The sequence below is a fragment of the Ovis aries genome, chromosome 16, assembly GCF_016772045.2.
Source record: "Ovis aries strain OAR_USU_Benz2616 breed Rambouillet chromosome 16, ARS-UI_Ramb_v3.0, whole genome shotgun sequence".
NCBI lineage: Eukaryota > Metazoa > Chordata > Mammalia > Artiodactyla > Bovidae > Ovis > Ovis aries.
The window spans coordinates 58,462,620-58,720,338 of NC_056069.1; the positions used below are offsets into that span (position 1 = coordinate 58,462,620).

Genomic DNA, 257,719 nt, shown 5'->3' on the forward strand with positions numbered 1-257,719 from the left:
GAGGCGCCAGGAATCTAACCAGGGTCTCCTGCTTGCAAATGGTTTTTGTTCCTTCTGAGCCACCAGGGAAGACCATTCAGTTCAGTTCAGTTCAGTTGTTCAGTCATGTCCAAGACCATAATGTCATATAAATATTATCATATTGACTCTAGCTTCTTTTGGTCCTAATAATGCACTTGAGATTCATCTATCTTGTTGCATGCATCAGTGGTTTATGGTTTTATTGCTCAGTAGCATTCCACATATGGGTATATCACAGTTTATTTATCCACTCACCAGCTGATGGCCGCTTGGGTGTTTTGCAGTTGTTGGTAATTATGAGTAAAGGCTGCTACAAAGATTCATTAGCAGGTCTTTTTCTGGACATACACTTTCATTTCTCTTGGGTAAATACCTAGAAAGGAGTTGTTTGATATGTGTATGTTTATTAGAAACTCTCAAACTGCTTTCCCAAGCAGCTGGTTATACCATTTTGGATTCCCACCAGTGGTGTATGAGAGTCCAACCTGCTCTGACTCCTCACCAGCACCTGGTGACATTCGGTGTTTTTTGCTTGTTTCCTTGTTTTTAATTTTATCCATTCTTATAGGTACTTAATGGTTTGAATGTGTATTTCTCTAGTGACTAGTGAAGCTGACAATATTTCCATGTGTTTGTTTGCCACCTTGACATCTTCTTTAATGAGGCAGATTTTCACATTTTTACCCATTGCTTAATTGGGTTAAATGGATTTCTATTATTGTGTTTTGAAAGTATGTGTGTGTGTGTATATATACATATATGATTCTGGATACAAGCCCTTTATCAGATATATATTTTGTCAATATTTTTCCCAGTCTGTGGCTAGTATTAATTTTCTTAACCATACTTTCAAAGAGAAGTTTTGAATTCTGAAGTCCAATTCAGGACACTTTTGCATATGGTTTGTGCTTCTGATGTGTATCTTGGCCTAACCTAAGGTCACAGAGATTTTCTCTCATGTTTTTATTTAGAACTATTGCATAGATAGTTATCAGAGATCAAGTTGCCAACATTCTTAAAGCATGGAGAAAGTAAGTCTTTGGAGCATGAGAATGCAAAGGAGTTCCAGAAAAAGATCTACTTCTACTTCACTTACTACGCTAAAGCCTTTGACTGTGTGGATCACAACAAACTGTGGAAAATTCTTAAAGAGATGGGAGTATCAGACCACCTTACCTGTCTCCTGAGAAACCTGTATGCAAGATAAGCAACAGTTAGAACCTTACATGAAACAACTGACTGGTTCATAACTGGGAAAGGAATATGACAAGGCTATATATTGTCACCCTGATTGATTATTTAACTTCTATGCAGAGTACACCATGAGAAATGTCAGGCTGGATGAATCATAGGCTAGAATCAAGATCACTGGGAGAAATATCAACAACCTCAAATATACAGATGATACCACTCTAATGGCAGAAAGCGAAGAGGAACTAAAAAGCCTTTTGGTGTGGGTGAAAGAGGAGGGTGAAAAGGTTGGCATAAAACTCAACAGTCAAAAAACTAACATTATGGCATCTGGTCCCGTCACTTCATGGCAAATGAAAGGGAGAAAAGTGGAAGCAGTGACTGATTTTATTTTGGGGGGCTTTGAAATCACTGTGGATGGTAATGGCAGCCATGAAATTAAAAGACATTTGCTCCTTGGAAGAAAAGCTATGACAAACCTGGACAGTGTATTAAAAAGCAGAGATATCACTTTGCCAACGAAGCTATGATTTTTCCAGTTTGGATGTGAGAGTTGGACCATAAAGAAGGCTGAGCACCCAAGAATTGATGGTTTCGAATTGTGGTGCTGGAGAAAACTCTTGAGTACTTTGGACAGCAAGGAGATCAAACCAGTCAATCCTAAAGGAAATCCACTCTGAATATTCATTGGAAGGACAAATGCTGGAGCTGAAGCTCCAATACTTTGGCCACCTGATGTGAAAAGCAGACTCACTGGAAAAGACCCTGATGCTGGGAAAGACTGAAGGCGAGAGGAGAAGAGGGTGGCAGAGGATGAGATGGTTAGATAACATTACTGACTCAATGGACATGAATTTGAGCAAATTCCTCTGCAAGACAGAGGAGCCTGGCATGCTACAGTCCATAGAGTTGTGAAGAGTTGGACACAACTTAGCAGCTAAACAACAATTATAGAAAAATAAAAATAAAATGCATAAGGCATACATCTGTGCTCTGATTAAATCTGTCTCAAAACCTCTTCTCAGAATAAAAGAAAAATAAACAAGAAAAAAACAGGCATGAGAATTTTATCTCTGCTGTCCATATTGTCTTCTTTTGATTTAAATTTGTTTCAACATGTAAGACATAAATGTTTCCAAAGCCAAAATTTGATAAGTTACATTCAGAGAAATTCTTCCTCCTTCCCTTACTTTTTTCCTTATAAATAAACATTTGAAAATTTTTTGTTTATATTTCCAATGTGTCTTTTCACAAATATAAGCAAGTATACACAGGTACACACAGCCATATTCATTTATCTCTCCTTTTTTATCCCCCAGTAGCAAACCATTTGAGATTGGCACCTTGCTTTTTTTCACTTATTAAAATAGTCTGCAGGGACGTCCCTGGTGGCACAGCGCATAAGAACCCACCTGCCAACGCAGGAGACACAGATTCGATCTCTGCTCCAGAAGATACCACACGCCTCAGAGGAACAAAGCCGTGTGCCACAACTACTGAAGAACACTCATACCAGGACTGCACACCGCAACTGCTGAGCCCATGTGCTGCAGCTAAGGAAGCTCGCTTGCCAAGAGCTTGTGCTCCGCAACGAGAGAAGGGACTGCAGAAAGAAGGCCGCACACTGCCCCTGCTTACCACAACAGAGAAAGCCCACCGCAGCAATGAAGACCCAGTGCAAGCAAAAATAAAAGATAAAATTAATTAATTTTAAAAAAGAGTCTGAAGATCACTTTCTATTCAGTTCAGTTCAATCGCTCAGTCCTGTTCGACTATTTGCGACCCCACGGACTGCAGCATGCCAGGCTTCCCTGTCCACCACCAACTCAGGAGCTTACTCAAACTCATGTCCGTTGAGTCGGTGATGTCATCCAACCACCTCATTCTCTGTCATATTATTTTATGACTGTATATTAGTACATAGAAATCTTCACTCATCTTTACAGCACTTTTTGAAGCATCTGTGTGGTCCCTTTAAAAATATTATTAAAGAAGTTATTAAAAGTGAGAACTATAACTTTAAAAAAATTTTATTGAAGTATAATTGATTTATAATGTTGTGTTTAATTTTGGCTGTACAGCAAAGTGACTCAGTTATACATATATATTCTTTTTCACATTCCTTTCCATTATGGTTTATCACAGGTATTAGTTATAGTTTCCTGTGCTATACAGTAGGCCTTTGTTTTTCATCCATTCTGTATATAACAGTTTGCATCTGCTAACCCCAACTTCCTGATCCATCCCCCCCCCCCCCCCCAACCCCCCACCCCCACCGGTGGCAATCACAAGTCTGGAGAACTGTAACTCATGACAAAATTAAACTAGCAAATTCCAGCTTATCCACAGCAAAAACTCAATTTCAGGATAACTTACCTATGCCACCCACCTCCTACCTCTAATTGTGGGGATATGCTGAGAGCTAAAACTGGCTTTGAAAATTAAGCCAAGCAAATTATACGCAGGCTTTGGGCTGGAAGATCACAGAGGTGGTGAAAGTAAAACTTGAAGTTTGGGGCAGAACTTTCTGCTCTCTGGAAGCTTGGATGTGGGCAGAAACCATGACATCATGAAAGAGGTCAATATTTACATAAGCACAATTACATAATCTAGAATCAGAAGCCCCTTCCCCCCCCCCCCCCCCGCCACCCCCACCCCCTGGCTCATTCACAGTGAGCCATGTAGTAACACTGCACCAGGCCCAGATGTAGGACCATAAAGCTGCAATTTATATCTAGTCTGCTCAATTTGGGAGGGCTTACTGACCACTTCAAAACTGGACACCGACATCTGGGTCTAAATCTTCCATCAAAACTGTCTGTTAGGGCTTCCCTGGTGGAACAGTGGGTAAGAATCCACCTGCTAATGCAGAAGACACTGGTTCAATCCCTTGTCTGGGAAGATTCCACATGCCCAGGAAAATGGAAGTCCTTGAACCGCAACTACCTAGCCTGTTCACCTAGGGCCTGTGCCCTGCCACAAGAGAAGCTGCTGCAGTGAGAAGCTCTCGCACTGCAACTAGAGAATAGTCCCACTCACCCCAACTAGAGGAAGCCCCCAAGCAGCAAGGAAGACCCAGTGAAACCAAAAAATAAAAATTAAATTAATTAATTAAAATCCTTCCTCACTACTTTATCAGAAAAAGTTGGTTATACTAAATGCATGATATTGGATAATTCTGTGTGACCCATGTATTAATATTCTCAAGTGGCTCAGGGGTAAAGAATCCATCTTCAAATGCAAGAGATGCAGAAGATAGGAGCCCGATTTTGGGTTGGGAAGATCCCCTGGAGTAGGAAATGGCAATCCACTCCAGTATTCATGCCTGGAAAATTCCATGGACAGAGGATCCCGGTGGGCTACAATCCGTGGGACTGTAAAGAGTCAGACATGACTAAGCAAAAGAGCACACACACAGTGTATTAATAGGCAATTCTTTGAAGTCAATCTTACACAAAGATTTATGACAACTGTTGCCAGATGAAGTCCATTGCTGTCTTTCCAACTGGATGCCATTGGGCTCCTCAAATCAAGGAACTGAACAGTAGAGTCCTAGAACTGTATGATCTTAAACACGATCTTTTATTCTGCCCTTTGCAGCAGATGTTCCTTGAGGGTGTGTGTGTGCTCAGTTGCTTTAGTCGTGTCCGACTCACTGTGACCCTATGGACTGTAGCCCACCAAAGACGCTCTGTCCATGGGGTTTTCCAGGCGAGAATACTGGAGTAGGTAGGCATTCCCTCCTCCAGGGAATCTTCCTGACCTAGGGACTGAACTTAGTGTCTCTTGAGTCTTCCACATTGCAGACAGGTTATTTACCCCTAGCACTCACCTGGGAAGCCCATCCTTGAGGGTAGTTTGAACATATTCATTTATGATCAGTAGCAGAAAACAGCAAACCAGGCATGTATGTAACTTTTAGTTTCCTTTTTTGCACTCAGTTCAGTTCAGTCGCTCAGTCATGTCCTACTCTCTGCGACCCCATGAATTGCAGCACACCAGGCCTCCCTGTCCATCACCAACTCCTGGAGTTCACCCAAACTCATGTGCATAGAATCGCTGATGCCATCCAACCATCTCATCCTCTGTTGTCCCCTTCTCCTCCTGCCCCCAACCCCTCCCAGCATCAAGGTCTTTTCAAATGAGTCAACTCTTCTCATTAGGTGGCCAAAGTATTGGAGTTTCAGCCTCAGCATCATTCCTTCCAACGAACATCCAGGACCGCTCTCCTTTGGGATAGACTGGTTGGATCTCCTTGCAGTTCAAGGGACTCTCAAGTCTTCTCCAACACCACAGTTCAAAAGCATCAATTCTTTGGCACTCAGCTTTCTTCACAGTCCAACACTCACATCCATACGTGACCACTGGAAAAACCATAGCCTTGACTAGTCGGACCTTTGTTGGCAAAGTAATATCTCTGCTTTTGAATATGCTATCTAGGTTGGTCATAACTTTCCTTCCAAGGAGTAAGCATCTTAATTTCATGGCTGCAATCACCATCTGCAGTGATTTTGATATTAGAGCCTTCAAAACTGGGTATTAATTATTTCAGGCATTAAAATCATAGTATATTGCTGGTCTTTTATGAAATTGTTTTGGGAAGAGTAAATTTTTCCATGCTTTGAAATCAGTGCTAACTTGTACTTCTAAAGAAGTTTCATAAATATTTTTTAGAACTCATTTTCTTTTTATGAACTTATATATGCCCATTGTGTTTAATACTGAAAAGTATAAAAGGAAATAACACTATGCAGCTATAACTAACCGCTGTTAATATTGTGTTTGTTTTTTTCCAGCACTGTTTCCTGAAGGTACACAATTTTTTCTTACACTATTGGATATAGGGTCTGTCGATCTTGTAACGATGTTTGTTGTTGTTTTTCAGTCGCCAAGTCGCATCCAACTCTTCTCGACACCATGGATGGCAGCATGCCAGGCTTCCTGGTTCCTCACCATCTCTTGGAGTTTGCAAAAGTTCATGTCCATTGAATTGGTGATGCCATCCAACCATCTCATCCTCTGTCACCCTCTTCTTCCGCCTCAGTCTTTCCCAGCATCAGAGTCTTTTCCAATAAGTCACCTGTTAGCATCTGGTAGAAGGCAATGGCACCCCACTCCAGTACTCTTGCCTAGAAAAATCCCATGAACAGAGGAGCCTGGTAGGCTGCAGTACCGGGTCGCTAAGAATCAGATGCGACTGGGCAACTTCACTTTCAATTTTCACTTTCACGCACTGCAGAAGGAAATGGGAACCCACTCCAGTGTTCTTGCCTGGAGAATCCCAGGGACGGGGGAGCCTGGTGGGCTGCCCTCTATGGGGTTGCACAGAGTCAAAAACGACTGAAGCCACTTAGCAGCAGCAGCAGCAGCAGCAGCAGCAGCAGCAGCAGCAGCAGCAGCAGCAGCATCTAGTAATGATCATTAGCCAAAAGCAATCAACTCTAAACTAAAAACTTTATACATTGAAAGTAAAGCTGTACCCTCTGAAAAGTAATACTCTGAATCTAATTCAAATGATTTTGTGACCTCTTCTTGGCTTCTGAGTAGTTTAGAAAAACTTCCTATTCATTACTATCACCAGTATTCTGGAGTTATGCTTTCAAACTACTGCTAGGTTAAAAAAAGGAAGACAGAGAGAGAAAGGCCAAAAACTCCCTATGAAATCTGATTTTGAATCTTTGACAGAAAAAACAAAAGTAACAGTTCCATTCAATTTCACATTGTCATAGTGTGACTGAAATGGAAAGCCAGATGACACAATTAAATCATTTACTTTAAAAAAAAAAAAAAGCACACTTAGAATACTCAAACAAGGATGATGACCTGTCATTGATTCACTGGAACTTTCTCACTGTTCCTTCCTAAGACCAAAGCTGTGTGTTTGCAGCAGCAACAGCCATGTGGTTGGTCCTTGTCCAGGGACCAACCAAGGCAAATTGAACTTGCTGAGGATTGATTGAGAACCTTATCAACCCTGGATTCTAGACAAAGGTCGGTGTAATAGACTGCTTTAAGTAAAATTGCTAGTCGACAGAATGGATAAACCGTGAGGTAATATTTGCTTAAGAAAAAAACTCCTTCCCTGAATATCCTTTAAATAATAGGCTCTTTTGATCCACTTAAAACAAGATCCCACGACAGTAAAACATACCTTTGAGGAACTTCCTATTGAAGAGAGTCTTGTACACAAGAACTTCCTGTTTTGCTGGAAAATCTCTTAAATAATACTATTTGACATATATAACACAACAAATAATTACCAGAATTTTAATTTTAATTATAGGGCATGTAATATGATGTTACATCAGAGCTGCAAGGTGAATGAGCTTCCTATTTCTCAAGGCCTTGTTCTGCTTGGAATTTTAAAAGGTCTTTTAAAATTGAAAAAAAAGAAAAGAAAATGGAAATATTTCATGGAAGTAAGGAAAACATCTAATATTTTCAAATAATTGTGAAATATCTGAACCCAGGAGGTGGAGATGGCAAGCTTACTATGAACGCAAGCTTAACAACCCTAAATGGGAGGTAACAGGCTTGTGCCTGGGTGTAGGGGCGGGAGTGCAAAACAATATGAGAAACACAGGCTGAAATACATGCAGACATACCAACCCCTCATTCAAAAATTACGAATTTCCGGAGGCAGAGCATTTAACAGGGTACAGCTCCAAGTGCAGGGCCTTTGCGAGCACACAGGTTACACGCCTATGAATCTAGACGTGCACACGAGGCCTTCTGTGTCCTCCTTTAAGGCACAGTGATTTCCACGCACCATCTCCCTTCATGAGGGCCTGGGCTCTCCGGTCACAGCGCGCCAGTGCAGAGAGCCATGCTGGATGCCGGCGTCTGCTGCCTGGCACACAGTTTTGAATTTTTAGGTAAAACATTCAGCACAGCTCTTACTTATCCCGAAATCACTGGGGCAAGTGTCATAAAACAGATTTTTCTTTCCTTCTCCTTCTATATGAAAAAGAGACACACTTTTCGAGTTTTGCTTTGTTGTTTACAACCGTGACGTCTGCAGAGGAACCTCAGCTCACAGTTGGCAAAGTCGGCTGGGAACCAGCCTGGGCCCCCCAAAAGCCGGCGCGCCCAGCCTGGGCGCCTTTGGGCACGATGCCCGCGGCCCTGCGCGCATTCCACGCCCTCCCCGCCCACGCCCCGGGATGCGGGTCCCCGTTGCCCCTGGACACTCTGAGAGAGAGATGCTCGTTTTCTGGGTGTCTCCCGCCCGCCCAGAGCGAAGCCTCCATCTCTCCCGGGCCCCCAGCTGTCCTGGTGGGCCCCAAGCAGGTCCCCGCTCCACTCTAGGCTGCCACCCGGGGATGGGACTGGCGGGGCGCCCGCTGTGGGAGGTGGGGTCCTCCCAAACCGGCTCCCTCCCGGCCCCTGCGCGCCCCATCCCTTCCCGAGCATCCGCGCTCCAGCCGCCCATTTCCCACACGTTCCGGCTTTTCCCGGGACAGCGCGGGGAGCCCAGCACCCCCGGCCCCGCGGGGCTCGGGCGTCAGGGCCCGGCCAGGGAGCCGGGGCGGCGCCGGAGCCTCCAGATCGCTGGGTGCGCTCTCCTCCTCAGGCGTCCCCCGGGCGGCGCCCTCGGGTGCAGGCCGCGCGCTCGCCCGACGCCCCCAGCCCGCTTCCCCCGCAGCCCCGCGCCGCCGCCCCCTCGGCGCGTCCCGGGCACGGCGCGTCCCGGGCGGCGGAGGCGGCGGCCCCGCGGCCCGTGCGTGCGCAGCGCCCCCCGCGGCTGAGCGGAGCGCAGACGGCGGCGCCGGGAAGGAGGGCGCCGCCCGCCCGGCCCGCCCGGCCCGCCCCGGCCCGGCCCGGCCCCTTCCCCAGTTCGCCGCCCGCCCCCAGCCCCCGGGGCCGCGGGCCGAGTCCGCGCCTCCGCGCCCGCCCCTGATTTCCTCCGCGCGGCGGCGGCGGCGGCGGCGCCTCGTGCGCGCGGTTATTTATTTCCGGGCCCACAGCGCTTATAATGGAGCCGCTGTCAGCAGAGCCTCCCGCCGCCGCCGCCGCCGCCGCCGCCGCCGCCGCTGCTGCTGCTGCTGTCCCTCCTCTTTTTTTTCCCGGCAGATCTTTGTTGTGTGGGAGGGCAGCAGGGATGGACTTGAGCTTGAGGATCTCCTGCTAGAGCAGCCGCGCTTGGAGAGAGGGCGCCGCAGCCGCGAGGAGGAGCCGCCGCCGCCCCGAGGCCCCTCCGGACCCGGCCTCCGCGTCCTCCCGCGCCCCCGCCCGGCCCGCGCCTCCCGGCACAGTCCCCTCGCGGCGGCAGATGTGTGTGGGGTCAGCCCACGGCGGGGACTATGGTGAAATTCCCGGCGCTCACGCACTACTGGCCCCTGATCCGGTTCCTGGTGCCCCTGGGTATCACCAACATAGCCATCGACTTCGGGGAGCAGGTAAGCCCCGGTCACCACCACCCTCCCCCCACCGGACAGCGACGCCCCACACTGCGCCCCGCGCCCAGCTCCTTGCTCCCTCTCTGCCTTGGCCTCAGATGCCCGGGCATTTAGTGGATGGGGACAGAGGCGAGTCACCTGCTCCACGAGACTCTTTTTAAAATCCTAGAACATTTCGTGGGGTTGACAGCTTGTCAAAGATGACTTTCTGGCATTCCATTCCTCCTCCGCCTCCCCCCCAATTATTCAGCAGACTTTTCCAGCTCTCCCTGGAAAACGTGAAAAAGCTGGAGGGCTTGGAGCTTCACCTATAGAAAGGTTTTTCGTGCGAGGAAGGAGTATTATGTAATTTGTGATTATGTAAACCTCTGGTTTGTGAGTAAAATGTAGTTTCTAATAGCTTGAGTGCCGGCGGTTTTATTTATCCCGAGTTTGTGGTGATGGTGATGATGGGGGGAATTTTGCATTAGAATGTGTTCAAGTTGATTTCCCAGGTACTACTACTTTTTTTTTTTTTTTTTTTAAGCTCATGTATGGATTAGAGGTGTCCCAGATGTGTTCTGATAAGCCAGCCACTGGCCATCTCTAGTTTGGGGTTTCTTTTTTTTTCCCCCCTTCTTGAAAGAAGGGGCGCACATTTTTGTTTGTTGCCTTCTCATCCTTGTTTCTTTTTCTTGTTTTCCCCCATTTCTCTCCATGTGGCGTCATTGCAAATCGAGCGCTGCAGACTCCAGCAGCGGGGCTTTGGTGCTTGGCACTCCCCACTCCGCCGGTGGGGACCGTTTTCGCAGGCCTCCTGCGGGATGCGGTTGCATTTTACGGCTGGGAAGAGTGTTGGGGGGAGGGGGCAGCACCTGTCACCTTGATGGGCAGGTGTCCGAATAGCCCGGGGAGTGACTGAGCAGCACCTGCCATTGTCCTATCATATTTCTTTTCCTTTAAGTCAAGAGACTTGAAAGGATGTTTGTATAGAAAAATCATCACTTTAGATGCACCTTTAGTTAAAAAAAAAAATTAAAACAAATAGTTTTTCAAAAGGGGATACATTTGACTCCTTTTGGTGAGTATCTGCTTGCCTTTGTCTCTCTGCGCTCAGAACTTTTGACTGAATGCAACTGTTTAGCTACCGAATGCTTAGCCCACCTTAAAAGCTACTTTTTTACTTGAAATTTTATTGCGGACAAGTGTTCACAATGTAGCAAAGCCTCTGGAGACCTCTGTCTAGCTAGGAAGCCAGCCTAGTTCTTTTGATGAAATATTATGTCTTTTCTGCTGCCACTTTGCTCTGCCAGCACCTCGCTAGGGTCCCCAAGGGCTCCACCTTTCCCCCTCCCCTCCCCTTCTTGCATAATTAAGTGGTGACTTTGGGCATTTCCTCTAAAATCTGGAAAGGATTTTAGGCCTGAACTTATTACATTGCACATTTTAGGTAAGTTAAGTTCAATGTGTTCACCTTAACCTTTTACTATTTTCTTATCTTCTCGGAGCTGCCCTAAAGGCTCTGAGGTTGCTCAACTGATCCCTTCTTCCTGCACTCTAGTGCCTGTGTGTGTGTGTGTGTGTGTGTGTGTGTGTGTGTGTGTGTGTGTCTATGTGTGTGTTATAGGGATAACTGGGAGAAATGAGTATTCTTTGCCATAATTAAACCGCCTGAAACATACCACAGTGTTGCCTCATATTTGCCTTGATTTAATGCAAGGTGATATAACTAAGAATTTTATTTTAGTGTAAAGAAAGGATTCTCCCTGAAATCATAAAAGGGAGGCTAGACATAAAAGAAGCCATACAAGCGGTCTATCCTGGTGGGTCTAATTGAAACTCATCCTTGAGACGCTAAGCTCCTCCCTGTAGGTGACATAAGCAAAGTGCTGAAAGAGTCATCTTGTTTCACAGAAGCAAGTTTTATCAACAAGTGTTTTGTTTTTTTTTTGAGGCCCTTATCCCTTAAGTGCCAGTGTATTTATGAGGTTACAGGCTGCCTGGTGGTGGAGATAGTTTACAGAGTTGAGGGTAGAGAGATGGAGGGAAGAAATTGATATGTTTCCAAAACCTTGCTTTGCCTTCCGGCCTCAGATGATAATTTGACAAAACAGGGTAGGGTGCAAAGAACAAAACTGACTTTTTCTTACTGTAAAACTGAAGGGGAAGAATAACAGCGTGAGCTAAAGAGTGACCGTGTCTTAGGTGGGTTGTGAATAAAAGAACATTTTAGTCCAGCTGCTTTGAGGCACAATAAAGAAGAGGAAAAATGATCCTATTATATGCAAATATGAGTCTACTTTAGACTTCTGAAAGTATGCAGCTCTTGACACGGAGTCTTATCTAGTTCTCTAGACAGATGGACATATGTAGGTTTCTACCTTCTTCCCAAGCAGGCAGGTGTGTTACACCTAGAGAGATGGAGGGAAGAAATTGATATGTTTCCAAAACCTTGCTTTGCCTTCCGGCCTCAGATGATAATTTGACAAAACAGGGTAGGGTGCAAAGAACAAAACTGACTTTTTCTTACTGTAAAACTGAAGGGGAAGAATAACAGCGTGAGCTAAAGAGTGACCGTGTCTTAGGTGGGTTGTGAATAAAAGAACATTTTAGTCCAGCTGCTTTGAGGCACAATAAAGAAGAGGAAAAATGATCCTATTATATGCAAATATGAGTCTACTTTAGACTTCTGAAAGTATGCAGCTCTTGACACGGAGTCTTATCTAGTTCTCTAGACAGATGGACATATGTAGGTTTCTACCTTCTTCCCAAGCAGGCAGGTGTGTTACACCTTGCTCTGGGCAAACAATGATTCACATTTCAGTAATTAACTAATCCTCAAGTAGGCAGGTGACATGGGTGTCCAAAGGTCAGAACAGCCCCTGGTTCCCAAGCTTTCGAGAGGATGAAGAAACCCAAAATTAAAAAATAAAGCATCTCACTCACTTTGAAGTCTCAAGAACGAAAGGATACTGAAATCATTTAAAATGTTTCTTAGGTGAAGGTTTTTCTGCTCGTAAACATCTTTGTTTGTGGTTTCTGTAGAAAATGTGGACAGAACTTTTAAAATGAAAATCCAGCTATACGCACAGTTCCACTGAAATTCGAATAAGCTGCCCATGTGACCATGTGAAGTTATCACAGTCATCTCAGAGCTGTTAGTGCTGGGGGGAGGGCGCTGCGAAAAAGCCTGTGACAGTCCATCCAGGGCCTCCTGATGGTTTTCCAGGAACATTATCTGTTTTGTATAGCTTTCCCTGAAATGTTAAGGTCAGCCAAGGAAGAAACCCGAATATTATGGAATATTTATTCTAACAAGATCTTTCATCACACTTTTCTGTTTTGATGGTGGCAGTAATTTGGAGGTCGGGGCACGTGTTGAATTCTACACTAGGGGAAAAAAAAAAAAAGCTATATGGAATAGAATGACCTGCTTTTTAATATTAAGCATAGGCATCACAGAAAAAAATGGACTTCCCTGATGGTCCAGTGGTTAAGACTCTGAGATTACAATGCAGGGAGCAAGGGTTTGACCCCTAGTCAGGGAACTAAGATCCCACATGCCCTGCAGTGCACCAAAAGGAAGAAGAAGAAAGAAAAAAAAAAGAACACATCCCTTATTGCAGAAACTAGAATAATGTTTGGAGAACCCTTTAGGTGTGTCGAATGCTTTATGAAAATTGTACTATATGTGAAATTATCATTTAATCTCTATTTTTACAGATTAAGAATCAAAAGGATTCATTGCTTCCATTCATCGAGCACTTCGTTTGTATTTGTAACATCTCAGCACATGTTATATATGGGGAAAGAATAAGAGGCCTAGGCGTGTTAAGGCATAAGTTCACACAGACAGTGCAGGGCAGAGTCAGGGTTCAAACCACATCTCCCTGGCCCTTAGCCATTCTGGTCTCTGCTTATGCACTGAGAGCCACCCCAGGAGTTTTCTTAGAAATTTAGAAGCAACTTCTGAATTTTCTAAGTCCCAGCCTTGGTTTAGATGTAATCTAAGCTGTCATATTTTGAATTTTAAAAGACTCAACAGATGTAGGATGGTCATAACAAGGTCTTTCAGGAAAGGGAGATTGTGACCAAGAGGGTCACATAAGAAGGGCCCAATTATCTAGATCATTAATTAAATCAATGCCGTGTCTTACTTTGACGAGGTTGGTATAGCCTTTGGTTAAAAGTGAGGGGAAAAGGGAAGAAACAAGTGATATTGCCCCAAATTGTGTAGAAATCACTTAGTCTTTATCATCTGAGCAATACAGATTGCTAAGGAAAGATGGAAGATGCAGAGAGAAGTTTTGAATGATGTATTTCTTCAGAAGTATCTGCAAATGTCCATTTGATGTCACCGTATTCAGAGGGCTATAATTTCTGTTTAAAATCAAAGTTGATACAAAGTCCCTGAATTCCTTAAAAGCCCAGTTCACCAAATTATGTAGACTAAATCAGTAATTTATTTTTTAGGGTATCTATTGACACTTAAAGGTGGCACTATTGGTAAAGAACCCTCCTGCTAATGCTAGAGACCTAAGAGACACGGGTTTGATTCCTGGGTGGGGAAGAGCCCCTGGAGGAGGGTACGCCACTCACTCCTGTATTCTTGCCTGGAAAATCCCATGGACAGAAGAACCTGGAGGGCTACAGTCCATGACGTTGCAAAGACGTGACCGAAGTGACTTAGCACACGCACGTGCCAGGACACTTAAAATGTTAAGGACGGCTTTGCTGGGGAGATTTGAAAGAGAAAAAAGATGACGTTGTTCTCACTGAGGAAGAAACATGTTCTGCTCCGTGCCAGGCAGTTTGACACCCAAGTGATTACTTGTTACTGCAGGTTATTTCAGATAACCCTGAGTGAATCAGTCAGTTTGGTTGGGTCCAGTATGGCACAGGAAAGACCCAAGTTATCTGTGAGCAAAGAGTTTTGCATATGAATTGTTAATGACTAGAGTAAGATGTGTGACAGGAATGTTTCACGTTTCCCCAGCCCTCTTTCTTACTTGTGAAACCTTTAGTTCGGTTTCCATGTTTGTAATCGGGTTTCAAATGACTAACATGACAAAATGGGGGGGGGCGGGGGGTGGAAAGAGAGAGAGAAGCCCCAGAAAAGTAGCTTAATAAATATTCCCCTTGTCTACTAGTAGAGAAATGAGCTCCAGCCCACCCCAGTTTTAAAAAGGTCTCCAGGAGGTATGGGAGTGTTTTTAAGTGAATGTTGTACATGGTACTGGCCACTTCATCCAAGGTCACTAAGTGATGGAAGAGCTCCCCGGGCAGAGCTTGCCCTCAGTAATAACAAAAGTGTCCATTGCTTGTTTCATTTTCCAAAGTACTGACAGAAAAGGAGATCCCAGAATGAGTTTCTAAGTAACTGTAGGTGAGAGACGTTTTTCCTCCTTCAGTCTATTCTGTACTCTTGGACTAACTCTCAAAACAGCATTTATGTTTTTGAATTAGTAAAGTAACATATGCCATTTAAAGTTTGGTTTGCTTGTGGGCTCAGCCAGGTTCCACTCTTTGCAAACCCATGGACTCTAGCCCACCAGGCTCCTCTGTCCATGGGATTTTCCAGGGAAGAATACTGTAATGGGTTGCCATTTCTTTCTCCAGATGATCTTCCTGACCCAAGGACTGAACCAAACTCTTGCATTTCCTGCATTGGTAGGTGGATTCTTTACCACTGTGCCACCTGGGAAGCCCCCAAAGTTTGGTTACGTATTTTTAAAAATGGGGGAAAATGTAAATTACCTCTTATGCTACTGTGAAGAAAAACCCCTATAATATTTTAGATATCTCCTGCCTTTTTTTTTTTTACATAATTAAGATATATATACATATATGTATGTATGTATGTTTCACAGAACTCACAGGTATTTTCCCCTTGTCACTTAAAGTATTTAACTGTGGTTTGAAATTGCAGCATAAATTTGTTATTGTGTGAATATGCATAATTTCCTTTGCTGTATATTCTCCTATTGTTTAAATGTTGAGGTTTTTTTTGTTTGCTTTTTCCAATGTAAACTTAGTGGACATCTTTGTGTAATAGGTAGATAATGTGTTTTCTCTGATTGCCTTGGGCTTTATGCCTGGCATAAGTTGATGCCTATTTCAGTTTCTCATTCATACATAGAAAATGAGGTCACTGGCAGTCTGTATTTAGTCAAGGACACTGTGGCCCTCCTTAGTTCAATTGACAGTTACTTCTCCACTGTTTTCCCAGTTTCCTTTAGATATACTGATGTATTTGCATTTAAAGTACCTCGCTTTCATTGCACTTAGGTAAGTAGATTATTTCTAGAACCTCAAAGATATAATCTTGTGGTTCTTTTCTTTACTCATTTATTTATTGGGGTGGTTTGATGAGCAACCTAACTACTACTTTGTCAGAACACTTCTTCCTTCAGAAGGTAATCTAATACTTCATGCGTCAAGACAATATCTAAGTCTTTTTCTAGTAATACATCAAATTCTTTAAAAGCAGTTTTAAAAGTATACCAAATAATAATAGTAATAGATAATAAATAATAATAATAATATTTATGGTACCATTTCACTTTTTTGATGTGACAAGCCCAGTTTCATATTTGTGGCCAGTAACTGATTTCCATGTCTTTTTGCTCTCCCTTGTCTGATCTGGGGCAATGGGGTAGATTATGTTAGGATGAGAGGCAAGAGGTCATATGTGGAAAGTCATCCTTTAAGGTCCTGTGTAAGTCAGAATAAACTCATTAAACTTATACCAGAGTGACTTGGGTCATGTCTGCATTTAAAAAAATCAATTCGGTAATTTTTTTTAGCACCTGTGACTTAATTAGTCGATGAGGGGATGCCACAATGCTGCATTTTCTGGATATGAGCTACCTCTCTGTGAGTGCATTTTCTTGATAATTGAAGCTTATCCCTTAAAATGCAGATCGCTGGTTTTCTTTCTTTTCAATGAGATTGTTATTGCTGGAAAGCTATATTGCACGTTTTTCTACCATATTAAATACTGTGTGCAAAGCACAAAGAACATCTTTCTGGTGGCTTGTGAATGTGGTGCAAGGCAATCAGCTGACAAGATATCCACTGACAAGTGATATTCAAAATACTTAACGAGTTTGGCACTGACTGATAAAATAAAAATAATAAGATAATAATGAATGAAAATAGCAAATACATGTTGAATACTTGCTTTTTCATTTTCTGCTTTGGATCTACCCTGGACCCCAGAAACTAAAATCCATTAGAAGTCCATGAAAAAAAAATGAAGACTATATAATTTTGGAGGCCTCCCTTGGGCGGGGGGGGAAATATATATATATATATATATATATATACTTTGTAACACTAGCCCTCCTGCCCTGGCCTAATTTTGTTTCTCTTCTAAAGAGATTCTAGAGTCCCTGTCAGGTAGGTGACATTTGAATAAGGGAAGCATTTGACACAGGCCCTGCTCTTAAATCAGGTCACATCAGTTGAGAAAACATACAGGAAACACTTTTGCAGTCAGAGCATCACAGAGCAAGATGCCTCATTGTACACTGCAGTTTGTGATAACGTGAAGCAAGGTATTCAGCTCTCTAAGTAGCACACAGTGAGTGTGTGGTCTTGGCGATGAAATAGTAAGCCGTGAAGAGGTAGTTCTCACGGCTTGTCTCCCCTGCCTCCTTCTCTCTAAACTCTCCTGTCCCCAAAGTGGATACCACTCATCTGTAGAGATGAGAATCCCATGGACAGAGGAGCCTGGCCGGCTACAAGAGTCGGACACGACTTAGCGAGTAAACCACCATAGAGATGAGAATAGAAGTCACAGGAAGGGGAATTAGTGGACTTCATATCAAGCCACATAAACCCGAGGTTTTGTTCCTGTGTTTTGTTTCGTTTTGTTTTTTAATACATGTTTTTGGTCATGCCTTGTGGCATATGGATCTTAATTTCCTGCATGTATCTGTCCGTGATTTGTGTCCAACTCTTTGCAACCCCATGTAGCCCGCCAGGCTCCTCTGTCCATGGAATTTTCTGGGCAAGAATAGTGGAGTAGATTGCATGCTCCAAGAGATCCTCCTGACCTGGGGATCAAACCCACATCTCATGTGTCTTCTGCTTTGGCGGGTGGGTTCTTTACCACTTGCACCACCTGGAAAACCCCTTAGTTCCCTAACCAGGGATCAAACCTATGTCCCTTTCACTGGAAGATCGGAGTTTAACCACTGGACCATCAAGCAAGTCCCTCTGTTTTATTTTTGCTGTTTCCATGGTTTTGGGGTCATTCAGCTGCAATGCCAACAACCAAGTACTACTCATAATGCTGAGAACAAATGAGCTTATAATGACCAAGGCTGCAATTATCTCAAGTCAGCTGACAATTTCTGCATCACAACTTTCTGGTTCTGTATAGTTGCTTCTCCATGCCAAAAATGTTTTCCAAGTCCATCTTGGGGAGGGAAATAACTTACTTATTTGTCAGGGAAAAGGTGGTATTTATTCCACTAGATAATGAGCGTGTACATTTGGTCCAGGAAATGCCGTATGGTCCCAAGGGCAGATGGACCAGCTTCATTTATACTGGTCTGAGTTACAGCTCACAGGGTCTAGCCAGCTTTTACATTTTCCATGGGGTTTTGACGTCACAAGATTGGCGAGACTTTCCATGAGACTGACGCCTGGTGCTGTTGCAAGGTTGTTTTCCTGTAGATGAGTTTGTCAGTATGAACGGACAGTCCTCTTACCAAAATGAGTCCACATCTCTGTCCCCAACCTTGGGGTGGGTGAGGGGCTGGGTGGATGGCTCCTTCTTCTCCAGTATAAGGAGGTGAGAGGCACCTCCTTGCCTACATTCTCAGCACATGTCCTGAGCCTCCTCTGTCTGGCTGCAGTGCACCTGTTTTCATCCCGCCTGGATGGGGACTGCGGCTGGCCCTGGGGGACCTATGACTCCAGGCTGGGAGGAAGTGAACAGCAAAAGTAGGACTCTGGCTGAGAACTTTCAAGGATGACTGGAAACGTGAGGCTGAGACTCCTCAGGGCATGCAACTGGAACTAAATGGTTGGAACGCAGAATGTTTACCAGCAGATTAAAGGAGCAAACTAAGCCAGAATGAGAGGGACAGGAGCTGGCTCTGTGGCCGTGATCTTCCCAGGATATCAGAAGTAAAGGTGACTTACCTTGTAAGGCGCACAGGAAGGGTTGGTTTGGGTGGGAGAACTTTCAGGATCGTGATCCAGCATAAGTATTTACATGGTGAGAGCTGGTCACTCCTGATTTTCTTAACTAAAGAATAATGCATGTTTGCTAAGTCAATTCAGGCATGCCCAACTCTTTGCAACCCTGTGGACTGTAACCCGCCAGGCTCCTCTGTCCACGGGATTCTCCAGGCAAATACTGAAGTGGGTAGCCATTTCCACCTCCAAGGGATCTTCCTGACCCATGGATTGAACTCACACCTCTTGCAGCGTCTGTATTACAGGTAGATTCTTTACCACTGAGAGGCCCAGTTCAGTTCAGTCGCTCAGTCGTGTCCGACTCTCTGCGACCCCATGAATCGCAGCACGCCAGGCTTCCCTGTCCATCACCAACTCCAGGAGTTCACTCAGACCCACGTCCATCGAGTCAGTGATGCCATCCAGCCATCTCACCCTCCGTCATCCCCTTCTCCTCCTGCCCCCAATCCCTCCCAGCATCAGAGTCTTTTCCAATGAGTCAGCTCTTAACATGAAGTGGCCAAAGTACTGGAGTTTCAGCTTTAGCTTCATTCCTTCCAAAGAAATCCCAGGGCTGATCTCCTTCAGGATGGATTGGTTGGATCTCCTTGCAGTCCAAGGGACTCTCAAAAGAGTTTTCTCCAACACCACAGTTCAAAAGCATCAATTCTTCGGCACTCAGCCTTCTTCACAGTCCAACTCTTATATCCATACGTGACCAAAGGTAAAACCATAGCCTTGACTAGCCAGACCTTAGTTGGCAAAGTAATGTCTCTGCTTTTGAATATGCTATCTAGGTTGGTCATAACTTTTCTTCCAAGGAGCTGCCCAGGGGAAGCCAAATAATAATGAGGCCACATCAATAAGCTTGTCAGCATCCCTGCTCAGTTTTTTGTCTTTTTTTTTTTTTTTTTAAGAAATATACCATTAAGTCTAGGGAAGTTTCTGAGTCTCGGACTACCATTTTTTTCATTTGCCAATTGGCATAGGTGTGGCTGTTTAGTGTTTTCAGAGCTGTCTTTAGGATACTAAGAAGTATGTATACTATTGACTGCTGCTTCATAAACAACCCCAAGATCTGTTGGCCACTGGGTCATGCATTTTAACACAGGGCAATGGTGATGTGGAGAATCTAAAATAGCAGATTACAAAAAAAGAGAAAAAAAGTCATCTGACTCCTTTAAATGGCTTGGCAGGAAATTCACCGTGGCTGGGACACAGCTGCCTCCCACAATGTGTGGCCTAAACTTGACATTTCATAACGACAGACAGCGCAGAGGAGAGTAACAAATAATGATGCTTCATAAGAGGGTGGTAGCTGTTACCTCTTCAGGATCCTAGCCAAATCCAATGCAGAAACAACTGAAAAGACCCCTGGCTACCCGCTTGATCCAAAACGGGGAGTCAGAGGTCTCTGCTCTGCTTTAGACTCGCATTCAGTTCTGTTTCCCTGGAGCTCTCCCGGGGAGCTTGTTTTTTCTTGGGACGGTTATGGTTCCACTCCCTCCCATTTCTTTTGTAGCGTTGCATCACCTGGAGTCCCATGTGAGGTCAGGGTGGACCTCCCGGCCTCCCACACTGAGCCTCACATCTTTCCGTGTCAACACCACCTGCATCTCACACCTCTTGGGCTGCTTACCAAACCCAGTGAGGCTCCCTGGTGCCATTGGCAGTTTAGTCCAAGTGTTTACCAGGCTTCCCTGGAAGAGCCACTGTTTTAGGAGCCTGGACTTAGTTCCAAAGATCCACTGTAGGGCCCCGAGCGACTGGTGGCTGAGATGCAGAACCACTTTTGTTTTCCTAAAATTCATGATTCATTGCTTTTAGGCTTCATATGTCCTCTTTCAGGGGAGGAGGCTGTTTTTCTTTCCTTTTTCCATTTATATGCAGTGAAGTGTACAGATCTTACGTGAACAGGTCCATGAGTTTTGACCGATGACAAATGTATACCCATATGTAACCCACACCCTGATGGCTCAGTGGGTATAGAGTCTACCTGCAATGCAGGAGACCCAGGAGATGTGAGTTCGGCCCCTGGATCAGGAAGATCCCCCAGAAGAGAATATGGCAACCTGCTCCAGTATTCTTGCCTGAAAAATCCCATGGACAGAGGAACCTGTTGGGCTTCAGTCCAAAGGGTCGCAAAGAGTTGTGCACAACTGAGCAACTAAACACACACACACCAGTCAAGAGAGGGAGTGTTTCCATCAGCCCAGAAGGTTTCTAGTACCCCCTCTCCCAGGGGCCAGCTGCTATTCCAAGCGCTGTGGGAGCCTTTTTGATTGCTCGGACAAAGCAACACGGATGCCTTCAGTCCCAGATAACTGAGTTTGAGGCTGCTTGTTGTTATTACAGTCCATAGCCCTGTGACTCTTTCCTGCTGCAAAAAAAAAAAAAGGCTCATTCTTGTGTATTTTAGTGGGTTTAAGGCAGGTGGACAATTTGACTCTCTGTGTAAAGTAACTTTTCTCCTTATTTTATACTATTTGGTGTTTTTAATTCTTCAATGAATGTACATCCATCAATTATATGATCATTTTGATTTTCAGATATGCTTAAAAATTAAAGTCTGGTTAGAAAGCTGGCATCATAAAATGAAATGTGGTACGTACATACAATGGATGCTTTCCAGCCCTATGATAGAAGTGAAATCACGATGTATGCGACAGCATGGATGAATTTTACTGTTGCTGCTGCTACGTCAGTTCAGTCATGTCCGACTCTGTGTGATCCCATAGACAGCAGGCAGCCCACCAGGCGCCCCCATCCCTGGGATTCTCCAGGCAAGAATACTGGAGTGGGTTGCCATTTCCTTCTCCAATGCATGAAAGTAAAAAGTGAAAGTGAAGTCGCTCAGTCGTGTCCGACTCTTAGCAATCCCATGGACTGTAGCCCACCAGGCTCCACCATCCTTGGGATTTTCCAGGCAAGAGTACTGGATTGGGGTGCCATTGCCTTCTCCAATGTTATGCTCTATGAAATAAGCCAGACACAAAAGGACATGCTTTTGTGTGTGTAGATGCCTCCACCTATATGCAGTACCTCAAATAGTCACGTCGTAGAGGCAGAGGGTGGACTAGCAGTTACTAGGGTTTCAGGGAGGGAGGAATATAAGCTATTGTTTCTGGGTGCAGAGTTTCAGTTTGGGATAACAAAGTTCTGAAGATGGATGGTGGTGATGGTTAGACAATACTGTGAATGCAGTTAATTCCACTGAACTGCACACTTTAAATCAGGGATCCTCAGCCTCCGAGATCATAATGCCTGATGATCTGAGGTGGAGCTGATGTAAGAATAATAGAAATAAAGTGACAATAAATATAATGCACTTGAGTCATTCCCCAACCATCTTCCCCCACCGCACCCCATCTGTGGAAAAAATTGTCTTCCACAAAACCAGTCCCTGGTGCCAGAGAAGTTGGGGACTGCTGCTTTAAATGGTGAACATGATAAATTTTATGTTACGTATATTTTTTCAAAATTTTAAGATTTTCATGAACTGCCTAAGCTGCTCAGAAAGCCAGTGGGTTTTGAAGAGGGCTTCTCTTTTTTTTTTAAAAAAAAAAAAGTGTATTAATTTTATTCTAGTTATGCTGCTGCTGCTGCTGCTAAGTCGCTTCAGTCGTGTCTGACTCTGTGCGACCCCATAGACGGCAGCCCACTAGGCTCCCCTGTCCCTGGGATTCTCCAAGGGAGAGCACTGGAGTGGGTTGCCATTTCCTTCTCCAATGCATGAAAGTGAAAAGGGAAAGGGAAGTCGCTCAGTCGTGTCCGATTCTTAGTGACCCCATGGACTGCAGCCAACCAGGCTCCTCCATGAATTTTCCACGCAAGAGTACTGGAGTGGATTGCCATGGCCTTCTCCATATTCTAATTATAGTCATTGTATAAAGGAGGAAAATAAAAGTATAGGAAAGAAAGGGCTTCCCTGATAGCTCAGATGGTAAAGAATCTGCCTATAATGCAGGAGACCCCGGTTCAATCCTTGGGTGGGGAAGATCCCCTGGAGGAGGAAATGGCAACCCACTCCAGGAGTCTTGCCTGGAAAATCCCATAGACGTAGGAGCCCCGGGGGGCTACAGTCCATGGGGTCGCAAAGAGTTAGACGTGACTGAGCAACTAACACTTTCACTTTTCTTCATAGAGAAGAAAATAAAAATATATAACGTAATCTCTAGACACCCCCCCACCAGAACTAGTGCTGTTTATTATTTTAGTGCTTGTCCTTCTCATCTCCTTTCTATCTATCTATATGTCTATATATATCTATCTATATATTCTAAAACAAAATTGTAACCTCTTTCCATTTCACCTCAGAGGCAAGTTTCCCTTGATTTTTCAGTACTCATCTCAGATGGCATTCTTTCACAAGGATACACCTTTCCCAGATTAACTGATCCTCTGTGGCTAGATTTCTGTTTCATTCTATTATGAACAAGTGCTCTGAAGCGTGTTTATTCAGGAATCTGCGTTTCTGATTATCTCTTTGGATTAACACTAGAAATGCTTGCGGGCTTGTGCTGCTTTTCAAAGGCTTCCCCTGCGTGTGACACCACACGGCTGTCCCAGTTGTCCCAGTTTCCCCTGCAGGCGCCCACTGGATGTGGCCCCATCCCGAGCAGGCCTTCCCACCCTCGTTGCTAGATCTGGCATTCTAGTTCTCTCAAACCTATGTGACTTCTTATTTCAAAAGCATGTTTTAAATGCCAAGAGATCAATTCAGTGTTTCATCATATAATACTTTGAAACTCTTTCAGGCCATACATTCTTTCCAGGAAGCACGTGTCGATATGTTCACTGCCCAGAGTGAAAGAGTTCGTCGCTTAGTCGTGTCCAACTCTTTGCCACGCCAGGGACTGTAGCCCGCCAGGCTCCTCTATCCATGGAATTCTCCAGGCAGGAATACTGGAGAGGGTTGCCATTTCCTTCTCTACAGAATCTTCCTGACCTAGAGATTGAACCTGGGTCTCCCACATTTCAGGCAGATTCTTTACTGTCTGAGCCACCAGGGAAGTTCAGCCATGCCCCCGCTTGGGGCTGGACATGAGCTCAGGAAGGAAGAGGAGTGAGTTAGTTTTACTCTCGTACATCTGGGAAGATACCTGTCCCTGTAGGTTTCAAGGCAGAGAAAAGTGCCTTTTTTAATTTTTGATGAATTCAGTGATGCTCAAGAAGTGTGCTTCCCAAACTTCGTGTGTGAGTTCGTGGGAGGGGGAAGAAAAATTAACCCATCTTCCAAGGTGTCAGGTCCTGCCTGAGGCACCTGGTGTCCCCACCCCCACTTTAAAGATGGACAGGTTGAATAGCTGTGCCAGTCATTCAGCCTCTGCAGAGCCGCCAGGCTCCTCTGACCGGTGGCTCATGCCTAGAGTCTCAGAGGAGAATGTTTGGAGTTGCCTGTGTTCTAAGGAAGGGCAAAGCTAGTAATATTTAGGGGAAAGGGAAGATAAAAGATCCTCCTCTCTTTTCTGCTCTCCTTGACTGTGACTTCTTCCTTTAACCCAATCACCTTGCTATTTAGAGTACACTTTGGAGAAAAGGGACAGCGTGGACCAAGGGAGATGGTTCAGGCTGATTGAGAGATGCACTGGATTCCTGCGGCTTCTCCTCTCTAGTTTCTAGCAGTGCTGCAAGCTGACCTCAGCGTGGCTGAGAGAAAGAACTTCCACTTCTGCCAGGCCCCCTGGACATGACCTCCTTTGTCTGTGCACTGCCCCCCCAGCTCTGTGACCTTGAGCAAAGGCCTTGACTTCTGAGGCCTTCAGTTTTCCCAGCTGTTAAATGGGTGTAAAGGGTTTCCATCCCTTCTTTTGAAAGTAAAGACCACACAGACACTGGACACAAAAGAGCTTTGAAAGATATGAAGAGCTTTTAAAAATATGTAAAGCAATATGCTAGGGCTTTACTCCAGGCAGGCTGCTGCTACGCCTGTTTATTTTCACCCATCCTTGACTAGAGCTGACCTTTCTTCCCTTGTATTGAATTTGTGCCTCGCATTACGGGGACTTGTTAAACTAGGCCCAGTTAGGGGCAAGCAGAAGTATGCTAGAGGACAGATGCTGGAAATACTTGGCTTTTACAACATGTATATCAGCAATACTTCTGCTGGGTTCCCCCACTTTGGGGGAAAGACGTTTACAACTGGATCTACTCAGTAGTACTTTTTTTGTTTGTTTGTTTGTTTGTTTTAGTTGAGTTACTAAGGCTTAGGTAGTGTACTTTTTGACATGACAGGTTAAATTTCCATTTGCTCTTAATCATAGGTGGCTGTTTGGCACAGATTTGGGGGAGGGTGGCTACAGGGACTACTGACTGCTTCTCTAATCTACATACAAACAGGACCAAGCCTTTTTCAAAAGGCTTCCCTGGTAGCTCAGATGGAAAAGAATCCACCTGCAATGCAGGAGACCCTGGTTTGATTCCTGGGTCAGGAAGCTCCCCTGGAGAAGGAAACGGCTACCCACTCCAATATTCCAGCCTGGAGACTCCCAAAGGCTATATATAGTCCATGGGGTCACAAAGAGTCAAACACCACTGAGCAAATTTCACTTTCTGGCAGTAACACATCAAGATTGAAACTAAGTAGGGGGGCTGCTTAATGAGCACCTCTTTCTTAGGTGCTTAGTATATAATTTTGGAGTGTTTTCACTATTAAATGGAGAATCGTTGTGCTATTAATAGATAATATGGAACACAGTGGGCAAGGGGGTCGTCATGAATATGTTCCTTCAACAGGCGTTTCTTGAACACCTGCAATGTGGCAGGTCTGGTGCTAGTCACTGAAGATGAAATAGGAAAAAGGACTGACTCAGCCCTTGCTGGTGCAGTAATTAATCCAGAAAGGCAAGCAGACAGGCAGGCAGCTATCAGAGAATGTGATCAAGTCTGAGATAGAAGAAGAATAGGGTGTTTACCCCAGGACCCTAAGTGTCAGGTCAAGCTGAGACCAGAGATCTAGAGACAGTGACATGTCCTGTCTTCTGGAAAGCAAGAGAATTCCAGGTGCAAAATGGTAGATGCTTGGTATGACTGGGACACGGGACAAGCCAGGAGCAGGCAGGAGGGCAGGTGGCAAGGTGAACAGAACCCAGACCAGGGAGGACCCACTCAGTCAGGGTAAGAAGTTCTGTCTTGATCATTAGGGCAGTGGCGAATTTTGAAGAGTTCTCAGTGGAGGTGTGGTTTGCTTGGATTTGCCTATTTGAAAAGGTGACTCTGGTTCCAGTGTGGGTAATGAATGAGACAGAGGTGAGAAAAGAAGTGGGGAAACTGATTGAGATGCTCTTGTGGCCACCACTAGAGAGACAGAGGCGGATGACCTGGAGAAGGGCTGGGGCAGGGAGGGAGGGCTACGAGAGACATGATGTCTGGAGTCAAACGGCCTTGGCCGCCGATCGGGTGGGCTGGGAGCAGATGAAGCCGGTGGTGATGAGACCCAACTTAAAAAGAGCTGGTGGTGAGTTCCACCTCAGTCGTGTTAAAAGAGCTGGTGGTGAGTTCCATCTCAGTCATGTTAATTCACTGACAGCTGGATTTAGTGACATGTTTCAAACTGCCTGCCTGAGAGAGAAGACAAGTTATGCATAACGGCGGGAACAGCGATAAATAGTATCCGGATCACGTTGCTGCTGTTTGTTGCTCTCTCTCCTGCCTATCCTCTCGAAGGGGCAACTCCATTACATTATCCATAAATGAGAGCTTTTTGCCTAAATGCAAATACTATGAATATTCATTTTTTCCTTCACAATGTAAAAATGCTTTATTGTAATACAGTCATTTCTCAGCCATTTGCCTTAAGGAAACAGTGATTGGAAAATTCAAAAACACTTCTGAATATTTGGCTTTGGAATACATCTAGGACTTTGGGGGAAGCGTGTTTATCTGCTTCATCATCGCACTGTGCTAAGGATACTATTACAGTTAGACTTGGTGCCTGGTGACAGCAGAGAGGTGCCATCTGGAATTAAATTTGATGAGGCTCCATGATTTTGCTCCATCTCTCGATATAGTAAATGTTTACTGTGTAAACAGCAGAGAGGGGACCAATCTTAGAGGGGTTCTTTTTATGGTTTTATATTCGTTTGTGTGTTTGTGTTTGGTATTGTCTGCAGCTTACAGCCTGGTTGTAATTCATAAACCTTATTGAGAATACACTTTGCTCCAAAAATAATATGATAAATTGTGGGTAGATTTCCAGGCCACTCGACCAAAGTTACATAACCCCTAATGTTGTTAAAATATTATCTATTTGCACCAAAGAGTAGTAGAAAATCATGCTATTAGAATAGTAGTCATTGGTGAAAGCAGTGATGCTGAAAAATATTATTTATCTTAATTAACTTTACAAACAGGTGGCTTCGTAAAATGTAGGGAAGGTGCTGGCAGTTGGGAGGGAAAGAGATGGGCCCCCGGGCCTTTGAGACTGGGTGAATTTAAAATCAGAATGTCTTCTCCATCCGCGTGCCTCATTAGCTGTGATCATGGTCATTTGAGAACTCATAAACGGGAGTGTCAGACAGTCCTTGGAGGATGACTTGACAAGACTTGGAAGAGAGATGTGAAACGGATTTCCTGGAGTGGAATTAACAGGAGGGACTGGGCAGATTCTCCTGGATGGACTGTGGGAGAAACGGAGAGTGTGAGGCTGGACGCCCCTGTAGACTGCTGTGGGACCCCTACTTCCTGCTGGTACTGGGGACCCAGGGCAGCCAGGGTGGGGGTGGGGGTGGTGATGAGGATAAGATGAAGGTCACATGCCTTCAGCCACTTCTGTGGAAAACCACTGCCTGTAACCTGGAGGCATCTGAAGTCTGCAGTGGTGAGCCTCCCCTGCTAGTGGGACGGGGAAGGCAATTTTAAATGTTTTCATATGGAAAATAATGCTTATTTCTTTATGGCTAGAGAAATGCTTGCTCTGCTCATCACAGTCAGTAGCTCCCTGGACTTCAGAATTCATCCTCCCTGCTCTCTAATTTATTGTGACCTAACCATGGACGGAGGAGCCTGGTGGGCTGCAGTCCACGGGGTCAGTAGGAATCAGATACAACTGAGTGACTTCACTTTCACTTTTCACTTTCATGCATTGGAGAAGGAAATGGCAACCCACTCCAGTGTTCTTGCCTGGAGAATCCCAGGGACGGGGGAGCCTGGTGGGCTGCCGTCTCTGGGGTTGCACAGAGTCGGACACGACTGAAGTGATTTAGCAGCAGCAGCAGCTACTCCAGTATTCTTACCAGGATAATCCAATGGACACAGGAGCCCGTCAGGCTACAGTCCATGTGGTCGTAAAAGAGTCGGACACAACTGAGAGGCTGAGCACGCCCGCAATCGTCTTAGGTGCCTGGCTAATTTTCAAGGGCCCTGCCCCTCCTGTATCGTGGTTCCTTTTCTGTAATTAGTCTGTAAGTGGCATTCAAATTCTAATTAAGTGTGTGGCCACTAAGTTTTCTAGTGAGAATAGAATTTTAAAACAACTATGATATATATCTATTGAGGTGGGCTTACCTGTGCCTTCATTGCAATTGATATCCTCTTGAAAAATAGTCAAAAAGCAGCACTTAATAGTAAGAAACCAATAAGCTACTAGAAAGTGCAGAACTGAGATGAGACTTTGGGGGAAGTGAAAATATTTTCTATAATTGGACTATATCCATATTGTAAAAGAAATACTTCTAATGTGTGTGTGTGTGTGTGTGTGTGTGTGTGTGTGTGTGTGTGTGTGGTGGTTTGATTGTGTCCAAGTCTTGCAACTCCATGGATTGGGAACCTACCAGGCTCCTCTTTCCATGGGATTCTCCAGGCAAGAATACTAGAGTGGGTAGTAGTTCCCTTCTCCAGGGGATCTTCCTGACCCAGGAATCAAACCCGGGTCTCCTGCATTGCAGGCAGATTCTTTACCAACTGAGCTACAAGGGAAGCCCGTGTGTGTGTGTGTGTGTGTGTGTATATGTGTATGTATGTGTTAGTAGCTCAGTTGTGCCTGACTCTTTGTGCCCCCCTGGACTACAGCCCCCCAGGCTCCTCTGTCCATGGAATTCTCCAGGCAAGAATACTGGAGTGGGTCGCCATTCCCTTCTCCAGGGGATCTTCCCCACCCAGGAATCGAACCCAGGTCTCCTGCATTGCAGATTCTTTACTGTCTAAGCCATGACGGAAGCCCTGTGTGTGTACATATATATACATATCCAAATACATTTGTTTCTTTCTTTTTCTAAGAGTCAGCCAGTGTTATTATAAACACCTTAAATTAAAAGGGGGGTGTAAAACAAATATTTAACCCAGGTTTTTTTTAAGTTCAGCAGAAATGGATAGTCTTTTCTCAGGATGCTGTAAATGAGAAAGGACTGGTGTGCCTGCAGCACAGAAAGCCGAACTCTGAGAGCAAGTGTTTGCAGCAAAGTTAGGGTTTATTGCAGGGCGTCAGGCAAGGGAGCGGGAGACAGCCTCAGATGCACCGACGCTTGGTCTTTGAGCTGGGGCTGTTTTTAAAGGGGAAGAACCAGGAAGCTGGGGTTAATCGTCTTCTTGGGACATCTCCTGCCATTGCTTCACTGCAGTTGTAGGGGTTCTGGATGTTCCCCGCCCCCTTGCCTTCTCTGGCCAGGCCTTCCATGCCTCGGGGGATCTGTTAGCTTATCTTGCTCTGGAGAAGCCACCTGAGTCCGTCTGTTAATGATTATATCTACAATAGCGATTATAGTCTGTTAACAGCAGCAATTTTAGTCTTCTGACTGGTCGATGAATGTTCAGTTAGCTCAGGATTAAGGTCGGAGGGGACAAGAAAGGGGTTGAGGTCAGAGGGGACAAGGAAGGGAATAAAGTTTTGGATAGAGAGATTAAACATCAGCTTGGCAAGGGAACTCAGATTGAGGGGGACTCGTTTTTTTCTTTTTGTTGGTTTTTTTTTTTTTTCATGATCCAGTTGGATTTATTCCAGGATTATGAGGGTGGTTTATCACTTGCACATCAACCAATGTGGTACACGACATCAACAGAAGAAAGGATGAAAATCACATGATCAGCTCTCTTTCTTTTAACACCAAAAACATATTCTATGGGGGTGTAGCCAGTTGACCATGTTGTGATAGCTCCAGGTGAACTGTGAAGGGACTCAACCATACATATACATGTATCCATTCTCCCCCAAACTTAGTCGGGGGGTCCTCAATGTTCATGCAACAAAATGAACATCACTCTTTCCCTTGCCTGGCATACACTTCACATTTGGAGAGCACTTCCCAGTTTATAAAATATATTCTCCCATGGGCACATTGAGTGACCCCTTTTGGGAGCATGTGAAGCCATCAGCAGGGGATGGCTGTGGAAGATGAGCCTGGACCTGAGAACCCAGTGGTCCCCAGCCCTCACTGCCCCCCCTCTCCGAGGGGAGCCCCGTCTTCCTTCTGTGCCCTGGATGGTGCTTCTTCACAAGGGTACCCTTGAGCACAGAGGAGTACGGAGTCCAGTCTTGGCATTACAGAAATCGGCATGAGCTGTAGGGGGCTCCTGGGAGTCGGGGATCTATGCTTGGGTCAGCAGACCACGGCTAGAGGACCGCCTTCCTTCCCTGTGCGTCTCTCTGGACCGAGCCTCCTCTTCTTCCTGTTTGAGGGTCTGCTCTGTCCTTAGGAAGAGGATGCATGCTTCCCCTCCAGCACTGAAGTGGGGTCACAGCCCAGGCTTAGCAGCTCCACCCTGTTTATTCACTGCTCTGTCCTTCAGCATCCCTGCCTGCAGCTCTACCTTCCCCACACGCAGAGTCTCCTCCTGCCCCGCCCTCTCTCCTCTGAACATGAGTGCCTCCTGGTCCTTTCCCTCACCTATGCTGCAGAGTATCGCTGTCTTCAAATCTAATCAAGTGAAGAAAAAAAAAACCACTCCATGTGGGCTTCCTGGGCTCTCATTGGCTGTACCTTCTAGAAGACTTTGCAGTTTCCTTGCTTTTCAGCACCTTTTCATAAATCATGTCTCCCTCTCTTAAGATTTTTTTTCTTTCCAAGCATTCATTAATTTCAGATTAGTTTCCCCAGCTGAGTTTCTTGCCTTTTCAGGGCAGCCATCTCCAGAAGCTAGCAGCCTTTGTTCTACCCTTCCTGGGGCCTCCAGGCTCTGCTGCCCTCTGCACTTGGTCCATCTCCACCATCCACAGCATCTCCATGGTTACATGTCTGTGTCCCCATCCCCCCCATGAACCCCCGGGGGCAAGTGACGCCACCTACCTACTTTATCTGCTCTGGGCTCCCCTTCCTACAGCTTTCAGGAGCCTCAGAAGGGCACAAGTGAGATAACTCGGTGCAGTGAACCCCCTTCCTGAAAACATAAGCCATGTGACACATGAGATTTGCTCAGGGTTGATGGAGCTGGCGTCTCAGTGTGCAACCAGGGTGGCCTGCCTCCTCTCTCAGCCAGGAAGCGGCTGAAACAGTGATGAATCTGGAGGGGATTACTAGCAGCACAGACTTGATATTTGGGCTTGTCAGCGGTCTGAAGTAGATGCGAGGAAGATTGCGTACCTTGAAAAAGAGTTATTCTTGTGTTTGGGTGAGAAATCCTTTTCTGGTGAAATAAAACATACAGAATGATGCCTTATCGGGGAGGTGATTTCAGCCCGAGGGGAAGGGGGTGATTTGTGACCACTGGGGTGCCCCCCTGATGCGGAGACAGTCTTAACCATACAAGGCGCATCATCCCAGGGAGGTGGGGAAGGGTTCCCGGGGGACCCTGGGTCCACTTCCAACCCTCAACCCTGAGAGTCCACAAAGGCCAGCTTCTCATTAGCAATGCACAGGAAGGTGACATTAAAGCAGTATCTCAGTGCACGGGGATCTTGTTTGATTGACAGCTCTCTTCATCCAGGGCAGAGGAACCCTGAACAATCATGGCAAGAATTAGACTGAGAAGATCCAGAGGTGAAGAACCGCCTTATTATTTTAGCTATTGTCTCCTAAGAAAGAGCATTCTGCACTTTTTGGGTCATCAGAGTGGGTTGTGGCCAATCCAAAACACTCTGAATATGCCATATTATATGTCACGCAATGGCAATATTACATGTTTTAACATGGGATCGGAACAGAATAAAACTAGAGTAATAGTCATCTGATAGCTACCAAACACTGTTGCTATTAAGCTCGCCTTCCCTACCTCTATCTTTCCAACATTTAGCCTTCAGTTCAGTTCAGTCGCTCAGTCATGTCTGACTCTTTGTGACCCCATGGACTGCAGCACACCAGGCCTCCCTGTCCATCGCCAACTCCCAGAGTTTACCCACACTCATGACCATTGAGTCAGTGATGCCACCCAACCATCTGATCCTCTGTCGTCCCCTTCTTCTCCTGCCTTCAATCTTTCCCAACATTTAGCCCCATAACCTGCAAAAACTTCTGCACAAATAAAGTTTAGTAATCATAGTTTATAAACTCTCTTTCTCTATTTAATGCTGTAGGAGGGAAAAGTCCCTTGTTATGTGTGCTCATTCTTGTCCAACTCTTTGCAACCCCATGGACTATAGCCCACCAGGCTCCTCTGTCCATGGAATTCTCCAGGCAAGAATACTGGAGGGGGTTGCTATTTCCTGCTCAGAAGGGATTCTGATTTTGTTACATCATGATTTTGTTACATCACTTACTATTACACAGAGGGAGAAAAAGTGATCAGAAATAGAACTTGAATGCTTTCCTCCCAAAAATCTAAATGAGATGGCAAGAGACAAAATGCATTTGGGACTTAACCACTGCATCAAGTTTATAAAGAAGAAATCTGATCTCCAGTATATGCAGTTCCTTAGCAACTGAGGTTGAGGTGTAAGTCCAAAGGGAAAACCGTGGAAACAAGAGTGGTATGTTTTTAAAACACAGCACTGTTTGGTAAACTAAACTCTGTTCTCTTTTACCCGTGATATGACATGTACTTGTTTGCATTTATTTCCCTTTTGAGGTTATTAAATCATCGAGTACATAACCTCGGCAACATTCTATTCGTTTTCTGTCATTTGAGGTTTCCCGTAGCCTGATGTAAAATATTTACAGGTTGTTAGAAATAAGCTAGATTTTCTTTTTAATGGGATGGAGCTAATTTTAAAAAAGGAAAGAAACAACACAGAACAGAAACCTTAGAAAACAACGCATGGATTTGCCATAAAGCTGATGGTAGGACTTCAAAAACAAAGCGTGCAGCCCAGACTGGATGAGAACAGTACAATTAATCCCTTAGGGACCGCCCGCTCCACTAGTCTGCATGTCAGTGTGGTCTCCCAAAATATAAAGATACTGCTTCATGCGTGTACTGCTGTCCCTTTTAAGGGTGGACAGCTCCTAAGCTTGGAAGCATTTTTTCTTCTTTTATCTCCTCTGAGATGTGTTTGCATTTTGTAGTTTTTCTGTTTGTTTTTAGTGGGGAGGGGAGTGAGATGTTGGGGAGGGTAGAGGGAGATGAAACACTCTTTTCCTTTCAGTAGATCATGAAAAGTAATTTATCCCTTATTTTTCCTCATAATGAGATGTCATCTGCTTCCTAACAATCACTCTCGCTTTATCACAGAAAGGTGCAATCGTGACATTGAAGTTTCTCATCATCAAAGAACAGAGTGTCCCATTAAAAAAAAAAAACAAAAAAAGCAAACTGAGCATCCTTACTGAATTTTTCCATTGTAGTTTTTCATGGGATCGCCTAACGAGCTGTGGTTATTTAGAAACACACGGTCCTCCCTTGCTCTCCATCCTCAGCTTGTCAGAGAGGCTGGGTCCCTGTCTGCAGGCACAGGACAAACAGCACCTGTCCCTCCGCCAACCCCTGTGCTCGGTCAGCCTGAGCAGTAAGATTGTCCTTGGCTGCTGTCGCCCTGGCAGTTGTTGGGGACCCAGAGGACAGCTAAAGTGACAGCATCAGCCCCTGGTAGGGCTGCTCCCCGGGATCACAGATGAAGCCCTGGATAGACACCATCCTTCTTGATGACGACCCTTTTGTTCACTTAGCAGCGCTGGGAGCTGGCTGCTTCTCTTGGCTGAAGCCTCAGGTCCTGCAGGAAGACAGGGTACCTTCCTTTCTTCTGCCGTCTGGGCCTCCTTATACACAGCTGTTATCCAGAGCACCACGGCGCAGCTTCTGCAGCAAAGACTGCATTTCAAGACTAGGAACAACTCATTTTCCCCTCAGTCACCTCCGTCTTCTTAACTGGTCATGTCATCACTCATTTTGGGGTGCCTACTTTGACCGCTCTTTCTCCCCGCCCCCGCCGCCCCCTGCAAGTATCAATGGAAATAATAAAGGTTTAGCTCTTGTCAACTAACACTGTGCCTTTCGTGATTTATCGGCCGCTTCCTCTCCTGAGAACAACACGCTGATTTTGAGGAGAAGCCCCTCATTTTACAGGACAATCTGCAAGTTTGAAAAGCGCTGAACTTGAAGTTTATTCTTAGATCATTTCGTAGTGTGTCGGGTATGCGTGTTTTCTCTCAGACGAGTGGTGCTGGATGAAGCAGACTCGGTCTCTCATAGAAACAGCCCAGGAAACAATAATCAGTTGCTTAGCCATGACTTTTCATTTCCTCTTGAACTCCCATTCCGTTGCCCACATAGGAAATAACTGCCAAAGAAATCCCCTGGAAGGCTGAATGACTAAAAAGCACTTGGAAGTGGTTATTAAATAAATCTTACCCGCTTCATATCAGAGTCCAAACTCCACAGACGGTTACACTGAATCCATGTAAATGATAGGAATGCCTTCTTAAACCCTTGACTCATGGAAATAGTGTTCTTGGACACCTTGGTAACAGTCTGTAAACTTTAAGAGTCATAGCCATTTCCTGGCAGTTTGACATGGTGCTAAGAGCATGATTTACCAAAAGATACTCAAAGGTTGGGCTTCCCTTGGGTCAGGCAGTTAAGAACCAGCCTGCCAGGGCAGGAGATGCAGGTTCTATCCCTGGGTTGGGAAGATCCCCTGGATGAGGGCATGGCAACCCACTCCAGTACTCTTGCCTGGAGAATCGCATGGACAGAGAAGCCTGGCGGGCTACAGTCCATGGGGTCATGAAAGAGTCAGACATGACTCAGTGACTCAGCAACAACTCACAAGGTTAGAATTTGTTTTACTGGGCTCTTAGATGGTGAAAAGCCCACAAGGAGGTTTTCCTGTGTCCAGTGTGTGGCACCAGGATTAATGTTACCTGTGGTCCCCTTGCACCTTTGGCCATTGGACATTAAAGGGACCCCCAAAGAGCCCGGTGTGGGGAGAGTCCAGTTAGGCTCTGTCTGGTTCCCTTGGTGGACTGGAATCCCAAGGGAACTTGGGCAACCCTGTGTTGCTTCTCCTAGGGTCAGAACAAAGGAAAAATTCCTCTCAAGTCATTGTCAACCCAGCTGTTTGTGTAGGAGGGTTCAGAAGACCCTGTAAGCTTGTGGTGTGTGTGCATGCGTGCGTGGGGGTGCCAGGTTGCTTTAGTCGTGTCCGACTCTTTGCGGCCCCATGGACTGTAGCCCATCACGCTCCTCTGTCTGTGGGATTCTCCAGACAAGAATACTGGAGCTGGTTGACATGCCCTTATTCAGGGGATCTCTCCTTCCCAGGGAAGGGATCGAACCTGAATCTTCTGCAGCTCCTGCTTTGCAGGTTTTTTTTTTCTTTTTACCACTGAGCCACCAGGGAAGCTCCTAAGTGTGTGGCCCTATGTGATAAAAGCAGCAGGTGCTCAAGTCTTATGAGGAACTCCTGGACTCTGGCACCTAAACACACACACACACACACACACACACACACACACACACATTTTGTTTGATCACTTGATATTGCCTTCTTGTCCTTTCTTAATGAAACCAGAAAATGTAAAAAGAACCAAAGCCATCCTGTTTCTTCTACCAGCAGCAAAACCTTTAAACCAGGGGTCCCCAACCTCTGGGATCTAATGACTGGTGATCTGAGGTGGAGTTGCTATAACAGTAATAGAAATAAAGTTCACAGGGCATGTCGTGTGCTTGAATTATCCCCAAATCTTCTCCTCCCAACCCCCACCATCCATGGAGAATTGTCTTCCAGGAAACTGGTCCCAGGTGCCAAAAAGGTTTGGGGACCGCTGCTTTAAACCTCAGGATAGTGGCTTCAGGTGCAGGATAGAGGGTAGATAGACAGCGCTGGGCTCGTTTATCCACCCAAACTAGACTCTCACCAGATTCACTAATTACATGAACAGGTAAAACGATACTACATTTTTGTTCTTTGCCAAAATAAACTAAATGGAAGATTTATTGGAAGGCACGTTTCTGTCAGCACCATTCATCTGAATGGTAAATGATCAGGTATCTTATTAAAGTCCTCCCTGAAAGTTCAGTTGTAGAGAAAGGTTTGTGTTCCCCTCGCACGCTGAGCTAAACAGGAATAGAAGAGCAGGAAGAGGTTGATAATATGATAGGTTGCTAAGTCATTTCTCTCCCGAGGGAAGCATTTTGAAGTAGAAAATTGATACCAAGCCAGTGGCTCCAGTCCTCCCTGGAAGACAGTCCTACAAGCACCAGAATTCTCGGACCCAGACAAAGAGCTTGTTATACACAAAGGAAGACTCGGGGCCGGGCGCCAAGAAAGGCAGAAATAACTCTCACATTCAAAGCACACGTGAAAAATCCTTAATGTTTGGAGACTGTGCCGATGAACAAGTCCTAATCTGCCTGCTCTTCAAGCTGGACCATGGCGAAGCAGAACGTTACATGGTGGATTGCGCACATCTGAGTCCGGGTGGCCTGGCAAATATAAAGTCATCTCTGACTTCCTCTGTGTCCCCAGATCTCTGAGTTATAGCTACAACCCCTTGGGTATGGTGTGTCCCTGCTAAGCTGCTTCAGTCATATCCAACTCTGTGACCCTGTGGACTGTAGCCCGCCAGGCTCCTCTGTCCATGGGATTCTCCAGGCAAGGATACTGGAGTGGCTTGCCATGCCCTCCTCCAGGGGATCTTCCCAACCCAGGGATCAAACCCACATCTCCTAGGGCTCCTGCACTGCAGGTGGGTTCTTTGCCACTGAGCCACCAAGGAAGCTACCCTTTAACAGAATTTAAACAGCCAGAGTGAAAACTCACCAAAGTGAGGACAAGCCTGGAGAGTTAGAAGCTACACGGGAAGGCCTTGGAAGCTACAGTCGAGATCAAAATAGCTTTCATGTCTTTTTTTTCTTAAGTTTTTTTTTTTTTTCATATGGGCCATTTTTAAAGTCTTTATTGATTTTGTTACAACATTGCTTCTGTTTTATGTTCTGGTTTTTTTGGCCCCGAGGCATGTGGGATCCTAGCTTCCCAACCAGGGATCGAACACACACACCCCTACACTGGAAAGTGAAGTCTTAACCTCTGGACCACCAGGGAAGTCCCAGCATTCAGGTCTCCCTTTAGGTTGAGGACCTCTTCTAAATTCAAGTTTGACAGCTGCTTTTGAGCTGATCGTCAGGAAGGTTGGCAAAAACGCTGAAATAGTACATGTAGCTAGAAACAGGAGAAGGCAAGGGCACCCCATTCCAGTACTCTTACCTGAAGAATCCCATGGATGGAGGAGCCTGGTAGGCTGCAGTCCATGGGGTCGTGAAGAGTCGGACACGACTGAGCGACTTCACTTTCACTTTTCACTTTCATGCATTGGAGAAGGAAATGGCAACTCACTCCAGTGTTCTTGCCTGGAGAATCCCAGGGATGGGGGAGCCTGGTGGGCTCCCATCTATGGTGTCGCACAGAGTCAGACATGACTGAAGTGACTTAGCAGCAGCAGCAGCAGCAGCAGCAGCCGCAGCAGCAGCTAGAAACAACGTTGGGCCCAAAGTAAGGTCAGGGAAACCTGGAAAGTGAAACACAATTGGGCATTTAGGAAGTAAGCGAGCCTGTTGTGAGGAGAAAGAATGGACTACAGAGAGAAACATAAGACATTAGAGTTGTCCCAAGACTGCCAACCTTGGGGATATTAAAAAATTCCAAAAGGCTTTAGGTTATACTTGAATTCAGGATAAGAAAGGCGTGAGGCAGAGGAAGACAGACCCAAGGCCTGGCTACTGACGTTGCTCTGCTCTGTGGCCAGGGGCTTGTTTGCTCTGTGGTGAGTGTGAACTTGACTGCAGCTCAGAATGGCAGGGCTGATGCAAGAACATCCTGTTCTTTCCCCTTCATCCCCCACTCTGTGGATTCACAGAGGGAGAGAAAAGCATTGTGCCCATTACAAAAAGGTCACATTCAGTTCAGTTCAGTCACTCAGTGGTCTCCAACTCTTTGCAACCCCGTGGACTGCAGCACAGCAGGCCTCCCTATCCATCACCAACTCCCTGAGTTTACTCACACTCATGTCCAATGAGTCGGTGATGCCATCCAACCATCTCATCCTCTGTAGTCCCCTTCTCCTCCCGCCTTCAATAATTCCCAGCATCAGGGTCTTTTCAAATGAGTCAGTTCTTCGCATCAGGTGGCCAAAGTACTGGAGTTTCAGCTTCAGCATCAGTCCTTCCAATGAATATTCAGGACTGATTTCCTTTAGGATGGACTGGTTGGATCTCCTTGCAGTCCAAGGGACTCTCAAGAATCTCCTTCAACACCACAGTTCAAAAGCATCAATTCTTCAGGTCTCAGCTTTCTTTATAGTCCAACTCTCACATCCATACATGACGACTGGAAAAACCAGTAGACATTCAGGTGTCTAAAATAGATCCCAGGTATGTTTACTTACCTGTGTGTGCACAATGCATGCTCGCTGTGTGTGAGTGGTGCTGCCTGGAGGTCAGTTTGGAAAGTTGGGATTTCATTAACCCTGGAAGATTCTTAAGGCTTCTCTTGCATCATCTTCTTTTGTCAAAGACCCATATCCTCCGCCACCCAGAGCTTACATTACAGCACAAACCAGGACACATCCAGGAGAGAGAAGAACCCGCCTTCCACCTGAGTTTCCTGCCTCCCATCCGCTGCCTCTTCAGCTCACGCAGGCCTGGTCCTGGCAGCCCGCTCTTGCTTGAGGGTTGTCTGGTTGACCTCTTCTGCTCCTAGGAGGTGGGCTCTTTTATTTTCCTTTTGGCCAACCCCTATACTCATCAGCAGAGGCTCCCATCTGTTGGGGTCAAAATCAACTCTGAATATTCATTGGAAAAATAGGTCCTGAAACTGAAGCTCCAGTCCTTTGGCCACCTGATGCGAAGAGCTGACTCATAGGAAAAGACCCTGATGCTGGGAAAGATTGAAGGTGGGAGAAGAAGATGACAGAGGATGAGATGGTTGGATGGCATCATGGACTCGATGGACATGAGTTTGAGTAAACTCCAGGAGTTGGTGATGGACAGGGAGGCCTGGCGTGCTGCAGTCTATGGGGTCACAAAGAGTCGGACATGACTTAGGGACTGAACAAGAGTGTTTAGAGAAATGAGAATCAAAGGACATGGGTAGGGAGCTGAATGGCCCAGGAGATGAGCTTCCACCACCTCAGGGCTGGGTAGGAAACCCCACTCCCAGCCTCAAAGGGGTCTCAGGTGAGATCAGTATTACAAAGAACCCCCACTCCCAACTCTTTTTTACCAAATCTACCTTAAAAAGAGCAGACACTGTAAATTCCCTCACAATACATAGCCTTCTATGCTTCTGTTACCTAGGAATTTATCTGATTTTATCTAGTTATCTAGATAAAACCGTTGATCTAGTTAGCCTTTTACTACCTCCTGGGGGTAGAAATTGCTCAACGCTTATTATTTTTTTTGTAAAGCACTAGTCCATTTAATTTTTCTAAGAATAAAACCAAAAGCAAACAAACAAATAAACAAAACTTACCTCCTTAGAACTTCAGAACTGATACCCAATTCTAGAACTCTGGGATTTGGGGAAAACAGTGCCCACGTATTGTTGAACCTTGATGACATCACTCAAACTGAAGCCAATCTCAAAAAATCAAATACTGTATGATTCCACTCATGAGGTACCTAGAGGGGCAAAATCAGAGACAGAAAGAGAATGCGGGTTGCCAGGGCAGGGTGGGGCGGGGGGAGGGAAGTTAGTGTTTGATGAGTACGGAGTGTCAGGTCTGCAAGGCGAAGAACATTCTGAAAATGCATGGCGGTAATGCTTGTACAATAATGTGAATGCACTTCATGCCACTGAACTTCCCACTTTAAAAAAGTGGTTAAAATGGTAAAGTTTATGTTTATTTTTACCGCAATTAAAAATAAATTAAAAAAATATTTTATGCTTTAATTATTTTCCCTTGGACCTCTTTCAGGCATTTGAAAGCACTTGAAATATTTGTCCAGATTGAAGAGGCCCTGTTTTCTCTTTAAAAACCTTGTGTGTTAGCTCTTCGTCCCTCTAAACATTTTGTTTGCTCATTTCTCTCTAATGGGGCTTTCCAGGCGGCGCTAGTTGTAAAGAACCTGACTTCCAATGCAGGAGACCTAAGAGACGCAGGTTAGATCCCCCCCAGGGAAGATTCCCTGGAGGAGGGCATATCAACCCACTCCAGTATTCTTGCCTGGAGAATCCCATGGACAGAGGAGCCTGGTGGGCTACAGTCCATGGGGTCGCATAGAGTCAGACATGATTGAAGCAACTTAGCACACAATAAAACACTTCTCCCTAAAGAATGTAAAGGCAGTGGTTTGACAGTTAGTCCCCTTATGCATATCAGTCATATACAATCCCCCTCAAAACTTTTAGGACAATTCCAGACCTGTGCTGTAGGGTGAAGGAAAAAAATCATAATTAAGTATTAGCCTGTCAAAAGTGAAAAAGTGTTAGTCAGTCATATCCAACTCTCTGCGACCCCTTGGACTGTCCATGCCAGGCTCCTCTATCCTTGGAATTCTCAGGCAAGAATACTGGAGTGTGTTGCCATGCCCTTCTCCAGGGATTGAACCTGAATCTCTTGTGCTGTAGGGTGAAGGGAAAAATCACAATGAAGTATTAGCCTGTCAAAAGGCACACTGATCTGGAGGAGCTGTGGGTTTTCTTACTGAGCCTTCTCTCAGTGGGAACTTCCCTGTTGTCCGTTCATCTTCTGTTTCATAGATGCCCTTGGCGTTACCTTCTGGGATGCACCTTGGCTGTCTCGGTGCCCAAACCTTCTCCTTTGGGACAGACTCTGAGGCTGCCTGAGGAATCATTAGTGAATCAGAGAGAGCTCTGACAAGTCAGTGGTATTTGAAAGCAAATCTGAAAATTCAGTACTTACTAAATCAGCTCATTTGTCATTGCCAGAAGCCGTCTTATACAGCAAATTCAAAAGCCTTTGCCTTTGCTTAAAGCTAGCAACTAAATCATTAGAGTAATTGTCACACTGTGGTTAATAATACTGCATTGTATGTTGGAGAGTTGCTAAGAACGTGCATGCATGCTCAGTTGCATCTGACTCTTTATCACCCCAAGGACTGTAGTCCGACAGGCTCCTCTGTCCATGGGACTCTCCAGACAAGAATACTGGAGTGGATTGCCATTTCTTCTTCTAGGGGATCTTCCCGACCCAGGGATTAAACCTGTCTCCTGAATCTCCTGCTTTGACAGGTGGATTCTTTACTACTTAGCCACCTGGGAAGCTCTGTCACCAAGAGAGTAGATCTTAAAAGTTCTTATCACAAGATAAAAGGTGATAACGATGTGTGGTGATGGATATCAACTAAACTTACTGCGGTGATCATTTAGCAATATGTAAGTATAAATCATTATAGTTTACACTTGGGCTTCCCTGGTGGCTCAGTGGTAAAAGAATCTGTCTGCAATGCAGGAGACATGGGTTCTATCCCCTGGGTCAGGAAGATCTCCTGGAGAAGGAAATGGCAACCTGCTACAGTATTCTTGCCTGGAGAATCCCATGGACAGAGGAGCTTAGTGGGCTACAGTCATCCATGGGGTTGCAAAAGGGTCAAATACCTTAATGCTATGCTAAAGGTTATTTAGCAACTAAATAACAAAAAACAAAATCAGTTCTGTTCAATTCAGTCACTCAGTCATGTCCAACTCTTTGTGACCCCATGAATCGCAGCACGCCAGGTCTCCCTGTCCATCACCATCTCCCGGAGTTCACACAGACTCGCGTCCATCGAGTCCGTGATGCCATCCAGCCATCTCATCCTCGGTCGTCCCCTTCTCCTCCTGCCCCCAATCCCTCCCAGCATCAGAGTCTTTTCTAATGAGTCAATTCTTTGCATGAGGTGGCCAAAGTACTGGAGTTTCAGCTTTAGCATCATTCCTTCCAAAGAAATCTCAGGGCTGATCTCCTTCAGAATGGACTGGTTGGATCTCCTTGCTAGTTTATACCTAAAACGAATATGATGTTGTATGTCAATTATATGTCAAAAGTGGGATCAAGCGTTTGAATTATTTTGATAGTGGTGATGGCTTCCCTGGCATATGTGTATGTCAGAATATCAAAGTGAACACATTAATGCACCTACTAAATATACCACAATAAAAAGATGTTTAAAAAAATTTTTTAAAGGAGATATGTAATGAAAAAAAGTAACTGTCACAAATCAGTAAAAGGCACAGATCAATTAAGCTCATAAATAGATTATTCAATTTCAAATTTAATGTGAATGAAAGTTTTAAAAAAATCAAAATTTGGTTGCGCTCTGAATCCAGAAAAGAAAGATCCATGTTCGTGATTTTTTCAGGTTTCACAGCCCCCTCCTTCCTAGAAAATTGTAGCAGAAACAACTTTCTTAATGTGATTCTTAACATGTTTGTCCTAGCATAAAATAGAAAATGGTGGACACAAATACTTCGCTTGAATAATCTTCCTTCTTTAAAATCGCTGAACCATAACTTGGATGAATGAAACAGAAAGAGGAAAGCCAAGCTATTATTAAAAAGTATAAGGGGAATTCCTGGCTTTGGCCAAATGCTCCACCGGTTGAGAATTGAAAAGAGTATTGGGCTCTCTCCATGAACAGACAGTTTATAGGAGATGTGAGGTATGGTCAGGATGAAAACCAAATGATATCATCCATTGCTGTGTGGCAAAAACCCCCTCCCCTTTTAAGACATGAAGAATGTCACGTATATTCTCTTGCTTACTCTCAGAAGGTTTCTGGGACAGTCACAGAGGGGCATGGCTATGTGTCTTGGATGAGGCCAGCCCAGACATTTATTATGTTAGATTACAAAAAAGTCAGACATTGGTCATTTTCACTGGTTCGATGTGTGATTGGTTACATGGTACTTGACAGAAGTACATGACATGGTACTTGACATGACCTTGACACAGTCAAGGTGAAATTCCTACGTCTGATGGGGAACATTCTGTCTTACATTCCTTCACAGGTCAAGATAAATGCTGGGTCCCACAGACATCTGGGGCTTCCCTTGTGGCTCAGATGGTAGAGAATCCGCCTGCAATGTGGGAGACCTGGGTTTGATCCCGGGCTGGGAAGATCCCCTGGAGAAGGGAACAGCTACCCACTCCAGTATTCTGGCCTGGAAAATTCCATGAACTGTATAGTCCATGGGGTCGCAAAGAGTCGGACACGACTGAGAGACTTTTACTTTCACCTCACGGACATCTGTGACTTGTGTAAAGTGTCTTATTTACGGTGCAAAGTTAGAATATTGAGCATGACCGGCTAAAGTCAGCCGCCCTTATGACTTTTCATTCTGTGGTCCAGTGTCTGGTAGTTCCTTCTAGGAAAAGAAGAATTTAGGGCTGGGCTTTTTCTCGTCTTGATTTCAGCCTGACGGTAATAGGAGTTTGGAGACTGATCAAAATCTAACCAGTCTTGAAAGCAGAACCAAACAAAAGCCTGTTCTTAAAACTAAAGATAAAAAAAAAGAAGAAGAAGGACTCTGTCTGGTTTTTGTTCTTAACTGATGAAACTCTAAGAATTGAGGCTACATGCTTAAACTTGACAGAATATGCTGGTACAGTATTCTTTAAAAGGACCAAGTCAGACAGTAAGACAAAACCGTGTGTGTGTGTGGGAGTGTGTATGCACGTGCAAGCCCGCCCTTTCAAATTATGAAGTTTTATTTCTTGTGTTAGCATTCTTTTTACAGTGGTGAAGACAGTAATGAAGCATTCTGTCTAAGTTTAAACTTAAGGATATAGGTCAGAAAGTAAAAATGTTGGATGCTGTGGTCACTATGGAGCTTCCCAAGTGGCATCAGTGATAAAGAGCCCACCGGCCAGTGCAGGAGACATAAGAGACACGGGTTTGGTCCCTGGGTTGGGAAGATCCCCTGGAGGAGGGCATGGCAACCTACTCCAGCATTCTTGCCTGGAGAATCCCATGGACAGAGGAGCTAGTGGGTTACAGTCCAAAAGGTTGCAGAGTCAGCCCCGACTGAGCAACTTAGCACGCATGTGGTCACTATGGCAACTCACTCATACATCTCTTGCTGTATTTTCTAGACCTTTCCCCTTAAAGTAGCATGAGGCTAGGCTCGGTTTGCTAAACTGAAGTAAAGACCCATTGGGATGATCAGATCAAAACCACTTTACGAGACTTTGCTGAGAAGTTCACAAACAACTTGCTGGTTGCCTTATTGGTCAAAGAGATTCTCATGCTATTTACAGACACCGGAATCCCCAGTGCTCAGGCCCTTCAAATTCTTTGTCTTCTTGTGGATAATGACCATGGCCAACACAGGCACACCTTAGCGGCTGGGAGGGATTGGGTTGGGTTTTTACCTGGGCACACCTGCAGTTTGCCTACCTTGGCAGAAAAATTTCATGCCATGGAGTATTTTTGTTGTGCTCATTAAGTAATTTATTGAAAAAAAAAAAAAAAACAAAAACTGTTTCTAAGCTTCCCTTTATCAGAAAGTGTGCAAAGAAGCATCTGCCAAATAACACAATCCCAGTGGAATTAAGCAAACAGTCCTTCGGGGGCCAGTTGTTGGTGTTGGAGCTTTTCCCCTCCTGTCTCCTCTCCTTCTGACACCCAGGCAGGGGATTGGCCCCTCTGGGCTTGCATGGAGGAAGAGCAGGGCTCTGGAGTAAAATGTATTTGTGGTTTTCTAAAGGGAGAGGGGATTACCCCCTGAATGTGATCCTGTCGGGAGACAGACGGTGCCTGGTTAAGCAGAAAGGCAAACAGGAAATGGAATTTGCAGTCAGCAGGAGCATCTGCTAGAATCTCACAAGCCCCAAACCCATAGTAACACAGCACGGGTGTTTCTGGACCTTCCTGTGGCTTGAAATTAAATGATGAGGGAGCAGGATGAGGTGGACGCCTCAAAGGGTGAGTGTGCAACACACCTCCTGTAAGAAGGACTGGTGGCCTGATGGTAGTTTTGTTTTTCAATGTCAGAGAAATATTTCAGCCACACAGAGCGAGCCGTGGGCACAGACTGTCAGGTTTTCCTTTTGCAACGGGACAGGCTCTTCTAAGACACAAACTGTTTGAATGATTACCTAGAGGCACACATTCATGTCTTTTAGCAACATGTCTTGGTCTCAACAGAATTAAAAAATATTTATGGAAGCACTTTAGGAGAAGGCGATGGCACCCCACTCCAGTACCCTTGCCTGGAAAATCCCATGGACGGAGGAGCCTGGTGGGCTGCAGTCCATGGGGTCGCTGAGGGTCGGACACGACTGAGCTACTTCCCTTTCACTTTTCACTTTCACGCACTGGAGAAGGAAATGGCAACACACTCCAGTGTTCTTGCCTGGAGAATCCCAGGGACGGGGGAGCCTGGTGGGCTGCCGTCTGTGGGGTCACACGGAGTCGGACACGACTAAAGCAACTTAGCAGCAGCATGGAAACACTTTACAATTTTACCATCTCTGTCCAAATCCAGAATTATAACTCCAAAAAAAAAAATCTCGAAAGGATATCGCCATAAAAATTCGTTGTACTAGTATTAAAAGACGCTTGCTCCTTGGAAGAAAAGCTGTGACCAACCTAGACAGAATATTAAAAAGCAGAGACATTACCAATAAAGGTCCGTCTAGTCAAGGCTATGGTTTTTCCAGTAGTCATGTGTGGATGTGAGAGTTGGGCTATAAAGAAAGCTGAGCGCAGAATTAATGCTTTTAAACTGTGGTGTTGGAGAAGACTCTTGAGAGTTCCTTGATCTGCAAGGAGATCAAACCAATCAATCTTAAAGGAAATCTGTCCTGAATATTCATTGGAAGGATTGATGCTGAAGCTGAAACTCCAATACTTTGGCCACCTGATGTGAAGAACTGACTCACTGAAAAACACCCTGATGTTGGGAAAGATTGAAGGCAGGTGGAGAAAAGGAAGAGATGGTTGGTTGGCATCACTGACTCGATGGACATGAGTTTGAGCAAGCTCTGGGAAATGGTGATGGACAGGGAAGCCTGGTGTGCTGCAGTCTATGGAGTCACAAAGTTGGACACGATTGAGCAACTGAACTGAACTGAATTGAATGGAGTATTATGAGTTATGATTAAACCTGCTTAATTTGTAAATGTTAGTGAAATAAACAACCTTTTCTTCTCTCCCAGGGCTGACTTATTTAAGGACAGTGCTTTGCTTTGTCTTAACGGTGGTAATCATTACAAAAGGTTAAATTGCCCTGACTCAGTTCCGGGTAATGGCTCTAAGTGCTTTTTGTGTATTAATCCATTCATCTGCTGAATAACCTGACCACACCGTGATTGTTGGAATCCTCTTTCTCCAAAGGAGGAAATAAGGCACATAGACCATAAGTGACTTGTCCAAGGCCACACAGTAGATCTTAACATTTTTTTTAGGAGTCTCAGGGAATTTCAGTCATCAGTATACGAGGGTTTTCTCCCTATCACTGCTCTTTGCTCCCTTTTTTTAAGCATGCTTGCCTTGACTGTAATTAGCAACCAGACAAGAATGCTGGAGTGGGTTACCATTCCCTCCTCCAGGGGATCTTCCTGACCCAGGGATCACACTCACATCTCTTACACCTCCTACATCTCCTGCATTGGCAGGTGGGTTCTTTACTACTCCCGCGAACTCCAATGAACATCTCCACAATGGAGCACTTGTTACTCTAAACCAGTCAACGACTGAGTATTTTAAATGGATGTTTCCCACTGCTGTGCCTCCTGGGATTATCTCTGTCTTACAGACAGGGAAACTGGAGTTAAAGTTGGCAGACAACTCGTCCAGAGTCAGACAGCAGTGTTCTCCTCTGTGCCTGCACAGCAACCCAGAGCTCTTGTTCTTTACCCCATCCTCAGTTCTTCTTTCCTTGTACTTCAGGATGGTATGTAAAATCACCGTAGTCCTCTCCATGCTTTAAAGATGCTGGTGAATTTTGAGGAAGGGGAACCACCCTCTGAGTTGAAGCCAGATCAGCGTGGAATGCCTGTGTGTCATCGTGAATCGTGCTCTAGCCCCTCGAGGGTGCTGTTTGCTTTCCTAATTCCTTCCTGCTGCCAAGACTGAGCTTGTTGGTTACTGAGAAGTGTTTTAACCCAGGGGAGAGAAGGGAGTGCATTATGAAGGATGGCAGAATCCCAAACAGTCCCTTTGAACTTACATATTTCTGTTCTGTGAACACAGGAATGACCCACTAGGGGGCTGTGACTATGCACCAGGTCATTCTCTTCTTAGAGAATCTGATGCCCTGGGCAGGGCCTTAGGTCAGCCTGGCTATCTCCCTTGGGCACAGCATAGGCCAGTCCATGAAGGGTAGCATCTTGGCTATTTTCAAAGGTCTCTGGCGAACATCATCACTTGCTTTTAAGCTTGTGCAGCAGCTTTTTCAGTCCTGAATGTCTAATGTGACCCTCACCTCCTCATTTTTTTATGTTTATTTTTTAACTCCTATAGCCTTGGAAATCAACTCTAAAACCCTATACCCCGTCCCAGGGAAGAGCAAGCTCCAGGGGTTACAAGGATGGGTCCAGGTATCCATCTAAGTGGGTACCCCACTTTTTGAAAGTTCGCTTTGGGCCACTTCGATTTTATGAAAGACCTCCATTAGTACCTTTCTGCTAACTGAAAGAGATCTGAACAAAATTTTCATATTTAGGGGAAAAGTCAAAAAGCAAAAGAGCATTCAGTATTAGTTTCTCCATGAGCCGTTGTAGAGCAGCTCACATGTAGGGCAGGGAGCACAGCACCTCCAAGCTCCTTCACTGAGACCCACGCTAGGCAACTCAGCATCCAGCCACTGTAGCTTTGAACGTGTCTGTGAGCATCCATGCTTCATCTCGATTTATTCTGTGCATCCATTAGCAAGATGTGTCTTAAAGGTAATTGCATCTTCACTTTGCATCATTTTGGCTTCAGAAAGATTTCACTGGCATGCTGTGCTTTCAAATAGCGGGGGGAAACCTGTATTGCAAACAGCCCAATATGCTATACAGGTGCCAACTAAGGAATGTCACTCACCATCCAGCTCTACAAGAATTAGGTCATCAATCACTGTAGCCGCTGACTTCCAACACACCCCAAAAGGAATTCAGGGTGGAGATCAAGAACGAGACACTGTGCTCTGGGAAAAACTGGCAGAACAGGCCTTCAGGGAGTTACAGTTTCTGAAGAATTTGATGAACCAAATTTCTTGCATCATCTCATATCTCGAAAAGCACTAAAGTCGTGAATGGAGACATCTTGCTCCTCGTGACTAGCAGAAAGCTTCTATGGAGATGTAGGCTTGACTGCACGTACCCCTTTGTCAAGATCGTATGTATACTAACCTCCCCGCCCATCTCTTCAGGACAATTCCTCAGAGACGTCTGAAAGACATCTCCCAGGCTATCGTCCTCAGTGGGTTTCCAAGGTGGCTCAGCAGTAAAGAATCTGCCTGTGATGCAGAAACCGCAGGAGACGTGGTTCTTTCATGGGTCGGGAAGATCCCCTAGAGGAGGGCATGGCAGCCCGCCCCAGTATTCTTGCTTAAAGAAATCCATGGGCAGAGGAGCCTGGTGCAGAGGAGTCCGTGGGGTCGCAGAGAGTAGGACATGACTGAAGCAAGTTAGCTCCCACAAATAGTCCTCAATTAGACACCAAATAAACTCAACTCGTAGCTTTTATGTCATGTGGGTTTTGTTTTTAGTTCGTGAGAGCTTTGGCCAGTCTCTCACCAATTACTATGAATAGCTTACTCCCTCACCAGCAAATGGACCCCCGCTACGTTCCCACCCCAAGACCTGAGCTCTGCAGAGAAGGGAGTAACAGGATATCAAGACAGATACCTCATTTTCCATGAGTATGCAAAGTCAATTCTTGCTTCCAGTCTTTTCTGGTGGAACTTCCGAAATGTATGCTACACTGTGATTTAAGAATGGAATAAGTCTTCACCCACTTTGAGACTTATGATCTATCAAGAGCCTTAAGATGAGTGGAGGGAAGCCACTGACCTCATGGTGGTTCTGTTTGCTGCCCAGCGGTTCTCTGTCTGAGACACAGGAATAAGAACCAAGTTGGCTGAGCTTGGGGCTCACGGAAGCGACTGCGTGATTATATCAAAGAACTGAAAACATGTTAAGCACCAGAAATGGTCTCTTTTGTAGCTAGATATATTTTAATCGTCCAGTGGAAGGTCGCTGGAAGTAATTTCTGTAAATGAGTCAGATTTCTCCTGTTCAGCAAGGTTAGGTGTTGATGCATTTCCTAAGATCTCAATAGTCATATTCTTCCCTACTTTCTCATTGCTTTCACAGTGCAACAAATCCCTTTTTAAAAGATTTTATTTATTTGGCCGCACCAGGTCTTAGATGCAGCATGTGGGATCTAGTTCCCTGACCGGGGATCGAACCAGGGCCCCCTGCATTGAGAGCTGGAAGCCTTAGCCACTTGACAAAGGGAAATCCTCAGGACAGATGTCCTTGCTCCCATTTTAGAACTAGAAAACTAGAGTATGAAGAGTAACTGGAACTTACTTCAACCTTGTTGGAAACTTACCTTCTCTGTTTCCTCTGGAAGCAAGTTTCAATCAATCCATAAGAGTTTGTTTTTTTTATTCTCATGCTGTGTTTTTAGATGACTTGAACCGGTCTATAAATCTGCTTATTTTCTAAATGTAACCTGTTTATTTTGACTTTTTTCTCTGTGTATAACCCCTAGAACTATTAACTAGCAATTGGATCATTGGCTTTGGTTATTAAATTTTTTGGCAAGGATACTGCTTGCTTGTTGTTGGGAAATATTTTTTCTGTCATTGAAACTATTTAGGGATCTTATAACAAAGCACAGTAGTGGGAATGATATTTATTTACATGTGGAAAACTGTCAGAATTTCCACCAAGACAATAAAATTTATGTCCATGACAGTAACCTTTTAATAACTTTAAAATACTTTATGCTGTGTTTTAGTTTTTGAATTGCATTCTATTTTGGAAAGGTAACTGCTTAAAGACTACTTTTGTCATGATTTTCAGACCAGAAAATATTTTTAAAACCTTGTATTTGGAGCTTATTGATCTAAAAATTGCTTTTTTTGTAGGAGGCTACCAGGAAGTTTCACTGTGATTTTGAGTAGAGCTGTGCAGTGTTGGTATTAAGAGCTCTTGAGAAATACAAGGGCAGCATTGGGTATTTCACTGGCAAGTACTCCCCACCCCCTCAAAATTTAGGTTAAGTTTTAAAAGCAGAACATTTTTCATAAGTGATTAATCTTTGTTCTTTAAAATTTGTCTTCCTTATTTTCTAAATTCAACTTGGTGATGGAAAAGATTATGGGAAATAATCTATGATTTGGTACCTGCTTTTCCTCAACTAGCAAGATTAATATGCTAGCTGTAGAAAAAGTACCTCTTGTTTTCAGTTCTGTGAATCCCTTAGTTGAGCAAATTGCCCAGAACACGCTGCTGGACAGTTTACCTTTGGTGCACATCGGACCCTATGTTTGGGCAACGTTGGGTTGACTAGAGTAAAATCGTTTTCAAAGATTTTTTTTCTTGAAACCTGACCTTTGCAAATGATTAGCATATATTTAAACACCTATTGAAAGAAATAGGGTTCTATGACTTTTTCAAAATCAGCAGATCAACAACAAAAGCCAGCAGCCTGCCGCTTTGTGTCCAGAGTTCCAAAGCAGTAAATCGACTGAAAGGATGCAAGGCAGGCAACATGGGGTCACATGGGACCCTGGGAGTGCCTGCTAAGTCACTTCAGTTGTGTATAACTCTCTGCAACCCTATGGACTGTGGCCCTCCAGGCTCCTCTGTCCATGGGACTCTCCAGGCCAGAATACTGGAGTGGGTTGCTGTACCCTCCAGGACACTGTAGGAGCAATCCAATGCCTGATGAAGCAGCCCCCAGGGGGGTTGCTGCAGCCCAGGGCCAAATCATGGTCGTGGCAGAATGAAGAAACCCTCCAGCCCTTCCTTGGCAGCATCCTTCCTTGAGTCCTCAGCCTTTTCCTGTGCACTCTGCCTTCAGAGTGTGAGTGCAGCAAGCTAGTGGGGGAGGCTGACATTTCAGAAAGGACAGTGGAGAGGGATGAGGTCAGGTATCAGTGAGGGGAGCCTGGAGATCTGAAAGAAACCCGGGGTTCCATTTGTTCCTGCCCCTCCTCCCACAGGGGCGGAGTTCCACAGGGGAAGCTGCAGCCAGGCTTAGGGGCTTCTGGAGGTGATAAAAGTTGTAGAATATTGCTTTTTAATTTTTTAAATATTTATTTACTTATTTGGCTGTGTTAGGTCTTAGTGGCGCCACGTGGGCTCCTCCTTGCATTGTGCAGCCTCATTGTGGCGCTCTGGCTCATGTCCGACTCTGTGCGACCCCATAAACGGCAGCCCACCAGGCTCCTGCGTCCCTGGGATTCTCCAGGCAAGAACACTGGAGTGGGTTGCTGTTTCCTTCTCCAATGCATGAAAGTGAAAAGTGAAAGTGAAGTCGTTCAGTCGTGTCCGACCCTCAGCGACCCCATGGACTGCAGCCCACCAGGCTCCTCCATCCATGGGATTTTCCAGGCAGGAGTACTGGAGTGGGGTGCCATTGCCTTCTCTGAGTAGTTGTGGCACACGGGCTTAGTTGCTCCATGGCATGTGGGATCTTCCTGGACTAGGGATCAAACCCACCTCCCCTGCACTGCAAAATGGCTTCTTAACCACTGGACAGCCAGGGAAATCCCATAGAATATTGCTTTTAAATGCACCAGCAGTGGTATACAAATAGTATCTCTTAATGTAAAAAAAAAAAAAAAAGAATACATGAGAGATTGCCTTGTATAACTTTTAAAAAAGCTTTAAATGCATTTCGATGTGTCACTTTATATGAGATACAGCTTTGGGAATATTCAGAATTACAGTTTCCCTTGAATTCTGTTGATCAAAAAAGTCCCTTCATCTAAAACTATATCCTTAAAAAGGTGGGGGTAGAGGGGAAGGATAGTTGAACCACCTCTCCATGAAGGCTTCCTGAGAGCATGGGATACCTTTACAGTGACCTACTGGCCCAGTCTCCCCAGATTGAGGGGTTTCCAGGCATCTAAGACTCTCAGTTCTAAAGCTCAGCAGCACCCAGGCAAACCCACTGAATGCCAGGCACCAGGCTAGATGTAGCAGAAAGTAGATATCAAGGTCGCTGCTCCACTGGCAGGACCAGCCTTTCTGGGTAGGGCTTGGGAGGCTGGCCATGGGAAGGCACTCTGGGAAAACAGACTCATGACTTGGGTGCGTAAACAGCCCTTTGCTAAGATGTTTGTGTTTGCTGTTGCTGTAGTCTTTCACTTATGCCCAAATGATTTTCCTAAGTTAGAGACATGGCTTTTTACCCCCAAAGCTGCAATCTCACCTCCCCAGCCCTCTAAACACACACACACACACACACACACACACACACACACACACACACACACACACACACACACACACACTCATATACACTCACCCTCCCCAGCCTGCAACGTGGAAATCGCCCAAGCCCTCAGGAGTGTCTTGCCTCCCACTTATCTCCTGCTCTCCCCTCCCCCAGACCCTGGGGGGTATTTGATTTGGCCTCTTTACTGAGCACAAGGACAGCTCCTACCCCTGCCATCCCCACCGTCCAGTGTTGCAGTGTGGGTGTGTGCAAGCAGCAAGGTAGTGCCAGCATCGGGGTCTGGCCACAAGCAGTGTGTTCTCCGCATGATCGGGTGCTGCGTTAGGAAAACACACTTGTCCCATGAGCCCAGGCACAAAAGAGGATTGTTTTGAGGGGCAGCCTCAAATCTCCAAGAAGACTTCTGCCTAACAATCTTGCTTACTATGCCCATTAAAAACAAAACAAAACGAAACACCTGCTTAATGGTTATCTTTAAGTATCTATTCAGTCTGTCGTGGTGACTTCAGTGTATCATTTAAAGAACTGCTTTTCAACTTAAAACACTGTACTCTCCTGACATTAATTCATCCCTCCATGCATCTCACAGGTAAAGAATAGATGGACGGCTTCCTCCCCACATCTAAACACTGCAAAACCAGGATCAGAAATCCTGCTTTAATAATTCCCCATCTGATAGATCATGGATGATTTTAGAGGCTAGGCTGATATGTTCTTGGCTGAAATTATTAGTCGGTTAGGAGAGAATTGACAAACGTTGATGAAGACACATAACTTACTCATGTATTACATGTTTTATAGATCTTGAGAATGGGGAAAACAGCTTATATTTGTCTCAGGTCCCTTTCCCAAAACACAAGACTTTGAACTGTACTTTGATTTTTTTTTTTTTTTTTTTTTGAGGGGAGGCAGTTTCAAAGACTGATGTGTAATGGTTGGGCAGCGCTGGCTGAAGTGAATTCTAGATCCTGTGTTGGACATTTCTGTTGATTCGCTGCACAAAGACAGGCAACGTGTCCAAATGCATTTTTCTTAAGCATTTGGTCGTTTATTTATAAAGTGGGAATTTGACACTTTTCTTTCTATATCTCAGAGAGAGAGGCTGTGTTATTTGTAGAACTCTGGTATTCTCCAGTAGAAACTGGCTCCTGACTGTACTGTATGTTCAGCTTTTAATGGTTTGATTGGATTATTTCTAGAAGTCTGACCACCAAAATAAGGAGGGAGAACAGAGAGCATGTGCCTATCAAAATAAGTGTTTCTGGTTGGACACAGTATGGTAGTGATTGAAAAGACCGTTGAATTCACCTGAGTTCAAGTGCAGGCTTTGCAACTCACTCATGGTGTGACCTTGATTAAGTCGTTTAACTTGTCTCAACCTGCTTTGTCATCTGTACAGGGCTGGTGAAAAGATAATAGAAAATATGTTTCATAGGGTGATAGTGAATGTTTGACTAGTTCTTCTGGATTCTATTATCCCTCTTCATTATAATATACAACAAAAGTCGTCCGTTAACTAAAACTGTGGTAGAGGTTCATGCTTTGAAATTGCTTCTTCTGAGTCATTGCCCCATAAGCAAATCCCTTGAGTAATTCAGACCTTAAAAATAGGGACATTTGACTTGGGCAAAGTCATTTGCTAGCTTGTTCTTCTACCTCTGATTGGGAGTCAATGCCATATTGTGGTAAGCTGATCTTTTCCTGGAGCATGGCTAGAGTCTAGGTCATGAAACATTTTCACAGGTAAATTTTCCATATAATGAGATCCTCACTAGAGAGCATATTACCGATGGTTTTTATTCTGTGGTAGGGGCTCAGAGAATCGCATTCCAGTAAAGACAAACCTGTTTTTATGATAGAAGTTATCAGTGGGTGATAGACAAGGTGACCTGCTGTGAACAGCTTCACTGTGTGGTGGGATTACTGTGGTTCCTTTTTCTAACAAGATCCTTTTATTAGGAGTCCCAGGAAGCAAAAGGAATGACAAGGTACCCACTTAATGCAGGAAGTGGGGTGGGCTATGAAAGGTTGCTTTGGGAGTCCTTTACTGATAACAAGCTGCCTTCTCAACTGTGCCTGGACCCTATATAACACCCAGGTGAATAATCCTAAAGGTGTGTGTGTAATGTGGTACATTTGTACTTAAAAGACAATATATTCTAGTGGTTGAGAATACCAACTCCAGATCTAGACTATAGTTTGCACCCTAGTTCATCAGCTTACACTGGCCAGATACCTTAGGTAGTTATTGAACTCTTTGTGTTCATTTGCCTGGTCTCATAGGAAACATTTTTCTTGTCTACTCTCCTCATAGGATTGTTGAGAGAATTATAAGCGTTCTTGTGTGAAAGCCCTTAGCACAGTGTTTGACACATGGTGAAAGAATTAGCTGTTACTGTTACTAGATTATAATCATGCCTCCACGAGGGAAAAGCAATGGATTAGAGTCTGATAATACCCTGAGCAAAAAAAAAAAAAAAAAAAAAAAAAAAATACAGACATCTGTCACTTAGCCTGTTGAAAGTTTCTTTCTTGTGGGTGCCACAGCCCTTGTCAATGAGGTGGCTGTGCTCTATGAGGACATCCGGGAATCTAGGTCCCTTGTATGTCATAGTTCATATTCTAGGGCATATTCTGGGCATATTTTGAGTTCACTGGTCTTCAGCATCCAACTGGCAGATAAGGAAAGAGGTTTGTTTGCTCAGGAGTTCTTAGAGACTGGAGCTTCTCCCATACTCCCCCATTCACGGGCTTCATTACTTTGCCCACATCCTGTTGACTTGATTTCACATTTGGTACTTCTCCCACTTTTCCTTGGTGAAAACTAGTCACATGGCCCCACATACCTGCAGAGGAGACTGAGAAATGTAGTTTAGCTATGCACCCAGCAGGCAGAGACGAATGTGAATATTGGTCAGAACTTGGATAAACCAATAGCAGATAGATGATTCTGACTTTGGTGTATGGTTTCACTATGAAGCATAAGCATTTTTCAGGTTAATTTTGAACATTAGTGGGAAAATCTACTCCCTTGTTTGATGCACAATGCTCAAATTCTAATGTTCAGGTGGAACTTCAACTCCACTATCATTTCTGAGTAAAGCAATAATGGAAGCTAACATTTATGGAGCATTTACTGTATACCATCATACTAAGTGATTTACATGCTTATTTTATCTTATTTGATAAGATGAAATTAATTTATTCAGTCTCCATCACAGCCCTTACGGTGTAATACCAGAGTTGTCTGAATTTGATGAAGAAAGTGAATTATGGAGAAGTTGTTAATCCAAATGAAAAAATATATATTCATATATATATAGATGAATTGATGAAGAATTACAGGATTAACAGAAATTAACAAAATTAACTAGAGAGCAAATTTAAAAGTCCTCAACTCTTTTCTTCTTAGGAAACCAAGTCTAGCTATACACCAGAAGCAGCTAAATCCAGGATAGGGTTCACTCTACCTGATACAGCACTCATCAATTTGTCATAAGCTGGCTTGTTTGTCGGGGAAATCTGACACACATGTGCATGGAAAAACACACATTGGTGTGGACTTTATCCTTCGGTTTATTTTAGTTTATTTGCTTAGCTAAATATGCTGTGTTTATCACCATGTTAACCATGCATACTCTGCACTTCTCTGAAAAAGTAGCTTTTCTGTCTTAACCTGGTATCTGTTTAGATATTCCTTGAAAAATCAGTTTCCTTACTTGCATTGGATCTCACCATTTTAATCACAGAGGTTAAATAATCTAATGTCACTGGTATGTGTGCTTTTGTCTTTTGAGTATATAGCATCCTACAGAAAAAAGATAAAACCACAATTCCATGAGCCCCTCTAGGTGGACAGCATCAAGACTGATCTTTGAGTCATGAGCTTATTAAGAGATTCTGCACGATCAGTTAAAATGAGTCAGCTCCTTGCCATCTTTATCAGTTCCATAGACTGCAGTTCCATAGACTCCATGGAACTAAGAGAAGCTTGTAAAAGCAGTGAAAAAGCTGAGATTTAAACAGATGTCAGAAGGAAGCAGCAGATGTGTGATAGTACAAAGGGTTTTGATAGGCCATGGAATAGCTGAGTAATTAGAACTCCTGTGTGCTGGGGAACCTACACTGTTGGCCAAGCCTCAAGACGGTTGGACGTGTGCCCAGCTGTGCATGGCCTCATCTGCCTTCCGAAAAGTCTCAGTGTGGCAGCTAAACAAGGAGAATATCTACCTCAGAACATTCAGCTTTAGGGCCACGGCCTCGTTTTATAAAATCAAGAGGGGCTTCCCTGATGGCTCAGTGGGAAAGAATCTGCCTGCCAGTGCAGGAAACAGGGGTTCGATACCCGGTCCAGGAAGATCCCACATGCCGTGGAGCAGCTAAGCCCAGGCACCACAACTGTTGAGCCTGTGCTTCGAGACAAGAGAAGCCATTGTTGTGAGAAGCCAGCACACCCCACCTGGAGAGTAGCCCTCGCTCACCACAACTAGAGCAAAGCCCATGCGGCAACGAAGACCCAGCACAGCCAAAAATAAATAAATAAATCTTTTTAAAAAAGAGGAGAATTTAGACTAACCATCAGAGCTATCTATTACTGATGTCACTACTAGACTCAGAGTATCTTCCACTACATGAAGTTATAATTTTCCTTATCATATTTTTTCTTAAGCCTTTGACTGTGTGGATCACAGTAAACTGTGGGAAATTCTGAAAGAGATGGGAATACCAGACCACCTAACCTGCCTCTTGAGAAATCTGTATGCAGGTCAGGAAGCAACAGTTAGAACAGGACATGGAACAACAGACTGGTTCCAAATAGGAAAAGGAATGCGTCAAGGCTGTATATTGTCACCCTGCTTATTTAACTTCTATGCAGAGTACATCATGAGAAACGCTGGGATGGAAGAAGCACAAGCTGGAATCAAGATTGCCGGGAGAAATATCAATAACCTCAGATATGCAGATGACACCAGCCTTATGGCAGAGAGTGAAGAGGAACTAAAAGCCTCTTGATGAAAGTGAAAGAGGAGAGTGAAAAAGTTGGCTTAAAGCTCAACATGCAGAAAACAAAGATCATGGCATCCGGTCCCATCACTTCATGGGAAATAGATGGGTAAACAGTAGAAACAGTGTCAGACTTTATTTTGGGGAGCTTCAAAATCACTACAGATGGTGACTGCAGCCATGAAATTAAAAGACGCTTACTCCTTGGAAGAAAAGTTATGACCAACCTAGATAGTATATTCAAAAGCAGAGACATTACTTTGCTGACTAAGGTCCATCTAGTCAAGGCTATGGTTTTTCCTGTGGTCATGTATGTATGTGAGAGTTGGACTGTGAAGAAGGCTGAGCGCCAAAGAATTGATGCGTTTGAACTGCGGTGTTGGAGAAGACTCTTGAGAGTCCTTTGGACTGCCAAGGAGATCCAACCAAGCCATCCTGAAGGAGATCAGCCCTGGGATTTCTTTGGAAGGAATGATGCTAAAGCTGAAACTCCAGTACTTTGGCCACTTCATGCGAAGAGTTGACTCATTGGAAAAGATTCTGATGCTGGGAGGGATTGGGGGCAGGAGGAGAAGGGGATGACAGAGGATGAGATGGCTGGATGGCATCATGGACTCGAAGGACGTGAGTCTGAGTGAACTCCGGCAGATGGTGATGGACAGGGAGGCCTGGCGTGCTGTGATTCATAGGGTCACAAAGAGTCGGACACAACTGAGCGACTGAACTGAACTGAACTCATTGAATTGAGAAGGTGACATTGCTTGCCTTGAGGATGTGTAACCAGAGCCATGGGGTACTGAGGTGAGCTCCAAGGCCAAGCTCAAGGCAAAGGCCAGACAGGAAATGCAAGTATCCAGGGCCAACTTCTTGGACTGTTGGCATTGGTAATATATTGGGTTGGCCAAAAAGTTCATTAGGGTTTTTCCATACCATCTTATGAACTTCTTGGCCAACCCAATAGTGACTTGGGACCTGGGACCTCATTCTTGAGAGCTGGGGATCCTCTTAACATATCAGGAACCAGGAACAAGTGATTACCTATATCAGCTGGGTAACTGCACAAACGGCAGGACTTTTCTCTGTGTAGATTATTTGGCACTGTTTAGAAATGACTAGTTTCTTAAATATTACAATATATTTTGCTATATGTTTCCTACAAGCAGGAATGCTTTAGGTAAGATTTTTCTTAAGAAACAAGAAAATTTTTTTGAAATTAAAAACAAACAAAAACTTCATAAATCCCTCTATATCCTTTGATTTTAACTTAGTAGCAAATAACAACTCTGAAAATCCATCATGCAAGAAAATATATACCTTATAATCAGGGATTCAAAATTATGACCATTCAGTATCTGTGTCTCTTCTCTAAGAATTATCAGCAAACATAATTTTATGTTAAAGTGAGAAATGACTGCTTATTTTTGTGATGCGTAACCCAATATGGTTGTTCTCATTCCACGAGTTAAATTGAGGGTGTTTTTGGTTCTTATGGCACATGGGGCTGCTGTGTTTTCGATTTCATGACCACAGACATGCATTTCAGCCCTTGTCTAATTCAAACTCAGCTCAATTTTAACACTAGGCTTTTAAAGAAACCTCTTTTCTCTGTCTGTGCTTTAGAACAAATTGCTGTCATTATTCCCCTTCAGGCTTCTAGTCCAGTTTGGATTTGGATTTCTAAACAAGAGTAGGGTGCCTGCAACAGACACATAGTTTCTAGGCTAGGTCTACACAGCTGTAACCCCCCTGCCATGCTCCTTAGAGATCTGGGGGGAATGAGGATAGATATCTGTTTTCCATCACTTTTTAATTTTTTCCTATTAACATTTCATCAGAATGCATTCTTTCTTCCCGCTTTCAAGGAAGGATGGTCCTCCTGGAGCTCAATCATTTCAGCCTTCATATTTTGTGGAGAAAAAAATATTACAGCGATGGTGCTTGTCTTCAGTCCGAAGGTTCTGCAGACTCTTCATCAGTATAAGCTATTCCTGCTACCACCTACTTGTTCAGCGGGTTTCTTTCTGCTGCCTGTTTTTCTAGGCAACGGCACCACAGGAAGAAAGGAAAGTTTAAATGTGGAAATGACTTCTTATGCGTCAGAGGCTGTGAACTTGAAAGTCATTTTGCTCCCCAGTCTGCTCGAAAATAATCCGCTTTTCCTCTCTCAGTCTTTCAATTATTGAATTATTTGTAAGAGGATCCCCTACTCGTACTCTACCCTATGATGGCTTTCTTGCCATCAAATGTTGTAAATTGTTCATTTCCATAGTCAGTTGTAGATTTCATACCCTAGGTCTCTCCTTATTTATAAATTATTTTTATTTTTTTAATTACTGCTACAGTTAGTCCTGATATTCCGGGAAATAGGCACACTGACATTTAAATGAATCACAGTTCAGAGCACTTGGGACCAATCAATTACATGAACTAAAGTTATTTTTTTTTCTATTATAGGCATAAAATCATATGGATTCAGTTTTCCAATGGCCTAAGCAACTGTTAGCGGTAGCCTCTGAAGTTCATACTTTGCCCTTTGCAACAAACAGAGTCAGTGTCAGAGGTATAGTTGAAAGTTTGATTTCATTTAGTGTTGTAAAATTTCATAATGGTGTTCTTAATTTCTCCAAGCCCAGATAACCACAAATGAGTACAGTATGTATTAGTGGTATTTAATGATAGGTACTTAGGGTGCAAGAAAGGGCAGAGTGGTTTTCATGTATTTCTCAGATTTACAGTTTTTGTGGTCATGAAATATCTGTTGTTTATCAGCAGGGTTTTTATTAATACTATTGCTGTTTGCATTGCTTCCGAATGCGTTCTGTATATCATGAGAAAGACCACTATCTTTAAATATACATCCGAAAGATTATGTAACAGAGTTAAATCAGTAACTGAACAGATGGGCCCATTGTAGGGTCATTATGTGATTCTGCTGGTGTGCTATTTCTGAAGTGTGAACTATTCATTCTGTTCAGATGGCTGGGAAAGCAGCCTCCCCCCAAAGATCTAGACCGATGCAACACTGTCCAACACTAATATCATGTGAACTGCAGATATAATTCAAAATTTTCTAGTAGACCCATTTAAAAAGGTGAAAGAAAACTGCTACAGTTCCTTTAACTTAATATATCAAATACTATCCTTTCAACATGTAATCAAACTGAAACTATTAAGGAGACATTTATTTTTCTGTACCAAGACTCTGATAGTCAGTGTGCATTTTACTCTTGGAGCACATCTCAGATCAGACTGATCACATTTCAGATGCCCTGTAAGCCACACATGGCCAGTGGTTGCCGCACTGAACAGCGCAGGTCTAATGTTTTCACAAAGGAAGTCCATTAATGGCTTGATGGCAGCTTCAGATAGGAAGAAGAAAGAATCATATGAATATCTGCTCATTTACAGAAAAAGAAGTGTCGGTTCAGCTGCCATCCTGTCCAATCAATATGTTGACAGGACTTTCTGGAAAATAGAGCTTTAATTTTTTTAATTGTTAATTTATACAGGTCAAATGCTGCTCCATAGAAGGATTGACTTTATTTTTATGGAAAAGCAAACAAACACTGATTTAATGTTTGTCATTGCTTAAAGGAAATTAAAAAGCAACATGTGAGAACCTTAATGTAAAGGATTCCTTTTTTTCACTCCTTTATCTGGGTCTGCTATTGCCATAGCTACAGGGAAGCGATCCAGTAGAAATTAAAGACTTCAGTTATAGTTCCAAAACTTCTTTAGTTATCGTATTCCTTTTCAGCAAACAGTTGTTTTTATCGTATTGGGCTTTTCCCCACTGAAAATGTGCAAGTTTTGACTAATGAAGGCATATGTTCTTATTTAGTATGGTCAGTGGGGCATTAATGCCATTTCGAATGCTTTGAAGCCCTTGCTTACAGCAAGTATGAGCCATAATTAACAAAAACTCCTAGCCAACACCTGTCGTGGAATCTTTGTGATGATTTTCCTCCCTCAGCGTTTCCTCTAGAATATGGGCTATTTTATGTCATTCTATTTTGGGAGTCCAAGAGTTTTTACTGTAATTCTAAGTAAGGTGATAACAGACTCTGTCTTTGTGACCAATTAAGAGTTGTTGCCAACCAGATGACCCTCACTGGGAAGAAGCTAAGACCTTTAGCTTAATACTGTTGCTTGGAGATGGAGGTCTTGCTAGGTTATTACCCTCACGGGACAACTGATAGTGACATGTGCTTGGAATTATCTTGGAATGTCTCTGCAAACCCACAAATGTATCATCCTTGAGATGTCAGGCTCTCATAAAGTCTTTGCATCTTTTTGAAGATTAATAACTTAAACATAGGGGGCTTCCCAGGTGGCTTGGTGGTAAAGAATCCACCTGCCAATGCAGGAGATGCAGGTTCCATCCCTGGGTCAGGAAGATCCCCTGGAGGAGGAAAAGTCAACTTGCTCCAGTATTCTTGCCTGGAGAATCCCACAGCCAGAGGAGCCTGGCGGGCTACAGTCGATGGGGTTGCAAAGAGTTTGACATGAATGAGCAACTGAGCATCCACGCAACTCACACTTACGGTGTGTGCATTCTAAGTCGCTTCAGTCACATCTGACTCTTGGAGACCCTGTGGACTGTAGCTATACTAAAAACTAAAAAAAGAATAACTTTCCCCCAACAAGATAATGAGTTGCATAGGAATCCCATGTATTAAAACTTTGGGTTAATTTTATTGTATAATGAATGGTACACTGCTACTGCTACTGCTAAGTCACTTCAGTCGTGTCTGACTCTGTGTGACCCCATAGACGGCAGCCCACCAGGCTCCCCCGTCCCTGGGATTCTCCAGGCAAGAACACTGGAGTGGGTTGCCATTTCCTTCTCCAATGCATGAAAGTGAAAAGTGAAAGTGAAGTCACCCAGTCGTATCTGACTCTTGGCGACCCCATGGACTGTAGCCCACCAGGCTCCTCCATCCATGGGATTTTCCAGGCAAGAGTACTGGAGTGGGGTGCCATTGCCTTCTCCAGTAATGGTACACAGTAAGTTCTTATTTCATTCCATAAAAGCAGTACTTTAGCTAAAGTCAAGCCTATGGTTAGAACTGAAGTTCATACTTATTTAGCAAGTACACTCATCTATTACCCTTATTTTATGTAGACACTTTATTATACTTACCACCAACGTGTGGGCTTCCCGGGTGGCTCAGCGGTAAGAATCCACCTGCGATGCAGGAGCCGCAGGAGCCACGAGTTCAATTCCTGGGTCAGGAAGATCCCTTGGAGGAGGGCACAGCAACCCACTCCAGTGTTCTTGCTTGGAGAATCCCATGGACAGAGGAGCCTGCTGGGCTACAGTCCATAGGGTTGAAAAGAGTCGGGCACTACTGAAGCGACTTTAGCACACATACATGCGCCACCAATGTGTAAAAACTGGCCTAAAACTATAAAAATCTTATTTATAAAATATGAGATTTCCATAGTCTTAACTGTTTCTGCAGGAGTAAGGTGTTTTCAGTTTACAGCACAGTGTTTGCCTCCAAACATGTGGGCAGGTGTATCTCCCAGTGATGTTCTCTGCTGTTGCTGCTGCTGCAAAGTCGCTTCAGTTGTATCTGACTCTGTGAGACCCCATAGACAGCAGCCCACCAGGCTTCTCTGTCCCTGGGATTCTCCAGGCAAGAATACTAGAGTGGGTTGCCATTTCCTTCTCTACTGAGCTGCAAACTTAATTCAACATCAGGCTTAATTTGTTTTAAACTACTTGCAGGAAGTCCATAGGAGGTGGCTTGGAAAGTGGCTCTCTCAATGGATACTAAAATGAAGATGAGCAAGCATTCCATTTAACCTTTGAACAGTTTTTTAACTGCAGAGAGAACCTTGTATACATGCCAGGCTCATCAGGAAGGCTTATTTCTTCGGACAGCCCTGACCCACGTGGCCCACCTTCCTGACTGCCTAACACCAGAATTGTCCTAGATTAAGATATGGGTGTGCAGGCTTGTCTATCAGTCTGTTTCCCGCCAGAATGTCTTCCTTCAAGGTTTAGTTATTTTAAAAGTTATGCAAAAGAGAGAAAGACAGCAGAATAATATGTAGTTTCAGTATTTCTTTTTTCTGAAGATAATTGTGGAAACTTCCCAGAGAGTCGCCTTCCACAACTGGACCAGCTCTTTCTGGACACCAGCGGTGTCCTTCTGTAACTGACTAGGGCTTGTTCATGCCAACAGCCTGATCATTCATTCCCTGTTCAGAGTTGAGTCTTAGAGTGAAACTACTTTTCAATCTCCGTGTTAAAACCTCAACAAATTTCTGTTTGTTTTTATTAGATTGACCGAAAACTTCATTCAGGTCTGTCTTTACTATCTTACAGAAAATAGAATAAGATATTTCATGATTTTTTAAAAAAGCTAGCTCTTTTCAAAAATGACTCTGCCGAAGCAATGAAATAAAAGTTTTTTGTTGGGGCTTTTGCTAAAGGATCATGTATTGAATGTGTAGTATATACACATATCAACAGGCTATAGACCAGAATGATAGTAATTCAGTGACACTTTTTATTTCTTTATGAAAGAAGCCAGGGCAGAATCACATATTCACATCTGAAAAATGACGGCCTTGTGACTGGGGGTAGCGTGGAGGCCAGTTTGCACTTACTCACCTGCTTATGATCCTTTTATTCTGCCTCATTAAAAAATTTTCTTTTTATAAAGCTGGATAGTTCAAGGAGAGGTAGACGATGGTGGGTGGGAGCCAGCTTTCTCCCCTCGCTGGTCCTGCTGGAGAGCAGAAAGGACTTGGAGATGGAGTTTGGGCAAAGCCTGGACTTCAACGTGGAGTAAAGTAGGTGAGAGGACAAAGCTAAAGCCTTCATCAGGACACGTCATGAATCATAACTGTGATGGGCAGACTAATTTGATAGATGTTGGTCTTAAAATCGTGCCCTTTCTGCATCTGCTCTTAAATTTTAAATTTGAATGCTATTATTATAACGAGCTCTTTATCTTTCACAATGCACGTGTAGATGACCCCTCTCTCCAGGTGAAATCTCTTTCTACTGGATGCTGGTGGTACAGGTTGGGTAGCCAGGTCTGGGGCACAGCCATCTTCTGGGAATGATTCTCTAGACAAATGCCCTGAAGAAATAAGCAATCTTTTGATTCTTCACATTGTGAATTTCTACAAAGTGGTGGTGAGTGTCAAGAGACTGACCTCTTGACTCTTTTTGTATAAGATAAATACAGAAGGAGGGCAGAGGAATAAGAAGGAAGCTGGTTGGACAATCTCTGGTGGATGCAGAGTATTTAACAGGTGGAGGATGAATTCAACAGAACAATTGTATTTCATCTCATGATAGTTAAGAAAGAATCTCTGTTCTTTCTGGCATCCTCGTGAGCTCTTCTTTTTTTTTCCTTTCGTTCCCTTTTGGCTCTTCCTAGTTCCATCCTTGCATCTCACTCATTTCCACTCGTGTTTTCTTGACACACACAGAATCCTACCACCGTCACCCAGCATGCAGAGTCAGACAAGCTCTGACACATGTACCCCAAGGCTGCCAAAGTGCGCCACGGAAAGCCAAACAGAATTCGTAAGCTTTGATTCATCATTTCTACCCCACGGTGTCCAATCCGAGGCTCTTACACGATACATCCTTTCCATCTGTCTATTTGGCAAAAACAACAGAAAGAGGAGAGCCCATGTCTAAAGGCATTGGTGCATTTTATCCAGTGAAATGTTCGAATTTAGAAAATAACATGCCATGGAATCATCAAAGCCGATTTTATATTATTTTTTAATTAAAAAAATTAACCCAACATTAACACACGGCAATACGTGTAGGAGAGCCAAGATCCATAAAATTAGGTAAAAGCTCATGTGCCTGGTCCCTGACCCTGTCTTGCCTCACATCCCAAGTGAGTGTTTTTCTTTTCCCTGTGGGAGAGTTTGTTTTGCCATCACGTTGCATAGTGTCCAAAGCCCGTGGCTTGTCGTGTTGACTGCCCTGCCTCTTGGTCGGGTGAATTTTTGAGAAGCTTTTCTTGGTTCCAGACCAGCCTATTACAGAGGCTCCACTGAGAAACAGTCAGATATACTCGGCATTCCTGTTCCAAGGAAGACGGCTGAAACTCCTGGCCTCATGAAAACACTGACACCCGAATAAAAACCTTTTGTGAGAGAGGAGATCCAGAGAACAAGTCATCAACAAGCCTTCTACATCCTTTGTGAGGCAGTCATGATTTATTCCTTCTTTTAAACTTGACCGTTTCTAATCTGAACCTTTCTCTTCTTTCTCTTGCTAGATCCTGTTCCTTTCTTATGCTCCAGATCACTCTGGGTGCTAAATTAGATCATTTGGCAGTGAAAGCACAGTCAGGGAAAAACAAAAAAAATCACCCATCCAGTTATTTGAGGTTTAGAAGAAGCTAAACTTAGGTTCATTTAAAGTAGCTCCTCTGTCTTTTCTTGGAGCTTCTAAAACAGCCCTCTTTTATTTTGTACGTAAGGAAACTGAGTCCCCAAGAGGTTCCTTGTTGAAAGTAACACGCTCAGATATGGCAGGTCCAAAAGTGGAGTATCCTGTCCTAAGACAACCACCTCCTTCCTTCAACTGCTTTAGGTCAACAAAGCAAACCTGCTTTTAGGTTGGAAAAAGGAAACTTCAGCATAATAGGTCTCCACATTAGAATAACAACACGGGAGGTGCATTTTTAGGTCAGGAATACTTTCTCACCATCTTATCTTCAGTGTGTTGTCAACTGATACACCAACAATACCTCTAGCAGAATTGAACAGTCCAGTGGATGGGACCTGCAAACCAAAAAATGTAGGGACCGGATTTCAGACTTAGCCATGTTATTGGTTAGCCAAAAAGTTCGTTTGGGGTTTTTCATAAGATCTTACAGAAAACCCTAACAAACTTTTTGGCCAACCCAATGTAAGAATAACCCACCCACCTTGGGATATGACTAGCTTATTGACTGGAACCCTTGATCTTTACATTGAAAGTCTGAGCAAGCTGACTTTTAGAATAACTAGACTCAACAGGATTCCATGTGGAATCCTTTGCAACTTGTTCTCAGCAGTGGCTGGTCTCTGGATTTGGTGCCTCTGCACTCGCTGACCCTCTGGCCACTGTCTCTGTCTGCCTTGTTGCCCCTGTCTCTGAATGGACCCCCAGTGTTCCTTGCTCTATTTGTCTAGAAGTGGCCAAGCTGTGGTTATATTATCTTATAAGTAAAGAATACTCCTTGCTGCTAAGTCGCTTCAGTTGTGTACGACTCTGTGTGACCCCATAGACGGCAGCCCACCAGGCTCTGCCGTCCCTGGGATTCTCCAGGCAAGAACACTGGAGTGGGTTGCCATTTCCTTCTCCTAAAGAATACTCCTTAGCAGGAGCTAATAAAGACTCTACCGTTCATGAGAACTGACTTTGGCCAAAGAATTAGAATATCTCCAGGGAAATGTAGAACCCATGGGGTTCTCTGGAAATCATATGGATTCAGAATCATGGAAAATCAAGATCTCTGATGTTTTGATAATAATCCATGGGAGGAAGTACATGGTGAAATAGCTAAGATTACAGATAATGAGCACGGCTGTTGATGAGAATTGTGAAGGCTGTGGCTTTGTCCTGTTATAACACATGCACTTGCACACACATACCCATTCACGCATGTGCTCATTGTTAACTAGTGAATTTATGGGGAGGGCATCCCTCTGATTACAGCAGAATGAGCATCACTTGTTAAATCTTCACCTGGGGTGCAACCCAGGAGACTTGTTTATCTCTCTTGAACACATCAGCCCAGAGGTCCTGCCAGAGATGTAGATATTTCATTAGGTGGAAGGGATTGAAAATGAAACGGAAAAAGTTCCCCTTATTTTTCTAAGTAGCCGCAGACCTTATGTTCTGAGCATGGTTTGTCTGGTATAATTACAGAATTGCCAGAAAGGACGAAATGACATGTTGAAAAGGACAGAGATAAGATGCTGACATATTAGAACATACTTCAGAGGTCAGGACTCTTTAGACTAGAAAGGTGAAAACTCTAGTAAATATTCCAGTTCTGTTTCCAAGTAGGGAGTGGCCTTGTTTAAGAAATATTGGTGTTCTGGACTTAAGACTCAGTTTCCCTCACCACTCCCCAAGAAATTTGAAGGAACTATATTTTTAGTTAGAGAGGAGAGGAAGGAAGATAAAGAATTGGATTGGGTGACTTTTGGTAAACTTAATGACCCAGGAGATGCTGTAGGTTGAAAGTATGAGCTGTTCAGATATATTCTTAAATAGATTGACCCAGAGTATATCCTTGAGTTGGAGTCAAAAAAAGCTATAAAATATGCCTTCGTATCAGAAACAGACTACATGTTGAGCTTTAAAAAAAAAGATCTGACTTAATCCACCTACTTTGGGACTCATTTATTATATTTACATTTTTAGATACTTGATATTTGCCAGAAGCTGGTACATTGATCTCTCTCTCACTCTCTCTGTCTCTTTCCTTCTCTCTGTCTCTCTGTCTCTCTCTCTCTCACACACACACACAGAGCCTTCTGCATTTATTATATTTACATTTTTAGATACTTGATATTTGCCAGAAGCTGGTACATTGATCTCTCTCTCACTCTCTCTGTCTCTCTCTGTCTCTCTCCTTCTCATACACACACACACACACACACACACACACACACACACACAGAGTCTTCTGCACTCATATGATTTATGATCTAGTGGAGCAGGCAAACGTATAAGTAACTAACTTTATAAAGCTATATATAAATGAAATAAATGCCATGTAAAGATTGACAATTGTCTGTGGAAATGATATTGAGGGAAGGAATGATTGACTCTGATGTGAGAGGCAGAAATGCTGTCTCAAGACCTTGGCACCTGAGCTGCATGTTGAAGGATAAGGGGGAATTAGGAGAGAGGTGTGCGTGGCCTGAGGAATCAATCCAAGCAAAGCAGGAGGGAAGTGATGCTCAGGACCTGGGCAGGATGCAGAGAAAGGCAGGCAGAAGAAGCAGCTGGAAAAGGACCTAACACAAGTCAGACACAGGTAAAGGTTTAGACTTGTGGTTGTAGGCAGTGGGAGTCCTTACTGGGTTTTGAAGATGGAAGTGGCATCATTTTGTCCATATTTTAAGAAGCTGTTTCTGGAGCAGTATAGGGAAGCAAGTAGGGAGCCAAGAAATATGGATTGGAGCTGCTGAGCCGTGGCAGATTCACTGATTGGTGACCAAGTGCCTGTAAAGCTTAGCTGAGGGTTGCCCCACCCAGGGGTCCACGCCATGAGGCTCCAGGCATTGACATAAGCATCCATCCTTTTCACGTCGGGAGAGGAGCGATCCTTTTCACATCAGGAGTTTCCAACATGACATGAAACTTTGTGACCACCTTAGCACTACAAAGCTGAGGCAACTGCTACACATTTTGATTCCATTTAATTCACCTTTCTTCTTGTGACTCTTCTGTATTTATATTTTGGCCAAAATCACTCAGTCATCTGAACTTACTATTCCCCGAGGGAATTCAGGCTTCACTTGTGTTTTTGCTGAAATGCATACCCTTGAGGGTATCTGTGAGCCAATTTTAACACCTCCTTATAACACCCTAAAACCTTTACATGCACTGAAAAATGGGTAACGCTCATAAGAACCTATTCAACCATATATAAAAATGGCAAGGATGATTACACAAAATAAAATTAAAATGCAGCCCTTTGCTTGTAGTGTTAACCATCCATAGCGCTCAATGCATGCTGCCTTGTATTCATGTTGCTGTACCTCAGGTCTCTTTCCACATCTAGACAGTCAGTTGCTTGAGGACGTTTATACTTCATTCATCTTTTGATTGTCCCTCAGGTTAAGGGGAAAATTAGTCTGGTATTTGTTAAAATGATAAGGAAGATTTGATTCAGGACTATTGCACTAGAGGGAAAAGGCAGCGGCACCCCACTCCAGTGCTCTTGCCTGGAAAATCCCATGGACGGAGGAGCCTGATAGGCTACAGCCCATGGGGTCACAAAGAGTCGGACCCAACTAAGCGACTTCACTTTCACTTTCTTTATTGCACTAGAGAACGGGGCGACAGAGGATGAGATGGTTGGATGGCATTACTGACTCAATGGACGTGAGTTTAAGCAAACTCAGGGAGATAGTGAAGGACAGGGAAGCCTTGTGTGCTGCAGTTCATGGGGTCACAGAGTTGGACACAACTTAGCAACTGAACAACAGCAGTCTTGCACTAGGGGGTCAACACTATTGTAACAGGGGCAAGAGATCAAGCTCAACGATGAGTCCAGCAGGACAAGTGGAAATTTATAGCTGATGAGCTGAGGAGGGGGCCCAGGGATGGAAAATTACAAAGAGGAGACATCAAGGATGGGCGGATCCTTGGGACTTCCGTAGCGGTCCTGTGGTTAATACTCCACTCTCTTAAGACAGGATATATGGGTTTGGTCCCTGGTCGGGGAACCAGATCTCATGGTGCAGCCTATAAAACAAACAAAAAATGAAACAAATAAAATCAAAAGGATGGGGGATCCTTGCTAACCTGACCTCACAGGCCTTGCTCAAGGCAGGCCAAGTGAGGCGGATAAGGCATGTAATCAGATATTGAGGGTAATCAGATATCAAGGGTAGGAGAGTTCTTGATAAACTGACATGGCAGGATTCTCACTGCAAATGACTCAACAGGCCAAGGTCAATGAGACATAGTGGAAAAGAGGGCTCAAAGGAGTCTGACTGATGTTGGGTTGATGAGAGAGTCTTGTCAGCTACAAGGCTGAGTATTGCTTGTTCAGTGTTTGAGAGAGAGGGAAAGAATGTGTGTGTGTGTGTGTGTGTGTGTGTGTGTGTGTGTGTGTGTGTGTGTGTGTCCTGTAATGCCCCATACAGTTTGCTTCTGGACCGAGAGACAGCATTAGAGATTTGTGTAACAGTCAAGGGAACTCTAGGGGGAGGAATTGGCCAGTATATTAACGAGGGCAGAGGGAAGGGGCTATTGAGAACATGGTTCAAATCAGAAACATTTACCCAGTTTACTTACATTTTGGTAGAAAATGACTTCTTGGTTTGGATTTTAATTTGAGGAAACATTAACTTTTAAAGAAAAATCAGTTTTCCCTTAGTAGTTTTCATGATTCTTGATGCCCTGTTGGTATATTTTTTAAAATAAATATTGCTAATAGTAAAAAACTATCTTCAGCATCAAATGATTTAAAGTAGCCTATCAAGATACTAAGGGCTTCCCTGGTGGCTCAGCAGGGAAAGAATCAGTCTACCAGTACAGGAGACGTGGGTTTGATCCTTGGGTCGGGAAGATCCCCTGAAGGAGGAAATGGCAACTCACTCCAGTATTCTTGCCTAGGAAATCCCATGGACAGAGAAGCCTGGCAGGCTACAGTCCATGGGGTCACAAAAGAGTCCAACACAACTTGGCGACCAAACCACCACCACCACCACCAAGATACTAAATATAGAATGTCTGTTTTACTTTTTATAATTAGGTATATGTCTTTTGAGATGTCTTTGTTAAATATGTCTTCTTTCAGAAAAAAAATTTAGTATCCTATCAGGAATTTTATAGAAGGGAAAAAAGAATGAAAAGGCTCTGATGGAACCATGAACTGAAATAGAACAGTGCATTATTTTCTATGTTCATTCTTTAAAAAAAGACTTCTAATGAGCAACATGTATAATACATATAATGTGCCATGTATTTTCCTGTTAGTCTTAGGACCTTGAAGAATTAAGGAGAAATTGAATAAAGATGGATAATATCAAGCATGACTCTTTATAAAAAAGTGGATGAGATAGTCCAGCTCTAGGACCTTGTTGCCATGCAGATGTGAATTGTTTAACTTGGAAAAGTGTTCATAGCGGTCAAAATTTTGTTCAGCAGAAAACAGGAACTTAACAGAAAGTGCTCAGAGTTTCTCTTTGTGTTAGACCCTAGGACTCCAAAGAAAGGGGTTGCCTCTGAAACAGAAATGTGTTCAAATGTTAATAAGCTAAAAACTCAGTGATTGAAGATAGAAGTTTCAATATACTTTTTATTCTTGTGGTATCACACAAGGTTAATTGTTGGCTTGCTTTGGGGGACAATGGGTAAGGTCATCAGACTGCTATTTTGCTGTTAGTTCCAACAGTTTACACCCACAAGGCAACTCAAAGGTCTCTACAGTATACTGGGGGTTTTATGAGCTGAAACCAGCAACCCTGCCTCCCACTGACTTTTCACAGTTGTGCATGAGGACTTTTTCATCTGGAAAAGAATAATGTGTCTAGTCTAGGTGGAGTCGTCAGGGAAGAAAGAGTCCAGGCGCCCAGACTACTGGTTTCTCCTCTTCCACCTCCCCCTGTCTCTGGGCTGTGGAGCTTGGTCAGCCCTTTCTTTCTCTTCTGTGTGAGTCAGGTCATAAAGTGGCTGAGCTTGTTTCATTGGCAGTGTTGAGATTTTTGCCAGCCGAGTAACTGTTTCGTTACAACCAACATAGAGCATTGGGGATGCAAGATGCTGCTGGGGGGTGGGGGGCAGGGGGTCCCCTCCTTCGGGAGGCTTTGTGGGCTTGTGCTGGGGGAATCATGAGCTGTACATGCAGGAACACAATTTATCTTTTGCTTTTAATAGTCCATTTATTTCCCTCCAACCTTCTTCACCCCACGGTGCCCCGCTGAAATCATAATTCTCTGTCAAGTGACATTTTGTCACCATGGAAATGAGAGCATTGAATCTGGAATCTTATGAATGCACTGTACCATCCAGTGGTCTCAGTGTAGAAGAGGTAAAAAAAAAAAAAAAATGACCTTGACAGTGATTCACAAGGTTTAATCTCATACTAAATCTTTTGTTCTTTTGCTGACTTTTTAATTTAGAAAGAAAAAGTCCACCATGGAATAATAAGTCAGGGAGCCAAAGACACGTAATGCTTCCTGAGGGCATGGAAAGTGGATGTTAAACATACGCTTGTCCCTTTAGTCTCTTACGGTTGCAAGAGATTCCTGAAAACTTAAAATATGGGAATAAATGGCCAGGCACCAAATTCATGGTTAATGTAACTGGTCTTGTCACTTGGGTGCTTTAAACACAAAATCAATGAACGTTTATCTTAGACAGACTTAGTATAACCAGGTACAAACATGCTCAACATTATTCTACTTTGCATCTTAAAAGTTAATGATTTGTCTTTCACGAGTGTTATTCTCCTCTTCCACGCAACTCAGATTTGTGTCTTGCACCTTCCCTTTCTTGGGTGGAGTTCAGAAACTGTTCGTGGTACATAGCCTCTGAAAAGTCAGAATAATGGGCAACAGTGGCAGCAGAGACTGAAAACAGTCAGTGTCTGTGGCTACAGTTCAACTGGCATCACAACCTAACTTCCTGTTTAGGCTCCTTTGTGAGCAAAAGCTTGGTTTCAGATCTTAATACTGTTTTGGCTTCAGGAGCCCGGTGCCCACTCCAGGGTCACATTGAGACCAACTGGGCTGACTCAGAGGAAGGAGCCATCCTGTTGAGTCATCCACTCCACTTCCTGTGGGTCCAGAGTTTTCTTTGGAGGCTCCTCATCTAAGTGGTCCCTGGCCTTAGCCTGAAAAGTCTGGGAAACTCAGAAGGTTGAGATTTGAACATCTGCAGGACAAGCTTCTGCCCTGCATCTCTATAGAAAGGCATGATTTCATCCCAGGAACAGTTGATTTCAAGGAGAAATAGAAAACAAGGTGGGAGGGGGCAGGGGAATCAGAGCTTTCTGTTATGATAGAGACACATAACTGAAGCACTTAAATACTCCCATTACCTGTGCCATTTTGCTGCCATATAGACTTACTGTAGGGGACACAGTGGGCTTCCCAGGTGGCTCGGGGGGTAAAGAATCTGTCTGCAGTACCAGAGACACAGGAGATGTGGGTTTGATTCCTGGGTCAGGAAGATCCCCTAGAGAAGGGATAGGCTACCCTCGCCAGTATTCTTGAGCTTCTCTGGTGGCTCAGGTGTTAAAGAATCCGCCTGCAATGCAGGAGGCCTGGGTTCAATCCCTGGATCGGGAAGATCCCCTAGAGGAGGGCATGGCAGCCTACTCCAGTATACTTGCCTGGAGAATCCCATGGACAGAGAAGCCTGGCCGGCGACAGTCTAAAGGTTCGCAAAGAGTCAGACAGGACTGAAGTGACTTGGTATGCACTCAGAGGACATGCCAGTCAGGGGTCTGATTTTTAAAGATTTATAATTTAAATAAAGATTTATAATTTAAATAAAGATTTATAACCAGTGAAGGTCCACGTAAAGATGTATATACAAAAATGCAAAATATTTGAATAGGCTTGCCTTTCTCACCACTGGTACAGGTTGAGGAAATTGGTACCTAAACAACGGAGAAGTGCTCATCCCATAGTGCTCATGAACTCAGTGTGTTGACATTGATGATGCAGGAAGGGATTCCATCCGTGTAGCTGTGACTCTGTGGTGGTGGGTTTAAGACTGGGCTAGGGAGGAAGAAAGTGCAAGAAAATTTTCATCTTTATCACAAGGAAGTTTATTTAAAAAAAACAAAGAATTTTTTTTTTTAAGGTAGAACCATATCCTCTGAATTCACAACAACCAATGTTGTGATTTCGTACCTAAAATAATGCTGCAGTGCAAAGTTACTGCATGTTTACACTCTCTCTGCTTTGTTACTTCCTCAGATTTTAAGTTCCGGGATTCACTGTCTTTCCCACATTTCTTTCCTGTACTACGCACACGAGGTCACAAGAGGATGGTTAGCACCGTCTGGAGGATGGATCCCATCTGATGGAAGAGCCGCTTCAGCTCATTCCCATTAGAAGGGCCTCCAAGATCAACACACACAGGAACTGGCCCTGCTGGCTCCTGATGCTCGCAGTCATCCCTGCCCTCCTAGCAGGAGGGTGACCTCTTGCCATAGCCACAGCAAGCGTCCCTCCCCTGACTTCCTGAGAAAAGGGTTCCTAGTGCCCGGTGATCAAATAGCAAATGCTCCCCAGACACTGCCAAAGGGGAGTGCTCTGGTGGAGACTGAGATCATCACTACTGGTAATTATTAAAAATTGAGATGAATGGTGCATTTAAAATATTGAAGCCCCTTGTTTTAAACCATGTTCAAGCAGTCGGCTTACATAGACTGTCTCTGCCCTCGCAAATAAATTTTATGATGGGATGTTTAGAGTTTCGTTGGTTTTTTGGGGGGGCGGGGGGGGCAGGGAGGTACCCCAGGGAGCAGGTAGCGAGTGGGGAGAGGTGACACACAGAGAATAATTCTCTTTAATTGATTAATAGTTTTATTTTATTCAATAACTACTGAATTAAGCAGCTTGTACCTTTAGTGGTTTTGACCCAGATGCACTGAGATGGCAGAAGCGTAGAAAAATTGAAAGTTATGGTTACAAAATTGCACCCACGTTGCATGTAACTGTATGTCTACTTGTATAAGTTGTATAAGTTTTATAAGTTTATCTTTTCTCCCCACCTAGATTGTGAATGAGTCAGAAATTACCTATTAATTTTATATATACCTTCTCAAAACGTCTCTGCTAATCAAAAGAGTTAAGAGCATAGACCACTGAAACTGAAGATTTTCCATACTGTCTGTTGACTGATACCTGGTTAGACTGCAAGCTCGGTTTACCTGGGGGACAGCTAGCAGCACGTGCTAGCCAGTGACAGTGTGGTCTTAACTTCGTCTGGGAAGGCAAAGTGAATATTTCTGCAGTCGAATAAAACCATCTACCAAGTTCTATGTGCATCTAGCCTCAATAACATTTGGCAACTAGTCCATGTGAATTACTGTCTAGACTAGGCTGGTAGATACTAACAAGGTAATTAAGAATCAGGAGGCAGATTCCATGCAAACTAGATGTTGTTGTTGTTTAGTTGCTAGGTTGTGTCCAACTCTTTGTGACCCCATGGACTGCAGCATGCCAGGGTCCTCTGTCTTCCACTATTTCCTGGAGTTTGCTCAAATTCGTGTCCATTGATTCAGTGATGCCATCAAATCATCTCATCCTCTGTCTCCCCTTTCTCCTCCTGCCCTCAATCTTTCCCAGCATCAGGGTCTTTTCCAACGAGTTGGCTCTTCGTATCAAGTGGCCAAAGGACTGGAGTTTCAACTTCAGCATCAGTCCTTCCAATGAATACTCAGTACTGACTTCCTTTAGGATTGACTGGTTGGATCTTCTTGGAGTCCAAGGGACTCTCAAGACTCTTCTCCAACACCATAATTTGAAAGCATCTGTTCTTCAGTGTGCAGCCTTCTTTATAAGTCCAGCTCTCACATCTCACATGAGTATTGGAAAAACCATAGATCTGACTATTCTTGCCTCAAGAACCCTTCAGTGTCCAACGCTTTGTGACCCTGTGGACTGTAGCCCACCAGGCTCCTCCGTCCATGGCATTTTCCAACTGGAGTGGGTTGCCATTTCCTTCTGCAGGGGATCTTTCCAACCCGGGGATTGAACCCAGGTCTCCCGCATCGTAAGCAGACGCTTTACGGTCTGAGCCACCAGGGAAGTCAGAAAACCTCAGAGGCCATGCAAATCATGCCAGATGAGCGGGTGACTTCTCCAGACCCCAAAGCCACTCGTGCCAGAGCAGGAACCAGATCCAAGGGAGCTCCTAACCGTGTCACCCTGTTTGATCATCAGTGAACACTGATGACACGTCTTTATTCTCCTGTTCAAAAAATTACCCTACCCTCAGTATTGATTTCCTCAGCTGTGCATGCACACCTAGCAAGAGCATATCCTGTTTAGAAAAGTCAGCAGTGTGACACGTGCTTCAAAAACAGGATTCTGTAGGCAGAATCACCTGGGAAACTCTCTGATACCATTGTCCCCTTAGAGGTTTATAACACAGATTGGCATATAAAAGCTTTGAGAAGTTCTAAAATTAAAAAAAATGTTCGACTTTGTGTCCTAAAGTTATTTGCCTGCCTTGTGCTTTTTTATATTTAGCACATTAACATCCAGGAAACTGTGTTCCTGGAACACACTTTCAGAAATTTCGAGTGTGCTTGTCAGCTTCCAAACCTAGAGTGATGTCGGTAATCGCCAGGTCAAACGTTAGGGACAGAGTGGAAGCAATGGAGTTTGTTTCCAGGGAATTGAGCAAACGCTGGGAGATAGTGAAGGACAGGGAAGGCCAGTGTGCTGCAGTCCATGGGGTCGCAAAGAGTCGGACACAACTGAGAGACTGAACTGAACTGAAGGGAAACAGCCTGGAAAAAAGAAACCTTTTTGTCCAGGGATTCTATTAAACCTTCTAAGATATATACATCAAAATGAGACCCAAAGAGCACAGATACAAACTTCTCTGTAAGAAATATCACATGAAAAAGAATTTTTTTTTGGCAGTGATTCACTTGACAATCTGAAAGGAAAATATGTCCAATATAATTTTAACTCTACTAGGCTCCAAGGAACAAAATAGTAATAAGGTGTTATTACGTTGCGAGAGGAGTAATTAACCAGCCTCACAGTCTCTGGGCTCATCTGACTATATTTGCCTCTGTATATTTTGTGCTACAATCTGCTTTTGCAATATGTCTTGTGAGTTCTCATTTAAAAAGGGTGAGGGCTCACTTCAAGAATCTAGCACTTTCCTTCCTCATTTTCTCCTATGCTCCTTAGCCAATTTCACATGATTTGGGACTTACTTTCACTTAAAGTGAGCTTAAGAACCACAAAATATTGTTAAGAGAATTCTCTAGTTTAGAAGAAAAAGCTGTCTCTTTCTTTTTTTCAAATGCAAAAAAAAAAATGCCTGATCAAATAGCAAACAACAATATTTAGTAGATCACAACTGAATTTTATTCTCCTTTAAGGTCAATTTTTTCACCCTCTTCTTGCTTGATTTTGATGTTTGGTGATAGGGGCTCCAAGTTCAGTTCAGTTGCTCAATCGTGTCCTGCTCTTTTCGATTCCATGGACTGCAGCACACCAGGCTTCCCTGTCCATCACCAACTCCCAGAGCTTGCTCAAACTCATGTCCATCAAGTCAGTGATGCCATCCAACCATCTCATCGTCTGTCATCCCTTTCTCCTCCTGCTTTCAATCTTTCCTAGCATCAGCACCTTTTCCAAGGAGTCAGTTCTTCACATCAGGTGGTTAAAGGATTGGCGTTTCAGGGGCTCCAAACCAGTGACCAAGTTGTGTGTTGTCATTAAACTGCCGCAGAGAAAATAGCAAATGTTTCTGTGCATGAATGTGAAAACTTCAGCTTCTGAAAAGAGGTCCTGTTTGCAGCAGCATGTGAGGGGTGAGATGCAGTGGATAAGCTTTGGACCACACCTGGGTCCGGGCATTTGAGGTCCCTCAGCCAAGTAGCAGAGTACACATGATTTCCGTGCCTTCTAGTTCCACTGCCTCCGGAAACATACAGCCCAGCAAAGGGAAACACAAGGGCATGCCTCCCAAAGCACAAAAGCAGTTCTATTTCCATTGCTTCAGCTGGTGCTGACGCGAACACAGTATGGGTTTCTTCGAAGTTTTAGGACAAGGTAGTGCTAAGTGCAACCTCAGTCCAATTCCAAGAAAAGAAGTCTGGTCCGTTCCAGATCCTAAGGCTGTATCTGTTAAAAAGCACACTTGCTGTATGATTTGTAGCCAGCTCTGTCATTTGTGTGTTAGGTTTATCACCTCCGTGGGAAAAAAAATTCAGCAGCACCTTAGGAAGTGATCTGTCTGTGGGGGTCAGCTTTTAACCGCAGCGCTTTTACAAATTGCAGCCATTAGTAAACCTGGGGTGATTTATCTTTAAACCGATCTAACAGCAAGCAAAAGGATTTTCTGTGAAAGGAAAATTAATTCAGTAATTAGGGTTACAATGAAGAAAGGAGAGAGAGAGCAAAGGAGGATTTAGTTAGAACATCCTCAGGGCTCCGGGGCCGCATCAGCTGCCTTCAGGTCAAGGGTTTTCTCAGCCACCCCACGTCTGCCTGTCTTGGCTTTGTAGTCAATGCCAGGGCGGGGCTGGGCACTCAGGAAGCTGCACGTTACACTTCCAGCTTGAGTAATTCACCTTTTTCCAGGCCTCCACTGTAGCTAAAATAAGCCTCCTTTGCACATGGGTTTTGCTGCCCCAGAACAGCTGGCGTTCCCAGCATTTCCTGACAGTGCTTCCCTGCTCGAAAACGTGAGGTCCTCCCGGGGCACAGACACCATGGTGCCCTTTGCTGGAGAGAAGAGGGCAGCTGCACGGACTCCAGCTGCATCTCACGGGACCTGGTTCTCCCCAGGGTTAACAGATCCCTGGCGATATTGCTGTTTATCCCAATAGAAGTTTGCCATCAGATAAGCGTTCGCTTTGTAAACACGTTAGCTTTGCAGACTCAAATGCATCCTCCATAAGCACCACTTCTAACACTTGGAGAGACACATTTTTCCCCCCGTGGGTGCTCACCCCATTCATCAATCAACAAAGAAAAGCAGTGATGGCAGAGGAAGAGGACTTACTGCCCCACGAGAGAGCAAACAGGGCAAGAAAAGGGTCCTGCCAGGACCTTGCCAGCTGCCCTGCCAGAAGACACCAAGGGCTCCCAGCCGGCTAGCTGGTTAGCCAGCTGGGGCCACGTAGTGTCCCCTGCAGATGTCCAGGGCAGACTCCCTTGGGATAAGGGAGTCTCATGTGCAGAGCAGAGGCAGTAAAGCTGAGCAGCATCAGGGTCCCTTCTAGCCTGTCACTTTCCTGCCATCTTACTCTGTGTCCCCGGTCTCGTAAATCTTTCGCTCCTGGCCACCTGGCCCTTGGATGATGTTTTCTGCCTCTCAGTAACCTCTGCATCTCTTCCCATTTAGCCTGAGTGTACAAACTAACCTCAGCAGTAGTGGTCTCACTGGCCTCCATCCCTCTGGGATTCACCAGGCTTCCAGCCCTCTGAGCTGGCACAACCCCTCCGGGCTGCAGAAAATTCCCAGGAGCTGCTGAACAAAGCTGCCAGAGGTGGGGGCACTGAGGATGAGGGCCATGGCCACGCATGCTCCAGAGATAAACGAGGTCTCATGAGCAGTCGCTGCACACGGTGCAGAATCTGTTGAGGCTGCAGTAACTCATGGTATCCGTGTGGGCATTTTTCTTTTTTTTTTTTACTTAAAATTTTTTTATGTTCATATATAGATAAAGCTCAATGAAATATTTCAGTGGGGAGAGCCCCTAGACTAAATAGAAAAAATCACGTTTCTTTTTAATTAGAGGATAATTGCTTTACAATGGTCTGTTAGTTTCCACTGTACAACAACGTGAATCAGCCATATGTATACACCCATCCCCGCCCTCGTGGCTTCCCTCCCACCCCACCCCACTGTGGGCATTTTTTCAAGTCCAGGATCCTAAGATGTCAAGGTCAAGGCTGCCTGGCCCCGGTCAAACATCCTTACCTAAAGATTGTTGTTATTTAGTCGCTAAGTCGTGTCTGACTCTTTGTGACCCCAGGGACTGTAGCCCACCAGTGTTCTGTCCATGGGATTCTCCAGGCAAAAATATAACTTCGTAAGAATGTCCATCTTTCTCTCTCTCTCTTTTCTTTTAAGGCTCTGCTGTAACTATTGTTTTATTTTTTGGTTTACATAACTTGGAGAATGGTTAGTCCCAGGCGTTGTTTCCAGCCTGTGTGCTCCAGGTGCCCAGTTTCAGGCAGTTCCCACCCCACCCCCGCCCCGCTGCACCTCAGCTAGAAATCCTGACCTGTTCTTTCGTTTCATCAGGGTTGATTGACAACCTGGATAAGGTCCCGCCCTCAGGGAGACTGACCCAAGAGAGGGGTGCTCAAGGCACACGAGAAGCAGATCTCACTTGTTGCATCAAAATGAATGTTGGCCCTTGGGTCCTGGACTGAATACCTGTTCCCTGGTGTGTTGTGATAAGAGGTGGTTTTCTGGCTCATTCCTTCTCACGATAGCCTATTACACACATTCCTACCAGATCAACCTTCAAAACTCTACGCTCACAAGCTCTCAGTTGCCAATCACATCCACTCTAAACGCCCCAACCCCACCCGACCTCTCATCCCTCCACCCCCCAGGCCCAGCCTTTTCTCTGTGAGCCCAGAGCAGGCTCTACTCCATCACTCCAAACCGCCCCCAGAGCCCTCCCCGCTTCTCCTTGCCACCGCAGAACCCTTCCCGTCTTCTCCAGCACACATGGGGCCTGTCGCTGATCAAATGTCTCACTGCCAGTCCTTATCTTACCACCGTTTAGCATTTTAATCACCTTTTGCATGCGTGCTAAGTCACTTCAGCCATGTCCAACTCTTTGCAACCCCTTGGACTGTTGCCAGCCAGGCTCCTCTCTCCCTAGGATTTCCCAGGCAAGGATACCAGAGTGGGTTGTCATGCCCTCCTCCAGGGGATCTTTCTGAGCCAGGGATCAAACCCGAATGTCTTCCATCTCCTGCACTGGCAGGCGGGTTCTTACCACTAGCACCACCTGGGAAGTCCCAGTCTCTCTTTACTGGTTCTGTGCTTTCTAACCTCCTGGGAGGCAGAGACCTCGTCTCCAGTCTCTTTTGTATGCTCCACAGCCCTGGGCACGTGATAGCTACTGAACCGTCTTCCTAACCAAGCGATTGCCAACAGGCCAGGTCCACACGGCACCTGCCTGGCCAAGATTTACCAGGTGACAGTCAGAGCTGGGAGGGCCCGAGGTAGACGCCTGGGTAGATGTCTGACTTAATGAGCTATTGCTGAAAGCTGATTTTGAGCATGTGAAACCCATGCTGCGTGACAGGCACTGCGTGTTTTCTTCTGAAGCTGACAGATTAATGAGAATGTATATTGAGTAATGGGGAGTTTTCTTGGTTTTGCTTTGCTACTGCTGCTTGTGACTGCATGGCTGAATTTATTCAGAACTCGTGTCCACTTATCTTTTAAGCAAGGGAAACGTGTATAAATAATGAGAGGCAGGAAGGGGTTATTAAGGCTGAAGGAGCCTGGTTAGGCAGCACTTGGTGGAGAAGGCACTTTGGGAATTCCTACATTGAATCTGTATCTTTGCATTTTTATGGAAATCACAAAGCACCTACCAATGTTGCCTTCCTGCTGCCCCTCACCTGCTCACTGATGGAGAACCTGAAGTTTCATACAGTTTGAGTCATCACAGTCACTTCTGGAGGACTGAGCTTGTCATCACCCAGAAATAGAGTCCTTCACCAACCCCCTTGAGATCACACTGCAGGCCCTGTGGGTGTAACCCAGTGCATCCGGAAAAAATTCGGAGCCTGAATCTCTCCACAGGCTGCGGCTCCTCTGAAAAGCAAGTTAATCCCAGACCTGCCCCAGGTCTTCAGGAATAATTTCCAGTATGCCCTGAGCTAAAATTGCATCCTGGGACTCCCCTGCTGTCTGGTGGTTGAGACTCGGTGCTTCCAATGAAGGGGGCACAGGTTCGATCCCTGGTTGGGGAACTAAGATCAGACATGCTGCACAGTGTGGCCAAAAATAAGTAAATGCATATAAAAACGGCTTTAAAAATAAAACATTTTTAAAATAAAAAAATTAATTAAGAATAATGACATAAATAGAATAGAATAAGGGCTTTGCAGTTGGCACTAGTGGTAAAGAATCCGCCTGCCAGTGCAGGAGACATGAGAGACACAGGTTTGATCGCTGGTTCAGGAAGATCCCCTAGAGGGAGAAATGGCACCCCACTCCAGTATTCTTGCATGAAGAACCCTATGGACAGAGGAGCCTGGCAGGCTACAGTCCATGCGTTGCAGAGAGTCAGACACGACCGAGCATCTGAGCACTGACTGAGAGAATAAAACACAATGGCATCCTGAGGGCCCATGGGAGCCTTGAAAGCCCCTGATGTGCCCTGGTTAGGTCAGGGCAGATGTCCACAGCAGCATATCTCCAGAGTTTTTATCTGGGGGAGGGAAAAAGCGTTGGTGATTTGCCTCCTTTGGTACTAAGCACTTTAATGGACATAATTTCAGTTAATCCTAAAATCTGTCCTACAGGAGACCCACTGGGGCAAGCATTCCCATTTTACTAAGCACTGTGCATCTCAGAGAGGCAAGGTCGTATGCCCAAAAGAACACAGCTAGGACAAGGGGGAGTTCAGATCTCAGTGATGGCCCACATGCTCCCCGGCTCACTCTGCTGGATTTCCAGGCCAAAGTCCCAGCTCTGCCACAAATAGCTTTCTGACTTGGAAAAAATTATATTTTCCCTATGAGTTTCAGTCTCTCCATCTCTCACAAGAGCTAAGACTCCCTACTTCACTGGGTTTTCAAAAGAATTAAATAAACTGTGAGAACTTATGAGAAGATGGCTTACACACACGCCTATACACACTTACGACAGCTCTTGAAAACAGAACTTCATATCATAGTGCTAATCTCTACAGGGATGAATATGTAAGTTTAGATTTCTCCTTAGCAGTTCCTTTAAAATATATTTTCCAAAAGAAAAGAACCAGTGAAAAGGGGATTTGGGTCTCATTCCAGATATATTTTAAGGTTCTAGTCCCTTCCAAAATTTACAGCCAGTGTCAACAAATACTTGGTTTGTCTAATCTCTTTGTGGTTTGCCGAGAAGGTGGATTCAGTGTTTTTCAAAGTTGGGACTTCCTGTTTTTCCCTGATCAGTGTTTTTCTCTTTGAATTCTTCACTTTTTTGCATCAGCCAGGAACACATGTGGTGCAGTCATATGGAACTGTGTTTGAGAGGGTTAGAAATTAGGTGATATAATACTTGGTCATTTTTTATCTATTCGGTGGACTTTCATCTTCACATAGCAGTAAGTGACTATAGAGAAAAAGCTTTTATTCTGTAGAAATGGTCTTTTAGCAGGACCAAAGGGGAAATTTTAATCATTTTACTTGTGAAGAAACATCATATTCTGTATTGAATAATTGAAAGGAATCTTAAGGCTTTAAAACAGATTAAAATGTACTGTCAAAGTTATACAATGAGAAAATCTACTTACTACTCAAAGTCCAGAGCTCTCATTGGTTTTATCTTAATGTGCAATTAAAAAAAGAAATCTGCAGTTTGCCATTTAGAAACTTAACAGACAGCCTGTATTTTTTTTTTTTTTTTAACAGACAGCCTTTAGAAATTCCCTTTTACTATCAGTGAAATAGGACGAAAGGTTTACTTAGGTTTATTCCCAAGCGTTAAGCAGAGGTTATCAAGCCAAAATCTTGAGCACTTCAAAGAATTTCTAGCAAAGGAACTTAGCATCTTAGTCATCAGCACTCTGAGACACATGAGTTTAAAGTACTTGAAGTGGACCTAAATGTATAGTGGGGGTATTAAAGTTGGTTCAAAAACAAGTGTTTAAGCCATAAGGAAACTGAAGGTTCAGGCTTGGTAAAACAGTTCTAACGTTGAGGTTGGAATGATTCTTAAATTCTTCTATAAATGCTGTTATATGTAATGCCAAATGAGTTTAGATGTAGTTATACCCAAAGAGTATAGTTTTTGTGCATTTCTTTTTGCACACCTATTTAGGTCTCATTCCGTATACTTTTATTCTAAAGCTCTTTTCCACTCATTCTGACCACCTAGAATTGTCATCCTGTCTCTATGGCTTGTAGAGGTGTGCTGCTGTGTTTCTATCTTAGTGCTGGTTGCATCAATAATCCTTCTGTGTGTTTCTCTCTTCACGTTTGTGTTCTCTCTCCCTCTCCCCCACTGCTTTTCCCATCTTCAGCTCCTTGAGTCTGCCCCTCTCCTTGTCATACAAAACCTCCCTAAACCCCAGGACTTTCACTGACGAACGGTTCATTTTTGTTCGTTTGCAAAAAATTCGTGTCCAACTCCTGCAACCCCCATGGACTGCAGCCTGCCAGGTTCAAGCCCCTAATTCAAAGGTTTGTGGGGAATATAAAGAAATATTCAAATACACTTAGTGTGTACAGCTTATTTGCCTGGCCCCATGCTCTCTGCTGATCAGGGTACATGACATAAAGAAAGTGAAAGTCGCTCAGTCATGTCCTGTATAGTCCATGGAATTCTCCATTCCAGAGTACTGGAGTGGGTAGCCTTTCCCTTTTTATAATTAATAAATAATGTAATAATAAATATTGTATTTTATTATATATTTTATAAATGTGTACAAAGGTGAAAGGGAAAGTCACTCAGTCGTGTCTGACTCTTTGAGACCCCATGGATTATAACTCACCAGGCTCCTGTGTCCATGGGGTTCTCCAGGCAAGAATACTGGAGTGGGTAGCCAGTCCCTCCTCCAGGGGATCTTCCCAACCCAGGGATCGAACCCGGGTCTCCTGCATTGCAGGCAGATTCTTTACTGTCTGAGCCACCAGGGAAGCCCTTGTGGGAGGTAGAAGTAGGTAACAAAGAGCTTGAACATGCGGTAGCAGGGGGGTCAGTTAAACAAGAGCAGATCTTTTCTCATGCTCAGAGGTCTAGATTTTGGAAACTTGCAGCTGTCTTTGGACAGCACACAGCTTCTAGAATTCAGCCTCGTGTTTAAGCTGTCAGAAATCAGGGTGTCTTTCAAGTGAGATGAACAAGGGGAACCCCTCCAAGAGGCATGCTGATAATTTATCAAAAGGGACTTCCCTGGTGTCCAGTGGTTAGGACTCTACCCTTCCATTGCAGGGGTCACAGGTTCAATCCCTGATCAGGGAACTAAGATCCTGCATGCCACAGTGTGACCAAAAAAAAAAACTTTGCTCTGTGCAGTGGTTCCCTGGCTTTGCCTCCTAAGAATTAGATATTTCATCTATCTTCTGTGTATTCATTTTTCATTTTAAACCATTGAAGTAACATATGTTCTTTGTCACAAGGAAAGCTATACAGATATGAGTGTCAAGCTGATTATCTTCCTCTTCCTGACTCCCTTCATCCCATTGCTCCTAAAATAAACAGTATTAAGAGTTTGGTATATGTCACTCTCCAACTTTCTCTCTGCTCATTCCCATGTATTTACCTATTTTTGAGGATCTTTTTAAAAAAACAAGCTCTGTGATTGCTGGTCAGCATGCCCCTGTGTGCATGGACCATATACGCAGAAAATAATAATCATAATTACTTAGCTTTTCCCATGTTGGCAGACAGATTGTTGGCAACTGTCTGCCATTGCAAAGAATGCTTTAATGAACGCCTTTGTTTGAGAGGCATCCTGTACTTGGGCTTTATTTTGTTTGGATAGATTCTAACAGGACATTACTGGATTAAAGAGATGGTATGCTCTAAATGGTAATACCTTTTGACATCTTCCTTTGCCAAGGATTAGAGTTGACACTCCAGCCAGTACTATATGAAATTTCCTTTTGTGCTGTATCTTCACGGGAGGCATGGAAGGAGCGCATGATATGCCCAGTAGGTCTGTCTGGAGCCACAAGGGGCCCCAGCTGCTGTCCCATTGTCAGCAGGGACATCAGGGTCTTCACGTTCGGAATCACTGGGATCTTGAATGGGGCTGTGCTGTTGGGTAGGTCAAAAAGTTCATTTGGGTTTTTCCATGTGTGTGTGCGTGCTAAGTCGCTCAGTCATGTCCAACTCTTTGCAGCCCCATGGACTGTAACCACCAGGCAACTCTTGCCCATGGGATTCTCCAGGCAAGAATACTGGAGTGGGTTGCCATACCTTCCTCCAGGGGATCGAACCCACGTCTCTACATCTCCTGCACTGGGCAGCAGGTTCTTTACCCCTAGCACAACTTGGGAAGCCCATAAGATGTTACAGAAACAAACATTTTGGCCAACCCAATACTTTAACTGACTCCCTTCTCAGGTGCTTACTGGAAGCTTCTGTGCAGGGAGCTTTCTGAGGCACTCATCCTGCAGAACTTCTCTGCCAGACTGGTCAAGGCTGACCAGGCTACAGGTCAAGGCCACACTCACCCATCTATGCCAGCATCACCTGAAGCCAGGAGCCCACCCTAGACTCCTTTCAAAGGGAAAGACCTCAAGGGAGTCTTCACTCAGCCTAATCTACCTAAGGCTCTCAGATTCTTTTCAAACTACACTGCCATCAGAAAAAAGTAATGATTTCCTTTAGGAATATTTGCTTCTAGTATTTAACCATCTGGATGGGCATTGCAGGGGGATGTTTATCCCACCTGCCCCCACCCCTCCACCTGCCATCCTCAGTCTAGTGTTGAAGGAGGAAAGAGTGCCATACTCTCGATCACCCTGGCTTCTGGTTTGGGCCAAACCTTGGGCAAGTGACATAATCCCTTTGAGCCCCTTTTCTATAAAATAGGAATTTTCCATGCTTGCCGTTTCTGTAGCATTGTTATATACAGCCAATAAGATAATGTGTGAAGGTCCATTCAAGATTCTGCCACACTGCCTATGTAAGAGGTTGGTATTCTCCATGTGATCCATAAGTCACGTTTCTGGAATAAATTATTGAACACTCAGCAAATATACTTCTGTGGCTGCAGCATCCTCAGGGTTCTGAGGGCCAAGTGGACAGGGCCCACACGCCTTTCACTGGGTCCTTTCATCCCTTCATTCATGTTGGCAAAAGGGCTGGAGCAAGACAGCACTTCAGTCTACTCTGAATTCCCAAGATCCCAAAGCTGAATTATAGTGAATCTGGATTTACAGAAGGAAGCTCAGCATGTGCATTTCCTGGCTCATTATTATATACGTGAAATAACAAGTACAAAAATGAACTCATTCTCTCTTTAGACACTTTCAAAGCAGTTCAGTTTTACCCACACGATTCTATAGCTTATTCCTTTATCATATCACTTTTCTGGTGTAAAATATTCATCACAAAACATGGTTATAGTTGTAAAAGCAAGCAAGAGAGCAAGTGAATCGCTCAGCCGTGTCCAACTCTCTGCAACCTCATGGACGGTAGCCTACCAGGCTCTTCTATCCACGGGATTTTTCTAGGCAAGAATATTGGAGTGGGTTGCCATTCCCTTCTCCAGGGGCTCTTCCTGACCCAGGGATCAAACCTGTGTCTCCCGCATTGCCTGCAGACACTTTACCATCTGAGCCACCAGGGAAGCCCCCAAACACTGGGCTCGTCCAGGATATGAACCCAAAGACAGCATAAATTCAGAATATGTAGTTCTTGAGCCCTTGCTACAACTACTGACACCCTTTGTCTCTTGCCTGGTTTGCTTTCTCTTGGTCCTTCCTTGTTTTGTGTTCTTAAACAGTTTACTCAGTGAGATGATTATCATTTTAGTCGCTCAGTCGTGTCCAACTCTTTGCGACCCCATGAATCTCTGCACGCCAGGACTCCCTGTCCATCACCAACTCCCAGGGTTCACTCAGACTCACGCCCATTGAGTCAGTGATGCCATCCAGCCATCTCATCCTCTGTTGTCCCCTTCTCCTCCTGCCCCCAATCCCTCCCAGCATCAGAGTCTTTTCCAGTGAGCCAACTCTTCACATGAAGTGGCCAAAGTACTGGAGTTTCAGCTTTAGCATCATTCCTTCCAAAGAAATCCCAGGGCTGATCTCCTTCAGAATGGACTGGTGGATCTCCTTGCAGTCCAAGGGACTCTCAAGAGTCTTCTCCAACACCACAGTGCAAAAGCATGAATTCTTTGGCGCTCAGCCTTCTTCACAGTCCAACTCTCACATCCATACATGACCACACGAAAAACCATAGCCTTGACTAGACGGACCTTAGTCGGCAAAGTAATGTCTCTGCTTTTGAATATGCTATCTAGGTTGGTCATAACTTTTCTTTTAAGGAGTAAGCGTCTTTTAATTTCATGGCTGCAGTCACCATCTGCAGTGATTTTGGAGCCCCCCAAAATAAAGTCTGACACTGTTTCTACTGTTTCCCCATCTATTTCCCATGAAATGATGGGACTGGATGCCATGATCTTCGTTTTCTGAATGTTGAGCTTTAAGCCAACTTTTTCACTCTCCACTTTCACTTTCATCAAGAGGCTTTTTAGCCCCTCTTCACTTTCTGCCATAAGGGTGGTGTCATCTGCATATCTGAGGTTATTGATATTTCTCCCGGCAATCTTGATTCCAGCTTGTGTTTCTTCCAGTCCAGCATTCCTTATGATGTACTCTGCATATAAGCTAAATGAGCAGGGTGGCAATATATAGCCTTGACATACTCCTTTTCCTATCTGAAACCAGTCTGTTGTTCCATGTCCAGTTCTAACTGTTGCTTCCTGACCTGCATACAGATTTCTCAAGATGATTATACTTTACCAATAATCTCAAAATCAGGTCAATAATTTAGACCAATAATAGCAGTGGAGGCAGGGGGAGGTCATGACAAGCTTATTCACACACAGCAAAGAAAACGGTAGCGTGGCTTTATACCATTGTATATCACCTACCTGAATTGTTGGGATTCCTTTCTCAGTGTGTGTGTGTGAATCTGTGTAGCCGTGCACCAGTGTGTGCATCCATGGGCTGGAAGGACTAACCTGTTTAATGACTAATTTTAAATCTCACAGTCACCTCCAAAAATCAGTCAGTTCAAAAGCCCCAGACCTTTAGAGATCTTTCACAAAACTTGGTGTGTGCTAGTTACATAAATACCAGCAGCGAGTGATAGCTGAACCCTGAGCAGCAATAAATGAATCCCACAGTTGAGAATCCAGTAGAAATTCTGCACAAGCTAAAGATTCTAGGATGATGCATTATCCCAAGCATAAAGGAAGATCAGAGACGTTCTCAAGTGGTGTCTTTCGAAGGCTGGAGAGCCTCTTAGCATTTCTACCACTCTAGTGATGGAACTGGCACATAAGCTCGGGGAGACAGCCCATGTGGTCTGTGTGCCCGGGTTTCGTCCGTACCCTTTGTTGTACGGTGCTCATGCCAGAGTGTTAGTGACCTGATTTCTCTTAGCCTCATTTTCTTAGCACGGCTCAGATATACGATGACTTCAGCATCACTCCTTTCATCTTCCACTTTTACCCTTGTAGTGCTTGCAACACATCACAGTTTAAAAAATAATCTTGCTTCCATGTCTTTGGAATTTTCCATAAAAATCAGTCTTCATCCCAAAGTTCTTTGTGTTCTGCTCAGCTAATCCTCTCTGTTTAAAGTAAGCATTTGGCCCTGACTGTGAAGTCTATTTCAAAGTGAAAGGAGGGGTTGGTTCAGGATAATAGAATGATGGTTAAGATCTTAAGCCCAGAGGTCAAGATGTTCTGGCTTCTTCTCCCAGCTCTGTGCCTCCTAGACAAAGTGGTTTAGCCTCTCCAAGCACCAGTGTTCTCGCCAGTAAGCTGGGAAATAACAGTACATCCCTGACGGAGTGGACAGGAGAAGTGAAGCTCTTAGAACAGTGTCCATTGCAGCACAAGACCCAGGAAATGTTAGCTTCCAAGACATTTCCATCATCGTTACTATAGTGGTCTTTGGATTTCATAAGCGCCACAGGCAAATCAGCATTTGCTTTTTCTTCTCTTAGAATAAATACATTTGTAAATGTCAGTAGAAGCGCATTGATGACATTTCAGAATGTTGCAGTTGAGTCAGGAAAAGGAATGGAGCTTCAGAGCTGCTTTGCTTAGAGGTCTACAGCCTAATTTAAGATGCTAGAGGAATCAAGAAAAAAAAATCTATTCCTAATCATGAAGACAGTATTAAGTGAGCAGAATACAGAAGTATGTGCTCAGTTGTGTCTGACTCTTTGTGATATCACAAACTGTAGCCTGCCAGGCTCCTCCATCTGTGGAGTTTTCCAGGTGAGAATACTGGAGTGGGTTTCTATTTCCTTCTCTAGGGGATCTTCCCCATCCCAGGGATCGAACCCACATTTCCTGTGTCTTCCGCACTGGCAGGCAGATTCTTTACAGCTGCGCCACCTGGTATGTAGGCAGCAAGAAAGCATAGAAGGTTAGTAAGAAGAATCCCCAGATCCCAGGGTCAGTCTGTTTAAGGAGTTGTTGTTGTGTTAGTTGTTATTTTGTCCTTTGAATATAAAAGCATTTAAAACTTGGTTTTAAAGTGGGATGGATATAATCTTGATATATTACCCTAGAATTAGCATCATTTGGGGACCATATAACTTTATAAGTATTAAAAACTAGTAGGAAATATGGAATGAATTTTAATAGTAAAGATGTGCGATCAAGGTGAGGAATACATAAGGGCTCTTAACTAGCATAGAAAGTGTTGGTTTTTTAAAGTACACTAGAATTTTCATAGTAATATTCTTGAATTAAAGTTAAGTTTAGATAAATAGTGTTAGTCACTCAGTCGTGTCTGACTCTTTGCGACCCCATGAACTGTAGCCCACCAGGCTTCTCTGTCCATGGAATTCTCCAGGCAAGAATACTGGAGTGGGTTGCCATTCCCTTCTTCAGGGTATCTCCCTGCCCCAGGAATCGAACCCAGGTCTCCTGCATTGCAGGCAGATTCTTTGCCATCTGAGCCGCCAGGGAAGCCCTGAGCTTCATGTTCAAATGAAAGATCAAGAGGATTTGAGGAGGGTCCTGTGACACTAAAATTCATCCTTGAGTGAACTAACATCTTTCTGGAGTAAAAGATCAAAAGTAAAATGCTTTTTGTTTTCCCTGAAGTATTGAAGAAACCAACAGTAGAAAATTGAGTTGCCAAATTTGGTACCTGTTTGGTAATTTGATCTTTATAGAAACTCCTCTCCAGGTGTGAGAAATGACAGAGAAAAGCAGTGTTATATTTTGGACTTGCCCTGTGTTGTCTCCCAGTCTTCAGGAAGCACTAAGTACGGGTGGTGCTGCCCGGAGCAATGACTCTGATGACCAAAGCGACCAGGTTTCATTTAACCACCACTCCCTTTAACCACAACCTCATGTGTGGGTGTCGAGCTCTTGGCCAGAGCTCCATAGACAGAGCGAGGCTGTCTCCTTTAGGGGGGTATAGATCCTTGAGAAAATAAAACATGGCTGGAAAACTACCGGGAAGATAAATGATCTAATTTAACCCAAACCACTGTTTAAAATACAGACAAACAGAACAATAAGAGTGGAAAACTACAGGAACCCAGACTCTTTCAGAGGACTGAAATCCAAGGTGCTGATTATCCATGTCACTGGAAGATGCTGTTCCCATAGGTAGCTCTGCTACACATGTACTTCTGAATTTTCCACTTTCCCACGAATGCAAATTTCCTGAGGACCTTAAGTTTGAGAAAAAAATTTTAATGATATTTCTTTTGCCACAGTAATACTGAGTTTGCTCCATGTCCATGTCATAGAACATGTAATGGGATGGTTGAAGCTATAGACAGAGGAGTAGTCTTATCAAAGAGATTAAATGACAATCTAGCCAGACAGAACATTACTCATCCCTTGTCCCACTGGTTTTTCTAATCCAGGGTGAGGCAAGTAAAGAAAGTATTAATCTTACTAGAAGTAAAGTAAAAGGACCTGCAGCATTTTATGTAATAATCTGGTATTTTAGGAAACAAAACCAGTGTCCAACCCAACACCTTTTTCTGACAGGTATATATATATTTTTTTGAAGTATAGTGCTTTACAATGTTGTGTGAATTTCTGCTGTACAGCCAAGTGATTCAGTTTTACCTATATACACTTTCTTTTTTATATTCTTTTCCATTATGATTTATCACAGGATATTGAATCTAGTTCCCTGTACTATACAGTAGGACCTTGTTGTTTATCCATTTTATATGTCATAGTTTGCATCTGCTAACCCTAAACTCGGGATTCCCAGGCGGCTCAGATGGTAAAGCATCTGCCTGCAATGCGGGAGACCAGGGTTCAATCCCTGGGTCGGGAAGATCCCGTGGAGAAGGAAATGGACCCACTCTAATACTCTTGTCTGGAAAATTCCATGGACGGGGGAGCCTGGTAGGCTACAGTCCGTGGGGTCACAAGTGTCGTTCACAACCCTAAACTCACAGTCCATCCCTCCTGCCCTTCCTCCCCCACCTTGGCAACCACAAATCTGTTCTCTACATCTGTGAGTCTGTTTCTGTTTTGTAGATAAATTCATTTGTGTCAACTCAGCACCTTGTTGTGGAAAAATTTGAAGAGCCATTTCTATATGAGCAACATGATCATTTTCTTAGCATGTGACCATAAATGTCAATTACAAGATTGGCATCCAACTGTCCTTGGCACTGATAAACTGGGTGTCCCTCTCTCCCCAAGCCTGCTTACCCTTACAAGCACCCATCTTTCTGAATTTGGAGATTATCACCCTGCTTACCTGTCAGGGCACACTTAGCTCTTCGCGGGGTTTTCTCAGCTTCTCCGAGAAGGTTCTCCTTTGAATCTAAACTTCTGATTTTCTTTTCATGGCAGCTGACTTCTGTTATAGGATTTGACTTCACAGGGGGACAGCTTGACATCCAAAGGACATAGGGGGAAAAGGAGCTGGAAAAAATCTTTGCTTAAGCTGTACACTTGAGTCTAATCATGCGGCCCAGTGTTAAATCCTATTTATGTCCATGTGTCTACAGTTAAGGAGTCACCTTATCCAGTACTTACTGGGTGCCCCTGTGACAGGGTAGAAATAGCAGGGGCAATGCTTGTCTATCTCCTGAGAAAATATCAGAGCTACAGGAAGGTGCACAGTGCCACTGCCATCTTTTTGCATATTCCAAATACATCAGTTCTACCAAAAATAGGTTTATTTACCCGGAAAAACCAAACCTGCTGTTGGAGGATTTTATGAAGGACAAGATACATCCGCTGGATGTTAGTTAACACATTTTCTTGGTTCACATACTGAATTTTGGCTATGTGGCATGCATTGTACTAGGTAGACATAGGAAGACTGGTAAGCAGTAGTAGTCTGGTGAGAGGAGCAGTTGAGTAACCAGGCAACCACAGTGCAGTGCAGTGAGCATGGGAATGGGACCTGGGTTAGGGTACCAAGGAGCACAGGGTGGGGGTTGGGGGGGGGAGGCACCTTCCAAAATGTGATTCCTGAACTGATTATGAGTTTACTGGGCAAGTGAGGTCGGGCAAAGGTAAAGGTGATGCTGTGTAGAGAAAAGAACTTGAGCAAAGAACTTTAGCTGAAATAGAACATGGCATATTCAGAAAACCACTAATAGTTCAAGTGTACTTCCTCAGTGGCTCAGCAGTAAAGAATCCACCTGCAACGCTGAAGAACCAACTTCCATCCCTGAGTCAGGAAGATTCCCCTGGAGGAGGAAATGGCAACTCAGTCCAGTCTTCTTGTTGGGAGAACCCCATGGACAGAGGCGCCTGGCGGACTACTCTCCAGGGGGTCTCAAAAAGTCGGACATGACTGAAGCAACTGAGCACGCACTCATAAAACACAAGGCCAGGCAAGCATAGAGAGCTGAGATCAGGCAGATAAGCAAGGTCAGGTCACGAGTGGCCTTTATGAGAGGTCACTCGGTGCACAAATATTTATTTATATTTATATACATTATATATAATTTATATTATTATAGATTATTATTTATAGATTTTATAGATGTCATGTATGCATGAGCCAGATACTGTCCCAGACCCTGAGGACAACCTTTATGGAGCCCATGGTCTGTGAACAGGATGCAGCCTTGAAACACCTCGATGCCCTTGTAGGAATTTGGATTGTGTAATCTGACCATCATGTGGAGGGAAGAAGAGCTTGGAGACGAGAAGACCACCAGTGACTTTGCCCAAGGCACAGTGGTGGGGCTGGAGAGAACTAGACAGATTCAAGAGTGACTAAGGAGAAGTATGGATAGAACCAAGCAATCAGTGGGTGTGAGGGCTGAAAGGCATCCAGGGAGATTCTCAGGCTTCTGAGCTTAAACCTTGGATGCATTCATTCGAAGGGTACCCAAGAGGAAGGCCAAGACTGTGGGAACCCAGGTAGCCTAGTAGATGGTGAAGTTTTCGAAACGTAGAGTGTGAGGAACCAAGGGGCGTTCAGATGGAGATGAGTGGATCTGAAACATAAGAGACGCCTGGGAAATCTGGAGAGATGGCCCGGAGACTCTTGAGCGGACAGGGAGTGATTGAAGTTGTGGCGAAGGGTAGGGGTGGGCGGCAGAGATTGCTGAGTCAGAGTAGAGAGCACCAGGAGGCGAGCGGAACCCTGGGAACACCAGTATTTAAGAGACAAAGAAGAGGCATCCAAGAGAAAGAACTGGAGCAGAAGAGCTAGGGGGAGAACCTAGAATCTTTTGTCACCGAAGCCAGGGAGGAAAAAGTGTTTGAGAAAGAAGGGGTGGCCCAGAGGGCGGATCTGCTGAGAGATCAGAGCCGAGGACCAGAAGTGCGCATTTAGTTCAGCGGGAAAAGCTTCTGTCGGGAAGGAGGAGCCGGAACCGGAACCCAGTGGCTGCACTCGCCGCAGCGTTCTGTGCTGCCTCCTGTGGTGTGCCCAAAGCCGGCTAGAGCTGTAGGTCTGGGTTCCGGCACCTCTGAGGCAGCTGTTCTAACAGGCTGAGGAATACATGGTTTGAAAAACAAAAGTGGAAATAAGAAGCACAGGTAGCATGTCATAGAAGTCTTCTGTGAAAGGAAGGTGAGAAAGAAGGTGGGACTGAGAGAGAGAGGAGTCAAGAGACGCTTTATTTTTCAGAGGGAAATCACTTAAGCATGTGTGACTAAGGACGGGAGAGGGCCAGTGGAAAGGTGAAAAGTGTTAGTCGTTCAGTCATATCTGACTGCGATCCGGTGGACTGTAGCCCGCCAGGCTCCTCTGTCCATGGGATTGTCCAGGCAAGAATACTGGAGTAGGTAGTCATTCCCTTCTCCAAGGAAAGAGCCAGACAAGTAGCAAAGATCAGATGAGCTGGAGGGGAAGATAGTGGTTCCTGCCCAGGTCCGAGAAACAGAAATGCAGAGAGAGACCTACATTTACGGAGATGTGGATGGACCTAGATTCTGTCATACAAAGTGAAGTCAGTCAGAAAGAGAAACACGTATCATACATTAATGGATATATGTGGAATCTAGAGAAATTTGTGTTGACGATCTTATTTACAAGGCAGAAATAGAGAGACGGGTGTAGAGAACGGTGGTAAGGACACCTAGGGGGAATGAGGAGGATGGGATGAATTGGGAGATTGGGATTAACATATATATACAGTACTATGTATAAAATAGTTAACTAATGAGAAGCTGTTCTACAAACAGGAAACTCTACTCAATGCTCTGTTGGTGGCCTAAATGGGAAGGAAATCCAAAAAAGAAAGAAATATATATATATATATATATATATATATATATATATATCTGATTCGCTTTGCTGTACAGCAGAAAATAGCATAACATTGTAAAGCCATATACTCCAATAAAGTTTTTTTTTTTTTCTTTAATAAAGGCAATGTGAAAAAAAGAGAAAGAAATGTGAAAACCCAGGAAGCTAGCCCTGGTCAGACAGGCCCTTCCATTGTAACACCAAGAAGAGGTGGAGAAGGGTTTGGTATACATGTGTTTTGTTGAGCATTGTTTTACAGAGAGAAGCAACGAGAAATTTAGTTCCAACCTGATGGATTCCCTATTGCAGATGAAGTAAAAGTGAGGTTATCTGCCAAGGAAGAGGGAACAAGGCAGCTGAGAAATTCGGAGAGCAGGGATGGGAAGAATGGAAGGATAACTGAGCAGTGAACAGCCCGGTTGAGGATGGAGACCAGTGAGCCTGGCAGCAGCCTGTTTGTCACGTTTTATTCCAGCCACTCTCAGAGCCCTTCTAGATGAGAGTGGAATGGGCAAATAATTAGATGACTCCAAGGTTAGAGATTGCAGACAGTGAATTGTAGTTATTGACAGTGGTGTAGTTAAAGTGATAACCATGACAAGGAGGGTAGAATAAGGCAGGACAGAAAGAAGGAGCCAAGGGAGGAGATGGGCGAGATGAGAGACCGACAAGTTTAGTGGAGTTCAGAATAGACAGAAGGGGAACGACAGGAAGAGCCTCAGATCTCCCGGACAGGAGGTCAGCCGTGGTGGCCTCCAGGCCTACTCTTAGGGACAAGGTGTCAGCTCTTAGACCTGTTCCCGGGGTGGGGGTAGGGGGAACAGCTCTACACAGCACCCAGCTAGCGAGGAATGCCTACTGTTCACAGTGGTGTGAAATAATGGGCGGGGTTGGGGTGAGGCGGTGACTCTTAGTTTGAAGACATTCAGTCTGCAGTGTCAAGATGTTTCTGGTCTCTAGAGCCCAAGTTTAAAATGTCAGGATCTCTTTTAGGGTTTAACAATCTAAGACGGTTCATACCAGAGAGATCACATGGGATTTGTTAGCCATTTCCCTGGAGGTTGTGGATTTTCTTAAGTTTTTCTGGTTTTTTTTCCCCCCCACTTTTTAATATCCTGTCATTTTGCTAACTTTTGGGAGGAAAAAATTTAAACCCTAGAACACCATGAACCTGGCAGATACTGGGAGATAAGAAGGCAGGTAGGTCCCAAGGAAAGCCTTCTGGAGCCAGATAAGTTTTGAAGTCAGACATTGCACACTGCTGAGGACCCGCAGCACAAAGAATGCTGATCTGAAGTGTGATGAGGGCCGTGTGCCAGCCTTCTGGGCCCAGAACCACGCTGGGTTGAAGGGCAGTTTGTATTTATAGTGGTTGGAGTCCTGGTAGATGTGGCCCTAAAGTGTCTTTACTCTGGAAAACTTGTGAGTCCTTAGACACCTGATTTGAACAGCAGGTGAACTGCTGTACTTAACACGCTCTAGGGACAAAATTGTGACTCCAGGTCTAATTCTTTCCAAAGACATCTCAGACACCTCCTTAGCTGAATTTCAAGACCACAGTGCTTGCTCTTTCCCCGCCTCAGCCACCGTTCTTCCTGGTCTTGGCTAGAGATGCAGCCGTGTTCACTAGTGACCTGGCCAGGATGCTGCTAGCTAACTGATGGATGCTGAACCACAGCATCATTACAACCCCAAGGTAACAGGGAAGATTTGTTTACATGTATTTCTAGAAAGATACAAGGTTGAATCTTAGACTCCTTTCCGTCTGTACCCAGGCCAGATGATCTTATTTCGTTTCCTGCCTTTAAATACTATCTATATGCTGACGGTCTCCAAATGTCCACAGCCCAGACGTCCCCCTGTACTCCAGGCTCACATGGCCAACTGTCTTCCCTGATTTCTGTGTGTGGAATCCTACCGGTGTCTCACACCCAATAGGGGACTCCCCAATGGAAACCTTGTGTTTTCCTTCCCAATCTTCCCTCCGAAATTGCCCTCACTCAGTAAGTAGTAACACCATTTAACCAGTGACTCAAGCCAAAAAAACTAAACAGTTCTCCCTTTTCCTCACACCCACCATGTAGTCCATCATTAGTTTCATTTATTTTACCTCCCAAAAGCTCTCAAGTCAGGACAGTAGGGGGATGAATTGGGAGATTGGGATTGACATATATACACTATCGATACATATACTCACTATTGATAACTAAAGAGAACCTACGGATATAGTACAGGGAACTCTACTCAATGCTTTGTGTGGCCTAAATGGGAAGGAAATCCAAAAAAAGAGGGGATATGTGTATGTATAACTGATTCGCTTTGCTGTACAACAGAAACTAACACAACATTGTAAGGCAACTATAATTTAATAAAAATTAAATTTAAAAAAATAAACAAAAGGCTCTCTAGTCCATTGACTTCTCTCCGTCTCCCCATACACCCTCTTCCAAGCCATCGCCTTCTCTTCTCTGGACCACCATGTGATCCAGAGTTCACCAGTGAACTCTTGACTTCCTGCTCTGTCTGACCCTCTCCAGGCCACATCTGTACCTGCAGCCAGGAGGATGGACATTCCCACCTGGGCTCAGACCCTTTGACGGCTTCCCACTGCTCTTAGATCAAAGCCCCATGTTCTTTACTATGACCTGCGATGACCTTAGCACTACCTACTCTTCAGAATTCACCTTATATCCCCTCTACTCTTATTGGATGCCCTCCTGCAGGTCCGGGTCTTCCTCCAGCTCTTCCTGCAGCGGGTTCATTCTTGTTCTTCAACTCTCAGCTCAAATGTCACCTCTTTGAAGGAGTTTCCTTGTCTGGTTCATCTGAATAGGCTCCTCCCAGGAATCTCCAGCTCAGTAATTGCATTTCTATAGCGTCCATCATGGGAAATATTTATACAATTTGTGTATATTTCACTTCATGCCTTCAAACCCTCATCACTCACCTATCATGTGATCCCCTGTTACGTTTAGGACTGGGTATGTGGTGTGAACCAAAGTTCTCTGTGACTCCTAGAGCTTACATCCAATGGAGAAGGTAGACAGGAAGACAAATGACAAGTAAATAGACAATATAACGTCTGGCCACCTGAAGCGAAGAGCTGACTCATTTGAAAAGACCCTGATGTTGGGAAAGATTGGGGGCAGGAGGACAAGGGGACAACAGAGGATGAGATGGTGGGTTGGCATCACCGACTCGATGGACACGGGTTTGGGTGGACTCCGGGAGTTGATGATGGACAGGGAGGCCTGGCGTGCTGCGGTTCATGGGGTCACAAAGAGTCAGACACGACTGAGCAACTGAACTGAACTGAATGAACATTCTATGAAGAAAAACAGAGTAAGCAAGTTGAAACGACAGATAAAGCAAACCGCAGGTGACAGAAGGGTGCCTGAGAACTAATGGCTGATCAGAAAACATCACAAATATATAGGCAATAGGTGCTTTATTCAAACTAATTTTGAAGAAGCAAATTATTATAAGAAAATTAATTTCAAGCCATACCTCACAGTGTAAGTTCCAGGAGGAGTAGAAAGTTAAATGTGCACATGAAACTATAAGCTAAACAAAATTGCCTTAGCTAAGGATAAGTAAGAATGACAAAGTTCAGAAGTATGGAGAGAAACTCCATGAAATGAAGGATTGACTGCATAATAACTTCATATTTCTGGTATCAAAAGAAAATCATGAAATTAGGAAGTGAACAAACTGAGGGAAGTACTACAAATGGCAATAATAAAAAGGCTCATTATATCAGCCTAGCAAATCTCCTCAATTCTAAAGCTCTTTTTGCCTTGCGTCTTAATGCTTCTTAAAGTCAGGATTTGTTTTCTCATCACAGCATACATTTAGTATGGCCAATAAAAATATTAAAATATTAGCTCTTACAGACAATAACATCTTCATCTTACAATCAAAATGTGATTTTTTTCCCCAAGTGTACACAAATTAGTATCAACATTGAAATTCCTAGTAGAAAATACCTAATTCATTCATTCATCAAACAAATTCTTGAGTGTTTATAATGTAGCAAGGGGGCCTTCGCAGGTGGCACAGTGGTAAAGAATCTGCCTACCAAAGCAGGAGACAAGGGACTCAAGAGACGCAGGTTCGATCCCTGGGTGGGGAAGATCCCCTGGAGTAGGAAATGGCAACCCGATCCAGTATTCTTGCCTGGAAAATCCCACAGGTGGAGGAGCCTGATGGGCTAGAGTCCATAGGGTCACAAAGAGTCGGACACGATTGAGAGGCTGAGTATACACTCACACACAGTGTAGCAAGGTGGTAAGTGTATGGTGGTAAACAATATGGGCATAAATCCTTGCTTTCAAGTGCCTTTTCTAGGCCAGTTGTGCGTGGTGCCCTGTATGCTACTTATAGACGATCTAAGATCTGTTATTTCAGCGAGAATAAGAACTGTGATAGAAGCAGATCCAATCAAGTCAGCATGGCTCTAAACCCTGTGCTTTTTCCTCAAATTACCATAATTGTTGAGCTTAGCGGAGTGTTCACACCCAGTCTTGCTGACAGAGCTGTCATTCCTTATGTAATTTGATTTTCTTTCCTGCCTCAGCACTGGGTTTAGGACCCTGTCAAGGAACAGTTGGTGGAAATAGCATTACTGTGGATGCCCCAGCCAGACTGATTCCTTTTTAGCAAAGAATAAAGTTTTGCCAGCAAGACACCTAAAAAGATGAATCCTATGTTATTTTAAAACTTGTGCTAATATGTAATATATCATTATATATTAATTATATCATTAATTATATATTTAAGTGCATGCTAAGTCACTTCAGTCATTTTGGATTCTTTTCGACCCCATGGACTGTAATCTGCCAGGCTCCTCTGTCCATGGGATTCTCCAGGCAAGAATTCTGGAGTGGGTTGCCATTTCCTACTCCAGGGGATCTTCCCAACCCAGGGATCAAACCTACATCTCTTAAATCTCCTGCATTGGCAGATGGGTTCCTTACCGCTAGTGCCACCTGGGAAGCCCTAAATTATATATACTGTATATTTAAATTTGAACACAATTTTAGCAATGAAAAGCAAGCAGTTTACAGTCAGAGTGGAGAAGGATGAGAAGGAAAGAGAACAAACCATACACTGTTCTCTATGACTGAGAGAAATGTAATTAGAAGCTGTATTGAGCTGGGGTCCCTGGAAACAGCCTGCCTTGGGAAATTTTCATGTGACTTTTTTATTGAGTGAGTGCTCTCAGGAGAAGGGGAGCAGGAAGCAGTGGGTGGTGGGGAAAATTTAAAAAGGATGTGGTCTCCACTGGAGACTACCTCCCACCTGCTCCCACAGGGAGTTCTGGAGCATGAATTGTACCAGCGTTGATCCCACAGGGAGGCAGGGGAGGTGATCTTGTATATCCCTGTGTTCGCCCTTCACTGTCTGGGTGCTGCCTGGGGGCGGTCAGAAGTGGCCTAACCAACCCAAAGTGGCTGGGAGCAGTGTTTCCTGAGAAGGAGGCAGCTGTGAGCCTTGAGTGGCCAAGTCCCAGGACCTGGGGATGGATGTGCTAGCCAATAAGGGGCCTCTGGGTGGGAAATCAGCCACATCTCCTGCAGAGGTCCGAAAGGAGATTAATCTGGGAATATTATTGAGCGATGGATCTTGACACATAGCAGGAGTCCTCTGACACCATACACCTTTTGAACACAGGATTTATTGTCAATGAGCTTGTTGGTTTTTAGTTTGCTTCAGGCTGATAAGATATTAGATCAGCTTTGGTAAAGGAAATTTGTTCCTAAGGAGGACATCATGTCAGGTATGAAGGTTCTAATGGAAAATTTTAAGTTATTACTGGAAAAAAAAGGAAAAGAGAATGAAAGATATAATTGGAAGCAGTTATCAAAAACTACCTTATATAATCACACAAATGTTATTGACTCGGCAGGTAAGGAATCTGTCTGCAATGCAGGAGACACAGGAGATGCAGGTTTGATCCCTAGGTTGGGAAGATCCTCTGGAGGAGGAATGTCAACCCACTCTAGTATTCTTGCCTGGGAAATCCATAGCCTGGTGGGCTATGGTCCATGGGGTCACAAAGAGTCAGACATGACTGAGTACATAGCATATGGCACCTTATATAACACCACCTGTCAGCAGAATGACACTGAATTTCTACAAGTATCATATACTTTTATTATAGATTTTTCTAAAATAACCTTACACATTGGTATTTTCTACAATAAATACATTTTTGGCTAACAGTGCTTTGCATAGATTGTTCAACTATATAATGGTAGGTAAACGTCAGGGACACTTGTCAGAATCCCTGGAATGGACAGCATGAACCCCAGTATCAGCAGTAGACTCTGAGTGATAATGACATGTCAGTGTAGGTTCATGGATTGTAGTCAGTGTAGTTTTCTATGGGGATGCTGTGTGTGCTTGGGGAAGAGGGAATGTAGCAGCTCTCCATACTTTCTGCTCCACTTTACTGCGAACCTAAAACTAATCCAAGAAATTAAGTCTATTTTAAAAGTGTATATGCAATGGAATATTAGTCATAAAGAAGAATGAAATAATGCCCTTTGCAGCCACATGGATAGAGCTAGAGATTATCATAGTAACTATGAGAAACTATGAGTAACTATGAGAGAAAAAGATCAAAACATATGATATCGCTTCTATGTGGAATCTAAAAAAATTATACAAATGAACTTATTTATGAAACAGAAACAAACTCACAGACAGAAAACAAACATGGTTCCCAAAGAGGAAAGAGGGTGGGAGAGGGATAAATTAGGAGTTCGGGATTAACAGATACACACTGCTATATATAAAATAGATAACCAACAAGGATTAACTGTACAGCACAGGGAACTATATTCAGTATCTTGTAATAAACAATAATTGGAAAGAATCTGGAAAAGAATATGTTTAACTGAATCACTTAATTACACACCAGAATCTAACCCAGCATTATAAATGACCTATACTGCAATAAAAACTAAATTTAAAAAAATGAGAAGTATATACAGAAAGCTGATCTGCCCAGGCAGTTGCCTGTTCCTAAAGACAGAGGGTGATATTCTGGTGACATTTTTATTTATTTATTTATTTTTGTAGTCAGAAAAAATTATTTATTTATTTATTTTAATAGGAGGCTAATTGCTTTACAATATTGTAGTGGTTTTTGCCATACATTGACATGAATCAGCCACAGGTGTACATGTGTCCCCCATCCTGAACACCCCCCCCATCCCCATCCCTCAGGGTCATCCCAGGGCACCAGCCCTGAGCACCCTGTCTCATGCATCAGACCTGGAGTGGCGATCTGTTTCATATATGATATTATACATGTTTCAGTGCTATTCTCTCAAATCATCCCACCCTCGCCTTCTCCCACAGAGTCCAACAGACTGTTCTTACATCTGTGTCTCCTTTGCTGTCTCTTATATAGAGTCATCATTACCATCTTTCTAAATTCCATATATATACCTTAGTATACTATATGGGTGTTTTTCTTTCTGATTTACTTCATTGTGTATAATAGGCTCCAGTTTCACCCACCTCATTAGAACTGATTTAAATGCATTCTTTTTAATGACTGAGTAATATTCCATTGTGTATATGTACCACAGCTTTCTTATCCATTCGTTTACCAGTGGATATCTAGGTTACTTCCATGTCCTGGCTATTGTAAACAGTGTTGCGATGAACATTGGGGTACACGTGTCTCTTTCAGTTCTGGTTTCCTTTATGTGTATGCCCAGCAGTGGGATTGCTGAGTCGTATGGCAGTTCTATTTCCAGTGTTTTAAGGAATCTCCACACTGTTCTCCATAGTGGCTGTACTAGTTTGCATTCCCACCAACAGTGTAAGAGGGTTCCCTTTTCTCCACACCCTCTCCAGCATTTATTGTTTATAGACTTTTTGATAGCAGCCATCTGGTGACATTTTAAAAACAAAGTTCTTATACTTAGACATCCATTCCCACAAGCTCTGATCTAATTTATTCGTCTGTGTGCTCAGTCTCGCAGTCTTATCCCACTCTTTGCAACCCTATGGACTATAGCCCATCTAGCTCCTCTGTCCATGGAATTCCCCAGGCAAGAATACTGAAGTGGGTAGCCATTCTCTCCCCCAGAGGATCTTCCAGGCTCAGGGATCAAACCCGAGGCTCTGTGTCTCCTATATTGGCAAGTGGATTCTTTACCACTAGTGCCACCTGGGAGGCCCTAATTTATTCATCTAGTAGGTGGAAAAGTTAGAAACTCAGAGGGGTGGTCCCTCATAGGGGATGTTAAAACAGAATATTCTATGGCCACATCTCCAGCAAGAATTATTCAAAAACAGTGTACTTAGTTTAAAGATTTTTCTTTTCCTATTTGTCTGCACAAAAATCAGGAATGTATTTCAAATTAAAGTACAGTAAGAATCAGGTGAATAGCATCCACAGATGGTATAAAAATTCCATCAATACCCATTTTCATGACATAGAGCTTACATTATGCTATGAACGATACATAAATAAGTACAATATTTCACACATACACACACAGGGGAAAAAGGACCCATCACCCACTCCATATAAAGTGGTTGACCCATTTCCAAAATGCCTGTTGCTATTGTGTAGATTCAGCCTGCAAATAAAATTTAACATGTTTACCTTTTAACCAGAACATCTTAGAATTATTTTCTGATATTAACCTAGAACACTTATTGGGTTTTTTCTATTCCTTTCATAGGAATTTCATAGGTGATAGTGGGCAGCTATCTCCCCCACAAGAAGATATTTCAAACTGAAGCTAATATGGATGAAAATGAAAATAAATAACCTCTATCAAATTACAGTGAGACTTACCCTATAAGCTGCTTAGTGTTCCTATGGAAACACAACCTGCTGCCTTTTATTGTGGGAGAGGAGACGAAGTTTCTAATGCTGTTTGTGGGACTCTTCCCTCCACAGGCCTTGAACCGGGGGATCGCTGCTGTCAAGGAAGATGCAGTGGAGATGCTGGCCAGCTACGGGCTGGCGTACTCCTTAATGAAGTTCTTCACAGGGCCCATGAGTGACTTCAAGAACGTGGGCCTGGTGTTTGTGAACAGCAAGCGGGACAGGACCAAAGCTGTCCTGTGCATGGTGGTGGCCGGTGCCATTGCTGCCGTCTTCCACACCCTCATAGGTAAGACTGTCGGTCATCCCTTAAGAATCCAGCTTTGCCAGTTCCCTGTTCCTCTTAATCTATTTGGGGCTTCTCTGGTGGTTCAGATGGTAAAGCGTCCGCCTGCAATGCGGGAGACACGGGTTCGATTCCTGGGTCGGGAAGATCCCCTGGAGAAGGAAATGGCAACCCACTCCAGCATTCTTGCCTGGAAAATCCCATGGACGGAGGAGCCTGATAGGTTACAGTCCATGGGGTCACAAAGAGTCGGACACGACTGAGCGACTTCACTTAATCTATTTACCTGTATTTATTGTAGTAAGTGATTTCTTCTGTAATTATTAAGTATCATGAGAATTTTAAAGGCTGGGAGGAGTGGAGTTGGTACTTCTAGGACAAAAAAAAAAAAGAGACGTCTTTTCTCTAGGAAACTGTATGTCTCTGGTTTCCAAACCCTGTGTCAGAGAGGGAGGAATTTCATTAATATGTGATCAGACTCAGGACTTCCCTGGTGGCTCAGACGGTAAAGCGTCTGTCTACAGTGCCAGAGACCCAGGTTCAATTCCTGGGTCAGGAAAATCTGGAGAAGGAAATGGGAACCCACTCCAGTATTCTTGCCTGGAAAATCCCATGGACGGAGGAGCCTGGTAGACTACAGTCCACGGGGTCACAAAGAGTTGGACACGACTGAGCGACTTCACTCACTTTTGGTAAGGCTTCCCTGCTAGCTCAAATGATAAAGAATCCATCTCAATGGAGAAGACATGGGTTCGATCCCTGGTTAGGGAAGATCTCCTGGAGAAGGGAATGGCTACCCACTCCATATTCTTGCCTGGAGAATCCCATGGACAGAGGAGCCTTGCAGGCTACAGTCCTTGAGGTCAAAGAGTCAGACATGACTGAGCAACTAAACACAACACACACACACACACACACACACACACACACACAACGATTAAAAAAGTCAGGTGCTTTTGTTAGACAGACATTACTTACCCTGTTTTTTCAAATTAAAGTGTAGTCAATTTACAATATTGTGTTAGTTTCCAGTGTACAGCACACTGATTCAGCTATATATATAACTTTTTCAGATTATTTTCTGTTATAGTATATTACAAGATATTACTCTTGTTCCCTGTGCTATACAGTAGGACTTTGGTACTTATCTACTTTATCAGTCTCACTTAATCTTAAGAATAAAAACAGAATGAGCATTATTTAGGATTAATGCTTATCAGCAGTGAAAACAAATGCGATTGTCTTCTGTTTTAAAATTGTCTCATTTTAGGACCTCATGCTTCTATTTTAGATGAGACTCAACACTCTGGGCATAACATTCTTTGCATCAGACAAGAAAATTAGGTCACACAGAGTGATTGACCAGTGGTTGGAAAGCCCCTTCCTTTAGAGTCAGAGCTCTACTTCTGCTGCCTTCAGGGTAGTGATAAAAACCCTTAAGGGTAAGATTTCAGAGCCTATAGACTTCAGAACAGCTCAGCTTACCTGGCATAAAAGTTGAATGACCCACCTACTGAACCCAGTTACATGCAGCCCGTGAACAACCCTTCACAAACCCGTTGTGTGACTTCAGCTTGGCCCTGGTTGCCTGAGAACCATGAATGTCTGCGGTGAATGAAGAGCCAGGAGACTAACCCACACCATTTCCCATGTACTCAGGTGTCAACTCAAGCTTACTCATGCAGTTGTGAATCTGGAAGTAAACAGAGCCAGCTCTTTGTGGGTTTCCTTCTTAATAGAGCATAGGATTTTGTGCTAAGAACAATGAGGACCAGAAGATGCTTCCCATAGGCCAAATATCCAGACCAAGTGTTGCTGTTGATCGTTTTCATTTGGACTGAGAGCTTCAGGGCATGGGGTGGAGAGGAGATGCCTTTCTTGCCCTCAGCTTACACCCTGAATACTGAGCTCTCTACTGAGCTTTAAAGGAAACTTCAGCAACAAGAATTCATCTGGGCCATTTTCATAGATGGCACAGTAGCTCACTCAGTAAAGAATCTGCCTGCAGTGCAGGAGGCCTGGGTTCCAGCCCTGGGTCAGGAGGATCCCATGGAGAAGAAATGGCAACCCACTGCAGTATTCTTGCCTGGGAAGTCCCATGGGCAGAGGAGCCTGGTGGGCTCCAGTCCACAGGGTTGCAAGAGTCGGACACGGTTTAATGACTAAGCTACCACCACCACCATGTGTAAAATGACATACATGAAATGAGCGGGTCTAAATAAGTTTTTGCCTAAAAAAGGAAGACAAATTAGTTCCTTTTTATAAAAGTCCTTCCAAATAAACCCAACATTTCCTGTTTTATGAGGGAATGAGACTTTGGGACTCACAGCTAATTACTAGCTGTCTGTAATTAAGGAAAACTTGAGTTTTCTGTGTTATTGACACTGTTGGGAGGAACAATTTGGTCACTGAAATAAAAATTGAAGTCATTTTCTAATTTAAATCCAAGTTTTTCAACTTTAAGACGGAATCCTAAAATCTTAAATTTGAACCAAAATGGTTCTACCTCCAGATATTTAACAATTGTTTTTATCACTGTTGATATTTTTACAATTACTATATAGCATCCCCCCCAAAAAACAAATGCTTTCCACAGTCACTACAGAAGCACATATCAATTTCTTTCAAACATTTACAACTCAAAATTTAATGATTTTTCCACCTGTAGTATATTGGTCTTATTTCAATTTTCTAAGTGTTTAATTCTTCTCTTGCCTTGTCTGCTGCCTCAGGCATATTTGCTCATCTTCTTGTCTCCTTTTTTTTTTTTTTTTAAAGTATCCTGTAAGCCTTTCTGGGGCTTCCCTGGTGGCTCAGGAGTAAAGAATTGCCTGCAAGGCAGGAGACACAGGAGATGAGGGTTCAATCCCTGGATGGGGAAGATCCCCTGGAGGAGAGCATGGCAGCCCACTCCAGTATTCTTGGCAGGTAGATCCCATGGACAGAGGAGCCTGGCAGCGTACTGTCCATGCGGTTGCAAAGAGTTGGACACAACTGAAGTGACTGGGCACTCAAGCTTTACTGTCCTCAGATCTTGCCAATGGTTTCCCAGAAGCTTGACCACAGGCTCCAGATAGGATGTTGATCTCTTTGCTACCTTTTCTAACATAATTTTCTCGTCATCAATAAACATCCACCCATTTAGTTTCTACGTTACAATGTGTCGCCTACACTAGACACTAAAACCTATTTATCACATCTTAGTCATGCTAAAAACAGCTACTTATGTCTCTACTTGAACAGTTAGTTCTTGGATGTCTATGCCTGGGACAAGGAAACAGTGATAAATAAAACAGAAAAGCAAATATTCCAGATATATTTGACTTGAGAACCCATCATCTGCTCTCAGGCAGTCTTCTAATTGTATTTGCTTGGCCTGAGAGTGAAACAAGTATGTATTTAGCTCAGTCAGTAAAGACTCTGCCTGCAATGCAGGAGACCCAGGTTCAGTCCCTGGGTAGGGAGGATCCCCTGGAGAAGGAAATGGCAACCCACTCCAGTATTCTTGCCTGGAAAATCCCATGGACAGAGGAGCCTGGTGGGCTACAGTCCATGGGTCGCAAGAGTCAGACATGACTGAGCAACTCAACCACCAGCACCACCATTCCTCGGAGGAGCAGCTCCTCAGTAAGGCTTAGAGTCAGTACAAGAAGCAAGGTGTTACCAGTTCACCAGCTTAACTCACAGAGAAACCAGAGTGATCTAGGCTAGAAACCTAGCTTCTTTGTATTCCTTTGTTTCAGGCGAAACCAGTCTTATTGCCTCAAACGTTCCTTTTTAGGTGCTATTTCCCTACCTCCTTAATGGATTTATTTCTTTTATCAAGACCTTCTAAATTTTCCATAGCATTTGTGTAAGGACATTTGAGAACAGAGGGGAGGAAGAGACTCTTTCTCTTAGGGGTGTGCTCCGAAAAGCTCAGGAGGCGGGTCATCTTCTGTTGTTCTTCAGCCACTCAGTCGTGTCCCACTCTGTGCGACCCCATGGACTGCAGCACACCAGGCTTCCCTGTCCTTCACTATCCCCCAGAGTTTGCTCTAACTCATTTCTGTTGAATTGGTGATGCCATCCAACCATCTCATCCTCTGTTGCCCGCTTCTCCTCCTGCTCTCAATCTTTCCCAGCATCAAGAGCTTTTCCAGTGAGTCAGCTCTTCACATCAGAGAGCCAAAGGACTGGAGCTCCGGCTTCAGCATCAGTCCTTCCAATGAGTATTCAGGCTTCATTGGTTTGATCTCCTTGCAGTCCAAGGGACTCGGTCATCTTCTAACTGGCTCTGAAAGCATGAGTTGTATTTCAGCACGCGCAGTGTTCAGTTGCTTCAGTCGTGTCCGACTCTTTGTGACCCTGTGGACGTAGCCCACCATGTTCCTGTCCTTGGGATTCTCCAGGCAAGAATACTAGTGTGGGTTATTACCATGCCCTCCTCCAGGAATCAAACCTGCATCTCTTACGTCTCCTGGGTTGGCATGCAGGATCTTTACCACTACTGACATGTGTGGATCACACGTCCCTTTCTAATTTTCCCTTATCTTTGATACAAGATGGACTGGTGAGTTTGACCCAAGGCTCTAAATGACTCTTTTGCGTCGCTGCACAGGATTACAAATGGTGACTCTTCTTATCTGTTATGTTTCCTTAATTCCATCCAACCTCAAGCTGTGGCTTTACCACCACCACCCTGTTGGGCGGGTTTTTTTTTTTTTTCTTTCAGTTTAATGGCCAACTCCTTGATTTCTTTTTGCTTTGTTTCCTAATTTACCTGTTTCTTCATTTTATTCTTTACCATCGTAGTTACTTTTCCCAGCAAGATGTCATCTGTAGTTTTAATGAATATACTTCTTTATTCAAACACATTTATAGATAAAATTCAACCATTTTCCCTTATGATATTATTAGCATTCTTGTTAATTCTAAGGAGACACACCACTAGTATTAGTAGAGCTAACCTTCCTGCTTTTAACTTGAGGGGCTTTGACTAAAGGAGAGTGAGAGTAAGAATTGCCCTTTGTTTAACTCACTTTTAATATAACCCAATCCCTGTCTGTCCTATCAGTGGTCCAACAAATTGCTTACTGAACAAATAGTATGTGCGTGTCGTTCGAGTCCTGCTAATGATAAGCTGGATGCAGAAGTGAGAGAAATACAAAACAGATGGTGGCCAGATACACCCTTCTTCTCAAGGAGCAGTAGTTAATGGGAAAGTGTGCCTGTTCAGCATGGATTTCTAGAAGCAAAAGCTATCTTCAGCCTGTGAAAACGTTTATGATACTGTAATATATAGCATTTATTTTTCTCTTTCTGACTTAGACTTCACTCTGTATGACAGTCTCTGAAGCTATCCACGTTCTCCGCAAATAGCACAATTCCGTCCCTTTTTGTGGCTGAGTGATACCCCCTTGTGTATGTACCACGTCATCTCATTCTTTCGTCTCTTGGTGGGCATTTAGTTTGCTTCCATGTCCTGCCTATTGTAAATAGTGCTGCAGTGAACATTGGGATGCATGTATCTTTCTAAATTATAGTTTTTTCCAGGTATTTGCCCAGGAGTGGGATTGCTGGATCATTTGGGAAATTGGGATTGACATATATATGTATGGGGCTTCCCTGGTGGCTCAGAGGGTAAAGCGTCTGTCTGCAGTGCAAGAGACCTGGGTTCAATCCCTGGGTCAGGAGGATCCCCTGGAGAAGGAAATGGCAACCCACTCCAATTCTCTTCCCTGGAAAATCCCATGGACAGAGAAGCTTGGTAGACTACAGTCCATGGGATCGCAAAGAGTCAGATATGACTGAGCGACTTCACTTTATATATGTAAATGTATACTATATGTATACATACATACTACTATATACATATACATATATACTACTATGTATAAAATAGATGACTAACGAGAACCTACTGTGAAATAAATATTTTTAAAAAGAAAAGTGAGATGGTAGAAGTAAACCAGAGTCAAAGTTGGAGGAGTCAAAATTGGATTTGAGCGAGCCCAGTGACAGTGGAGAAAGCAAGAGAAGGGGCTGTTGGGTGGGGCGGGGGGAAGATGTGGGAGGCACACAGCCACCACACATTTATAAATCAGGGACAATAAAGCAGGAAAAAGAGTTCAGTGTTGAATGTCACAAGTACCAGGAGGATGTCTGATGCTTGGGTTGGGGCAGGTAACCTAGCACAGGAGATGTGCAGCCTGAGACTATGGAAGAGCCCATTAGACAACACGGATGGCAAAGCGGGAGGAAGAGAGAAAGGGAAGGAGAGCAGGCAAGGGCGAGGCAGAAAAAGGACCAGCAGAGAGGGCATTAGGCACTTAGCCCTACAGCTGTTCCTGGGTCCCTTGGAGAGCCTTTGATACCAGTGGGCTTTTTTTTGTTGTTGTTATATCTCATTGACAGCTATATAAAATAAAGCAGATTTATGCTAATGTTCATATCAGTTCAACTCAGTCACTCAGTCGTGTCCACCTCTTTGTGACCCCGTGGACTGCTGCACACCAGGCTTCCCTGTCCTTCACCATCTCCCAGAGCTTGCTCAAACTCATGTCCATCAAGTCAGTGATGCCATCCAACCATCTCATCCTCTGTTGTCCCCTTCTCCTCCTGCCCGCAATCTTTCCCAGCATCAGGGTCTTTTCCAATGAGTCAGCTCTTTGCATCAGGTGGCCAAAGTATTAGAGTTTCAGCTTCAGCATCAGTCCTTCCAATGAACACCCAGGACTGATCTCCTTTAGGATGGACTGGTTGGATCTCCTTGCAGTCCAAGGGACTCTCAGGAATCTTCTCCAACACCACAGTTCAAAAGCATCAATTCTTTGGCACTCAGCCTTCACAGTCCAACTCTCACATCCATACATGACTACTGGAAAAACCAAAACTTTGACTAGACAGACCTTTGTTGGCAAAGTAATGTCTCTACTTTTTAATGTGCTGTCTAGGTTGGTCATAGCTTTCTTCCAAGGAGCAAGCGTCTTTTAGTTTCATGGCTACAGTCACTATCTGCAGTGATTTTGGAGCCCAGAAAAATAGTCTTTCGCTGTTTCCACTGTTTCCCCATCTATTTGCCATGAAGTGATAGGACCAGATGCCATGATCTTAGTTTTCTGAATGTTGAGCTTTAAGCCAACTTTTTCACTCTCCTTTTTCACTTTCATCAAAAAGCTGTTTAGTTCCTCTTCGCTTTGTGCCATAAGGGTGATGTCATCTGCATATCCGAGGTTATTGATATTTCTCCCAGCAGTCTTGATTCCAGCTTGTGTTTCATCCAGCCCAGCGTTTCTCATGATGTACTGTGCATATAAGTTAAATAAGCAGGGTGACAACATACAGCCTTGTTGTACTCCTTTCCCAATTTGGAACCAGTCTGTTGTTCCATGTCCAGTTCTAACTGTTGCTTCTCGACCTGCATACAGATTTCTCAGGAGGCAGGTCAGGTGATCTGGTATTCCTGTCTCTTTAAGAATTTTCCAGTTTGTTGTGATCCACACAGTCAAAGGCTTTGACATAGTCAATAAAAGTAGATATTTTTCTGAAACTTTCTTTCTCGATGATCCAACAGATGTTCATATAAGTATGTTTAATACAAGGCAGATCTATATGTTCTGCTTACTGCTTTATAACTTTATGGTTGCTAAAGAAATTTTTATTGCTTAGAAAAGTTGAATATATTTTGTCATTCTGCATAGTCTCCTCGGTTATGAACTAATGCCTTAGCTAAGTACTCTGAGATTTTTTCTTTCCAAAGACTGTGTATTTCCCATTGGAGAAATCCTGATTCCCAGAATGATCTCTTAGAGTTTTTTCCCCCCAGTTTGGATGAACTTTGACATTTCAAACTTTTCAGTATCTACTAGTCACCTACCAGTTCCTGCAGGATCTTCTTACTTGGAAGAGATTTCAAATGTGAGCGTCTCCAGCATTGAGCAACCCAGTTTCAGATGTCTCTCCTTTCCTTCACTTACCTGGTATTATATCTGGACATCCACCGGTGGGTTACAGTAAGATGTTATAGACTTAGGTCAGAGAAGACCCAAAACTTCTTTGTAGGGTCATCCTTTGTAGGGTTTTTGTGTTTGTCCCAGTAAAAGAGAGATCTTTCACTAGGTCCTTTTTATTACATTTGCTTATTACATTTGAAATAAGGTTTTTTTCCTTGTGTGTTTCATATTCATTTTCTCTGATTTCTTATTCTTTTTGGACCCAGCTGGTAAGCCAAATCTTTTCCCATCCTTGAGAGTTCTGCACATGGTTGTGGCTTCTCCCTGACATCACTGGGATGATTCTCACTGACCAGACAGGCACTTCCCCAGGAATTTGTGGGGGAGACGCTGAGGAAAAGATGGTTCCAGAAAATTTCCTGCCCCAAACCTTACACAATTAGTCAGGGGAGTAGACACTTGGAACTTGTTGAACTGACAGACTTGAAATCGAGAAATCCACTGGCCGAAAAGTTGATGTCTATTCTATGTACACCTGTGGCCTGGCTCAAGACACCCAAATTGCAGGAGCCTTGAAAGTATTCCTGGCTTTTTGTTCTTGTCATCTGTTGGGCAACTGCCAGTAAGTGTCCCTTTTAAACTAAATTATGGGCTTCTCTGGTGTCTCAGACTGTAAAGAATCCACCTGCCATGCAGGAGACCCAGGTTCAGTCCCTGGGTTGGGAAGATCCCCTGGAGAAAGAAATGGCAACTCAATCCAGTATTCTTGCCTAGAGAATTCCATGGACAGAGGAGCCTGGCAATCTACAGCCCATGGGGGTCCCAAAGAGTTGGACACGACTGAGCGACTAATACTTTTACTTAAGCTAAATTGTAGCCGCTACTCTAGTCATGAACTCATCTATGAGACCCCATTTTATAAAAATGCAAGTCATGAGATTTGCCAGCCCCAGCCCTTAATTTAACCCAGGGGTCAGGTATTTTCCTGTTTCTCCCTGTTTATCTATAAAAGAAAGGAAAATTTGCCAACCTTGTGCTCGGTTTCATTGGGTCCAAGTCAACTTCACATGCATCGAAATTATAGCATGGCCTGGCCTCCTAATTCATCCAGAGGTAGAAACCACTGCTGTGGATTTGTTTATTTCTTTCCACACTTATTCCTTCCAGTGATCTGCAAGGCCTCTTCCATGCCACAGAGGAGGCCAGGCAATCCGCAGAGCTCAGAGGAACAAAACTTGTATAGTTTCCTGTGCTTCTAGAGTTTTTCAAGAGATTCTGTTTGTCCTTGTTCCCTTGTCAACAAAGCTGTCCATTATTCATGGATTATAAACCAATCCTGTAAAGAGTAAATTAGGACAACTGGATATCATTTAGACCAGCAAGGGCACTAGGGATGGACAGGCAGGTCTGTACAGTCTCAGGATTTATTGCCATGTGGCAATCACCTCCATACTCACTAACTCACAAGACAAGCTTTCATTCTTGCTCACTAGACCATAGGTCGGTGGGGCGGCTATTTTGCACTTGGCTGTGTTGATGCCTCTGTGGTCAGCTGAATCCAAAGGAGACTCTGCTGGTCTTGGTGGGCTCACCAGGTTCTGTCAGGTGGCAGTAGGCTGGTCCAGATGGCTCTATGGACCGCTGAGCTCTGTTCCACATCGCCTCTCATCCTCCTCCACCAGCCTGAGCTTGCTTAAACAGCTGTGCCAGTACCTCCAGTGATGGATAGAGACACACAGGGTCTCTTGGGCCAAGAATCAGATGCGGCTCAACTTCACTGCCACTGCCCACTCATGCCCAGGACAAGTCACAGGCCAGCCCAGGTTCCAGGAGTAGGGAAACTGACTCCAGCTTTTGACAGGAGGAACTACAAAATCACATGCAGGGTAGGGACGTAAGGAGGAGAGGAGATTTGAGGACACTAGCCATCAGCCTACTCCACTCACTTCTTGGTGGGATTATGGACTCATGCATTTATTCCATCCATAGATACTGAACACCTGCTATGTGGAAAATATTGGCCTACATCCTGGGATTTCAGACATAAGGCTTGTTCTCTAGGAAGAAGCAGAAATCATGCAATAAACTATTACGTTACCCACTCAATCAAGTCTTTTTTTATTGAGGTATTATGACTAAGCTAGAAAATAGTCCACCTGGACTGTGGGAGACCTGGGTTTGATCCTTGGGTTGGGAAGATCCCCTAGAGAAGGGAAAGGCTGCTCACTCCAGTATTCTGGCCTGGAGAATTCCATGGGCTGTATAGTCCACGGAGTCACAGAGTCGGACATAACTGAGTGACTTTCACCTCACTTCATTAGTTTCAATGTACAGAAAAGTGAATGCTGAACATATATATTGTTTTTCAGACTCTTTTCCAGTTTAGGTTATTATAAGATATTGAGTATAGTTCCCTATACTATAATATATATTATATGTTATCATTTGTATTATGTGCTATAATATGTAGCATATATATAATGTGTATAATTATGACCCCGATGCTGGGAAAGATTGAAGGCAAGAGGAGAAGGAGACAACAGAAGATGAGACGGTTGGGTGGCATCACCAACTCAATGGACATGAGTTTGAGCAGACTTTGGGGGATGGTGAAGGACAGGGAAGGCTGGTGTGCTGCAGTCCATAGGGTTGCAAAGAGTCGGACACAGCTTAACAACTGAACAACAGCAACAAGGGTTCCCAAATTTGCGTCTCAGAAATGCACATATTAACCTTTCCCTAAAATGGGAGGAAGGCTTTTTCGTCAACTCCCATCAGAAAATTTTAGGTAATCAGACTTGTTTTGATTAACACCAATATTTCGTGGCATTTTGCAACAAGCACTGGTTACTCTGGATGAACAAGTTTGAGAACCACTGATTCTGGCAGGGTCCACCACTCCAGTGGCCTGAGGTAGGAGGAGCTAGGGATTTGAATGACAGCCCCTCCTGTTTCCTGTTTCTGCAACTCAAATACCTGTAAATAGGTCAAGTCCATGTCCTTTTGCTGCAGCCAGGCCATGAAATCCATGTACATCTATTCAAAAGCCTCGCTTAATTTCTCTTTCTAATGTTCTACTTTTCATAAGGAGTATAGACTATTTCAGAACAGTGTTAGTAAGGCCGTTTATAAAAGTTGAAGGTTACTAAATGTCATGAAGGCAGCTAGCCTGGTAATTATAGACTCGATGCAAAGCACTTTAAACAAATTACCCCTAGCCTCCAGCTCCAGCCTGAAACAGCTCTGGGACACAGAGGGGAGGGTGAGGGGATATTAAGTGAAAAACAGCTGCTGGAATTGAACATTCCCAACTCCCAGGGTGGAAACTACCTTTGTAGTTATAATCAGACGTCTTCTACCACATAGGGGAGGAGTAAAAGGAAGGAAGAAAAACAGGAAGAAAATCTTCTTTCCGTGGCCTCCAGAATTTTCCTCTAGTAGCTAAAAGAGGACAGGAAGTAAAAAGAAGCAAAAGCATCCTCAGGCCCATTGGTCTCAAAGTACCCTGGCACCTGGGGAGCCCGGAGCTGCAGTCTGAACAAAATGAGGAGGCGGGGGACATCCTGGCAGAATCAGAGCTTTGGCTGAGCTCAGCACCCAGCAGTCCTACAGACCCTCTTCAACTTTCAATGTTTGCTCTTCATTGCTCTGTGTAAAGGCACTGTTTTTAACGTTTTAGTTCAAATATTCTAATAAATCTGTATACTTAGGTATGGGCTTCCCAGGCAGCTCAGATGGTAAAGAATCTGCCTGCCATGCAGGAGACCTGGGTTCGATCCCTGGGTCGGGAAGATGTCATGGGAGAAGGAAACAGCAACTCACTCCAGTATTCTTGCCTGGGAAATCCCACGGATACAGGAGCCTGGCGGTTGACAGACTATGGGGTCGCAAAAGAGTCAGACATGAATTAGCAACTAAACAGCAACAGTGGCAATACTTAGGTATATTCATAGAGGTAGAGAAACTGACTTATACTGACCCCTCAGGAGATCCAACCAGTCCATTCTGAAGGAGATCAGCCCTGGGATTTCTTTGGAAGGAATGATGCTAAAGCTGAAGCTCCAGTACTTTGGCCACCTCATGCGAAGAGTCGACTCATTGGAAAAGACTCTGATGCTGGGAGGGATTGGGGGCAGGAGGAGAAGGGGACGGCCGAGGATGAGATGGCTGGATGGCATCACGGACTCGATGGACGTGAGTCTGAGTGAACTCCGGCAGATGGTGATGGACAGGGAGGCCTGGCGTGCTGCGATTCATGGGGTCGCAAAGAGTCGGGCACGACTGAGCGACTGAACTGAACTGGACTGGACTATACACTCAGCCCACGTGAGCCAACGGCACGCCCTGCTCGCAGCTTCTCAAACTCACACAGCCTTTCTTTTCTGGCTGCCATCCTAGAGTCTCACGGGGAAAGGATTCTCTCTAGAAGCCGCCTGTATGAGTTTGCTAGGTCTATCCTAGCAAAGCACCACCAAAGGCAGAAGTGCGTAGTCTCACAGTCCGGAGGCTGGAAGATCGAGGCGGTGGTGGTGAGGTTGGCTCCTTTGAAGGCCATGACCGAGAACCTGTCCCAGGCCCCTGTCCAGCTTCCGGGGTTCTGTGATATGTAGTGTCCTTTGGCTTGAGGAGGCATCCCCCGATCCTCCCTTGATGACCTCGTGAGGCTGTCCTGCTGCACATTTCTCTAGGGCTCCAAATTCCCCGTTTAGAAGGGTATCAGCTGCCTTGGCTTGGAAGCCCACTGTCCTCCAGTGTCACCCTGCACCTGTGTGCTTGGTCGCTCAGTCACGTCCAGCTCTTCAGTCCCATGGACTGTATCCCACGAGGCTCCTCTGTCCATGGGATTTTCCAGGCCAGAATACTGGAGTGGGTTGCCATTTCCTCTTCCAGGGGATCTTCCCCACCCAGGGATTGAACCGAGTCTCCTGCATAAAGGCGAATTCTTTACCATCTGAGCCACCAGGGAAGCCCCAGGGTCCCCCGACCTTCACTAATTATACCTGCAATGATCCTGATCCCAAATAAGGTCACCTTCTGAGGTCCTAAGGGCTAGGAGTCAACAAATGAATTGTGAGGGGACAGAGGTCAGCCCACACATCCCCCTCTGAATCTCAGCCTTTGTCCAGTCAGGTCTGCCCAGCTGGCATTTATATCAGCTCTAACCTTTGCCAGGGAACCTTAGTTCTGAGCTATTCATAGCCAGCCCTGGGCTCCTGGACTTGGCATGCTCTGTTTGCCCAGCGTGGCTGCCTTTCCCATTGGCAGCTGCCTCTGCCAGGAGGGGCAAGGGGGCAGGATCAGGACATCTCTCTGGGGATCTCCACACAATGAACTTGACCGACAGTAAAAAGCATGTACAGATCAACAGCGGCCATGATTTCCAAGTCTCAGCGCTCACAGTAAGCTGTGTGTGTGGCTCAGTAACATCTGCATCCCAGCTTCGGGTTTCAGCGGCTCATCTCAGATCTGAATGCACTTCTCACCTTGCTGCAAAGTGGGGCTGGAGGACTCCCTCCCTGCCTCAAAGGGTTAGGTCACCTTCTGATCCAAGCAGGACATCACAGCTGCCCCCCTGGTCCCTGGCCATAACTAAGCCCTCTTCTCCCTTCTTTGCTCTTTCTGCCAAGTGCCAGCCTCCCTCCTGGGTTTCCCTTCCTGTTGCCTCAGTGGCTCTGCTGGCCTCACCAGCTCCACACCTGACACCTGGGCTCACCTGGCGGTTTGCATTTTGATTTCCACCTCTGCTCCTCCTGGGAGGATTCAGATCTCCCCTCCTGCATTTGCCTCCCTCACCAGCCCTGTTTTCTGTCTGACTCAGTCATCTATTCCCCTGCCTCTTGAAATCACTTACTCATACGTCACTCCCACTGGGATTCCCATTTGTGCATTTAAATATCTTTGTTTTCATCCTGAAGAGCATGCTTAATTCAACGTTCTCATAATTCCAGGCACATCCCAACAAAAGATGGAGGATTGTTTCTTTTCACCAGTTAATATGGTAATAAACCCACAAAGAGTCAGAAACAGTTTAGCGACTGAACAACGACAATAACAAATGGTAATAAACCGTCCCCTACACTTTAAAATCGAGGAAGGGATTCTGATTATTTCACAAAAAAGTAAGAGGGACATTTGACCTCCTTTCTGATTTCAAAGCAGCTTCTGCACTTCTCAAGTACATAAATATTCATATTAATGAAAGAGTGAACACAGCAGGAACACTACTATTAGAGCACTATGTAAAACCCTATGAAAACACAAAGATTATTGTTTTCCTGCATGGTCTAAACTTTGTGTCAATGAGGTAGGAAATAGTCAATATTTTATTTAACCTTTACTAAAATGTCAGGGGGCTTCCCTGGTGGCTCAGACGGTAGAGAATCTGCCTGTGATGCACGAGACCCAGGTTCAGTCCCTGGGTTGGGAGGAGCCCCTGGAGAAGGGAATGGCAACCCACTCCAGCATTCTTCTGCTTTCTAGGTGGCTCAGATGGTAAAGAATCTGCCTACAATGTGGGAGACCCAGGTTCAATCCCTGGGTTGGGAAGAGCCCCTGGGGAAGGGAATGGCTACCCAGTGAGCATTCTTGCCTGGAGAATCCCATGGACAGAAAAGCCTGGAGACCCGCAGTCCATGGGGTCACAAAGAGTCGTAGACAAATAACATACACACAAACACACACACACACACACACACACACACAGCAATGTCAGAGTGCTTAGTTCATACATTATGGATTGTTTCTCTTTCTACCTTTCTCACCCTTTGGCACATACACATTCATTCAGCCTTTGTTGGTTAAAGCCCATTATCTTCTAGTCACACACTGGTCCCAAATCCTCACATTGGAGGGACTTGGAAAGCACAGAGACAGCACTTTTCCACTGGGCAAACTATACCCACAGTTTCCATCCCCCACAATTTTTGCCTTCCTTGGAAAAATGAAACAAAAGGAATTACAAACAGTGACTAGCTACCTTTAAATTTCTACTAAAAAGCCACGTTTTGTTGAATCCCTGTGTTGTACACCTGGAACTAGCATAATATTGTAGATCCATTAAACTTATTAAAGGAAAAAGAAAAGGCATATTAACACATAGGAATTTTCTCTTAGTAAATAATTAAGAATACCAACAGACATGGAGGGCTTCCCTGGTGGCTTAGTGGTAAAGAATCCCCCTGCCAGTGCAGGAGATGCAGGTTTGATCCCTGGAGAAGGAAATGGCGACCCACTCCAGTATTCTTGCCTGGGAAATTCCATGAACAGAGGAGCTTGGTGGGCTACAGTCCATGGGGTGGCAAAACAGTCAGACACGACTTAGCAACTAAACAACAACTACATGGGCATTGAGCTTTCAAACTAGCCATCAAGCATTCTTTGATAATATCAAAAGAATGGAAACAACCTAAATATGTAATACTTGGAGATTGAGCAAGTGATACTCAATAAACCGGCAAAAAGGAATTCAGTACAACCAATCAAATATAGAAGCATGTTAGGGAAAGATGTTTGTGGGTCATGAAAGAGTATGTAGGTAGTATGATGCCATTTTTATGTTAAAACACCCACACACTCCACCACAAAACACCCATAAAACAACTGGATGATTAGCACCCGGAGTGTCGACTGTGACCCCTTCTGGGCAGAAAGATGGATGAGATTGTAGATGATTTTCATCCTTTTGCTTATCTAGATTTTTCTACCAAATATATATACATATAATCTTTAAAATTGTTTTTAAACTTTTGAGATAAAAAAGCTTATGAGGATAACTTTTTCTAAATATTGCCGTGCATTTTTTTTGCAGCATATAGTGACTTAGGCTACTATATCATCAATAAATTGCACCATGTGGATGAGTCGGTGGGGAACAAAACAAGAAGGGCCTTCCTGTATCTCGCTGCCTTCCCTTTTATGGATGCAATGGTGAGTATGGAAGATCGTTGGCATTTTTTTTTTAATTATGGTAAAAAAAAAATACATGACCTAAAACTTACCATTTTAACCATTTTTATGTGTGCAGTTCAATGGCGTGTAGTATAGTCACATTGTTGTGAATCTTCAGAACTCTTTTCATCCTGGGATACCGACTCTATTCCTGTTAAATACTAACTCCCCATCCACCCCTCCCCCAGCCTCGGCAACCCGGAAATGGAAATGGGTCCACTTACTCCCTACAATGGATCCACTTACTCCTTGGCAGGAAAGTTATGACCAGCCTAGACAGCATGTTAGAAAGCAGAGACATTACTTTGCCAACAAAGGTCTGTCTTGTCAAGGCTATGGTTTTTCCAGTAGTCATGTATGGATGTGAGAGTTGGACTATAAAGAAAGCTGAGTGCCGAAGAATTGATGCTTTTGAACTATGGTGTTGGAAAAGACTCTTGAGAGTCCTTTGGACTGCAAGGAGAGCCAACCAGTCTATCCTAAAGGAGATCAATCCTGAGCGTTCATTAGAAGGACTGATGTTGAAGCTGAAACTCCAATACTTTGGCCACCTGATGCAAAGAGCTAACTTGTTGGAAAAGACCCTGATGCTGGAAAAGATTGAGGGCAGGAGGAGAAGGGGACAACAGAGGATGAGATGGTTGCTTGGCATCACTGACTCAATGGACATGAGTTTGAGCAAACTCCGGGAGTTGGTGATGGACAGGGAGGCCTGGCGTGCTGCGGTCCATGGGGTCATGAAGAGTCAAACATGACTGAGCAACTGAACTGAACTGAACTCCCTACAAAATGACCTACACCTTTGAGGCTCTCTTCACTGCCCTCCACACTTTTCTCACTGGAGGAATGTTCATATAACGTGAAATTTCCCATCTGAACCATTGTTAAGTGCAGTTGAGTGGCTCTGGGGGCTTTCACATTGCTCTTCTCCCATCCCCACTGTCCACGCTCAGCTCTCTCCATCGTCCCCTCTGAACACTGACTCCCCACCCTCCCCCAGTCCCTGACACCCACCACTCTTACTTCTGTGTCTGGGAACTCAACTACTCGCGGTACCTCACGAATAGAATAATACAGTTCTTGTCTTTTGGTCACTCTTTGGCTTATTTCACTTCACGGAATATCTTCGAGGTTCATGCATGTTGTAGCCTGTGTCAGAATGTCCTTTTCTAAGGCTGAGTAATATTTCTTGTATGTATAAGCTGTATTTTGTTTATCCTTTCATCCATCCATGGGCATCTGGGTTATTTCCACATTTGTCTGCTATGAATACTGCCACTAGGAAGATGAGTGTACAAATATCCCTTTGAGTCCTTACTGTAATTCTTTTGAGTATATACCCATAAGAGGGATTGCTAAATCATATAATAATTCTGCTTTTAAGTTTTTGAGGCTCCATCATACTGATGGAGAAGCTGCACCATTTCACCTCTCCACCAGCTGTGCGGAAGGGTTCCGACTGACCACTCACTGACTTTTAACCAGTCCATCTTGTCAGTTTATTTTATGAGAATGGTCTGTATTTGCCACAAGTTCTGGTAGGAGGCAAGAGAGCTCCCTTGAAAATTTGATTCAAATATAAATTCTTTTCTGATATATTCAGGCTCAAGAGATCAGGATAGCTTTCAGATAAACTTACCACTTGTGTGGTATAAGCACCCAAAGCTTTTTACAATAAGACTCACTTGAATATACTGATAGGGCTTGATTACTTTAATAACCAGCTTTGCTAGAGTAGATAAGGATGACTCACTTCCATAGATTAAATTCTTTGTCCTGATACTGAAAAGTTCTCAAATAATGCTTTTTTCCTATTCATCTGTATTGTAGATATAAAAGAGACTTAGCAAAAATATATATATATGTAAATATATATATATATATATACATATATACATATACATATATCTCCAATAATGGCTAATGGTGGCAAATAAACCCTTTCTTTGGGATCCATTTTAAATTACCCTTGGGTGGAAGCTTTAAAATATGATCATTTGTATGGGGCTATTTCTAGTTTTTAACAATTTTTCATTATGAAAAATTTTAGACATACATGAAAGTAAACACAAATCATTAGCATGCAGCAAGGCATTTCTTATAAGAAGGCAGCCTTTGATTTTACAGTTGTATAGGTTTTGTTTTGCTTTGCTTAACCACCCCTCTCCTCCAGTTCTGTATACATTAGGTGTGTGAGGTGAGTGGACCTCTGTATCAAGGTTAAGGCAGCAGCCCCAAATCCTCGGAGGAAGGAGGCAAGGTACTAACAAAAATGCGCATGGTCCATCCTCTCAAATGTCATCAGAAGTCTTACTGTGCCCGCAGCTGGATTATGGGCACAGCCTCACTGAATCTGACGGCTTGCTAGTGGTGTGGGGGAGCCTTAGACACTAAACCCTCAGTTTGCATCGAAGGTTCTGATTTTCAGTCATCCTGACATCACTTTAGGCTAAGAATTTGGCCATTGGAACACTTGTGCCTGGATTTCCTTTTTCTTACTTATCACCAGGTGTGTTCACTCTGGTAGCGGACACATACCTTCCACCCCTATGCCCCCTGCCGCCAAAAGAAAAAGGCCAAGGATTTGGGGTGTGTGGAAGCAGAGTCCCCACAGGGCCCAGGCTGGACTGAGGTGGCACCACAGTGCCCTCCAAAGCAGTGAGAGAACTGAATGGGGTGACCGACCTTTTTCACAGCCTAAGAGAGTGAAAACCCAGCTTCCTAGGCAGAGTCTGAGATTCTAATGCCCTTCCTCCTATCTGCCCTGCGACTCTGCTAACACACAGAAGAACTACAATTATCAGGGGAAGCAAGACTAAAAGTGGCTCACAGGCTCGTTTGCCGCAGAAGTTCCCAAAACTCAAAACATTTGTGACCAGCACACTTTTCTTCCATGTTTTATCTACCAGCTCCTCCAAAAGACCAGTAGTAAGAGATTACTGATAAAGACCAAAATAATACATATCTTCTCTCCAAACACACACACACACATGAACACGTGCACACACACACACACACACACACACACACACACACACACACGCCCTACAGCTTGGCCCTGATGTATTAGTTGGAAAGAATATTTTTGAAGCTTATCATCCAGGTCACTTTCAGTCAAGAAAAACAGCTGACCATCCACAGTTTACAACTGTCATCTACACTTTGCGTTTCTTTTCATATTTGGCACCTTGGGACCTGTGAGCTGAGGAGGAAGTAGCAATAGAAGCAGTTACATAGTCTTGACACAGACCTAGGCTATTGCCTAGGTGTGCTTGTGTTTAGCTCACGTGAAAGGTTATTTCTGTGTCAGTTCAGGTTGACCTTTACTAGTTAGAAAGATGATACTGAAACAGATCCTACTTTGAACTTCAAACCTTCTCCAAACCTGCCATCCCCTGGGCTTTTCGTTGTCTGCGGCCTTTCTAGCACCTTCTAGCACCTTCCTCTTAATTCCCCTCAAAGGCACAAAGTGTCAGATCAGATCCTGTCCAAACTTAAAGAGAAGGAAGTGGTAGAGCTCTGATCAGTCAGTGGGAGCCTGTAAAGACTACAGTAACTCAGAACCAGTTTTGAACCCTCCTCATTGGAACCTGCTTCATAGACCAGAAAGCTGTGCTTTGTGACTCAAACTGGCCCCTGTTCCTGGTATTCACCCAGATTTCCTGCCAGGCCCATGAACCAGGACACTAGTCTTCAGATAACTGGTACCAAACAAATACTATGTGGTCACTGGTTCCGCTTAAAAACCTCACTTGGTCCTGGGTACCAGGTTAAGTTACAATCATTGTATCAATCAAAGATTCATTAAACTTGTGCTACTAAGATTGGGAGGTGGGTGGGTATAATGTCTATTTCAAGAACGCCCAGGAACTCATGAGAACCAGAAGTAACCTAATCCTAAATGTATCTCATGCCCAAATCTCTCCTTCCCGGCAGGCGTGGACCCATGCTGGCATTCTCTTAAAACACAAATACAGTTTCCTGGTCGGATGTGCCTCAATCTCAGACGTCATAGCTCAGGTAAGTGTGGTGTGTGTGTTACAGCTGCTCCTTTCAGGTGATGGGCAGAACTGGCCGACACCTCATTTACGTCCATCCACTCTGCAGTGCATCCCTACTTGATTCAAATCAAACATGGACTTTGATAAATGCTTGTTAAATGAGTGAGCAAATGAACCCTCCCGTGATTACAGTGTGTAGAATCTTGCGAAAAGGAGGGATTGGAGGAATTGAATCTCACTATCAGAGGTTTTGACCTTTATTGTTAAGGTTCTTGCATTCGAAATGACTCTAAAGCCACGGCTAGCATGTGGTCACAGGGTCACTGTGCACCTGATGGGGTAGACACACTGGCCTCTATGTGGCTGAGTCACTCCGGGCTAGGTTTAGAAGAGTGTGCCTAGAAAGTAGTCTTTAATTGTCATTGCCATCTGGGCAGTTCAGACATCTTGCCCCCAACTTAGAATCAGGAAATTGAGTCTGAGAACATTCTACTTCTGTACAGTTTCCCCAGGGTCTGGCACCAGCCCTGATTTCCATGCTCCATCATTTCTTCTTCCATCAAAGATACCATGACAGGTTTTCGCAGAAGATATTTAATTGCTATACTCTGTAAGTTAGACTTAGTTCCTACAGTTGGGGATTTGGAGAGTGATCTCTTTATGGAGAAGGAGGTGGACTGATTTCTAAACTTGCTTTCCAATTCTCAATTCTGTGCTAGGAACATGTCCACATGGTTCTTCCTGGTTTTTTCCTGCTGAGCATGCTAGTCTTTCAACCACCTTTTTGAAATAATCTACTGTTCAACTGTTAGTACCTCCCTAAAGGCCAAGAATTAAATTTCCAAATTAATTGCATTGACTCCATGGATCACTATTTAAAGTAATTTAAATTGCTTCCTGCTAACATTATGAGTGTGTGTCTGTGTGTGTGTGTGTATGAGTGTGTGTGCATTTTCTAGCACATGCCTGAATACCCCCTAACATCATTCTTTGATGTATCTTTGTTAATTTTCTTATTGAGTTATTGGAGATTTTTTGCTTGGTCTTACTTTTGATTCATCCTCTGAGGGATGATCTGAACTGCCTCGTTCACGCTAATCACTTACGGAAATTAAGGGAAATTAAGGGAACACCTCTCACTTTTAACATGAGCATTGACGCCTGAGTGAGCATCTGTAGATGTGGTATCCTCACAGGCAAAAAGAAAAACACGCATCGTTGCCTTAGATAAATACAGCAAGCATCCAAGAGTAAAAGAAAGAAATCATATCCCTGAAAAATGCTTTCCCAGTCTGCCCACAGCCTTTATCCTTCTTAATTTTAAAACTAGTACTGGCCTCTGCCTGCTGGGAGGGCTCGAAATTTCAGAATAAACCTACCTGGTTACTCGGGACAATAGCAGCTGGATTCAGGTGCCATCTGACCTAGGGCTGTTCCAGGTGATATAGTTATTTTGAACCTTGTAGCTCGAGCTCCTGCCATGGTTTGGCTGAGGGAATAAATTCAGTTTTTGCTCTCACTTCCACCCTCCACTTCATTCCTCTCATTACTTGAAAGCATTTGTGAATTACTAGATCTGGTAATGAAAAAATAAATCCCAGGCAAAGCCCTTTTTTAGAAACATTTTTAAAGGTTTTTATTTTTATTTTTTAAATTATGAAAGTATGATAATGCATTTACAGGAGACTTGGAAAATCCAGAACAAAGTTACATGTAGTTTCTCTATATATTACAATTGTTGAGTAGATGAATTAAGATCTTTGGTTGGAGTTTCAATATCAAGCTCTCAAAAAATTAATAAAATGAATATATAGAAAAGTAGAAGAATATGGTAGATCTGAAAAGCACCATGAACCAATTCAACATAATTAAGATTTGTACACTTTTCACACAGAAGTAGGATACAAATTATATTCAAGTTCCCATAGACTATAAACTAAGAGACATTGGAAATATCCAGGGACATAAAACAAGGTGCAAAAATTTCATGGTCTGAACATGAAAGTCCCTTGAAATACCACCTTGGCATAGATAGGAAGGGAGTGATCACCAATGATAACAGGAAAACAGTTTATAATGCCTTGAGTGTCAGTGCCAACTCCTGTTTAAAAAGTAATTTTTAGTAAGCTAATTAACTTCATATCATAATACAAAAAAACCTCTTGGTTTGGTTCCAACATGATACAGTTTTCTGTGTCACCATTTTAGTAATAATCACATCTTTTGTATAGATTTTATGATCACCTGGACTTTCTTAGCTTGCTCAGTATTAAATGAAACTTTGTGGAGGGGGGTCTTGTTAGACCTCTAGTTCTTTCCTCTTTCTGCTGCCGTCAGCCCTGGCCTTCTGAAGTCAGCTCAGACCCCAGAGATGGGATCCCAGGATCCCAGCTGAGTAATCTGGCCATACTACTGTAAGGCCCCTCGCCTCCTGCCTCTCCATCGCAGCCTTCTGGCGAGATCCCAGTCCTGAACCACCAATGGTGTGCGGCTTGCACCCAGGTAGCAAGTGCTCCTGCAGAAAGTTTCACAGTGGGGCAAACTGATCTCAGATAAATTCAGTCTCATCACTCACCTCAGCTGACTCTAGGGACCATGTCCGAGGGTCTCCACCCACCTCACTGTCCCCAGCAGATGACCTCACTGCCCACTTCACTGAGGAGCTCAAACCCACATGCCTACTCTCAGACCCCTGCCTCACCTCTGCTGTCCCCATTACAGGAAAGCACATGTCCCTCCTTGGTCCCAGGCCACTTCTTCCTCCAATGCCTCTTAGCCCGTCCTGTCCCGCTTTCTGGGGAACCTTATTCATTAGTTATCAGTGACTCCTTCTCTCTCCCCTGGATCATTTCTCTTGACCTGGAAACATGCTCAAACTTCTGCCTTCTTAAAACAACCACAACCCGTGACGGATTCATGTTGATGTATAGCAAAACCAATATAATATTGTAAAGTAATTAGCCTCCAATTAAAATAAATACATTTAAATTTTAAAAAAAACACACACACACAACCACAGCATCAGCAACAAGCTTTTTCTGGCTCCCATGTACCTCTGTAGCTACAATCCTATTTTTTCATAGCCAAACCTTTCAGAAAGGTGGTTTGCACTCAGGGTCTCCGTTTCTTCCCTTCTCTTTCCTTCGTCTACCTGCTGCAGACTGACTTCCGCCCCGTCAGCTCACCCACACAGCTCTCACTAATGACCTGCTTGCCATTGAATCCAGTGCAGCAGTTCCCATTGACCTCATGGATGTCTCAGTAACTCTTCATTCTGTTGACTGCGCCCTCCTCCATGAAACACCCCTTCCCACTGGCTCTCACACCACCATATCGTGGTTTTTCTTCTACTTCTGACAGCCCAGGTCATCTATTGATGTGTAAATGCTGAAGTTGCTCAAGACCCATCCCTCCTCACTGTGTATTCTATTCAAGAATAATCTGATGGTTGCCCTGCATTTATACCATCTGTAACATGACTGATATTCACCAAATAATTGTCTGCAGCCAAGCCCTCTGCTCAGGGCTCTAGGCAAGGCATCTGAATGTCTCTATGATATTTCCACTCAGATCCTTCAAAGGCATCATAAGCCTCCATTCATAATCTTCGTGATCTTGATGACTGCATTTTTGAATGAACCTCTGCCCATGCCATCTGCTCAGAAACCCGGGAGCCACCCTCACAGCACCGCTCTCCATTCCCCTCTGTCTAAAACACTTAATCCTAGATGCTTCCTTATCAGCCCACTTCTCCCCATCTCTGCTGCTCTGAGAGGTCAGCCCTCCCACCTGGATCCTTAGAGATGCCTCCTGTCCCCTGGCCTGCCCCTGTGCTCTGGGTCTCCTCCCTCCTTCCCCACTGGGACCACAGTAATCGATTCTCAGTGACATTCTGGCCACCTCAGCCCCTCCTCAAACCTGATTTCAAATTGCCTCCTTGGCGTTCTTAAGATAAAAAGCCAGTGTCCTGATCACAGGTTGAGAGGGGCTGAAAACCCACTGGCCCTGCTTCCTCCCCAGCCCAATCACTCTCCTCTGTCCCCTAGCTCTCTGCCCTCCAGCCCCTGGTCCTCCCTTCCAGACCCAATGCAGCCGAACCCCTCCCCCTGGGGGCTTTGCCTGGATCCTTCTGCCCAGAAGGGAATGCCCTGGCCTCTGCTCTCCCCACCTACCACCGGCTCCCGCAATCTGCTGCCAGCCAGCTGCCTGGGCTCTGGGTCTCAGCTCAGATGCACCCCAATGGAGCGACCGCCCTTCACTCCACAGCCTCCTCCCCACTCCCAGCACCGCCACCCTCCTCCCTTCACTGGCCTTGTCAGGGGTTGACCATGACTCCTGCCCTCCCCATGAGGTTGTCAGCTCCAGGAGAACAGAGTCTGGGACCACCTTATCCATCACTGGATCCCCAGCCCAGAGCAGGCTCCCCCTGGGAAAATCCTTACTACTGAGCCTGTAGGTTCCGCTTGCAAAATAACCCAATACAGTTTTGATGGCTGTATCAGATTCGAAAATCTTAATTCTGGATTGAAATGCAGAAGGGCCAGCTGTTGTTTTAAACTGATAACTGACCCAACCCACAGTGAAGATGTAAGATGTACAATAAGTGTTGGACCGCATGGCATCAAGCTAGTAACAGCACAGGGGAGGCTGACAAAACCATCACTCTGGCCTTGGACTGCTCTGGGCCGAATGTCTCCTGCCGCCTCTGCCCAACTCTAGCCCACTCTGCTGCTCCTTCTGGTCCTTTCCATACCTCCCCCTCCCTTTTCCTTCACGTCCAGATCTCCTCGCTCGGGTCTGCTCACCTGGCCGTCCTGATGGCGCCACCAGGAGCCTTCCTGCACTTGGCAGAGGAGGGGTTCGTCTTCACATATTCATTTTCCCTCCAGCATGTTCTCAGTCTCTAAACACTGCCATCTTCACTAACACCGTAGGTTTGTGTATGTCGAATGTGAAGCCTGCTGCAGACATACTAGTCTGTTTGCACGTTAGGGCCCCTGAGAGGTCTTTGATTAGTTAGAGAAGTAAATGGGCATCTCGGCCACATAACAAAACTCAATCTTCTGTTCCAAAAACAATAGGGCCTTAACAAGGTTTTGCCCAGCTGGTCTTTGCCATCCTTCAGTTAATACGACTTCACTTTCACTTTTCACTTTCATGCATTGGAGAAGGAAATGGCAACCTACTCCAGTGTTCTTGCCTGGAGAATCCCAGGGACGGTGGAGCCTGGTGGGCTGCCGTCTGTGGGGTCGCACAGAGCCAGATAGGACTGAAGCGACTTAGCAGCAGCAGCAGCAGCAGCAGTTAATACAGAACATTTGTTCCCCTGGGAAGCAGCAGGCATGGAGACAGTCACGGGCATCTTTTCTTCCATCAGTGGGCTCCACTGTATCCTCAGTGAGTGTGAATGGACACTCACGTCATCCGTGCTCCGGGCAGCCAGGTCCTGCCCAGGCAGCCAGGCCACACAGCTCTGTCGTCTGCATTCCCCTGCGCACATCTCTAACAGGTTCTGTCGCATTTAGTGGTTTAAGAGCAACAGCCCCTGGCACACGTGTCAGTTTGTGAGATAAGCTGACCACCTCTGACGTCTGATACTTTTCTTTCATTCCAAAGTTCCTCTGGATTGCTCTGTTCCCTACAGCAATTGAATGCACGCATTTGATGAATCACGCTCATTCTCCAGCTTCTTTTTCAACTTTCTGTCACCAGTCATTGCTTGAGAATGCAGCGATCAGAGTATGCCTCCTATGGTCAGACTCACTTAGCAGCGGTATATTTCACAAGCCTATCCTTCCGTGGATGACTGGCTAAGAAGGTTGATGTAGCTCAGATACTTTCTCCCCTCCCCTATTTTCCTACCTCTGCATCCGCTATTCCTCAGGGCTCCTCCCAAGATGGGAACCCCAGGACTCTGCCCAGAGGCTGGACTGATTCCCTCATTTCTACAAGATGGGAAGTTAAGTAGTTTGATAAATTTGCTTTAGAGCCTGTACCATTCAATAGAGATTGACACTTTACTATTATTTCAGTCCCTGCTGACTTTGTATTTTTTTGACCTATGCCACATTTGTAAGTCGATATCTTAAATTTTGATTGTCTGGTTTTATAATTAACACTGGCGGCTTTCACAGCATGTTTAGCAGAGTCCACGTTATACGCGTAAATGGCCGTTTTTCTGTTGCCCATCGCTGGCCACTGTTCTGTCCTTTGTGGAAGGTCACTTAGGTCCACTGGCGTGGATTACATGTGCACCTGGAGGGGGCAAAACTCTTCTGTATCGTTTAGGGTCTGGAAGCCAAAGCTTCTGGCTAGTCTTTAGCAATAACGTTAACCAGGTGTGCAGTTGCCTTAAAAGAAACACTTAGTGGTGAACAGAGCAGAGTGGCCACGAGTCCTTCCAGTGCTTCCCAAACATCTGAGCCTGGATGCCCCAAGAGAAGTGTTGAGCGGTAGCCCCAGGTCCTGCTCTCCTCATCTGCAGTGCCAAGGCTTCTGCTCAGAGATCCATCTCAGTTGCGGGTGCAAGAGGTTGGGCTCGGCTTCTGTTAACTGGCTCCGTCCCCTCCCTGATGACTGTCTGTTTCCCCACCTCTCAGGTCGTTTTCGTAGCCATTCTACTTCACAGTCACCTGGAGTGCAGGGAGCCGCTGCTCATCCCCATCCTGTCCTTGTACATGGGCGCCCTCGTGCGCTGCACCACCCTGTGTCTGGGCTACTACAAGAACATCCACGACATCATCCCGGACAGGAGTGGACCGGAGCTGGGGGTAGGTCCTTAGACCCCGAGGAAGAGCCTGTCTGTATATCCAAGGGGACTACAGTTTGATCCTACCCCTGTGATTCAACGTATCAGCGTAACAGGCAGGTGCTCTGGGACGTCATATCCCAAGGTCAAGTGCTTGGTAACGTCCATGGGGATAAACAGCTGGAGAGCTGATGAACTCTAGAGATGGAAGAGAGACCTTAGAGGTGACTCTCCAGCCTTCTTATCTCCATACAAGAAGACTGAGTCACAGTGAGTCACGTCAGGCCCCAGCGGAGGCACAGTGTTGATGGTTCTTCTTACTCTGTGGTCAAAAGGAAGTCACTCTGTGATCAACAAAGATTTCAGGAGTCCTGGTACCACTGACCTCACATTTGTTTAATTTCACAGCAGGGATCCAGACTGGGTTTGGGCTTTCTGTCCTGGGTAAACACACTCATTCAGGTACCTTCTACAGAGAGAGTTGGGGAGGGTTTAGGTGACACCTAATTTCTAAATTTAAAATTTAGAAATTTTAAATATGGTCTGTGGCCTCAGTCAGCTTCATGTCCCATTTGGCTTAGTCACCAACACAGGAACAATATTCAGACAACACAGCACAGAGACCACAATGGGAATACAAGAGCCTCCCCTCTGAGGCTAAGGAAGAGAGGGATGTGGTCTCAGAAGCCCTCCTGATGGAGGCAGAGATTGGCCTGTGCCTCAAAAGGTGAATATGGTACAAACAAGGTATAATCTTACCCAGATGGCCACAGTGTTCTTTTCATCACCGGTGTAAACAGTATCCGATTTATGTGTATGCTAATCTTCTCTACCCTCTGATACCAACTGAGTTGGTATCTATCCAGCTATAAGGCAAATAGACATGACTTTGTATTTATATATAAATATAAATAGACCACTCTATCCCTGGGTCAGGAAGATCCCCTGGAGGAGGGCATGGCAACCCACTTCAGTTTTCTTGCCTGGAGAATCCCATGGAGAGAGGAGCCTGGCAGGCTATAGTCCATGGGGTCACAAGAGTCAGACATGACTGAAGCCACTTAGCATGCAAAGTGGTGTGTATATATGTACATGAATGTGTGTGTGTGGACACACACACACACACACATATATATATATGTATGTATATGTAGATATAGGGCTGCTCTGGTGGTTCAGACAATAACGAATCTGCCTGCAATGCAGGAGACCCAGGTTCGATCCCTGGGTCAGGAAGATCCTCTGGAGAAGGGAATGGCTACTCATTCCAGTATTCTTGCCTGGGAAATCTCATGGACAGAGGAGCCTAGTGAGCTACAGTCCATGGGGTTGCAAAGAGTCAGACATGACTGAATGACTAACAATTTCAATTTATATATATATATAAATTGAGTACATTACCACACTCTAACCCTGATCCCACCTTTGACCACATGTTACTTTTGTCATGTCAAAACAGTCCTTGTACTGACCACTCACCTTGATCTGAGGTCAGGCCATCAGTAGTATCAGATTGAGATATTTCCATCATGAGGACCACCACATCAGATTGGTCTTGATGGTAGCAATCCATCTTAACATTCAGCTGCTAGCAAAGCGAAATAAAGTGACTGGGATGGCTCCAGGATGCAACACTTACCTTTATGAAGACCCAAAACCAAAGTCACTTGATAAAAGCCAGGTGTTAAAGATAGTGCCTATCTTTGCTGTGGAATTTTTAATAAATAGCCTTTTCTTTACTGTGCTTTTATTTTGCTTATGGTTCTGAACACTTACATGACTTCTGTCAGAGCCTTGAGATTAGGAACGTCTGTCGTAGACTTATAAAGTGCCCAAATAATTAGGCTATTCATGACCACACTGATTCCAAAATAAATTACAATAATGTTTTACTTCTACGAGCTACCTCTTACCGACATGGCTTCTAGCCAGTCAGTTTTATGATATGAACAAGAACTTTTCCCACCTGTTTCTCAGGCTGTGAAGCTGGGTTCTGCTTGGGTTAGTGTTGCCCTGTTTAGACAATAGTGGTTTGAAGCCATCAAGCTTAAAGGCGTGTTTTGATTTCACGGGAGCTTGCCAGCTGTCTAAGTTCAATTCTAATAACACTGTACATTTTATTTTAATTCAACTTGGCTTGTCTACAGAGGCTTTTCCTACATTATTTTTAAGTATAGTGAATTGACTCATGATTGACATCAAAAGAAAAGGCTTTGACTCCGAATTATTTTTTTCTGTTCTCCTTCTCAAGTTCAGCGAACTTTATCCCATTTTGTTGATACAGGGAGATGCAACAATAAGAAAGATGCTGAGTTTCTGGTGGCCTCTGGCGCTCATCTTGGCCACACAGAGAATCAGTAGGCCCATTGTCAACCTCTTTGTTTCCCGGGACCTCGGCGGCAGTTCTGCAGCTACGGAGGTAAGGCCCCTTCTGGGAACATGGGTGCCCAAAGTCACCGTGTAACAAATGTGGGCGGGGAGGTGGCTGACAAATTTGTTTCCAGTTCCTCTTGAAAGCGAAGAAATTCTGTGATATTAAGTTCTATGATACCTTCATACAAGAAAGCATTGAGGATCTCCATCTGTGACTTAGAATGATGTGATTTTGTCTTTTTATGAATATGGAAACAGTGACAGACTTTATTTTCTTGCATTCCAAAATCACTGTGGACAGTGACTGCAGCCATGAAATTAAAAGACGCTTGCTCCTTGGAAGAAAAGCTATGACAAACCTAGACAGTGTAATAAAAAGCAGAGACATTACTTTGCCAACACAGGTCTGTATAATCAAAGCTATGATTTTTCCAGTAGTTGTATATGGATGTGAGAATTGGATCATACAGATGGCTGATCACCAAAGAATTGATGCTTTCGAACTGTGGTGCTGGAGAAGACTCTTGAGAGTCCCTTGGACTGCAAGAAGATCCAACCAGTCAATCCTAAAGGAGATCAACCCTGAATATTCATCGGAAGGACTGATGCTAAAGCTCCAATACTTTGGCCACCTGATGCAAAGAGCCGGCTCATGGGAAAAGACCCTGATGCTGGGAAAGATTGAGGGCAGGAGGAGAAGGGGAAGACAGAGGATGAGAGAGTTTGAGCAAACTCCTGGGAGATAGTGAAGGACAGAGAAGCCTGGCGGGCTGCAGTCCGTAGGGTCGCAAAAAGCCAGATGTGTCTAAGCGACTGAACGAGTATAATGAGTAGGGAGGAAGATATCTTATTCTTCCTTCTCTTTTACCACATGAAAAAACCGAGGTAAGGATGCAAAAGTAGCAAGAAGCTGGACTGTGTTAGAATCCAGGTTTTCTTTCTCCCACTCACTGGCCTTTCCATTTCCCTGCGGAGTCAGTGTGGAGCCTCTTCACTGCAGTCACAGAGGACGACGGGACTGGCCATGTGCAGAATCACCCAGCAGGCAAGGGCTGATGCTTCTGTGTTCCGCTGACCTCCCTCACCTGTCGCTGCTCCGTCTCCTGAATGTGCCACCCAACCTACCATGGCTTCTGCATCTTCAGCAACCTGCCCTCTTTCAAAGGAGGGTCTCCTCTATTCACTCACAGCTCAAGAAATTGATCTGGAAACTGGCAGCTCCTCCAGGGAGAGAGTCGAAACATTTTTAAAATATTTTTCCATCATGCCAGTATGGTATGAACAAATAGAAAGACTTTGTTTGTTTGCTCATCTGCTGCCTTCTGGGGGATTAATTCTGGCTCTGGGACTGCTGATCCTTCAGGAAGGCCAGTGGCCGCTCCCAAGGGCCTCCTGTTTACACAACTGCCCTTGCGTGCACTTTCAGCATGTCTCCAGGCCGGGGTCTCTTGCCAGGTTCCATGTCCCGGGAAGCAGCTCATGTTGGCCTGGAAAGAGAAGTACATAAATCACAAGCCGAATGCTTTCTCTTGTCTCCGTGGGTTCCTGGATTTTGTTTTCTTGACTCACAAATGTCCTTTGGGGTGGCTTCTGTAACATGGCATCTTTTTAACCTAATACTTTTGTTTCAGCTGTCCTGTAAAAAGTATGGGACACGCCCCATCCCCACCAATCACCTGTGTGCTAGAATTCCATCTTCCCCTAAAAATAAAAAGACAACCAAGATAATTTGTATGTTAAAATCATTTCTAAATGGACCTCAGTGCATAGAGACAGACCTCAGCATAGGGAGACAGAACTGACATGAATTAACCGTCTGCTTCTGATGGTGTTGGCACTTGCATACATCTCATTGACTCCCAACAGCTCTGTGCCATGGTTGTTGTTAGTCTCATGGTTTTTCTGGAGGAACAGAGAGGGGGCCTGAGAGGGTTCATGCTTCACACACACCTGGGAAGTGATGGAGTGATGCTGGAATCCAGATCTGCCTGATTCCACCACCTACTCCTCAGAGCAGTGTCTTCACCAGCTGAAGACCTACCTCACTCACATTCCTGGCATCAAAATGAAGGGTGACTGCAACCATGAAATTAAAAAACGCTTGCTCCCTGGAGGAAAAGCTATGACAAGCCCAGAAAGCATAGTAAAAATCAGAGACATCTCTTTGCCAGCTAAGGTCTGTATAGTCAAAGCTGTGGTTTTTCCAGTAGTCACGTACAGATAGGAGAGTGGGACCATAAAGAAGGCTGAGTGCCGAAGAATTGAAATGTGGTGTTGGAGAAGACACTTGAGAGTCCCTTGTACTGAAAGGAGATCAAACCAGTCCATCCTAAAGGAAACCAACCCTGAATATTCATTGGAAGGACTGATGCTGAAGCTGAAACTCCAATACTTTGGTCACCTGATGCAAAGAGTTGGCTCATTGTAAAAGACCCTGGTGCTGGGAAAGATTGAAGGCAGGGGAGGAGAAGGGGATGACAGAGGATGAGATGGTTGGATGGCGTCATCGGCTCGATGGACATGAATTTGAGCAAGCTCCAGGAGTTGGTGAAGGATAGGGAAGCCTGGCATGCTGCAGTCCGTGGGGTCACAAAGAGAGGAACGTGACTTAGAGACTGAACAACAACAAAGAAATGAAACTCTCCTATTCCTGTTTGGCTTCCTGTGAGAAGTATTAGTTGTCTCAAGTTAAACATAAGAATTGGGCTCTCCTGGGCTGAACGGACTGGAAGGGAGGTGAGTAGGGTGGCGCGTACCATAAAGCCATGGACAGGTGCACACCATCAGCTTCCCTGAAGGACGGTGTGGAGGCGGAGAGGTGGTCCCTGAGTGCTGAGTGTTCAGAGAGCAGGGGTGGAGCTCAGAATCGCATCTGGAGACTCAAGAATCCGGCTAGACTAGAGGGTTCCATTTGATTCTGTGAGAACCTGGAGGACCAGGGTTGAAATCTTGGCTTTTCAATCCATGATCGGGGCCTGGATAAATGTATCTAAAACAAGACGCATCCTCCTAGCCTCAGATGCACACCCTGGACCTGCTCAGCCTGCTCCCCAGGATGCAGGGGGCCTCTGCCCCTTCCTCCTGCTCCAGGGCCATCCCAAGGCTGGCCGTGCTGTCACCCGGGATGGAATAACTTGTCGGGGGACTGTAGCTGAGACGGCTCGCGCTGCCACGTGACAGGTGGCAGGCAGAGGCTGGAGATGCTCTCTGCGGATGCCTTGCTAACTGCCGGCTCTTCCTCTTGCAGGCTGTGGCAATTCTGACGGCCACATACCCCGTGGGTCACATGCCGTATGGCTGGTTGACGGAAATCCGTGCTGTCTACCCCGCTTTTGACAAGGTGAGAACCCCGAGCGGCGCGCGGCACGGTTTCCAAAACACTCTCTTTAAAATTAGCGTTTGAGAGACAGCGATCTCCGGTGATGGACACCTCGCTGTCTCTCAGCCTCACCTCCCTCTGCAAGGTTGATGTAGCATTGGGGCTGGCGGAGGTAATTGTGGAACACGTCCCTCAGGAAATCACAGAGGTGAATTGATGCTTGCCTTGATGTGGCTCCCAGGACGTGTCTCCAAACTGGTCCTCACTTCTAGGTTACTTCTGTTGAGAAATTATTTGCAAAAGGAAAATGATGCTCTCAAAAAAATTAATATATTGTTTTTGTTTCTGTGGTTAGTTACTTTTTGTTTTTTGCGTTTTTACTGACCTCATAGCTGATGTGAAGGTACAGAGAGTTGTGTGCTTGAGTTCATAAGCTTATGGCTTTCTTTCGAGGGGGTACATGCACACCCTGGGTCCAGGCTGGTTCAGTTCAGTTGCTCAGTCATGTCTGACTCTTTGTGACCCCATGGACTGCAGCACTCCAGGCTTTCCTGTCCATCACCAACGCCTGGAAGTTACTCAGACTCATCTCTATTGAGTCAGTGATGCCATCCAACCATCTCCTCCTCTGTCCTCCCCTTCTCTTCCTGTCTTCAATCTTTCCCAGCATCAGGGTCTTTTCCAGTGAGTCAGTTCTTCACATCAGGTGACCAAAGGACTGGAGTTTCAGCTTCAGTATCAGTCCTTCCAATGAATATTCAGGACTGGGATGTACTTATTCTAGCTGAAAGCTTCTGCTGACATTGCAGGGAGGCACATAAGTCTTCAGATCTGTAACCTGAGACCAGGTCAACACTGACCTGCAGATCATTTGAGAAATGCCTTTTTCATTCAAGCATAATTATTTAAACTTTCAACCTAAAGCAAATAAGTAGAAAAAGAGACCCCTCCCCCAAAAGATTGTATGTAATGTTTTTAAATGAAAAAATAGGAAAAAAGCAAACAACGTACCCCTTGTACTCATAATAGCAACTGTTTGGATTTCTGTAGAACTAGCTCAGAGTCATTGCTGACATCATTTTAATCTGGTCCCAAAAGATCCCTGAGAGGTGACGAGAGGAAGTCTGTTCACCAGCGTCCCCAGCAGATTACCTGCCTCTCTCCCCCCACCCATAATCAGTCATCTGTGAGTAGCAGCTCCCTTCCAGGCAAGTCAGGGATCACCCCCACACAGCCACACATGAGAGAGGGAGGCTCTTGTTCAGAACTCTTTACAGGGTTGGAACTTCCCCAGTAAACAATGAGCTGGACGCTCCACCACTTGCCAACATTCACTTGGAGCATCAGAATACAGAGTGTGTCCTAAAAAATGCCTTTGATGCCTGCTTCCCAGCCCTTTGAGAGTGGACTTCAGAAGGTCTGAGTCACGTGCAGCAGACAGCTATGTTGGACTGGGTTTAAGCCAATCTATGGAGGGAAATCAGTATTCTCATGTCAAGGAACATGTGTATAGAAGTAAGTCCTCGAAAACCAAGATGGATATAAGTCTTCTTGCCAAATGTTTAGCTCTTAGAGAATAAGACTATATAATAAAATCCAATAGCAGGGTTCTACTTGTGTTCGAACCTCCTGGCTGTGAGCGTCTCATCTGAAATTGGTTTTGGCTACCTTGAAATGATTAAACTTAACAATACAGCCCTGTCCAATTTCGCTAAGAGCAGCCGAGTAAAACATTGTTTTATTCACGATCACAGAAGTTAGACGCTATGAAAAAAATCCCTTTAAGGAGCATCCCTCAAGCCCAATGCTGGAGGAAATCAGGATCCTTGTGAAACCTCCCCGTCGTCACCATGCATTCCACTGCACCACTCCAGCCATTCCCATGAATGCTGTCTATTCACCCAGATCTTAGACACCTCTGTGTGGACTTCCGGAATTTGCTGCATTGACAGTTAAAAATCCTTAGCCTGCTTGTGGGTTCCAGACTTAGAGATTTAACATTACTCGCATAACTTCTGATGTTTCTAGCTAAACAGGGAGATGGGAGAGTTTTCCACTCTTCCACATTCTCCCTAGTGTTCGGTTATCATCTTGCAAAAGACTGTGTCTCTGTGAAAAAGCCGACGGGGCGAGCAAGACGAGACACTGATGCTGAGCTAATGATACGTGCTGGTTTACTCCAACCATATTGGCAAACACATTTGCTGTCTTAAAAATCAAAGCACACTTGAGGGAGCTGGGGCCCGTGGCTGCTACCACAAGGGGGGAGAGGGCAGGCATGTGCATTTGGAAGAGGAGCCTCCTCCTCACCCAGCCCACCAGGGGACCACCCTCGTAGATCCCTGGGGGAGAGCAGATGAAGAGATGGCCCACGTGCTGTGATGGGCACTGTGCCAGCACAGCAGTCTGTTTTCCAGGAAAAGCAGGTGTGCTTTAGAGACCAGAGTGAAGAAAATGGAAACCCCTCCAGAGGTTTGCGCTGGCAGCACAAACAAGAAGGGCTTCCAGAGACTGTCTCAGCCTCTGATGGGAAGCACACATCAAAAGGTCTCTCGCAAGTGGGGCCTGTAACACCTCCGCTTGCACATCTGCCATTAGGCTGGTGTGCGAGCCAGGGGTTTGTCGTTTGTTTCCATGAGTCAACTCTGGGGCTCGGTGGATCTATAATGAGGCGGGTGTTGTTTTTCTCAGCTGCTGTTCATAGTCAGGGGCCGGACACACGACCCTCAATCAAGGTTTTGATTGAGTGGTAGGTACACTTAGCAATGACGCTGAGATGGCATCAGCCAGCCTCAGGGATGTGTCTGAGGGCCCCTACATCTGTGTGCTCACATTTCAATTTAATAAGGGCTGTTTGAGCATCTTCTCTACTTAAGAAAGATGGTGCTGAGTTGCAGGAGCTAAAGAGATGGATGAAACACCCAGTTCTTTATCTCAGGGAGCAAATGTGCCCCTCACAGGAATCTTGACATGTGCCCCCAGATACGATCTGGGGGCTCAGTTGCCCCCTGATGCAGGCTCAGTTGCCATCCTTGCCTGCAGAGCCCAAGGCGGTCGGACACTGCAGGAGGGGCTAGGGCCCTGAACTAGGTGGGTGGGCACCCAGCACCCCGAAGAGGGGACTGACTCCAGAGACACTGCTGGACAATTCAGTCCAGAACTCCCTCTGGTTAGCCATCATGTCCAAAAGCCTGACAGCTGTCTGAGAGAGACATCCAGTCACAGCCGTGTTCAAAGCTGTCCCTTGACATCTATGCTTCAGACGCGTCAAATCAAACAGAAATGAGATGCTCAGTAAGAAGCACAAGTGGTCAGCCCAGGATAACCCGGAGCCTTTTCTTGCCCCCCTAGAATAACCCCAGCAATAAACTGGTGAGCACGAGCAACACGGTCACGGCAGCCCACATCAAGAAGTTCACGTTCGTCTGCATGGCCTTGTCACTGACGGTAAGGACAGATGCACCTCCGCCCCCGCCTCTGTGTCTGGTTTTAGAAAAGAGGAAATTGCCATTTTAAAGGGAGAAGTCTTGTATTCCATAATGCAGTGCTATGCTGGGTAAGGTGACAGCCTCTCCTAGATATTTTCATCCCAAAATATAAACGACAGTTAATCAAGGATGGCGTTGGGGCTACGCTTCTCCTGGTGGCTCAGACAGTAAAGAATCTGCCTGCAGGCAAGAGACCTGGGTTCGATCCCTGGTTTGGGAAGATCCCCTGGAGAAAGCAAATGGCCATCAACTCCAGTGTTCTTGCCTGGAGAATTCCTTGGACAGAGGAGCCTGGCAGGCTACAGTCCATGGGGCTGCAAAGTATCAGACATGGACTAAGCAACTTTCACTTTCATCGAGTCTAAGAATAGAGGGTCAACTTCTGGCATTTCTGTAAGGGGCTTCTTCCTGCTGAAGAAAGGCAGGCTTCACCTCTCTTAATGATATTCTGTCTTACTGAATAATTTCTAGCCCATCTTTAAACACTCAGAGTCAACTATCTCTTTGCCAAATTTAATTGGTATGATTTGTTTCATGGGTAAAATTCCTTTCTTTGTGTGTTTACACTGCTCTATCCTTCCTATGGAGCCATCGTTCACCACACACTTACCAGGTACCTACAGAATCCGAAACCCCATGTTGTCTTCAAGGACAGAGGTGTGAACAAGAGTGGATAGTGCCTCCTTGTTCGCAGGGCCTGTCAGTGACGCTGCACAGCCTTAAATAAGCAGTACACACCCTTCCTTTATCAACTCACCTGGGCAGTTCAGATGTAGGAGATATGTTCAGAAAACATGAGAAAAAATTCCAAAATGCTCTATAATCCCAAGCACACAGTATATAATTTAAGGCTGTTTATAACATTTATCAACAGTAGCAAGAAAATAATGGCATTTATAAACAACTCCACATCATAGACTGTGCTCTGTGAGTTCTAAAGTTGGAGATGAGAAGAGGATAAGATGAAAGAGGGGTCTTTTGAATTCAGTTCCTTGTTTGTTGTGGTGGCTACATATTTAAGTCCTGTAGAAATTCTGCTTTTTTTACAGCATAAGGGAAAAACCGTAACAGAACTAGCTGAGTGTGTGCAGTTCCCATCATAAATGACTGATACCGAGGACATAAGACAAGAAGAGGTTTGGGGACAAGTGATGACAGGACCATTGTGAGCGTTGTCACTGGCCTTTATCACAAAAACCACTTAGCTAGATGAGCCCTAAGAGGGGTCCCTTAAAATCAAGTCTGATACACATTTTAAACCTCGCTTGGATTTTTTTTAAAAAAACATAGTTTAATATTTGATCCTTTGACCCAACACCTGAATAAACTCATCAAGGACAACACAAGGTCTGTAGCCCATCACCTAAGCCCTCTGACACTGGGTCCTGACTCGGCATCCTTGGCCACCCCATCACCCCAGCCCAGCCCTTCCTCTCTGTCCGTCCCCCATGAAACTGGGAAACTGCAAGGGGATGTCAGAAGCATATTCCAGGCCCCCTCCCCCGGGGTGGGAAGACCTCTGAGAGCACGCCTGCCTGAGTCAGGTAGGTCACCCCCGGCAACCCTGTTCTCCTGGTTGTATTATTTCTCCCTACAGTGTGCAAATTTTTCCATAGTTCCCTAAAACATTAGCAAAACACTGAACAACCTTGAAACCATTTAAAAGAGGATTTTAGGAAAAACAGAGAAGGTTTCTATTCCCGGAAAAGACTTCAGCTTTTGGAGCCTGTGTTAAGTGACTGAAAGTTGGTTCGGATGCCAGGGTCTGTGACTTGGACACCATCCAGCTCCAAGAGCTGGAAGCTTTGGGCTGTTGCTCACTCTGCGGTCAGGGTCTGGCTCCCCTGTCTCCTCTCACTCCATGTGGACCTCCTCCCTCAGTTATGGTCAAGTCTGACGGAGAACCTCAGCAGACTGAGTTTACGGATATTCCTTCCTTCCTTCAGTTCACAGGCAATACCCTATACTTCTGAAACAAAAGCAGCAAGTGTATTTTGAAGTGATAACCATGTAAAAGCTAGAAAAATGCTTCAATCTCCCACAGAGGTTATTTAATTTTTAGTTTTATTTCATTTTAGCTATTTAATTATTCTAATGCTACCATCTATGCATCCATGTTAAGTTGCTTCAGTTGTGTCCAACTCTTTGCAACCCTGACCCTATGAATTGTAGCTCACCAGGCTCCTCTGTCCATGGGATTTCCCAGGCAAGAATACTGGAGTGAGTTGCCATTTCCTTCTCCAGGGGATCTTCCTGACCCAGGGATCAAACCCGAGTCTCCTCCATTGGCAGGCGGATTCTTTACCACTGAGCTACCTGAGAAGCCCAGATTACAGCATAGGGTAAACCTGACTTTTAGAAAGGTCTTCCCAGGAGGCTTGGTGGTAAAGAATCTGCCTGCCAATGGGGTTGCAAAGAGTCGCACATGACTCAGCAACTTAGCAACAGCGAATACCTTTTATGCGCACTGGGAAACCAAAAAATCATGTGTCTCACTTTATTGCAATGTTCACTTTATGGTGATGGCCCGAAATAGTTCCAAGAGATGTCTATACATGTATTTAATAAGGCTTAAATTTTAAATAGTGCTTTACCGCAATATTCACTTTACTGGGGAAGTAAAAAGTGAAAGTGTGAAAGTGTTAGTCACTCAGTTGTGTCTGACTCTTTGTGACCCCATGGACTGTAGCCCACCATGCTCCTCTGTCTGTAGAATTTTCCAAGAAAGAATACTGGAGTGGATCGCTGTTTGCGTCCCCAGGGGATCTTCCTGACCTAAGGATTGAACCCAGGTCTCCTGCATTGCAGGCAGATTCTTCACCATCCAAGCCACCAAGGAAATCTAGACCAAAACCTGCATTATGTCCGAGGTCTGCCTGTGATGGCACCAGCTAGAAGCTCGCCTTCCAAGCTCCTCCAGGGCCTTCCTCTCGTACTCTGCTGTTCCAGCAAATAGGAACAGATACCTGGCCCTGAGGCCAGGGCTTGCCGGCACGCTTGAAGCGGTGGTTTCTTCAACAATACAAACAGTAGTATTATGGTGTGTCTCAGATACATCGGCTTCCCAGGTGGTGCTAAAGAATCTGGCTGCTAATGAAGGAGACGCAAAAGATGTGTGTTCGACCCTTGGGTCAGGAAGGTCACCTGGAATAGGAAATGGCAGCCCACTTCAGTATTCTTGCCTGGAAAATTCCATGGACAGAGGAATCTGGTAGGCTACAGTCCCGGGGGTTGCAAAGAGTTGGACACAACTGAGCGGGTGAGCACAGCACAGCAGCAGATACGTTACCTTTATAATGACTCAATCAACTGGGCCTCAGTCAGTTGGCTCTACCATCTTGGCTAGAGGCCGGCCTACGTGCGTACTCAGTCATGTCCTACTCGTGACGGTCCCGTGGACTGTAGCCCACCAGGCTCCTCTGTCCATAGGACTTTCCAGGCTAGAATACTGGAGTGGGTTGCCCTTTCCTTCTCCAGGGGATCCTCCTAACCTAGCGATCAAACCTGCATCTCCTGCATTGGCAGGCAGATTTTTTTTTACCACTGAGCCACCAGGAATTGCCATTAAAAGATACATAGAAAAAATATAAGGGTTGTCCCCCTAAACTCATTGTTATGTTGTCACTATAGTGCATACAGCTTTGTATAGCACTTACCATGTTCATTCTTCACATCTATTATTCCCTGTAGGCCCTGAACTTCCCTAGGCAGGGTCTGCGGATTAGTCACCTCTTATCCCCAGGGCCTAGCATCCTGCCTGACACAGAAGGGGCACAATAAACAGAACCCAAACACAGGAATCAATTAATACTTACCTGTGTGATAAGAATCAGAAAGGTGCCGATGCCGATGGCATTCACCCCTCCTGAGCCACAATCTCCTTATTTATACTGAGGTTATCTTATTTTTAAAGCTCTTAAGACGCCCTTAACTTGAGAGTCTATTTTCACTTTTTAAATTTTTAAACTGCATAGTATCAGGAAATTAACATTGCAGAGCGCTTAGGATAGACACACCATGCTTATTACAGTAGGCGATATTCTGTACAAAGTGCGAGCCTTCTGATGGTTCCAGAGCTTTCTACACATTGCCTAGAATTAGAGCACTTTGCCAAGCGCTGGTCCTTTGGGCATTAGTGACTCTTCTCTCTGGGACTTTGAGAAGAGCTGGCGCCACAAATGCTGCAGACATTCAGTGACCCAGTGATGCTAACTGCTTTTTGAAGGAAAACCTGTCCTGTCCAGAGCAGAAACTCATCTTGCAGTCAGAATGGGCCCATTCTTCAGGCCCTGACATGTTCAGTTCAATATCTGTCTTTGCCTGGGTAAAATACGTTTGACAGTTAATAAGAGACCGTGGTGCTGGGAAAGATCGAAGGCAAAAGGAGAAGAGGGGGACAGAGGATGAGATGGTTGGATAGCATCACCGATTCAATGCACATGAACTTGGGCAAACTCTGGGAGATGGTGAGGGACAGGGAGGCCTGGTGTGCTGCGGTCCATGGTGTTGCAGAGTTGGACACAACTGAGCAACGACATGAGGCTAATATTTCAGCATGCTACAAAGCATGCATATGCTTATGCCTTAGTACAGATTTTCCGTTTAACTTAGAGTGAATCCCTGACTCTGAAAGTTCATTCTTCCCTCATTTTCTTATCTGAGAGTTTGTCTGAACCACTGGGCTTCAAGACAAGCAGCCCAGAATGCCTTCTGCCCAGCTGGAAGCGGAAGTGGATTTAGGAAGAGTATAAGGTAGGAAAGCAGAAGCTTGGCCCAAGGAGCATCTTGCTTCCCTGCCTTTAGGAAACTTAGAAAATCACTGATTGGCTCCTTTAGACCATTTGATGGGTGTGAGGGTGAAAAGGGAGAGCTTTAGCTGATCGGAAAGATTAACTTCAAAATAGTAAGAACCCTCTGATAAAAATGAATCCCCTCAATAGCAACAAAGGCACAGACGCGATGCAGACCAGGGGCAGGCAGACACACTGCTGTCTGGGGTGAAGGAGCACACAGTTCAAAAACATGCTGTCTTTAAATAAGGTCGAAAGAAGGCATGCCGCCTGGCGGGAGCAGGCGTGGTGCAGCAGCCACTCAGAGGAGGCCAGTGATCCGAGCTGTGCAGGACAAGGTGGCACCACGAAGAACAAGGCTGTAGCTGGCGCCGGGGTCAGAAGCAGGCAGCCGGGTTTGCCCAGAACCTTCTGGCAGAGCCATGGTCTCCGTCCCTAACGTGACCAGTTATGAAGCCCCGTGATACCCAGCGTGTCCTGAGAGGCTGTGTTTTTCTAGTAGACACTTGTGGTGATCGCAGACAGAGGGTGGTTGCCATGAGCTTGAGAAGGAGGCAGGTGTTCCTTCCTCTTGGGGAGAGGAACCGGTAACACTAAACTTAGAGAAACACAGCCCCTTGGAACTGATCACGACTGCCCCCTGAACCCCAGCCTTGGGGATAGATAGAAACCACTAACCAGGTAGGGTATGTCTTTTCAATAGCCTTGGTGCAGAGCAGCACTCCGAAAGGTACCAGACCCCCATATTCCTGGATGTGAGGCCACTGTGGTGAAGTGAATGGATGAGCTTGCTAAATGTACCAAGCTCGCCAATTTGGTGCCCCATATGCATGGTCTTTTTTTCCTAAAGTGTTAGTGGCTCAGTTGTGTCCGGCTCTTTGCGACCACATGGACTGTAGCCCATCAGGCTCTACTGTCCATGGGATTCTCCAGGAAGGAATACTGGAGTTGGGTTGCCATTCCCTTCTTCCCAACCCAGGGTTCGAACCTGGGTCTCTCCCGAATTGCAGGTGGATTCTTTTACCATCTGAGCCACCAGGGAGTTGTGTGTTTGGTTTTTTTTTTTTTTTTCCTAAAATTCATAGCAAATCATATTAAGTAGGCAAGTTATAGCAGCTTTGGATGAGTTTAGCTGACCAGTTTCCATTTTTACTTCACGATGCCAGTTTTTCAACGTCTGCTGTTTTCTTACGCTCTCTGCAGCTCTAGTGTGGGGGAGCCGTTGCCAAGAGAGGGGGCCCCTCTATCTCAAGAGAGGTGGGGAAGAATCCCTGCAAAGCACAGGCTTGGCTGCTGCTGAACCTCCCCAACCCCCTTCATACAAAATGGGAACGGCGTCCTCTCAGAGGGATGTTGGCAGGAAGGAAGAGCCACCAAAGCACTTGGGTGCAGTGAACGACCTGCACAGTCACACCCAGCACCCCTGGATGTTGAACCCCAGAGAGGCCAGAGGGGAAGAGCTAGGAGCAGAGGAAAGGGAGAGACAGAGTCAGAGCGACGGAGAGTGAGGTCAGCAGGGAAGGGGAGGGACCGAGGGGCCCGGGAGAGAAAGGGGCACTGGAGCGTCAGAGGAGATGGAGCAGAGTGGCGGAGGTGGGTTCAGCAGACAGTGGGGAGGATGGGAAGGCCCCAGAGACTCCTCCACCCCCACCCCGGGCCTTGCCAGTCCTTCCAATAGCAATTGCTGTAAACCGTGTGCATGCTGAGTCGCTTCACTCATGTCTACCTCTTTGGGACCCCATGGACTGTAGCCTGCCAGGCTCCTCTGTCCGTGGGACTCTCCAGGCAAGAATACTGGAGTGGGTTGCCCTGCCCTCCTCCAGGGGAATCTTCCCAACCGAGGGATCGAACCTGAGTCTCTTACATCTCCTGCATTGGTAGGCAAGTTCCTTACCACCGCCTGGGGAGCCTGCTGTGAACTTTAGAAGAGTTTAAAAGAGGCAGGTTCTTAAGGAATGAGTGACTGCAACAAGCTGTCAATGGGCTAAATAGACTGTTCCACAGGTTGAAGTGGGTGAACTCAGCCGTTTCAGGAAGGCGGGTGTGAAGGGTTTCTCTCACTAGGCGGCCGCAGGGTGGGCTTCATGGCCCCAGATTCAGACTCTCTGAGGTTGTGGGGCCATGCCAAGGCCTCCAGGCTGCACCCCACTGGCCTCCCCCAGCTTCAACAAATGGAGGCTGTTTGATGGCGGTGGTGGTGGTAGCGGTGGGGTGGGGAGTGTCTGCGTGCGCGTGTGTGGCTGTCACTGAGGGCAGAGAGAGAAGGAGGCCTTGCTCTCCAACCATGCCATTGCTGTTGCTGTTCCGTCGCTCAGTCGCGTCTGACTCTTTGCGACCCCATGGACGGCAGCACACCAGGCCTCCCTATCCTTCACCATCTCCCGGAGTTTACTCAAGCTCATGTGCATTGAGTCAGTGATGCCATCCAACATCTCATCCTCTGCCGCTCCCTTCTCCTCCCGCTTTCAATCTTTCCTAGCATCAGGGTCTTTTCCAGTGAGTCGGCTCTTCGCATCCAGTGGCCAAAGTATTGGAGCTTCAGCTTCAGCATCCAGCCAGAGTATCTCATAGTAGAATGCAGGAGTATCTGAGGCCAGTGGCTGTTACTACTTAAGGATCTGGTTATTTTTTAAAAAAGATTTAAAATAGGTTTTTACTCTGGATCCACCCTGAGCCTTGCTTTTTGACGTCAATGGGTGGTAAAAAGGGAAAGTATGACTCTGTACTCAATCCCAAGTGTTCTATTCTGATGGTTATGGGTTGAATGGTGTCCACCCCAAAGTTCTGTATTGAAGTTCTAGCCCCAGCACCTTGGAATGAGACCTTATTTGGAAATAGGGTTCAGGTGAAGTCCCGGTGGGTGGGTCAGGTGGACCCGTGTCCCATCTGACTGGTGCTCTTGTGGGGGTGGGATGTGGATACACAGACACAAGGAGGGTGCCACGTGGAGGCCAGAGTGATGCTGGATGCTTCTGGAAGCTGGGAGGCCTGGAGCAAACCCTCCCCTGGGCCTTCAGAGGGAGCGTGACCCTGCCGACACCTTGATTTTGGTGTCACTCCCGGACCGAGAGATGATAACGTGTTGTTAGGCTGCCCAGTTTGTAGCGCTTTGTTACAGCAGCTCTAGCAAACTCATACACTGATGTTTCTGGAAGAGAAGCACCCTCTTGTCATTTAAGGCCGTGTGGATTGATTGACCAGACCTAACTAGTCAACTAGGGGCTTCCCCGGTGCCTCAGTGGTAAGGCGCCCACTTGCCAATGCAGGAAATACGGGTTTCATCCCTGGGCTGGGAAGATCCCCTAGAGAAGGAAATGGCAACCTGTCCCAGTATTCTTGCCTGGAGGAGCCTGAGGAGCCTGACAGGCTACAGCCCTTGGGGTCACAAGAGTCAGACACAATTTAGTGACTAAACAACAACAAACTACCCAACTCGTTTGCTTTCTTTTGAGATTCCCCACTTACTGCTTCCATAAGACATCTGTATTCTTGTGTTTCCAGCTTCTTGAAGTAAGGATCTGAGTGTAGGAATCACTTAGAAATATTCTTCTTACAGGTTAGCACTGTCCCAAGCTCCTGCAGTAAAGAGTCTGCCTGCAGTGCGGGAGACCCAGGTTCAATCCCTGGGCTGGGAAGATCCCCTGGAGAAGGAAATAGCAACCCACTCCAGTACTCTTGCCTGGGAAATCCCATGGACTGAGTATCTTGGTGGGCTACAGTCCATGGCGTCGCGAAGAGTCGGACATGACTGAGTGACTAACACACTTGTCAGGATTTATGTGCTTAGTTACATCCTTGCTGATGGGGCTTTTCGGAGGATATGAGGATGTGGTTGGCATCGTAGTATCCAGTAGAAGTACCAGTGTTCAAGTTGGGTCTCTTTGCTTTTTGGTTTTATTCTGCTTACCATCAGTTGAACAATCCAGTGCTATCTCACCCACGCCCTGCAGACCCAGCATCACTAACCCTGAAAAGTTGAGACACATTCACAATTTTCAGGGAAGAAATTAAGTTTCTACTATTTTATCCAGTTGTGTTTATCCATTCCCACCCCCGCACCACCACGAAATTGTCTCAAGATCTTGATCCCTTCTGCTGCTTCCTACATAAACAGTAGTATCTGATTTGGCACAAAATTGTAAAAATTACTTAGTTTCAGTTTCACCTATCAGTACACACCTGGGTTCTGCAAAGAACAGGTGTAGAGCCGCCACCTGCAAGGGCTTGGGAACCAGGGGGAAGACAAGTGCATTCTTCTCTGGCTTCTGCACTTGCTGCCTGCCGGACCCCAGCCTCACATCGAGGATGTGGTTCCCAGGCTCTACTCCGAGGCTTTCCCGGTATAAAAGCAGATTTATCAGAGAAAGACAGCAGTCAGAAATCATTCCACCCAGTAGCCGAATAACCCAGTCGGGATCAACTCATAGACTTCCGGGAATTGTATTTTTTGTCTGTCTGTGGCTTTTTTAAAAATTATTGTTATTCATCTCAGCTTAAAGACTGAGATGCCTATGCTTCCCAGGTGGCGCTAGTTGTAAAGAACCTGCCTGCCAAAGCAGGAGACGTAAGAGACATGGGTTCAGTTCCTGGGTCAAGAAGATGCCCTGGAGGAGGACACAGCAACCCACTCCAGTATTCTTGCCTGGAGAGTCGCATGGACAGAGGAGCCTGGTGGGCTACAGTCCACGGGCACACAGAGTCAGACAGGACTGAAACGACTTAGCATGGATACATGCTCGCACAGTTTAAAGATAACAGAAGTAAGGGAGCATTTTCTTATCTGATGGGCCTGTTATAGCATATAGGACCCAGACGTTGGCTTGGTCAGCTGCATGGTCCAGACCCTCGTGGACAAAACGGGGCCATGGTGTTGGTGGCTGAATGGCTTTCTGATTTCAGCATCTGCCCTCACTCCCTGGTGCTTTGGGCCGTGAACATGAGCATCTTCCTGGTGGCCTGGAATTCTGATGTCCTGTCGATCCATGCTGACAAGGACATGCGGGGAGTCAGCATGTGAAATATCTCAAACGCTTGTTTTGGTAAACTATCTCAAGAAACACTGAATAGATTATTGAACTGAGCACATGAGGACAGAAAACACTGATTGGTGTGCTCCATGCTCATTGTGTGTTGCGTGAAGCTGGAGACCACTGGACCCAGAAATAGGAGAAAACAATCAGGCATCATCCTGGTTACCCAAACGTGTTTCCCAACAGCACGGTTGCTGTTCACTCAGTCGTGTCTGACTCTTTGCGATTCCATGGACTACAGCACGCCAGGTTTCCCTGTCCTTCACCATCTCCCGGAGTTTGGTCAAAGGAACAAATCACACACTGGTACTTCCACTGGAGGCTCTGATACCAACACCCTCCCGCCCTCACCCCTCGCCACCCAAAAGCCCCATCCGCAAAGACATAATTAAGCGCATAAATTTGGGAACAGTGCTGACCTGCACAAACAATATTTCTAAGCTAACCTTGGATTCAGTTCTCACCTGGAGAAGCTGGAAATATACAAGAACAGAAATGTCTTAAGAAAACAGTCAGTGGAGCATTTAACACCCACTGTGCCTCACCCGGCACTTAGGTGTCTCTTGTATCTGCAGGCAGACTGGGAGAGTGAACGGGGAAGTACAGTTGCCTTTAGCTAACTGATCCGTGGCCTTTGCTGAACGTGTTCTTTTATTTTATCTTAAATAAAATTTTAGCTTAAGGGTTTCGCTCTATTTCCAGCTCTGGGCAGGAGTGCCCGCCTGTTCAGGCAGTGAAGGAAACACGATTACTTTGCTTTAGGAGATTATTCTGGGAGTCCTTTTGTACTCCTTCTGAGCCCAGGGTGAACCTCAAAGAACCGTAGTGTGATGCTGAGAAAACACACGTGTGGCAGATAATAGTGCCTGGGAAAGCTGCGCATCGTTAATCAGAAACCAGACAGCTCTCAAAGGCCTGCCTTTAATCCTCCGGCAGACACGGCTCTTAACCCGTGTGGTGTGAGGAATGAATCGGCCCTTACCAAAACAAACAGAAAACAAGAAGGGTTGGAGAGCCGGCCCCTCTGAACAGGAGACGGGTTCAAAGGCAGGGCTGTGAGTTGTGCCAAATGGCCCTGGGCTCTTGTGACACTTGACTGCCCTCTTTGTGGATTTTGATTTAAAAGGGGTGGGTTGGGGAGGGGGCAGAGAGCCAAGGGGGAAGGGTTAGCTTAGGCTTGAATTCGGGGCCACATGGCTCAGTGCTCATGAGTGTGGGTCTAGGGGCCCCCCGGGCCTGGGTTCAAACCCTGACCCCACCACTCACCCACTGGGATGTCACTGAATACTGAAAGCCTCGACTTCCCCAGCTGCCATGCGGGCATGATAAGAATACCCACCTTCTAAGGCTTTTCAAAGGAGTAATAGCTTAGCATCACACCTGGCCCGCTGGAAGCAGAGAACGCCAGCTCCCTGCTCCGTGGCCCCCAGACACAATAGCTCCCATGAAACGGAGGGATGGCCTTGTGTAAATAAATAGCTACTGGTATATTTGATGCCAGTGAATACTTTTGTGAATTCTTCTAGTGATTCCTATCATACCCTTCCAAATTTCTGTGGGATGTGTGTGTGTGGTTTTTTTTTTCTTTTCAGTGTTTAAAATAAATTCAACCTCTTGACAGATTTATACAGTCCTTCTCTAGACAGATTTCGCCCACACATGGGACACATATTGCGTGTTTTTCTCCCTGAGAACTTGGGAAAGCTCTTCTGAGGTCCCCTTCCTGTGCACAGTCTCCAACGCCAGGTGTTGACAGTGCTCGTTCCAACCTTCGGTTGTGTTGCTAATTCAGAAATGTCCGTTACCCACGGGGCTTCCCAGGTGGCTCAGCGGTGAAGAATCTACCTGCTAACGCAAGAGTCGCGAGAGATGCAGGTTCAGTCCTTAGGTTGGGAAGATCCCCTGGAGGAGGAAACGGCAACCCACTCCAGTATTGTTGCCTGGAGAATCCCATGGGTGGAGGAGCCTGGCGGGCTACAGTCTATAGGGTCACAAAGACAGCGGAGCGACTGAGCGTGCACTCATGCCGTTACCCACAAGCTTCGGTGAGCTCTGAAAGAGAGAAATTGATACATTTCATCCTTTGGCTTAGATCTGATAAATGTGTACACACCAACCAAATATTAGAAATGCCAGTAAGGAAAGATTTTTTGAGCACTCACGGATGCATTGCCAAACTTGTCTAAAGCCTGGGCGATGGAACACTTCTGCTTAGAGCAGTGGTCCCCAACATCTTTGGCACTAGGGACCAGTTTCATGGAAGGCAGTTTTCCCACAGACTGGTGTGGGGTGGGGTGGGATGTTTTCAGGAGGATTCGAGCTCTTTACATGTACCGTGCACTTTATTTCTGTTATTATTACATCAGCTCCACTTCAGATAGTCAGGCATTAGATCTGGGAGGGTGGGGAGCCCGACGTAGAGTTTTTCTATTTACAACACAGCTCCCCAGAGAAAGAGCACGTCCATGTTTATTCATGCAGTCGTTTAAAGCAAATGCTTGAGCCCCTGCTCCACACCAGGCTCCACGGCTACCCCAGTGAAAGAAACACACTGTCTCTTCTATTAGAGGGGTTTATAATCTCAGGGAGAAGACAGGCAATTGGCACATACGGTGGTGTTGGACAGTGTATTCATTTCCTGTGGCTCCTGTAACAAATGACCACAAACCTGATGGCTTAAAACGACAGAGAAATGTATTCCCTCCTAGTTCTGGAGGCCGGAAGTCGAAATTCAGTTCACTGGGCTGAATTTGAGGCACTAGCGGGGCAGACTCCCTCCAGTGGGTTTAGAAAAGAATCCAGGCCTTGCCTCTTGCAGCTCCTGGTGGCAGCTGGCATTCCTTGGCCAAGTCACTCTCTGGGCTTCTTATTGTCTCTACGTGGCCCTCTTTCTATCATCAGGACACTTGCGACGGTATTTAGGGCCTGCCTAGACACTCTTAGCTCCATAATTTCATCATCTCTGTTACCATATACAGTAATGAATCCCTGTTCTGGGGATGAGGGTGGGGGCATCTCTTTGAGGGCCCGTTCCGCAGCCTTCTGGGCTTCCCTAGTGGCTCAGTGGTAAAGAATCCGCCAGCAGAGCAGGAGACATAAGAGACATGGGTTGGATCCCTGGGTCAGGAAGATCCCCTGGAGGAGGGCATGGCAACCCACTCCAGGATTCTTGCCTGGAGAATCCCATGGACAGAGGAGCCTGGTGGGCTACAGTCCATGGGGTCACAAAGAATCAGATGCAACTAAAGCTACTGAGCATGCATGCATGGATGCAGCCTTCTACAGTAGTCACAGCTGCTTGGGAGAAAAAATGAAGTAAAGGCAAAGAGGAGGAGCGAGACGCCACTTTGGACTGAGGGATCATATTAGAGTAATCAGGTGCCCCGAAGCCCAGGGCCCCCTGTGTGTTTGCAGCCGTGGAGGCGTGAACACACACTCCCCCACCCCCCATCTGAGAGGCACCTCCACGTGTGCCCACCTGCACAATTCCATTCTTTCTGGTCAGGGACTCTGTCTCAGTGTCTCCCTCTCTCCAACGTCAACCTCTCCCAAATCACTCCTTCGTATCTGTGTTTAAATATGCTCAAGGCTCCCAACTTTTGAAAAAAACTTAAAACATGAAAACCTTTATCCAGAAGGCGCCTACATTTCTCCTCTCAGTGGCATCCAAGCTCCTTGAGAGAATTACGCAAGAGCACCTCTCACCCACCCTTCCCACTGCTGCAGGCCCCCATCTGTGCTCCCCACCTGGGCCATCTGCACTCCCCACTGCAGCCCACCTGCCTCCTCCTTCTGAAGCGAGGGACACCTGTTCCTACCTAGGTGGTCCTTCTGTGCTGCGTTCCTGCCCCCGTTTGCCAGTGTCCCCTAGAGAGCTGGCCCCAGTCCCTGCGCACTCAGGCTGCGGCTCCCACAGACACCTTCCTGTTCTCCTGCCCCCGTATCTGGGGCGGCCGTCATCCACAACCTAGGCTCATCTCCTGCGGCTTCGGTGGCTCTCCGCTCAGCTGCTTTGCCGCCTTCCTTTCTGAGTATCTTCCCTGGTGGCTCAGAGGTAAAGCCTCTGCCTGCAATGTGGGAGATCTGGGTTTGATCCCTGGGTCAGGAAGATCCCCCGGAGAAGGAAATGGCCACCCACTCCAGTTCTCTTGCCTGGAAAATTCCATGGGTTACAATCCACGGGGTCACGAAGAGTCGGACACAACTTTCACTTTCTTCACAGGCTCCTGGCTGGAATATCCCTCTTCCTCACTCCAGGTGGGCACCTCCCTCTGTCTGAGTGACCTCCTCCCTCCTCAGCCCTCCTTCTGCAGAGTGTGACTCTGGTTGCCCATCTGGCTGATTTCCTGAAGCAGCATCTTTCCCTCGCATCTGTCTCCCGAGCTTCTCACCCAAATACTAACTGCCTCCTTTGCGCAGATGTGCTTTGATTTCCCTCGGGTGCCAGCCCATCCTGTCCCAGAGGGTGCTTGTGGCTGGCACTCTTTCTCCTCTCCATTACCCTGCTTCAGTGACCAGCATGGACTTCTGCCTGGAGTTGCCAGAACCGGAAGCCTGGACTCCTCCCTGGCTTGGCCATCTTCCTCATCCTGAGGTCCACTCAGGCACAGAGCCCTGTCTTGGCCTCCTCCTAAACACCCCTGGGACCTCCCTCTTCTCCATTCGCCACCTCATAGTCCTCTTTCTGGGCTTCCCTGGTAGCCCAGCTGGTAAAGAATCCACCTGCGATGCAGGAGACCCCGGTTGGAAGATCCCCTGGAGAAGGGATAGGCTACCCAGTCCAGGATTCTTGGGCTTCCCTGGTGGCTCAGCTGGTAAAGAATCTGCCTGCAGTGAGGGAGACCTGGGTTCGATCCCTGGGTTGGGAAGATCCCCTGGAAGAGGGCGTGGCAACCCACTCCAGTATTCTTGCCTGGAGAATCCCCATAGACAGAGGAGCCTGGCGGGCTACAGTCCATGGGGTTGCAAACAGTCAGACATGACTGAGCAACTAAGCACATCCCTGTTTCTACTCATATAGCTCCCCCTCCTCTGGAACCACAGCTCCCAGGGGGGCTCCACGCACATCGCGTCCAAACCAGTCCTCATGGAGTGGACAGCATACTGGCTCCCTGGTACCAATGTAAACTCGAACCTGAAACATACAGCACCAGGCCCATCTCAACACCCTGCTGCCCACTCCAGCCGCCCAGAGCTCTTGGGACTGAAGGGTCACTGTGTGTGTTCTCTCACCCAAGCTTCTGCCCATGTTGTCCCTTTTGCCTGAAACCCTCTCTCCACCTCCTCGTCCAGCACCTGGGACTGGGACTGGATGTGGTCAGCCGGCTTCCCACGCCCTGCGGCCGCTGCTGTCCCTGAGCCCCCATCTCGACACCGTGCTCTGTAGTCACGGGGACTCCATGAGGCTGGCATCGCCTCTGCCATGTTCGCCATTGTGTCGAATTGGCCAAAAAGTTCATTCAGGTTTTTCCATAACATTGGATGGAAAAACCTGAACAAACTTATTAACCAATCCAATATATGCCCATAGTGCCTGGCATGGGACAGGTGCCCAGTAATTATTTTTTGACCGAATACACGTGTAAAGCGCACTGTCATAATAACAAAATGATTGCTGCGGAAACCAGTAGGTCCCTGCAGAATCAAAACTGTAGAAGTAGTTAGAATCCGACTCCCTGGGAGGCAGGGAGGAGGTGGTGACGTAACGCCCCCCAGATGAAGGGCTGATGGGGCATCATCCTCATCTCTCTGTCCTTTGCCACATGCCTGCGTGCCCACTGTCGTGTCCGACTCTGTGCAACCCCATGGACTGTAGCCCACTAGGCTCCTCTGTCTATGGGATTCTCCAGGCAAGAATACTGGAGTGGGTTGCCATTTCCTTCTCTAGGGGAGCTTCCCAGCCCAGGGGTCGAACCCGCGTCTCCTGTGGCTCCTGCCTTGCAGGCAGATTCTTTACCTGCTGAGCCACAGGGGAAGCCCACCCTTTGCCACAGGGTGCATCTAATCCACCTTCCACGTGGCAGCCTTTCAACTAGCCAAAGCCCAGCTCAATACCTTTTAACAGCCTGACTTCCAGACCCTGCGGTGTTTTGGTTCTGCTCTTTGAATTGTCCCTGTTGGTTCTCCTCTGAGAACATGGAGCATAAACTCCAAATTAGGTCTGACCTGAGCTAAAGGAGTAAATTGGTCTGGTTTTAACTTTATAATTCTCATCAATGCAGCCTAAGGCTACATAGGTTTTTTCTTTTAGCCGGGTAGCACAGTTAGAAGGGGAAACACAAGAGCTGGTAAGTCCTAGTCCCACGGTGGTAGGGGGCTGGCCCCTTCTCAAATCCATCTTCAGGGGATTTGCCTACCTCGAGCTCCTAGAATCTCTGCAATCACTTTTTCTGCTACGTCTATGAGTGTTTTCAGTCCAGATGCTGTTAGCAATTTGGGACTTGAACAGACAAAATGCTTCGCTGCCTCTCATTACTTTTGGTCTTCAAATCCCTTTTAACCATGTTTGCTTACCTGTTTTAAGGTGACCCTCCTTCATGGAAACGGCAAACTCAGAGCCGTTTTTGAATGTATCCTTGGACCCTAGTGGTTCTTTCCCTTTCCTTTTCTTACCTTGAACATATTTGTTTAAAGCTCTTTTCTGGATCTCAGCACTTGCACCCATCTGGGCTTGACCCTCCTGACCTTATTCGTCCATGAGATTGCCAGCCCTTGGAGGTGGTAGTTCTTAGACATCATCTGGGCTCACCTCCCAGGAACTGGGAAAGAGAGAGCCTGAGAGCTGGCAGACCAAGGCAGGGAGACAGCAGATACCTCCTCCTCGCCTGGCACATTCCCTCCCCCCCAAGAGCAGCCTGGGGACCACCTGTTCTCCTTTCTAGTTGTGGCAGGTGGGCAGGAATTTCTCTTTCGAGAGCATTCCAGCTCCTTTCAGAAACTCTGGTTTTATTTTATTTTCCTTGCCTCTTTCTCACAAATTTTGAAATCTCTTTATTTCATTTTTTTTCAATTTCCCTGGTTATTGTGAGCTTAACAGGACATGGTCACTCCCACGTGAGTGGCCGTTCCCCTCCCTGATGGCCGTGATCCCATCCAATGGGGCTGTTCTTTGTCTTGGTCCCTGGCCTCCCGAGCTCAGCCTCACTGGGGAGGGGTTCGCTGGCAGGTTGCTGGAGAGGGAGGAGGTGAGCATGTGCTCTGTAGAAATCAAACTTGGAATTGCAACACTGATAGGTGCCTGTCTCGTCTTGCCAAGGCCAGCATGGAAATCACATGCCGTCCGGGGGGTGGTGGCCACCGCAGAATTTAAAGGGCGGAGGCTTGACATTTAAAACATTTGTGTCCTAAAGCTTCAGAACCTCAGGGCCTCAGAGGGACCCTCCCTGTGGGAAAGAAAGCAAAAAGGCTTTCCATCAGAGAAAGAAGCAGTCAAAAACACCCACTCCATCAGCGTCTTCCTCTGGGACACACTGAGATAATCCCTTGTGGGGAGTTTCAGCTAATCTTGAAATGCTGCTTCTGCTGTTCACAGTAAGTGAGTCCTTGAGAAGCACAAATCCCACAGATGCAGATGACTCCACTCTGCCGCGTCCTCTCTGCCCCACCTCCCAAGGGGCCACCACCTTTGAAAGGCAGCAAGCTCACTGACAGTGGTAGTATTTATAGCACCTCTAATCCTGCCAGGCCAGCTCCAGCCACCTGCTCCCTGCAAGGCCTGCACAGCTGAGCTAAGGGCGACTGCCAGTGGAAAACATCAGAAAATGCCTGGCCTACCGGTCACAGGCCTGGAGGCTCGCCCAGCCCTGCCTGTTACAGCCTCAGTTTCCCCAGCTAGGGGACTTTTTCATCATGTAAGGATCAGTTTTCCTACTCAGTGCTCTGTGGTGACCTAAATGGGAAGGAAAATCCAAAAAAAGAGGGGATTATAGAGCTGATTCACTTTGCTATACAGCAGAAACTAACACAACAGTATAAAGCAACTCTACTCCAATGAAAAAGATTTTTTTAAAAAGGAGCAGTTTTGCATCTAGCAGTTCAAGATGAGCCCCACTGTTTCCATGTCCATATTGTATTGAAACTGAACCTCCAATACTTCGGCCACCTGATGCAAAGAGCCGACTCACTGGAAAAGACCCTGATGCTGGGAAAGACTGAAGGCAGGAGGAGAAGGGGACAACAGAGGACTAGATGGCTGGATGGCATCACCAACTCAATGAACATAAGTTCAAACAGGTTCCAGGAGATAGTGAAGGACAGGGAAGCCTGGCGTGCAGAAGTCCATGGGGTCGCAGAGTCAGACACAAACAAGCAACTGAGCAACAAATATAATGGACAGTCTCACGTGCTCTCGTCTGCACGTTACTTCTCTGTTGTGGCTTCACAGGATAGGATGTGTCTGCATCCACACATGTCAGCGTCCAACGAGCACAGCAAGAATCCCCTTTTCTTAGTCGCATCCCTCTAGTCAGAGCTGCATCTCAGCCAAGCATTCAGCCCTGAGTCCTTCTCATAGGTGCTGGAAAGGTGCGAAATCTGAGCTAAGGAAGAGCAAAAACCACCATCCCATAGGACGACCTCCTGTGCTCAGAGTTAAAAGATCAGTTCAGGACTTCCCTGGTGGTTCAGTGGCTAAGACTTCACCTTCCAGTGTAGCGGGTACCAGTTAGACCCCTGGTCAGGAAGCTAAGATTCCACATGTCTCAGGGCCAAAAAGCAAAACCTAGAGAGAAGCAATATTATAGCAAATTCAATAAAGGCTTCAAAAATGATCCACATCAAAAAATCTTCAAAAACCGAAAAAAAAAAGGTCAGTTCTTGAGGGTGACCCAGGCTCACTCCTGTGGCTGCACTGGACCCACGAGCCACCCCTCGGCCGCTGGGGTGGTGAACACTATGAGCCTTATCCCAGTCTTGGTGCCATCCTGGTCCTGTCTGTGTCGCCAACAAGGGCGGCCTGTTTGTGGCTTTGTTTCTGCTGGCTCCCCACCCCCGCGCCCCGAGACTGCTTTCTCATTGTTCAGATTATCCAGGAGAAGAGAAGGACCTCTTGTGGATGGGGGCGGGGTGGGGTAGGGACGAAAAGGACCGAAAGTGCTGAAGTTAAGACTTTCTCACTTGGTGGCCCTCTCAGTCTCTGGGTACTGGCTGCCATTGGCCAGTTGAGCGCCTTCAGACACCCCAGAAACGTGGGGGAGCAACCCTTCTGAGTCCCCACAGCCAGGGTCGAACTCCTGGCCCCATTCCATAATGCCACGATCCTGGGGTTGGGATAAGGGTTAAATGACATGACTGGAAAAGAGCCTGATGTTGGGAAAGATTGAAGGTGAAAGAGAAGGGGGCAGCAGAGGATGAGATGGTAGCATCACCGACTCAACGGACATGAATTTGAGCAAACCTGGGAGAGGGTGGAGGACAGAAGAGTCTGGCGTGCTGCAGTTCATGGGGTCACAGAGAGTCGGATAGGACTTACTGACTGAACATCAGTGAAGGAAAGCTCTTGGCATACAGTAAGTTACTGAGAAGAGTTAGTGCCTTTCCCCTGAACCCCACCTCTGCCCGCCTCCACGCTTCTCTCCAAAACTTCAGTAGTCCAGCGTTCACTTTTTTTTAATATAAATTTATTTATTTTAATTGGAGGTTAATTACTTTACAATATTGTATTGGCTTTTCCATACATCAACGTGAATCCACCACAGGTATACACGTGTTCCCCATCCTGAACCCCCCTCCCTCCTCCCTCCCCGTACCATCCCTCTGGGTCATCCCAGTGCACCAGCCCCAAGCATCCAGTATCATACATTGAACCTGGACTGGCGATTCGTTTCATATATGATATTATACATGTTTCAATGCCATTCTCCCAAATCATCCCACTCTCTCCCTCTCCCACAGAGTCCAAAAGACTGTTCTATACATCTGTGTCTCTTTTGCTGTCTCACATACAGGGTTATCGTTACCATCTTTCTAAATTCCATATATATGCGTTAGTATACTGTATTGGTGTTTTTCTTTCTGGCTTACCTCACTCTGTATAATAGGCTCCAGTTTCATCCACCTCATTGGAATTGATTCAAATGTATTCTTTTTAATGGCTGAGTAATACTCCACTCTGTATATGTACCACTTTTTAAGTCATCATTAGTTGTAGACTTAAGGGATCGGTTGGTTTGTTTGGGGGAGAGAAAAACAGTTGAGACTGGTCCCCAAATCCCTACCTTGTAATAGAATGACAGTACCAATCCACATGTGCATTCTTTTTTTTACATTCATTTTATTGAGGTATAGTTTATTTACAATGTTGTACTAATTTTTGATGGAAGGAAATGGCAACCCACTCCAGTGTCCTTGCCTGGAGAATCCCGGGGATGGGCGAGCCTGGTGGGCTTCTGTCTATGGTGTCGCACAGAGTCGGACACGACTAAAGTGACTTAGCAGCAGCAGCAGCAGCAGAGCAATTCAGTCATTTTATATATATATATATATATATATATAAATAAACATATGTATGTATATATATATACAGAGATTTCACATTCTTTTCCACTGTGGTTTATTACAGGATATTGAATGTAGTTCCTTGTGCTCTACGGTAGTAGGACCCTGTAGTTTATTCATTTTATGTGTAATAGTTCATATCTGCTAATCCCAAACCCCCAGTCCATCCCTCTCCACCCCTCCTCCCCCTTGGCAGCCACAGGTCGGTTCGCCGCGCCTGCGAACATGTTTCTGTCTCTGAGATAAGTTCATGTGTGTCTTATTTTAGACGCCACATGTGAGTGATATCACATGGTATTTGTCTTTCTCCTTCTGGCATCTTTCACTTAGTATGTGGAGAAGGAAATGGCAACGCACTCCACTATGCTTGCCTGGAGAATTCCATGCACAGAGGAGTCTGGCGGGCTACAGTCCATGGGGTCACAAAGAGCAACACGACTGAGCGACTGCACTTTCTTTCTTTCTTTTCACTTAGCATGATGACCTCTAGGTCCATCCATGGTGCTGCTAATGCCATTCTTTTTATGGCTGAGTGTATCCTATTATATATACGTGGGCTTCCCTCATAGCTCAGTTGGTAAAGAATCTGCCTGCAATGCAGGAGACCCCGGTTCCATTCCTGGGTTGGGAAGATCCCCTGGAGAAGGGATAGGCTACTCACTTCAGTGTTCTTTGACTTCCCTTGTGGCTCAGCTGGTAAAGAATACACCTGCAATGTGGGAGACCTGGGTTTGATCCCTGGGTTGGGAAGATCCCCTGGAGAAGGGAAAGGCTACCCACTCCAGTATTTCTGGCCTGGAGAATTCCATGGACTATACAGTCCACGGGGTCGCAAAGAGTCGGACACGACTGAACGACACACACAAATTCTTTATCCGCTCCTCTACTGATGGGCATTCAGGTGGTTTCCAGGTCTTGACTGTTGTACATAGTGCTGCCGTGAGCGTAGGGATGCATGTATCTTTTCGAATTATAGTTTTGTCCAGATATATGCTCAGGAGTGGAATTGCAGGATTATATGGCAACTCTAGTGTTTTGAGGAACCGCCATACTATTCTCCATAGTCGTTGTCATAATTTTTACATTCCCACGAACAGTTCACAGTGCATTCTTAAAACAATTAGCAGATGAACAAGTATATTGTGTTGTTACAAAAAAGGTTCCAATTTTTTTTTAATTTTTAAAAATTGTGGTAAAAAACACCTCACATATAACTTAGCCCTGAATTTAGCCCTTGCTTAAGTGCACAGTTCAGTACCGGACCTGCCACTGCCGTCTGTCCCCAGAACTCTGCATCTTGGGAAAGTGAAACTCTCTACCCTTTAAACAATAACTCTCCATCCCCCCATCCCCACCCCCAGCCTCTAACAAGCTCCGATTTGACTATTAATAGTCAAAAAAGTAAACGCTCAACATAAGCTAAGGTTGGAACTCTCTAAACATTCTTCAAATTGTGGAAGGAAAGAACACTGCGGGGATAGGATGGGCACAAGCGGACAACTGGAGCGCCATCTGCGGGCTTAGCGCATGGCGCCCCCTGCTGTTGGAAGCATATTGTTTATTTCAATCAACTCAACCAATCAATTCTTCACTGGTGGCTCAGATGGTAAAGAATCTGCCTGCAATGCAGGAGACCTGGGTTCAGTCCCTGGGCCAGGAAGATCCCCTGGAGAAGGAAATGGCTACCCGCTCCAGTATTCTTGCCTGGAGAATTCCATGGACAGAGGAACCTGGTGGGCTACACATAGGACGTGGGGTCACAGAGTCAGACACAACTGAATGACTAACACTTACCAAGTGTTCAGTGTTAGTTAGAATTACCAAGAATTTTAAACATCTTATAACTGAAAGGTGCACCAACTGCTCTTATGTGTATATGGCAGTTTCACTAAGTCTAAATGATAACAGAGGTGATTTCATGTTCATATTCTTAAGTGCATTTTTGAAATCACATCTGAAAGTGTCAATATTTTATCAGAAATGTGCTGTAACCATTGGTGGTTGCATCAACCCCTCTGTGAGAAAGTATTCCAGGTAGATGTATAATATTTGTAGCCAGCGACTAGCCACACTGAGAATATTAGGGGATACATCAGTTCAGTTCAGTTCAGTCGCTCAGTCATGTCCGACTCTTTGCAACCCCATGAATCGCAGCACGCCAGGCCTCCCTATCCATCACCAACTCCCGGAGTTCACTCAGACTCACGTCCATCGAGTCCGTGATGCCATCGAGCCATCTCATCCTCTGTCATCCCCTTCTCCTCCTGCCCCCAATCCCTCCCAGCATCAGAGTCTTTTCCAATGAGTCAACTCTTCACATGAGGTGGCCAAAGTACTGGAGTTTCAGCTTTAGCATCATTCCTTCCAAAGAAATCCCAGGGCTGATCTCCTTCAGAATGGACTGGTTGGATCTCCTTGCAGTCCAAGGGACTCTCAAGAGTCTTCTCCAACACCACAGTTCAAAAGCATCAATGCTTCAGTGCTCAGCCTTCTTCGCAGTCCAACTCTGACATCCATACATGACCACTGGAAAAACCATAGCCTTGACTAGATGGACCTTAGTTGGCAAAGTAATGTCTCTGCTTTTGAATATACTATCTAGGTTGGTCATAACTTTTTCCAAGGAGTAAGCGTTTTTAATTTCATGGCTGCAGTCACCATCTGCAGTGATTTTGGAGCCCCAAAAAATAGTCTGACACTGTTTCCACTGTTTCCCCATCTATTTCCTGTGAAGTGATGGGACCGGATGCCATGATCTTCATTTTCTGAATGTTGAGCTTTAAGCCAACTTTTTCACTCTCCTCTTTCACTTTCATCAAGAAGCTTTTTAGCTCCTCTTCACTTTCTGCCATAAGGGTGGTGTTATCTGCATATCTGAGGTTATTGATAGTTCTCCCGGCAATCTTGATTCCAGCTTGTGTTTCTTCCAGTCCAGCGTTTCTCATGATGTACTCTGCATAGAAGTTAAATAAGCAGGGTGACAATATACAGCCTTGACGCACTCCTTTTCCTATTTGGAGCCAGTCTGTTGTTCCATGTCCAGTTCTAACTGTTGCTTCCTGACCTGCATACAGATTTCTCAAGAGGCAGGTCAGGTGGTTTGGTATTCCCATCTCTCTCAGAATTTTCCACAGTTTATTGTGATCCACACAGTCATAAACACTTTCTAACAAGCCTTGCCATGCTCTCTGGCTTAACCGAAAGCCAAGCTCTGCTTCTCTCACTAATAGATGTGGTTTACTTCATCTGTTTCAGTTTACTAAAAGTTTTACTGGCTTGACCTTACATAAAAAGTCCCCCTTCTATGTAGCTCCTCACTGCACCCTATTGTAATACTCACGGTCCTACCTCCTGCACTGAAGTATTTTTCTCCATCACCTGCTCCCATGACGCCCCTCTGTCTCCATGCCCACGTGACTGTTCACCGTTTCCAAGGCTGGGTCAGTGGTCCCCGATCAGCAGCCCCACAGGAGAGTGGCCCGTTCTGTCTGGCGATGACTACAGGCTGGCTCCCGTCACCGCCTTTAAGACTGCTACCCAGGACTCAGGCTCATCAGCTTTATCATACGTGGTCTGCTTAAGCGTTGCCACACTAGTAAAACATCATTCTTTTTTCCTTCAAAATTGGGGCTCCCTCTGGTTCTACTTTGGCCACCTGATGTGAAGAACTAACTCATTTGAAAAGACCCTGATCCTGGAAAAGATTGATGGCAGGAGGAGAAGGGGAATACAGAGGGTGAGATGGTTGGATGGCATCACTGGCTAAATGGACGTGAGTTTGAGTAAACTCTGGGGGTTGGTGATGGACAGGGAGGCCTGGCGTGCTGCAGTCCATGGGGTCACAAAGAGTCAAACACGACTGAGCAACTGAACTGAACTGAACTAGGTCTAAGAGTCAGTCCTGATGAGATGCTGTCGTTCCATTAGGGATGTGGTGACTTCTCAGGACCTCACCGTTTGCATTAGGAAAGCTCCTAGGAATGGCCCCATCTGGTTCAGGGCACCACCAGCAAGGAGAGTGACTGCGGAGAGGACAGGCCAGGAGGGGCCCTCGTGGGCAGCCAGGCCTCTAGCTAAAGGAAGGCGGTGCTCAGTCACGTGACACCCTGTCACACCACATGTGGAGCACTTAGCACATCTCGTTAGCTCTCTTAACTTCAAACACTGCCAGATCTGACCGTTTCTCACCTCCTGGTCCTAGGCCATCTCTCACCAGGATGGTTACAGTAGCCCCTCCTCCAACAGAGTTCGTCCCTGCTTCTGCACTTGGCCCCCCACCACCCCCCAAAGTCTGTTCTCAAGTGATCTGGGTTGTTGTTCAGTTGCTCAGTCATGTCTGACTCTGCAACCCCATGGACTGCAGCACGCCAGGCTTCCCTGTCCATCACCATCTCCCGGAGCTTGCTCAGACTCACATCCCTTGAGTCAATGATGCCATCCAACCATCTCATCCTCTGTTGTCCCCTTCTCCTGCCTTCAATCTTTCCCAGCATCAAGGTCTTTTCCAATGAGTCGGCTCTTCGCATCAAGTGGCCAAAGTATTGGAGCTTCAGCTCAGCATCCGTCCTTCCAGTGAATATTCAGGGTTGGAGAGCCTGTCAAAATTACAATCCAGTCATAACACTCCTCCAATCCACAATGTCCCAAGGCTCCCAGGGTCACAAACATGCCCTACAAAACCCTTCAGAAACGCCCCCACCCCACCCTCCACCACATGAGCACAGACAACGTGATGTGTAGCTGAGAGTCAAAAGGCCAGATGGCGTTGCTCAGGTCTCCGTCAGCTCTCTCTGAGAACAAGCCAGACAGGCCTGTGTGTGTCCGATAGTGTCCAGTGCTCCCCACCCCACCTCCACCCTCATCCCCAAGTAAATCAGATCAGACATTAGATGCACTTTCCAAAGACCCTTGCTGTAAAAGTTAAGCCGTCAGCCACCTCTGAAAGGTGCTCATCCCTCTGAAACAAGACTGCTACCGTCCCTGTCAGCAGCGCAGATGAAAAGTGAAGTGAAAGTGTTAGTTGCTCAGGTGTGTCTGACTCTTTGCAACCCCATGGCTGGAATTTTCCAGGAAAGAATACTGGAATGGATCTTCTCCAGCAGGTCTTCCTGACCCAAGGATCAAACCTGGGTCTCCCACACTGCAGGCAGATTCCTCACCGTCAGATCCTCCAGGGAAGCCTTGATTGACTTAATCTATAAAGACAATAAGAGGGATCTCTGTTATTCTAAAATGTTTTCTGAACCAGAAAAAAAAGAAGACACACTTTTTTGGAAAACAGGAAAAAGTACAAAGAGGAAAATAAAACTGATGCTAATCTCAACACCTGCTGATGACCCCACAGTGAGCACTATATTGTGGTCCCAGGAAAACTTTGATTATGATGACAGCTACGATCGATCACCTACGCTGTGCATGGCACTGATGGGAGCATTTCGTGTAGGTCCCAGGCCCCTCAGCGCACAGTCCTGTGCCAAGCCTGTGACCACCGCCTTGTATGTGGCATTGTTGAGGGTTAACCACTGGTTTACCTTACTGGAGACTTAAACCCAATTAAACGTAAGTTGAACCCTTCTTTCTCAGTAAAATCTCCAAATAAAACTGATGCCCAGGGTGGACTATTTTAATTCAAAACAGCTGCAGTGTGGTTCACTTCTAACTGTGGGGCATCAGAATTTCTGACAGTACTAATCCTGATTAATCCGGGTAATGGAGACAGCTTTGTGAGTTCCTCAAAAGCATGGCCAACAGCTCCTGGAAATTAAGTGAAAACCGGAGCCCTTGGCATTGTTCCTTCATGGAAAGGAGTCCTCTCTGGACGTGCAGGAACGGGTGTCCCAACATCGCAGAAATGGACGTCCCAGCATGCTGGGTTTGGTTGTTCTCCAAGTTCAAATGCTGATGGAGACCATTAGCTTCTTCGAATTCCATTCCCTAGTTCTTAGGAAGGAGACTCAGTCCCAGGACAGGTCAGGGACTGACTCCGGATGAGGAGGGTCTTGAGAGAGATGCCTGTTGTGTGATCCCAGTCGCATTGAGTCAGATTGTAGCATCTTAGGCCCAGAAGTGTTATTTCTGTAAGGTCGGGGCTTCTGCCATTCTTTCTGAACACTCTCACCCTATTTGGGAATCTAGCTTTGCTGTGCTTAGTTGCTCAGTCGTGTCCAGCTCTGTGACACCATGGACTGTAGCCCGCCAGGTTCCTCTGTCCTTGGGATTCTCCAGGCAGGAATACTGGAGTGAGCTTCCCTGCCCTCTTACAGGGGACCTTCCCAACCCAGGGATCAAACCCAGGTCTCCCGCATCGCAGGTGGACTCTTTACCATCTGAGCCACCAGGAAAGCCCAAGAATACTGGAGTGGGTAGCTTATCCCTTCTCCAGGGGATCTTCCTGACTTAGGGATTGAACCTGGGTCTCAGGTCTCCTGCATTGCCAGGCAGGTTCTTTACCACTAGTGCCACCTGGGAAGACCAGAGAATTGCCTAGAACTGTTTTAGACTTACAGAAGCCTTGTGAACATAGCACAGATGCTTCACCCACACTTGGTCTTACACTGCTGTGGTACATTTGTCATGACTAAGGAACCAACCCCTGTACATTATTATGAACTAAATTCCACCAGGCTTCCCAGGTGGCTCAGTGTAAAGAATCTGTCTGTCAATTCATGAGACAGGGGTTCAACCCCTGGGTCAGGAAGATCCCCTGAAGAAGGAATGGGGTATTCCAGTATTCTTGCCTGGAAAACTTCCCTAGACAGAGGAGCCTGGGGGGCTACAGTCCAAAGGGTGGCAGAGAGTCGAACGAGGCTGAGCATGCATGCATGCCGCAGTTTATTCAGATTTCACAAGCTTTTTCTTCACGTCCTTTGTTCTAGGATCTATCCATGCTACCATGTCTCCTTAGCTTCGTCTGGGCTGTGGGGATTCCTCAGACTTGGCTTGTCTTTGTGGTCTTGTTAGTTTCAAGGACTACTGTTTAGGTACTCAGTTTGAGTTTGTCTGGGGGTTTTTTCATGGTTAGACTGGGCTTATAGGCTTTCCAGGGGAAAACCACAGAGGTAAATGGCCATTCTCATCCCATCTTATCAAGAGATCATGCTATCAACGTGACTGTCACTACTGATGATATTACCTTGACAGCCAAGACCGTCTTTGCCAGGTTTCTCCCTGTCCTCTTTCTAGAGGGAAGTTACAGTCATCAGCCCACATTTCAGGTGTGGGAGATATGCCCCACCTCCCTGAGAGGAGAGTAGCTACATACATGACTTGGAGTTCTGTGCTGGAGATCTGTCCCTGTTGTTTGCTTGGTTTGTTGCCATTTGGCCAAGCTGGGTGTTGGCTGCGGTGCTCGGGATCTTCACTGGGTCACGTGGGCTCTTTCATTGTGGTTCATGTGCTCAGCTGCTCCGGGGCATACGGGATCCTAGTGCCCAGACCAGGGATCGAACCCATGTTCCCTGCTGGATTCTTAGCCACTGGACCACCAGATAAGTCTCCCCATTTGTTTACTTATATCCATGTAGTTTGTCATTTAGTCGCTAACTTGTGTCCAATTATGTGCAGCCCCATGGACTGTAGCCGGCCAGGCTCCTCTGTCCACGGGATTTTCCAGGCAAGAATACTGGAGTGGGTTGCCATTTCCTTCTCCAGGGGATCTTCCCAACCCAGGGATTGAACCTGCATCTCCAGCGCTGGCAGGCAGATTCTTCACCACTGTGCCCCTGGGGAAGCCGTATCTGTATATGAGTGTTTATTGTATGCTGTGGTCCTAACTCCATCATTTTTAGCTGCTCTGACTCCTCCAGCTTTGCCGTTGGGATCTCTCTCTTCTGGATTCCTGTGTTTCAAGCTGATCCTCTTGTATATTTCCCACCCTAGTCCTAGAATAAGCCATTTCTCCAAGGAGCCCTGGTTCTTTTTATTAGAGAATAAACAGAAAAACCAAGATCTGGGCATGGAGTGGGTTGTTCTGTTTTGCTGGCTGCTTCCTAATGAGATAATGTTGACTGCAAACTCAGCAGCAGAAAACCCAACCCTGCAGCGACTCCAAGAAACAAATCGTCTTCACTGTCAGCAGTTTATTAGGTTTGTGTTCTGGTTTGGAAAAGTCAATGTCATTAGGCTCTGCAAATATTTGAAGAACACGGCATGTTCTGGTCAACTCAGAGGGCATAAGCTAAGTTGAAACTACTCTAGGTGAATGCATCAGAAAGACACTTTTCCTGAAATAGCCTTTGTTAGGTTACCTTCTAGAGTTTCCTGTTTTCTGAAACAGACTGGTTAAATCTCATCTGATTACAATGCTAGGGCTCAGTATGTTTCTTGGAAAATTTTGACCCGCAAATAGCTATTGCAGCTTGTAACCAACACTCTACCTAATTCTGAGCTGCATGTATTCCTTTCTGGGCAATGCTGGAACCAGTCTTTTTTTTTTTTTTTTTTTTTAAGAAGCAAGCTGGAAGGCAAGGAGCATTTTCATACTGGAAACATGGGTCAGATCGGTGAAGGCTAAGAGTCAAATTCAGAGACTTGAGTGACATAAAGAAAGGAAGCATTGATCCATGTGGTATTTCTTCTCTTTAAACCTGTGATTGCTGAGGCCCAGATCAGACTGAGAGCAGTCAGTTACTTTGCTCTAGAATGGCCACCCACTCTAGTAATCTGGCCTGAAAAATTCTACCGACAGGGGAGCCTGGTGGGCTACAATCCATGGTGTCGTAAAGAGTCGGACACGACTGAGCAACTAAACAGAAAGATCCAAACTAGGCTGGAGGTGTGTGGGGCTGAAAACTCTGAAGAAGCATCTCGGTGGCACGTGGCCTTGACAGGGCCTTGTAGGATGTACTTGGCACAGACGAGTACTGCAAGGAGAACAGAGGGGCTTAGTGGTACCAAGTTAAACCACACTGTGAATTTTAGAAATGACGTATCAATAAATGCAATGGAACTTTTATTCTATCTTGTATTTTTCAACATCTGGGAAAATATTCCATTTGATTTTCAAGGATGACAGACATACTATCATTTAATCCTATTGCCGGATTCTAGTACTTCCACTGCATATTTGAAAAGAAGGGAAAAATACTTCCTTAGATCTAACAACAAGCCTCCCTCCTGAGAAGCTCTATTAGAGATCCAACCAGCCTTACTGTTTTGCCTTCAAGGGACCAGAAGTAGAGTCACCTGCTCAGGGTACTTATGGCAGTGCCTCCCTTAATATGGATGCACTCACTATCTTGCGGCCTGAGGTTGGACTTTCTCCTCCAGGGGTTACTGGCCCTCTCCTCCAGGGCAGTGGAAAGCCTCCAGGTGGACATTATCGGTGCCAAGAAGTTGGTGGGAGGAAGTAACCTTTGTTGCAGGCACTTGCTCCCACCTTCCTTCTGACATGCAGTTACCCCCTCCTATTTCCTCAGTTTGTTGTCATTTAAAAGCCACTTTACAGTGATTTTGCAAAGCACAGAGAGACTGCATTATCTCATATTCAAATAATCATTGGTTACAAACTAAGGAAAGCCTGCCTATGACTTTCCTGGAAGCTTAAATTTTTCTTTTAGCAGAATGCAGCCTAGAGAGCTCACTCCAGCCAGTGAGGAAACCCCAGATAGCTTATCCTCCATAAGTCCTGATCAAGTCCAGAGTTGGGGTGATGCTCACTTAGCACCTAATGCTTTAGAGCTGTGGAAAATATTTGGAAGGAGGGACGACCCTGTCAAGAAAAGGAACTGAGTCCCAGTGCTGTGCTCAGTGTGGCTGTGAAGGTGTCCTGTGAAATTGCCACCACACCCCGGCTGTGGGCATGAATGACTAACTGGTAACCGGCTTTGCAGTGGGAAAACATGGCAGGGCCACTTGTCCAGGCCACTCGGTAATAAAGCCTCTGAGCTCTTGTTAGATCTAAGGAAGTATTTTTCCCTTCTTGTCAATTATACAGTGGAAGTACTGCCATCAGGCAATAGGATTAAGTGATAGTACATCTGTCATCCTTGAAAATCAAATGGAATATTTTCCCAGATGTTGAAAAATACAAGATAGAGTAAAAGTTCCATTGCACTTATAAAAGTGAAACATATTGATAATAAGTCCACCAAGATGCTTTTTAATAAAGTTCAACATGACATAGTAATAGGACCAGTCTAATTCCGTGAAACTTAATTTACCCAAAGCCTGAACGTTGTTATGGGCTTCCCAGGTGGCACCAGGGGTAAGGAACCCACCTGCCAATGCAGCAGGTACAAGAGACGTGGTTCAGTCCCTGGGTCGGAAAGATGCCCTGGAGTAGGAAATGGCAGCCCAGTCCAGAATTCCTGCCTGGAAAACTCCACGGACAGAGGAGCCCATAGTCTAAAACGTCAGAGTTCTGTTTCTCTTGTTGTATTGTGTCCAATACTTTGCAACCCCATGGACTGTAGCCTGCGAAGGCTCCTCTGTCCAGGGGATTTCCCAGCAAGAATACTGGAATGGGTTGCCATTTCCTTCTCCGGGGGATCTTCCTGACCCTGGGACCCTACTTGAGTCTCTCGTATCTCCTGCACTGGCAGGCAGACCCTTCACTGCTGAGCCACCAGGGAACGACTGCAATTCACTTTATACTGCATTCACTTTCATCTTAGGGAAGAATCGCTTGCATCTTAAGAAAAGCAGAGAAGTATTTTATGAAACTGGCATTTAACTTGGCCAAGTGTTAGACAAACTGGCATTTGTCTAACACTCTCTTCCAAAGTTATATCATTACCTTTTTAAATTCAGTTTTTCTATCGATTATAAGTACACAAAGCTTAAAAAGTCGGTCCCCTAAGGGCTGACCCCCAACAGTAGCTTTTATCCCAGCTTGCCCCACCCCTTCTACTCCCAGATCTGATTCAGTGGAGTTCTGCATGCATCCAGATACTTTCAGATTACTTTTTATTATTTGGTTAAAGTTGTAAAAATTATATTAATACACATGTTCACTCTGAACTGAGTTGTCCAGCAACCTATGTAAACTTTCCACATTAGTGTGGCTACCTGCTCAGGGGCCTGCCTCCCACACGGGCCCCCCTGCCAGGCTTCCTGTCAGGCAGGTGTGATGAATGGGCCAGGGTCTTACCTGTGGCAGCTAAGAAGAGAGCAAGACAGTGGCACTTGAGGACCCATGTGCCAGCCCCCCAATTGAGCACGTTCACCCTCTTTCCTAGCTCCTCCAGGACCATGTAATACCTGTTACATTTCATTCCTTTGCACCTTTTTCTAATAATCTTGCTTCCTGCCCTCTTTCCCCCGGCAGCTCTGTTTTGTGATGTTCTGGACTCCCAACGTTTCCGAGAAGATTCTGATAGACATCATCGGCGTGGACTTTGCCTTTGCAGAACTCTGCGTTGTTCCCTTGCGTATCTTTTCCTTCTTCCCGGTTCCAGGTAAAGGAAAACAGAGAATGAAAGAAAAATTCCTGATCACTCTCATGCCCGATTCAGTTTTCTTTCTTTAGAAACGTTACCAGTTCTGTCCCAAACAAAATAAATGTATACACTTTAAAGCTTCACGGTGGATTAAAAAGAGGCGAAGATATTATCCAGCAGGTTGAAAGTTGGAGAAGCGAGTCAAACAGGCATAATTTCTTTCTTAAAGGACAGTGGTTGCAGACTCAGTAGAAAGAAACTGAGGGGTCGCTAAGAGTCGGAAACGACTGAGTGACTTCACTTTCACTTTTCACTTTCATGCATTGGAGAAGGAAATGGCAATGCACTCTGGTGTTCTTGCCTGGAGAATCCCAGGGACGGCGGAGCCTGCTGGGCTGCTGTCTATGGGGTCGCACAGTGTCAGACACGACTGAAGCGACTTAGCAGCAGCAGCAGCAGAACCATTCCCTTCCTTCACTGTGGTGACTGGTGACACAAATCTATGCATCTGTTGAGATTCTAAAAGGACTGCTGGAAAAAAGAATCCAGGGGCAAGGCTGCGGTTAGAAATGGGCTGTGGGGCCAGTCGACGCCAAGGCTGATGGCTCACCTGCCACCCTGAGCTGTTCCCAAGTCAGGCCAGGAGCTGCCCCTGCTCCTAGATGTCAAGAATTCCTGGTGGCTGCCTGGGGTGTTGCCTGGTCCTTGGGTTTGGCGTGGGACACTGAGGGACCCGAGGGTTGCTGCCACCTGGAGATCAAGGCACTAGTTGTTGACTCGACTCCTCAGTCTGGACCTGAGGAGGAGCTGGAGGTCCCAGAGCTAGGACTGGGGTAGGACTCTGAATCTCCTCTCCAGGCCCCTTCCTCACCTGTCAAACCAACTGCTTGAAGACAGATGACTCCACCCATCTTTGCAACCTGAAGGCTTTGGGCCCATCAGGTTAGCATCCCACCTGTGCAGCCACCTGTACCTCAAAATTCAACTCCTCCACCGGGGCAAGAGGAACACTGCATCAGATGCAGATTCTTCCTCCAAACTGGACATGAGCTTTTATCCCAGGAGTGCGCGCTTCCTTCCCTCGATAGGTCTGTGCCTTGTGCTGCCCCTACATGGGATAAAGGACTAGACCTCCTTTTTCCTCAAGCCCTGCCCAGTTTCAGGTCAAACCTAAATGTCTGCAAAGTCCGTCTAGTCAAAGCTATGGCCTTTCCAGTAGTCATGTCTGGATGTGAGAGTTCAACTATAAAGAAAGCTGAGTGCTGAAAATTGATGCTTTCGAACTGTGTTGTTGGAGAAGACTCTGGAGATTCCCTTGGACTGCAGGGAGATCCAACCAGTCCATCCTAAAGGAAATCAGTCCTGAATATTCATTGGAAGGACTGATGCTGAAGCTGAAACTCCAATACTTTGGCCACTTGATGCGAAGAGAAGAATTGACTTATTGGAAAAGACCCTGATGCTGGGAAAGACTGAAGGCAGGAAAAGGGGACAACAGAGGATGAGATGGTTGGATGGCATCACCGACTCAATGGACATGAGTCGAGTAAACCGTGGACATGAGTTTGGGTGATGGACAGGGAGACCTGGCATGCTGCAGTCCATGGGGTCGCAAAGAGTCCGACACGACTGAGCTACTGAACTGAACTGAAATGTCTGCCAAGATCAGCCAGTCGTCACTGACGCACCCTCCGTGGAGCCCCTCCTGGGTGCTGGGGCGGGTGCCCTGCCTGCGCTCCAGAAACTCACAGATCAGGCTGGGGAGACAGGGTACTGGGAACCCGCCGTGAGGTCTTTGTGAGGCGTGGACAGATGGAGCCGGCCCCGGTCCGCAGTCGGGAGGCTGTGAAAGAAACCCAGAAGTGAGCCAGAGCTCCTCCTTCGCCCTTCTTTGCCCTTCTTCGCCCCGCCCCTTCCTCGCCCCGCCCCCTTCTTCACCCCGCCCCTTCCTCGCCCCGCCCCCTTCTTCACCCCGCCCCCTACTTCGCCCTGCCCACATGCGCGGGGAAACCCGGCGTCCAATCCAGGTTCTCTGCTCCGGGAATCAAACTGGACCACCATCAAGTCGCTGCTCTTCTCTTGAGTTTTCCTAGACGGGCGTGATGGGAGCTTGAGGCTGGGTGGGGGTGAGGGTGGGGTGGAGGGAGTGGCAGCATCACCCCTCCATCCCCCGCCCGGGGGTGGCGGTCACAGTGGGGAAAGGACACTTAAGGACTGTGCTGCACACGGAGCGAGGTGGGGGAGGAGGGAACAGGGCTCCTCCAAACCCCGAGGCAGGGATCAGGAACCCCGGCAGGAAGATGGGCCCAGGGCGGCAGCCGCAGGGCCTGGGTCCCACCCAGCCGTCCCGGGACCCAGGATGCGCTGCTGCGGGCGGGCTCTGGGGGGCGGCGGGGGGGAAGGGTGCCGGGGGTAGAAGCAGCAGGATAGGGAGAAGGGGGCCATTGCTGACCAGTCCTTGGCTCTCCCTCCAGTCACCGTGAGGGCCCATCTGACCGGATGGCTGATGACCCTGAAGAAGACCTTCGTCCTGGCCCCCAGCTCCGTGCTGCGGATCATTGTTCTCATCACCAGCCTCGTGGTCCTGCCCTACCTGGGGTACGTGTGAAGGTGGGGGAGGTGCGGGGGGAGCTATGGGATCCTGCTGCCACTGAGGCACTCTGTCCAGAAGGTTAAATCAGCTTTTTTTTCCTGGGAAATCCCCAAGCGTGTCTAGAGTTAGAAATGCTGAGTGATGCCTCGTTTCTCTGCCCAGGGGACCAGGTTGGAGGCTGTTGAGATCCATTCTAGAAAAGCACTTTCAGGGGCAGGCCCACCCACACAGTCAGCACTGAGCATCCACCGCGGTGTGGCGGGCAGGGGCAAGGTGAAAAACGCAAGGGAGCGAGCGAGGGTGTTGCCCTTGTTCTCAGGGATCCCCACTCTCCTGGGACCCCGTCTACTGGGAAACTGCACTCTACAGAGAGAAGGGGCAGGATGCTACGGGCACACGGGGCAGGCGGGAGACGTGCCCCTCCCCCAGCAGATGCTGAGCTGAGATCTGGAGCAGGAGTGGGAGTCGCAGGGCCCTGAGGGGGTCCCAGGCCGCTATCCCACCCAGGTGGAATATTTATTAGGTGCAGTGCTAACAGGCAGATCTCGAAGGCAATCGTTCGGCACCCCTGTCGCCTACACCTTGCCTGGGTTTTGGCTGGGTTTTGATTCTCTGTGCCTCCGCAGGGCTCTAACAGACAGATGCCCTTTGCGTTCTAATCCCTAGGGTACACGGAGCCACCCTGGGCGTGGGCTCCCTCCTCGCGGGGTTTGTGGGAGAATCCACCATGGTCGCCATAGCAGCGTGCTACGTCTATCGGAAACAGGTGAGAGAGGGCGACAGAACGGTACCCCTGCCTGGCACGCCCCCTGGTGTGGGAGACAGGGGGAGGGGAGGGGAGGGCACCAGGAGGTGGTGTCCTCGGGCAGTGCCAGGTCTTCATAGATGATGGGAGGGGAGATGGGAGACAGGAGCCCCCCCACCCCCGCCAGTGCCTCTCACAGAGCGCGGGACGCAGCCAACTCGCCAGTCACTCCGCTGAAAGGAACACGCGGACCTAAAAATGCAGCCTCGACGAGGTCGCCCCCAAACATGAATGAGATCCAAGTCCATGGCGAGGGGTCCCCTGAGACCTCTGCCACGCTGTGCTTCCCACCGCCGCCCCAGCCCCCCTGATGCGTCTTCTCTGGTCTAGAAAAAGAAGATGGAGAACGATTCGGCCGCCGAGGGGGAGGACTCGGCGATGACGGACATACCTCCGGCGGAGGAGGGCACGGACATCGTGGAGATGCGGGAGGAGCAGGAATGAGGCCGCCCCCCACCCCTCACCCCCCGGGCGGGCGCCGCAGGGACGGCCCAGGTGATGCCTCAGCGCCGCCATCTGCTCCTCCCCGACGTGTTTTCTTCCACTTCCTTTCTTTCTTTCTTTCTTTCTTTCTTGCTTTCTTTTTTTTTTTGAATTCATTTTTTGGTTTTTGTTTGGGTAACAAAAGAGGCCTTGATCTAAAGGTTTCACAGACACTCTGGCATACCGGGTGTGCCCACGCTCATGAAGGGACCTGTGGAACGGTCTCACCACTGCTTTGTGGAAACAAAAGAACTGACTTCATGCCCCCGCTTCGTGAAACCCCAAGGACATAGCCGCCTTGTAGTCGCCTCTCCCCCGCCCGTCCTCGGACAATCTCCACTTGGAACCAAAGGACCGCGGCTGTGCCGTCCAGCGCCCCCTCGGCCTCCAGCGCCCCCTCGGCCACCACCGCCCGGCAGGCCGCAGGCTCACCCTGTCCCCTCGCATCGCTCAAGAATCACCGGGGACAACTCGCTTCCGGGTCACATGGCTGTGCCAAGGGCTGTGGCCGAGGCCTCGCACCGTGGCGTCTTGAACCGTCTGCCGCACCCGGGCCGAGGGCGGGGTCCGCCCGCAGCCCAGGGTGGCCGGCCGCGCTGAGGAATGGGTGTGCAAACGCGCTGGACCGACGGTCGGCCGGAAATAATCTCCGGCGGGCAGGTTAGAGGTGCCGGGGAGCAGCACACCGACAACACGCCAACGATAGCATTCCCCTGGCCGCTTCGTGGATCTGCGTGTGCGCTCGCTGTCACACCAGCCGTGTACATACGAGAGCTGCCTTGTCAAAGTTGTCCCAAATCCTGTCCCCCATCAGCGCATCCCTGGGCATGAGTTTCCCCGAAGGCTTGTTTTTCACTCACCTTTCCTGAAGATGGCACTAAAGCAAGGGAGAAGGAGCATTCTAACTTTACATTTAGTCTTTATAAAGTGAACTGAAGCTTTAAGTCATAATCTAGCATTCTAATGCCAGATTGCTATGTCGTCGCTTTGGAAGTAGAATTATGACCTGGTCCTGCCATTCTTAGTCCTAACCCTGGGGTACAGGTAATTCCAAGTGTTCTGTACTCGCCCCTCACGTCACGAGAAAGCAAGACATTTTATAAACGACAGCAAAGTCACTATGTGATATTCCCTGAAATGACACATTTGAAATCCATTCAGTGCAGTATATTTTTCTAAGTTTTGGAAAGCGGGTTTTTTCTTTAAAAAATTATGGACACGGTTCACTAAATTCTTGATGTAGTCAAAATTCCTAGATGGAAAGAACCTAAACACAAAAATATTTTAAAGATATAAATATATACTGTATATGTTATGTAATTTATTTTAGGCTATAATACATTTCCTATTTTCGCATTTTCAATAAAATGTCTCTAATACAATACGGTGATTGCCTGTGTGCTCAACATACCTGCAGTGGAAACGTATTGTATTGATGAACAGTGTGTCTTGTTTGCAGAGGTTTTACAGTCTGTCATTTGTATACAAATGTGAGAGTCAGTCAGTGACAAGATAACTATTTTTCATTATGAGTAACAGGGGTGTAAATGGGTCAGCTGATGTAGACCATAATGGGAATAGAAATATACGCTCGCAGGGTAAAGAAGAAAAAGTCAAGCCTTTTGCGTTTATTGCTTTCAGTGCCATGTAATCATATCATTCCTCATAGAAAAAAGAATGTAAGGGCTCAGAGTCAGCCATGAACATTCACAGGGTTCGTTCACACGTCTGGACACCCAGTGACCGCTGGGGGACAAACTCTCATGGGCTTCCTCTGAGGGGTTTCTCCGCTTAGAATTAAGACGCATCGCTTCGGGGGTGGTTGCAGGGGGCAGATCTGAGAAGACGGGGGGAAGAATCTAATTGTATCGGCTTTTTTAAAATACATGACTAGAAAATTAAACGGCAGTATTTTTTAACATGTGTGACTAGTATTTCATGCTTGTGGGGTTGGAACCTAAACAGTACATTGAAAAAGCAAATCCGTTCCCTCCAGATCAGGACAGACCAGCTAGATTCTTCATTATGCAGCTAGAACACGGCATTATAACATCAGAGACATCTTTGGGGATAAAGAAGGACGGACTGTGGTATTTTGTCAGTGTTTTGGAAAACACAGGAAGGATGCCCAGACCCAGGCCACAGTGGCAGGGCAACAGTTGTGCAAAATCTCCCTCCTTGACATGCACACCCCTCCTCCACGCCCTTGGGCTGCTTACATCACTCACGTCACAGCTTGGGCTCCCAGGAACGCACCTTAGCTTCTAAAGCAAAACCCACTGCCAGCAGGTTCTTCTGCAGTTGTTCTAACCAAGACAGACGGGAGAGGAAAGGGGATGAGTCTCCTTCCCACATTTCAGGGAGACGGCAGGGCACCCCTTTGACTTGGCCCCCCAAAGAAACATTCCCCCCGACACAGGTTTCTTTTCTCATGCACGTTACTCAGCTGACAGAGGGCACCATGCCTGGAGAGTCTCAGGTCAAGGACCATGGAAAGACCAGAAGTGGCTTTCTCAGTGGGGACCCATGCCTCGTAGATGCACAGGACCTAACACTGCAGGGCGTACAGCTGCTTTTATTTAGATGCTAAGAAGTGAGTGTGGACACTCACAGGGGTCTCCCCATCTTGAAGGCCTTTTCTGGGTCAGCTCCAGTCAAGAGCAGCTGGTCGTGAGGCCTCTGCTTTCTGGGGGGCACCGCTGAGGTCATTCTCAACGCATCTCTGTGGGCTCCGAGCCAGACCTCAGCATCCCTGGCATCGATGAGACACCACGATCTGAGCCAGGAGGGAGCCGTTCAGGCTTGCTCCAGCAAAGTCAGGATGGGAAGGGGCCTGCCGGCCACCACTCGGCTCAGGGCTCCTCGAGAGGTCTGCATACTGGTTTGCACGATGGCTGGGACCCCTCACTTGCTTGGCACTCTGTAATTTGGGCATGAAGGCTGCTGGTTTACATCACCGTGTATAAGAGCCAGGGGTGCCCACTCGCTGCCTGCCTCGGCTGCTCTTGTTCCAGAGTCCATCTTCTAGGTTTTGCATGTATGTTTTGTTTTGCTTCTTTTTTAAGCTCTAGCAGGTACTTTGGCTCTGGAAATGTCCAGAGACAGCCAATTATTCTCAGAAATGGAAACTTTCAGCACTGGTTGAAGATACGTCAAGTGGGACAAATAAACATGGCTACAGTAGTAAAAAGCACTTTGTTTATCACTCCCTGAGTTCTCCCAATATATAATGACAGGAGGCCCATGAGGAGAGAGGCCCAGGACTCCACTCTGGTCCAGCTCTCTAGAGCAGTCCAAGGCACCTCCCAGCCAGGGGCCAGCTCTGTGGTTCCCCCAGGAGCCTTGTGTGGTTTCTCTTGAGGTTAGGATAATCATTGCACATCCCTAACATCAGAAAAGTCATTCAATGACACCTTTAGAGCAAGCATAAAAGTTAACGGCTTCCTACCCTCCTGACTCATCCTCTTTTGGGGGTCTTCTGGAAGGAAGGGGTAGGGGGAGATGCACATTTTTGTACCCTTAATTCCCAGAAACACATCTGTTTAAACACGCAATAGTTCTCTGACTGGATTCTTTTTCTTACTTCAAACTGAAGCGAGAGAGACTGAGCAAGTATTTATATTGTTGTATCAAATGACATTATCTTGAAAAATATTTTCTTATATTAAAAAAACTTTTTTTCTCCATCTGTAACTATGCAGACCAGTGGCCAAGACAGCATGAACTAGGTGAAATTGCTTAGTCATATCCGACTCTTTGCAACCCCATGGACTGTAGCCCACCAGGCTCCTCCATCCATGGAATTTTCCAGGCAAGAGTATTGGAGTGGGTTGCTGTTTCCTTCTCCAGGGGGTCTTCCTGACTCAGGGATTGAACCCGGGTCTCCCGCATTGCAGGCAGACGCTTTACCGTCTGAGCCACCAGGGAAGCCCACAGCATGAACTGTGCTGTACCAATTAGCCACGGTTTCTGCCTTTTTGCAGGTCTGTGCATGCTCAGTCGCTTCAGTCATGTCCGACTCTTTGCAACACTATGGACTGTTAGCCCACCTGGCTCCTCTGTCCATGGGATTCTCCAGGCAAGAATACTGAAATAGATTGCCATATCCTCCTCCAGAGCATCTTCCTGACCCAGGAATCAAACCCACGTCTCTTATGTTTCCTGAGCCACTGGGGACGCCCCTTTGCAAGTGAGCTGACCTCTAAACTTAGGATGAAGTCTTCACCAATCAAAACTGCATGGTCTAGGAAAGAAGCTATCACGTTCTAAGTCCTAAATCTTTTTTTTTTTTTTTTAAAGAATATAACCAAAATTTCAAGGAGCAAGGCTTTATAGCTCACGGCAATTTGTAAGTGTTGAGATGTCTGGGTTCACGTGTAGCCCATCCCTGAAAGGAGGCTCCTGCCTGCCCCCTTCCAAGACACCCATCCCCAGGCATGGCCCCCACTAGGCTCTTTCATAAAAAGCATTTGAAGCGTAGGAGAGCATGTTTTTGAGCAACATGTCTGGTGAACTGTCAGGATGCTCTTCAGGGGGGTTATCTGGGGTCTCTATTTCTGTCCTTCGAGCAGCAAAACATCACGTGGCTCATCAGCTGATCTAACCACACATGAAACAGGATGTCAAGAGAAAATCAAAGAAAAATACACAAAAAGACCCTGTTGCCCTTTTAAAGGTTAAATGTCTAAAATTAACTACCTAAATGTGCACAATGATAAACATGTAATTACATAATCAGAATAGCCCACACCAACACTCCGAAGTCAGAAAACATGTAGCAAATTACAGTTTGCTGTCTGATCTCATAAGGGAAGAGGAGATGGTGCGATCTCATTTGAACATTTCACTTTCTCCTCCAGACAGGAGGCTAGTATCATCTTTTGTACTCTGGTTATTATCATCTCTTGTACTCTGAGCAAAGAAGAGCACCAAAGATGAGTGTCCGAAGTCTTCTAATTTTTTTAAATCATCTTCGTTCAGTCCAAGGGGTTCCAGAAGAATTTTTTTTTCTGCTTCATTTGCAATCAAGCAGGGTCTCTGAAAGACTGTGTAAGATCCATGCACTTTTATAAATGGCTGTCAGCTACCCACGGCTTCAGCTCATGTTTCTGTTTGGTGTTTCTTTTTAAATTAGGAGATTAACCTAAAGTGCGCTTTACTAGCAAGATGTGGCCTCGGTGTCTGCAATCCATATATGTAAACAGAAACTCACAAGAGCCAGAATGCCTTTCTCTCTCCAGGATACATGGATTCCTTAGGTTAAAGAAGGGGGAGATGGGGAGAAACCTGCTAAAATTCTTTTACCATCAACTGTCTGGCTTCGTGGAAATTCAGTGATGTCTGGAGATCGGTCGTTACTAAGATTTAGAGGCAGATGTGCATCAACCATGGGCCAGGGACAGGAAAGGGTGCCTTCGGGGTGGAAAACTCCACACCCAGGTGGACTCTGGCTCCCTGAAGTTGTGGGGCCATGAATGTGGGGGACCCACAGTCTGGATGAACTGGATACTGAAGAAGTTCAAGCCACCCTGCTGGAACCAAGGAGGTTCAGGGTTCACATCGACTCTAGCCTCCCAGCCCCTGACGCATGGACCAGTCACCTGGAAGCAAGCCACGCCCCCAGGGGCACCACATTCACAAGGCTTGTGGGCAAATACACTGATTCCGTGCTTTATTTGGTTTGCTTAGTGATGTACTCAGAAGGCAAGTATCTAAAGCTAGAATGACCAATAAACCAGTCACAGAGCTTCGGGAATCTTGACAGAGCCACAGATGGGATTCTGTTCAACACTGACACGCCTGTGCTCGCTCATTTAACGAGACCTTCCAGATCACACCACTCACACCTCTCCAGCCTCATGTTGGTCCCCTGGATAATGAGAGGCTCAGGCCATTATTGCTAAAGCTCCTTCCTCATCTAACAGTCTATTGTAAGAGCTATGCTGTAGAACATGGTATGGGGTCCTCCAATGGAAAAATACAATTACCTCTTTTTTTGTTTCAGATCTGAACATTAGCAGCAATCCAGATTATTTTTTAATGAAACAAAATGTACTAGGAGTCATTTTTCTAAATGTGGCTGTCAGTTTATAGGCTTTTCAGTTTCTTATCAAAACTGGGGGTTTAATTTAAACTGCTGAAACCAATCTCATTAAAATATTTGCACAGCTTTGATTAAAACTGATTGCAGAGGTCAGTATAAAATATAGGTTGCATTTAAACAAGTGCTGTGTATGTACTAAATAGATGTCAGTTTTTGCATTGTTAAGAGAGTTTATATGCGCTTTTCTCGGGAGGAGGGGTACTTTTTTGCGAGAGGAGGAAATCTGTGCTCATATACTGTCAAATAGCTTTCAAATAATTTTTACTTTAAGTAAAACTTAAACGGTTGGCATATGATTGAGATTGCTTTCAGTTTCTTGATTTTCTTAATCTAACCATTAGTCTGTTTACATACCCCAGAGTATGTGGTTTCCTAATCCTGACTACAATTTCCCTTTTTTGCCAAAAGTACAGGAGATATTCAAACTTCTCCCTTTGCCTTGGTAGCTGAAACCTCTGCCCACTGGTATATTTCCCCGAACTCTGTCTTATTTAAATATGACCTATTTCTTCAAAGTTTAATCCGTATTAAAATGAATTTTTACTTCCCATCACGGCAGTAATATTGAAAGCTCTTCTCTGAGGCCTGGCTTCTCCCCACCCCTTCTAGAATGGGGATACCAGATGGCCAGTACGTTGGAGGAACAGAAGGTGAAAACCCTTTCTGCCCACATCTAAGGAATCCTGCTCTTAGCAGTCTTTATGCGTAAAGCAATTTTCTTTCAACCCTGACGTCTTAACCTCAAAGAATGAAGGCTCTCATATTTTTAACCTAGGAAAGATTATGTAGAGTACGAGATTTTGCTTTAAATATGTATATATTTATTTATTTGGCTGCAGCACGTGGGATCCTCAGTGGAGGCCTGAGGGAGGATCTAGTTCTCTGACCAGGGATTGAACCCTGGACTCCCTGCATTGGGAGCATGGAGTCTCAGCCACTGGACCACCGGGGGAGTCCTGAGAACGTGCTTTATTATCTGCCTGTAGTCAGCAAGGATGCTAGCCTGCTACCAACTCACTTGAGATCACATATTTTCTTTACTATTTCTTTACCTCTTTGAGTTAAATCCCGGATCTCAGTGTGACCTCTAGCATGCTTCCCCACGACCGCCTCTAATGTGACACGAAGTCTAAGCGGCCATGCTTCTTTCCACCCACACACTTGGGATGCAGCGTGGCTTCCTTCCAGGCTGTGATGTCAGGATGTGCAGCCGTGCTGACCTAAGCATCATCAGTTTTCCCCGTGGGGAGCAGTCCTGCCACAAGGGACAAATCTGCCCCTTCTCACTCTTTCTCCTGATGCCCCAGGTGAATCACATTATCACTGTCCCAGAAACCTCCTCCACGACCCCCATCCCCTGCCAGTGGGGTCCCCCAGCCCTGACCAGTTTCCCAGCTAGTTTCTCGCTCAGCCGTCCCTCTGCCTGCATCTTCTCTGGTCCCACTGGCTCAGCTCAGGGGTTCTTGTCACCTAAGGAAACTTTCCCTTCTCCGGGCCTCAGGCTCCCCCTGGGCAATGATGTAAACACTTCCCAGAGTTCTGCAGTGCGCAACCAGCACAGCCACTCCCAGCAGCCTGCAAGCCCCTGCCTCCCCATCCCCCGCACGTTGCAGAGGACCTCTAGTGTCCACGTTGTTGTTGTTTAGTCGCTCAGTCATGTCCAGCTCTTTGCAACCCCATGGACTCTATGTAGCCCATCAGGTTCCTCTGTCCATGGGATTTCCCAGGCAACAGTACTGGAATGGCTGCCATTTTCTCCTCCAAGGGATCTTTCTGACCCAGGGATTGAACCTGTGCCTCCTGCGGTGGCAGACAGGTTCTTTACTACTGAGCCAGCAGGGAAGCCCTTCTAGTGTTCCTACTTGTCTTCATTACCTTCTGCCCCCAACAAGCTCCAGGCTTCTTCCTGGACAACTCAAGCCAGTAAATACCATGCTAATTTCACAGCTCAGTACACTGGTCTTTGCACAAAAGGAACAAAAGAAATGAGGAGCTGTGAGTCCTAGTTCCATCTCTGCTGCTTATCAGCTGTGAGCCAGGCAAGTTACTGGGTGACTCTGGATCGGCCTCTTCTGCTCTACTGACAGAACGGGATCTTCTCTAGTTCTCATCCACTGCAACATCAGGATTTGCAGAGCCGTCGACGGTGGCACACGAAGACGATGGTGCACGTCTGCTGAGCTTCCAAGCAGTTTGGAAGTGCCCCAGCCAAGAAATCTATGAACGTCATGCCAGCTGCTTTCAACAGAGAGAAACTACTAGAGCTTTACAGAACAAAACAAAGACTAATCTTACGTTTGTGTGTGCTAAGTCGCTTCAGTCACATCTGACTCCTTGTGACCCTATGGACCTTACGGCTCCTCTGTCCATGGGATTCTCCAGGCAAGAACACTGGAGTGGGTTGCCATGCCCTCCTCCAGGGGATCTTCCCCACCTAGAGATCAAACCTGTGTTTCTTAGGCCTCCTGCTTTGGTAGCTGGGTCCTTTACCACTAGAGCCACAGGGGAAGCCCATTTTAGGTTCAGAACCATTGAATTCAAAGACCAAAAATAGAATGAACAAATAGAACAGTTCTCATCTAACTTCACATTATACTCCATATTAAAATGCTTTTCATTTGCTTCCTGTACCAGGCTCTCTTGCTTTAAAGGTAAATAGCTGAAGAGAGCTGGCTGTGGTCAGCTCCAGTCTCCCCCAGTCCCGGGGCCCTGTCAGGACAGACGCTCCAATTCATGGGTGATGGGGTCAAAACGCGATTTCTGCCTCATGCCTGGCAACGCCACATCCTAGCTCAGCTCTATACTTCTGCCCGTCCCCCAGTGCAGCCACAGTGCAGACGTCAGCTGCCTTCTTCACTCTCCGCTGTGTTTCTTCAAAGCTATCTAACTCCATCTAATTCCTTAAAAAGACTCGGAGCGGCATCCACAGCCCAGGCCCCAGACCTGCTCCCTTCTCAGTTGGAATCTAGTCCTACTCGCCTTGGGTGACCTAACTTGGGCCTGCTTCCAACTCCAAGGGCATGCTGGGGATCCCCGGGGCTGTTTTGCCAGCCCTGACTTGTTCCAGACCTGCAGTCCAGTCACCACTCAACCCATCCTCAGAGGGGTCCCCCAGGGACCTTGGCACCCTCCCCCCACCACCCCTCCCACGCTGTCTGCAGACTAGATGAATCACATGAGCACCCACCCAGAAACCAGCCCACACTGCGTCCCGCCCCTCCCTCAGTCAAGTCACTCACCCTGGTGATTCTCTCTCCCCCAGCATTGCTCACTCCTCTCCCTTCCTCTGTAGCCTCACCGCTTAGTTCAGGGGCTCCTGGTCAACTAAGGCCTGGATGCTAAAGGCCTCCAAAATAGTTTTCCTTCTCCAAGCTCACATGTCTTCCTGGACCATGAATACAACCGTTCCTAGCAGCCTGCCCACCTCCTCCCACCCCACCTCACCCTGCTCCTCCAGACTGGCCCTCCCTCTCTCTCACTAGGCATTGGGGGTGTCATAAGAAGGACTCTGCACTCACCTGGGTGGGCATCATGCTGAGTCTGGGTGACATGCAGTAAACAAGGGCCCGGCCAGAAAGGGGGATGCTAACACCCATGGAGAAGCAGCAACAAAAAATAGGGACCCCCTGATGGTGGCCAGGCCCTCGGCTCCAAGCTTCGTAAGGCCACGCCTCCTTCTCACGCCCGTTTCCACTTTCATCCCTCATTCACCATGAGGGCATCAAAGGCCCAATAGGAGATATTTTAAAAAGAGAATTTGTTAAAAAAAAAAAAAAAAAAGAGAGAGAGAGAATTTGTAGAGATGGTTTCTGTGCAGAATTTCACTGATCTCTTTCTCCCCTCAGGGGTGTGTGTGCACACGTGTGTGATGGGGGAGAGGATGGAGAGGTCTCTTGACACCTTAGGCCTAAGGGCAGGGCTCGAGAGGAGACACTCAGTGAACTTGAGATGGGCCCCTACAATGATGGGCACTCAGTGAACAGGTGTCCTCCAGGATGGTCAGATCTGACAGAAGAGAGTCACTGGAGAAGGGGCCCGTGCCGCGTTTGATGACAGCAGGTGCCAAGGTCTTTCCTGTGAACCAGGTCTGATCCGCACAGATCAACCAGCTGACCCAGGGGGGTGTCTGAGGTCCTGACAGGGGTGAACAGGGCTCAGAAAGAGAGGCTGGAGGTGACACTGGATTCTTGGAGCTGCAAAGGAGGAAGTGGCGGGCCAGGGGAGGGACCCTCAGCCACTGCACAGGAACGGCCGAGGAGAGGCCCTGAGCTAGGGGCAGAGGGGTCTCCAAGATCTCTGGAATCACCTGGTGTGGGAAGGAAGGGACAAGAGCTGAGCCCAGGCAGGCCTGGGAGTAAGGCTGGTGCAAGACAGCAACTATGAAGAGAGATCTCTTACCATCCTCCCTCCCAGCCTCCTTCCTCCTGCTGCAGCTCCAGATAGGGCAGGAAGTGATGAGCAATTCTACCCCGACACGCCCCCCGACCCAGTCCAGCTGATCTGTGCAAGGGGCAGGCAGGGTAAGGGAGGAGGGAACCGGACGGGTGGGGAGAGGAGGCCTGAACCAGCTCATCTCACAGCCCTGGTTTTGGCAGGAGCCTGCCCAGAGCAGACATTCTTTGGTGAATGAATGAAGTCACTCACACCTTCCTCCCCCCAACATGCTCTGATCCCTTGTCCCCCACATAACAGCCCTATTTCCTGCAGCCTTTCTCACCTCCAAATCCCCTCTTTCTGTCACTAAGGTCAATCCCTCCACGAACTAAGATAACCTGAGCCAGTTCCTGTCACTTGCCACGGATCCCTGGGAGCCCCATGCTGGACTTCCCTGCTGGAAGCTCCCAGCCCTTAATCTGTGAAATACAGATGGGAAAGCCAAAAGTATTCTCACACACAACTGCCTAGTGAGCAAGTATAACCACTGGGCAAAGCGCACGAGCAGAAGGCTCTCAGAAAATGACCCGTGAACAGCTTCTACAAAAGGGAAGCGGGCTTCCTCAAGGGAAGGAACACACACTGAAAGACCACCTATCGACTCAGCAAAGATCAAAGTCTGACGGAGCTCAGTGTCGGCAAGGGCCTAAAGAAACTTGCACTCCTGCTCTGCAGTGAAATATCAGTCAGCGGCATTTCTACAGAGGACAGTCTGGCGAGATGTTTCAAGCTCACACTCAGCTAGCAAAGAGGTTCACGTCATGGGCAAAGCACGTAAAAAAGCAAGGCAGGGAAGAAATACCACTGACCCACAAATACCTAGGAAAAATGTTCACCATTATGAGCATCAAAAGCATTAAATGTCTCTTTTCATTTTTTTTTTTCTTGCCAGGTGGTCAAAGTTTAAAGTTAAAATACCCCTAGTGTCACCCAAGAGACAATGAAGCAGGATCAGTTGATGAGGGTGAAATTCGGAAACTTTTTTGAGGGAAGGTTGGAAGAGCCTTGAACTGGGTCAATTTAGAGATGCATAAAAAGACTCATGAATGACAAGGCTCATTATAGCACTATCATAACTGAGAACACTGGAAATAGTCAATGGTGTTAATTACCTAGAATTTTTTTTTAACCTCAGAGTGTATCACAACTCCTCACCATCTAGCACAAATAGGATGTGATCTCCACGAACATGGAAGACAATGCCCATGGTGTGTTTGCTTTTGATCTTCTCAGCATTCTCTCTGATGCCCCAAGGAGCGCCCAGAATGGCAGCGTTTTCTGCTGTAATTACGTTTGGATTTGGGGAAGACGGCCGTAGACGGGTACTTGGAAGACAGAACCCTCAGCTTTACTGAATAATCCAAATTGTAGCAGAGAATGAAAAACCACCATCATCAGACCTCCCAGCTATTCTTGGGAGGATCTTACAAGGGTGCAGGGCTGGGGGCTGCAAGGTGGTGAGAAGGCAAGTAGAAACATCCTCCTTCAGCCTGAGGGAGCTAAAGAGAGGGTCACCCCAGGCTGGCCCACCCCAGAGCCAAATCAGCTTTGCCTCTGGGGCTGTGCTGAGGGCCGGGAGTCTGGAGGGTTCCCTCCAGAGCCAGCAAGTCAGAAGGTGACTACCAGGCCACTCCCACCAAGCCCAGAACAGAGGTGGGGGTAGGAGGAGTGGGAAGGGGAGACGATTTGGAGAATCTGCAGAAAGAGTGCCGAGATTCCAAGCGAGGAGCAAGGCTAAGTGTGAACACAACTGTGTGTGCTGTGTGCATTCAGTTGTGTCCAACCCTGCGACCCCATGGACTGTAGCCCCCCAGGCTCCTCTGTCCACAGGATCCTCCAGGCAATACTGTATATACATATAAACACTCTCATGTTATATACACAAAACAAGGCTGGTACTTGCTTCATCACTTGATGGCTGTAATTCCGGAGGGCGTCCCCAGGATCCATAGCCTGGGGCCCTGTTTCTCTCCACACTTCCCACCATGGGGATGAGGGGGGTGGGGGTGGGAGGCGCAGGCATGGAGAAACCAGGCCTGAAACACTGCCCTCGAAATTGAGACGAGTCTCACGACACAGGAGAGGCGGGAGAAGTGTATTTACGTCAGACTTTTAGTTCACTGGGCTTCCCTGAGAGCTCAGTTGGTCAAGAATCCACCTGCCATGCAAGAAACCCCAGTTCGATTTCTGGGTTGGGAAGATCCTCTGGAGAAGGGATAGGCTACCCACTCCAGTATTCTTGGGCTTCCCTTGTGGCTCAGCTGGTAAAGAATCTGCCTGCAATGTGGGGAACCTGGGTTTGATCCCTGGGTTGGGAAGATGCCCCAAAGAAGCAAAAGGCTACCCACTCCAGTATTCTGGCCTGGAGAATTCCATGGACTGCAGAGTCCATGGGGTCCCAGAGTTGGACACGACTGAGCGACTTTCACTTTCTTTCACTTTAGTTCATTACCCAACTGAACGGGGCACTGAAGGAAGAAGAGCCTGCTGTTACTTTTCAGCCTGGGATTGCCTTTGCTGCCCCTCACCAGCCTGGCACTACTGCTCTCTGGATGCTTGGCACCTAAGTGGCGGGTCTTCAGAAGCACAGCACCGTTTTGTAGACTGTTCTTTGACTCACAGGAAGGCAGGGGCCGGCTCATTCTCTAACCCCCAGAATACCTTTGAAAGCCGACAGTCTTTCAGTGGCCACCTGACTCATATACAGTGTTAGGTTCTTGCAATCGCATAGGTGGGTACATTTCCATCCATCAGTCTAGATGGTTCTTGAACCCCTAAGAATGCTACACACACCGCGGGCCTCTCCTTGGCGAACACTCAGCCAAGGCTGTGTCTGGATGGTGCCTGCAGCCCTGCCATGCAGGCCTAGGGGATGCACCTGAAGCCTCCGTGAAGGGCTTGCACCTCGATTCACCCCCACTCACCACGGAACAGGCGGTGTGGAGGTGAGGACTGAGACGAGGAAATGGGGTAACTGGCCCAGCTCCCCAAGTAGCCGGTGATAGGACTATTTGACTGAATCCAGGCCCAAGACAAAACCTAATTTAGGGAGTGATCATGTCCTAGGAGTTCAGCACCAAAAGGTCGTCAGGCATCACAGGTCTGTCCTGGCAGTGCTGGAAAGTTAAAGCACCAAACCTCAATCTCCCAGGTCCTCAAAGTCATGCATTTAACCAGAGCAACACAGCCAGGCTTCCGAGTTTTCATTCTCTGAGTTTTTATTTTTAGTTATTTGTTTTTACAGTCCTTCGTGGCCAGGCTTGCTACAGGGGATCGACAGCAAAACCAGAGTTGGCTTGGCCTCTGACAGTAAAGATGAGGATTTAACGTGTCAATGAGGAAACCTCCACCTTGGAGGCAGGTGGGACTGTGGTCCCAGGCCAATGGGAGCCTCAGGGGCACAGTGTTCAGAGCAGATGAGGTTTTTGACAAATGCTGACATCTTAAGAATGCAAACCGGACACTGCTAAAACAAACCAAGACAGACGAGGAGGCCAGGTTTACACTGCGTTCCTGTCTGCCCTCCCTAGGCAGCCCGGCCGATGGCGAAGGAAAACCGCTGCTACGGGCAGACAAGGGGTCGGTATCCCCTCCAAATTCATAACAGAGTCAGAGGCTGCGAAAACGCTGGCCGCAAGACCAAAACATGTTTGCAGACAATGGGAGAGAGAAGGGAGCTCACTACGTACGTTCACTTTGGCTTTCTTCCCACATTGAAACTCTCGGAAGTAACCAACATGACTGCCCTGGCTCCTGTAAGGAGGACTGTAGTTTAGCACCGTTTGTGAGACAAGTCACGGCATTTTTTCTTTATAGAAAAGGTCTTGAGTAAAAAAAAAAATTATTTTGGAGTTCACCACTGAACTCAACTGTTGGGAGCCATCGTGAGGAACTCCGCCCATGGCAAAGGTCATGAGGAAGGAAGCTTGGCATACACAGAGGCGTGATCAAGCCTCAGGAAACCCCGTTTCCGAGCATCTACCCCCAAATCAGAGTACTTTACGGGGAGCTCTCCCCCATAGCCATTTCTCTAGGAGGAGTTAACTTGCAGCTCCAAGTTAATAAAAATTCCTGGGCGTGACAAGTGTTTCAATTTACGAACTCTGAAGGTTCTCTGGCCTGCCTGATCAGGCTCAACCGGCCACATGTGATTGTTTACAGCCTCCCAACTGTGAGAGGCACAGGATGTTTTAAAACTTTCTAAATACAGACTTTTTTGAGAAGTTAGAAGATCATTAGTATAGTATTAATGGGTCGATTAGGAACTATATTGGTGAAGGGTTTTTTCTTCATTTGTTGTGCCAATAATTACTGCTAATTCCCTGCCCTGGGTGTGACAAGGATGTCTCAGGTCAAACCTCTCTGCTGACAGACTAGCTTGTGTGACAACCTCTCAACCATAAACAGCACAGAGAGTTTGGAGTATTAGCATAGGGCTTTTTTCATTGATGAGTCAATGATTGCCATCAGGCCTCCATATCCTTAGGCACCTGGGAATATATTAATCAATGTATTTGGAATATAGAAAAGGAAATATAGTTTTTTGATGTTAGCAATGCTAGACTTTTGAGTTAATGAATCTTCTCTTTTGTTATAGATCATTGTACTTTGTTATAAACCACTATAAATCACTATGCTATGTAAAAATGTAACTTTATCACTATCTTAAGACAAAATAGATCTTAAGGAAAACGTTGGTGAAGGGTTTACATTTGTTGAGCCAATATTTGCTGCTAAATCTCCACATTCCTGCCCTTATAATGAATATAACTAACATATAGGAGAAATAAGTATTAACCTTTAAGATTAATCATGTTAAACCTTAGGTTAAGTAAATTCCTTTCTTGATTGTAACTCACTACACCCTCACCCTATAGGAATGCAACTTTATTTGGAGGGTGGCACCTGATTTAAGAAAAAATCACCCCTGGAAAAATAAATTGTCTGGTTAACTGACCGGTATCAGAAAGGGCCATAAAATGTCAGCAGACCTCATGGCTAAAAGATGATGAAACTCATAAGACCTTTGTATAATTTTATATGAAGCACCTGACTATGACAAGGGTCAGGTCTGCTGACACCCACGTGACTCTGTATTTATCCCCATGTATAACAAAAAGGTATATAAACAAACCTGAAAAATAAAGAAATTGGATCAGTTTCCAGAAAGAGTGATTCCCCCGTGTCGTTTCTCTCTCCCCGCTTTCCTGGCTGAATTACCATCTGAAATGTGGGTACTCACCAAGCCTGCTAATTCTGCCTGGGCTTCTGAGATCGGACCGGGGAGGCCTCAGTGCCTCCTCTCCTTTGGGAGAATGGAAAGACGCCTGTGGCCTATGTAGGTTGTGACTGGTATTCCGTGTAAACCAGTTATTCAGCCTCTTTTCTCCACTAATTCTCCTACTACACTATCTGTTTCTAATCTCCCTCTATATCTGTAATTAAATGTTTTTTCCAGGATGACAATTCCGTCCCCACCTTTGAATTACTCTGGATCCACCGGGGCTGGACCCCGGCACTGGGGAAAAGACTGCCAAGACTGGTTTCATCTCGAGTCTCGGATCCTTTCCCTGGATCACCTGCGTTTTGGCAATTTCACCCCTGACCCACACCTACACCCAAGAAATCAACAAGAATGAGACAAAGCTCTCATCAATGTTCTATTAACAAGCCCTGGCTATTAATGAGCACTCAAGGTATGGAAATATACAGATGGCCACAAGGTCAACAGCCTCGCCTTGCTCAGTCACTAAGCCGTGTGCCAGTGCTATTGTGACCCCTATGGACTGTAGCCCCCCAGGCTCCTCTGTCCATGGAATTTTCTCGGCAAGGAGGTGGCCATTTCCTTCTCCAGGGAATCTTCCTGACCCCCAGGGATTGAACCTGCATCTCCTGCACTGCAGGCAGACTCTTTACCACTGAGCCACCAGGGAAGACCCCTGGAAACAGAGATAAACGTAGCAAGTGGTTTGCTGGTAACACATTTCAATATAATTATCTGTTATCTCCAGACTTCATGACCACTCTGGAGAGTTTAATGATACTACTAACATCCTCCACTATTTCCAGTAATAAATTTTAATTTAGCATGGAGAAAAAAAAAGGCAAAAGGGACAGCTCACCTCCACCCTCCCAAACGTGCAGGGTCTCAGGCTGTGTGACCTCACACACAGAACACCGTGATTTGAGTGCAGACCAGTGAGCAGGCATCTTCATACACACATCCCCGCCCATTCTGGTCACAGCCGAGCCTACCCTACCCTTACAGCCACCAGGGCAGGGGGCAGCCAAACCAGTTTAGTTTTGTGCTTTTCGTGGCTCCGAGTTATTCCCTGGATCAGTTACAAGCATTGATCATCAGCTGCCCGCTGTGTCACTTCACTGCGCGATTCAGCACTGGCTTCCTGCTCTCTCCAGCCCCTCAGAAGAGACCCCCAAGAAGGGTTTCTAAGAGTTCAGCATTAGGCAGTCTACTACTGTTACACAGGGGGCTTCAACTTTCGAAAAAGGAATCTGCAGAATCCACGCACAGAAGTGGTGTGCGCTGGTTCAGATTTTTATCCTTTTAACTTAAGCTGAGGAGGTCTGTTAGGCATCCATTTTGTTTTTCAAAGGCATTTTTTCATCTAAAATCAGTTCGTCCCTCTGCACCTCACTCCTTACTATTCTTGGGCCATTTTAACACATTACTGACTGGGGGGTTTTCACAAAAACTAATGCCTGTGGCCAGTGATAAGTTAATCTAAGCAAAACTGAAACGTCTCTGGTAAGTTGGTAAACTTACTTGATATTGTGCCCTGACTTTGCTCAACTATGTGGGGACTAAATCTTTCACACACATTTCAGATTCACTCCAAACACATTCTTATTGGTTTTTAACTAGATACAGATCATTTTTTAAAAAGGCATCCATGTATTTTTGTGTATGAGTACAAGTAAAATTCCCTGGAGGTTTGTATTTCTGAAAATAACTTTCTGGCTTTCAAAGGGGGAGTACCTGCAAAGTTTTGCTTTGGAAAGAGAGACAGGAACACGATCAAACTTTAACACCACAAAGGAGACAAAACCAGGAGGTATGTTTGACTTCTCTGCTGCAATGTAGGAAGCTGGATTATCAAAGGTGAGACAGCACCTACTAGTCACCACCTGGAAGCTCTTCAAAAAGGAGACAACAAACTCTTAGGGAAAAGAGCACCCTGAGGTGAAGCGGGCAGAAGGATAACACAGCCTCGGAAAAAATAAAGGAAAAAAGCAGCACACAAGACGCAGCAAAAGTGTTTTTTCTGACAGAGGGGTGAGATTCAAGGGGTCTGAGATTTTACTTGACAAGCCCCAGAACTGGAGGGAAAAATAATGAAAGAATACCAAAGGGATGTCTGTTTCCACAATCAAAGAAAACTTCAGACGTTAATCGAACCTATAATGGAAGTGTAAACGGCTCTATGTAGAGAGCAGGGTCAATCCTGTTCTGTGCCTTTAAGGCATTTTCAGATATGCTGAACTCCAAGGAAGAGGAACTGACATTTCAGATCAAATCCCACATGCCAAGAGGTAATTCCATGGAACTTGTTACAGTGAAATTTTTCTTAGGTTTAATGCACTTTAAATGAGCTCAAAGGTATAAGTCACACCTGTTCAAGGCAGATATCTTCTTTCTGCTAAGACCAGAGGGCTCCAAAACGACTGAACTTTTGCAATAAATCCTGGGATAGAAAGTAAGCAAAGTGTAGTTCCCACTACCTTCCTTTTTTGGAAACACTCATACCATTTTAGAGATCGCCTCTAAGTAAGTTATACTCCTGAATCCATTTTGGTCTCAACTCAATTTCAATTCTACTGATATCACCCAACCAGGCCAAGAGCAAGAATGAAAAATGGAATTAAAGTTCTGGGCAACTATAGTTGCATGTTGCAACAAAAAAATGTATTTTTAAAGTTCGCCAGTCGTCTACATTTCCTGAAGTACTGTTTCTTTGAAAGCTTGACTTCTCTGATGCTGTGATCCTTCTAAACCTGCATGACAGTCTGAGAGTAGAGTCTAATATGGCCTTCGGACAGAAAGCAACTTAAATGCACACGTTTAAGTTTTTATCAATGGGGTGGTTAAGACCACAATTTTTGCACACACTCTAACAATATCATACACAGGAACAAGAAAAAAATATGAGATGTAATTGAGCTACCCAGAAGCCCAGATCAAGTTCACTAAGACTAGAACATTCTCAAAAATGCAGAGATCATGAGTATCACTAAACTCAATAGAGGAGATCTGCCAGCGGTTTGACGGACACAGACACCAACTGCCTTGTACAACTGAAGTGTTTGAAGTTGTGCTTTTAAACATGTTCAAGAATGAACTGGTAGGCATTTCCTCTTGTAAGTTGCATGAAAATCATGTAACATAAAATGAAGCATCCAAGCCAACAGGAAGTCATTATTTTCATTTGGTTTCCAGGTACCTTCTTATTCATATTCGAGGCACCATTGCATTTCACAGTGAAAGACAAAGCCTCTCCAACACATTCACACACATCTAGAGTAAAATTCAATTCAAACACCCTAATGAGTTAAGTATCTACCAAAATGTGAATATTACTGATGAGGTAACGGGAGGGATACTCGTCTCGTGTAACAGTCTGCATAGTCTTCTGTGTCCTCTGAGTTTTTTCTCAACCAAAAATTTTGATTTTTAAATAAAAGCAAAACTTACATTTTCACAAAAGTTCTGTCCCTGGGGGCGGGGTGGGGGGAGGGAGAACAGATTAGATAGCTTATCAACTATATTGCATTAAACCACATAAAGATTATAATTATTATAGATTAAAGCTCAGTACTTCAAGGGTAACACCATCTCCACAAATACTGAGCCGATCCAGGTGCTGCTGATAGTCTGAAAGAGTGAGGTGTCCACACACCACAGGGATTCGGGCCCTGACGCAGACAAGGCTCAGGTGGGCTGCCCGAGCCCACCCCCGTCTCTCAGGCACCATCCTAGCCTGTGACTGACTAGGCAAGGCCACCATTCGTGGCCAGAATGCTGCCTCCCCTGGGCATCCCAAACTCAACCAAGGGTGCAGCTCGGCCATGCTTCTGCAGTCAGCGTTAAGCATGTTCTTGTACTGAAAACTTACTCATGAAATCCGGAGACCCTCTGCTGCTAACTCATCCCCCCCAACAGATGCAGGACAGGAACCTGGCAATGGAAGCACTCTCCAGAAACTCATCAACTGGCCTTGGCTTCCGCTAAAAACGCACATGGGTCTAAGCTTGACTCTGACTAGATGATGGTGAATCTGTGGAACTGCAGGTGAAGGAACAGCCCCTGATCCCAGGGGCTTTCCCGCCGACCACCCACCCCCATACCAGGCTCCCGAGCCAGGGTGTCTGAAACCACAGGCGCCTGGCATGTCCTGGCAGAGCAACAGAGTCCTGGGGCCGCTGCTTCCTCCTGCAACCCCATCTCCAGCCTTTAAGCAGCTCGCTTTTGGACCCAGTTGATTCTTCTATTAGACACTCAGCTTACAAGAGCTTTAATTAACATGTGGATTCAAACCATTGCTGGGTGAGACTAGCAGAGGATGCTGGGCTGTTGGCAGGCTCTGCCCCTGACTTCTACCGCGTGAACCGATTGCATAGATGTAGAGAAAGGGCACCGCAGACGCCATGACCACCAGAACAAAAGTTACCACCTTTTAAAAAAAAAAAATTGAAAGCCAGTTTACTATGAGAGCGCGCTTTGGACACTTTTCTGTCCAGGATGCGACTCCTCTGATATAAAAGTATCTGTTTTATGGAGGAGGTGTAGTTTGCACCTTTTAACAGGTGTGCTCTGAAGGCCCCCACGGGAACGTACTGTGTCACAGATGAGGGGTTAAAAATCGCAGTTACTTATGATTTGCCAAAGCTAGTCCCCAGAACATTCCAGTCTGGTGAGGCTAAACGGGCCCAGGTGTCCTCAGAGGTCGGGCTCAGGGACCTGCAGGCCCAAGGCCCCAGCGAGAGGCTGCCTGCGCCCCTCAGCCACGTGGCCAGGCGGGCTAAGCGCAGCTCATAGGCTGGTCTCCTCGCACACTCGGACGGGGATGTTGTAGTGCCGGTCGTCCTCGGCGATCAGGGTCACCACCGGCCAGTCCCGGGGGGGGTCGGTGGGGTAGACCGTGACGAACTCCTCAGTGCCATACTTGGAGAGCCGATACACCTGGATGGTGTGGCGCACAGCATAAGCCAGGAGGAACATCTCGACCTGCAGGGAGAACAAAGGCTGAAGGATGCGGCTGGTCCAAGCCCGTCTTCCTCCTGCAGCCTAGCCCCAGCCCTGCCGCTTGCGTGGGTCCTGCCGTTATGTCTGGGTCATTATAATCAAACACATCATCAAGAAGTGGTCATATGTCTCATAAGGGACTTGTGGTTTGAATACATTAAGAACACCTCAACTTGACAATAAAAAAAGAGCCAAAACCAGTCTAAAAACTGCCCAAAGGACCTGAATAGATTTTTCTCCAAAGATGACATGAAAATACCACTAAGTACATACAAAGTCATCGGGGGAACGCAAATCAAACCCACAATGAGACGCCACTTCCCACCCACTCGAACGGCTACAATCAAATGGACAGATGACCACGGGGAAAGACTGCCTCACGGGCACCAGGTTTTCTTTCTCTCAGGGGAAGGAAACTGTTACAGAACTTGGCACAGGTAAAGGTCACACTAGGCTGCAAATGCACGGAAAGTGAGTGAACTGCACACTTTAAAATGGTTACTTTGGTGTTATATGAACTTCACCTCGATTTTTTTAAAAAGTGTGGTAAGGATGTAAAGAAATGGAACTCTGAAACATTGCTGGTAGGGATATAAAAGAGTGCAGCTGCTTTTAAAAAGTTTGGCAGTTCCTCAAAGTTTTAAACAAAGAATTGCCATGTAGCCCAGCAGTTCCACTCCTAGATTAACATATACCCAGGAGAATTAAAAACATATGTCCTGCAAAAAACTTGTACATGATGTTCACATCAGGATTATCCACAATCACCAAAAAGTGGAAACAACCGAAGTGGATGTATAAAATGTGATACATCCATACAATGGAATACTATTTGTCAATAAAAAGGAATGCGCTATTGATACATGCTGCAATACTGATGGATCTGGAAGACATTAGGCTCCAAGAAGCCAGTCATAAAAGACCACATATTATAAAATTCCATTTACGTGAAATGCTCAGGATAGACAAGTCTGTAAAAATAGAAAGTAAGTTAGTGGTTGCCTAGGGCTGGAGAAAGGGGAATGAGGGTATGAGGTTTCCTTTAGGAGTGATAAAACAGTCTAAAATTAGACTCTGCGATGGCTGCAAAGCTCTATAAACATACTAAAATCCACTGAGTTACACACTTCAAAGGAGTAAACTGGTATGTACATCATATTTCAACAAAACTGCTATTTAAACATGTTACAGCAGACTTGTGGGGACTCAGAAAGGACTAACAGAAGCCTAATACACAAACTGTGCTCTACCAGGCTTGTTAGTGCAAGCTATCTGCAGCGGTTCAAGACACTTAAGTAACTTACCTTTTGAGTACAAACAACTTTTTAAAAACAGTTTATCTTCGACCCTGGCTGACTTAGCAGTGACCGCCATCTTTGCTCTTTCCTCTGTAACCAGTCAAAGGCAAGCTCCAAGTTAGCCCTGCACGCAGGAAAGCAGCACTCTGAATGGAAAGCCTCAATGCTTCTCAGTTCAGCTCAGTTCAGTCGCTCAGTCATGTCCAACTCTGCGACCCAATGACCACAGCGTGCCAGGCCTCCCTGTTCATCACCAACTCCTAGAGTTTACCCAAACTCATGTCCATTGAGTCGGTGATGCCATCCAGCCATCTCATCTTGTCGTCCCCTTCTCCTCCTGCCCTCGATCTTCCCCAGCATCAGGGTCTTTTCCAATGAGTCAGCTCTTCACATCAGGTGGCCAAAGTATTGGAGTTTCAGCTTCAACAGCAGTCCTTGCAATGAACACCCAGGACTGATCTTCTTTAGGATGGACTGGTTGGATCTCCTTGCAGTCCAAGGGACTCTCAAGAGTCTTCTCCAACAAAACAGTTCAAAAGATCAATTCTTCGGCACTCAGCTTTCTTTATAGTCCAACTCTCACATCCATACATGACCACTGGAAAACCATAGCCTTGACGAGATGGACCTTTGTTGGCAAAATAATGTCTCTGCTTTTTAATATGCTGTCTAGGTTGATCATAACTTTCCTTCCAAGGAGTAAGCATCTTTTAATTTCATGGCTGCAATCACCATCTGTAGTGATTCTGGAGCCCCCCAAAATAAAGTCAGCCACTGTTTTCACATCTATTTGCCATGAAGTGATGGGATTGGATGCCATGATCTTCGTTTTCTGAATGTTGAGCTTTAAGCCAACTTTTTCACTCTCCTCTTTCACTTTCATCAAGAGGCTCTTTAGTTCTTCACTTTCTGCCATAAGGGTGGTATCATCTGCATATCTGAGGTTATTGATATTTCTCCGGGCAATCTTGATTCCAGCTTGTGCTTCCTCCAGCCCAGCATTTCTCATAATGTACTCTGCATATAAGTTAAATAAGCAGGCTGACAATATACAGCCTTGACGTACTCCTTTTCCTATTTGGAACCAGTCTGTTGTTCCATGTCCAGTTCTAACTGTTGCTTCCTGACCTCCGTACCGGTTTCTCAAGAGGCAGGTCAGGTGGTCTGATATTCCCATCTCTTTCAGAATGTTCCACAGTTTATTTTGATCCACACAAAGGCTTTGGCATAGTCAATAAAGCAGAAATAGACGTTTTTCTGGAACTCTCTTGCTTTTTTTGATGATCCAGTGGATGTTGGCAATTTTATCTCTGGTTCTTCTGCCTTTTCTAAAACCACCTTGAATATCTGGAAGTTCACGGTTCACATATTGCTGAAGCCTGGCTTGGAGAATTTTGAGCATTACTTAACTAGCAGGTGAGATGAGTGCAACTGTGCAATAGTTTGAGCATTCTTTGGCATTGCCTTTCTTTGGGATTGGAATGAAAACTGACCTTTTCCAGTTCTGTGGCCACTGCTGAGTTTTCCAAATTTGCTGGTATATTGAGTGCAGCACTTTCACAGCATCATCTTTTAGGATTTGAAATAGCTCAACTAGAATTTCATCACCTCCACTAGCTTTGTTCATAGTGATACTTCCTAAGGCCCACTTGACTTCACATTCCAGGATGTCTGGCTCTAGGTGAGTGATTACACCATCATGATTATCTGGATCATGAAGATCTTTTTGTACAGTTCTTCTGTGTATTCATGCCACCTCCTCTTAATATCGTCTGCCTCTGTTAGATCCATACCATTTCTGTCCTTTATTGAGCCCATCTTTGCATGAAAAGTTCCCTTGGTATCTCTAATTTTCTTGAAGAGATCTCTAGTCTTTCCCATTCTATTGTTTTCCTCTATTTCTTTGCATTAATCGCTAAGGAAGGCTTTTTATCTCTCCTTGCTATTCTTTGGAACTCTGCATTCAAATGGGTATATCTTTCCTTTATTCCTTTGCTTTTCACTTCTCTTCTTTTCACAGCTATTTGTAAGGCCTCCTCAGACAGCCATTTTGGTTTTTTTGCATTTCTTTTTCTTGGGGATGGTCTTGATCCCTGTCTCCTGTACAATGTCACCAACCATGCTTCTCAAGTGGTTGGCTATTTGACTAAAGAAGGACTTAGGCTGTTCAGAGCAATGTAATGACCCAACAAAAAAAGAGAGCAGAGTGTGCTGGGTCAACGGGTGACCCACAGGACAGCGCCACACTGGGTCTCTGGGTGAAACTCCAAACTTAGCCTATCTGTTGAAGATCCAAGAGCAGGCTGGCTCTCCTGGCCAAAGTGACTCCACTTCTATTTTTAAAGGATGTTACCTAATACAGTGACAGCAGCCAAGATTAATCAAGACCCTTCAGAGGACTCCTTCCCAGGGCTTGGTTTCTTTCTGGAGCCAAAGGTTCTGGTCCCATCCACCACACAACAGGAGAAAGCCCAGGCTGAGACAACCATGGGGGGTATAAAACAGGTTCACCCTCAAGGGCTGGGAGGTGGAGGGAGGTTCAAAGGGGAAGGGACATATATATATACCCTCGGCTGATTCATGTTGATGCATGGCAGAAACCAATGCAGTATTCCAAAGCAATTATCCTCCAATTAAAAATAAATAAATAAATAAATAATAGGCTCACAATTCTTCAGCATGCCTGACTTGAGTGTGGGAAGAATGACGTGATCTGCTTCTAACAAACAGAACCTAGTGTAAGTGCCAGTGAGTGACTTCCAAGATTAGACCACAGAAGGCACTTGAGCGTCCTGGCTGTCTTCTTGGACCACCTTCTGAGAGAAGCCAGCTGCCATGTCAGGAGGACATTTGAGCAGCCCTATGGAAAGCCCCACATAGCGAGGCACTGAGCCTTCCCAGTGACCCCTAGTGAGGGACTGAGCCCTCCCATCAACAGCCAGGTGAGTGTGTATCAGGCTGCAAGTGGACCCTCCAGCCGCAGTCGAGCCCTCCGGAGACTGCAGCCCTGACCAAGACTCAACGCAACCTCCTGCGACCCTGAGCCAGAACCACACAATGGCACAGCTCCCGAGCTCCGGACCCACAAAAACTGAAGCAGTGGTTGAAGGCTGATGCTGCTGCTCTGGGCTAACGAACTCCCAAAGGCACGACTCACCTGTTCCAGGCCACCAGTGTGCCCCACCTGGTTCAGATGGTTCCGCAGCAGCTGCCCAGGGTCACTCGACGTATCCCGAGCAAAGAGAAGCACAGAGAAAAACGGCACTTCCTCTCCCTTCTCTTTATCATCATAGAGTTCGATGGCTCTGTTCAGCATTAGGAACTTTACAGCTTCATAGAGGCTGTACTCCTCTTCTTCATTTGTGAACAGTTCATCACAAGCCATCTGCCTTGCTTCCGCAGTTCTCAGTTCAGCCAAGCTTGCCCACTATAATAAGAAAATTACATAATAATTAAATTGTTGTTCTGAAAGTCCCTGGTAAAACCCCACACTATGAGCACAAAATTATTTTCAGAATAGGTAAGCGACCACAAGTCATGTACCAACGCTCAGCATTCAATTTTTCAGCACTTGAGCAATAACTGTACCACACGCTTTCCTTATTCAGCTCTTCCCCTGGTAATCTGAAACAAAAGTATACTGCACTAAGGACAAGCTCTAGGATCACGGAATGGAAATTTCAACTCTCGTATCTTCCCAGGCAAAGAAATGGAACAGGTCAATAAACAAATATTTGAAGGACAGCGAACACGCTTTTGAGAGACCTGATGTGATGATGCCCTGGAGCATAGCTGAAATCACCCCTCTCCTTGAAGGGGCTTATGGCAGCCAATACCACCCAGAAACACCAAGCCAACCTTAGAACGTGAAGACAGGCAAGGAAGACTGTGACATCTCCTGAATACCTGTTTACTAAACTTACCCTTCTAACCTCTTATTAAAAGTTTACTTGAGTTTCAGATGAATAAATCTACTCAGGAAATTCCTACTGACTTCTGATTAAAAACAAAGGACAGAGTCAGGTATTCAAGGAGAAGGGGGCAGCACAGGATAAGATGGTTAGATAGTATCACCAACTCAATGAACAGGACTCTGAGCAAACTCTGGGAGGTAGTGAAGGACAGGGAAGCCTAGCGAGCTGCAGTCCATGGGGTCACAAGGAGTCAGATACAACATAGCAACTGAACAACAACAATCAGGTATTCAGCTAACAAATGCTAACTCCTTAAGTGAAGAAGAAAACCCTATAAACATATGTTGTTATAAGTCAAGAATCTCCTTGGGAATAAGAGATGCCAGCACAAAACTAATCCTTGTGTATAATCAGTAACTACTGCTCCTCTGCAAAACCATTAAATTTTTTAATTCAAGAGTACATTTTAATGGTGATAACTGTGCCACAGGACTCTGAAAGCTACAACATCTCATATTTTCCAGGAGTAGACCAGGCTGGCAGGTGAGAGCACGGCTCTGGAGTCAGAGTCAGGATGGAACAAGGGCCTCACCACCGAGTAGCTGCTGGCCCCTGCAGGGCCTTAGTCTCGTCACCTGTAAAGTGGGCACAACCACAACCATGACGCCCTTCTGGTGAGAATTATGTAATACAGAGAACTTTAGTGCACACCCTGGTACCTACGAGGTGTCAGCAGTGCTGGCTCAGATTATTAAGGAATTTTAATGGAATAATTATAAATTGGAATCACTTGAAATTCCCCCAAATCAAGATCAGTTACAGCAGACTAGGTATGTCTTTACTAGATGTATAAAGTGACTTCTCAAGAACTGAAAAATTTGAGTTAAAATGGATGGTCACTAGTGGCTATGCTGAAGCCTTCCTATTCACTCCCCCAAGCTCCACCCGCTGCTAACCCAGGGCCTGCCTGGGGCGGTGTGGGGCTCCAGCCCTTCTAATCCTGTGTTTTGCTTCAACAGGCAACACGAACAGACTCCCTCTGTCCTTCTCTTGCTCCCACGTCTTTATCACTAGTCCTTCTTCAACAGTATTATTTTCCAGCACACATTTCTCATTTTTATAAATAAAAACTAGGCTCCAGGAAGTCAGGGTCCTCCACTCATTCAAAGAAGTATTTCCCAAATTCCTGCTGTGTGTCAGGCCCAGTGCCCAGCACTGGCTGTAAAGGAATGAACAGGACGGTCTCCTCGTCTGTAAAGTGAGGACGACCACAGTGACAACACCCTGCTGAACACTTATCACGTGACAATTACATACTAGAAATCAGGGTACAGCCTGGCACATATGAAGTGTATGAAGTCTGTCGTGAGGCTGCAAGTCTCATGGCAGCAGCAGGCCACAGTTAAGAGGCTGACGACTGGGGTGTGTGCTAGGAAGTCTTGAAAGACGATGCCTGACACCGCCTTACAGCCCTCCCTACTCCATCTACTAAGCCCAGAACAACTAACAGGCCCTCTGTCTGGGATTCCTGGAGAGGAGAGCATCCAGGCTGTTCAGAGGCCAGCAACCAAGAGGTCCAAGTGGGCTGGCGTGCAAGCAGGATACCCCACCCGTGTAAGACAGCAGAGAGCCATGGAGAGGGAGGGTTTAACGACCAAATCACTGGGGCTCAGCTGACCAAGTGCCTTCTCACAATTCTGCTTCAGAGAAACCCTGAGGATTGTTTTCAAAAGACAAGTTACTAAATCTACTGCCCTGGACAATCACTGTAAAAGAAAACATGCCTAATAAATATGGACAGAATCTTAAAACATGAACATAATTGGGAAGAATTTAATAAATGAGCATTCATATCACTGATGATACTGTACGAGATACAGACCAAATGACATCCCTGAAACTTGTCAGCATGACTTAGAAGACAAGACTACAATTGTAAGGTTTGCTTTAAACAAAATTAAACATTTCATGTAACATGTCATCTCCTCTGAGAATGTATGATGTTAATACCGCTTCATTTTACCAAACACCTCAGAGGAAGAGTTTGTGTTTGTTTAGAATTACTTTGCGTAAAATCCAGCCAAGAGCAAGTGGTAACCCACCGTTGTTGCTTAGTCGCTCAGGCATGTCTGATTCATGGCAACCCCATGGACTGTAGCCCGCCAGGCTCCTCCATCCATGCGATTCTCCAGGCAAGAAAACTGGAGTGGGCTGCTATTTCCTTCTCCAGGGGAATCTTCCCGACCCAGGGATCGAACTCACATCTCCTGCATTGGCAGGCGGATTCTTTACCGCTGAGCCACCTGGGCAGCCTGTAACCCACTAAGTGAGGACTAAGAAGCGGTGTGCTGAGGCAATTGGGAGTCAGAGCTCTGTACTTATCAAAGAAAACTATATGTTCCAAACCTTCTTCCTCAGTAAAGCGAGGGACTCCTTAATTTTATCCGCCAGGTCCTGGCTCTTCCCCTCAAATTTCAGTCCCAGCTTCCACTGCTTGATCCAGCTGTATTTGCTTATGAGCTTTTCTGGTAACTAGAGTTATCAAGAAACAGAAGAGAGAAAAAAGGTTAAGGTTCCAAACACTCCGTCACATGAGCCAAGCTGTAAGAAACAATGTAACCTAGAAGACCGATCTTTGCGGCCTTTGTTTCCAGAATTAATTTCTGCACATCTGTCTGGGTTTGGGTCGGGGGACCTAAATCTAGAAGTCAGGAGGTCAGAAACAGCCACCCTGCAGAGGGCTGTGAGAGTGACAAGGCGGTTCTGGTTGCGGCCCAAAGGCACGGTCTACCTTGCTGGGCTCCCGCCACAGCCACGGACACTCCCGAGCTCTATGTAAGGGTGTGTGAGGGCAGTGTCCACACAGGTCTTGGCATAAACCACCTGGGCGCCAGCTGGGCTCACTGGCCCCCACCCTGCCACTCCCTGATGCCTGACTCAGGAAGGCACTTTAGGTCTAATGAGATGGTCCAGAAACAGCAAAAACCTGCTCCTTTCCTGACTAGGAAAACAAAACCTAATTTCCAATTTTTACACTATCATCATACTTTTAAGATTAAAAAGAAACAAGATGGTCTCCAGTTTAAGTACTTAATCAGTGTAAGGAAGATAAAAAACTACAACTGAGAATAAGAAGCAAGGGTTAAAGGAGCCAGGCTAGCCTGGCCCATCAAAGAAAGGACACCATCACTCGGCCTTTTTTCCTGGAGTGTCTGTTATTTTGTTTTCCCCTCATCATCAGTAGAATCTGGAGTCTGAAAGGCAAGCTGGGACAAAACTCAATCGTTGTCAGCATGGGAACCCAGACTCTCCCAGGAGTCTAGGGTGTGTCAGGAGACGTCCATGTTATTGGGCTGGGCACAGGCATGTCACCTCAGTGCTATAAAATGCAGAAAGGAAAAACAGTTCACTTCCAAGTCAAAAGATCTTAGAGAATGATGAATTCTTCCCTGGAACCGGAGCTTAACAATCATAAATACAGTTTTAAATGAGGCCATATGTTCTATTCTCCTGAATCTAAGACACTGAAGACCCTTCGTGAACGGTAACTCAGTTTCACCTTCTCTATCTACAGCAATCATGAGAAACTAAGGTGGTTTCATCTCTCCAAAGAGACAAAACCACAACAGGGACTGAACTCCTCTTCAGCTAGTTACCACAGTGAGGCCATCTACACTTACTTGTTCGTGGGGGGTGGGGGGTTGCATTCTCACTTATCACGATGACAAACGACCCCCCTTCCCACCCAACAGGAGCCCAGCGCTGCACCCACACTGTCCTGCGTTTCAGCAACATGTGGGCGGTTCTCCTGCAAACCTTCTGTTAGGTCCTCTGGTTTGTCACCAGAACCTAAAATGCCCTCAAGTGGCAACATGCTGAAATCCCAACTGAGCACAAAGAAGCGCAATGAGCAGAAAGTACTGGCTGCGCAGATGCGAGCTGGCAGACGGGGCGAGGGGGAAGCCTGGGAGAGCACGTGAGCATCACAGGTCGGGACCCAAAAAGCAGACACAGCACTCAAGTACTCAAGAGACCCCAAAGACCTAACTCCACAGAGGACCCAAATAGAAGTCCATTCCCTCGCTCCTTCCATGCATGGACCAAACTGTCACTAGAGTAATTCTCCAGGGTTGTATACTTCCAGGAGATGTGAAGATCCTGGAAAAAGCCCCAAAATTGAGGTGTGAAAAGAAACTATGAGAAAAGAATAATGGGACTTGAAATCCTTTACCCAGATTTTTTTTTAAAAAAAGAAAGAGTATAACTTTAAATGCTTTCGGGAGTCATGAGACACACATCACACATACAAGGCTATTCTTTTACACTGCACACTCAGAGACTGGACTTCTCTTAGAGTAAAGGAGATTTAAGGAAGAAACAAAATTAAAAACAGAAAACAATGATGGGACATGCTTAACAAAGTAGGCAATCAGCTTTGGTATAATTTCATTTGTGACTGAAATATTTTTTAAAAGCCTATTTTCTGTAGCAAATGTCCATAATCCTTGAAATCAGTACTATGACTAAAGGGACAGCATATAACGAAAACGTGTCCTTCCCCAAACTCATAATATGAGTTTTGATACAGTCTATCGTACTCTAAGCAAACACTGTCACAGGTCCCACCCATTCAGAGACATTCTGAAACTTAATCGAGCCCCTGTCCCAAAGGACACCACCTCTTGGGGGACCCAGGTGCTGTCCAAGTTTACAAAGAGCCAGAGCAAGCCACATCCAAGGTCAGGGTCAGATGATCTGACTACAGTCAACACTACAGAGACCAGGGTCTGGACAGAGGCAGACCCAGCACACAGGGAGCCCAGACCTGAAGACAGACGGTGCGGAGTGGCCAGACTGTGAGATGGGCTGTGACAGCAAGGCCAGAGCAGCTGAGCAGTGCAGGAAGCATGGCCTGGCCCTCCTCCACCAACCTCACACCAAGGGAGGGTCTCAGTCCTGCACTTCCTGTCGCCCCGTCATGTCCTGAAACCAAGTGTGTTCCAAGAGCAAGGGACAATGCCAAGGGCTGTGGACAGCCTCTCCCCAGATGTGAATGCAAGCAGATACTGCCAGCTACAGAACGTGGGGCTTCTCTGGGCTCACCGCACTGATCTCCTGATGAGATAAATGCATGCTGAGGTCAAGGGATGTTTAGCACAGCAGGTGGCCTGCAGGCTGGGGCTGAGGCTGGCTCTAGGTCTACAGATTCACGTACAAGCTTGGGTGTCCCAGGACCTGTCTGACTCGCAGTGCTGAGGAGGGGTGTCGGGGTGGTCGTGGTCTCCTCAGCAATTCAGAGATTCAAGCATCAAGGGAAGCTGAGACTGACTTGCTGCCAGATGGTTATTGTGCATCTAACAGCAAGCCCACCCCATTTTAAACTCAGATCATTTATACCAAGTTCTAACAGCAAGCATGGTTTAATTCATATGATCGGATATAAATTATTCTAATTTAGTGGGAAGATGGACAGGAAATACTCAGAGACTTTCATAGCCAAACTCCTGTAAGAGTTTCGTGTTTGGTAGACAGTCTGGTATCAGCGGATCTGCTTGTCTTAGGCACGTGTGTTAACACATGTTGAGATGTGTCCTTACTACAGTTTCGCGGTGCTATCTGGTGATGGAGAGACCCCACTTCCAGGGGAGGTGGTCCAGGCACCCCCCTCCACGGGTGTACACCGCCAGTCTCTGTGGGTCTCTCCACCCATGTGCGCTCACACTTGGTTCCACCTTGACTTGTTCTGGTCACGCCACACCACTCTCTTGCTCACTCAGCAAGACCCCTATCAGGGCGGACTTCCTGAGGAAGGACCAAGTGGAGGGGCCGGGATGAGAACAGGGATGGGATGGCGGCCACAGGCGAGAGCACGCGACAGCCGGGAGGGGTGAGAGACTAGTCTGGGCAAGGGCAGCACCCAGTCTACACACCCCTCCTGTGCTGGGCAAGGGTAGCAACCCAGTCTATGCACCCCTCCTGCGCTGGGCAAGGGCAGAAACCCAGTCTACGTGCCCCTCCTGCACTGGGCAAGGGCAGCACCCAGTCTATGCGCCCCTACTGCGCTGGGCAAGGGCAGCACCCAGTCTACGCGCCCCTCCTGTGCTGGCACCTCGAATAAGAAGCATGAGGTGGACGTGCCACCTGCTCCAGACACATCACAAAACAGACCCTCCCAAGAAAAGGCTCAAATCAAGGTAAGATGCTGGGGGCCAAAAGTTAACACAGGGACAAGTCTTCTACCTGCAGGAGAGCAAGAATAGTTTCATAGACTTTCATATGACACCCCTGGCAGGTATGAACTTTTTTCTGACGAAGGCCTCCTGGCATTCAGTAAAGGTTAGATGACAAAAATAATACCACTGTGACTAACTAATTAGATTATGCTCCCAAGAGAAAAACTCTACTGGTTGGCTGATACATACAGAAAAGGGAAGAAATTAGAATGCTTGAGAATTTCCATATGACTCAAATTCAGCCAGGAAAACCACCTTACAGCCCCATAACTCACACACAACATGTTCTCATAGCCATCAGAAACCAAGCACAGTCCACCAAGGCTGTTTCCAGTATGACATATAACCCTACCCAGGTGGATCCTGTCAGTAAAACAAAAGGGAGACCGTGCTTTACTTCTATGGGGAGTATTGTATATGCTTAACTACGTGGACCAGAGTTACTTGGAAAGTAACTTGCACTAGAGTTTCTTGGAGAGTAAAAGAATTCTAATTCATTACATCAGTTAAATTAATAAATCTAAGCAGCTCCTTAAAGTAAAAAGTTCAAAGGAAAAGAGCCTACACTTGAGGAGCACTTTGTGTCACAAGCTGTAATTTAAGCTACGGTTAGCAAACAGAAGTTAAGCAAAACCAAGTGAGGTCGCTCGTGTCTGCTTCCCCAGCAGTGGCTCAGATCCACAGACAGGCTGACCAACATTTCCAAAATATTTCAGTACTAATACTTAGCATAACCTGCAAAGCTAAAAATAGCCTACTGTATCAATTTTTTTTTGCTTCTTTATTGGAAAAAGAAATAAGCTAATACTGAGAAATCTGCTTGAGATGACGCATCTCTGATTAGAAGAATCTTTCACAGATGTCATCTAGACAGCTTACACAAGGGTGCCACTTTCATACCGCTTTATAGAGTGGGTAATCACCAGGCAGACAGGTGGTATCCTCCACCTTCTGGGCCTGGCTGTGCTCGGAGGCTATGTGACACCCCGACCACCTAACAGATCTGCAATTAGCTGAGCTGCCAGCCAGTATCCTCTACAAGTCTCTATTCCAGGCAAATACCCCAGCTCCTTCAACTGTTCCCAGAAAGAGACAGGTTGCCTCGGGCACACGCCCTTCTGTCCCAACGGAACAGGCACAGAGCTGCCCTCAGTCCCTAAAATGGGATTCGACCAGCCCAGTTCAAGACAGGTTGTCACAGCCTGTGTTTAGAAGCATTTGGTGTTTTTAAACTTTTTATTTTGTATTGGCGTATACCCAATTAACAATGAATGCTGTGAGTTTCAGGTGAACAGTGAAGGGACTCAGCCATGCTTTCTCCCCCAGACTCCCTTCCCATTCAGGCTGCCACATAACAACGAGCAGAGTTCCCTGTGCTGAACAGTGGGTCCTTGCTGGTTATCCATTTTAAACATAGCAGTGTGTCCATGTCCACCCCAAACTCCCTACCTATCCCTTTCATTATAAAACAGGCTTCCTTATCACTGAGGCCATCACACACCTGTGGGCTGCTACTGAGCCTGTGATCCACTAAAATCCCGACTTTTTTCCTCTAAGTTGCTGGGGAGGCACATCTCCCAGAGCTGACACTTTGGGTTTTGGTTTGGGGGGTTAAGACAAGCTCAAGATTTCCCATTTTCTTCCAATTAACGTTACAGTGTGAGCTCCGCTCAATCATGACTGCCCACCAAGCTCTTGAGGAATGGTCTATCATCTAACCTATCGTGACCTCAGCTGATGTCCATCATGGATACACGACACAGGGATAACGTGACTTCTCGGGGTGTCACTGTCAGGCTGCAGATTCAAAACAACTCACGAGGGCCAGGCATGGGACAGAGCCCCAACCCTCACCTCCCCAGGAAGCTTCCCCCCAGTTGACAGCAACCATCTCTCTGCCGGTGCCTGTCACGTACCAAGCCTATGACCCTCCTAACACTCTCCAGACGGTGCTAATTCCCTGAATTGGAGATGGAAGCCCAGAAACGTGCCTTTGGAAACCCCAGCACGTTCTCAGAGAGTACAATACAAAGCCCACTTGGAGGAGACTCCGACTCGGAAGTCAAACTGCCCTCAGTGCTCTGGGCAAGCCCTAAACAAACCCCTGCTCTCTAGTTCAGCTGAGGCGCTAAATAAATTTTATCATCTTACTCCTCCGGGAAATAATCGTCTTTGTTCGCTTTACTATGCAAAGTCATCCCAGCCACAGAAAGCTGCAGAAACCTGCACGCTGACATCGCACTGCAGGCAATCACCAGCACACAGCACGGGGCAGACAAGGGAAGTCTTTGCTGCAGAAACGATGGGAAACAGTGCAGACTCAAACCTGCGGTGGCAGCGTACCAGCGTGAGCTCCGGGTCCTGCAGCCAGGAGGGCAGCGCCGCTGGCTGACTCATGGCCTGGAACAGTGTGGCCCTCAGTGCACAGTAGTTATCTCCACGGACTCGCCTGATGGAGGTGAATTTCTGAGACACCTCCTCATAGCCCTGCGCAAAAAGCATCAAAAAATTCAAATGGTCGTTACTGACTTCGGAGAGCGGGGAGAGTTTTATTCATGTGGAAGAAATATGCCCCCCACGCCCCCTACCCTGATCAGAGGAAAAATGGCCAAGTCTTTCCTGCAGGATATTTTAATTCCCTTTTTATTCATCAAAAGAAATTAACAAACATTAGTATCATACAAAATAGCATATGCAGCAGACACAACATACTAGAACATATAGAATGGGACACTAAGTATTATTAAAATGCTAGTTACCCCCAAAGTTGAAGTCGTATGTCCCTTTCTAAGCAACTGCTGTATCATTCACTTATTAATAACCAGTAATCTGAAGGCTTTGGTCTGTGTTTAAGTTGACCCTAAACTCTTTAATGAGGAGACAGGAAAGAAAAGAGATGCACCCAGCTTATGTGCCCAATTCCCCAGTCGTGTCTGACTCTTTGCAACCCTATGGACTATAGCCCAACAGGCTCCTCTATCCATGGGATTTTCCAGACAAGAACACAGGAGTGGGTTGCCACTTCCTACACAAGGGGAATCTTCCTGGCCCAAGGCTCAAACCCTCATCTTTTGTATCTCCCCGTGTTGACAGGTGGATTCTCTACCTGGCTTATGTCTCCATATTAAAGATAACACCCTGTACCCCACATTTCCATGAAATACATAAAGATTATATGTATCGTCTTGGAGGCACCTGGATCAATTCTGTTTTTTAAAAAGTGGATTGAATTGTCACTATTATTCAGCCTGGAAGTGAAACAAGGAAATGAAAATTCTCGGTGACATGCTCAGTCACTCAAACACAGCCATCCAAATGGACCGTTTTGAGCACACTCCCCTTAAAAGGACACCATGAAATCCCACAGAGCTGGTCCAGGCACCTGGCTGAGTTCTCCGCTGGACGCTGCTCAGGCCTCGGCATCAACTTTCAGGCTTTCCCATCTCACTCCCCCTTGACCATGTGGATCTATCGCTTGCCCTGCTCTTCCTCAACAGCCACTTAAAACCATGTTTCCCCCTCAACACACACGTACACAAAGGAAGAAGTGGCACCGTCCTGGGGTGGGGACCCCGTAGACAGTCATCCTGTGTCCAAGCACTGGACCCTGTCGTAAGTTGTTTTTAAGATTCAAGTCACAGGATGATGTTTGAAGTATTTCTTTCCAATAATAAAATTCTGAGAGCTGCATTTCTGTTCAGTGGCCCAACTACTGCAATAGAAGGCCCATCAGGGAGACTCATGCCTACTAAATGCGCCTCTTCCCTATGGTGAACCCCCAGCTGTCCCAAATACTAGCTCAACAGCAACTGCACCTTTCCAAATGCATAAATCACTCATGGGATTGTGCAGTACACTGTAGTCAGTGAAAAAATCCAGAGAAGCGGCCCCAGCAGTCCAAACCTGTGGTGTACAAGGGTCAACTGCAGGAGCAATCTCCACCTATGGAGGAATGCTGGGTTCAGGATCCATCTGATGGGGAACCAAGAGTGGGGCTGCCTGACTACTGCGCAGCGGGAGTGGTGATCCAGCCCGGCCACAGCCCCAGCGAGGCCACGTCATGGGAATCCCCAACATCCCACAGCCTTGGAAGGACTACTTTCGGGTCCCCCAGTTATGCAAAGGGACTGAGAGGGGGCAGCTCCTGGAGTGCCCTAAATAAATGTAGGAGCTCCAGGTCCCACTGCTAAGGGAGTACGGGAGAGTCCAGGCCCCAAGAACTGGAGGATGTGAAGATAAATCCAGGTGGGGACAGCAGACGTAGGTCACCCAAGGCTGTGACCTCATCAGGCCAGAAGGACATTACAGCCAAATGCCCCCAAGGGGCTAACCCGTGGCTGGCGTAGCTCGGAACAGCACACAGTCATTTATGCGTTTTTCAAAGAAATCAAGTTGCTGACTAACTGATAATGATTCTGTATTAATACTGAGACGGCCCTTATCTTTGCAGTCTGTTTCCTCATCTCTAAAATTAGAGCTCCAATAGTAACACAGTCTAATGGCAGTTGTCATAACTATAACATCTAAACATAACGGCAACCCACTCCAGTATTCTTGCCTAGAGAATGCCAGGGACAGGGGAGCCTGGTGGGCTGCTATTCATGGGGTCGCAAAGAATCGGACACGACTGAAGCAACTTAGCATGCATGCATGCATGGGAGAAGGAAATGGCAACCCACTCCAGTATTCTTGCCTGGAGAATCCCAGGGACAGAGAATCCTGGTGGGCTGCCATCTATGGGGTCGCACAGAGTCAGACACGACTGAAGCGACTTAGCAGCATACAAAAGGACATATTAAATAATTACCTATGGTAGACTACTGGAAAAACTCAAAGTGCATGCATCCAGGCATCATACCTTTCTCATACATGTTGCTTTTTGCGTATTTCCCCTCCATTCTTTTTTGCAGTAGTCCATGATATCCATTTCAGGAGCTACACTTAATCTAGGTTCTGTGAAAGGATCCAAAAAAAAGGGGGTGGGGTGGGGGAGGGGGAATAAGGAGACAAAGTATGATCAGAATAACAGCACGGCTTCGCCTGAGAATTCCTTTCTCACTCACTGCAGTCCTTCCCACGTCTAGAATCCCAAGACTGCTGACCACCCAGTGCAGACTGCCACCACCTCGCTCCCAGATGACCACAGAGGTCTCCCGCTGAGCCTCCCTGTCACCAGACTCTAGCGGCCATCCCCCACACAGCAGCCAGAGCAGTGCATTCAAAACCTAGGTGAGATGCTACCCATTACAGCTGGGCTCCAGGGCCGCCCGCCACACCTAGGGGTCCACTCCCTTCCTCCCTACCAGAGGGCCCCCTGCCCTGGCCCCCACTGCCTCCCGGGTCTCAGCTCCTCTCACTACACACACCAACAGCTCCTGCCCTACCTGTGAGGTACCTGCTCCTCAAGCTCTGCAGGTCTCTGCTTACCTCTGACACTGACACCCAGTGTCAAAACATCTCACACACCCACATTCTCTCTCTCTCACACACACACACACTTTCATTCTGTTCCCCTTACATGGTTCTGCTTTTCTTCTTGGCAGTGATCTACACCTGACATATTTCTTTCTCTGTACCCTGCCTCTCTCATCCCTACACATTCACACATGCACACACACACACTCACACACACTTTCACTCTGTTCCCCTTACATGGTTCTGCTTTTCTTCTTGGCACTGATCAACACCTAACATATTTCTTTTTCTGTACGCTGCCTCTCCCATCCCTACACACAGACACACACATACACATAAAACACACACACACACACACACACACACACACACATACACACACACACATACACACACACAGCAAAACATGAGCTCCCTGAGGGCAGGGGCTTGGTCTGTTTCCCAGCTGTGCCCTCAGCACTGGCAACCACACTGACCTAGGTATCCTCGAATAATGTTCATTCAAACATGCAGTAGTCTAAGCCATGAGACCATATAGCTAGTGATTTGTAATTTTTTCACATCCATTATACAAAGAGATAACACTTCTATTACAGATGTATATTTAATAATCTTTATTTCGTTATATCCTGTTTTGATCCCAAAGGGCTGTAAACTGTTGATAATCAGCCAAAAACTAACGGAGCTCTCAATGTGAGCTGAAACACAGGCCTGTTTGATTCTAATAACACATACCCCCCCAAAATTAAAGACACAACTGATGATCAGACAGATATTACAGTAAAAAATAAAATGGCCTTCAGACTTTCCTTGTTTAACACATGAGGCCTGGGGTTGGATTTTGTGGCCTAGGCATATGCACGCACATGTGTGGGTCTTTGAACGTTTTAAGAAGAAAGAGAGCTAAATTCCCAGGCATATCTTGACTTCCTTTTTAAAATATTGAAGAAGTAAATGTTAGCAAAGAAATCAGGATATAAACACAGAAGTACCTCATGGCATATTTACTCAAGAGGAAGTTGTACATAAAATATACATGGTACAGTCAACTCAATCCAACAAACACTGTGTGTCTAATATGTGCCAAGCATTGAGCTAGGAGCAGGGGGATATGAAGATGATAAAGGCCCAGGTTTGGTCCTGAATGGGTTTAGAGACTACTTAAGAAGAAAGGACCACAGGCCCTGACCGTGCAAGATGTGATGGATGTGGGATGACGGATGGAGGAGCACAAGAAGAGCCCCTAAGCCCTTCTTGCACTTTAATAAGTAAAACAATTTTTTAAGACATAAAATGTCAGAATTGCCTGTTTTTAAAATCTCATTGATAAATCCTTTCATAAGGAAAATAAACCTTCTATACAAAAGGGAAAACAATACACATACAGGTAACAGATACATTTATGTGTGCTTAAGTCAGGACTGGCTTAAAGGTGAACCAGTCCTGGAGCCTAATCCACAGAGACCACAAATACCACAGCTACACAGCCAACCCTCAAATAAAGAGCAGCCACTGTTTAAAGTCAAAAACACCTTGTGAGTGTCTATTAGTGGAAGGAAGAGTTCCCTTCAATCGCTTTCCGACTCACCTCCTCAGAAAGCCCAAGGAGCCACACGTGTCCTGAGGTGAGGACATCCACTAGGACACGTCCTGGCACGAGCAGAGCAGCTGCTAGCTCGGGAAGGGCCCCCGGGAGAAAGCCCAGCCCTGGCGCTCTCCTCGCCCGCGGTGCTCTTTCCTGTGGGTAGGACACCAAGGCTCTCCACAGGCCGGCAGAGCCCCATCTCAGGATCGAGTGGAGGAGGCAGGAGGCTGGCTGGGCTCAGAGGCCAGGCCACAGGCCGCAGTCCTCTGATGAATCACAGGTCTGCGTGAGGCAGTGAGGGTGGGAAAATGGGCGCCGGAGCAGCTGCCAGCATCGGAAGTGCGCCCCAGCCCCCACCCCAAGCAGCTTACAGTCTAAGTCAGCTCCTGCTCTGGTCATCCGCATGCTACACAGGCTGCTTACTGCCTCGGGAATGCACGTTTCTAATGGCCAAACAAACTCCACCAAAAACAAACTCAAAAAGCACAAAGGGGAAGCTGAAAATCAACAGTGGTCACCAGAAGCTGACATAACCAAGAGGTTTTGTTCCTTAACCACCATATGGTGACCAGGACAAGGATTCAGACCCTTGGAGGATGGGAAGTTAAAACTGAACCCCTCCAGAACGCTGGGACTCTCAATCAAGAGGCTAGGGCAAGAATTGAAAACTTTTTCTCTAATGGGTCAGAGTGTAAATAACGTAGGCTTTAAGGCTATAAGGTTTCTATCACAACTACTCAACTTACTATGCACGAAAATCACCACGTGTGATGTGTAAACTAAGGAGTTCCAATAAAACTTTATTTACAAAACCAGGTGGCATCTCAGCTTTGGCCAGGCAGCTAGTTTTTGCTCACCCCTGGACTAGGTGGGGTCAGCTTCCCAGGTGGCGCAAGTGGTAAAGAACCTGAATGCCAATGCAGGAGATGTTGAGAGACATGGGTTCAATCCCTGGGTCGGGAAGATCCCCTGGAGAAGGAAATGGCAACCTGTTCCTTGCCTGGAGAATCCCATGGACAGAGGAGTCTGGTGGGCTACAGTCTATGGGGTCGCAAAGAATAGGACATGACTCGGCGACTTTGCACGCACGGACTAGGTGACTAACAGAGAGCATGAGAAAACTTTCTGCCTTGACCTGGGCTCTCACTTGGGGAGAAAGGACCTAAGATCTCATAACCACAGGCCAGCTCTCACACAGGGACAGGGTGTGACTTCACACCAACTGCAAGACCCTGGGAACACAAACCCAGAAATTCACCTGACGTGGCCCAAGGCAGGTGACTCCCGAGTGCATGGCAGAAACAAGGCCAAACTCCCTCACACTCAAGACAGGCTGCACAATCTCTCCACAGACACACAATAGCTGAATGTAGAACCAAACTCTGAAGAAACAAGAAGTAAGCAAAAACAGCAACTGGCATAAGTAGACCTGCCAGGATTCTCAGCTAATGGAGTTACCAGGTCCAGAAGGGAATGTGTAAAATGCCGAAAGGAATAAAAGAAGAAACAAAAACTTGAGCAAAGAGCAATACACTGTCAAAAAAGACCAAGCAAATTGGGAAGGAAAACAGATCTTTTCCAAAAGAGAAAGAGAATACCTTTCTAAAGGAACTAACCAGAATGCAACAGAGGCTAAAAGTCAGAAAATAGGTGAAAGAGTGTGTGACTCAGGGCCCTGGATAACTGAATGGGAGCTAGCAAACACCTGGTTTGGAGCTCTGAAAGCAATAAACAGAATAGGAAAAAGGCAGTATTTAGAGAGATAATGGCTGAGAATTCTGAACTGATGAAAACGAAGCATCTTCAGATTTTAAAAGGTAAAAACGATCCCTAACAAAGTACTAAAAAAAAAAAAAATCCATACTTAAGGGACCCTGAGGAGAAACTGTAGGACACCAAAGACAGAAAGAAGATAGGGAAAGAGACTGCCAAGAGCCTGACTGACTGCAGTGTTCTCAACTACGAGAGAAACGACAACAGAGTGGAATGAAATCTTCAAGGAAAATTAGAGAAAACATATTATTCACCTGGGGTTATTCAAGAAACAGTGAAATCAAGACATTTTCGCACAAAACGGAGCTGCTCACCAGAGGCCCATCCACAGGATATTACATCAGGAAGGGCAACGAAGCCAGAAGGACTGAGATGCAGGGTGTGAGGGGACCCGTGTTGCCTCAGACCAGAGCTGAAGCGACAAGACCCCCTGAAAAGCAAGAGCACCTGTGTGGGGCTCCCCTGGGGACAGAAGGGAACCCCAACAGAGAGCCTGCAGAGCAAGCGAGGAGGCCAGAGGCCCCTGAAGAACAGACAAGGGCAGGAACAGACGAGGGCTGAGGAAGCGCCTTCTCCTCAGGACGGGACTGCTGAGTCCTGCCACTGAGCTGAAGCGTGTGCAACTGCCGTTGCAGAGGCCCTGAGACGCCTCTGAAGGCTACGGGGGCCAGGAAGCCGAGGGGCTGGACCACAACAGAGCACATCATCTTCCTCGGTTACCACAGGGAGGAGTTTCGCCCACTCCCTGTGAGGAAGGCTCGAGAACTGTCTCCGGAGACCCCACCCGGTATCTTCTGCTCCTAATGACACATCTTAACACTTTGTCACTCGCACGGTAAATGAGAGCTGGTTCTTAAACCAGAACATTACGCAAGTGGCGCACAGGAAAACGCCGCTTGTGAATCGTTCGGTGGCTCAGTCGTGTCTGACTCTTTGCGACCAATTCTTAGAGTTTGCTCAAACTCACGTTACTGATTCAGTGATGCCATCCAACAGTCTCATTCTGTCAGCCCCTTCTCCTCCTTCCCTCAGTCTGAATGGTCTGTGGGGTATCCCCTAATGGAGCCCCCTCCCTGGCCTCCTGCCCGGGGCGAGTTGGGGAGGAAGGAGGTGCTTCCCCACACCCGGCCCCGCCGGCCATGGTCGAAGCAGGCTCACCCTAGCAGCCAGGGGTCGATGGATGCTGACGGATGAACAGAGCGCATGCGGCTGAGCACAAGTGTGGACAGGAAGTCACAACATGACGGGAGAATTAACAGCTATCAAGTCCACCACCGTTGTTTCTTATAAGTCAAATTCACACGGCCTTCTGCACACAAAGACCCAGAGGGCCAGCTTCTCAGTAAATCCTTCCACTTGAAACGAAAAACGCACTTCAAACCCCAACTCTCCCTCTGAAAATAAGGAAGTCAAGAACTTAAGAGAGAGTGGTGTCAAGAGGTTAGACAAATTCTCACGGGTGCAAAAATGCTATGAATGTAAGGAACGCAAGCAAAGTACTTGCACTGAAATTTTAAAGCCTCAGGAAACAGTAGTCCCCAAATAAATCCAAAATATTTTTACCCAGCAAAATGAATAACCCAGCGGAGGTAAGACCAAATGCCTAAGAATGCTTCCTAGGAAGTCCATCTTCCTAGGAAAATGTATCTCAATATTTTATGAAAATGAATATACTGATTTAATTGCATTTTCTACTATAAACAGTAAGAACTCTTTATAAAGAAAACAATTCCAAACATACCTGATGACCCTCTTTCATGTATAAGTAATTCTTTCTCCTTTTCTATTTCATCCGCCGCACGATACATGTCCTCCTCGCTGAAATCACACCAAATCAGACATTTCAAAAATTTGTGGCACTGACATGTCCTTCTTATCACAACATGCAGCTGCTCTACGAATTTATAAGACACGCAAAGTTAAACGTTTTTACATTACATGATGACAGTCTGATAAAATATGGGTCTTTCGTCTTAGACTTGTGTTTCTAGCATTACTCACTCAGACTTTTTGAAGTGAGACATTTTACAGCTCTCCACTGGCTACGTGGCTCTGGGGCCATTTCAACTGTGATGTCTTTAATGCCTCAACCACACATGTAAGCATCTTAGCACACTCATCTATGCTCATCAGCGAAGCTGTTCATGACTCTTCAGGTTTCAAGCATGGAGATGGTGCCAATAAAGGCACTGAGGAGGGCAGGCCAACTGCCGACTTTGGGACATCACAGGCAAGTTTTCCAAGAATTCCTCGAAGAAGGAGGACAGGAGATCCACAAGATCCCCTGGGCCACACCAGCTCCCTGAGGTGCTCCTGCTCCGATGCCCACAGGAAAGCAGCCCCCTGACCTTGTGCTGGGCATATGCCCACCAACCCCCACACTTTCATTGGGACTTACACAGCAGCTCCCCAAAGAGTCTCCCGGCTCCTTCAGTGAGCCAACAAGAACCTACTAAGTCCTGGAAAGGAGAAAACCCCACTGGCTGCTAGACAAGGAGGGCAAACAGAACTTTCAGATTCTAAGACCACTCCTGTTCCCCCCAAGATGCACCACGGTGATGGGCAGCAGAGATGCCATTCTGTTTTTGCTGGAACACAAGACAGGTGAAAGCGCAAATCGCCCAAAAGTGGAAGACGGGGAGCTAAGGCACAGAGGATGGGAGAAGCCTCAAGGCCCGTGGACCGATGTCTGCTGGAAGGCAAGACCAGGACACCCTGCAAGGCCCAGAAAGACCAGGAACTACAGGCACACCGAGTACTTTGCGGGGAGCATGGGAGAACTCTAGAGCTGCAAGCAACAGACCCCCAGTTCCCGGTACTCCCCACAACAGCACACCCCTGCTCCTCACACAGGACAGGAGGCTCCAGGCACCAGGCCACAGAGGAAAGAGGAGTTACTCAGGAACTAAGGGGATGGCCCCTTCGTGCCCGACTCCGGGAGCTCCCCAGCGCCTCATGCACGGCTCAGAAGCCAGAGGAAAGAGGAAGGGGGTGCCGCTGAGAGAAACAGACTGAGGTGGGGACCAACACACCCTCCACCCCTGAAACCCTTCAATGGCTCCCAAATAAGCGGGGAAGTCTAAATCTGGACGCGCCCCACCATGCTAGCCACACACACACACACACACACACACACACACACACACACACACACACACACACACACTTACTTCAGTCCAAATAAGCGGGGAAGTCCAAAATACACACACACACACACACACACACGCACACACTTCAGTCCAAACACTTGATGGGCCCAGGTGTGCTTGTACTCCTGTGACTGGCTCTGCTGGCGCCCCTGCATGCATGGCTCACTGTCCACCCCAACAGGGCACAAGCTGTGCGGGCGGCCTCGCTGGAGCATGCCACGGGCTGCAGTGAGACCGCCAGGGTGTGACCACTCCCCACTCCAGCCCTTGTCAACCACGTGCATCACCTGTGGAACTCAAGGGACCACACTTCTCAGCACCTAAATGTATCCACCTGTAAAAATAACAGTGAGAGTACTCACAAGAGACTGCTCTGAAAATAAGACACGCAGGCACTCGACAGTCAAAAAAGTTAGCTAGTCTCATTAATTCTCGTACCTATCCATCTGGGAAGAAGAGGGATGGATGATTCACCCAATGATCATCTCTTACCCGTTCTCCTTTTCTTCTCTCTTCTCAAAAGTGACGGTGTGTGTGCGCCTGTCTTTTGTTGTTGTGGGACTGAGGGGGACATACTAGGGAACAGGTACTCTCCGTGTGCTCTAACCCCAGTGAGATTTCAAGTAAAAGGTGTGATGTCACCCATGCAGCCCGGGCCAGGGTTAAAAGCAAACAGAAACCAGATTCGCAGGGACTATACATCAAACACTTAGAATAAAAAGTGACTAAACGTGTTAGTTCTTCTTTCAATAGTTTAATGTTATCTTTCGCCCTCCTTCCTAGCTTTATCAAATAGGAGAGAAATTCTGATCGTATAAAACCGGCATTTAAGTGAATCGTTTTCGTAATACCATTATCAGGAGCATGTCTTTGTGGAAGCCACTTCCCTAATCTTGGCCTCAGTTTTCTCATCTTCAAAACAAGATGCCCAGACAGATCTAAGTGATCTATGCAGTTCCTCTTCCAGTTCTTGGTTCTAACGGACTATGAAGCTATTCTCACTTCATGCGAATTCTGTGGCTACAGGCAGGCGTCTCTGCCTCAACTCTTGTCTCCTGCCTTTCTTATCTACAGGATAACCAAAGTGCATGGCAACACCAGGGCCCAGAGGAGGTTCTCTAAACGAGCATCTCTCTGAACAGCCGCAAATACAAACTCCCACAAAGACCAACAGCAGAGGAACGAAGAGAAGCCTACAGGAGAATGAGGTGCAACGGGAAGACAGAACAGAAAGGGAAGCTACTGGAAACAGAAATGCGGTGATTCAAGACATACAGAAGAAGCACAGCAGAAACTGATGAATGGGAGGCCAAGAGTGTATTCAAATCACTTTAGCCACACTATTTCATTCAGATGTTCACAAACGCCTCCATGGCCACCAAGGATATCTGCTAACTTGCCAAGGCCACCAGGGAAACTGTAATACGGCTTTTAAAGGCCATTGTATTTACTTGGAGAGAAGCTATAAGTTCAAACAATAAAGTTCAATCAGTACAGTCAGAAAACGAGACATTTAACAGCCAAAATGAAATATTCCTCCAACACGAGGACCGCCAACTAGAAAGAGAGATGTGGGAAAACAAGAAAAATTAAAATAATTTTATTTAAGAAGATGCTTCACTCAATAAACTTTTAACTTTTTTTAAATATCAAAAAGGAAATGATATTTTTAACAGCAAAAAGAAATTATATTTAAAATCAGGAATCTGAAATAGCTGGAGGTTTAAATTTTTGTTTGGGAAAGGAAGACAGGGAAACAATGAAAGGAAAGGGGCTATTTGATAAGATCAGATCCCCCGTGCTGACCAGTTTCAGAAATGTGGCAATCTGGTGTGTGTGTCAAGCTGGGGTTGGGATGAGAGGTGCTCATTTGGCACAAAGAGTCCGTTGAAATCCATAGGCTCAAAACGATCACTACAGCAAAAAATTTCCTTCCAGAAAACATACAGATCACTAGAAAAGTAGTGAAGTAAAAGTCTTAAATGTGACCTGATTTCTTGGGGACCATGGCATGTGAGCCGTACTCAGTTAAAATTTTAAAACCAAAATGTTAATAATTCCTCCTTAGAAAATTATTAGTTTAGCACCATAATGTTATTTTAAAGTGTGTATTTTCAAGCTCCCATTTTCTCTTAGAAATGAAATACTTTACTCTTAATGTTAAGGCAATATACTTCATTGAGCAGGTTACATGACACTGTCTGTTAACTTATAACCTTCCTCTTGCTCTGTTCAAAGACCTGGATAATAATAAATGAAACTTAATTTTAAAATGCTGACTACATTTAAACAAAATTATACTATTCCCCAAACAAAAGCTATAATATAAGCTAAAAACACAGAGCTCAGTGAAGCAGAAGATATTTCTGTGAAGCCAATTTTTCAATTTCTGATACAGTAAACACATAATATGAAAAAAGTCAACTCTAACATATATGCAAAGCTAACAAGACAGCATCTCAATCACTCACTGTTGTGGACATTTGCACCAAGTTCCCCTTAGCTATCTAAAAAAACCTAAACTGAATATGACTCTGTTCAGCTCTCTGGACTTGCAGCTCATGCTTACTTTGGCCTGTCCTAGAAGACTAACAGCCCGGGCAGTGTCGGTGAGACAGTGGCAACCACCTGTGACACCGGGCACCGTCCCACACAGGCACAGGAAAAGCAAAAAGCACTCTACTCAGCCTTCCTCCACCTCTCAGCGGTTGCCTAAAATGAGTGAGCCACACATCAAATGTAGGAAAGTACCGGCGCCCAGGCCAAAATTCCACCTCCGTTCTCCAAGTGGACTTTCCATGACTGGCTCAGTGACTCCCAGAGGGGTCTGGGGACAACCTGGACCCCTGCAACCTAAGGTTTCTCAGGGGCACCCCAGCTCTGAAGCAGGTTCTACTCCCAGGTGGGGAAAGGACCAGAAGGGAGTAGCTGTTACCCCATCAAAGACAGCACCCCCGGAGCCACTAAGGTGTGAGGTGGGTGGGAAAAAACATTCGCTCGACAGTACACTTAGCAACACCCAAGAGCAAGGGCTTCACAAGTTGTTAGTTACAGCCCTTCTGAGAATCCACAGCTTTCCTCTGAACCTCAGTCCAGAAAGACATAAATATGCATACAATTTTGCTTTCGATTTCAGAAGGGTACACAGACACATCATGCTGCCCTCTCCACACCACGAGCCTGTGGACCCCAGATTTAAACCCTGTCCCCTTCTCAGGCAGATAGAGAAGACCATGGAGTAGGCTCGCTTCTCAATTCCCAAAGCATGTCTAGCCTGGCCACAAACCACGTCCAGGGCCACCCTGGTCCTCGGGGGCCGGAGTCTTAGCTTAGCTGAAAGGAAGAAGTGGACCCACCCTAAGTTTCGATTTTATGGGTCAGGTGAGCAGGGGACGGAGGATAGGAGACCTGCTCACAGGAGGAGTGAGGAAGTTTCCAAAGAAGCCAACTAAATCGGGTCTGACCTAACCCTTCCTCAAAAAGGACCCTGCGTCGTCGTGTGAGCCATCCTTGGGGCTTGTCCAAGGGATGCCAGCCAACCACAGTTCTCAAATGAAGGAAGGGAAGGAAGGCAATTCAGAATGCAGCTTATCCACAAGATCTATGTGTCTGTCTCCCCCACGATTTCTCTGGGGGGAAATCACAGTGAGCCCAGTCACAAGGAATCTGTATCCTATGGAAAGCCTAGGAAATGAGCCATCCCTCTGTCGACTCATCGCTAATCCCCTCGGAGTCATATTCTGAATGTATAAAGGCTGCCAAAGTTGGGTTTGTATTCATAATTTCTACCCACTGAATGAATTAAAATTACTCTGCAGGATGTCCCCAAACATCTGCATCTTATGGTGTTTCGTATTGGCAGGTGCAATACTCAATTTCTGTGCAGATCAAACTTAACTCTCTGGGTGGGAAGAAGGGACTTGGCTCCAGTCACAGAAAAACACAAGGTTAAAAAACCATTTTAGGACCTAGTTCAGGCATTCCACTATGTCCCTACATCTGCACTCAACTATTAGGCTGCACGCATCATCGTGGAAGAACGGCACACACGACACTGCAAACTATACAATGGACAATGTGACGCAGCAGTTTCTCTGGCCCTTGAGAAAGTATCACAACACAGGATAAGCAGCCCCACTGCCCATACAACAAACAGGAAAGCCCAAAACGTGGGATGTAATGTTCAGAAGCTGCCATCTGAGATTCTTTTCACCTCCTTTCCCTTGCTTCCCTTTGTTCTCTTACCAGTTAAAAGAGAATGAGGTCATCAAAGACAACAAAAATAGCAAGAAAAAGAAATTAAGCTACTACTTAAAAGGCAAACTGGAACATCTATTCCAGAAAAAAAAAAAAGTGAAGTTTGCAGTCATTATAAGTCATGCCTCTCTGCCCAGTTTTGCTGATGAAGCCACAAAGACCTGGGGGGTTGGGGGGAGGGGCGTGGTGGGCAGCAGGGGGGCGGGCAGTCCCCGGCGCCCAGGCATCAGGGGACGTAGCCCTGGAACCTACTCCCTGCACCTCCCTGGCCAAGCTATACAGATCAGATCCGCAGCTCAGCTTCCTGACGCACCAAGTGACAAACCTGGACTGGGGTTTTCAGATGCCTTTCAGCTCCACGCCTACAGCTCTGCTGCCAGCAGACAGAAGGGATACCTGCGCCACAGAGTCTGTGCATCAGCAAAGAGTGCTCCTCTTGCACCATGACCCACTTCCTCAGGCGCTCAGACTCCGGGAACCACATCCAGCAGAAAAACTTGCCAAATAACTCTGTGTATTTTGGGGACCCTGGTTCAAAGTTTCTGCATCTCCCAGGGGAGGCCATGAAATGGTTGAGGCTGAGAAGCAGCATTTGAGGGCCAGGGCCAGTAGGTGGGGGCAAAGCTCAGACCACCTGGGCATAAGTGAGGGAACAGCAGTTAGCCTGGCAGCAGCAGGTAGGAACCAGCATGAGCCTCGAAGGGGCAGAAGCAAAAGACCACGCCCACTTTATCAGTTGCTGAGTCTAAAGTAGGGCTCAGAGGTACAGAGCAAAACTGCAACCACAGGTCACAGCTGCTCACACATGGGCCTGCACAGTGGTTTCAATTTAAAAATAAAAGGCTACTATTTAAAAATCAAGGGAATTCCCTGGCAGTCCAGCGGTTAGGACTAGGTGGGCCAGGGCCCAGGATTCAATCCCCAGTTAGGGAACTAAGATCCCACCAGTGTTGTGGCATGGCCAAAAATAAATAAGTAAATAAATAGAAAATAAAAATAAAGCACATGGATGAAGTTTTGAAAAAATAAAATAGGGGATTTCCCTGTCAGTCCAGTGGTTGAGATTCTAAGCAGCCACTGCAGAGAACACAGGTTCCATCCCTGGTCAGGGAACTAAGATCCCACATGCCATGCTGTTCCGTCCAGCCAAAACAAAACCAATAAATAAGTAAACAAATCTTTTAAATAAAGTAAAAATTTTTTAAAAAGAACATTTCAAACAAAAGTCAGAATCTTTGGATTCTTTACAGAAAATCCAGCAACTATTGGCTGGGCTTCCCTGGTGGCTCAGATGGTAAAGAATCTGACTGCAATGCAGGAGACCCAGATTCGATCCCTGGGTCGGGAAGATTCCCTAGAGAACGAAATGGCAACCCACTCCAGTATTCTTGCCTGGAGAATCCCATGGACAGCAGAGCCTGGCGGGCTGTAGTCCTTGGCATCACAAAGTCAGACATGACTGAGTGACTAACACACACAGGTTGGAACTTAGTGGATTCTACCCCCATCAGACTCAGCTCTCCAGGAACCCATGGTCTACATCTGGCTGGCTCCTGGAGTCAGGAGTTTGAAACCTCCTGCTCTCAATCTTTCCCAGTGACCATTAAGTGCAGCTTGAACTGAACACTTTCCCAAGGGGTCTGGGTGCTCAATAAGAATATCACAGTCCATAATAAAGGACCATGCAAGCCAGATGATTATAATATATTATCTGTAATAACAGTTTCCACCCAGAACCCCTTTTTAGGAAATGGGGGTGGGGGGAGAGTAGGAAGCACAGGGCACTTTCCTGCTAATCTGTCAAACTGGTTTTCTGAGTGGAATCCCAAAGGCATTTGTATGTGACTACCATTTGCATGGAGAAGGAAATGGCAACCCACTCCGGTGTTCTTTCCTGGTGGGCTGCCGTCTATGAGGTCACACAGAGTCAGACACACTGAAGCGACTTAGCAGCAGCAGCAGCAGCATTTGCAAATGCAGAAAAGTTTCAGCCTTCAAGTTTACATTCTGCTTCCACCCCTGCCCCCAGACTCTTGCGATTTACACCACCTTCAATAAAGAATTGATCAGGCTTCCCTGATGGCTCAGACGGTAAAGAATCCATCTGCAGTGCAGGAGATCTGGGTTCAACCCCTGGGTTAGGAAGATCTCTTGGAGAAAGGACTGGCAACCCACTCCAGTATTCTTGCCTGGAGAATCCCCATGGACAGAGAAGCCAGGTGGGCTACAGTCCATGGGGTCGCAAAGAGTCAGACACGACTGAGCGACAGACACTATAACCAGCACAGCCTTCCGTATTTAAAAATAAAGGGGGGGGGGGCGGTGATTGGGGACAACTAGATGAGCAGCTGGCGGCCAAAACAACTGGGTCAAACTCCGTCCAAAGTCTGTCTAACAGGTGGGACGCTCATCAAGCAGAGACTTGCCTTCCAAGAACAACACGTCGTGTGGTGCGGTGTTCCTGTGGTGGGGGACAAGGGACAACCTTATTTTCCTTCCGCCCACAGATCGGAGGAAAGATCTGATGGGAGTGAGGTTTATAAGAGTATATGCTGCTGGAGTTTGTTTCCCAGGTTTCTGGAGCTTTCTTTAGCTTTAGAGCTATGGAGATACAAAAAAAGGGGGGGGGTGGGGACACTGGATAACCAGAACTTTTGAGATGCGCCTTCCGGAAAAAACTTTTGCAATTGGGACACTGGATACAAGGGTCTTACGAATTCCTCTATTTCCGACGATCATACTTAGATGCGAAGGGCCCTCCGCCGGCTACTCCCCAGCCCACCCCATCCCCCCAATACTCCCCGCACCGTCCCCTCAGGGGGCCAAGCCCGGAGCCCCCTCCCCGCCCCTGGTCCCGCGCACCGCGCCTCGCACTCACTGCTGGGACGGGCACCGCACCGCGACCCGCGGTGGCCCGCCGGCCGCAGACTTCCCGCCCTCCGGCGCCGCGGCCCCCGCCTCCCATGCCGGCTTCTCGGCACAGCTAGCGCCTGCCCACGCTCCGGGCTGAGGCATCGTCCCCCGACTCATGGGGCCGCCGCTGGCGGCGGCGGCGCCGCAGGGCTTCGGCAGCCTCCCAGTGATCCGGAGCCTCTCCCGTCCGGGCGCCCGGGCCGCGGCCGTTTCCTCAGCCGCGCCGCTTGCCCGCCAGCTAGCGACCGTGCCCAGGACGCTTCCGCGCGCGTCACCGCCACCCGCCCCCTGACCTCTCACCCGAGAAGAGGGCGGGGGGAGGTGGGGCGGTCCGCGCCGGACCGGAGTCCTGCGACGCCCAGCCTGCGCATGCGCCCGCGCGGGGGTGGAGCGGCGGGAGACGAGAGGCCCGCCCACGCGAAACGCTACTGCGCGTGCTCCGCCCCTGCGCGCTGGCGCCCCGCCCCGGAACAGCCCCGAGAGCGCTTTTCAAGTCGCTGACTGCGCCTCGGTGTCGCGTCTCGCGGCGTGAGGGCGAAAAGCCCTGGACCAGTGGCGGGATGCGTTCTCCGTGAGGAGAAAGCGTTCAGTTCAGTTCAGTCGCTCAGTCGTGTCCGACTCTTTGCGATCCCATGACGCAGCACGCCAGGTCTCTCTGTCCATCACCAACTTCCAGAGTCCACCCAAACCCATGTCCATTGAGTCGGTGATGCCATCCAGCCATCTCATCCTCTGTTGTCCCCTTCTCCTGCCCTCAATCTTTCCCAGCATCAGGGTCTTTTCCAATGAGTCAGCTCTTCGCATCAGGTGGCCAAAGTACTGGAGCTTCAGCTTCAGCATCAGTCCTTCCAATGAACACCCAGTCCTGATCTCCTTTAGGATGGACTGGTTGGATCTCCTTGCAGTCCAAGGGACTCTCAAGAGTCTTCTCCAACACCACAGTTCAAAAGCATCAATTCTTCTGCGCTCAGCTTTCCTTATAGTCCAACTCACATCCATACATGATCACTGGAAAAACCATAGTCTTGAGTAGGTGGACCTTTGCTGGCAAAGTAATATCTCTGCTTTTTAATATGCTGTCTGAAGTGAAGTTGCTCAGTCGTGCACGACTCTTTCCAACCCGTGGACTGTAGCCTACCAGGCTTCTCTGTCCCTGGGATTCTCCAGGCAAGAGTACTGGAGTGGGTTGCCATTTCCTTCTCCAGGGAATCTTCCCAACCCAGGGGCTGAACCCGACTCTCCCGCGTTGTGGGCAGACGCTTTACCGTCTGAGCCACCAGGGAAGCTATCTAGGTTGGTCATAACTTTCCTTCCAAGGAGTAAGCGTCTTTTAATTTCATGGCTGCAATCACCATCTGCAGTGATTTGGGAGCCCAAAAAAAAAAGTCTGACACTCTTTCCACTATTTGCCATGAAGTGATGGGATTGGATGCCATGATCTTCGTTTTCTGAATGTTGAGCTTTAAGCCAACTTTTTCACTCTCCTCTTTCACTTTCATCAAGAGGCTCTTTTGTTCTTCTTCACTTTCTGCCGTAAGGGTGGTGTCATCTGCATATCTGAGGTTATTGATATTTCTCCGGCAATCTTGATTCCAGCTTGTGCTTCCTCCAGCCCAGTGTTTCTCATGATGTACTCTGCATATAAGTTAAATAAACAGGCTGACAATCTACAGCCTTGACATACTCCTTTTCCTATTTGTAACCAGTCTGTTGTTCCGTGTCCAGTTCTAACTGTTGCTTCCTGACCTCCCTACCGGTTTCTCAAGAGATAGGTCAGGTGGTCTGTTAGTCCCATCTCCAGAATTTTCCACAGTTTATTGTGACCCACACAGTCAAAGGCTTTGACATAGTCAATAAAGCAGAAATAGATGTTTTCTGGAACTCCCTTGCTTTTTCCATGATCCAGCGGATGTTGGCAATTTGATCTCTGGTTCCTCTGCCTTTTAAAACCAGATTGAACATCTGGAAGTTCATGGTTCATGTACTGCTGAAGCCTGGCTTGGAGAATTTTAAGCATTACTTTACTAGCATGTGAGATGAGTGCAATTGTGTGGTAGTTTGAGCATTCTTTGGCATTGCCTTTCTTTGGGATTGGAATGAAAACTGACCTTTTCCAGTCCTGTGGCCACTGCTGAGTTTTCCAAATTTGCTGGCATATTGAGTGCAGCACTTTCACAGCATCATCTTTCAGGATTTGAAATAGCTCAACTGTGACAGGGCGCTATCCTGTTTGGGATCCGATGTCGCCCTGAGCTTTGGAGCTTTGCCCTCCGCTGTCAGGGTTTCCTTTGACTGGAGAGCGAGGGATGGGGGCCGCGTGGGTAATGTGCAGCTGGCCTACCCCGGTGACAATTTCATCACCACCAGCCCAACAAGCCCGGAGACCTGAGCCCTGAGCCCCGAGCCCCGAGCCCCGCGGCCCTTAGGGGGTTGGGCTTGTGGCTCCAGGGCTGGCAGTTACCGTCTCTTCCTCCGTGAGGGCAACAAGTGGGAAGTGGTTGAACCCGACTGGTGAGCCAGCGCAGCACAGCGTCTCTTCTCAGAGGACATCCTTTCAATCAGAGATTTTACTTATGAGGAGCAAGGGGAAAATATTAACAAACTTCACAGATAAGAAAACAGAAATGTTTCATCGGTGGGGAGGGAATAGTGGGGCAGCCGCTAAGGACGCAAGGGGCAAAGAACGCTGGGCCAAAGTATGGACAAAGAGAATGGCTTAGGCAGTTCCGAAACCCAAGCAGTTCTAGGGCAGAACGGGTTCATAATGGGGTTTTATTGAAAGACGAACCTCCAATAATATGTAGTGGCAGCTCCACTGTTCCCTCCAATAAGGGCGCTGGAGAGAGAGACCAGATCTTGAAAAAGCCTCCTTCGACATACTAGGGTGCTTGTGTTTGAGCCTCATCGAAAGATCGGAAGGAAGAGATTATTTTGAAAAATCTTGTGGTCTGCAGTTAGAGAAAAATTGGGAAAAGGCAGGACAGGGAGTCTGAGTAGTAGTCAGCATCAAAGGGAGAAACTAGATGGAAAGAATACTTGCGCTTTTAGGTAACCCCTTTTAATTTTATATGGAAAAGTAACAAATATACATGCTAAAAAATGCGTAGCATACAAAAGAATATACGGTTAAATTCTGTGTGGATATTAACGGATTGTAGTGGGGTGATTAGTGTCCCCTAAAAGTCATCCTCTTTATTTGGAAATAGATTCTTTGTGTATTTTCAATGTATATGTGTATAATGTCTCACAAATTTTTTTTTTTACTAACATTTACAGAACTAAATTATTAGAGAGCAAGTGTGTTAAACTACACTCAAAAACTAAATCAGAGTTTCTTGGAGTTGTGAGAAGTAAGCCCATGAACTGTGATATAATTACAGTTAGCCTATTTTTATGTCAAGATGAATAAATAATAACAGAAAAATCTATAAGCTAAGTGAAAGCCTGTATAATCACTTGGCTAGAGACAGTTCCAGTTAGTTTCCAGCTTTCTCTTAGAATCAAACATTCCTAAATTAGGTAACTAAAATGATGACATTATAATTTGACTTGGTAATGTAGATTTTGAACCATCTCCAACTAACATTGCTTCTTCATTGCCTTGCCTAGAATAGTTAACGCATGGAAGATTCTGAGTTCCTTTTCTTTCAATACTTCAGCCCTTATTTACAGTTACTGTTCATGAAGAATATTACTGAGCCATTGTAGTTTTTGTTTGTTGGAGTAATTGATTTTTTAAATTCTCTATAAGGAGCTTAGTACAGTTGGATGCATATCTTCCTCTTTGATACCAAAAGCTCATATTTTACAGTAAAGTGAAAACACCCTATATTTTTACTCTATGGAATTCCCCAATATCTCAGCTATCAAAAATAGACTAAAGTATATTCTATAGATCAGTTTCTAAAGTAGCCACAAGTATCTCTAGTTTCATTTAGAAATTAACAACTCGAGGAATACCTGAGTATTTATTTGGAAGACCCCCTACTTTTAGCATGCTTTTTTTTTTCCAGTGGTTTTTTTTTTTTTTTTAACGTGGACCATTTTTTTTTAAGTCTTTATAACATCTACCACTACCTTGCTTCTGCTTTATGTTTTGGTCCCTGACCAAGGATTGAACCTGTACCCCCTGTACCCCCTGCATTGCAAGGTGAAGTCTCAACCACTTGACCACTGGGGAAGACCTAATATGCTTCTTGATTGTGGAATGTTCATTATCTGTAAATGGGACTTTGGGGCAGGGGGCTGCTGTGTCTTTGCAGTTCAAAAGACTAGAATAAATAACTTTACAGAGAAAAATGGGGGAAATAGTTCATTAAAAATACCTTGTACTAGTAGTAGTTTACCTGGAAACCCCCAAAATTGTCCCCAAGAGTTTTTCTTGGGAGAAGAGTGTGTCGTCATGAAATTTTATCATGAAATTGAAACAATTTCATACATAAGGATATGACAGAGAATGATGTTATACAAATACTTGGAATTATGGAAAATATTAAGCCAGTCTTTCGCCTCCAGCTAAATAGAACTTCATCCTAAACAAGTAATTCAGGCAGCTGATAATTTTAAATTCTTTGAAGAGCTTCTAATGGAATTCCATACCCTCAGAACCTTAATATCTCCTATGTACTGAATCATTGCTCCTCCAAATTCATATGTTGAAGCCATACCTGCCAACTATGACTGTATTTGGTGATATGAGCTGAATATTTGTGTCATCCCAAAATTCATGTGTTGAAATCCTCATCTCCAATGAGATGGTTTTAGGAGTTGGGCCATTGGGAGGTAACTAGGATCGAAGGAGGGCAGGACTGAAGGACTGATGTTGAAGCTGAAACTCCAGTACTCTGGCCACCTGATGCAAAGAGCTGACTCATTGGAAAAGACCCTGATGCTGGGAAAGATTGAAGGCAGGAGGAGAAGGGGACGACAGAGGATGAGATGGTTGGATGGCATCACCAACTCAATGGACATGAGTTTGAGTAAACTCTAGAAGTTGGTGATGGACAGGGAGGCCTGGCGTGCTGCAGTCCATGGGGTCGCAAAGAGTCGGACACGACTGAGAGACTGAACTGAGCTGACGTCAGGAGGGTGGAGCCCTCATGAATGAGATTAGTAAGTACCCTTATAAGGGTCACAAGAGTATATGGTCTTACACTTAGGCCTTTAATCACTTTCAGTTTATTTTTGTATATGATGTTAGAGAATGTTCTAATTTCATTCTTTTACATGAAACTGTCCAGTTTTCCCAGAGCCACTTATTAAAGAGATTGTCTTTTCTCCGTTGTGTTTTCTTGCCTCCTTTGTCATAGATTGATTGATCATTAAGTGTGTGGGTTTCTTTCTCTGTTTTCTGTCCTGTTCCATTGATCTAGTATCTGTTTTTGTGCCAGTACCATTCTGTTTTAATTACTGCAGTTTTGCGGCCTTGTCTAAAGTCAGGGCACATGATTCCTCCAGTTCTGTCCTTCTTTCTCAAGATTGTTTGGTTATTTTGTGTTTCATATAAATTTTAAAAGTTTTTGCTCTAGTTCTGTGAAAATTGCCATTGGTAATTTGATAGGTTTGCATTGAATCTGTAGATTACCTTGGGTAGTATGGTCATTTCAACAGTATTGATTCTTCTAATGCAAGGACATGGTGAATCTTTCCATCTGTTTGTGTTGTCTTCAATTTCTTTCACCAGCATCTTATAATTTTTGGAATACAGAAACTGCTAAAGGAAAATATAAGCAGAACACTCTAACACAAGTCACAGCGATATTTTTTGATTCATCTCCTAGAGTAAGGGAAATAGAAACAAAAATAAACAAATGAGGTCTCATTAAATTTAAAAGCTTTTTCACAGCAAAGGAAATCATAAACAAAATGAAAAGACAGCCTACAGATTGGGAGAAAATACTTGAAAACAATGTAACCAACAAGTGATTGATTTTCCAGATATACAAACAGCTCATATAACTCACCTCCTGAGAAACCTGTAGGCAGGTCAAGAAGCAACAGTTAAAACAAGACATGAAACAACAGACTCGTTCAAAATTGGGAAAGGAGTATGTCAAGGCTGTACATTGTGACCCCGCTTATTTAACTTCTGTGCCGAGTACATCATGCGAAATGATGGCTATGTAAATCACAAGCTGAAATCAAGCTGAAAAGGCTGAGTGCTAAAGAATTGATGTCTTCAAACACAATGGTGTTGGAGAAGACTCTTAAGAGTCCCTTGGACAGCAAGGAAATAAAGCCAGTCAATCTGAAAGGAAATGAACCCTGAATATTCATTGGAAGGACTGATGCTGAAGCTGAGGCCCCAGTACTTTGGTCACCTGATGAGAAGAACGACTCATTGGAAAAGACCCTGATGCTGGGAAAGATTGAAGGCAGGAGGAGAAGGGGATGACAGGGGATGAGATGGATGGCATTTCTGACTCAATAGACATGAGTTTGAGCAAACTCCGAGAAATGGTGAAGGACCGGGAGGCCTGGCATGCTGCAGTCCACAGGGTCACAAAGAGACATGACTGAGAGTCTGAACACCACCACATAGCTCAATATCAAAAATCCAACAACCCAATCAAAAAATGGGCAGAATATCTAGACATTTCTCCAAAGACATATGGATGACGAACAGACACAAGAATACATGTTCAACATCACTAATTATTAGAGAAATGCAAATCAAAACTACAGTGAGGTATCACTACACACCAGTCAGAATGGCTATCATCAAAAAGTCTACAAATAATAAATTCTGGAGAGGGTATGGGGAGAAGGAAACTCCCATGCACTCTTGGTGGCTTCCCAGGTGCCTCAGTGATAAAGAATCTGCCTGTAATGCTGGAAGCGCCAGTTCAATCCCTAGCTTGGGAAGATTCGCTGGAGGAGGGCATGGCAACGCACTCTAGTCTTCTTGCCTGGAGAATCCCCCATGGACAGAGGAGCCTGCTGGGCTTCAGCCCATAAGGTCACAAAGAGTTGGACACAACTGAAGCGACTTAACACATGTACTCTTGGTAGGAATGTAAACTGGTACAACCACGATGGAGAACAGTATGGAGGTTCCTTAAAAAAACTAAAAATAGAGCTATCATATGATCCAGCAATTCCACTCCTGGGCATTAAGATGAAAACTCTAATTCAAAAAAAGAATGCACCCCAGTATTCATAACAGCACTATTTACAATACCCAAGACATAGAAAAGCAACCAAAATGTCCACTGACAGATGAATGGATGAAGAAGATGTGGTATATTTATACAACAGAATATTATTTGGCTATAAAAAAGAATGAAATGATGCTTTTGGAGCAACATGGAGGAACCTAGAGATTATCACATTTAATGAATTCCATTTACATGTGAAATCTAAAAAGATGATATAAATGAAGTTTTTAACAAAACATAAACAGACTCACTGACACAGAAAACAAAATTATAGATACCAAAGGAGAAAGGAGGAGGAGGGATAAATTAGGACTTGAGGATTAAAAGATATACACTACTACCTATAGAATAGATAAGCAAGAAAGACCTACTGTATAGCACGGGGAAATATATTCAATATCTTGTGTGTGTGCTTAGTTGCTCAGTCGTGTCCAACTCTGTGCAACCCCATGGACTGTAGCCCACCAGGCTCCTCTGTCCATGGGATTCTCCAGGCAAGAATACTGGGGTGGGTTGCCACACCCTCCTCTAGGGAATTTTCCCAGCCCAGGGATTTGAACCCAGGTCTCCCAGATTGCAGGTGGATTCTTTACTATCTGAACCACAGTTCCCTATAATGGAAATGAATCTGAAGAAGAATGGACATATTTATAAGTGAATCATTTTTGTTGTACACCTGAAACATTGTAATTGTATTACACTTCAATAAAAATTATAAAAACCAAAATAATTGATTACTTTTTTAAAAAGTCACAAAGAAGTTTGCTCTTCCTCTCTGCCAGGTTAGGGTGTAAGAAGTCAGCAGTCTACAAATCAGAAAATATTCCTCCCCAGAACTCCACCACAGTGGCACCTTGATCTTGGACTTGCAGGCTTCAGAATTGTAAGAAATAAATTTCTATTGTTTAAACCATCCAGTGTATGGTAGTTTGTTGAATGGCTTGAACTAAGACATTTGGAAATAGGGACTGTGAGAAGGTGATGAAGGTTAAATGAAGTCCTAAGAAAGTAAAACTGAAAGTCAGTCATCATGTCCAACTCTGTGACCCCACAGACTCTACAGTTCATGGAATTCTCCCAGCAAGAATGCTGGAGTGGGTAGCCTTTCCCTTCTCCAGGGGATCTTCCCAGGTCTCCCAGGGATCAAACCCACGTCTCCCGTATTGCAGGTGGATTCTCTGCTAGCTGAGCCACAAGGGAAGCAAAGTCCTAAGAGTGGGGCCCTAATCTGACAGGGTTGGTGTCCTTATAAGAAAAGGAAGAGTCACTAGACTCTGTCCATAGAGAATGAAGTAAGTCAGAGAAACAAATGTCGTATATTAACGCGTATGAATGGCATCTAGAAAAATGGTACTGATGAACCTATTTGCAGGGTAGGAATGGAGATGTAGAGAACAAACTTGGGGACACGGTGGGAGAAGGAGAAGGAGAGGGTGAACCGAACTGTGAGGGTAGCATTGACATGCATACACCACCACATGTGAAACAGGCAGCTAGTGGGAAGCTGCTGCATAACTCAGGGAGCGCAGCTCTGCGCACTGCAGCGGCCTGGAGGGGGCATTGCGGGGGGAGGGAGGGCGCACGTATATACTTACAGCTGATTTATGTTGTACAGCAGACACCAGCATAGCATTGTAAAGCAATTACCCTCCAATTAAATTTTTTAAAATTTAACTACTAATAATTATAATAATAAAACTTGTAGGTAATTTTAAGTAATAAAAGACCTTCAAACATAAAAATATGGGCTCTGCATTATACAAAATTCTGGGAATAGAGAATGGAGTAAAAATAGTATTTCAGTGAGAAAAATGAATGATGTGAAATGCATGTTTTTATAAGAATGATATGAATTTCTAATATTTAGATGGTATTAGAAATAAGAGTCATGATTATTTTAAAATGTCAACATTTATAATACAGTGGAAATTACATCCTTTAAAACTAAATTTCTAATGGAAAATTTTAGATGTCAGCTTCCAAACATGGTAATAGTTTTAAAGTCTTTCAAAACTCTTTTAGGGACAAGTCAGTTCAGTCGGTTCAGTTGCTCAGTTTTGTCCAACTCTTTACCACCCCATGGACTGCAGCACGCCGGGCTTCCCTGTCCATCACCAACTCCTAGAGCTTACTCAAACTCATGTCCATTGAGTCGGTGATGCCATCCAACCATTTCTTCCTCTGTTATTCCTTTCTCCTCTTGCCTTCAAACTTTCCCAGCATCAGGGTCTTTCCCAATGAGTCAGTTCTTCAAATCTGGTGGCCTAAGTCTTGGAGCTTCAGCTTCAGCATCAGTCCTTCCAATGAATATTCAGAACTGATTTCCTTTAGGATTGACTGGTTTGATCTTGCTGTCCAAGGGACTCCCCAGGGTCTTCTCCAACACCACAGTTCAAAAACATCAATTCTTATGGTTCAACTCTCACATCCATACATGACTATTGGAAAAACCATAGATTTGACTAGACAGAACTTTGTCAGTAAATTAATGTCTCTGCTTTTTAATATGCTGCCTAGGTTTGTCATAGCTTTTCTTCCAAGGATCTAGCATCTTTTAATTTCACGGCTTGCAGTCACCATCTGCAGTGATTTTAGAGCCCAGGGAAATAAAGCCTGTCACTGTTTCCATTGTTTTCCCATCTATTTGCCATGAAGTGATGGGACCGGATGCCATGATCTTAGTTTTTTGACTGTTGAGTTTTAAGCCATCTTTTTCACTGTTCTCTTTGACCTTCATCAAGAGGCTCTTTAGTTCCTCTTCACCATCTGCCATAAGGGTGGTGTCATCTGCACATCTCAGGTTATTGATAATTCTCCCAGCAATCTTGATTCCAGCTTGTTCTGCATCCAGTCTAGCATTTCACATAAAGTGGGCAAAAATATTCAGATGACTACTTCAGAATAACTAGTCAAAACCCTATTGTTTTATCAGTGTGGCAGCTGGGGGCGACAGGTTCTGTTCTTGAGCCAGAACCCAAAGCCACATTCAGTCCTTGGCTCTGCAGCTCCATTCCATCTCTTACCCACAGAAGACACACAGGGTTCTGTGAGAAAGTCCATGTTTGTTAATGATGAGGTACCTCTAAGGAAGAGGTCATCGCTGAGATGTATTTGAGTATAGAGCTGTTTGACATCTGTGTTAGCCTGTCACCACCCGTCATCAGGATTCTTTCTAAAGCAATCTTTCTTTTTGAGGCCACACCATCTGGCTTGTGGGTTCTTAGTTCCCCAACCAGGGATTGAACCCAGGCTCTGGCAGTGAAAGCACCGAGTCCTAACCACAGGACCACCAGGAAATTCCCTAAAACAGTCATTCAGAAATATGAAGTGTCCATATGCCTATCTCGGCAAGCTGGATTGTGGTTCATTAATATTTCACAACCAATTGGCCTAGCAAAGCTGAAAGTTGCCTGGGGGAGTAGATTTCCATGCCTTAGTTGGCATGAGCTGGGCTGCCGTGTTCTTGGTGGCTCAGTTGGGCCTGACTCCTTGTGCCCCCATGGACTGTAGCCTGCCCGGCTCCTCTGTTCATGGGGATTCTCCAGGCAAGAATAATGGAGTGAGTTGCCATCCCCTCCTCCAGGGGATCTTCCCAACCCAGGGGTGGAACCCAGGTCTCTCACATTGCAGGCAGATTCTTTACTGTCTGAGCCACCAGGGAAGCCCAAGAATACTGGAGTGAGTAATCTATCCCTTCTCTAGGGATCTTCCCAACCCAGGAATTGAACTGGGGTCTCCTGCACTGCAGGTGGATTCTTTATCAGCTGAGCTACCAGGGATGCCCTGCCATGACAAAATACAGTACCCTACACTGAATGGCTTAAACAACTGTGAGAAAATTAATTTTTATCACAGTTCTGGAGCTGAAAGTGAGATGAGAGTGCCAACATGGTCGAGTTCTGTTCACAGCTCTGGCTGAGAGAAAGCAAGCCCTGGTCTCTCTTCCTCTTCTTCAGGATGTAATCCTATCAGATCAGGACTGTACCCTTACAACCTCATTTAATTTTACTTCGGTAAGGCCCCACATCCAATATGTCACATTAGGGGTTAGGGCTTCAACCTACAAATTTTAACTGGACACAAACACTCATTTCCCAACACTCATAAATCTTTATACACTTTGTTCCTAACCCAATAGAATAATAAATTTCTTCTAGATTAAATCCTTATATCAATATCATGTAGAATGTATTAATAGTATCTGTTCTGTTCAGTTGCTCAGTCGTGTCCGACTCTGCGACCCCATGGACTGCAGCACGCCAGGCTTCTCTGTCCATTACCAACTCCCAGAGCTTACTCAAACTAATATCCATCAAGCTGGTGATGCCACCCAACCATCTCATCCCCTGTATTAACAGTATAGCAGAGAAAAATTCAGCTCTAAGGCCTTGAGTTGGTCATGTGACCTCTGTGAGCCTCAGCCTCTTCAGATGTAAAGTCTACATAGCAACTCCTCAGTTCAGTTCAGTTCAGTTCAGTCATGTCTGACTCTTTGCGACCCCATGAATCGCAGCACGCCAGGCCTCCCTGACCATCACCAACTCCCGGAGTTCACTCAGACTCGCATCCATCGAGTCAGTGATGCCATCCAGGCATCTCATCCTCTGTCGTCCCCTTCGTCTCCTGCCCCCAATCCCTCCCAGCATCAGGGTCTTTTCCAATGAGTCAACTCTTTGCCTCAGGTGGCCAAAGTACTGGAGTTTCAGCTTTAGCATCATTCCTTCCAAAGTAATCCCAGGGCTGATCTCCTTCAGAATGGACTGGTTGGATCTCCTTGCAGTCCAAGGGACTCTCAAGAGTCTTCTCCAACACCACAGTTCAAAAGCATCAATTCTTCGGTGCTCAGCCTTCTTCACAGTCCAACTCTCACATCCGTATATGATGTTATGAGGCTCAGAAGGGAGGTGTGTCAAGGGTATGGAATCATATTCATGAAATAATAGCTAAATCTAACCCTTTTAACATTTTGTAGCTTATGAAACACCATTGTCTACATCATCCTGCTAAATGAAGACCTGAATGCCTCAGACACTTCTGGCTCCAAGCTTCATGATCTTTAAGGTCTTAAATCAACTGGTATAGTGAAAAGAAAGTGATCATTTTAAGATAACCTTGGACTTCACTAGGTCTTCATTTGTTTTATGCAGCGAAGTAATTCAGTGTGTTGGTCTAGCTCTTGGGGTAATCAAGAGACTGGGTTAATAAGTCTGCTGGCAAGGAGAAGAAATTACCAGGTGTTTTAACGTCTATTCTTTTGCAAAAGTAATCAGTTACTTGCTATTTTCCTTGAATAGTTGTTCAGAACACGTATAGCCTTGTAAGTCCAGTCACAGACACTAGGTAGCGCCATAAGAGCCTCACCGGCACCAGTTCCTGACACTCCAACAGCCCTTTCTCACCACGTACAGCCTGAAAACAGGCTAAAGATTTTTAGCACAGAAGCTAGGGTGAAACTTAGGGAAATGTTCTTCCTTTTCTGTGTAGAGTCTATACGTTTTCTTTTTAAGAAGTTAATCTCCTAGTTTGAATCATACAGAGAGGAACAAGGCTCTCAGGGCAAACTACAGCCAGCGTGAATCTAGTGAGCAGACTAGATCTGAATCCCAGTGCTGATGCTTAGCATCTGGTTTTCCAGGAGAAAGTTTCTTTCCTGCCCTGTATATGCCTCTCATCAGATTGCTGGGAAGACCAGACAGAATCATGTACGAGAACTGCCTTGTGCTTCAATTAGAAACCAAGGTTCTTTTCTGCCTCTGCAGCCCTCTTCTTCCTGGGGAGGCTCCCGCCTCGCACCTGCTGTCCTGACCCCTGCCTACTCTTTTCTCAACTGCACGATCCCTTTAAACATTTAAAAGGACTCCGGCATCAGATTTATTTTTCAGCTTTCGCTCAAACAGCTGAAACTTGCGCTTCTTAGTGTCCCTCACACCAGTGGTGTCCAGCTTCTCTTCAGTGACCTTATGGTGCAGAGTACCCAGTGGAAGAACACAGGCATAGACGTGTACAATCACCCTGTTAATAAACAGCTGTGTAGATGTAAAGAACAAACTTTTGGACTCTGTGGGAGAAGGCAAGGGTGGGATGATTTGAGAGAATAGCACTGAAACATGTATATTACCATATGTGAAATAGATCGCCAGTCCAGGTTCTATGCATGAAACAGGGCACTCAAAGCTGGTCTGGAACAACCCTAAGGGATGGAATGGGGGAGGGAGGTGGGAGGAGGGTTCGGGACGGGGGACACATATACACCCGTGGCTGATTCATGTCAATGTATGGCAAAACCACTACAATATTGTAAAGTAATTAGCCTCCAATTAAATAAATTAATTAACAAAAAATTCTACTGGCCTAGAAAAACTTTTACTGAAATTGGTAAAATATTTCAAAAAACAAAAAAATAAAATAAACAGCTGTGTAACCCTGAGCACATCATTTATCCCTCTGAGCATCAGTATTCTAGGGGATGAAAAAATCTGCCCACAGGAGAATTAAGAGAGGAAGTAGATAAAAAGAGATTTTTTAAAAGACATATTTTTATGCTTTTATCTTTTGCATCTTCCACATATGTGACCTCTCCCTGTGACCCAGAGGTACCTCTCTGAAGGGCAAGTGGATGAATGGGTAGACTAGGATTATTAGAGTAAAACACTCATAAGAGGCATGGTGTAGTTTACTTCTAAAACAGGTAGTTCAGTTCAGTCAGTTCAGTCACTCAGTTGTGTCTGACTCTTTGCGACCCCTTGGACTGCAGCACGCCAGGCCTCCCTGTCCATCACCAACTCCCAGAGCTTACCCAAACTCACGTCCATTGAGTCAGTGATGCCATCCAACCATCTCATCCTCTGTCTCCTCCCGCCTTCAATCTTTCCCCAGCATCAGGGTCTTTTCCAATGAGTCAATTCTTCACATCAGGTGGCCAAAGTATTAGAGTTTCAGCTTCAGCATCAGTCTTTCCAATGTAACTGAGAGATAAAACTAAAGGCTTGAGGAAAGTAGGGCTTAGCGATTATGCCAAAATATAGTTTGGAAATAAAACAGGGGAGACCCAGGTATACCCACCTCCTTTTGCCCCACCACAACCACAGAGGGTCGTGAGGACCACAGAGGAGGAGCCTCAGAGGAAGCGGGCCGGGAGGGCAGAGGAGCTGGGTTGTCCTCGCGTGGTTAGGCCACCCAAGACGGCTGTCCTCTTGCTCTCTGTACGTCCCCTGCTTGACCCATCCTTGTGTCACCTCCACCCACTCACCTGACTGACCTTCCCTCTTCAGTAAATGTCTACATACCTGCCCCAGGTGCGAACTAGTGATTATTTTAATTCTTAGAGTAAAGAATCCGCCTGCCATGCTGGAGACCTGGGTTTGATCCCTGGGGTGGAAAGATCCCCTGGAGAAGGAAAAGGCTACCCACTCCACTATTCTGGCCTGGAGAATTCCATGGACTGTATAGTCCCTGGGGTCGCAAAGAGTCGGACAAGACCGAGCAACTTTCACTTTTCACAGTATCTCCACCTTCCTGGCTCATGAAGGGAGTGGTAAGGAGGTGCTCCTCTTTTGGTTTCCCTGGTAACCAATGAGCCAACCTGACATCAGTTCCCCCATTCACTAGTGACTTCCCCTCCTAGTGAAGACAGCTGTCATGCCCAGCCTGCAGGCTGCCGCACACACGCAGCGGGAGTCACTCCAGGACCTTGCTTCACACAGGTCAGGCCCTCGTTTCCCTTAACACCACTGATGTCTCTGTCGCTGACTCCCAGGGGCTTTCTTCAGTCCTTTTTTGGTGGTTTAATTTTCTTTTTGGTTGCGCTGGGTCTTCTTTGCTGCACATGGGCTTCTGTCTAGTTGCAGAGGGCAGGGGCTACTCTTCCTTGTGGTACGCAGGCCTCTCATTGCAGCGCTTGTCACAGAGCACAGCCTCTAGGCACGCGGGCTTCGGTCGTTTTGGCACACAGGCTCAATAGTTGCAACGCCTGGGCTTATGCTCCAGGGCACGTGAAATCTTCCCAGCCCAGGGATCGAGGCGCTGTCCCCTGCACTGGCAGGAAGATTCTTATGCACTGCGCCACCAGGGAAGTCCTCTTTCTTCAGTCTCTGAGCTGTCCAGTACTGGGCTTGCAAGCCTGTGGGGTGTGACAGTCCCCTCTCAAGAGTCCAACACTTACCTAAGCGTGAAGCCGCAAAACCTGGGTGCATTCCTTAACCCCAAAATCAGGGCGGTGGAAAAAGTCCACAGCGTATTAATATATTTAGTCAGTTGGTCCTCAAAACAACCCTACCATACCACTATTGCCCACAGTAAGGCAACTACACATAACTATCATTGGCCCCATTTTACTGAATAGGAAAGTGACAGGATTTTAATTCAGGCCATCTGGCGTCCAAGGCCATGCTCTTCTGAACCATCACATCACACAGCCTTTCAGTAACGTCAGTGCCCTACACTCACCCCACCCCATCTCTATTTCAGTGCCGGGCTTAAGAGGTTGGGTTGCAGAAGTTAGGCTGCCACGTGTTCCACGCTGTTACTATTTATGGTCTACACGCTGCAGGATCTTCAGGTGTGGTTCATCACCAGTTGTTTCTTCTCCCTTCCCCAAACCCCGCCATGGACCTAAACCTTCATCATTCTCTGCCGTGCTCACCTGCATCAATAAACTTGCCCGTGGTTCATGGAGAAAATCAGTGCCATCAGGGGTGGGCCCTCCCAGCTTCTCTCCTTCCCTCAGCTAACTTGATCTTCAAGGGCACCCTCTCCTCCCCCTTGGCCACCAGTTTTCCAGGAAGAGATGTCTATCTTCCTCTTTTAGTCCCTCTTCTCCTTCACCATTTTGCCTCCTCCAGGATTTCTCTTGGGTCTCTTTTTCCATCTTCTTCAAACTTCCCCCTCTCTGCTACGTCCTTTCAGCATATAAACCAAGTAAGGTCCTCCCTCTCCTTCACATTGTCTCTACCCATAATTGTCCCAGACGTCAGAAATTTCCAGCCACCAGTTCCTAAACTCTTCCTAAGTAGTGAAGAAATTTCACTAATTCATGAAAAACAAATTGAAAAAATTAGGATAATATAGGGAGTTTCTCATTAAGCTAAAGTAATTAAATTTAAATGACTTTCTTTTGTTCTAATGTTATGACTTTTTTTTTGTTTACTGTTCTGATATTATCTGTATAGGACACCCTCTGTGGGTCCATATCCTCGGATGCAGAGGGCCGACTGTGCTGTGCCATTTTATATAAGGGACTTGAACACCTGTAGAGTTTGCTATCCTTTAATGAATATCCTGGAACGAATCCCCCAAGGGTCCCAGGGATGATGGTATACCATCTATCAGAAGTGGGAAGACTTGGCTTGAGCAACGAAGGAACCCTTTTCCTGTGTTAAGACACCGAGATTTGGGGCATCTTTGTTATTGTGCATAACCTAGCCCAGAAGTCCTCAAGCTTTTTGGTCTCTGAACATCTCTACCCTCTTCACACTCTTATAAAACAATGAAGGACCTGTATTGACTATGTTTCCTCACTTTCTGTACTCTTAATGCTCTGGTGTGGCTTTCCGGGTAAAGAATCCCCCTCCCAATGCAGAAGACACAAGAGATACGAGTTCTTGAGTCTGGAAAATCCCCTGGAGGAGGAAATGGCTACCCTCTCCAGTGTTCCATAGACAGAGGAGCCTAATGGGCTACAGTCCACGGGATCAGAAAGAGTCAGACATGGCTCAGTGACTGAGCATGCACAATGCTCCGGTACCTGGGAGCTTGCTGGCCCAGGAGAGACCGCCCCTTTGAGAACGAGCTGATTCCAGGGATAACAAACTCTCCCCTTGAGAATATGCCTTTCATGTGCAAAGTAACCCATCCAAAGCCATATCCCGAGCCCACCACCCCCAACCATGCCCTTTATCCAGCCCATAGCGCTCTTATTCTTTGGGCCGTACAGGGATACACTGTTTTATTGCACTTCACATATACTGCTTCTTTTTTTTTTAAACAAATGGAAGGCTTGTGACAAACCTGCATTGAGAAAGTCTGTTGGTGCCATTTTCCCAGCAGTGTTACTTTTCAAAAAAAAGACTACTTTTTAAAATATAACACTGTTGTACACTTTAATAGACTACACAGTCTACTCATACACAGTATAGTGTAAACATAACTTCTGTATGCACTGGAAACCAAAAAATTTATGTGACTCACCTTATGGCCACATTCGCTTTATTGTAGCAGTCTGGAACCAAACCTACAGTATTGCTGAAATCTGCCTATATTCACCTTTCCTAATCACCCCAGGGCAAGATACAGGAAACCCTAGGACCGTGCCTACACCCTAGAACAGGGAAATTACTCAAATTAGCCAACGCTAAACCTGCTTACCCTGCCTTGCCTGTTCCTTTCTACAAAAACCACCATGAGACTCTCAGCAATGATTTCCGCTCACTCCTTCGAACGTCTGACTGACTAGTTCTTCCCTGTGTGGCCCTGTATGACAGTGCAGGCCTCCTACTCTTAGGAACAGACCTCCCTTTCAATGACAGTCATCTACTGAACTAACCATACCTGACTAATAATAAAGTCTACATTTTGAAACAGGACCCCAGTTTTCCTTTGTTTATGTGGGTTCTGTATATTGATGTTTACTGTTTTAGATATTAAATCTGAGAAAATGCAAAAACACGTAAATGAATCCATTTTACTTTAGCATGCTGCTGCTGCTGGTAAGTAGCTTCAGTCGTGTCCAACTCTGTGCGACCCCATAGACGACAGCCCACCAGGCTCCCCCGTCCCTGGGATTCTCCAGGCAAGAACACTGGAGTGGGTTGCCATTTCCTTCTCCAATGCATGAGAGTGAAAAGTGAAAGTGAAGTCACTCAGTCGTGTCTGACTACTAGCGACCCCATGGACTGCAGCCTACTGGGCTCCTCTGTCCATGGGATTTTCCAGAGAAGAGTGCTGGAGTGGGTGCAGCTGGATTTGGGGGCCTGTTTCCGCATTCAAAGACCAGCATGATCACATTGTAGAAAATTCCATCATATATTCATAAGAGATTGAAAATAAAAAAGGCAAATAATATTTTAGCATTTAATCATCTATTTTGAAATTGACCTTATAGACCTGCTGAAAAGGTCCCCAGACCACACTCTGAGAATGCTAACCTAGACAATATTAACTAATACAAACAAGTTCTTTAGAATTCCTGATGCTGGCCTCCCCCTGCCTCCTGGCCCTGCCCAGGCTGCGAAGCCTGACGTGGGGCTCAGAACTCTCATTCCCACTGAAGGACCTCTGCAATATAATTATTATCCAGTTTGTGAGTTGCCCACCCAGGGTTGGGTGTCAGTCTTCCCTGGTGGGCCAGTGGTAAAGAATTCCCCTGCCAATGCAGGAGACCTGGGTTCCATCCCTGGGGCAGGAAGATCCCCTGGAGGAGGAAATGGCAACCCACTCTGGTATTCTTTCCTGGAAAATCCCATGGATCAAGGAGCCTTGCAGGCTGTAGTCCATGGGATCGCAAAGGGTCAGACATGACTGAGCAAGTGAGCACACATGCACACCCGGGCGGCAGGGGGGGTGTGGGATTTAATTACATTACGAGTCCATCCCTCCTTCCTGTCCCACCGTGGCTCCTTCTGTACGTCTTTAATTGTAGAAGATCTTTTCTGGTAGGCCCTTCATCAGTGGTTGTTCTCAGATAGTTGTGATTGTGGTGTGCTTGTGAGAGGAGGTGAGCTCAAGGTCTTTCTGTTCCACCGTCTTGGCTGCTCTCCTCTTCTGCATCTTAAAAGGCCACCAGTCCTAAAGGATTAGGGACCCACACTTACAACCTCATCTAACCTTAATCACCTTCCTCAAGGCCCTATCTCTAAATATAGTCACATTGGGCATAGGACTTAAACCTATGAATTTTAGACTGGGGTGCAGAACGCAATTCAGTCCATAACAGAAGGCAAAAATTGAAAACTGAGATTGCGAGGGGAAAAACAACAAAGGTAGAGAAAGAGGTGAAGCAACGTGCTATAATGTGTCACCAGGCTGGCTACTACTTCATATAAAACTTCAGAAAAACAAAAACAGGCTGGTCAATGCGTGGCAAATTGGACCCTTCCAGAAGGGCCGCAAGAAAGAATCCCATCTTGGACTATTCTGTGGTAGGAAGATGCTACTTGCCTGAGTCCCTGCCCCAACTCCCATCTCCTATTTCCTATTAGTCAAGGTTCACCCCCATGGAAAGCTAACTCACCACATTACTGGGTGGTGTCAGCAAGCCTTTCGGTGCATGCAGGAAGGCTAGATTCCATTCTGTGTGATGTAGCATTTCATACCAAGCCCAGATGTTAGGGAGGGACACAGCCTGTGAGACTCCAGGCCTGGGGCCTTTTAGTCAGACCAGCCAGCCCAACAACCGCAGCAAAAGTGGTGGTGAAGGGGGTGCAGTCTAGGAGTTAGAAGCAAAGTGTCAGCTGAGACAGAGGTGTCTGATGCAGTAATTGACATTTGCAGAAGATTCAGAACTACTACTACACTGTTTTAAGTACAGAGGCGGCTATTCTAAACTCACATTTCCTGGATGGACCACAACCCTGAAGGTCATTGAGAAAGTGCATTTTGATGGTCATGGAAAAACCTGTTGTTCTTCAGTCACTAAGTCATGTCTAACTCTTTGCGAACTGCAGCACACCAGGCTTCCCTGTCCTTCACTATCTCCTGGAATTTGCTCAAACTTGTGGCTATTGAGTCTGTGATCCATTGCAAATGAAGTGTATTAAAAATATTATACCAGGGCTTCCCTGGTGGCTTAGATGGTAAAGAATCTGCCTGCAATGCAGGAGACCTTGGGTTTGATCCCTGGGTTGGGACGATCCCCTAGAGGAGAGCTTGACAACCCACTCCAGTATTCTTGCCTGGAGAATCCCCATGGACAGAGGAGCTTGGCAGGCTACATCCATGGGGTCGCAAAGAGTCAGACACGACTGAGTGACTAAGCACAATGAAAATATTTAATAACCAAATAGTATAATTCATTCAATATGAACAGAGGAGTCTTAGCCTTTAGCAAATGTTATGTTTGACATCCTCCATATCCAACTGTTACTACATTCTATCCTTCAGACTTGTTTAAAAACCAGTGGAGTGAGTTATACTATAGTTTTTCTCATGAAATGTGAAATTTATCAGATGCTGTGAAAAAAGTGTGAGAACTCAAGATATATTCAGAATGACAGTCAAATTGAGAGCTGTTTTATCCTGTCCAGGTAATTTTTAATTGAAGTGACATTGGACAGTGCCTTGCAAGATGACATGGCTTATGCTTATTACAAGGCTTATTACAATGCTCTTGCTATTTTAAAGAACAAAAATATATGAGCTCTACTACTTGACACGCAATAGTGAGATTGAGTCATGATCACCTACCATAGTCTTAAATACGGAACTGTGGAACATCTTCATTGCTGTTGAATCTTTTATGAGTTTTCAAAGTTACTTATTCCTGTTGTATTCATTGTTAGAGTCAAGGTTTATCACGTGACTTGTCATGCACATGTGTGTGTTTGTGTGTGTTCTGTATTTAGGGAGCAGAGTGGTTATTTCAAGTGGCTTATAGAAGAGCAGGCATGCTTAGCTGACAATATTAAAACTTCCAAAGGATTGAAAAATAGGTATATAAGTTGTCATCTCCAAAACAAACTGGAGTCATTGTCAGAATAAACAGGGATAGCCAGGATGGTGTAGCCATGGGGGCAGCATTCCCAGAGGCATCAGCAGCTTATAAGCATTACCTGCAAATTCCGTGAACCAGAGGCAGAGAATTAAGATAATGGTTCTGATGGCCAGAAGGCACACAAAACTGAGATCCACACAAAGTTACATCATGTCTCCTTGATTAGAAACTTGTTCTTTTACTGATACCCAAGCACCCATGCGAAGAGCGAGCCAGCTCATTGGAGAAGAGCCTGATGCTGGGAAAGATTTACAGCAAAAGAAAGTGGGTGGCAGAGGAGGAGGGGGTTGAATAGCATCACCAGCTCAATGGACATGAATCTGAGCAAACTCCGGGAGATGATGAAGGACAGGGGAGCCTGGCATGCCGCAGTCCATGGGGTCACAAAGAGTTAGATATGACTTAGTGACTGAACAACAACAAGCACCCATGATCTCCAAATATCAGTCTACAGCCCCATCTTCCCTCCCAAGTTCCAGACCAAGTATTCCACCTCAAAACCGTCATGCCTCAAACTGTGTCTATCAGAAGTCTCACCATTGCTTCATATTTCCTATCTTTGTTGATGATATTGCAATCCATTTGTTCTCTTTAAGTTAGCTATTTAATTCATCCTTTCAAAGGTGTTTTTTGGTGATATGCACTGGGGACATAACAGTAAACACAGCGAAGTCCCTTCCCTTATGAATCTTGTTTGTGTTGGTGAAATGGACTATAGCTAAAATATGCAGGTGTGTGTGAGAGAGAGAGAGAGAGAGAGAAAGAGAGAGACAGAGAGTGTGAGTAGCAAGCTCTCTGGGAAACAAAGCAGAGTAAAGAGATAGTGAATGATAAAATATGCTATTTTATATAAGTTATCAGAAAAATCCCAGTATTATTAAATTCCTATCTCATCCTTGCCTCCTATATCCAACTGGTCATTAAGGCCAGTCATTGATCTCCCTGCCTCTGCTGTCTCTCCTCCATCTCATTGCATTTTCCATGCTTCCATCTGACTCATTCATTTAAAAGTCAGATGGCTGTTTGTATTCACTATTATTGATGTGACAGTCACAGTTTCATCCATCCTCAACATCCATCCAAAGCTCAACATTCAGAAAACTAAGATCATGGCATCTGGTCCCATCACTTCATGGCAAATACATGGATAAACAATGGAAACAGTGGCTGACTTTATTTTGGGGGGGGCTCCAAAATCACTGCAGATGGTGATTGCAGCCATAAAATTAAAAGACGCTTACTCCTTGGAAGAAAAGTTATGACCAACCTAGATAGCATATTCAAAAGCAGAGACATTACTTTGCCAGCAAAGGTCCATCTAGTCAAGACTATGATTTTTCTGGTAGTCATGTATGGATGTGAGAGTTGAACTATAAAGAAAGCTGACGCCGAAGAAATGATGCTTTTGAACTGTGGTGTTGGAGAAGACTCTTGAGAGTCCCTTGGACTGCAAGGAGACCCAACCAGTCCATCCTAAAGGAGATCAGTCCTGAATATTCATTGGAAGGACTGATGTTGAAGCTGAAACTCCAGTACTTTGGCGAAGAACTGAGTCATTTGAAAAGACCCTGATGCTGGGAAAGATTGAAGGCAGGAGAAGAAGGGGACGACAGATGATGACATGGTTGGATGGCATCACTGACTCAATGGACATGAGTTTGAGTAAACTCCAGGAGTTGGTGATAGACAGGGAGGCCTGGCGTGCTGCAGTCCATTGGGTCACAAAGAGTTGGACACGACTGAGCGACTGAACTGAACTGACTGATATTTGTCTTTCTCTGTTGGGCTTGCTCATTTAATACAATAATTTCTAGGTCCATCGATATTGCTGCAAATGGCATTATTTTCTTTTTCTGGCTGAGTAATATTCCATTGGGTTTTCTTTTTCCATTCATCTTTATCTGTTCTTCTGTTGGTGGACACTTAGGTTGCTTCCATGTCTTGGTTATTGTAAATAGTGCTGCTGTGAACATTGGGGTGCATTTATCTTTTCAAATTAGACTTTTCCTCTTTTCCAGATATATGCCCAAGAATGGGGTTACTGGATCATATGGTAATTAAATTTTTTTAGCTTTTAAAGGAAACTCCATACTGAGTTCCATAGTATCTACACCAATTTACATTCCCACCAATGGTGTAGAAGGCTTCCCTTTTCTCCATACCCTCTCCAGAAATTATTTGTAGACTTCTAAAATGATGGCTAATTCTGACCGGTGTGAGGTGATATCTCATTGTAGTTTCGATTTCCACTTATCTAGCAATTAGCGATGTTAAACATCTTTTCATGTGCCTGTTGGCCATCTGTGTCTTCTTTGCAGAATTGTCTGTTTAGATTTTCTGCCAATTTTTTGATTGGGTTGTTTTTGTTCCTATTGTTGTTGAGTTGTATAGTTGCTTGTATATTTTAGAAATTAATTGCTTGTTGGTTGGATTATTTGCAAATATTTTTTCCCAGTCTGTAGGTTATATTTTTGTTTATGGTTTCCTTTGCTGTGCAAAAGCTTATAAATTTGATTAGGTCACATTTGTTTAATTTTGCTTTTATTTCTATTGGCTTGGGAGACTGATCTAAGAAAACATTTCTACAATTTATGCAGAAAGCGTTTGTCTACATTCTCTTCTAGGAGTGTTAAGGTGTCATGTTTTAAGTCTTGGAATTTTATAAAGTTCTAATAACAAGCCCTTGAGAATTGCTGAGGGAAAGATTGAGGGAGAATCAGAAAGATCACTGTGTTGAAAATCGTCATTTACACTATCAAGAAAGTGAAAAGGCAACCCACAGTGTGAGAGGAAATATTTCCAAATAATGTATTTGACAAGGTATTTGTATCCAGAATATATTTATTACAACTTTTTCATCTCAACATAAAAAGTAAAACCACCCAACTTTTAAAAAAACATGTAAAAGATTCAAATGGCCATTTCTCCAAAGAAGATTACAAATGTCCAATAAGTACATGAAAAAGAGGTGTTCAGTGTCATAAATCTTTACAGAAATGCAAGTCAACCACAATGAGATATAATTTCACATCAATTAGGTGACTAAAATTTAAAACAGACAATAACAAGTGTTGATAAGGATGTGGAAAATCTGGAATACTCCTACACTGCTGAGTGGGAATGTAAAATAGAGCAACTACTTTGAAAAAGCACTTGATAAAATATTAAAAAGATCATATAACCCAGCAAGTCCATTCCTAGGAATATTTGCAAGAGAACTGAAAACGTATATCCACCCAAAAAACTTGTACATAGATGTTCACAGCAGCATAGCTAAAGAGGAGAAATGAATTAAATGTTCATGAACTGATTAATAGAATGTGGTATATTCATAACAATAGATTATTGTTTGTCAATAAAAGCAATGAAGTATTGATGCATACACAACATGGAGAGTCCTCAAAAACAGTATGCTATGTGAAAAGTCAGTTACAAATGGCCACATTTTGTATAATTCCATTTTTCAAAAATTCCAGGATATGCAAATCTTACAGACAAGAAGTAAATTCCTGGTTTCCAGAGGCTTAAGAGAGGGGTTTTGTGAGGGTTATTTGGCAGTAATAAAAATATTCTAGAATTAGATAGTGGTGATAAGTCCACAATTTTGTGACTACACTAAAATCTACTGAATTAAACACTTTGTACATTAAATTTGCCTTAAATAACAACAAAGCTATAATTTTAAAAATAGTCCTTACAATGTTTATAAAGGGAAAAAATTATAAAATTATTGTTAGTATTGTTATTGGTAATAGAATTTCAGAAGAAAATATATATCAAAATTGGTGAAGACCATCCTTTGACCTGGCTTGCCTGGAGGCTCAGTAGTAAAGAATCCACCTGCCAGTGCAGGAGACAAATGTTCAGTCCCTGGGTTGGGAAGATCCCCCTGAGAAGGAATTGGCAACCCACTCCAGGATTCTTGCCTGGAGAACCCCATGAACAGAGGCACCTTGCAGGCTACAGTCCATGGGATCACAAAGAGTCAGACACAACTTAGTAACGAAAACCTACAGCAATCCTCTGACCTATTCACCTCATGACAAATAGGTTCAGCACCGGGGACAGCTCCCTATGTGTGCCATCTTTTCAAAGGTAGCTTACAAAAGGCTACCAAAATCCTGTAAAAGTTTCCTAACAGTGACATTTCTCCTCTGCTTTTCTTCTTTTCAACACTGCCATATATTATGGCAGTTATGCTTACCTTTATTTTTACATTTTTGTGAGCAATTGACCAGAATACCAAGGATTGTTATGTTCCAGGCACTCACTCAACATGAGATCTTAGACAAGTCACTTGCCTCTGTTAACTTCTTATCTAACACTTGTGAATAATTACACATGCATGATATACTAAGACAATTTGTGTAATAAATCATATGACTTGTTTTCATGAAAGGTGTTTTTGTTACTGAATTACTTCTCTTTCCAAGAAAACTGCATCACTCTGAGCAGTCACACACAGGAGCCCCGGTCATTCTGAGAAGCTGGGAGATGGATCTTGAGTTCAAATATTTTCAAAAGCAAAATCTTCCCATTTACATTCCATGATGATTCTTTACTTAACCCCTTTTTCTTCAGTGATATTCTTCAGCTATAAGCTCATCTGCAAGGCAGCTATTCTTCTGTGGTACACAGAATTTCATCAGTATTCTTCTTTTCCTTAATGACATCCCACCTGCCTCTACTCTTCTTTGAGGTTTAATTTAAACATGCTGTATAATTTCATATCACCCAGCAACATTTATTATGTTTATAATATTTTTTTCCCAAATGTATTAATGTGGTTTCTTTCTGGTGGTTCCTTTAGAGCCTTTATATATTAAAAAAAAAAAAACCAACCCATAATAATTAATATATATTGTTGTTCAGTTGCCAAGTCATGTCTGACTCTTCCCAATCAAATGGATTGCAGCACAGCAGGCTTCCCTGTCCTTCACCAACTTCTGGAGCTTACCCAAGTTTATGTCCATTGCATTGGCAATGCCACCCAACCATCTCATCCTCTGTCATCCCCTTCTCCTCCTGCCTTCAATCTTTCCCAGCATCAGGGTCTTTTCCATTGAGCTGGCTCTTCTCATGAGGTGGCCGAAGTATCGGAGCTTCAGTTTCAGCAACAGTCCCGCCAGTGAATATTCGGGGTTGATTTCCTTTAAGACTGACTGGTTGGATCTCCTTGCAGTCCAAAGGACTCTCAAGAGTCTTCTCCAACACCACAGTTCAAAAGCATCATTCTTTGGTGCTCAGCTTTCTTTATGGCCCAACTCTCACATTCATACATGACTACTGGAAAAAGCATAGCCTTGACTAGATGGACCTTTGCCGGCAAAGTGATGTCTCTGCTTTTTAATATGCTGTCTAGGTTGGTCATAGCTTTTCTTCCAAGGAACAAGCGTCTTTTAATTTCATGGCTGCAGTCACCATCTGCAGTGATTCTGGAGCCCAAGAAAAGAAAGTTTGTCATGGTTTCCATTGTTTCTCCATCTATTTGCCAGGAAGTGATGGGACTGGATGCCATGATCTTAGTTTTCTGAATGTTGAGTTTTAAGCCATCTTTTTCACTCTCCTCTTTCACTTTCATCAAGAGGCTCTTTAATTCCTCTTTGCTTTCTGACATAAGAGTGGTATCATCTGCATACCTGAGGTTATTGGTATTTCTTTTGGCAATCTTGATTCCAGCTTGTGCTTCATCTAGCCCATTATGTTGAATGTTATATATACTCCCATTTCCCTTATAACAGTATAATTCCATTTCCCCTTTCATTCTTTGTGCTGTCATTATTATACATTTTGTTTTTGCATAAGCTATGAACCCAATGTGTTTGTTATTTTTGCTTTATATAGTTAATTACTCTCAGAAGAAATTTTAAAACAAAAGTACTTTTGTATTTACCCATATATTTTCCATTTCTTGTACTTCTCATTCCTTTGTACAGATCCAAGTTCCCATCTGGTTTTATTTTTCTTCTATCTAAAGAATATTCTTTAACATCACTTACACAGTGGTGCTAAATGGTAAAGCCTCTCAGCTTTTGTTTGTCTTAGTAAGTCTTTATTTCACCTTAGGGTGAAATTTTTAAAGAAAATGCTTGCTGGATACAGAAGTCTCTGTTGACAGTATTTTTTTACTCTACAATTTAAAGATGCTGAACTGTTGTCTTATGACTTGTATCACTTATGGAATCTGCTCTCATTCTTGGAGAAGGCAATGGTACCCCACTCCAGTACTCTTGCCTGGAAAATCCCATGGACGGAGGAGCCTGGTAGGCTGCAGTCCATGGGGTTGCTAAGAGTCCAACATGACTGAGTGACTTCACTTTCACTTTCATGCATTGGAGAAGGAAATGGCAACTCACTCCAGTGTTCTTGCCTGGAGAATCCCAGGGACAGGGGAGCCTGGTGGGCTGCCGTCTATGGGGTCACACAGTTGGACACAACTGAAACAACTTAGCAGCAGCAGCAGCTCTTATTCTTCTCTTTATCCCCCTGTACCTCATGTGCCTTTTTCCTCTGGCTGATTTTAAGATTTTTCTCTTTATCACTGTCTTTCTGAAACTCAATTTTGATGTGCTCTGATGTGTGTGCGCATGTGTGTTTATGCTACCTGGGGTTGCTTAAGGTTCTTAGATTTGTGAGTTCGTAGTTTTTTGGGTATTTTTAAAATTAAATTTGGCAGTTTTCCAGCCATTAATTCTTCATATATCTTTTTTGTCTCCCTCTCCTGCCAACAGAGACTTTTCTTGGGCTCTAATTAACATGTAATGAACCACTTGATACTATTCCCAGATCACTGAGATCTTATTTATCTGTTTTATGTTTCAGATTGTGTCGTTTGTATTGCTACATCTTCAAGTTCACTGATGGCACCTCACTGCAGTACTCTTGCCTGGAAAATCCCACGGACGGAGGAGCCTGGTGGGCTACAGTCCATGGGGTCACGAAGAGTCAGACACGAACGAGCGACTTCACTTTCACTTTTCACTTTTATGTATTGGAGAAGGAAATGGCAACCCACTCCAGTGTTCTTGCCTGGAGAATCCCAGGGACGGGGGTGCCTGGTGGGCTGTCGTCTATGGGGTCGCACAGAGTCGGGCACGACTGAAGTGACTTAGCAGGAAGCTGCAGTTAGTCCCATCCAGTGTATTTTTCCACTTCAGATATCTTAATTTTCATTTTTAGACGTTCCATTTGGTTCTTTATGTCTTCACCGTCTCTCCTGACTATATTCCTATTATTTAAGATCCTTAAACATGTTGCACATATTTGTAATAGTTATTTCCATGTTTTTGCATCTTAATTACACCATCTCTGTCACTGCTGGGCCTTTTTCTATTTATTAGTTTTCTTTATCTGGTTATGTGGTCTTATTTCCTGTTTTTTGGCATGTCTAGTAATTTTTTTGGATGTTGAACATCGGGTTGCTAGGTCATTGAACATATTTACTCCCCTATCCTCCTTTTGAAAAAATTTTGGTTTTATCCTGAAAGGTTATATAGTTATATAGATGTGACCTCTGGGTCTCCTGAACAGTCACTTTGGATGCTGGGTGTCTTGAAGGCATAATCTGAAAGATCCATAGCTTGACCTTGATCTGAAAAATCCTTGGTAAGAGATTCATAAAATTCTCTCTCTGAGGCCAAAGAGTTGCTGTGAGGGGCATGGAACTGAGTTTGCCTGCAGTTGCATGGAGGGACCACACGTGTGGCTGGCTGCTGAGAAACAGAATGCTCCTGTAAAGACAAGTGGCTGTCAGACAGTGGATCATTAATCACAAAGTCAGTAATTCAGTGTGATACTGATTCTCTCTGTGACAAGGACTTGACAGGTTTCTGGTCTGCCGCATGGATGATGCTGAACTCCCTGGTCCCTGTTAGGATACCATGGCACTGACGACTGTGTCTTCTTAGGGCCATCAGCCTACAAATAGCAGCTCTGAAGCATTGCTACACTTATTGAGGTAGCTATCCCTCATCCCATGTCTTTGCTTATATTCCTGAAATGTATAGAAGTTATTACATGGTTTTATGTTGAGAGACTCCTTTCCAGGTCATATTTGAAGAAGCCTATTTTGCTTCACTCATTGAAAATGCTTTTGGTTACAATTTTTCATCATTGCTCTTTGTTCAGCACAGTAGCTGACTTTGAAAATCTCATCATCTGGGGATGATTGAAGAGGAAAGTAAGAGAGACGGCTTGGAACTATTTCGAATCATGTCACCATATGTATTTACTTCTTCCTGAGCTGGGTAAGTAACTATGGGTTTAGCACCAACAGTATCTGTCTTATAGGATGCTTGCTTCTTCCCACATGGATATTCAACTTGGTGTCTGAGGTTATTAAAATGAAGCTTTAAGTCTGACTGCTCTTGTTATTGTGAAGTTTACAGCATTCTTCAACACATTCACCCATTCCGTTAGGTCTTGCTAATCATTCAGTTCAGTTCAGTTCAGTTCAGTCGCTTAGTCGTGTCTGACTCCTTGTGACCCCATGAATCACAGCACGCCAGGCCTCGCTGACCATCACCAACTCCCGGAGTTCACTCAGACTCGCATCCATCGAGTCAGTGATGCCATCCAGCCATCTCATCCTCTCTCGTCCCCTTCTCCTCTTGCCCCCAATCCCTCCCAGCATCAGTCTTTTCCAGTGAGTCAACTCTTCACATGAGGTGGCCAAAGTATTGGAGTTTCAGCTTTAGCATCATTCCTTCCAAAGAAATCCCAGGGTTGATCTCCTTCAGAATGGACTGGTTGGATCTCCCTGCAGTCCAAGGGACTCTCAAGAGTCTTCTCCAACACCACCGTTCAAAAGCATCAATTCTTCGGCGCTCAGCCTTCTTCATAGTCCAACTCTCACATCCATACATGACTACTGGAAAAACCATAGCCTTCACTAGACGGACCTTAGTCGGCAAAGTAATGTGTCTGCTTTTGAATATGCTATCTAGGTTGGTCATAACTTTTCTTCCAAGGAGTAAGCTTATAGAAACTATTTCCTCTTCATTCTCTCTGTTTTTAAGCCCAACTTACCTTGGCTTAGTTTAGTTGTTTTGTTAACCTGTGAAATGTAGGTAAGTTTAATGCCTCCAGCACAGGTTGGTCCAGAAATAGATTTAGTGGATATTCACTCACTACACCAAGCTATCTTTTCTGATATTCACCATGAGGCTCTTCAAAGATTTCCCATTGTTGTTATTTACTTAATGTCTAGGAAGCCACAAACGTGATCTGACCCAATGAGAACAACCACCAGGTTTACCCTTCTGCAGTCCTGGGTTCTCTGCGCTGTCCCCTGGCTCCAGGCTGTATCTTAACAAATATCCTGTAGAAGCAATAAGAGGTGGGGGCAGTGGGAGGGGAGACCTTCCCTGGTGGTCTAGTGGTTAAGAATCCTCCTGCCAGTGCAGGGGACATGGGTTTGATCCCTGGTCTGGGAAGATCCCACATGTTGTAACTGAGCCTTTGTGCTGCAGCTACTAAGCCCCCATGCCGCAAGTACTGAGCTCATGTGCTACAGCTACTAAGCCCACATGCCACAAGTACTGAGCTCTTGTG

General features: G+C 45.7%; 2 protein-coding genes across 5 annotated transcripts; one reads left to right on the top strand and one right to left on the bottom strand.

Moving 5' to 3' along the window:
* The first annotated feature begins 9,163 nt into the window (after positions 1-9,163).
* Positions 9,164-177,889, top strand: ANKH (ANKH inorganic pyrophosphate transport regulator). The gene is made up of 12 exons (XM_027980157.3): positions 9,164-9,611; positions 104,374-104,590; positions 120,329-120,447; positions 124,405-124,488; positions 131,069-131,239; positions 133,502-133,636; positions 136,838-136,930; positions 140,261-140,356; positions 171,978-172,107; positions 174,564-174,687; positions 175,349-175,448; positions 175,818-177,889. Exons 1-12 carry the CDS (start codon positions 9,516-9,518, stop codon positions 175,929-175,931), a joined length of 1,479 nt encoding a protein of 492 aa, XP_027835958.1. The 5' UTR covers positions 9,164-9,515; the 3' UTR covers positions 175,932-177,889.
* An 11,818-nt stretch (positions 177,890-189,707) lies between these two features.
* OTULIN (OTU deubiquitinase with linear linkage specificity) lies at positions 189,708-227,554 on the bottom strand. Of its 4 annotated transcripts, none has more exons than XM_027980158.3 (7): positions 227,271-227,554; positions 218,728-218,804; positions 213,072-213,166; positions 210,557-210,700; positions 204,387-204,512; positions 201,224-201,493; positions 189,708-196,750 (listed from the first exon to the last, which is right to left on the bottom strand). In XM_027980158.3, the coding sequence occupies exons 1-7, from the start codon at positions 227,420-227,422 to the stop codon at positions 196,556-196,558; spliced, it is 1,059 nt and encodes a 352-aa protein (XP_027835959.1). In that variant the 5' UTR covers positions 227,423-227,554; the 3' UTR covers positions 189,708-196,555. The 4 variants fall into 4 exon arrangements, with proteins under 4 accessions (XP_027835959.1, XP_042089859.1, XP_042089860.2 ...); XM_042233926.2 differs by lacking the exon at positions 189,708-196,750 and adding an exon at positions 222,327-222,375 and having other exon boundaries at positions 198,973-201,493; positions 227,271-227,354; XM_042233925.2 differs by lacking the exon at positions 204,387-204,512.
* Positions 227,555-257,719: the final 30,165 nt, after the last annotated feature.

Bases quoted from the DNA above. Each gene is read 5' to 3' on its own strand.
- ANKH (XM_027980157.3), top strand. From the start codon at position 9,516: ATGGTGAAATTCCCGGCGCTCACGCACTACTGGCCCCTGATCCGGTTC. The intron at 136,931-140,260 runs GTGAGAACCCCG...TTGCCCCCCTAG, and splicing joins TCTACCCCGCTTTTGACAAG to AATAACCCCAGCAATAAACT. The intron at 172,108-174,563 runs GTAAAGGAAAAC...CTCTCCCTCCAG, and splicing joins TTCCTTCTTCCCGGTTCCAG to TCACCGTGAGGGCCCATCTG.
- OTULIN (XM_060400568.1), bottom strand. From the start codon at position 227,422: ATGAGTCGGGGGACGATGCCTCAGCCCGGAGCGTGGGCAGGCGCTAGC. The intron at 204,513-210,556 runs GTACGCTGCCAC...TGATAACTCTAG, and splicing joins AGGACCCGGAGCTCACGCTG to TTACCAGAAAAGCTCATAAG. The intron at 201,494-204,386 runs GTTTGGAACATA...TTCTTATTATAG, and splicing joins TCGCTTTACTGAGGAAGAAG to TGGGCAAGCTTGGCTGAACT.